Source organism: Argiope bruennichi, chromosome 9 (genome assembly GCF_947563725.1).
Source record: "Argiope bruennichi chromosome 9, qqArgBrue1.1, whole genome shotgun sequence".
Classification (NCBI taxonomy): Eukaryota; Metazoa; Arthropoda; class Arachnida; order Araneae; family Araneidae; genus Argiope; species Argiope bruennichi.
This window is the reverse complement of record NC_079159.1, coordinates 8,834,406-9,122,763: the sequence shown is the minus strand read 5'-3', so window position 1 is coordinate 9,122,763 and position 288,358 is coordinate 8,834,406. Positions and strand designations below refer to the sequence as shown.

Genomic DNA, 288,358 nt, shown 5'->3' with positions numbered 1-288,358 from the left:
TAAGTTAACCTAATACAACCGAAATATAGATCCCTATTTTGTTCAAACTCTCAATAATATATTACCATCAGACTTTTTAATCAATGAAATGAAAAAATTATTCAGATATCGAAGTTGCTTTAAAACTTGGTTTTTCCGTTAAAAATAATTTAGAATTTATGACAAAGATTAATATTGATACATCATTTAAAAGAAGACTTCATTAAGAGGACATTAACAGACCTGGTATTGAATTATAGGATAAATAAAAAAATATTTTCTAAATTAAATATCAATTTTTTGTATGTACTTTGATCTTGTAATAAAAACTGAAAAATTCTGAGAATGGCATGATTTTTTGTGCTAGATTTTTACTCATTTGTTTTAAAGATATGATTATTTAAAGATATCAAATAACCTATTTTTAAATAAAAATAATTATTTGCCTCGAAATCAAAACCGGTTTGAAAATTAGCGCTGTTACAACTTCAAACTTTAATCTCTTTGCTTCATAGATATCATAAGAGTTTATGGAATAAATTCTTTGTCAGTCGGACACTTTTGTGACCACTGAGATTCATTAATGATTAATGCGTTGACTCAAGTAATGGGCAAAATTAAGGAATCCTCAGTTCGAAGTTACATAATGAGTTATTCAAACATTTGTTTTCGAAAGCAAAAAGGAGAAAGACATACAGTTAATAAAAAATATGAAGGCTTCACCAAAATAGGGTCTGTTAGCAATCGCAAATCGAGAGAATATTCAAATCATACGAAAGAAACCTCTCAGGACTATAAATAAAGTCTCGTGTTATATAAAAAATATTATCTATTCATAATTCAATATTGAAATCTGTTGTTGTTGTACGTTATAAGCCCGCTGACAATTATCTGTCTGCGATTTAAGTCGAGTGAGTGTTTCTTGTTTTTGCAGTAGCGCCAACTAGGCGAAGAATACGATTTATCTACTTCATGAGTCACATTCGCTTGCACAACCCCTTTCTACAAGGGGTCATCTCACAGATAGAGCAAAGAAGAAAAACAGCCATGCCGAACTGGGACTCGAATCCGGGATTCCCACAGGACGTGGAAGACGCACTACCCCTATGCCAGGACACCGGGATATTGAAAACTTTGATAATAATATTCAAAAGGCACCATAAAACTTATCTAACGAGGGAAAAATCAATTATTCAAACAATTTGTATAACTCATAGATACATAGTCATAGATATATACTCATAGATACATAGATTTGTATAACTCATAGCTTTGATAAAAGCAGCGGCAAATAAAGATATTCTTACACCAGAACTAAGTGGTGATTCTTCCATCGAAGTAGTTATTGTAAGTCTTCTCAAAAGAGATTATAATCATTTTAAGCAATTAGTTGTATTTTTCCAATTCCTAGGTCTTTTTTTATCCTCTATCCACCGTGTATGCAATAAAAAAAGTTTAAAAACTGCCATAGTCAACCATTAGTTAATAAACAAGTACTGTCTCGTATTCCTTTTTTCATTTTTACAATTCTAATTTTATGCCCAATGTAATTTAAATAATATCAAACAAAGCAAATCATGAAATTCGATTTGGTTATTGATTCATAAGTGATATGAATCCTAGTGTTAAGTGAGTTTTTTTTTCAATATTTACTAAAAGTTATAAAGTATATCAGTGTCTTCTGTATCCTTTGTAAAAGTTGTTAAAATAAATTGAGTTATTGTGTTGGCAATTTCTATCCCTGCTATATATATAAAAAAATTAAATATGGCCAGCCTTTTTAAAGTTCTTGGAGTAATGAATAATATTTCCATAATGAAATTAGTTGGAGAATGGAATAAGAATCTGATATCAATAGATATGCAATCTACAACTAAGACAGTTAAGGAGAATCATATGAGAAGCGTACATCATATATGAATGATCGATCGACAGCCGAGAGAGTGGAAATTAAAATTAAGTCAATAGCCATCACCGACCACGATACAGCCTTTCCCATGGGAGGTGTATTTTTCATGGAAGTGGAAGTAAATCAGTCCTACATCTTAAATATGCTCACCTAAGAAATTAAAAACAACTACCATACAAAGAGTTTCTCATCTCCCTGTTTGAGGTATCCCCAATTGATGCAAAGACAGTTAAAGACTTTGATAAATTGGACAGACAAGGGTATAATAATGGGGTTTGAAGGGACAGACAAAAATAAGATAATGGGGCTTGAAGGGACAGACAAGAATAAGATAATGGGGTTTGAAGGGACAGACAAGAATAAGATAATGGGGCTTGAAGGGACAGACAAGAATAAGATAATGGGGTTTGAAGGGACAGACAAGAATAAGATAATGGGGCTTGAAGGGACAGACAAGAATAAGATAATGGGGTTTGAAGGGACAGACAAGAATAAGATAATGGGGGATTTTTAAGAAACTTTTATACAGAATTAAATGGGTGAATCTTCGAGAGTTGTAGGGATGTTACTTTTAGATTCGATTTGGAGATCTTTCTTATCACAAATGGAAAAGCAAAACTAGAAAGTAGATGGAACAATAATTTACACAGTTGGTTTGGTGATGTGTATTAGATTCTAAGGATAGGAGAAGAGGGACAGTCCATGTGGAGTAACCAAAGAAAAGATAAGTGAGGAAAAGAGAAGAAATTTTTCTGCAGAATTAATCGAAAGAATCATCTAGGTCGTAGGGAAATTGCAATTGGTGCCTTTGGACAGCTTTTCACTTATTTTAGGGATGACGTCTTCCAGTTGTTTATGTAACATTTATTTAATTTTCAGAGAACTAAGAAAAATAAATAATATGTTTGATAATCGACCTTTATTATTGTTAGTTTTTCAGATTTACAAATTTACTTTTCTATTGAACGCTAAGAGTAAAATTTACATCTCTATAATTCAATAGGATCGAAATCCTTTCCTCGACTATAGGATCTATCTAAAGATTAATTTTTTTCTTCCAATTAATGTGAATCTGATAACACAAATGTTTCATTTCAAAACTTCAAGTTATTTGAAAAGTAAATGATTTTTTTAAATATTTATTTCAAGAGATAAAATACACTGAAGCACATACAACCCCATTAGTGAAAACTAGTAAAAATACACACACATTGGTAAGAATTTTCTCGTTCTGTCCGAAAACAATCCTCCTTTTCATTAATTCCTTTTTCTTTCTGTCTCTTAACCTGGCCCCAAATCCGGACGCGAGCAAGTATAAAATTTGCAGATGTTACCTCTAAGTTTGTACGAATGAAATAATAAACATAGTTTTAAAAATGAAAAGAAAAAAAGCATTAAAAAAGCTAACAGATAGACACAGACATTGTATGGAGAATGGGAGCATTAAAGGCACGCCGCTAAATATGCTCCCATAAAAACTTTTCCGTGGCACCCGGAAAATTTTTACGACCCTGATCCTCTAGTGGCGAGACCCCCCCCCATTTCATCCCTCCTTCCCTTTCCTCCCCAGAGTTGAAATTTCGTGAGACTGCAACGATGGACGGATCAGGCCTAAGACGGAGAAAGATCATCAAAAACGAAGGGGATCTCTTCTCTGTGCGCTTCCATTATCCTTTTCTTTTTTTCTTCTTCTTCTTTTACAATTTTATTATCTTTTTCTCAAACTCTCTGAATCCATCTTTATGATATCCTTCTGGGCGTACATACGTTTCGCAATTCCATAAGTGCAATTAATTCGCATCGCACCTGAGTTGGTAGTTTTAAGTGAAGAGGGAAGAAAAAAAAATCTAGGTGGTCGGTTTGAGATTAAGTTTTCAGAGAACTGAGGAATGAAATTTTTGGCAGGTTTTTACGACCGACAGCCCTCTAAATGAAGCCTTTTATGTGTCCGGGTGGTTGGAAAACGTGCCGGACTTGTAAAAATCGCATTATGCATCGGCAATAACGAGACTGTGATTATGACATTTATTCAATTTGCGCTTCCGGCTTTGTCTGCCATGAAAGAATGAAGTCTTTCTTTTTTTTTTACTCGTTCATAAATTAAATTGAAGTGGAGTTGAGTATGAAGCTGAGCTCAGTTGCATATCTTTCTTGTTCAGTTAAAACATTTTAGTTCAAAATTGAAAAAAAAATTCAGAAATTTTTTATAGTTACTCAATATTTTTTAAAAATTGGTATATATATATATATATATATATATATATATATATATATATATATATATATATATATATATATATATATATATATATAATTATTATTATTATTGTTATTATTATTATTAAATAAAAGTTCTGCTTTACGTAAAGATGGGGGTTTTAGGTCTCTGTTTTAAAGTTAAAGAAGAGAGTGTTAGGGTTTTTTTTTCTTCCTGCTGTTTTAGTGTGAATTTCTTGATTTTTTTTAACCGTGAATTTGAGATGCAGGTCTCGGCTTCCAGACTACAAGATTCCAAGTTCGATACCCGACAATAATATGTGTGGGGGTGTAATGCACTTTTAATCCGACAATGACGATCAAGTGGTGTGGAGTATGGTTTGTTTATTTGTTTAGTTGGGGTTAATGGCGCAAAAGCCAGATTGGCCAACCTGCGCTAATCGAATGGTGGAGTTCGGATACGGGATTGCCAGGTTTTTCATAAGTCATTATCGACATCTGATGTTTGTTCAGAAATTAACTAACCTATCCCAAAATAGCCCTCCAATTATTTCAAAAGAGGGCGCGGGTTTATTATTCTAAACTAAACAATGGCGAGAATATGAATTATGATATCTCACCGGTAAGATGATATTTAACTCGATCGTTATTATTATATAAAAATAATCCTAAATTATTTCTAATCAATATTCTCAAAAATAGATTGATGAAACTAACTAAATCTGTTGGAAAATTTTAAACAAGCAATCTGTCTAAATTCAATTAGAGCTATTATTACGTAAACTGTGCTGCAAGCCACTTCATTAGGAATTTGTGTGCGTGTGGAATGAATGGGCTTAGAAACTAACAATTAACAACTGATCAATATAAAAAAGAAAGATGTGAAATAAGATGAATCCTTTAAAATGCTATCTTTAAATTAAAATAAATCGCACCGTATCAATTTTTCTTATTTTTCAGTTGATCCAAAGAACAGGTATTATTTTTCTTTGATCATCTCAATAACAGATATCAGTTGCATAATCCAGCCTATATTTAATTATAATAAAAAAGTCAATCTTTCCAGTTCTTTTAAATTACTAAAATGTAGCGCGTATTTATACGCGATAAAACCAATTGTTTTTAGAATTCTAACAAACACTTTCATTTATTTCAAACCTGCCTTTATTTCTGCACCTCGTAAGTAGGAAATAAAAATGTTCACTTCTTAAAGAGTTTTCATTTGCGTTATTTTTCATGATTCTTAAAAAAAATCCAGAAAAGTTAATTGATTTCAAAAATTTCAGACAAAAAAAATCAAAGCAAATTTGAACTTATCTGAAATAATGTTGTGTAATAACGTTTCCAGCTTGATTTTTGATATACTGCCTTGATTTTTAGGTTTTGATCTTTGATATACTGTCTTGATTTTTAGGTTTGATTTTTGATAACTATATTTCATTTTTAAAATTTTCTTTCAATCACATAATAATGATAATGTGTACATAAACATGTATTTCATATCGTCTCAGTTCACGTGAGCATAAATCCAATAACGGAAACAATAAACAACATTGCAATAAAATATCTTGATTTTTTAAAAGAAATTTATAAAATCTGAGAGAAAATTATCGAAAAAAAAAAGATAAAATTAAAAAATTGGCTGCTGAGTAGCTTATTTTATGTATTTTTACGAGGTAAAAAGGATTTTTCTGCACTGATCTGCTCAGAGTTACTGAAGGAAAAAAAATTAAAATTTTGATTATTTTATTTATTTTAATTACACTTTTAAAAAAACTTTCTCAGTAATCCCCTATTATTTGTCAACTTTAGTAGCTCTAAATATAATTGCTGCTCTGTTGAGTGTCTTGAATGGTATTTTCATCATGTGCATTCGATCATGCGTGTAGCATACCAATTACAGATGGTATAGCTGCCAATAAAAATTATTATGCCATAAAAGAGAAATTTGTCATTTCATATTTGTAAAATACCTGTATATCGATCAAGTATTTATAAATTTTATTAATTTACAAATATTCAAAACTTGATTTGCAAATAGGTTAATTAAACAATTATCTCGGACCCTCGCAAACTAAAGATCGCAATTCTCGAGATATTTTTGTGTTTTTTTCCCCAGATATTCTACCTATCAGCTTTTATATAATTTGCAAGAATCATGTACTTGAACTGTTTCCCATTTAACATTTAAACTTTAGAAAATAATTTTGTTAAAAAAAAATTCGCTTACAGTCCAATATTTTTCAGAGCTAGGTGGCTTACCTATCAACAACATCGAAAAAACGTTGTATTAGATTATTTATATAGTGTTTAAGAGCTTTATAATTTAACGTTATGTTAGAAATTAAATTTAAATTTAATTTTGTTATACTTGCATTATTGAATCCACATCTATTAAAGGTGATTTTCATTTAAGTGTTTTTTTTTTTTTAATTATCATGGTTTCAGTTAGTTAGTAGCTTAAATACTGATCGTATAGATTTTGAACTAAAATCAATAAAATAAATGTCAATTCTAGAATTAGAAAAGTGTAGGAAGCATTGTATAAGGACCTATACAATTCTTTATCCTACCCTCAGTCTTTAAATGTTCTTATAATGCGCAAAGCATTAATTTAAAATCTGTTAAATATATCCTAAAGCTTGACTTTATTCCAAACTGGAAGCAACTGATTTATAATTTAAAGAATACTTTACTTTTTGTTCTTAGAAATATATGGCTTGCCATTTTTCGACTTAGTTAAAAAAATAATTCTTTTATAAAATGAAAAGCAATTTATTTTTTCATTTTATTGCAAGCGATTATCTACTCTAATCCTCCTACATGTCCTATAGCAAAAAAATGAATGCATTTATATTGAGCATTGCACATAATTTTAAGGTAGTCGATTAAAGTCGATTTTTTTAAATTTGAAATTATATATATTTTTTTATTTAACATTTTTAATGTTGGAACAAGTTTCTTTATAAAACCATCAGAATTTTATTTCAAAGTCTATTTTTTGGGAAGTTACGCTGATTTTTATATTTCCAGTCACATACGTTTTAATGCTATACTACATATTTAGATACCATTTTCTCAAATACTCATGTTATTGAAAGAATTTTTTTAACAAAAATATTTCATAAATTAAAATCTAACTTATATGTTTTGTTCAAATTTGGTATAATAATTTCTCAATATGTTCTACAGTTCGTGAAGTAGAGAATAAGTAACCTATCCATTTAGAAATATGTTATGGTTGTTTTAGTCCATCACGTCTATCCATTTAGTGCATGTTATGTTTGTTTCGTATTTAGTGTTTTTAATGCGAAAAAATTGAAATTTTCGTGTTATTTTATCAATCGAACCCCAATATTAAAAAAATAATAATAAAATTGAAATACAGTTTATTATTTTTTATTTTTTTAGTTCAGGAACTAGATAATATATTTCTTAGGCTACTAGCAAAATCTAAAACAAATTATTTAATATACCTTTGAACTAGAAGATTTTTGCTTTACATCTCTGTTTTTAGCCAAAAAAAGAAACATTTTCCAATTTTTAAAATTTTGTTACTTATCAGGTATATTTTTGTTTCATAGACCTTTTTTAATCTATTTAATGCAAATATTTAAAATTATAATTTGCAAATATATAAAATTAAAATTATTTGTGAATCTAATAATTCATCGAGGAGCGTAGTCATACCTTAAATGAATTGCATTTAAATTAAAAATATCAAAAAAAGTTTTATTTTTCCATCTTCACATGTACAGCCCACATATCAAATATTTATAAAATATTGGTTAGAGAACAGAAGTTAGAGAACAGAAAATATTAATCAAAAAGTTTTTGCATAAATTTTTTTTATTCAATTATATAAATAAAGCAAAAAAAAAAAAAGTTCCTTCTTTTTCCAATTTACTAAGTTAGACTCTGGAATTGGGAAATAGTTGGAATTGTGAAGCATATTCACTTTCGAAGATCCAAACAATTACAAAACACTGAAGTAATTTATAATTCAAAACTACCGAAGTATTACCATGTACAACAGCTACCTCTCCTTCACATTAAAGGAGTTTCACAAAGAAGAAGCTGTTAGGCCATTTATAACAGATATTTATCAGTCATTTTACAAAATCATTCAACAATAAAAACCACAAACTGCAAATTGCTCCTCTATGGCAAAAAAAGCATGTGCCCGAAGCTGAATCTACAAGGATAAAAAAAAGGGTATAATTATTTCTTATCTCTTCGATTGAACTTCCACATCGGAAAAATCCAACTCTTATAAAATTAAAAGACAATCAAAAATGAAAAATTAAAATAAAAAAAAAACACGAGACTCCATCTCATTCTGCTAAACAGTTCTAGCGTAATTTAAGCAGACATCATCAACTCGTCATTCCTGAATAGAAACAAAGCGCTGCAAAATAGAAGCTGTCTCATCATGGCAAAGGATGTATGTCACTCCAGATGATATCGCGGCATCTGAAACACAGGTGTGGCCTTTTCCCCACCCATGGTATCAAGATACGAATCTTCAGCTAGCTGCTATCAGCATGCACGGAGTGGTGTTGCTGCATCTGTACCATCCCCTCGCTCCATGCTGATGTTTTGTTTTGGACAGAGGACAAATGCGGCAACACCGAATGAATAGGAATTGAATAGGCAGTGGCTGTGTGGCTAGGAATAAATGAAAAGAATCTTGAATTGGGCCTCATTGATTTTTGTATTGCATAATGCATGGATAGATGAAAGTGAAATGGGTTTGTCTGGTGCGTTGTTGTATTTTAATCACGCAAGAAAAGGACTACTGTTCTCTAATAGAGGATCTTCCTTTTTTTTAAGCTTTTGAATTTTTAACATCATAATGTTTTAAGCCGGAAAGAAAATTAATGAAAACGTTGTGCTAAAATTGCTCACAACATTCTATAATATAGATGCTGGATCTAGAGCTACTAAATTTGATAAGTAGCTACATCTTGAATAGTAAGGTGCCCACTAAGAAAAGACTATTCAAAATTTATATTCCTGATCGAAATGGAAAAAATAAACAAAATACTTTAAATTTTTCTTTCTTCAATAATTGTGGAACATATTATCACAGAAAATTCATTTTTATATTATTTTAAAAGTCAAAGAATCACGTTTCCAGTGATGCTATTTTATCTCCACGCTATTTTAATAGATCTTTGAAAATCTTCATTCTACCACGACTCATGCAATAGATTTTTTATCACTCATTCACTATTAAAATATTCGGTTTTTTGTTTAATAACTAAGTCGTCTTTCACAGCATAGCTTTTAATTAAAAAACATCGGCAAATCTATTTAATTTACAAGACTTGCTTATAAGCTTTTGTTTCATATTTGGTGGAATATTTTGTCTTTTGTATTTATTTTCCTGATATAATTCTATTAATTTTCAAACTAACTTGAAAAATTCATAAAATTAGAAACTAATTTTAAAAATACAAACGATAAAATAAATAATTTTCTTATATAATACTATCATGTTATAATTTTCAAACTAACTTGAAAAATTCATAAAATTAGAAACTAATTTTAAAAATACAAACGATAAAATAAATAATTTTCTTATATAATACTATCATGTTATAATTTTCAAACTAACTTGAAAAATTCATAAAATTAGAAACTAATTTTAAAAATACAAAAGATAAAATAAATAATTTTCTTATATAATATTATCATGTTATAATGTTTTAGATCAGTAGTTAGAACTCCCTTTGTTATTCCTTTATGTCCTCTATAATGCTATGAATAAAGCTCAGTGAAAACATTTCGTTAAAATTTGTCAAGGAATGTTAATTAATTTGACAAAACATTAACGTATGCGTTTGATTTTAACATATAAAGTGAAGTTTTAAAAAATTCGTTTTCGTTTCTTTTTTTCCTGCGCCAATCTATGTATAAGATATTGAAAAATGTTTTCAATCCAAACTAACCGACATGTTGAGTCTTATGAGCATCGGAGCGTTTATTTTTAATTTTATTTGTCCCAAATAGAGTTATTATTAATTGTAATAACACGATTCAAATTTCAAATGCAAACCAAAGATCTCTCAAGTTTATGTGAACTCATAATGGATTTAATGCAAATAATATTCAAGAGGAAATATTATTCAATCAAACTGTAAAAAAGAAAAAAAATGCTTTAAAGAATTTGACAATTTGATATATATCCACTATTTTGATGCCAAAACCGTAAAACAAATTTCGTTTATCTAGCTGATAAGTACTTCACTTGTAAATTGGTGAATAATTCTTTTCATTTAACAGGGAAAAACAAAACAAAAATCTTCTCTTTTGTGTTTTGATTCAAAATTTGATTGATATATAAATTTGTTATACTCATGAAATCTAATCCATTTTTGTATCATTTCGTTTCTTACCTGTTGTCTTGAAAGACATGTCTGTAGGTCATGTCAGAGCAAGTTGCCATGGTAACATGCGCAAATTATACCCGAGTCTTCTCTTAGAAACTTCAGTGTGCAACCAGCGGAAAAGATCCCCTTCGGAACTTTTTAAATTATTTCCTAGTGAAAATGTGATCTCTGTCCTCTCCTCTCCAGCTTAAACATTGTGAATCTTGAGCAGCGTTCTGAATACCAAGAGTGCTCAGATTTCTATTTTCAGAGTCACCCACATAAGCACTTTGTACTTCATCTATACATAGTTCAAAATGAAGTCTCCTGAAAACACCTGTATGTTTGAAAAAAAAAACTTAATTGATATTAATACTTAATACTTAACTTATATTAACTGATATATATACTTAACCCAGAAATACTTAATTGATATTAAAGATATTTGTGCCATTTTGTAGGGCATTTATTGAGAAAGGATTCAGTATATTGAAGTCATATCAAAATAGAAAAAAAGGAGTTTTATAATTGTTATTTTAATTATTTTTCTAGTACCATCCGCGCATGCGTAAAACAGCAGTATATGTGCTTTACACTTATTCGCGCATGTGCGAAACCTCCAACTGCGGATGCGCATATAACAAGAACTATGGTATACATATGCGATACATTTCTTTGTTACGTCCGATTTTAAACAGCGATTCAAAACTCAATTGTTTTTTCAATTTTAGTCTAATAAAATAAGGAACATTTCACTGTTTATAAAAATGTATAATTTATAAAAGTTTGAAATTCGAAAGCTTATATATTATATATTTAACAATAAATCTGACCGAGCTCCTATGATAGAATTTTTTTAAAAAAAAACTAAACTACATTTTTTGTCTAAATACATTTCCTTTAAATTTCGTTACGAATCGAACGCATTCTGTTCTTCACAGTCGTATGAAATGTTATGCAGCAGTATTTACAAGCCTTACGAATCTGGTAAACGCGATTTTATTTATCTCTGATCAATAGGATCAATATTTAGAGGTTATTTATCATGCAAAAATCATATATTTTTAAGATTTTCAAGTCACTCAACATTCATTTTTTTTCTTCAAATTTTTGTTAGTGGTATATTTAAATGAAAATAAATCATTATTAAACTTATATATTATGTTAATTTTAGGGTGATTTTACTCAGAATTATTTTTTCTGAGAGTACCGTTTTGTGGTTATGTACTTGCGAGCTATTGCGTCACAACAAATCTATAAAATGACAAATACTTTAAGAAATAAATATTTTTCTATTGTTTTATTATTAAAATATATCAATCGTTTTATACGTCCAAAATTTTTTATCAGATGCTAGATTATCCCCCTTACTTGCAACTGAAATTTCAGCAATATTCATTTTTGAGAACGCAGAAGTTTCTCCCTTTAAGTTCTGACTTTTTAAAATTATTTTTAAAGTAATGTCCAACACTTTTTTTTTTGAATTTTGAATTTACTAATAAAATAAGAAATTCTGAAAATGTTAAAAAATTTCCGTTTTCAACTTCAATTATTCTACTAGTAGATTTTCAATATACTATAAAAATTATTATGTATGTAAAAATTATTATCTTTAAAAAAAGATTTCTCTATTAAAAACCTACAATTGATAAAAGATAAATACGTTTGTAATTTTAATAAATCTGGGATTGTTAAAAATTGTTGATGGACTTTAAAAAATTACGTTGGAGTCTCATAATGTTAATTCAGCCAACAAATGTTTCTGAACAAGTGAACACTTGTTCTGTGTCACAGACGTGCAAAATGAAATGAATATAAAAATAGAAACAGTATTATGAAAATTTCAGTGTGTTAGAGGCGACCTCGGCTGTTTATTTCCGAAAATAATTTATGGTTCTTAAAATATTTAACTTAAAATTCAAACGACCAATAAAATTTATTTCATCATTATCAATTTAAATTATATCGAGTGATCCGAAGGAAGGATTTTCAACAAATAAAAACACATAGCCCTGATTCAAGCGCAACCTAGTTAAACCTAGTCTTTTTGAAACTGATCAATAAACATTTAGATTAACTGCAAGCATTTGCCTTTTATAATAATAAAATCAAAAATCACGTAGCAGAACATGAGATATACTCATATATGCAGAAGAAATCCATCATTCTGGTCATAATTTTTTTATTCTCTCTTCGGAATTTTTCATTCATTGAACCTAACTTTAAAGACTAACACTGCATTCAACTCAACAATCGATGCCATCCTTCTCTAATAAATCCTGAATTTTTCAAATCACAGGTTTTTTCCTCTTTAACTTAATTTAAAACTAAAGCTTAACCCTGCAGTCAGCTCAAAAATTTATGCCAACCTTCTGTAAAAAATGTTATAAAGAATGGAGTGACAATGTAAAAATTTGATAGAACATTGCCAGATTTATAAGATTCTCAAATGCAAGGAAGACCTTCTTGTGAGAAATGATTAAAATAAGCAGATGTAATGAGTAAAATGAGTAATGAGAAAAATGAGTAAAATAAGCAGGATTCGGAGAAAAAATTAAATTATTGCTAAAATTAAACTATCATATGTATTTTGTATGTGGCTTTCAAAAATTGTTTCTCGCTTCCACTGTTTAATACTGTCCAATTCAAAGTGGTTGCTTCACTTATTTATTCCCAAGTGAAATGAACTATTTAACTCGTGGGTTTCCGGTCATTGGGTCCGCTGTCACCACTTCCTTCACGTCGCATCTCTTTTTGTGCATGTCTATCCCACCAGATAATAGTTTGGTATCTCAGATACTGCTGCGAGAGGCCATTGTCCTGCGACTGGTAATGCGTTTCGCAAAGTTTCTGTGCGCAGTTCCCAAACTCCTTCAGAAAATTCTTCCCTGCTTACTGATGCGATACAGTTAGCAACTCTTGTCCGGTGGTGGAGCAGAGTGTCCGCACTTAGTATGCACGGCACACGGCCCCGCCACTGGCCCTTCAGGAAAAGACCGCGGACAAGTGCGACAGTCACAGTGCGAACAGCCGGCGTTGACATTGAAAATGAATGGCTTATTTGCTATCTGGAATCAGGACTTGCTTGAGCAGAGGGTTTTCGCTGTGGGTGGCGACGTCTCTCTCTCTGTCTTAGCATGGAATAGCTAATTGGTGGAAGACCATAATAAAGACAGGGACCGATCTCAGGCGATGCGTGAATCTTAAAATTCACTTCTCATTTGAGATAAATAAATTTGACTTTTATGGATTCGGAAGCATGTTGCCAGCATGAGTGTCGAAAATGGGATGAATAAATTCAACAGTAATAAAAATCGTTGTCCAGAAAATTATTTTACTCATAGTTATGGTTGTCTAGTTTTTTTATTTACAAATTAACAAAAGTGAAGAGGAAATTGTATCAGCGGGAGCACTTTAGAAATGAAAACTGAGATCATAAAACTTTCAGTTTTTACTATGGTTTACTGATCTTTGTCTATTTTTGAGTAGGAAAGGGAAACACTTTAGATAAGGATGATTTCTTAAAATTTTCCGTTTAAAGATAAATTTTAATAAACGGAAGGGACTTCTGTGGCGAACTATCATTTTGACATAAGAGGATATTGGGTTTGGAACCATTTTTTTTCTGACTGCTCCCCAGCTATGTATATGGACTTGCCAAACTCTGTGAAATATTTCATGGATCAAATGTTCGCACATTGGTGAAACGTTGGATATTGCCAACTAACGTATAGGCGTAATCATTCGGTTCAAAAATACTAGTTCTATCTGCTTCTATTAGCTCTATGGTAGCTTCGAAACGAAACACAAATCAAATCACTAAGAGGAAAAACTTTGTTCTTTTGTTTAAAGAGTAAATTAGGCAACACTTCAGAAATATTAATATTATTTATTTGATATAACAGTATTCACACATATGAACCGTAATATTACACAAAAAAAGGGCAGTCAATCAATTCCAATTATATATATAATATAATGAATCGTAATCATTTGATTTATTTGAAATATTTTCATATGCTATTTGAATTTATGTTTACTTACATTATTTGTGAACGTTTAATAGTATTTGGTGACCAGCTGTTCGCTAAAATTTTTTTAATTGAGTACTTTATATAACTTAGTTTGTTAATAGCTCCTTCAGCAAAATATTTTTAAGCTTCATAAAATCTTTGCTTTGATAATCATATAACTCACACTATTAAGGAAGCCTTACGCCATTCTCTTTATTGTACTATGTAGCTCTCTAATTTACTATCATATCCCGTAAACTTTGAGTTTTTAATTATTTAAACAAAAGTAATTAAACCTGAATAAATACAAAACCCTTTTTTTTTTTTGTTAAAACCAAATATGTTTCTTCCTTCAAATATGAATATAGAAAGCAACAATTTTTATATTTTATATGCACTACAAGATATTTTTTTTTTTATAATTAATGCAATATCTCAAAGAATTATTCAATAAAAATTTCTCTGATTCATTATAAAATTAAGTTTCTTTTGTTTTCAAAAGAATTCAAATGACGTAAATAAAAATATTTTATTTTATTTTAGTCAACAAAGATTATCAATTATGAATTTTATATAGTCATTTAGTCCTAAGTAATTATATTCAGTAAAATGCTCTTGCCACTCTAACTTTTAAATAAATAAATTAAAAAAAATAATAATAATAAAAAAACGTTTTTGCCTTTTGAGACCAAATCTGACCAAGTTATGAAGTTTTGAATATCATTATTTTGAAATAATCCGCAGTTTTATAATTTTAGAGTAATCAATATTATTATGAAGTTTTGAATATCATTATTTTTGGACAATCCACAATTTTATAATTTTAGCGTATTCAGTATTCAAATTTCCATACCTTATTTAGTATTAGTCACAACGGAACAGATTAAAATGCTACTGTTTCAAGAATATTTTACTAAATATGACTCAAAGGTCATATAATTATAGTTTAACTGAATAAAAGTTTAAAAAAATTGTTATTCACCATCATCAGAAATATTTTTTGACCCAAACTACATAAAATAGCATTCTTTACTACATTTAAATTATATTATATATATGCCGAATATTATTTAAAAATTAGGTATTGAGACCTGATTAGAGTGGACATCTTGTCCACATACACACGCCCGCGCGTGCACACACACACACACACATACACTTTTTCTTTTATTATTTCTAGAAATTATTTTATTATTTGTGCCTTTTTATTATTTATTACTATTCTATTCCAAGGAGAAATTTTTATCCCCCCCCCCTTTTTTTTAACCAAAAATGTTTATAGGATGGTCATTCTTTTAAAATTATGTATTGAAAAAATTGTTGCATTCAGATAACAACAATTCCTGCAATCAAATTAGACAAAAACATGAATTAAGCCTTCTGGGTTATCTTTTTTATATGAGTTATCTTTATATCAGGTATATCTAGGATACACGTGAGATTTGCATATCTTTAGGATATGCAAATCTCAGGGCTCCTTCCCCATTCCAAATATACAAAGCCAATTTTTTTTATAGATTTAAATTTAATCTTTTTAAATCTTTATATAAATAATTTAAATAGCAAATTTTGACAAGCGGCAGTAGCAAAATATATAATTGCAGATGACATTTAAAAAAATTGGTTTCATTGTATTAGATATAAAAAATACACAACTGAAATTTAAAAATATTTTTAATAAAATAGTAAAAAAAAATAACAAAACACTCCTTAAATAATATTTAATAATGGGATCAAACAGTTTTTTTAAGATTATAAAACATCATATTATTTTAGAATTATAAAATAACATAATACTTGCGAGTTGCAATTAATTAGGAATGTTGTTAAAATAATGCTCCAAAATTAACTTAAATGGTATTTGATTTTAATTTGAATAATTTCTATTGCACAGCCTTTATTATTAAAATGAAAGCATAATATAAATTTACTTTCAAAATGTCACTGAAAAAAAAACTCGAAGGTTTGGGACTTCCTAAAATTGTGAAACTTTTAGGTAATATCCTATTTCACCTACTTGATAAACCGACTCTAGAAGATATGAAAGACGAATCAAGTCTAAAGTCTGTAACATCGTAACATTATCATGCTACGACGTTACTGATTAAAGCTTCGAAATTTACGAAGAATTTATGTTTCACGTTATCTGTACATGCCATTTCCTCGGTCGCAGTCTGCGCGACAAGTAACTAACTATTCAGTACATAGGATAAAAAAATTATCAAGATACGTTTCTTTCGATACCCTAAACGTTAGAAGATCACCAGCTGCCCATTTCGAATGTGAATGAACTACGCGAAGGAGAAGGAAGGGTGATGATTCTCCAATTGCAGCACCCACTGGAATACAGAACAGATCGAAATTGTTTCCCCTTGATTTCCGGCATCGAGGACAACCCCGATAATTTTGTTATTGTTCAGTCCCGGCGCGTTTACGGTCACCTATTACCCATTTATCCATGGGCATGCATTGATGAGAGGCTATTCTTCGCGGGGGAATGAGGAATGAGATGGAACAAAAATCGCGGATCTTATAACAGGGTAGGAACGTCCCCAGGGTTGGGAGATTGCACTCCTCTGTTTTGTTAGGAACACAATGAACTTTCCACAGGTTGTTGCATTGATGGATGGGACCGGTTGTTTCTTTAAGGAAAATTCACCCTCGAGGAATGAAAAGCGAGTTTTGAAACTGGTACAAAAATTGAAAATTAAATTTCAAAATAAAAGAAAGAATATCTTCTTGTGACTCGAAAGGAAGCTCATTAAAAATGTTAAAACTTAGAATAAAAATTTCGAATCAAATAACACAATCAAATATAAGATGAATGCTTATTCATCCCACCATAGAAACTATATTGTTCATAACGGGGGGGGGTATACTGTCAGACAGGGGGTGATATTTCAGATTAGTATTTCATTTTAAAATCTTTTTGTTTTATTTGTTATAAATTATATTGATGACTGTTTTAGAAATTATATTGATATTTGTTTTAGAAAATATATTGATTATAATTGTGACAGGGTTTGATATTTCAGATTGATATTTTATTTTAAAATCTTTTTGTTTTATTTGTTAGAAATTATATTGATTATAATAGGGACAGTTTAATATTTCAAATTGGTATTTTATTAAAAAATTTTTTTTTTAGAAATTATATTGATTATTGTTTTAGAAATTATATTGATTATAATTGTGACAGGGTTTGATACTTCAAATTGGTGTTTTATTTTAAAATCTTTTGTTTTATTTGTTTGAAATTATATTTCAGAATGGTACTTTACTTTTTTTTAATTTGTTCCATAGAAACATCATCGACAACTATTTTGATTATTTTTTCTATGCATTCACGTGAAAAAATTTATAAAATTCTAAAATGGCCTTCATGTCCATTGTGAGCGACCGTAAAACAATATATTCAATGCTTGTTGTTAAATGCATAAGATACATCGAAACTGCTTTTAGCACTTTCGTTATTTCGCTCTCTCTCTCTTTTCTTTTTTTCTATTCCACCAAATCAATGTGGATTTGTAGATAATAGAATATTTAAAAAAGTACCAATATATCTCTAGTTATATCTAGTTTCTTTAATATGTAAAATGGTAAAAACACAATTTTATGAAACGCAATATATCGAGGAGTTATTAAATCTACACATATTTGTTTGGCCTTCCTGTCATATTTTTAATGACCCAAAAATTAGTAAAAAAAATCATTAGAACATAATGTTCATGTGCATGAGCCATCACATTACTTCCTTTTTTTTTCATAATGTTCTTATTTCTGAAAAACAAAAATCTAAAATTTGATTAAAAAAAGGCAAATTTTTAGATTGTCCATTAACGAACAATTATAATTAAACTGCGAACCATATCCATAAGATGCGTTTCACATTACAAAAAATGAACAAACAAGCTATTTTTATGACAATTGTAAAGTTCTAAGTTTACTGCATGGTATGCGTCATTAACTTGTTCTAAATTCAATGAAATGTTATTGCTTATGTTTGTCTTTTAAACATTTGAGATGCAGCGCCAAATGGAATGTAATATTTTTATTATTATCGCTTGAGGTATTTTATCACGAAAATGTTTGAAAAAAGAATCGCTCTCTTATTACTCTAAAATAATAATTTGATGCAGTAGTTATGTTTTACTACTTATTTTAAGTCTGAGAATGGAACTCTTTGTATACACTTTGCATTCATAAAACAAAGGGAAAAACAATCATTTGCAAAGCCATAAATTAGGATTAAAACAGCGTCTAAAATGAACAGGAATGTTGTTTTTGAAATATTTTTACAGCCTTTTAACGATTAACACAATAATGCTATTGTACGCTAATAACGTTTTATAGCAAATTTTTATCGATTCTTTTTAGAATATAACTTTTGAGATTGCTTTTATATAAACTACTGGGAATGGTCTTCCCGAAATTTTCTCGCATACTGTACAATAAAGGTCTTATTCCTTATTGATTAAAAGCCACATAAAGGAATGGTCTTCCCGAAATTTTCTAGCATACTGTACAATAAAGGTCTTATTCCTTATTGATTAAAGGCCACATAAAGGAATGGTCTTTCTTCCCGAAATTTTCCCGCATACTGTACAATAAAGGTCTTATTCCTTATTGATTAAAGGCCACATAAAGGAATGGTCTTCCCGAAATTTTCCCGCATACTGTACAATAAAGGTCTTATTCCTTATTGATTAAAGGCCACATAAAGGAATGGTCTTCCCGAAATTTTCTCGCATACTGTACAATAAAGGTCTTATTCCTTATTGATTAAAGGCCACATAAAGGAATGGTCTTCCCGAAATTTTCTCGCATACTGTACAATAAAGGTCTTATTCCTTATTGATTAAAGGCCACATAAAGGAATGGTCTTTCTTCCCGAAATTTTCCCGCATACTGTACAATAAAGGTCTTATTCCTTATTGATTAAAGGCCACATAAAGGAATGGTCTTCCCGAAATTTTCTAGCATACTGTACAATAAAGGTCTTATTCCTTATTGATTAAAGGCCACATAAAGGAATGGTCTTCCCGAAATTTTCTCGCATACTGTACAATAAAGGTCTTATTCCTTATTGATTAAAGGCCACATAAAGGAATGGTCTTCCCGAAATTTTCTCGCATACAGTACAATAAAGGTCTTATTCCTTATTGATTAAAGGCCAGCCACCTTGAGAAAGGCTGTGAATGGCATTGACGAATAATTATTTCGAAATATATATCTCTGTTCTAGGATTTTTTTACTGACCTATCGCACGAATATATATTTTGGGCACCTTTTTTTTCTATCGTTTACAATCCAAATTTAACAAGGAACTACAATTGGTTTAACAAATTGGCCTACCTCATTTCATTATTTTAAGTCGTTGGGCTTACATGTATACAAAAGTACAGATCAATAAATGATGGATCATTTTACAGATATGGCTCAAAAGTTGAGAAAATCATATTTTAAATGTTAAACCTGTGTATGAAATTTTATCTACCTAGTCATTTGGCGAAATGATACATTTTTTGGCGATTTTTCACTTGTGTCCGGCTAACGGAAAAGTAAGTACCTCTTTGTGTTTTGTTGTTATCTATTTCACTTCTACTCGATCAATTAACTAGTCGGATTTCCTCTGAATAGATTTCATTGAAATTTGACAGAAATCTAAAAATTTGGTCGTAAGTTTATATCCTAAATTTTATCGACTTAGTTCGGAGCGTTTTTATGGTATCGTGTTCATAAATTGAAAGCCATAATTCCGTTTTTTGAATTTATGAATCATTCCATAAAATATAAAGATTCGTCAAAATTTTGAGCTCATTTTTTTTTTTTTTTTTGATGATTATTACAATACTTTTTTTGTACTTCGTATAAAATAAAATGAAAAAAGGTGCACATTATATGGAATAAAGAGCATATAATAAATACCACATGTGCATCAATGTGTGATACTTGATTGTTAATTACTTATTTATTAGTTTACTTACTTTACTTTATTCATTTATTAGTTTTTTACATATTATAAAATATTTGAAGCAAAAGCATTGCAGTTCCAGATGTATACAAAAAAGTCTTTCAATGTCTATTCTTTTTTCAAGTACTTCTTACGCGTTTATTCTTTATCTTATTACTCTTTTATCTATTTCCACATGCCACGCATAACAAATGGTCAAAAATAATCTCTCCTAAAATCACAGATTCTGCATTGGAAAAATAAAAACATATAAAAAATACTTTAAAAATTTGCAAAAAAAAAAGATATTTGATATTAAAATTTGATATGTAATGTTTTTTTAGCGGAAATGTTGAAAACTAATAAATGAAATCAGTCGGAGTAGTCTCTCCGAAATTTTCTCGTATATTCCCTAATAAAGATATTATCGCCTTTCTCCTGTATAGAAGTTTTAAATTTTAAGTAAAGTCGTGAACCCAACGAGTGCTCAGATTTTTCTTTTCAGAGTTCCATAGTTGGGCATTTTTAACTTTACAGCATTAAGAAGGAACCCCAGTATGCATTTTGGACGCTTTTTATTAATACCAACAATTAATTAAAACCAAAATTTGATACAAAATTACGATTTTAGAAATACGATTACGTGTTCAATTTCATCTAAGACGTTGCATTTCGGAATGATGGTCAACCCTCTGACTGATTGGGTCCAAAGCTTGATGCGGGATTATGCTAAATTTGATTCATATAACTCTACTAAGTTATCTTTTTCATTTGTAATCAGATTACTGGGTTGCAAAAATTTACCAATTGAATAGACTATAATAGACTACATACCGAGTTTCATCCATATACCTTAAAGTTTTTAAAATTCATTACATAAAAAGAGCGACAAACTGACACAATTCCAAAAATATGCTTTTCTGTATCGGGGAGAACTGAAACGTGGTGATCCAAGAAAATTTGGAAAACTCGATTTAAAATAAAATAATTGCATCTATATTTCGTGTACGAGAAAACAAAAAGAAAATTTTTAATATCGTTTTTATATTTGATGAAGTTAAATTCTAAAAAAATACTTTTTTTGCTGATTCCCACATTTAAGCTAGTATTTAAGTATAAGTAAGCTAGTATTAGTATTTTTTGTTAACAGCCACAATAATTTAATAAAGTATTTGTGATTATAATACGATAAATTGCCAGTAAAATACATGCATCAATTTTTTTTCTCTGGGGAAAGCGGTATAATAATAGAATAAGTAACAGTAATGATTCGGAATATGTATGATATTAATCTTAACTACGACAATAGCAATGTTACAATTTTTAAAAAATAAATATGGCTTTCTTTAATTAACTTCAAGTATTGTGAAAAAAGTTGTAAAAGAAATTTGAAAAAGTATTTCTTCTATTTGACCAATTTAAAGCAAAATTTGATTAAGGGCTGCAATTTTCGTGTAAAGACTACAAATGAAATTTCACTTCTCAATCTAATTGAGGTTTGGAATTATTCTGTTTCTATACATTCAGATAGACAAACAAGTCCTTGTTTGATGATTCAAAATTTTATACAGATATGCAAAAAATTTCGTACATAATTTAAACATAAAAACCACGTGCTTGGTGATTCATTCCTCTGGCTGTGCACCATTTTGAGTTAAGTTTACTTCCAAATGAAAGCACGGAGCGACAGACTTTTCTTTAATGTATTTAATTCAAAAATTGATATAAATCTTAAATTTTTCTATGAATATTACATTCTAAAAATTTCAATTGTCTGATTCATTCGTTAATGAATTAACATGTTTTAAAATAGTCTAATATTTCAGGTATTATTTGAAAAATTTTTTTCCTTATCCATGCAAGCCTTAAAAGTGGAAATTTATCAAAATATCGATATTCAACATTTTTTTTTAACTTTTATATCTCTTCCCGTAACTAAAATTTGAGTATGAGTGATCAGAAACATAGCATTATTCTCTTGAAAACTTTCTTTTAGACTCTTATGTTAAAAGAAAGTGAAGACGAGAAGCATGAAAACCCTCAACGGTTTTCTTTACATAGTTACTCCTTTAAACTGGTTCTGGATATTCATCTGAGAATAATGAAATATTATGCATGCATTTATGCGTAAAAAGTTCTTGTTAACTGCAATTTATAAAGCACATTTAATTATATAACAGTTATTTAATCCTTGTGAAGCAAAACAAAGATATCACTGATTCTAAATACTTTGACACTCTTTCCTCTTCAGCTGTCTAGAAGTGTTTTTAACATTTTGAAACTTGAATTTCGATTAATATTCATTCATTGCTTAGTGGAATTTTCTAAAAAATTATTGTAAATTAGATAATAGGAACCATTGATAAATGTATTGTGTTAGTAAATGGTAAAGGTAATTTATTGTTTAACGTGGGTTTTATAATGATGTTATAATACACCATTATATTACATATTTTTGTTTTATGTTATGTTACATTTGTTTATGTTATAATACATATTATAATACATAATATGATGTTATAATACATATTTTTGTTTTTCAACAACTTACCATAACAATAAATTTCGACACATATTGTAACAATAGCTGGCTTAATTTATTAAAACTTATTATTTTCAAGTTTTAAAAGGGCTGTTTTAAGGAATAAGTCTCAATTTTGAATGTTGGTGTTGAGTGTTGAGTGTTTTTGACATCCTGCAGACACCAAGACAGTTGAATTTTTGTGCAATTAGGAAAAGGAAGATAGAGTTTTAAAGATCATAGAGAGACGGCCTCATTGATTTTGTCCAAAATAGCATCATAAGGAATTTTACAAAAATAAAAATGTTTCACATATGAGGACATTTTTGTTAGAAGATTATGATGTAACAGAATTTCTCAATTTCCCTTTTTATTTTTCATAATTTCTCGATTTCTTCTATGTTATAAATTTGAATGAATTAGAATGAGAAGATACATAGTTAGAGAAATATCAAATCACATCCAAACAATGGCTTAGTGTCCTGGAAGAAAAGGGGAGGAGGTATGGGTACCCATTACAATTTAGCACCTATACCTCTCCTCCTAATCGAGGTAATACCCCCCCCCCCCTCATCTAAGTAATATTGCAGGCAGCTGTGGGGCCCAAATATTGGTGAGATTATAATTAAAAGAAACGAGGGGACTTAGAAAGAGCACTATTACCAGGCTCAAGTTACCTCGATATGCCAATGCATCATAGTATTATGTTTTTATTTGCTGTAAAGACGGTTTATTGCATAAAATACCCCCTCCCTTGGGAGAGACACCTTGAGTAGGGGGGGTGGGAGTTCGGATGAGGAGAAAGGGGTATAAAGAGTTCAATTCGGGATGGAATCTTGCCCTTCTTTTAGTGTATAGAGGTTGTGAGGTCTCTTGGTCATATCCGATGACGGAATATCCTTCTCTGTGGGCTGTTTCGTATGGACTTTTTGCGATGAAGCAAAGTATGCTTCAATTTCTGCTGTTAATAATTATCCACAGTGGTCCAATCCTTCAAATTGCAGCCGATAACCTAGTGCAAGAGCAAGATATTTCTTCATGATTATTGGATGAAATTTAATGAATCTCTCTAATTTCTATTTCAGTTTTATTGAAATCTGTGTCGAAATTGTTTTGGAAGTGAAATCATGTGATCAGTGGTCTTATATTAGTGTCTTGGTTTCGGGATTCTATTTTACCGAAGAGCGATCATACATGAGGCTTAGTACATGTTAAATCCATCGATGTAAACCGTTCGCCCTCTTGATTTAGTACAAAAACATTGGAGAAACAAGTGTCAGAACAGGTAACTTTAAATTTACTAAAGTTGTTTCAAGATAGTCCTCGGGAACGGTACATTAGAATGATGAAAATAAGAGATGCATGCGAACATATTCAAATCACCTAGAATCAAATTTAGAGAGCATAATCTGCACGCCAGAGCATTTTTTTTTTTTGTTTGTTTGTTCAGAACGTTTATTTGGAACAAAACTTGATTTGATCCATAGTGATCTAGAAAAAAGATTGTTTATTTAATTTCTGCAAATTGCAAGATTTGAGAATTGCATTTCAGATTCATGTCTTCGTATCTTCTCATTCATGTCTCTCGTCGTCTTGCAACCGCATGCCAACAAACTCAAATATTCTAGACTCAATTTTAGACAGCATGAATTGCGACATAGCAACTTTTGACCAAAATCTTCCTTAGGAGTTGTTCCTAATGAACTCTGCGTTATCGAACATTGATCCTATCAATGAAAAAGGTTCTTTGAGGAGTTTCTGCAAATTAAAAGATTTGAGATTCAGATTCATATCTACTTGTTTTTTCTCCTAAAATATTATCTTTCTCTGAACGGTTGAAAATCAGAATCAGAAAAACACACAAATGCTTTTGTTGTTTATTGATCTTTTAATATTTTAGCTAATGTACGTTTTGTTCCTGTTAGATTTTTTGCTACAAAATTATTACAACGTTTCAGAGATAAAATCAAAGACTTCCATATGCCAAAGGTAAGGCCAATAATTATGAAAAAGTGAATTTAACTATTCTGTTTTAATCCTTCATACTTTTTTTTTCTAATTTTTTTTTACCTCTTCTAAACTTTCCCTTTTTACTTTTCTATCAATATAAATAGTGGTCACGTATTTCCATTTACTAAATTTTAATGAATACGATTAATGTAATTTGGATATCATTGTGCGATATAATTTAGATATAAAGAAATGCAATCCAATTAACTTTATGTTCAATTGAAATTATGTCTTCAAGTGAAGCAATACAAGTAATTTATTCTTATATTTTACTTATAAATTCCGAATTTTAGTTTATTTTATAAACAAAAGAATCGTTCTTACAATACTGGTCTGACTATAAATATTATTATAAATTTGTGTTACATAAGGCAATAAATAACCCTGAATTAAAGGATAAGACACATAATCAGATGTCACGGTTGTTAAACCACTTAACGGAGTGTGTTTTTTAGTATTAAATGTTGAAATTGTTCGTATTCTTGAGCTGGCAACTTAGTAAACTTTTTAACTTAGAGAGTGTAGAAAATTCACTAATAAACTAAAACAATAAATGATGTAAAATAATTTCTAAATTAGCATGAGGTTCTCACTTTTGCCTAATCCACATCTACTCCCCCCCCTCCCCCAAAAAAAGTTAGGGAACAATTTGAAAAGTTGATGGAGCAGTGATTATAGTATAAATTTCTTCAAAAGCATGATCATTCATAACATAAATATTTGTGGAATTTTGAAGAACAAATTTCTAAGGTTCATAATTTTGAATTATGTCAGATATAATTTACATTTTATTGTGTATATGCTCAAATATTTATATTTGTATTATTATATTATTTATATTATATATTATATATATTATATATTATATATTTATATTATTATAAATTGTAATTTTATATTTTTTTCCAACAATTTTTTTTATTTTCAAATAATATTTAACCCCTTCTAATAGAATTCCATCCATCGTTTAGTAGAATTTATAACATTCATGTTTTAACTTAGAGTTTGAACACCTTTGAAAATACCATATTACTATGAATTTATCATTTGTGTCTTTGAAACATGAATATTTTTGAATGTCAATATATTGTTGATACAAACACAAACTATCAAGTGCTTGAAATGTATTCATTACTTGGTTATAGAACATCAAAAAAAATAATAATAACAGTACATTTCTGACACAGTACATTTGTTTCTTCTTTGATTTGTAAAGGAATTCAAGACGTTGAAGCCACATACCTCTCTGAAGAAATCCCTACGAGGCAGAATTGACAAACATGATTTTTCGCACGTGATAGCTTGTGCTTGTATCGGCATCTTTAAATGCAAAAAGAAAGTTATTTTTTAAATCTCTATCAGATAAACTCTTATCATGGTTCGGATTAAAATATGGTTTTGATTAATGAAATGTCTTCTTTGAGTATTGACTCAAACAGGGCACGATCTATATTGCTGGCCTCATGTACTGACTCTGTGCATTTCATCGTCAGCCAATATGATAATTTTCTGAGATACCAAACACAGAATTTCCCCATACATAAGGAATTTCTCAAATTCTTAATTTAGCATATGGATTCAGAGAGAAGATAAGTTTGTGAATCGGCTTCAGCATTGCGATCTTATCTCAGAAAACTTAAGTTACGATTTGCTCGCTCTGTTGAGAAAGCATTATTCAAATTCATAGAAGCGCCAACAATGAATATAGTTAATGCCCGGAAAAAAATGTATTGTCTTGTGAATACTTAATAGTTAGCTTGAAAACAAACAACAACTTATTAAGTTGGCTAAAAATAAAACACAGATTAGCGCTTTTCAGTATTTTAGAGGCGTCCCAAAGCAACTGTGGGACGCCTCTAAAATACTGAAAAGCGTTAATGGTAGCTACGACGACAGCATCAAATAGTCATAGATTGTAGTTCGAATTCTATAGAAGATTTGTCGCATACCTATGGCAGGTGGACGTTAAATCAGCGAAAGTCAAACAACCTCTTTCTGGTGTTTGATGGAAATTTTGATAGAATGATGTCCTGGCCCAGATGATGTGCTCCAGAATTAAGAGAATCTGAAGTATCCTACTTCTAATCATATCTGTAATCTTAAAGTACCCCTCGAACAGCTTCGAAGTGCAAAGTCAATTAAATTAAACTAAGTGATGCTGATTTGCAAATTATAATTTTTTATTGCATTGACAAGTTATTATGAAAGCTCTGTTCTCTGTCTTTTAGGTACATATGGTACATACAATACGGCTCGGTATATGATTATGCTTATACTGGCTTTGGTCACAAATTGGGAATATTGCTTATATTATTTCCAATTAAATCACTCATGCATAACTTAATGCTCCTGATCGTTTAAGAAAATATTTATCAATATTACAGACTCGAAAGTCGTGTTATTTTAATATCCTTATATCTTTTCTGTTTACAGTGTACATGAACCATCCTAATATAATGGAATTCTGTTATATTGTAGTGTTATTTAAAACATAACTTTCAGGATGATCGTAATTGTATTTTCTTATTCCTCACTTAAGCTATATTAATATTAAACAAAACCTTTCTTCCTTTACTTTTAACGATAGAAGAAATTCGTAGAATTAATTATTTTATGGAACAATGAAAACGATTTTACCTTCAAATGAACAAATAAAATTATGCAGAATTTCTTTTGTCAAATTTCAGGAAAAAATTAATATGAAAATTATTTTGGTATCATTAAAAAGACATTTTTTTTTAAATTTTAAAAAGATTCAAATATTATTTTTATGGAAAAACATTTTGGGCATTTATAGTGGAACAACGCTTTATTTTTAATTAAATGAAATTTTAATTAAAAATTTAAAAAAAGTTCCGAAGTGCACATTTTCATCGACCAAAATATATCAGTATCGCATTTTCAAATCTAAGTGAAATGGTCTGTCCTGTAATATGCTAAGATAAGGCAGAACTTGCCTTATATGGCATTGGTGTACAATGGTTATGAAATATTAACCTTTGTCGCATATTTAGCATTTTTACTGAATCTATCGTGTCATCCTTGGCGAGTTATTTGGCGATTAATCCCTGGCATGCGGTTAATAGTATTCGAAAATCGAATTTGTATTTTCGACATGTTTCGCCCAACCAATTGAAATCAAAATTTGACTCAGAATTACAGTTGTAGTTACAACAGCACATGCCAAACCTGATATTTTAGTTATCGCCTTTATATGTTTCCAACAGACAGTCACGACTTGTTGCATTTGGTACAAAATTTGATAAGCGTCTACAATATAGATTTTGAATCTGCGCAACGACCTTTGTTCATCTAGATCTCTCCATTTTGTAGTTATTGTGTCAGGTTATATTCGAATAGCTAAAAAGACAAATGGTGCTCAAAATTTGATAGAAATTTACAAATTTGGTGTAAAGACTCCATACCTAAATTCGTCCATCTAGCTCAAAGAGCTTTTGAGATAGTCACAGAGAGACAGATGGACAGACAGAAAAGCATTTTTCAAAAATCAGTTTTTGAACTCAGAGAGGTCTAAAACGTGGAGATTCGTCAGAATCTTTATTTCTAATTTTTTGACGATGGCAATATATTTTTTTTTTCTGTACTTCGTATACGAGAAAGTAAAAATCCAACAAAGTAAGTTAAAAACAAAATAAAATCATAGGTAAAATATAATCTAGCAATCTTACTACGTTTTTGAGTTATTTCCTTTCGTGCATACAGATGAACAAACAGACATACTCCCAACAGACGGTATATAGACAAATATTTCACAGAACAGACAAATATTTCACAGAAAATTACAATTTTGATATAGAGACAAAATGCATTCATCAAGATGGATGAGTTTTTGAATCGTAATGTTCACAGACAGACAATCGGTATTCGGGGGATCTAACACAATGGAAATTCATCAAAAACTGGTTGTCGAATTTGCTCGATGCTTACAACACTTTTTATTTTGTATTCAAAAAATTAAAGTTTTATTGCAAATTGCTGTTCTGTGAAGATTCAAAACGCGTTTCCAATTGCCTTCTTTACTCCCATTTTCTTCTGAAATTAGAGGAAGCACCTCTCAGACGCTGTCAGGTGGAATCCCACCCTCGGCGATCCCACCCTTTCGGTTCATAGAGTCGAGACCGGGGAATCTCCTCCTTAGTATTCTAGCAGTGATGCGCCTCATTTCCATACGCCAAGCGCAAGAGACTACTGACAATAGAAGCGAGTGACAATTTTTTTGTTTCGCCCACCCACCCCCGACGCATTTTAATATCGTCTGCGATAGGCATCTCCGAACGATTTCTCCATGAGTTATGTGACAGTTGCCATAGGAAGCCATTAGGTTCTGAAATGGAGAAGAAAGAAAAGGTGTCGTCGAAGTACTTCATCGACCCTCACGTCCTACAGGTGTTCCACTTGGGACTTGTCTACCATGGAATGGGGAAAGTGGACTTATTTATTAGAATGAACTTAAAAGTGACACATAGTATAAACTTATTTTCCTGTTTCAGACTTTATCTTATTATTAATAGAATAGTAAACATAACTTTTGATTTTAAGCTGATAGCAGTCAGAATCTGAACAGGAGGCAATCTTTCAAACTCACATTTTAGCAAAGGGGTTATACATTGTTTATACGTAAAAAGGATAATCTTTAAAGAAATAATAGAATTTCTATGCATAGGAGATACGAAATCATTTTCATCTTCCTTAAATTTGCATAACAATATTGTCAAGTGAAAAAAACACCACCTCAAAGAATTTAGTAGCAATTGAGAATATTATCGTAGCATTTATTATTACTTTATCTTTTACTAATCACTTTTGGCGACCAGCCTGTTCATCAAGATGATTGATTTTTTAAACGATTAATAGGGAATTGTTAATCATTAATTATCTATCTGACGATGGTTAAACTTATTCTAGCGTTTGTTAAACTTTTTTTTTTTGGCCTATTTTTTTCACATCTTGTTTCCTTTAACTTAATAGAATGCTAGATCTCTCCAAACATTTGTAATAAAATTATTTATATTATTTATATTTCACTTATTATTTATTTATATTTCACTTTTGTCATCAAGTAATAAGTAATAAAAGCGATTTATGTGGCACGTGCATTAGGCTTATATATATATATATATATATATATATATATATAGCCTAAGAGATTGTCAAAGTGAAATTTATTTTCTCCTTTATAAAATATGCACAGAAAATATTGTAAATGTTATAAAATTTGATTTCAAGAATTCAAAGAGATTTTGCATTTCAGAATTCTCTGAGTCATAAAATACCTTTTAGGATTACCTATCTAGTCTGTTTGTTAATAGATAACTAGAACAAAAAAACTGAAGAAACTTGAGAAGTGAAATTTAATATTCTTATCGTCAAAACTGTACATTTGTTTCTAATGTTGAGTGAAATCTGTTTCCTGGCATAATGTCTGTCCATCATTGAGCCCTTTGATTACAGCTTTTAAACATGCGACCACCTATAGATAAGTTAAATTTGTCGTACGGTTCTATCACAAGAATGATAGGTATGCATCAAATGTCGAACCATTTAATAATTTAATACAATGAAAATCACGATATTTTACGGTATAATCGTAGCATTCTTATGTTACCACCATATCGTGATATTATAATGTTTCATGTCTGCTTTAAATTACCGTTAAAAATTTACACTCAATAAAAGCAATGATAAAGAGCACACAACGAATGTATTTAATATTATCGTAATATACATCTATATAAACACGGTAACCAAAGCAATGGATGGTAATGGTCTCCCTGAAACTATCCGGCATATTTTCTAATAGGGGTGTTATACACCTCCTTCCTTTTATAATGATGTACGTGTTAATGAATGCTAAGATAATTAATGCTTTTTAACTTTTTTTTTTTTGCAGGGCTGTATGCTTCATAGTACAGTTAGAAAAATTTTGAACTTGCATATTCATTGCATTATGAAAATCGTTATGAAACAACAGTTACGAAAAGCAGTTATGAAAGAGCCTATTAGCGTACGATCTTGTGAGTCTTTGTTTCTGCGATGAATCCCTTCAACGCAGTTAATATACATGTAAAAGAAAACGGAATGCATATCTTGGATGTCAATTTTCAGACGATTGAAACCTGAACTTATAATACATGTAAAATACATGTATATAGCTGCAACTTTGATATAGAATTGCAGCTATTGTCGCAAAATCATATACAAAAATTTATTGAAGTCATTGCATTTTCGTACTACAGCGTTCACATTCATGAGAACGTACAGACCGGCAAACGTTCAGCCTTTTGACAGATTCGGCGCAAATCTGATTCGAATAGATGTTAAATCTATGTATAAAATTGTATCTGCCTTATTCTTTACATGTTGTATTCACACTGTACTCGGACAGCTAGACATATAGACTTTCTATGAAGGAATCGTATCTTGGATGTCAATTTTCAGACGATTGAAACTGAACTTATAATACATGTAAAATACATGTATATAGCTGCAACTTTGATATAGAATTGCAGCTATTGTCGCAAAATCATATACAAAAATTTATTGAAGTCATTGCATTTTCGTACTACAGCGTTCACATTCATGAGAACGTACAGACAGGCAAACGTTCAGCCTTTTGACAGATTCGGCGCAAATCTGATTCGAATAGATGTTAAATCTATGTATAAAATTGTATCTGCCTTATTCTTTACATGTTGTATTCACATTGTACTCGGACAGCTAGACATATAGACTTTCTATGAAGGAATTTCGCCAAGAGAAATTTACCAATTTGGTGTAAAGATCATGTTCTACATTTCATAAGCCTAACTCATAAAGTTTTTGCTTTATCGTGTTTACAGATAGACAAACATCATTTCGAAAACATCAATTTAAGACTCGAGGAAGTCTGAAGATCTGGAGTTTGAATTTTTTGCTAATTACAATATTTTCTTTATGTCTGCTTCGCATATGAGAAAGCAAAAATGCATTGGGATAAAATAAATATATATTTTTTATAAATCTATTTAAATTGAAGAAAAAAATGATGTGACTCTGTATCATTAAAACATTTATTTTTAAAAATACGAGAGCGATGAAAAAGAATTTTTATAGCGAATATTCTCTCAAGTTACTGAGGAAAAACTCAATTAATTTTTTAATTAAAAGTGTCATGAAAAATACTTTAAATGCTACAAGTAATTATATTTTACGTTATTCTAGTTAATAATTCTATCACTGAAAAATTACAAAGTAAGCAAATGATGAATTTTATGCAGCCCTTCGATCGTATGGATCATATTTAATAAAATATTCTTGATAAATTCACTTTTTTAACGAATAAGAAATGCTGATCTACGGCACTAAAATCTGAATCTGAATCCACTCTTTGATTGGTGGATCTAAGTTGAGATGATAATAAAGCCATCGAAAGTAATCTGCAATTAATCATATTCAACTTCGGCGATTTTAACTTCTGAAGAGCTTTTATTTATTATGGAACTTTGAATTTCATTATTTTAAATAAATCGACGTCTGTCTTGAGCAAGCTCTACTCTTTGATTGGTGTATCTACTTCGAGATGATAAGGAAGCGATCTAAAGTAATCTCTAATGTTTATATTCAACTTCTGAAGAGCGGGACTTCTTATTATTTCAAATATTAGCTTATCAAAAATATTTTACTAAATGTCCCTAACAAGGATTGAGAATTATACAAAACTGCAGATTATTCAGTTGTACATGTATCGACTCAAACATCATAAAAGATTAAATGCGGTTACGTTTCAGGTTTGGTTTCTTTCAGCTTTACAAAGCTCAAATTCTTAGTTTTTAAAGTTGAAGGTTCATGTTTAACTTTTAAAAATGAAGTTAACAGGTGCTTCAATGATAGACAGATTTTAGGTTTGAAAATTTGAAATCTCATAAATTAACTTTTAAAAATGCCTCATAAATTAACAGATGCCTTTTTGATGCAGCATTTTTTTTAAAATTCTTTTCCGCATGTATATAAAGTAAAACCCATATTTTTAAGCAGTTTCGTGGCCAAAGAGAGAAGACACTTTGAAATTTTAAAACTTCCGATTAATTCCATTCCATCAAGCATACTTTATATACAAGAAAGAAGCGACGATGAAACTGACGTCCGTTCACATTGCGATACAAATTCAAAAGCACGAAAGAGACCGAAATATTTTCCACCAGTGATTTTATACTATGAGATTCTGATAGGGATTTTTTGACACGTATCGATTTAGGTAAGGACGTATACGGATCTTTTAAAGAAATCTGCTTAGTATAACAGATTTTTATCCCTTCACTTGCCGATTAAAGCATTTTTACTGATCTCGTACTGTGTTAATTAAATAAAGAAAGGTGGATCAGGAAATAAGAGAACATTTCAGACTTAAGTTAATATGGGTTAAATTAAGATAAAAATTAGGAAATGAATTGATTTAAATTACATTAAGAGATGTCATTGCATGTATATATAAGTTTCTCTCCTTTGAAATCGTATGAAATTATATACTACAATTCTGCAAGTATTACACATCTTTTGAACTTTTGTTAGTTAATTTCTGCGTAATAATATATTTTTAAGAGGTTATTTACAGTGGAAATATTATGTGCTTTATGTTGCATGACTTTTAGCCTTTAAAATTTTTAAATTTAATTACCTTAAAATAAAAAAAGTTAACCTATACTCACATATTATGTTTGTTTTGGAATAAATTGTAGACTATTACATTTCAAGACATTTTCAAATTGCTTACAAAAAATAATTTACGAATTTTTTGTTGTTGTTGTTATTATTTTATAATGAGCATAGTTGGTTTTTAGATATATTAAATTTTGGGTACCACATAATCTTCATTTGCAAAACAATATCATTTATATACTATCCAAATCTCGACGTTTTTTTTTTTTGTGTGTGTGTGTGTGTCGAGAGTTTCTTAGTTTCCTTAAAGCACTTGGAAGAATTTACAAATGGACAATGATGACAGTGCATGCCCTGTATATGCAAATTAATCAAAGCAAAACGATTCATTTGCATATACAGGGTATGTATGCATTGTATATGCAATCGATTGATTTCATCAATGATATTTGATCGAGAAGTTCCAATTTTAAGAACAATTCTAAATGAAGGATATTTCATTGGCACTCCGCTTCCATTGTGGTCTCATTATCGAGAAACCATTCTCCCATTCAAACAAATTAATGAGCCATACAATAATTATATGTTATCAGGCAGTTTTGGCTACTATTTTTTGATAATTAATAACATAGATTTGATATTGCATGTTGACTATTATTAATAATAATTGTCTCTTCTTTCTTTTGAACAATGCGTCACGTTAGGGCTAGTTATCAATCTTTTCATCATTAATAGCTGACTAAAGTAGCATTATTTGATATCAATCACTAGTAAAGGAAACAAAAGATAAATTTCTTTCGTCAATTTAATAGTTGCATAGAGATTATAGGACATAATTTATCAAAAAATGGATGAAAGAACTTCTTGTATACAGATTATTAAGGAATTGAATATCTATCTTCACTGGCGAGATTATTCTTTAAACTCTATAATTATGGGGGGGGGGGGAACTAAACAAAAATTGTATTAAACTCGATTGTAAAAATGGCATTAAAAATATATGATTTTTTAAAATATATATATGAAAAAGTCTGTATTTTAGTCACCCCAAAACTTTATTCGCATACTTTGCGATAAACTTGTCATTCCAGAGGACACCTTACATGGCATTTGCGTATAAAAGTTACGATATATTAATTTTTGGTGTGAATTTAGCATTTTTACTGAATCTATAGGTTCATCCTTGGCGAGTTATTTTGCGATTTGTTTAGTTTCTGGCATTCGTTAGTAGTATTCAAAACTCAAATTTGTATTTTAAACGCATTTCGACCCAGCTAATTGAAATAAAAATTTGATACAAAATTGTACTTGTATTCACAAAATCTTACACCAAATTTAATATATTGTATAAGTCTTATAATATAACTTATAATATAAGTCTTTGCGTCTTTGAATTATCGCACTTACATGTTTCGGAAAATACAGACTGACAGACAGTCAACCTGTAGTTGAATTTCGCCCAAACTTTAACAGGTGTCTACACTATAGATGTTAAAACTATGTAACAATTCTTATCTATCTTTTTTTTTTTAGTTATCGTATTAATTTATATTCGAACAGACGGACAGACGGGCTTCCTCCGAACTGATTTTACTGAAAATTTGATAGAAGTCTGCAAAATTAGTGTAAAGACCGTATGCCAAATTTCAACCTTCTAGCTCAAAGTGTTTTTGTTATCTTTGACATAAACAGACAGATGGGCAGTTACCAAGAATGTATTTTTCGAACGAACTCCGGGAGGTCTAAAACATAGATATTCGTTAAAATCTAGAGTTCGAATTTTTTGACGATTCTGTACTTTCTCTATACTAAATATAGAGAAAGTAAAAAGCATTGTAAACATTGAATTGTTATTGTTTTATCCTATCTTCAGTTCTTAGAAACATATTTTTGAAGTTATATTAGTTTGTTTTTAAGATAAAATGAAGATTAATGATACTAATGTGATATTTACTGATGATTAAAATTTAGAGAAGAAAATACTACATTTATGCACTTTCAAGGGGGAATAATAGAAAAACAACGCCGATCTTTTCAATTTGGACACATTTCATAGTATTCATGGCAAAAGTTGAAGCTAATAAGGACGTTGCTATTATGGCGCGCTGAAAAAGGCCTTAGGCAGATTGACTCTAGCTTCTCTTTGTTCCCCCAGAAAATTCAAATCATCAACAAAATCAAGAAAATTTAAAGAGTATCCCAATATTGAATTATATTGCATGAGAACTTATTGTGGAGGCGAATGAACTGATAAGCATGCCAAATTGGCAGTAAATAAAGATGCTTTTACATTCACGTATATGGAACATCAAATGGAGAATGAAGTTTTAAATAAATTTGAAAAATGAATGTTAACGAAAAGGAGATATGTTGAACCGTGGTGACGTTTATACCCATTAAATTTCAGTGGCTACTGAGTTTCCAGAAAGTATCGAACTCAACTATGTAATGCTATGAGCATTTAGGAGACACGACTAAACACGTGATCAAAGAATATGTTTTTTTGGAATGAAATAAGATTTATTTGGCCAGAAGCCGAGGGAACCAAAGTCATAAAATCTCAGACTGTTTAACTGCAATAACATGTAAAAATGGGATCGAAATTGTTGAGCAATTGATAAAAAAAAGGATTTAAATACAGATATTTTCTGTATAGATTTTTCAGAAAGATCTTCAATCTTAACCTTTCAACTACTTTATTTTTATTATATCTAATATTGTTTTTACATACTCATTTTGTTTGATTTTATTGTGGTTTTCCAAGTATATATATATTATTTTTGACTTTTTGTACTTTAAGTTTTCAAAGAATTGAAGAAGAAATGAAATGTTCGAAAATAGTCCACATGGGGAATAGGTGATAAATCTGTCGATCTAGAGGGTCTTCTTGGTGGGTCTTGTATTTTAGCCGTTTTATTTTTTTTTATCTACATGTAGAATTAAATAATATTTGGTAAATATAAGCTAGTGGCATAATTTAGGGAAAGAATATTCTATATAATGAAAGTAAGTTTTATTGTATACTGCTCTAAATTAGTCTTAAATGCAAAATAAATAAATATTAGAAAAATCAACAAAAATATGCACTGTTTAACAACAAAAAAATTGTGTAAACAACAAAATGTGTAAAAAATAATTGTGATAAAAATTAACTTTCAAATTCCATGACAACTCTTTGATAATAGCTAATTTCCTCCATACATTAGTAATGTGCGAAATAAATTTTGGAAAATATAGTTAAAATATTTTTTAATTCACTAAAAATAGAAACTTTGTTTATAGGTAAAAAAAATGGTATAATTCAAAAAATAATTTTTTGTACTTTAAGATGATGTAAAAACCATTTTTGGGATGCAATATTTCTGAAACTTAATCGTGGGACAGTGCTAAAATGTCGCTAAATTTTCAATTAATGAAAATTCTAATTAAAATTCTACAAAAATCACCCCGAGGTGGACATTACCACTCTTCAAAATGCCTACACACATAAACACACACATTCATCTCTCTTATAAGTAAAAATGTTCCATTTTCTTATCAAAAGTATATTTTAACCAAGCAACTTCTTAACCCTTTAATAAATAATTTAAAAAATTACAAAAATGGAAATAAAAAATACTGGACGTACGGAAGTAAAAAATAGTAAGTTTTTATAATGAATGATTTTAAATTCATTTCACACATTCTATGCTTCATTTTATACAATTATTTTAATACATGTTACTTTTTATTAGAAAACGACAGAGTTCCTCCAAAAAAAAGTGTCAGTGCATTAAAACTCTTTCAAACTCGCGATAGCCATTCAATAGCAATCGATACTATCACAATACAGACAACCAAATTGAGGCATAATAAATCACTTCAGATTCCAATCGTTGCACATGTTGCTTTCTGTCTATGATTAGCCGTTGCTGATGGATGCAGATACATAAATTCAAATGACAATCATCCTGAAAGGATGCCGTTTGAAATGATGGCTCGTACTGTTTGTAAACGCGGAATGTTTAATTACAAAGCAATGATTTATGTCTATAAGATTTGTTCATATTAATTTAATTTGAATAAAAAAAAGATTTTTTTTTTTTTTTACTTTTTTTGCAAGCGATGTATAGAGAAAATATTGTAATTGTCAAAAAATTTGAATTCGAGATTTTGATGAACCGCCAGGTTTTAGAACTCCCTGAGTTCGAGAAACCCATTTTCAGAAAATTTCTGTCTGTCTGTCTGGGACAAAGAAAAAACTCAAACCCGCTTTGAACTAGAGGGATGAATTTTGGTACGCGGTAACTACCACAAATTGGTTGATTTCTATTCAATTTTAGGCAAAATCCATTCAGAAGAAATCTATTTGTCTGGCTGTTTCAATATAAGTTATCTCGATAGTTACAAAACGAAGAGAGCTAAATGGATAAAAATTTTTACATAAATTTTTCATAGTGTAGACAACTATCAAATTTCGAGTTAAATCTAACTAGGTGTTGACTGTCTGTCAGTCTGTACTTCCAGAAGCATGTAAACGCGATAACTTAAAAAAAACCCCAATGATTTATATATATATTAAAATAGATAAATGATTTTGTGACTACACTTGTACTTCTGTGTCAAATTTTGGTTTCAATTGTTTGAGAAAAACGCGTCTAAAACACAAATTCGATTTTCGATACTATTACGGCATAGCAGGGTTTCATCGCCAAAAGATTCGTCAAGGATCACACAACAGACTCTGTAAAATTGCTGAATTCACGCCAAAGATTAATATTCCATGACTATTGTACGCCAGTGCCATGCAAGGCATTCTCCGAGATAATACCCTTATTAGAGAATATGCACGACTGTTTCGAGGAGACCACTGTACTGGTTTTTCTAAATTCTATTTGCAGATATAATTGCACTGTTGTATTTCACGTTACTTTTTTCGTTTACGAAGTAATTAAAAAAAGGATCGTAATTGTCAAAACACTTGGTGGCGAGTTTTTGACGGTGTTGATCCGCAATTTTTGGAATTGTGTTTCTCTGTCCATATGCATATGAAAATGATAACTCAAATGAGCTACCGACTAAAATAGAATTCCTTTGGCAACATGGAAGACGAAGGTAGTTTTCCATGTAAGGATAACTTAGGACAAGCCATCTTTTACAATTTTCTCCTCTAATTTCATATGAGATTAAGCTATAACGATAAAAATAATGGTGGGAGAGAATGTAACTGATGAGAGGTGACTTAGGTTTAAGTTAAAAAGCAGTCGAAGCAGGGGAGTATTAACATTAGTTATTCGTTATGGTGCGATTACGAACATCTAAAACTTTTTATTTGTATTTCCTGAACTCTTAGCATAGGGCAACATTTTACAAATGTTTTTCATATACTTTAATATCCGTTTCAAACAATATATCACTAAATATATTGTTTGTGTATAAATATATTGTCTGTTATATATATAAATATATTATTGTTATTGTATAAATATATTGTCTGTGTGTCCTGTTACTCCACTGACTAACCATTTGAACTGTGGGAATGCGCACTTCGAATAGCTTTTTTAAATATTTTATTATGAATTCTCATTAATGAAAAATTCTGGAAATTTTTCCCTTTTTTCATCATAGTTTCTGAAAATATAATTGCACGATTTGATTTTTAAACCAATATAAAATATATTAAATTGTGTCTTTATTAGTACCAATCAAGTTGTCGAGTACAGTTTTGCTAAATTTTAGAAATTTTTAAAAAATAATATTTACATAACTTTAAGAAATATATTTGATTGTTGAGATGAAAGTCAAAACGTTTTCATTGATTCATTAAATATTTAAATATGTCACTTTTCCATTGTTGAAAAATAAGTAAGCAGGATTCTACTATATTTATCTATAGTTTACATGAGGACTATAGTTAGAGAAATTATAGTAAAGCGAAAATTAGAAAATATATGAACCAGGAAATTAAATTTTTAGTAACAGTATAATGTTATGGGACTTTATTCGTTAGAATTAATTGCGTACTCTAAGAAGAGAGGGGGTGTAAGGCTTCTAAAGTAACACATTTTTAATATCAGTGACCATTTATCGCATAACAAAAACTGTGTTGATTATAATCATGAACAGGAACCTTTACCTAACTACAATTAGATTTTAATAATTTCTTCTTAACCAGCAGTAGTGGTCTCGTCAAAACTTTCTCGCATACTCTCCAATAAACGCAAATTTGTATTTTAGATGCGTTTTTTTTTTCAGTCGATTTAAACCACCATTTGACATATAATTACACTCACATAATAACATATCAAATTTGATATATTTAAGTGGAAGCATTTTTAAGTAATCGCGTCTGTAGGCTTCTGAAAGTACAGATCGGCAGACGTTCCAAGCCTTGTAGGATTTGGATACAATTTGAAAAGTGTCTGAGGTACGAATGTTAAATCTGTGTACTAAATTTTATCCATCCAGCTCTCTTCGTTTTGTAGTTTATATGTTAAGTTATATTCGAACAGCCTGACAGATAGTTTTTTATAAATATATTTCGCAGAAAATTTGATATAAATCTGCAAATTTAGTGTAAAGACCGTATACCAAATTTGATTCATTTATCTCAAAAAGCTTTTGAGTTATCTTTGTCAATGATTGGCGGACAGACAGACATAAATGTGCTTTTTATATACAGAGAGGTCTAAAATGTGGAGATTCGTCAAAATACCGCTTCTATAAGTATTACTCTATACATATTTGTATTACGTACCTTCTCTACCTTCTCTATATATATTAAAATACCTTCTCTCTATATATTAAAATACCTTCTCTATATATATTAAAATACCTTCTCTATATATATTAAAATACCTTCTCTATATATATTAAAATACCTTCTCTCTATATATTAAAATACCTTCTCTATATATATTAAAATACCTTCTCTCTATATATTAAAATACCTTCTCTATATATATTAAAATACCTTCTCTATATATATTAAAATACCTTCTCTCTATATATTTAAATACCTTCTCTATATATATTAAAATACCTTCTCTATGTATATTAAAATACCTTCTCTCTATATATTAAAATACCTTCTCTATATATATTAAAATACCTTCTCTATGTATATTAAAATACCTTCTCTCTATATATTAAAATACCTTCTCTCTATATATTAAAATACCTTCTCTCTATATATTAAAATACCTTCTCTCTATATATTAAAATACCTTTATATATATTAAAATACCTTCTCTATATATATTAAAATACCTTCTCTATATATATTAAAATACCTTCTCTATATATATTAAAATACCTTCTCTCTATATATTAAAATACCTTCTCTCTATATATTAAAATACCTTTATATATATTAAAATACCTTCTCTATATATATTAAAATACCTTCTCTATATATATTAAAATACCTTCTCTATATATATTAAAATACCTTCTCTCTATATATTAAAATACTTTCTCTATATATATTAAAATACCTTCTCTATGTATATTAAAATACCTTCTCTATATATATTAAAATACCTTCTCTATATATATTAAAATACCTTCTCTATATATATTAAAATACCTTCTCTCTATATATTAAAATACCTTCTCTCTATATATTAAAATACCTTCTCTCTATATATTAAAATACTTTCTCTATATATATTAAAATACCTTCTCTATGTATATTAAAATACCTTCTCTATATATATTAAAATACCTTCTCTATATATATTAAAATACCTTCTCTCTATATATTAAAATACCTTCTCTATATATATTAAAATACCTTCTCTCTATATATTAAAATACCTTCTCTATATATATTAAAATACCTTCTCTATATATATTAAAATACCTTCTCTATATATATTAAAATACCTTCTCTATATATATTAAAATACCTTCTCTCTATATATTAAAATACCTTCTCTCTATATATTAAAATACCTTTATATATATTAAAATACCTTCTCTATATATATTAAAATACCTTCTCTATATATATTAAAATACCTTCTCTATATATATTAAAATACCTTCTCTCTATATATTAAAATACTTTCTCTATATATATTAAAATACCTTCTCTATGTATATTAAAATACCTTCTCTATATATATTAAAATACCTTCTCTATATATATTAAAATACCTTCTCTATATATATTAAAATACCTTCTCTCTATATATTAAAATACCTTCTCTCTATATATTAAAATACCTTCTCTCTATATATTAAAATACTTTCTCTATATATATTAAAATACCTTCTCTATGTATATTAAAATACCTTCTCTATATATATTAAAATACCTTCTCTATATATATTAAAATACCTTCTCTCTATATATTAAAATACCTTCTCTATATATATTAAAATACCTTCTCTCTATATATTAAAATACCTTCTCTATATATATTAAAATACCTTCTCTCTATATATTAAAATACCTTCTCTATATATATTAAAATACCTTCTCTCTATATATTAAAATACCTTCTCTCTATATATTAAAATACCTTCTCTATATATATTAAAATACCTTCTCTATATATATTAAAATACCTTCTCTCTATATATTAAAATACCTTCTCTATATATATTAAAATACCTTCTCTCTATATATTAAAATACCTTCTCTCTATATATTAAAATACCTTCTCTATATATATTAAAATACCTTCTCTATATATATTAAAATACCTTCTCTATATATATTAAAATACCTTCTCTATATATATTAAAATACCTTCTCTCTATATATTAAAATACCTTCTCTATATATATTAAAATACCTTCTCTCTATATATTAAAATACCTTCTCTATATATATTAAAATACCTTCTCTCTATATATTAAAATACTTTCTCTATATATATTAAAATACCTTCTCTATGTATATTAAAATACCTTCTCTCTATATATTAAAATACCTTCTCTATATATATTAAAATACCTTCTCTCTATATATTAAAATACCTTCTCTATATATATTAAAATACCTTCTCTCTATATATTAAAATACCTTCTCTCTATATATTAAAATACCTTCTCTATATATATTAAAATACCTTCTCTATATATATTAAAATACCTTCTCTCTATATATTAAAATACCTTCTCTCTATATATTAAAATACCTTCTCTCTATATATTAAAATACCTTCTCTATATATATTAAAATACCTTCTCTATATATATTAAAATACCTTCTCTCTATATATTAAAATACCTTCTCTCTATATATTAAAATACCTTCTCTATATATATTAAAATACCTTCTCTATATATATTAAAATACCTTCTCTATATATATTAAAATACCTTCTCTCTATATATTAAAATACCTTCTCTATATATATTAAAATACCTTCTCTCTATATATTAAAATACCTTCTCTATATATATTAAAATACCTTCTCTCTATATATTAAAATACTTTCTCTATATATATTAAAATACCTTCTCTATGTATATTAAAATACCTTCTCTCTATATATTAAAATACCTTCTCTCTATATATTAAAATACCTTCTCTATATATATTAAAATACCTTCTGTATACGTATAAGCGAAAGTAAACCGTTTAATTTTATAATAGTATATCTAGGAAATATGCACTATCTTCCCTTTTGGTATTGAGGATGTGCCCACTGGAGGTTTAAAGAGTTTTATTTAGTTATGGTATCATTGCTATTTAAAGATGAGATACCATAGCATGTACGCTGCTAACAAACTTGTTTAAAGCCACCGTGTAAACTGCTTCGTTCGAATTCAAATGATTAGCAATGTATTCCCTTGACTTACACTACAGAAAGTAACTTTCCAAGCGGAACGATCCTCTGCTATCCATATTCACACACCGTTTAATTGTTTGGACAGCCTGCGGGTTCCTCTGGCCTTTCCGATAAGTGTGTGTGTGGAAAATCTTTGAATAAATCCGCAGGAGACAATCAGGGGAAGTGATACCTGATGACCGTGTGACTCATTCAAGAAAAGTTGTCAGAGCATGATGGGAAAAAAGAAGAAGCTTCGTTTCCTGGGTTTTGTCAAGAAAAGAGAAAATTCCGCTAAGAGCACATTTCACGTTTAGCTTTATCATGCAAAAAAAAGAAGTGAGGCTGTGTTGTTAGAGCATGAAAAAAAATTTACATGCTGTAGTCGTTGGCATTTCAAGTTGACACTGTGAAGAAAATACAGCTGTGCACAATTACAATCAGTTAAAAACAATGAAATTTGTACGACTCATTCGAAGTCGTCGATAATTCGAATTTTTACTCTGGTTCCTAGAATTTTCTCTGAACACAATGTTAAAATATCATTTATAAACAGAAGGGGTCGAATAATATTTTATATAAATAGAAGGGATCATTACTTTGACGAAAGTCGGGCTTCTCACGGAAAAATATCCCTGGTTTAAATTCTTACCTGAGGGTGACCCTTGATAAAGTCTTCAGGCTGGAATCATAATTTCTTTCGCTTCTTATTCCATTTTATACATTTATTGCATTTTAAAATTAATATTTTTTTTCAAATTTGATCTTATATAAACATAATTTATCTTATATTTAAAATGGGGTTTCCATGCGTTTGTAATTTTTAACATGTTTATATATATATATATATATATATATATATATATATATATATATATATATATATATATATATTCATTGAATTTTTATTTTTTGGACATAAAATTTCCATTCTGATAAGTAAAAGATTGATATGAAAAGGTATATCTTCATATGGAAGTATTATAACGCATAGAAACCTTTTATTTTAATTATGATTTTGGTATTTTTTATTGATGGGATAATTTATTTTAATGAATTTGAAATCAAAATTAAGAAATATAAAACCTAGTTTTCTTTTCTGAATGGAATTTTGGATGATTAAAGCCACGACACAACCATTCCCGTGGGGAGCACGCCCCGTCATCGATAGGAGATAACCGATCCCCACCATTTCTGTACCCACCAGGGTGGCGAGAAGCACCCACTATACTGGACGCTTCTCATCCTCATTTCTGAAGTCCCCCCCCCGGAGGGAGTGTCTTGGGTATGCAACGTATTTAAAAATAAATTATATTTTTAAGCTATAAATATTAGTCTGTTAATTAGAGAAATGAAGATTTATACAGCTCGTTCCATAATGAAATATTTCGGTACCAATTAATCTGCTGATTGTGAAAAATAATCCTAACTGTTTGATTTGATAATCGCTTTTGATACCTCAGACTTGATAGGTATACTAACCTTTGTAAATTATTGTTATTTTAGAAAATATCTTGTATATTTTAGTTATCTCCTTTAATTGTGCCATTAAATATGTATTAATTACCAAAAAATGAAGACATGAGGATGCGAAATTTATCAGATGCACTCAGTCATTATAAAATTTTTTGATCTTTCTATTTTTTATTGATGTATTTCAGGTATCCTGTTAATGAAAGTTGTTTAATAGAATCCGAAAATAAATGGCTGTTCCTTGTTAAAAGGTTAAAAAATGTGTCGTGTAAATATCTTTCTGTGAGGTAATGCTAAAAATATCATGTATCGAAAAAATATTTCATATTAATGACCTAAAGTAAAAGATCACTGATGATGATGGTGCTTTAGATGAGACGTAATATTAAAAATATGGCAAAAAAAAAAAATTGTTTTGAATGCTGCCTCATTTTATACTCTTTTTAATGCTGACCATAGAGAAGAATATAAAATGAGGTAAAAAAAATGTGACACCAAATTTTATAACTTTTTTTTAGAATTGTCTATTCATCTGTTCTCTTAATTAAATCTTGAGAATATAAAGAGATTTTGTGAGCCCCCTGCATTCAATGCATACATTAAGAAACGAACTTTTTCCTCTTTTAAAAGAGTAAGCCGACATTGATATTCTTAAAGGCCATTTTATATCCAACTATATTTGGACTGATAGGCTAAATATGTTTTTAAATGGATGTTTATACTTTTAATAGATAGAAATTTCCATTTAGTCATCGAATATACTTCTGTATCCAATTATTATGCGCTTACATGTATTTTAATCAGCGGCATCTACTGGCAAACATGCGAAGTATCTATATAAACGACAATGGTTATCGGTTTTACCAATTTACTGTTACTTTATTGTTATCATTTTGAAAGTTTAGTATTATCAGCAGATTTAGTAATTTTGAGTTATCCAGTGTATAAAGACCCCAATCATGGAACGCTCCAAATTGCATTTTCGACATTCATTGCTTATTTTTGTTGTTTAATTTGAAGAAATTTGCTGCCGAAGCCCATCAGACACTTTTAGAAACTTATGGTGATGCTGTTCCCTCATATCCAAAATGTCGGTTTTGGTTTCAACTATTTAAGAGTGGTGATTTCGATGCCAATCACAAAGAACTGTCTGGAGGATCAAAAAAATTCGACGACAATCACTAGCAAGACTTATTGGACGAAAATAGGAAAAAAATGTAGAAAATGAAGAAAAGAAATTTTTGATTGATATATATTCCATCAATTTCTCTATTAAATGCCATTCTAAAGAGAGAAAATGATCAAAATACGTGCAATCACCTAATACATTTGGATTCATAACGTGTGTAGTGTATAAAAAAACATGTATATTCTTTTAAAGAAATGGAATAAAATTTTATTAAAATAAGTTAGTGAAGCCTCTTTATAAATATACTATCTTAAACCATTTTTGGGAAGATGTATGTTAGCTGTTCGAGCTTGCGAGATCTATTCCGAAAGTTAGCATCCCTTCACAGGTGTGCATCTCCCCACAGCTCAGCTTTTGTCGAGACCAAAGCACGCATGTGTCCCCAAGCAGATGCGGAGCATAGTTCCGCTGCAGCTCATTTCCATTCGCATAATGTTTGTCAAATGAGAGATTCGATAGACACAGTAGCTGGTCATTATCCGCTTCAATACTCACCTCGCCTTCCCTCCACAAACACAGCACTCGCCCTCCTTCAAGGAGATTTTCAGCTGAGAACACTTGGATTCGAAGGAGATCGTCTTTGATAAAAGTACTCGAGGACGCTCTGCAGATAGGAATCGTGTGTAATCTTCATCACTGCATTCGGTGGAAAGGAGGAATTATTAGAAGTTGCTGCATGAAGGGAGATTCCCGCCACTAGATATAGAAAATGGTGTCAAATCGATAAGATTAAATGATAGAAATCAGAAGGTGATTATTCTAAAAGAAATTCGCCATTCACAATGACTAAATGATTTCTGACTAATTTTTTTAATTTTAAAATGTCTGCATTAAGACACATTATTAATATTGTTACAGCCCACTCCCGAGTATCTGTCTTAATGTGGTACAAGGACAGGTCGGATAAAAAAATAGACGGATAAGCCGGAGTTCTATGGACTCATTTCTTTTCCCTTCAATAACAAAAGACAAAGATTTTATACCACATCTCACTGTTATAATACGCATTTTCTCCTTTCTTATTGAGTACTAAGCCTTCCATTCATCTCAAACTACGTAGAATGTGAACACGGCCGCGGACCGGTGAATCATAGATGCAGTTGCAGTAATGCGTCGAGTTAAAATAAAAGGCTCTGTACTGGTAGTTTGTATATGTATATATATACTGCACTACAAGATTTTATTAGAGAAAAAGTAAAGGGATATAAATTGTTCACATGTTGACATGAATTCTGTACACTTTACTGTGATATACTAAAAAAACAACATTAAGCATATCCCAAGAACAATTTCGAATCCTGCATATATTGTGCAGTTATAATCAGGAACAACGGCAACAACTGTCCGTTACACACTGACGGAACAATGCACAACGAACAGAACGCTATTCTTTTCCTATTACTACTTGTATTTTGCAGACACGTAGGAGGACTGCAGCAGACACCCGCTTCCAATGCCTTGGCAATGTTGCCAATACAACTTGCCTTCCTCTATTAATCTTCTTCTATTCCTACAATAGAAGAAAACTAGGCCTAATAGTCATTAACCGGATGCGCTGGAGAATACTGTAATTTCATTTTTCATTTTATTTAGTTATCAAACTGAGTTTTACATTTAGAGGCACAAAGCATGCGAAAGAAGTATTGTAATTGTCAATATATATATATGAAAAATGAAATTACAGTACTCTCCAGCGCATCCGGTTAATGACTATTAGGCCTAGTTTTCTTCTATTGTAGGAATAGAAGAAGATTAATAGAGGAAGGCAAGTTGTATTGGCAACATTGCCAAGGCATTGGAAGCGGGTGTCTGCTGCAGTCCTCCTACGTGTCTGCAAAATACAAGTAGTAATTGTATATATATATATATATATATATATATATATATATATATATATATACATTGTATATATATATATCCACATCTTCAGATCATACGATTTTTCCCCTCTCAGATCTGGGAAAGCCAGATTTAATCCCATCCAGAACTCCCCAAATAACTCATGTTCTCTGCATGATTATTTAAAGAATGTATATTCACGTGTATGTGAGCACGAGATATCTCAAGCCTAGAACGAGCTCGATGAATACAATTTCATATATTGTCTTTACTCTAAATCGTACATCGTAACTCTGTATGTCGATTTTACTCTAAATCGACATCGTGATTCTCTTTATCGTCTTTATCCTAAATCATATATCGTAATTCTATATATCATCTTTACAATAAATTGTACACCGTAATTCTGTTTATCGCATTACACTAAATCGTACATCGTTATTCTGTATATCATTTTTATCCGAAATCCTACACCGTAATTCTGTATGTCGTCTTTACACTAAACTGTACAACATAATTGTGTATAATTCGTACATCATAATTCCGAATATCTTCTTTACGCTGAATTGTGCATAGAAATTCCGCATATCATCTTTATATTAAATTGTGCATAGTAATTCCTTACGTCGTCTTTACACTAAATCTCCAACCGGGGTGGTCACCTCAAATTTGAGGATGAGTAGCTTCCGGCCTGATGGTTGGTTCTCGCCACCCGGTTAGATGTGGGGTTGACTACCTCTATTGGAACGGGACGAGCTTCAAACAAAAAGGATTGTACCATGTCTGGTGACAGCCCGTAGGACTCTTTCCTCCGCCAATGCTGTCGCGGTGGTCCGGTTATTCAGATTTATCCGTGTGCTCAGGGCGGATCGGATTACAATATGATTACACTATTACGGATCAATGTGTGATTACACTCACATCGTAATTCAATACATCGACTTCGCACTAAATCAAACATCGTAATTCGGTACCTCGACTCTACACTAAATCGAACATCGCAATTCTATATATCGATTTTATATAATTATATTAAGTTTTGCTCGAAATCGGTAAAAAATATATTTGCTTAATTGAGCGCGCAAGAATGTTACGGTTCCAAAACGCAAAGAGCGGCATTAGGAATGATCAAGCCTTTATAGGAGTGAGTGAAAAATTGAAAGGTTTTGGTGGATCAATATTATTCAATGAAGAATGAAGAAATATTATTTAAAATAATACTCATGCGATGAATGAAATGATGGTTGTATGTCGAAAAGTTCCTCTCAATATTATTCAAATTGGTATGTATTAGTTATATTATTACAGAATTATTACTGGTTAGAAGTTCTGAGAGATTTCACAATTGAATTAGAAGGTTTAATTTCGGTGTATAGTTTTTTTCAACAGATATGTGAATAAACCTTAAACTTTGGGTATAAAGTGTCCATGGAAAGATGTATTGTCATATTAAATTTTCTGGGTTTTTTCACTGACATAAAACATGTCATATTGTACAAGTATTCTAAAAGTAAAGGAGCGAACAATCGCATTGTTTTTTTTTCTGCAATTTGATGTAGATAAGGAAATGAACATCTAAATACTCTTTTTTTTTATTGCGATCGCTTCCTTCAACAAATCGTATTGACAAAAGCGAAATGATTATTGTGTTTTACTAATAAACAGCATCAGCACCCTCGACTTCGTCATCGTTTGTTTGTTGTATTGTTTCTAAAAGAAAACAAACAAAAAGAAAGAAAATATTCTTTTATGTCTAACAACATTCAATCTTTTAAGTGGTTTAGCCCATAATCCAAATTAATGATCATTAATTAATCACTGCTAAATAATTTTTTGAAATAAAAGACAGTTTTAATTTTACCATTGGGTACATGCTATTAAATAAAGATTAACAACCTCATTAAATAAAACAAAATATTATTCAGTGAATTTAAGCTAAGAAAAAAGTTCAAAACAATTAAAAGTTAAGTTCAAAACAATTAAAAAGACTGCAGAAGATAGTGTTCAATTATTGCACTTGCATATTAAAACTTTTTCTTTTGTTCTAGGTGTTAAAAGTAAAAATAAAAATGTCTATAGAAAGAATGTTAACATTATCATTCGCAGGAAAGTGCGAATGAATTATGTGTGATTCAACAGAGAAATAGGTTTAATTTTTCTGGAAAAATGGAATTGCTTTAATTTACACACACAAAAAAAAAAAAAAAAAAACCCAAAAAATTTAGAATTAAAAAAAAATCAGAATTTCTATTTGATTAAAAAAAAAATCAGAGAAAAAATATTAGGACAAGGATAACCATGTACATTTGAAGCTAATTTATTTTTAAATTTTCAGTTAGTGCAAAAATATTTTTGTATAATGATTTGTTCAGAAATTAGAGCAGAAAAACGTATCTTTCAACCTCTCTTCCTATCACCCCCCCCTTTAGATGGTCATAGAAACTTTTTAATAGCACATTAATCATATTAAGTATCAAGAAACGTGTGGCAAATTTCAAATGAATCTGCCCATGGTGTGGAATTGTTTATTATTTTCAATTATGATTTATTTGATCAATTATATATAGATTAATTTTTTATGAAATTCAATATTTTGAAAATACCTCTAGCGATGTAAACCTGAAACAACAATGTATACCTGTAGTAAGTATAGATCGCCATGTATACCTGTAGAAAGAACTTGTGAGAAAATTATTAATGCATTTTGAAGAGATTGTAATTATTTTTTTCATAAAAAATGTAGTGAATTGTATGAACATAAGGAAAAAATCCCAGTTGTTTCCCTGCATTCAGTGTTTTATAATTTATTTTTAAAATTCTAATCCGAAGCAAAAATTAATACGAATTGTTTTAAAATTTAAATTTTTCCCATAGCATATTATTTGCATGCATTATGGAAATTATGCCCTAATAAAAGAAAGAAAGTTTTTTAAAGATGTCGAATATAAGTATTCCACTGATATGAATCTACTTACATCTTCATTTTTTCAATTTATTTTCTTTTTAAAAACTAAAGAAAGTTTTTAAAAGATGACGAATGCAAGTATTGCACTGATATGAATCAAGTTGCATTCTAATTTTTCACTTTATTTTCTTTTTAAATTCATGAATACAATTTTTTTGTCTAAACTCTTGTTTGAAGAATTTCAATAAATAACCACATATATTTTGTTTTATAGTTGCTGATGATTATCTGCATATATTTGCCCATGCGTTTAAACGAAAATGTTAAATCGTATAAGAATTTACTTTAAGCACACATGGTCTTACCATAATTACGAATTTTACATTTTAATGCAAATGTTGTCTGAAAAATAAAGATAAGACATTGTAGATGCTGACAGCTGCGATGATAAATTTAATTTCGAATCAGACGCAGCTGATTATTACGATGTACAGAGGGTTATGTATGTTTTATAAGAAACAGGTTGGATTTCTACCCAAGAATATAAACTAATTGGATACGTCTTTGCTCATTTAAGAGTCTTTTCTAATAATTTTCCATTTACGAAGATAAGGACAGATTTATTACAGTAATATTTACTTAGGAAGGTACAGACGGTAGTAGGATAATCATACAACAAAGCGCAAAAGCTTAAAAACAATCATAATAAGAAAAATTAAACTTAATATTTCAAAGCTGTTCGACCCTAGAAAAAGAAGAGAATCGACAACACCACAATGACGACTGCTAACCATCTAGAATTTATTGAAGGAGAAAAGAAAGAAATAAATCCCAAAATCTTCCTCAAATAACAAACCTCAACATTTGACATCCATTATATAAAAAAAAACAACAACAACTCGTAATCCAACTATAAAGGTACCGATAAAGAGCCCGATCCAAGCTGAGATATTTCTTTATGTGGCAAAACACACTTTTAAGCTTAATGCGGATTATCACTCCGACACGCTCTGTAGCAAAATGACCAACTTGCGCATTACTGGAAGACATATAATCCACGCGCCCAATTTGCCCAATGTGCGCACCACTATCGTCTCCAGCAATAACTCCTCGCAACAGAATAATAAAAACGCAATGATAAGCCTCAGGGGTGGAGGTAGGTGTAGTCGTAATCCACCGGGAGGTAGTAGACCCATCACTCTCATCAACCTCCGCAACGAGGCGAGACCACTTGTCAATCGAATCACGGAGGGCGAAACACCCTCATTATAGAACACCAAAAGATTCTCCCGTAAGACAAAAAAGTATCTCCATCAAAGATAGCAGCCGATTTTTAATTGAACATCGACCCAAACATCGAATCGGAACAATACTGGATGAAAGTCCAACAGATCAAAACCCGGGTTCGTTTCCGTGTCATCGCTAATGTGCGAACCCAAAAAGTAAAGGTCAAAATCGAGATACCTATAACCGGTACCTCTTCAGATCTTTTCCCCCTTTCATTTTTTTTATTGTGTCTGTGCGCGAAGGTAACAACTGATAAGATAGATACCATCAAAGCTGTAGATGGTGAGGTAAGAAATGTGTGGGTTGGCATTCATGGCAGATACACTCGGAATGGGTTTCTTCCCAATTATCAAACAAAGTGATGAAGCAAATAATTTATATGCCGCAGATTTTACACCTCTGCTGGGAAGCGTGTCATAAAATCCGAGAAACGAACATGATGAGATTATACTTGCTGATTTCGATACCATTGTTGTTCGGATTATGATGCCAGCCAAGTCATATTTTGTTACAATCCGTATCTGTAAATCTAACCAACGCGAATTTCTTTTTCTAAATACATAATTAATCCCTCAGTATTCATACAGTTTCAAAATTTTTTAATATGCCATCGCAAAATGTTTCACCAAAAATTGTGTGTGTGTCTAATGTTCGTGGTGAAGGTTACTTGAATAGGTCTGTTTCAAATTATTAAAAAAAAGTGATGAGACAAATTATTTATATGTCATCGATTTTCACACCTTTGCTGGGAAGCGTATCATAAAATCCGAGAAACGAACATGATGAGATTATACGTGCTGATTCTAATACCATTGTTGTTCGGATTATGATGTCATATTTTGCTTAATCTGTATCTGTAAATCTAGCCTCCGTGAATTTTTATTTCTAAATACATAATTAATCACTCAGTAATCATACGGCTTCAAAATTTGGTGTATGCCATGGCAAAATGTTTCACCAAAGGATATGTGTGTCTAACGCTGTGATGAAAGTTACTCGAATAGATCTGCTTCAAATTAAAAAAAAAAGTAATGAAGTAAATAATTTTTATGCCATCGATATTTACGTATTTGTGGGGAATCTTGTCAAATAACACTATTGTGTGAAGTGAAGGTGAGGCTGAAATGAGTGTCTCTCTAATTATCAAAGTGATAAATCAAGTAGTTTATCCGCCTCTGATTTTTATACCTTAGCCGGCAAAAGACTAGTGAATATGTTGAGATCATAAGCCTTTTTTCTGATACTATTTTTTGTGTGGATTGTGGATACTATTGTTTTATGGATGTCAGCTAAGTCATATTTTGTTGTAATCCGTATCTGGAAATCTAGCCAGCGTGATTTTTTTTTAAATTTCTAAATGCATAATTAATCACTTAATAATCATACAGTTCCAAAATTTTGTAATATGCCATTGCAAAAAATTCTGTGTTGAATGCTGTGATGAAGGTTACCTGAATGGGTCTCTTTCAAATCATTAAAAAAAAAGTGATGAAGCAAATAATTTATATGCCATCAATTTTTATGCGTTTGCCAGGAAGAGTGTCATAAATAAACAAACATGATGTGATTATATATACAGTGGCTCCCAAAATTGAGTATACACTATACTCTTTCTTCTTTAATTTTATTCTTTTTGATCTTAAAATTCCTATTTATGGCTAATATTTATAAGAACGACAAAATATACATTAACAAAAGTATTAGGCTAAAAAACAAAACGGAGGAATCAACAATATTTTTATTACAGGTTATTGTATAATTGTAAAATGTAATTGCAAACCCTTTCTCAATCTCCAGATCTCAATATGATTGAAAATTTGTGGGCACAATTAGGAAAATTAGTTCAAAAACACGATATTAGGAGCAAGGAACACTTAAAAAGAGTGTAACAAGAAGAATGGTCGAAAATATCCGGCGAAACAACTCAAACTCTTGTCAACTTAATGTCACACCGTTTACAAGCTGTTCTATATGCCATAAAATATTAATTTATCTTTCGTCTTTTTGTTGACAGATTTTGCTGGATGTATACTCAATTTTGCGACTTTGGAATTTGTAACTTTGACATAACAATTACTGTAATAAAAATATTATTGATTCCTCCGTTTTGTTTTTTAGCGTAATATTTTTGTTAATGTATATTTTGTCGTTCTTATAAATATTAGACATAAATAGGAATTTTAAGATCAAAAAGAACAAAATTAAAGAAGAAAGAGTATAGTGTATACTCAATTTTGGGAGCCACTGTATATTGATTCAGGTACAGTAAAACCTGTTTTAATGCTGTAGATAGGCGCAGCATAAAAGAAACCGCACAAAAAATATTCGGAAATTTCATAAATACTTACATATAATAAACAATTTTGTACAACATTCCATAGAAATTTTTTTATGCGGTGGACAGGGACCGTATAAAAAAAATTCGCACTTAGAAAATACGTCAATTATTTACGAAATACATGAGAAAGTGATTCCGAACATAATAAATAATTAAATTAAACATGGAAACATTTTAAAAACTGTAATTTCTCATTGTATACATGGAGAAGATTTAAAACTTCACATTATATAATTCACTGCTACTCGTCGTAATCCAAAACTTAGATGGACTGCTAATCTATTTAATATTAGAATTTTTGTTTCTAATGGAATTGTCTTTCTTTACACTTTTTTTTTCGCTACAATTATTCATTTTAAGGGTGTATTTATGTCTAAAAACAAAATAAAAATCACAAAAAACTATATACAACTAGAAACAAAAGTAATTAATTTATTTACCTTTAATCTCGCTGCAAAATGAATCCTGAATCACGTGAATCGTGGGTAAAACTCGGAATACGAAGCGTATGCTGCCGGCGCGTCGAGCGAAAATAATGTGCATTGTACTGGATGCTGTTTAGAACAAATGATCAGAGCGTCTTAAAGTGTGAAATTCATATGCCGCATTAAAACATCGCACGTAAAAAAACCGCATAAAAATAAAATCTCCAAAAAAGGACCGCACAAAAACAGGTTTTACAAGTACTATTGTTACTCGTATATAAATATGCCGTAACAAAATGATTTTTCATTATTATCTCTATGAAACGCTCTATCTCTACACTATGTCGAATGAAAATTGATTTCCGTTTCTAATCATATATTTTATCGTTCAGAAATTGTTAAAACTTCAATATTTAATAATACGCAAGAGCTAAAAATTTCATTCGCGTCTTCAAAAATTTTAGAATCGAAAGTGAGGATAGAATGAGTGAGTGTCTCTCTAACTTCAAACAAAATGATGAATCAAGTAGTTTATCTGCTGCTGATTTTTACACCTTAGCTTTGAAACATCTCGTGAATCTGCTGAGATCATAAGCTTTTCTGCTGATACTATTGTTGTATGGATTATGCTGTCATATTTTGTTATAACCCCTAGCTGTATATCTAATTCAGTGGCGATTTATTAAAGGTGATGACGAAAATAATTTGAAAGTATTTTTTCCCAATTATCAAAGTGATGAATCAAGTAATTTATACATATCGATTCTTGCACCTTTGATGAATAGATAAAATTTGACGGAAGGATGGAAGGACGAATATATAAAATGATTTGAGCTGCTTCTAATACTATTATTGTGTAGATTATGTCGTCAGCAAAGTCATACTTAAGCCATGTTAATTAAGTTGATTTGAAGAGAAATTTTCATTTCTAATTATATCATGAATTATCAAATAATAATAGCAAAGTTAATATATAAAAAACACCATATTACGAAGATTCGCAAAGAAATGTGTGAGTTGAAAGTGATGATAGGAACATATATCTTCCCAATTATAAAACCAAATAGCTTGATAATTAAGATTAGTAAAAGTTTTTTTTTTTTTTTTTTTTTTTTTTTTTTTTTTTTTTGCTCGGAAGCATATTGCGAAATATGAATACGAATACGATGATATGATACCTTCTGATATAATTAAGGCATTTTCAGTTAAATATTGCTTTATAACTTCTGTTCATAAGGCTAACCGTATGGAAGATGGATTACATAATTAATTACCGAAGAATAATACCAAAATTTTATTTAGTAATGTGCCATCTCCAATTATTTCCTCAAAATTATTCTTTTTTTGGGAGGGGGAGGATAATAAATGTAATATCTAATAATAAATACAAAATGCAATATCTGCATATAACTGAAACAATCAAATAAGTGTTGTAATAAAAGTTACAGAACTCATGCACCAGTCTTATAGTATCTTAAACTTTGAGATGAGGATAATACTTAGCATTCTAGGTTGTTGGTATGTATTTTATTATTAGTATTTTGCAAATTTTTAAAAAATGTTATTCACTATTTATACATTTTTAACTTATTTATACATAAATATGGATACTTCTAATCAATTAACTATGCACTCAAACCTGCAAAATTAATTCGCAAAATCGGTTTAGTTATTGAGGTTGGATTGGATCGAAATTTCATTTTGTGATATGTTTCGAAAAAAAGTTTGAACGTGAGAAAATTTTAATGAGCACAGTTTTTGAGATTTATCTTATAAATGAAAAATAGTGAGAAACAAACGACCATTGATGAATTAACTTGATGTTATGAGCTTTCATAGGATATAAAAATTGGCAAAATGAGCGCAGCAGTGAACTAATTTAATTGTAATTTTTTTCCCGTATAAAATGTGCTTGAAATATTTTTTAAATTTCCCTTGAATATGAATGGTGGGAATAAATGAAATAAAAATTGGTGAAATCGGACCAATGGTTGATCTTGGGGACACGTCCTCTCATTTTACCGATTGATGTAAATACAGAGATTAGTTGGAAAAGACTCACATCCAAGTGATGCTCTTCAAATATGTGAGGCGAATTTATACAGAAATTCTCTACTTTTTTTGCTGGAGAGAAAAATCATCGTAGAGTAAGGAAACTCTTTATTAGATGTTTGACAACATGCGCAGTTACGCTTACCATGTGATTATGACGTCAAATTGATTGATTCATTTTTTGGCCAGCAAAATAAGTACTTCGGCCTTGCTTTCAAACCAAAAAGAAAATTGTCGCAAACGAAAAATTTGAGCATCATCATCGGAAGTCATTATTCTGAAAAACTTTATCATCTCATAATCATGAAATAATCTCATTACATTAACATGAGTGTAACAATGCCCCTAGCAAGGACATTTCATTTAAAAAGGCGATGATTACCGTTATCGTTTATATATGCTATGTAACCTTTCCGAGATATGTGGTTGCTTGTGGTGTTCGTATTTTATCTTGGATAGAAATGCGAGTGGGATTGCTGAAATTCACCCCAGGGTTATTTTTAACTTGCATGTAGAAGACCTTTAATTTTCATTAATGCTTTAGCGAAGACGAGAATAAATCGTGCCCATAAACAGAGGAATCTGCACAGTAGGATTGCTTACCAAGGTTGCCAATGCTTCATCAGTTATTTTAAAAGCACGAGATCAAACATGACTAATGTGAGGGTTTTATTATTTGTATTTGTGAATATGGTTTGCGGTGGCCTGGTGTTCAGTCTAGGCTTCGGAACAGGAGGGCTTAACCCGATTCCACCGAAAGACTGTCGTGTAAGCGGCTATGGTGCACGTTAAATCCGTCGGGGCCAAACATTCTCTCCCCCAGTGTGGTGTGGAAGTTTGGAGAGGGGGTGCCATCTCAGGTGTCGTTCTCGTCATCTGAACGTGGTTAAAAAGTATGAGGTCCATCCCAAAATAGCACTAGTTTGCTTTAAAACGGGACGTTAATATAATTAAACAAAAATGTATGGGTTAAATTCAAAAGATTCAGCTTCTTGTTTTAAGACCTTGTTGTTTTAAAGTTAAAACACAAAAACCTGAATTATACTCCGTTTGTAATCAGTTAATATATTTTTATAACTTTTGTCACTATATAAGGATTTGCAGTGGTATTTCTAAAAATATCCTTAGAGCTTGATATCAGGTTCATTCCTTCATTCTTTCATTCATTCCTTCAGATTTTTATTTCAGCCAGCTATTAATATGTTATCACAAGATTCTCACGTTTCCGAATTAAAGTGGTAACACTGTCATCTAGTCCGCAATTATCTTGGGATCAATTTTCAAATACAACCTGGACACAGTTCTTACCTATTTGGCATAAATGACTTCTTGTGTACAGCCGACCACCCCGCCACCACTGAATGAAGCAGTATCGACAGAATTTGTTGTGGCCGACTGCTGTCTTCAACATAATGCAATCGTATTATTATATTCAACATTACCAACCATATTAATTCTCCGAACTAGCATCCTCTTGGTGGCGGTTGGCACTAAGACAGAAGGGGTCAATCTCTGACCTTCCATCTTGGCATAAGTTACTGGAGGTGTTGTTTTAATGCCTCATCTGCTTTCTTTTTAGCTCCATACTTGACATAAACTTTGCAATTTTTAGTCAATAAAAGCATAAATAACTGTGTTTTATGTGGAAATTAAATACTTCGAGAGGAGGCGCTGGACTTCTCTCTTGTGCTCCGATCTTTACGTTGGGCATGTGTAAAAGTACATACAATACGGTACCGACATCGAAAAGTGGGTTTTAGATAATTTTGCCATAAATGAGCATACAAATTAAGAAGATAGTAAGGAATTGCAGGCTGTAGAAGTCTAGCGAATTTCTTTAAAAAAAATTGGAAGAAAACTCATTTGCATGGCCAGATACTGACAAAGTTTATAATATCCGGCTATGCCGAAATCATCAAGATTTACCTACATCTTTAGTTTGTTTATGACGGTGATATAAATTTCGCATCTTATTTTGAGATTATAAAATTTATTCGTTTATATTTATTTATTCATTTTTATAGCTCAAAATTGTTCCCTTTTTTATAACCTTTTCTTTTTATGTGTTATTGCTTTGTTGTAGTCAATATCAGAGTACGAATTTTCTTTTTGAACTTTCTTGTTTACGATAATAATAATTTTTTTTTGAATAAATGAAGTCTTTAAAATACAGCTTCTTTTTGAAGAATCAAAAGTCTGTCTAATTACATGCATATTTCAAGAAATCCATTCTTTTCTTTTGATTGTGATGTTAGTCAATTATCATATATATCTATATATTGTGCAGTGGTGTTAAAATTTAGTTTTGGATCAAATTGACACTTGAAATGTTACTTTGTTTTCTTATAAAGGAACAAAGGTATAACCTGGTGATATTCTTTAGTCAAAAATAAAAAAAATTATATATCTTTAAATTTTCGATTACTTTTGAGTAAATAAGAGAAAAAAATGAAAGAGGATTAAAAAACTACTTTGCTGATATTTTTGAAATAAGTAAATTAAAAATCAAAATGTTTGCTTCTAATCTTCTTTAAACTACGAATTTCTTTAATTAAAAAAATGACCTCAATTTAGGACCTTCTCTTACTTAATGTTACTTATTAGATGAATGCATACTCAAAGTTTGCAAATCATTGCAAGTATACCAAAACGTCACATGTGAGAAACACATTTGCATCACATATGACATTTTAATACAGCCTTTGGAAACAATATCGATATATCATTACTGTTATATCAAAATATTATATACGAATATTCCGAAACCCTTTTATTGATTCAAAACACTTATATAAGTTAATATATCTATCTGTTTTTCAATTGTTGTATGTGATATGGTATTGTATGCTGTCACAAAATACCACAGAACGCTAGTGATTCCGGCTACTGCCTCGAAATTCAATACATTTTCAGTACATGGTTTTTATTTGCATTTTCATATAACAGCACGATATGATCTTGTATTTTTTTCATTTGGAAATTTTTTTTGGAAACCATTTGGCTTATGATATTTTGATGTAACAGTGTGAATTTTCTTCAAATCATGCATTATTGGCTCTTTTTACATGTGTTTGGAGTAGTTTTCAGTATTTTCATTTGTTTGTTTACAGTGGGTAGATGGACTTGCATATGCTGGAATTTTATCAAGAAGTAAAACGTTTTTCGAACGGTTCGTGTTCAAATCAAGCAATGCAGAGTGGTAGAATCTCAGTACTATGGAGGAAGGGCAGGAGAGTCGTGTATTCGAAATATTTCTACATACAAGATCCATCATCCATACATGCGCCATTGGCTTTCGTCTAATAAATTTCATTTAATGTCCTTCATTTTCTTTTCCCACTTATGGATTGTTTCTTTCATTTTGAATACAGGATTTCGATATTTTTCTGCTAATTCTGTGATCTTAAAATTTGCTGAAACTATCTAGTCACTAATGCTAGTTAATCTCTTTATCATTATCTATGATTTTAACAATTATAACAGATTTGTTTTTAATTCTGAATGCGATAATTTGCTCAAAGAAGTGGTGGCAATGTTAAATACCCAAAATATGTTCAGGTTTGATTTTTGCGTTTTTATATTAAAGTAAGAAAATTAAATTATACATTTGGGAAGGTGTATAATCTAGTTGAATAGTCTCGAAATATAATACAAATCGATAATTATGATTTTAAAAGAAACCATATTAAATTTTATCCATTTTACGCATTACATTTTTCTTTATTAAATTTGTACACGCAAGAATAGATAGATATTACTTGAATTATTTTTTTTCCTGGCATAAGGAAAAAAAATCACCAATTTCGTTTCGCATTGTTTTGACGGTTACAATGTTTGCCTTGCGTATATTTTATATAATTGAAAGAATTACAAATAAATCTTGAGTACTTATTAGCCTACAGACTTAAATAGAATTCTTTTATGAGTTTTAATAAAATCTGAGGAACATTTTAATCCACATTCCCGTTTCTGCAATTAAAGCAGCTTCTGTAAATAATGAATACTACATGGTATACAATACTCAAAATAATAATACTAACAATTAAAACAGCTTCCGAAAACGAAATTAATTCACACATTATTTTTGCAGTTTAACAGTCGTGAAGAATAAATAATTAACCTCTTTAGTGCGATAAATGAAGACACTAAGCCTCTCTTTCGCTTAATTCTTAAATCATTTGCATCCAATGAAAAATTCATTTGTATCCCTGTTAAGATTTCCAAGAGTGGCTTGTTTCGTATTAATCTTTCAGTAGGTACTACTACTGCCATCTATTATTTATAAGAAGAAACTAAAACGGAGCCCCAAATAAAGTGGGACCTGCCGTTCGTGTTAGAGAGCAAAGAGCGTTAGAAAAAAATTTAAAATTAGACAAGCTTCTTTAAGAAAACAAAATAAGTATTTGTCGGATTTTATAGTAAATAAAATGATCAATGGATATACTTTAATGATTTTTCGAATTAGTGTTGAAAATTATGCTTAATGACTGATTGTAGGATATATAAGTAATTAAATTTATTTTGTATAATCTGTAATGTTTTTAATTTTGTATGAATGCTTAATTCATTCGTCTCTAGAGAAATGTCTTTGAACTGATCTTATGAGAAATGTCACTTGATTAATTCATTTAACATATGGACTGAACACAATGTTTTTTCTTTTCAAGTTAAATGGTCTCAAATATCCATATTATGTCAACAGTGGCAATGATTCAATTTTTACAGATAGTTTACTAGTGGTATGATCGGCATTTGAGAGTTTTCGGATTTAAAAACGAATCTATCAAAGCTCGCTCATGTATGTAGGCCTGATATCAGATGTCGAGGTCCAATACAGAGTGGAAACTTGAATAGTTATCGCTCTCATCATCTCATTACGCCTCAAAATTACGAGCTCTCATGTTGTTTCAAAACGGAATAAATGTAAATTAAAGCTCTTTAAAATATCGTTAATTTGAAACACAGAAGAAATTAATTGACTAATTGTTATTGAAATTGCTGTTTTCAGATTTGATAGAGTCTCTAGGTTCCAGTGCAATTGAAATGATAAAAAGTTTACGTTGTATCTTTAATTTTTCATTCAAAAATACTCCCTATTAGAATTAAATGATCTGAATGGATAAACTATGAAATATAAAATACAAACAATTAAAATGGAATTTTGAAAACTATATCAATAAACTTTATTCAATATATAATTTCACTACTGTTATAGCAAGCCTTTTGTTTTGGATTATCTTTTATTCTCTTTTTTTATTAAAAAAACTTTCGCTATATCTATTAAAATCACAACAGAAAAATAAAATTTTTATGGAGTCTGTTAAATAGGATTTTTTCTTATTAATTATTTACTTGATAGCTATTTATAATAACAAAGAAGTAGTCGTTTTAATAATAAATTAATTAAATTATATTTATTAGATTAATAAATTAATTGTTTATGTCTAAACAATTAAAATACTCTATACATTCTCCAAGCACTTACTTTTAACAAATTGCGGCTGTGGTGTCTTGGTGGTAAGATCTCGGAGGATTTCAGGCTCGAGACCCGATTCCACCGAAGAACCGTCGTGTAGGCTGGTCTAATACAGATTAAATTCGTCAGGTCCAAACCTGCTGGTGTGGTGGGGAATTTTTGAGAGGAGGTTTCAGCTCAGGTGTCGTCCTCGTCATCTGACTTTGGTTCAAAATGACGAGGTCCGTTCCAAAATAGTTCTAGTGTAGCTTTAAAAAGGAGACGTTAATATAACTAAGCTAAATTAAACTTCAACAAATTGCGGCGAGATCTTGGCATGAACTGGAGATTAACTGAGCTTTCAGATTTAATTCCATTTGCTTGCTTTGGTATCCTCTTTTGTAGCTGCAGGATTGTTAATTTAAAAAGAAAAACACCTTAAAACCAACCTTGGAAGAATAGCAGTTTATCCAAGGGTTCTTTTTCTTTTTAATTAATTCATTGACGAAAAGAAAAATCGCCCATTGTATTGCAAAAAAAGCAGAAAACAAAGCAAACTCTTTTTTTTTTATTTTTTTTTTTTATTTTTTTTTTTTTGTAAAAATGGCGATACACATATATATTTTTTCTATAGACTTGGTCAATTTTTAAAGATTGTAAATAACATTTTGAAATAACATTTTGGGATATCCTTCAGTATTTCTAAATAAATCATTGTCAAATTCTATACTCAACTTAGACTATGATCCTGGTTGTTTATATCAAATTCGGATGAATATGATATTGTTAAAATAACTGTATCAGCCCATGTCTAGATTTTGAATTCTTTGAGCAGTTAAGTCTGTGTTCACAAAATAAAGAAAATCGAGTTCCAAACAATATTTCTTCACTCAAAAGTAATTTTATTCAGGAAGCAAGTATGACATTATAAGCACATTCCATAGAGTTCAGAATGGAAAAGAAGAAAATGAAGTAGGTTAAGCCATTTCATATTCAAAAAATATCGGAATAAAGATTCAAGAAAAATTCTGATGAAATCAAGATTTGTTGAGGAAGGCTTCTGGTAATTTATTAAAAGTAAAGTTAAATCGAAACATTAATTTGAACATGATTCAGGTACGAATTATTCGTACATTTCAAAAGACATTTATCATTTATAAACGTCTGTTCGATAACATTTATATGAATGAAAAAATGTTCGTTACAACTCTATATCCTGGAAAACTGTTACTTTTTGAAAAGTTTTAAACTTACATTAATGAAAAAATAATTAAAAATTCACCTTGTTTCCATTTCATCATGCTCTTACATTAAGAAGTTTTACGTAGAACTACCCAATTCCAGTTGCAGATTTATATTGAAATAGTTCTAATTTTTTTCAATTTTTTTTTGGCCCGATAAAAATTACTATATATATTTGCAAGTTATATTAATAAGTAACCCATTTGTTTAAGATTTATAAATACTATATTTTGATGTTAAAATAATCTTTATAAATATTATTTTCGTTCTAAAAACTCTTTGTTGATAACTTTGTTCTAAAACTTTTTGTTGATAGACAACCAATGAAAGGACCAAATACGAGCGGCTGAAAGTTACTGGATATTTAGTAGAATATATAATTAATCGTATTATTAATTGATGTACTATTTATAAATATTAGATCATATTTGGAATATTATTCCAGTTTTTTTTATAATAAAAAACATGAAAAAACACTTTTTTCCTCACCATTTGCATGGAGAAACATGACTTTGTTTTGTATAATATTTCTCTGTTTTTCGGTCAGTTATGATCATTCCAATTATTCTTCAATTAATATTATGTGTATGTATAACTATATATATAAGTATGTATAAGTATACATACAAATGTATAAGTACTCGTATGTAGCGTCTGATCAATCAGAAATCTGAATAGAAATACAATTAAATTCTAAAATTTATTGAAAATTATGATAAAAGTACATGCATCTGCAGTAAGATAATTTATCTAGAAAGAAAAATACATTGTATGAAATTTTATCAATAATGATTTTAAATGCATTCAAAGTGTCTGTGGATGTTTATCAGAATGATGGAAGACATTGCCTAAGAATCACGAGTTTGGTATTTCTTTAATTCTCATCAAGTCGAGGAAGAAGGTAGCACAAAACATCAAGGTTTCAAAGAGAGAAACAACAAGAAAATCTGTGTCGTTTTCCTCGGTTCATTTACTCAAATTCCTGAACAACAAACATAAATGTGGGCTTGAAGGGAAAAGAATCCACGACATGAAATGTCTACGTAGGCCTCTATAAAATCCCATTTTCTCTACGCAGCAAACACAATCAATAAAACCAATCAATCAAACTTAAAAATAAACTACCGGTAAGTCGTAAAGCATTGTAAAAATAAACCCACGACTTGAGAACAATGCTGGTTTCTGCTCTAAAGTGTGGAGGAAATTATAGCAAAATGACGTACGGTCGGGAAATTTACGTCCCCGTGAGAGCATTCAGGTTCTTCCTCCAGCTGTCACGTCCAAGGAATGCTCGGAGAAGGCAAATTCATGTGCCACTTTAATGGTGTCGTGAGCGTGTGGGTGTATGGAACAATGGCGGGGGTGGTCCAAGGACGTCCGAATGATTGTTCTTCAAGGTGTCTGTGGTATCCGAAGCGCGCCAGCTTGTTATGACACTCGTTTGCCATTGTGTGTGGTACACAGGTGGGACTGTACAACATGCCTTGTACATGCACTTGAGCATGCTGGTAGCTGTAAATGTTGAAGTACCTTCTAAAGATTAATTGTTCCGTAAGCAGCCGTAGTAGAATGAAGGTGATACTAGAACCAAAGCACAAAATTCGGTTGAAGATTCCATTATGTATAGTGATGGCAGATATTTTTACCAAAAGTTCTGTATCAATTTCAAAGACGACTTTACATACTTTCAGTGATATTATTTATTACATATATTGCATACATACACATTTATATCTTACTCTTAGATCAATAATACAGATTAGCTCCCACGTTGTTTCAACTCTATATTCTTGGCAGCTTTTAAACCATCGAAAAAATAATTATTAATGTGCTGGTTAGTAAAAATCAAACCAATTCCTTAGTTCAATAATTTTAAATTAGATTTGCCTTTTCGATTTAAAACAGTAAGTTTCAAATATTAGAGATCCTATGGAGTGTATTAACAGTAGATTCTTTTACCAAAAGTTCTCTATCAATTTCAAAGAAGAGTTTATATAGTGATATTATTCATTACATGTTTAGCTCTTAGGTCAATAATACAGATTAGCTTACCCTTTGTTTCAAGCCTATATTCATCGCAGTTTTTAAACCATCGGAAAAATAATTATTAATATGTTGGTTAGGAAAATTCAAATGAATTCCTTTGTTCAATAATTTCAAATTAGATTTGCCTTTTTGATTTAAAACAGTCAAGCAAACAAATGTTAGGAATATTCAGCCAATGAGCTAATGCTCGAAGTCTTCATCATGAGATTAAAAAATTTCTCGACATGAATTCAATATTTTGTGAAAATAAACAAAAAAGATGGAAAATAAAACTCATGAATGAAGAATAAACAAAATGATAAATAATTGGTTATTTATTTAAATATATGAAAAAATATGGATGTCATTGATGACTGATATGACTTAACAAATTCTAGTTCTTTGAATAAATTATAAACAAAAATAACTTTAGTATAGCTATGAAAACGATTTGCTATAAATCAAGCTAAATAAGTCAAAGTTCAATAAATATTTGTTTCGGAATATTATCAGCTATATGCTAAAATTGAAAAGCAAAATTATATTCATTTCCAGGATCTCATAAATGACTTACAATATTGATAACCTTTTATCAATCTTTTATTGATAAAAGGTTTCAGTTCACTAAATTTGATATAACTTTTTTTTCCCGTGATTTTAAATAAATATATTTTTTACAGCACTTTGTAACATTAAAGTGTATACAGATAAAGCCAAAGTTAGAACCTTATCTCTAGCTGTGTGTTCTTCGATTAAGAAAAAAAAATTATGGATATTGGTACTTAACTACCTTTTCTTTCCTTGATATTGGATTTGTTTTAGTAAGATCAATGCTTTGTTTTGAATCTATGAAGGGGTACTTTGGATCGAATCTCATCATTTTGTAATATGGTAAGACCGAGATAACGGCCATTGAACTGGAAATTTCTCCCCACTTTAACGACAGGAATATGTTTGATTTTGAAGATTTTAATGGACACTAAACGCACAGCGGATTTTTTGATAGAATTGGTCATTTGCACTGGTTTCCAAATCGGAAACTTGCGAGCAGATCTTTGCGACCTTTCATTAAAATAATTCAAAAGAACTAAAGCACCCGCATTTCTGGAATGTTTTAAAGCCGAATCATTTTACATCCTGTTGCCAATAAGAATTTCTCCTCTTTTTATATATATAACTAAAGAGAAAGATCAAAGGAAAAGTTTTCAATATTTCAAAATTCTGGAATGGATTTAAATGTGCAAGAATTTTCTCTGTTTTCATTCCAAAATAAAATGGCAATCAGATTCATCAATGTCTCAGTTTTAAGTCTCCTTCAGTTTACTGATACAGTGTTCCTCGCTTTTGCGTTCCCGTCTTTAGCGTTTTATTGCGGTTTGCTTTTTGTTGGCCTTCTACTCTTTTTGTTAGTCCTCTTTTGTGTCTCCCATGTATTGTAGTAGTAAAATTTTGCAGATTTCCTATATATTAAAATGATCAAGTTTACATGTCTGAAAGATACTTTTCGGTGCTTGCAACATTCCAGACATTTCTAGAGGAGGATGTTAAAATAAAATAGCATAGCCAGTTACAAACACCTCGAGTTGCCATGGCATCATCTATGGAGGGTGTGTGAAAAGAATTCCGATAATCCTTTACAAACAGATAAAGAACATAATATATGTAAAAAGAAATATGTTTTGGTAGAAAGCAGGAATTGTATTTGGAATAAATGTTTATTAAAATTACAAACAAAACACTAGTTAATAAATTTTAAATGTTTGCGGCAGAAAAAGATGTATTGCATTTTATAAAATTCTACACACATAAGATATGAAAGGTAATAAAAGCTGAAAAACATATTACACCATATTTTAAATATAGCTGTAGCAAATAAATAAGCAAAAATGAAAAAGTGAAGTAGTGTCAGAAATGAATATGCACTGGATATTTATTTGACTTAATGAATAGAAATAAGAGCGAAGTACTTAATAATATTGTCACAAAAAAGTACAATTTTGCTTTAAAAAGTTTTTTTTTTGGTTTACTTTAAAAATAAAAATAAAAACGAAACGAAAATGCTCAAGCTGTAGCTTCAACAATAAAAAATTTCATTAAAATAATTCAAAAGAACTAAAGCACCCGCATTTCTGGAATGTTTTAAAGCCGAATCATTTTACATCCTATTGCCAATAAGAATTTCTCCTCTTTTTATATATATGTATGTTTCAGTAGTTCATTTTAAACTATTAAACTTTAATCTTGTGCTTTTAATCAGTCTCAAAGAAATGAAAAGACGTAAACCTAGGTTTTATTTTACTTTGAAATGTGACAATATTAATAATATGCTAGTGCTAGCTGTATGTGTGTAAGTATTTCAGGGAATTTGCAATTTCGCCACTTTTTACCTCTCTATTCCTTTGGGCTCTTGAAAAGTACAAAAGTGCAATAGTACTGTATTCAAAATCATTCAGATTAAAACGAAAAAAAAAAAAAATATGATTCGAACAGAAGCATAAAGCATCCTATGTTTCTGGAGTCGTGCTAGATTCTATTCACCAAAAATGTAAAGCATTCAAATGCGTCTTGTTAGCTGTGGAAGTTGCGAATGTCCAGATAAAGACTCGAAGGTGTTGAAACGCTTTGACGTTTTAAAACTCCTATTTAGGAAAAGATTTATCTCTACGAATCAAAGATGCGGCCGAATGGTAAAAAGGACGAGCCAACGTCCCTAGGAAATAATGAATAATTTATGAAGGTGTTGAGAAACTGAAAATATTTTGCTTATGAGACGTCATCCCACCAACTACACTTTATAATCTGTAGTGAAAGCTTAATTTTATTGGATACCACAAAAAACGGCAGAAATTGCTCTATGAAGCAAGAAAATTGGTTTATTATTTTATCTGATTTTTCATAATTAGGAATATTTTTAAGGTTTCAGAAAAGTAACGAAATTCTGAAATTCAGTTTAACATTTTTTTTCTCTGCACAATTTACCTCCTAAGTCGTTTTTTTTTTTTTCGTTATTTTCCATAGTAAAAATTATTTATAAGGTTTTAGAAACGCAACGAATGACTAAAATTTAGTTGATTACTTTTTCTTTAAACCAAAAATGTTTCTCTGAGCTTTTCATAGTAAAAAAAATATTTTTTTAAGGTTTGGACGTGCAATGAATTTCTGAATTTAGTTGATCACTTTTTCTTTGTACAGTTGAAGCCAAAAGATGGTTTTACTGAGCTTTTCATAGTAAAAAATATTTTTAAGGTTTTAGACATGCAACGATTTTCTAAAATTTAGTTGTATAGATTAGATGTGCAATGAATTTTTGAAATTTAGTTGGTTACTTTTTGCTTTGTACAGTTTAACACAAAAATGGTTTCTCTGAGTTTTTCATAGTAAAAAGTGTTTTTAAAATTTTAGACGAGGAACGAATTTCTGAACTTTAGTTGAAGGCTTTATTGTCTTTATAGTTTCACCCAAAATTGGTTTTCCGAATTTTTCATAGAAAAGAATATTTTTAAGGTTTTTCAGAAGTACTAATGAATTTTTAAAATTTAATTATTATATGTAGTGTAACCCAAAAGGCGTTTTTCTGATCTTTTCATAGAAAATAATACTTTTAAAGTTGTAGAAGCAACAAATTTCTAATTTTAGTTGATTACCTTTTTTTTTTTTTTTTTTTTTCTTTTTACAATTTAACCCAAAACTGGTTTTTCTTAGTTTTTCATTATGAGGAACATTGTTAAGGTTTAATTCCAACGAAGTTTTAAAATTTAGTTGATTTTTTTAATTCTATGTACACAACAACCCAAAGGTCGCTTACAATCATTATGGGTAGGTCAGATATACACACATTAACTGTTCTTGCGACGGAACTTGGGTTCGAAAACACAGACAGAATTGATTTGTTGTTATTTTTCATTGGATCAAGAAAAAGAAAAGATAAATATTAGTTAAAGGATTTTATAATACTAGATAAAAAATACTTTTTATTTAGTATTCTAGCACTTTATTAAATAAATTTATTATAGTGCAATAAATTTATAATAACTTTTTATCTACTATTCTTACTCTAAATAAATTTATTAAATTACAACAACTAGTCGGAAAAATTATAACTTGAGAAGTGGATATAACTTAAGACAGTAAATTCTTTGAACAGTAATTCAACACTAATTCAAATTTTGTTTCTGATTGTGAGTTCCGCTTGGGATTAATACATTTGTAATGCTGACCACAACTTTTAACATTGCTATTAATGCAACTGGGTTATGCTACTGTAAATTCGTGTTCTCCTAAATCTTTGTTGTTTGATGTATCCCTTTGTTTTATTTAATTTTCTGACAATGCGCCTCTTGTTGCGATCCCTTTTTGAGTTTTCAGTTTGATGAATTCAGTAAACCTATCAATCAATATGGTCTTTTGCTTCATTGTTTCAAGCAACGGTACGAATTAACCCCTTAATAAAAAAAAATTAAATCTATGTTATACCTTTAAAAAAATTTTCTTAGATAGTTTCAGTATCTGATATTATAAATAAAAATTATATATTTATTTGATTGAATATTTTGTTTTATGGATTTGGAAATCCAAAGACAGGATGGAGCTTCTCTTTCAATTATTAAGTAATTTTCAATTAAATTGCACATCGAAATTCTTTTAAATTTCATTTTTGCCTTGATTTTATGAAGAATACTTAAATTTATTTCAATATCGTAACTTAAACTAATGTCACTACCATAATAATAATTCATAGTTTGCTAATTTAAGTTTCCCTACCGAGAATTGATTTGAGAATGTGTATATAGAAAACTAAACATCTTAACCAGTTAGATTTTTTTATATGCTATAAACCACAATTATAATTTTTTTTAAATAAATACAGGGAGGGAATGTAAAAAAGTTAATCTAAAGTTATTTGTTATTAATTAAGTAAATAAGTGCTAGAATTGATTAGTTACATTTTTCTTTTAAAAACTTTCTTATTGTTTAAAAATTTTTCTGTGTTTTTCTTTAAAAAGTTATTACATTATTTACTAAACTAGAATATTCACTGCATTTCGTTTTCAAAAGAAAAAATTAATTTCCTTCTTACACCTGACTTGAATTTCAACTAGTATTGATCTTGCTTACAAAACATGACATTTGAACCGACTGTGTTCTATTATTATGTTTGGTTCATTTTTTTTTTCTTTAAAAAATAGCAATCTGTTCCTTCTGTGACGGTTTTCTAAAAAAATAGAACGGTCAATTTAACATTAAGTTGTTGAAGTTTGGGAGAATGGTAAGAGTTATCAAAAGCAAATGAAAATGCATTAATTGTATTTCGAATGATATAATAACTAACAGTGTTGCTATTTTCTTGATATTCATTCTAAGTTTGTTAACGATGTTAACCGAAATAAAAAAAATAATTTCCAAACCATTCACAATAAAGAACTAGATCGAAACCTTACTATGTTCAACAGATACATACTTTATTCTTTCGTACAATATTTTAATTTTCATGAAAATGGCAAATTAATGACAAAGTAAAAGAAACAATTGTAGTTATTCTGTTGAGGAAAAAAGTCAATATATTGTTTTTCATACGTAGAGTAAATATACAGTGTTCATAATTCAGTTCCTTGTTAAATATTAGTTGGTCAGCTGAAATCCCCGTGATTTAAACTATTTCAGAAAAAATAATCGAACGCATCTTCAAATATTCTAGAATAAATCTTGTGTTCCATGCTGTTCCATTTTAACGTGTCGGTGATATATTTATATAGGTGACATGTTACCCAATATATAGATGTAACACAATCTTTCATAATTAGAGAACTAGATCGAAACCTTATTGCTTTCAACACAAACACGCTTTATTATTTCGTACAACATTTTAATTTTCATAAAAATAGCAAATTAATGACAAAATACAAGAAACAAGACTTTCTGTTGATGAAAAGAGTGAATAAGTTAATTTTCTCTATGCAAAGTGATTATACAATATGCCCAATAGAGTTCCTTGATAAATATTAGTTGGTCAGTCGAAAGTCCCTGTGATTTAAACAATTTCAGAAAAAAAAAAAATTCGAATGCATCTTTTAACGTTCTAGAATAAATCTTGTGTCCCATGCTGTTCCATTTTAACATGTTGGAGATATATTTATGCTGGTGATATGTTACCCAATATCGATGTACGGCATTTCCAAATTCAAATCAATTCTCTTGAAACCAATTCCTTCACAACAGCGAACCAATTCAAGTGGTAAAAGAATTTGTCGGATTTCAGCCTTCTGCTCAGTCAGAGAGAAATAGCGTCTTGCAGCTCCCTGAAAAAGAAAAATATATTGTAAAATATAAGGATGTTAAACTACTGTAAGTATATATTAAATATGGTATGAACCATTGTCTTATCCATGTGGATTTATGTACGTAATGATGATAAATACACTCTATATTTACAAAACCAGCTGGAATGGTCTGCTCAAAACTTTCTCTCATATTCTCTAATACAGGTGTTATCCCAGAGAATGCCTTGCATGGCATTGGCGTACAATAGTTATGAAATATAAACGTATAGCATTTATTTAGGATTTTTATAAATGCTATAACGGATTTAGCATTTTTACTGAATCTGTCGTAGGATCCTCTGTGAGTTATTTGGTGATTCCTCTCTGCCATCCTATTAACAATATTGTGCCAGAATTATTATGTGAAACTGTTATTGACAATATCCGAAAATTATTCTATTTATTGATTAGGAGGATTGTTAAAAGTCATCTTCCTGCATTATATTCAAAATAACATCATTCTGACACACAATAAAAAATTATTTAAAAAAAATATTTCGAAACAGTGGAGTGAGTCTCCCTCAAACTTTCTCGCTTGCACTCTAATAAAGGTGCTATCGCAAAGAACGCCTTACGTAGCATTGGCATATATTTGTTATGAAATAGCCTGTAGCGTAAATTAATATTTTTATTGAATATATTGTGCCATCCTTGGCAAATTATTTGGCAATTCATCTCAGGCATACTGTTAATTGTATTCGAAAATCGAATTTGTGTTTTAGATGTGTTTTCACCAACTGATTGTAATAAAAATTTGACACAGAATTACAATTGTAGTTACAAAATAAAGTACCAACTTCCATATATTTAATTCATTTCATCTTTGAGTTCTCAAGTTTACATATTTCTGAAAGTACAGACAAATAGACGGTCAATCCTTTGTTAGATTAAGCTCAACATTTGAAAAGTATTTAGTGTATAAATCTGAAATTCAATACAGTAGTTAGTCTGTATCAAATAATATCTATCTGGCTCTCTTCGTTGTGTCGTTATCGTGTTAAATTATGTTCGAACAGGAGGAAGGACAGATTTCCTGTGAGTGGGGTTTGCTCAAAATTTGATAGAAATCTATCACTTTGGTGTAAAGGCTGTGAACCCAATTCCATCCGTCTATCTCAAAACGTTTTTGACACAAACTTGACAGATGGACTTTTCCGAAACATGCGTTTTTCGAACTCAGGAAGGTCTACAACGTGGAGACTCGTCAAAAACTCGAGTTCGAATTGTTTGATGATTATTATATTTTCTTTATACTACGTATACTAGAAAGTAAAAATTAAAACAATGGGGACTGCAGTTAATGTGTGATGAACTGGCTTTGATATTAACTTGCTTGTGTGTGTGTGTGTGTGTGTGTGTGTGTGTGTGTGTGTGTGTGTGTGTGTGTGTGTGTGTGTGTGTGTGTACTGAACGTTTCAGGATCACGAGACTAGAACTTTTCGACGATTGTACCTCACTATTTAGTGGTACACTTTAAGACGAGCAGTTATCACTGTTCCTAATTTGGCGAATAATCTGAAATTCACCCCTTTTTCTAAATGTAAACATCCATTCCATTCATGTTCCGTATCAAACCTTTTTTTAGGAAATAAATGCCTTATGACGCATACGGAAGGTTTCCATATTTACGAATGAACAGTATAAATCTATAATGTCCCTTAGCATGATATTTGGTGCATGATTTCTTTATCATTAGATATGTTGGGTCCACACCACCACCCTAAATATCCTGCGTTTGATATATTGAAGGAAATTTTAGTCTAAATGTAAGTTTTTATGCCAGGTCTGAAGACAGGAATTCCGCCTTTTCTCAAAAAAGGGAAAAGTGAATGTAACAGCTCCTTACTGCACAATTTCAATTTTACTAATGTTAACAGGCAATCTGTGAAGGTTTTCTGCACTTTTCAAGATTAACTGTATGTATTTTGTATCAGTAAACTCTCTGAATTTTGTAGATGCGTTCACGAAAATTGAACAATGTATTAAACAGATAAAACATTTTTAAAGCATTTTTTTGTTCGGATAATGAGCATCGGCCATTCTTAGAATGTAAGCAACTGAATGCTTTTTAATCTAATACCTGCATTTCTACCCATTTCTTGTCCCACTTATCTTCATTTTGTACATCTATCTAAAATCATTCTTAGCTGTTCTGTAATCAGCGATAGCAAGACCTTCACTGAGCTTTGCGGACATGAGCCCCTATATCACTGTTCACTCACTCGTCCATTTAACTCATTATAAGACATCTTTTAGAATGGTACACATATTTGTCTTCCACTATACCATCACGCATCCATCCATGCCAAATATCTACTATTAGCCTCATTTGGAAATCCCCTTTCTTTATTGAATCTATTTCTTAGAAACTGATTTCATTGAGTTCTTTTACTCATTAGGAAATATTTTCATTTCTATCTATAAAATACAGTATATATTGATATATCGGCATCTTGTATTATATTACAAAAGAGAATGCACTTAACATGCAAAAACTTAATAAAACCCGGGTCCCACTCAATAACTGTGTAATACAATCATTCTCGACTCTTACCCAGGTATCACAGAATGTTGTACAATAGTGTACTACATTATATTATATTGTTAAATGTTCAACAATATTATACAATCTTGCGAATATTATTTAATATCATACAATATTACACAATATACGTGTGTTACTGGGGTCATTTTTAGTGCTTGCCAACCCACATCCTATTCCAATAATTTTCCTTGAAATTTATCTTATTGCAATCAATTTTCAATGAATAATATCTATTAAAAATGAATAATAACTATTTTTTATTTACTTGTATATGAAATAAATAAAGAGGAAATATTTCAAAGTAATAAAAATGTTACTTTTAGCTTTACGTGAGTATGCACCTTCTAAAACTCCCTGGGTTCAAAAGAAAAAAAAAACTAACGAGTTTTATGCATGAAATGGAATATGCAATCTTTATTGCAATATTCAATTTACATACTAAATCTGCTAAAAGTAAGTCTGTGTCATATTATATTCCCTATGTGAATGGGAACATAATATCTCAAAAACACAATGAATTTAGTGAATATTATGTAGACGGTTTTATCATCACAATCTTAGAACTGTATCATATTTCGCACCAAATCCATCAAGGAATGAAATGTCTGCAAGTTTATGGAATGGAGGGTATCTGAAAACAATCGATGTAATGCAATGCAATCATTCAAATACAGAATCTTCCATACACATCAAATTTCTTATGTGTCTTTGACATAAAACGTTTGACATATCTCATATTTTTGAATCTGGCAATTAATGAGAAAGACGTCAAAAAGATATATAAATGTGTTTTTTCAACATATTATGAAGCGTAATACAAAATGTGTCCAAAAGTTGGGGGGGGGTCTCTCACAATAGTTATTATTTATATGATATTTATAAATTTACCCTCTTTTTCTAAATAAAAATTTCTTTTTTTTATTATATGACAATTTTCAGATTTTATTTCATTAACTGGAATTTTTAAAATATTTTCCAGGTGTTTTGTAATATTTTGTACCTACCTAAAAGTTGAACACAAGTTTGAAGGAAATCTCTTTACAACTCTTAGATATATACAAACTAACTTCCATTATTGTCTGTAGGAGGCAAATATAATCTATCTCAAATATTGTTACATCTGAAGAATATTAATATAAATCAATTGCAGTGAAACTGAATGTATCTGAAAATTATTTCAGGCTATCCTGTGGTAAAATAAATTTTGGCTCACACCTACTTGGAATATAACGTCGGTTATCGTATAATTCCAATTCGCGAATGAGTTAGAAAATCGAATACACATTTTGGAGTTGTTACCATTGATATATTGTAGTTAAATATAAAACTTATGGTGAATTTTAATATCAAAATCTTTAATCGAGTTCGCTGTGACTACGAACTCTTTCAACTACACAAGGAAAAACGGGCACGGGCGTCCTGGCCTAGGGATAGCGCATCTTCCCTGTGATCTGGGCGTCCCGGGGTCGAGTCCTGTTTCGGGCATGGTTGTTCTTTAACCTGTGTTCTTTCTGTGAAGTGTGTGAAAGAGCCCCCCCCCCCTGTAAAAAGGAATTGTGCAAAGGAGTGTGTGAGTGTCATCTTCATTTGAGATAAAGTCAGACTTCTGCCCTCGGGTGTTGAGAGGCCTTTACCCTCAGAAGCTACTCCACCCCTCTCTCCCTGATCTCTTGTTTTAGTTTGAATTGGTACTCAAACTAAGGAGGATAAGCAACAAACAACAAAACTGATTTGCTGATAAATAAAGAATTGACAGAATTATTATAAAAATTGGATGCAAATCCAGACTGTTAATGATAAAGCAATGTACAAAATTCCATTAATTAACTGGATGGGCTTTTGAATGACTGTATTTGCATGCACATGAACGGACATACAGTATAACAATTGAAAGCATTCTTCCAAAGTGTAATAAAAATTTGCAGTTTTCGTGCAAAAATGACATATAATGTCATCTATTTATTTTTCCAATTTTTGAATTACCGTATTTATGATCAGAACTATATACATAGTTTTAAAAACAGTTTTTAGCTATCTAAGAGAAGTCTATAACGTGATATTGATCAAAATCTTAATGTCTGATGATGTCTTTATACTACATATACGAAAAAGTAAAAAGCAATAAATATCAATAGCTAATGCTATTAGATTACTGAAAAGGTAATAATGTCACTTGTCAAACTATAGATCACTATCGTTGGAAGCTACATCATTTGATACGATTTGTTGGCTCTCTACAGCATTTGGTCCAGGAACTTTTTGATAAAACCGTGACGCATGAGAATGTGAAAAATGATGGGGAGACGAACTTGCATTTTCAGGTGCCATAACTTTATACGGTTGGGAACTTGCCCGAGCGGCTCTTCCTTCTTAATTTTGATGGTCGTAAATTGTCCGAATCGCCGTGATCTCTTCGTTTTTCGATGCCTCACGGAGTAGGTCGTTCGATTTACGAATGAACGATTGTCATTCGTCGTTTGCAAACTCGTTCCCAGTTGATTTTTAGATCCGATCACGCAAAATGGAAAACTGGACGGAAAAACTGTTTTAATTGAGTCGTAAAATGTTATGGCTTTCGTTAAAAAGAAGTATAGAGAAAACCTGCGGCTAATGAAGCAAGAATCTTCGAAAATAAATGAATAAAATTTGAGGAAATGTGTAAGATGTCAAGCTTTAACTTGTGTCGTTATATATTTTTGTACTTAAACTTTAGGATATTATTCTTACGATAATTTAATATCTCCAATTTCATAGATTTGTCCAAATGTCCAGAGAAAACATTAATCAGTTTCAATTTTAGCATTCTATTCTGCTGGATCAGCCTTTTCATTGTAACTGGCAATGAAAAGGCTGATTGCGCTGCGAAAGCGGTTCTTCACATATTATATTCTGTTACATATTATAAGTATACTATTTCAGCTTGGCAAGAATCCTGAGATCAATAAATACAAAGTAAATTGCATTTTAATAAAAGGACTATTAAGCTGTGTCCTGTTATCTCAGTTAAGCCGCGTTCCGACGACCTGTAGCCTTACTTATATGGTCGCAAATTAGCCTAAATCGTAAATCCTATGATCGTAAATCAGCCAACTGACCCATTATATGATCAGCTCCGCATGTGGACATCGATCCGGAACTTCCCGCAAATTATCGGTAAAATGGACAAACATCAAAGAATCTTGGAAAACTACAAGGGGAAAGAGGGGAAAATGTGCCAGACTCAAGTCGGCCACAGGTCGTCGGAACGGGGCTTTATAGGGGCCGATATCTAACCAGATTACGCATTGATCACACTCGCTTTACCCATAAACATTTTTTATTTGGTGAGTGGGCCCCGCTGTCCTTAGAGTACCATGTTAATCTTACAGTTTTACACATTTTAATTCAAAATCCTAAATTTCATTCTCATCGTTTACGGTTTTTTAATTTGTTAACATGAGATGCTTGAATTTGTTGGAGAACACCTTCACAGAAATATCTGAATTTTAAGAACTATACATTTTATCCAATTTATATAAATACCATTTGGTTTTTTAAAAACATTTTCTTGGAAATGTTTCTTGGAACTGACCCCCTATATCAGTTATGCTGATCTAAAACAACTAGCTGGAATAGTCTCCCCGAAACTCTTTCCTTTATTCTCTACTAAAGGTGCTATAACCCCTTCAGCAAGAATTGCGGACCTTGGGTAAAGCAGAGAACACCTTATGTGGCACTCACTTACAATAATTATGAAATAGTAACCTTAAGCATGAATGTAGCATTTTTACTGAATCTCTCATGAGCCAGTTTTTTTGGCGATTAATCCTTTACATGTGATTTACAGTATCCGAAAGTCAAATATGTATGTGATGCATTTTTACCAACCAACTGAAACCAAAATTTGACACAAAAAGAACAAATGTAAACACAAGATTGTATACCAAATATGATATATTTAAATTATTGCGTTTTCATGCTTCTGAAAGGGCAGACCGATAGACATCCAATTCCTTTTTAGATTTGCCTCAGAATTAGAAAAATTTCTACAGTAAAGATGTTAAATCTATGCATCGAATCTTATCCATCTAGCTCTCTTCTTTTTCTCAGTTATCGTGTTAGCTTATATTCAGACAGTAAAAGTCAAGACTTCCTCAAAATTGATTTTACTCAAAATGTGACAGAAATCTATAAATTTATTGTAAAGATCGTAAACCAAATTTCACTCGTCTTGATCAAAGCTTTTTTGAATTATCTTTATGAGAGACAGAGAGATGGAGGGACGGACAGACAGTCGGATATTTACCAAAAATGTATTTTGAGAACTCAGAGAAATCTATAACAGAGAGATTCGTCCATATCTCATTTGTTTGACGATTACAATTTTTTTCTCTCTACACTTCATACATGAGAAAGAAAAAAATGCTTATACATCGTCCAGAGATCAAAGTGCTGTATGCTTTGGGTCGAAAAGGGGTTTTGTTTCATTCCTTCGTAACAGTTGTCAATTAAATTCCCCTCTCCTGTGCATGACTAGGTTCACTATTCTCTATTAAAATGCTATCTCCTGTGCACGACAAAGTTCACTATTCTCTATTAAATGATTTCGTTCTCTTGTACACAGCAAGATTCACTATTCTCTATTAAATTTCCCTCTCCTGTGCACGACAAGGTTCACTATTCTCTATTAAATTTCCCTCTCCTGTGCACGACAAGGTTCACTATTTTATATTAAATTATTTCCCTCTCCTGTGTACGGTAAGATTTACTATTCTCTATTAAATTTCCCTCTCCTGTGAAGGACAAGGTTCACTATTCTCTATTAAATCATTTCCCTCTCTTGTGTACGGTAAGATTCACTATTCTCTATTAAATTTCCCTCTCCTGTGCACAGTAAGGTTCACTATTCTTTATTAAATTTCCCTCTCCTGTGCACGACAAGGTTCACTATTCTCTATTAAATTATTTCGTTCTCTTGTACACAGCAAGATTCACTATTCTCTATTAAATTTCCCTCTCCTGTGCACGACAAGGTTCACTATTTTATATTAAATTATTTCCCTCTCCTGTGTACGGTAAGATTTACTATTCTCTATTAAATTTCTCTCTCCTGTGCACAGTAAGGTTCACTATTCTTTATTAAATTTCCCTCTCCTGTGCACGACAAGGTTCACTATTCTCTATTAAATTTCCCTCTCCTGTGCACGACAAGGTTCACTATTTTATATTAAATTATTTCCCTCTCCTGTGTACGGTAAGATTCACTATTCTCTATTAAATTTCCCTCTCCTGTGCACAGTAAGGTTTACTATTCTTTATTAAATTTCCCTCTCCTGTGCACGACAAGGTTCACTATTCTCTATTAAATGATTTCGTTCTCTTGTACACAGCAAGATTCACTATTCTCTATTAAATTTCCCTCTCCTGTGCACGACAAGGTTCACTATTTTATATTAAATTATTTCCCTCTCCTGTGTACGGTAAGATTCACTATTCTCTATTAAATTTCCCTCTCCTGTGCACAGTAAGGTTTACTATTCTTTATTAAATTTCCCTCTCCTGTGCACGACAAGGTTCACTATTCTCTATTAAATGATTTCGTTCTCTTGTACACAGCAAGATTCACTATTCTCTATTAAATTTCCCTCTCCTGTGCACGACAAGGTTCACTATTCTCTATTAAATTTCCCTCTCCTGTGCACGACAAGGTTCACTATTTTATATTAAATTATTTCCCTCTCCTGTGTACGGTAAGATTTACTATTCTCTATTAAATTTCCCTCTCCTGTGAAGGACAAGGTTCACTATTCTCTATTAAATCATTTCCCTCTCTTGTGTACGGTAAGATTCACTATTCTCTATTAAATTTCCCTCTCCTGTGCACAGTAAGGTTCACTATTCTTTATTAAATTTCCCTCTCCTGTGCACGACAAGGTTCACTATTCTCTATTAAATTATTTCTTTCTCTTGTGTACGGTAAGATTCACTATTCTCGATTAAAATGCCCTCTTCTGAGCAGAGAGGGAAATTTATCAGAGGGAATCATTATTCTCTTCATATTGTTAAAGGAATAATTGATTTGTATTTACTATCTGCCATTGTCTATGAAAACATGTATTTTTCGATCCCCTCTCTTCCATCCCTTTTCTCCCAATCCAAAGCCAGAGAAACAAAAGAAAGGATTTCTCTAAAATTTAAAAGACGCCGGTTTTTGTTGTTCAAAGGAATTCGAGTAGTCGAATCTGTGGCTTATTTTACAATACTATTAATGAGTCGAAAGCAGAAAACAGTAGTCATTAAAAGGAGCACTCGCTGTGCAGAGACAGTAGTTTTAAGGAGTTTTATTGGGACAAAAATTTAGGAATATTACAGACTAAAACCTGTTAGTAAATTGTAATTATTATAAAAAATTATTAATATTACTTTAATAAGAAAATTCTTAACATACGTATTGCTTCACTATGGATATGAAAATTGAATCTCAAGCACGAATTTTTGTAGAAATCACATCGAAATATTCATTTTATAGCTATGATTTTTTTGAACCTATTATGCAGCTGATTATCTTACTACTCTTATTTCGTAAATTAAAAGTACAATTTAAAACAATTATATGTAAATTGACAACTGACAAACCTTCAAAGCAAGAAATAGTTGTTCAAATAAGGATTTAACAACAAGAACAAATGAATAAATAAATAAGCAGGTATTTTTACGAAATTTTTTTGAGACTAAAAATTCTGCCTAACAATTTGTTTAATGTTTGGTCATCACTTGCATGCTGATTGACAAAAATAACGATAATCGGTTAAATATGCTGTAATTTCAATTTACTGCACATAATTGAAAGAAACAAAGTATCAAAAACAGGTCAGCAATTTGAAAAAGTATACTATTATTATAAAAAAAATGAGGCTAAGAATGAGACTTTATGAGACTAAGAATTCTCCCTAACCATTTATTTAACTTTTGATTATCACTTGTCACATGCTGATTGTCAAAAGTAACGATAATGAGATAAATATGCTCTAATTTCAGTTAACGAGATACAATTGAAAGAAACAAACTTTGTATCAAAAACAGATCTGCAATTTGAATAACATACTATTATTATAAAAGAAATGCGTGAGCCTTAATCGTAGAAAATAATTTTATTGATCTATTTTTATTTAGTTGTGTGTAATTTTACATAATTTTACACAAATCACTATCTACCTACATTTTGTGCACACCCGCCAATTTTTTTATGTCATGAAGGCCAATCCAATAAGTTAATCATCAATTACTAATGTAATAAGTATTACTTTTGTATTAATGACTGAAATTTTCTAATCACTAATGATTTTGGTTACTAATGATTGTTATTTTCTATCATTGACGAGTTTTCTCCCGATAATAATCCAACCCAACAATAAAAATACACTATTTCTATTGCCTTTATTTTCCTCATAATATTAGTAGTAAGAATTGTCTTTGATTTCGCTTTATATATAATAGTAATACATTTTGTTTTGTAAGATCTTCAAAAAGAAGAGGGGAGGGTGTAGAGCATCTTGTTAATTATTTAAAAAATTTTCTCGTGAATGCTACGAATAGTTCAAAAGAATTCTCTTTATGGATTTAAAGATTTAGTAAACTAAATGATTAATATTATTAATAATTAACTTATTTCCAATGTGCTTTATCTATTGGACAAAATGTTTTTTATTTGAACATAATTCTTAAAGATAATTTCAATCAAGAACAAAAGTTAAGAAGGGAACGAGAATAAAAACATAATAAAAAATTAACATCTGTATAGCAAGCAGGCGTTTTTCGAATAGATTAAATAATTACGAATATTAACATTTTATGAATTTTATATTTTCAGTCATAAAGAGCAATAATACTCTTTATAGATATTTCTAAATAATAAAGTTTTTCCAATCTTATTATAGATGATTAATGTCTTATTCGTCCTTTATCGATTTATTCAAAAAATAATTCTTCATATTTATATTTTTCTGTGCCTCGATCGACATAGGTAAACTAAATATCGTAAGGTGTTATCTTTAATTGGTAAGGGTCTTCAAAACGGAAAGTGTATGCAAATTTTATTTCGGGAAATTTATGTTTGATGGCAGATAAATTATCTTTCATTGAGTTGAGATTATTTTTACAATAGAAATTTTAATGTGAAAAGAAATTGAATGATTTTCGAGACTAATTTTATTTCTTATTTAATGCGCATTTTTCATTAAACACGAATAAGAATTTTCTTCTTAATTTTAGTAATTAAATTATTTTTAAATAAATATTTTTTTGATAAACAAATCTTATATCACTGTTATTTGCCTTTTTTTCTTACTTCGTCAGAATTTCTTTTTCAAAATAATATATTATATACATAAACTTAGAATTATACTTTAAATTAAACTTATTTATACTTTATATTGTATAAATAAGCTTATTTATATTGTATAAAAAAAACTTGCTTTTTCAAAATCTTAAATTCAATGAAATAAGAAAACATAACGTTGTAAAAAATAATTTTATATTCAGTTTTTTGGGAAAAACTACCTTATAGTTTTGATTAAATTAAATGTTTCTTCAGGGATTTCATCAGAGTAAAATGCAGGGAGATTTGACGGATAGAAAAGTAGATCCTTAAAACAGAAAGCTCATTTGAATAGCCTCTACATTCAAGAATTAAATATGAGTGATATTTATTTGATTATTGCAAAGGAAAAAACTAGAGAATTCCAAACACTTTTGTGTATTTATATGCTTTATTGTTCTGTGCAACTCTGTTTGTTTTATAAATAGCATGTAATAAATCATGTAAATCCGTAAAAGTTTCATCGTTGTAATATGTCCTTCTTTCTAGAAATCGTATGATATATTGAAAATTAAATCAACAGATATTTCACAGTCTGAAATACATAAAAAGGTATCAATCGTTTTCATCGTTTCTCAATCAATCGTTTCTCTCGAACAAAAATTGTCGCAAAATTTGAATTGTAAATAAAACGAGTTTAGCCCATGTAATAAGTATGTCTGATGTTGAATTTAGCATAGATATATAGATAGATATAGAAGCAATGTGATGTTTTCATTATGAAAAATGTATGAAAACGCTGTGACGCTGCAATCGACACATTCGACTATATCATCAGTACAATCAGTACATTAAAAAAATGAAATCAGAATAAAATCTTCCTAAAATTATCATAATATGTATTTGAGTAAAGATTCAATAATGACGGTGAACTTATTTTGTTAAAATATATTTAAAATTAAAATTTAAAAAATACAGACTTATTCAGGAAGAAGCATCTACAAAATATTTATTTATGATGAACGACAATCAATAGAGATAATCAATAAATCTCTGGATAGAAAAAAAGTTTAAAATCTTATGTTAAGTATTCATTTTGAGTCCCTTTCGTTATGCAACAAAATTGAATCTGGTCTGTTTCTGGTCATACTGAAGAAATGAGTCCTTGTTATGGAATTCACTGGTATAGCAGATAGCGCAAGTCTTGAAAAGTAGCTGATACTCTGTCTTTCATGAATAGAAGTCTTTTTTTCTTCTCTATTCCAACAAATCATTATTTTGTAAATAAATAAAAGCGCCATTTTTTTTTGGGGGGGGGGAATATCTGAATGCAAAAAATTAAAGTTTTCAATTTTGGTTTATCCATTGGTGTATCTTATGTGTCTATGTCTATTGTTGTTCATTAGAAAGGAATATTTTAAATAAACGCCTTGTTTTTGAGTAATTCTGTATATTTAACCTTGTCATATATTTTGAAAAACATGAAGATACATGATATTTCTCACCTTATGTTAATTAATTAATTAATAATTGGTTGGTTGGAGTTTTATGACGCAAGAGCCATATCTGGCCATACTGCGCCAAGCAAAAGATAAAATAGGCTTTATTAATCATTAAAATTACTTGCAGCACAAAACGAGGATAAAAATTTCATAAAACATAATTGCATAACATTTATATATGTTAAAAGTTGACAACAAAATAACATTTTGAAAAAGAAGTAAAAAGGAAACGAATGATGGAAAGTCGTTAAAAAATTTTTTAAAAGATAAGGCAAAAGAAATTAAAGATAAGGCAATTGGTATATCTTAAATAGGCATTTCTGCTCAGAAATAAATAAAATTATCTTTAAATATCTTGTCTTTAATTATTATTGTACAAAATTTCAGGCCTAAGAAGAGGATTTTATATATGTGTACCGAAATTTGAAAAAAAAAAGCTCTGAAACAAATATTAAAAATTGCACATTTTTGCGGTATAGGTGTCTGCTGTTTTTCTATGCAGTCAACTTTTTCATTTTCAGGCCTGTACATATTCTTTTTAGGAATGGTGAACTTAGGAAACTACAACTGAAAAGTCGGATTTTTGACGGCACAAAGCCAGTTCTATTATTAAATACCATCATGTATTCGATAGCTATTTATATATTAAATAAAGATCATTTCTGCAAAGTGCTATCTTAATTTAATTTAATTTACATTTTGAAGCACGTATGTAATTGTTTGGGGACATTTTGAAAATGGATTAAATTTCTTTCCTCGGGATACAAGTCAAATGTGTCTTAGCCATTTCCTTTCGGAATCCACTGTACATCTCAAATGAGTGGGTGGATATGGAGGAAGTGATTGCTGCACAGTGAGCATAAAATACTGTACGGTAAGATGCAAAATACTGCGCAGTTGTCGTTCTCGAGTTTCAAAAAGTTGAGTGAATACAAACAAACAAAAAATAATATGCTTAAATCTGAACCGTTCTGGAAAATTAAAACGATTATATTATACTGCCCATGATGCTTTATACGCATCTTAACAAATTTTAGAGCTCTGAGCTAAAATCATTTCACCTTCAATCAAAACCACAACTTGGAAATCGAGAATTTTTAATATCTATATAATAAAATAATTGAGTAACAGAAATAAACTAATGAATAAATAAAATAAAGTAAAAAACATCACCTGTTCTGCAGTCATCAGGATGTTACCAAAATTAAAATCTAGAAACCAATTCTCGCCACTTCTAGTTGCACACATGATGAATTTTAAAAATTCCATTCCAGATATAAAAAATACTCATAGTCTCCACATAGGTGTTATCTCTATCATTTATGTATCTCTTTTATTACATATTAAATATACTATTAATATGTATTTATACTATTAATATGTATTTATCTATACTATTAATATGTATTTATCTATACTATTAATATGTATCTAACTTTTTATCTGATTTATAAGTCTTTGCAACATGACAATGAACTTATCTTCCGATGGCAGTCTAGTTCCAAGTCTTAATCCTATTTTTACTTTTGGCATGTTTAAAATTATAATTATTGTTTTGGTACAAAATTTTAAAAAAATTATATAATTAATTTTTAAGCACCATTGAATCAATAGCCCCCTTTGAGTTGCAACCTATTTTGAAAACGCGACTCATTAAGAACAAAATGGGCAGCATCGATCCATTCAGGACAGATCTGTAATCAAATAAATCTTTTGTTTTGATACAGCCCAAAAAGAAAATAAAGTCACTCTTCTTAAAAGGGTTGACTACCGCCTCAATTCATACTTGACTCCGATCGAACTCTATATGGGATGGAATTGATTCTGTAATTGCTTGCTTCTCAGAATCATGCATTCGAAAGGTCTATCGGAGATCTGGCACGATATTAAATTCCACGAAAACGATACGCTGATCTCCGTTCGCTCATTACAAGCTGGTTCTCAACGATTTCGAAGAAAGGAATCCAATTACAAATATCTGATAAAGGTGAACTTATCATTGGAACAAATATGAGGCTATATATCTGCAAATGATGGTTATTTTTATTATTGGAAGATTACATCTTCCTATTTTTTCCGTTGTTTGTATTCAATGAAAATTCACACCTGCCGTTGTTGTTCTCTGCAAAATAATAATAATAATAATAAATTAATAAAAAAATAAAGGAGTGCGAGCAATGTTATATGTAAATCCCGACTTTTGTTCTTAGTGTTAATAAATTGCGTTCATTTTTTTTTAATGAGCAGTTTCTGTTTAATGATATTGACCTCATAACCTGCTTTCTTAACATTTTTCTGCATTCATTCTTCTTATTTTAAAAATAAAAAAAAAATATTTAGTCCCGTCCGATTTAAACTATTATTTGTTTGAGTTTGATGAAGTTTACTGACGCTAAAACCATTTCTTAACTCACAGCGCCATACATAAGGTATAATCAAGCGAATAGTTCATAAAAGAAAAAAACGTAGAACAATACTCATATATAAGATATACAGGATAGAAGAAACCAATCATTTTTAAAAAGATAAAAAAATGAAAATAATGTATTTTATGAAGAGTGTCTTGTAAAATAATTTGAGAAGAATGAAAACTTTGAATTCGTTGAGAATTAAAACGTGGGCATTCCAGCATTCCATAAGAATGTGACGAACTGCCATTGGGCTTCGACATACTGTACATCAAGGGGAGTGTTCTCCTAACAACAAATGCTTTTTGTGTGTTTAGTATGGCCAATTCTTAAATGGGTAATAATTGTATCCAATTTTCTGTTAGATAAACTGGATCAAAAGTCGATGGAACAATTGTTAGAAAAATGTTACATCAACTGTTGTTTTATTTATTTATTACTTGTTAATAAATAAATGTATATAACAACTTGGAAATGTTTCATGTTTGCAATTGTTGATGAATTCGGGATTAATTAATGAAGCAAGGTTTGGTTTGGTTTAGTTATATTAACGTCCCGTTGTAAAGCAACACTAGGGCTATTTTGGGATGGACCTCGTCATTTTGAACCGTGGTTAGATGTCGAGAACGACACCTGAGCTGGCACCCCCTCTCGACACCACACCACACCAGCGCAAAATTAATGAAGCAAGCAAAGATAAATAAACACAAAATATTCATTTGTAGAGGTAGGATGACAAATATGGAATATTATAGGCATTAAACAAAAAAAAAATATAACTACAGATGTTTATTTTTTTAAAAATTAACTGCTAAATTCTTTTAATAAATTATTCACTAATCATAAGAAATGTTTTTTCGTAACTTCTATTACATTAACCAGAATGTTTTATTTTTCCATTCTTCACATAATAAAGATTAATTTCATTCTTCTGCTCTAGTACCTCCAATAAAATTTCGTTACAAAGTACTTCTCTGGGGTCTGTGGGGTCTGAATATATCGTTTTTCAGATCCTTAATGTATCAGGATAATTTTGAATCTGCATTATGTTTACTCATACCTTGCAACAGCTACGGAATTTCCGTGTTTGGTACGGAAATTGGGTGAAAACTACGGAATTACGGATATATAACGAAAAACTACGGGACACAACAAAAAAGGGACGTATATTCGGAAAACTACAAAACACACTGGAAATATTCTTTTCTCGAATTTTCGCTCACAGCACTGTGAATAGAGCAAGGTTAAATGGAAATAATGCATTTTTTAGCATGTTAATTGGAAACAATACATTTTTTAGCATGTTAATTGGAAACATTGCATTTTTTAACATGGTTAATGGGAAAAAATGCATTTTTAGCATGGTTAATTGGAAAAAAGAAGCGGAAGCTTCTTCCAGCATGAATGTAAAAACTCTGGAGTCACTCCTCATAACAAAAATAAATATGGGAATTTGTTATGATGTTACATTGAGCACTAATGATTTAAGAAAAGCAAGTGATTGCTATTTAATGAAACAAAATTGTTAATATCTAACAAATTTTGTTAATTTATTTAATCAAGAAAATCGTGTTAAGTGATTGAAAAAAATATTTCACTTGTATATTTAGTCAATAATAAGTTGTTTTAAGAATTTCAATGTTATGTTCATTAGTAGCAATAAATGCCTTAAATAATTTTGAATAATGTTTAAAAATATTTGTTTTAATTAGTTAAAACTCTTTGGAAATATTTATTCTTTAATAATTTGTTGATATTGCATTATGTCTAATATATCGGTAAGCTATTGATGATTAGAAAATCAATGTTGGAGTTTGTTTCTCTTTAATAATCTTAAAGAATCTTTGCTGATTCTTATTGAATCCTTTTCCCTTCTTCATTTTTTTTCAGGTATTTGTTTCACATTAGATTATTTAAGGATGACAAATGCAGAATGCTATTCTTTGTTTGTCATTTTGCTGATATTTCGTATTTATCATCTGATGGATGTTTGGAGATTATGACCATAGAACCAGGCATCAAATCCTGGGTTGATTTTAAACAAAAATAAATTTTAAAATGTGCCCAAATAGCCTAAATAGCAATTACTAAACCTAAAAATAGGGAATAAATAATAATGTGAAAAACAAATTTCACAAAATAGTAATCTGACTCACAAAATTTTACGCTTTCAAAAAAAAAAAATCTTTAAAAAAACTTGATGACAGTTTACTCTTTCAAAAAAAGAAAATCTTTAAGAAAACATGATGACAGTTTACGCTTTCAAAAAAAATCTTTAAAAAAACATGATGACAGTAAAACAGCACATACATGTAACGCAAAGTTAATGACAGCTTGGAAGCAATCATTTTACCTTATTTCGACTAGATTTTAGTTCTTATCAAAGAGTAAATCGAATTATTTCATATTTGCCTTTCTGTTCTAAATTTTGTCTTTCTTCTAGTATCTGTTGCCATCTAAGTTCTATCAAACCCTGTTCAATTCAAACAAAATATAGTGCGCATATATCAAAGTCTGGCCAATACTTCTAGATAAAGAAGGAGTGTTGAAATATATATAATGAATGAGCCAATTAACTTGCAACTTAATTCATATGCTTTAACAATTGAATTTAATTGACTTCAAAATTAATTCATCAACTGACTTAAACTGACTTACGGTAGAATTCCAAGTTAAGTGATTAGCTAAATAACTGATGAAAATTAATTTTAAAAGGTACAAGAATGTTTAACTGAGACATCATAGGATTACAATTACAAGTAATAGCCGTTATAAAAAGTTGAAATGAAATAAAATGTAGATTAAACAATTTCTTTCAATGTAGATTAAACAATTCCATAAATATTTTACAAAAAATTCGATCTTTCATTCGCTAATGGGAGAAAAATGTGTCAAGATTTACGCACTGTTATATTAATTATGATAATCATAAAGATCATAATTCAATTTAAGTTTGGAAGAAAATGAAAATATTCTGGAAATTGAGCTGATTATTATTCGAATATCATGAGTCTGTAAACAATTTATATCTATAATAGGAAATTTCGTGGAATATGTAATCTTTTTACGACTTACGGATTCGTGATGCCCTGCGAAAAAGTTACATTTTACTGCAGAGTTACATTTATTTTAATTAACGCTGAAAAAGTAATTTAAAATCACGTTTCATCTAATGTAATGTTATGTCGGATTATATATTTGGGAACTGTTATATTGAACTGAATAAATGGGAAACAAGAATGATTGCTTTACACAGTTAGAAATTACCTACTGAATAATGAAGCGTTATAATGAAGCGTATGTTTTCAAGCAAACAGTTTGCATTAAAATTAACTCATGAATTTTCTGAATTAGAAGGAAATTACAAAAACGCATTAAAAATTTAGCAACGTGTTCTAATCAGGGACGATTTGTTCAATAACAGTTTTTAATGCCTATATATCCGATATATTACTTTTGCTTTTACAATCCTATTTTCTTGACTATAAAGCCTATAGCAATGAATATAGTGTCAAGAGATATGGTGCTTTATTAATCATTGACATAGCTTACTCTTTTTTTTTTACCTTTAAAAGCATTGTGTTTAAAATTTAACATAAAGAAAAATCAAAACATCACACACATTGTAACTTTATGAATACTAAGCTGTTACAAACACTATAAACACATGTACATCAATAAATTGTATTTGCTATTTTACACTTCATTGAATATGTAATCACAATAATACAACAACATGTTAAATGATTTTAGGGGGGTGGGGAGAAAAATATACGAAAATTTCTCATATGCAATTGCTTCTATTGGTATGTATTGGTCTTAATAATCTGAATTTTCCATTTTATTATCATCACTATCCGAATTCACCAGTTATCGATTCAAACTCATTCTTTATTCATTAAAACTAATTTTATTAAACTTATTAACATAAATTTACTTCAGGGTTAGATTGTATACACTTTTTTATTATCTTAATCGCCCGCAATGATGAACATTTTTCATGAGAGGGAATTGATGCACACTCATTCTTTATTCATTAAAATTCATTTTATTATTATAAATTTATTTCAAGACTTGATTGTAAGAAATATATTTTTTTACCTTGCTCATCATGAATGATGAACCTTATTTATGGGACGAAATAGAGTCAAGCATGATAGATTCAAACCGGATCGATTCAAATTCATTCTTTATGCATTAAAATCAATTTTGTTGAATTTATTATTATGAACGTATTTCAAGACTTATCTATATACAGTGTTTTTTAGTCCTCTGTTCTTAGACGATGATGAAAACATGTTGATGAAATCGCCATATTGTAGACTATAGAAACCCATACTATAGAAACATATCCCCACGCCCATACAACAGACTCTCATCCGGCAGATTATAATCCTGCTCATCGGGAATGATGAACCTTATTGATGGGACGAAATAGAGTCAAGCATGATAGATTCAAACAGGATCGATTCAAATTCATTCTTTATAGATAGAAATTAATTTTGATGAATTTATTATTAACAATTTATTTCAAGATTTATCTGTATACAGTGTTTTTTTTCTTCTTTTGTTTATCGGCGATGATAAAAATTCTTTTGACAAATTCTTCATTTTTGATACCCTTATGCCCATATGACTATAGACCCTCGTCAGGGCGATTCAAACCTTTGATCCCTTGTGCTTGATGGTTTGTGACTGCTAATGTGAAAGCAATGCATAAAAATGTATTGTATAGCTGTATATAATGCTACTGCTCATATTCCTGGAGGAGTTTTTGGATAAACATAAGGATGCATGCATTTTTTGTTTATAGTATAGATTTTAAAATCACATTTCATAAAATGAAACATTCCTTACAAATACAATGGGTTTGATAGATCCCATTTAAAATTTCCCCCTCAGTTTGAAAAAAAACGTAAATCGATCCGAAACCAGTGGCAGCTGTCTCCTCAAAACATTTTCGTGTATTATTTAATAAGCTCATGCCAGAGAAAGCCTTATTTGGTAATGGCGTACAATAGTTACAAAATATTCACTTTTGGCTTGAATTTAGTATTTTTACTAAATCTATCTTGTCATCGTTGGCGAGTTATTTGGCGATTAGTCCCTGACATATGTTGGTAGTATCCGAAAATGGAATTTGTATTTTAGATACGATTTTCTCAACAGATTGAAAAAACAAAATGTCACAAAACTGCACTTGTAATCTCAACATTTTAAGTCATTGTGTTTTTGAATGATCGCATTCACATGTACAGACCAATAGACAGTCTTCCTGCAATTGGGTTTGGCTGAAAATTTGAAAAATATCTACACTATAGATGCTAAATCTCCGTACCAATTTTAAATTATATTCGAACAGCCGGACAGATGGACATCCTCTGAAAAGAGTTTAATAGAAATTCTACAGAAATCTGCAAATTTGGTATAAGGATCGTGTACCAAATTTCATTCGTCTAGATCAAAACGTTTTTGAGTTACCTTTGTCACAGACAGACAGACAGACAGATGCGTATTTTCTAAAAATATGTTTTTCGAACTCAGGGAGATCTAAAACGTAAAAATTCGTCAAAATTTCGAGTTCGAATATTGTGAAGATTACTATACTTTCTCTATACTACGCATGCGAGAAAGTAAAAAGAATAATAATCAATTTCCATCTGAAATATAGCGTTTACTTTATACTTTATATAGTATTTACTATTATATAAAGTATATCGTGTTATATACTTTATATAGTATTTATTTATTACACTCCATTACAACTTCTATTACCCGATCGGAAATACATCAAAAGGTACTGGAAATAAAATATTTGTGATTCATTCTTTAGTTAAATTAAATAATGGTTTTTTAATTAATTTAATTTTGATTTTTCATTTGCTATATCCTTTCGCTTATTTAATTACATGCTTTAAAAATATTTGTTTTTGAAAATCGAAAAGAAAACATTTGACCTAGATGTGAATCTTCAGAACGAAATTACAGAAAATATATCTCCTAATCCCACTATTATTATTATTATTATTGAAATGGATTGATTTGGGTTTTTTTAGTAGTAAATGCTACCATCCCCTAATGCTAGAGAGTCAGAGTTAATAAATATAAAAAAACAAAAACTTCAGAGAACAAAGAAAAATTTGAAGAAAGCACTAATGAAAAACTGCTAATCTCACTATTTCAGAAAATTTATTCTGATAGACGGATAAAAACGTACACCTTACATGACAAGTTAAAACCGCTATGCCGAAAAATCTGCTTTCACTAATCTTTTTATTTTCAATTGTCAATTTTTTATTTTATAAAGTAAACATTTTATCATGACCATAGCCAATACGCTTGAATATGAAAAACATCTCATGATTTATCCATTTATTTTCCTCTTTGAATAATTATGCATCATTGCTTATATCTATTTTTTTTTCAAAATTTCATCCGTATTACCATAGCAACGGTATTAAAAGCGGCCAAGCGACTTCATTACTGAAAGTCGCAGTGTTGACTTTTGCATAATAATTTTAATCACTTCACTGGAGTTTTAAAAATCGGAAATTTTATTCCAAAGAGGGGGAGGAGGCAGCTACTTCAGAGCAAAACACTCGCCTGCTTTTTTAATCACGCCTTTTTGTGATATTTTTATACATCGTTGCTTTAGAATGAAATCCGAATCCGCCGATGAAGAGCCCGCAAACCGTTGATTTCCAAGCGCCGCGCGAGGTACGGCCGCCTCCCGCCACACCATTCCCCGTAGGAACCGGCGAAGGGGCGTGGACAGAGTCGTGCTATCGACCGTAACAAATGACACAGAAGTATGCGAGGCATGCAACTCTGGTAGCTCGGGGCGCCAACTCTTAAGACAAGCGGCCAATTTATTTATTATGTTTTGCTGCCCCTTTCTCTATTATTTTCCTATCCTGGACGCAGGGAAGGACAAATGTCCTTGTCTCTTCCCCTTGTTTTTCGGTAGCAGAAGCTTGGGAAAAAATGTTTTTGCCGATTTGTTGGTCGGGAAAAAACGGCCAGATGTGAGCGGAATACTTATGCAGTGGCAAATGAGTCGCGCACTTCCTCTAATGTGAAAGTGTGGTGGCATGTAAGATAATTGAAGTTTGATTCGGTCTGGAAGAATTTTGATGGCTTTTTTTTAATCTTATTGGATGAAATCGGTGTGCGTCATTCTCGACGGTAGCATTTAACGTGATTAGGGGAAGGAGAAAGTAATGGGGATCTTTTCATTCTCTTTATTAGCTGATATACTCGGAACTAAAATATATTTATGCCCAATATTTTTAATGTAAAAAATATTTCTGGGCAAAATATTATTCAAAGTCTTTTCATTCCCTCAAAATACTTTAATAGTCTTTTTCGATTAAAATATCAATTGAAGACTTTCAAAGTCACAGAAAATGAATTGTTTCCTTAAATCTGCAGCACCCATTCAGTCATTTAATTTTTGAATTAATTAAATTTTGAAAGACTGTTCAAAATTTAAGAGAAGATTGCTCGATAGTGAAATTGATATCACTGGGAAGGTTAAAATTTAAGAGGGTAAAGAAATACTTCTGGTGACACAATTTGCTTTATATTTATTTCTGAAAAATGACAAATATTTTTATTAATGTCTTACTAATTGAGCATTTATTTAATTTTTGCATTTTGGAAAAGCTGACAATTCTTTTTTTCTAGTCTTAAAAAATGAGTGTACAAAAGTGGAACATCCTTAACCAGTTAATTGTTTTTGACGAGTATTCTCGTCATGGAAAACATAGAACATTTTGCGTTATGGCGAGTTTATTCGTCAGGAGTGACATCGCTAAATTTTTGCGACACAATTTCGATACGCAGTTTCCGAAGCGGTCGAAAGTGTTAACTGGTAAAATGCATATATAGTTATAATAAAGTTTATTTATATTTAGATTGGGGAGGAATTATGGCATTAATCATCCAATGGAGCCGAAAAAGTTGCAAGTTAATTAGAAATAAATAAATAAAATTAAAATTAAAATTAAATCTACGATCGCAAATTTCAAGTTATCATGTGAGGACATTATTATTTTTTAAGTCCTTGTTTGTCTTAATTAATTTTAGTCATTAACCAGTTCAAACCGGTTTGAAACAATCACGAGACTTCTCTATCGATTTCTATCCATCTCTCTCTCTCTCTCTCTCTATATATATATATATATATATATATATATATATATATATATATATATATATATATATATATATATATATATATATATATATATATATATATATATATATATAATTTTTTTAAACTTTCATTTTCAATTTTTCTAGCTGGCAAACAAAGTTTTGGAGCTCGACCGATTTTGAGATGAAATAACAGCTATGATATCATAGTTCTACATCAACCTTTTAAAAACGCATCTGCTTTCAAAGAAACATACATAATAACAATGCAAAACTGGCAAAAGCAGGTAAAAAAGTTATGCGATTAAAAGACGATGATGAAAATTGCCATTTATGTTTTATTCATTGCCTACACGATTTCGAGCTTCAACATTCATTGTCTACACGATTTCGAGCTTCAAAATTCATTGCCTATGTGATTTCGAGTTTCAAAACCTCCTAACCAAAAAACATCATGTTCTGACATGATAAAAACCAAAATATTAAACTCATTTGTAGAACTGATATTCTGGTTTAAATTGCTAAATGCTACGTCACTGAATTTTGCTTGCAAATTAGAGGAAGTATTTCATCTTCCATTACTTTATGGCAGAGTTTCCTAAATTCAACCACTAACAACCTTTTATTTTCTCGATGTGGGAATAATTTTATTAAAATAAAAAAATGTTTTCTGTTTTCAGAGAAAACAAAAACGTTTGGAAAGTTCGTTCTTCGTTTTTCCATATACTAACATGCTTAATTTCGTAGGATAAGCATCTTAGACGTCTTCCCGTTGGAAGTTCAAAATTAGTTTTAGTTCACAAATAATTTAAATAATTTCTTCCATTATGTTTTTTATTTATGTACATGCAGAACTAAAAACAAGTACAGAGTATAATAGTTGATGGAGTTTGTCCTAAATTATACGTAGAACTGCAATATTGTTAAAAAGACCTCATAATAGATTTCACGCATCTCGCTTGTTGAATTTTTTGAGTCATAGGATTCATAGACAGACAAATATACCTAAATTGATTTATAAATTATAAATAAATAAATTTAGCAAATCCTGAAGCTTGGTGATCTTGAGGTCAAATTTAAAGATACACTTTATTTTTGTGTTATTTCTATAAATAAAACAAACTAACTACGAAATTATAATGTCCTGTGAAATACTAGCAAAAACAATATTGAATAGCATTAAACTTACCATATAGCGAATCTCAACTTCGGAAATATGATTTAATGGACAATATTAGATTACGATTGGTACTCAAGAAAAGGCATTCAAAAGATAAGCAATTGAAATTTGAAATGATTTTCCCCCTTCTAATAGGCATATTTAAGATCTTCTGTTTATTGATATGATATGTATATTTAATGTTTTGCACTCGCATTATGCCCTTTAATTCCAAATATAGTATCTAATCTTAGCTGCTACTCATAAACGCCATTTCCGAATTTATGATTTTTTTTTCATAATTATTAGTCTGTTTCATCTCGGATTTTATATTTTATTCAGGAATTTTTAATGAAATATTTCATGTAAGATGATTTTCTAAGTTATTAATGATTATTAATAGATGAAGAAGGGGCTAAAAATGTTTTCTGTTAATTCTGGAAAGGAATTAAAGCTTGATTTTTGATTATGATACTTGGAGTGACTAATATGTCTAAATAAATATTTTGTTGAGAAATTGGAAAGTGTTGTTCATCATTTAAGTGATTCTGTTATAAGATCAGTGTTCCTATGCCCACCCATGGAGTTTCCTGATATTGTCTTTTCTCATTAGCAATATATCTACAGAAATTGTGGCAGCATCGAGAATAGTATCCTAAAGCTTAATAAAAAAGTTTTTATCAGGTCGTAAGCTGGCGATAAGTTTTTCAGGTTCGGTATCTATAGCACACTTATGCAGAGGCAATAAAATATGGTAGGTATGGATACCCTTCGCGGCTATCTCAGGAGGTGCTCAGAATATTAAAGAACTTTATCCCTTTTGAAAACTAAATATTATGAGAGAAGACGAAAAATTGTTATCAAGGGGATGTCATTTACACTGACGACACCACTAATGTAGAAAGTAAGTCAAAAAATTATATTAGACCCTAATATCACTTGTCTTCGATACACCACTGTTTTATAACTAATACAGAGAAGATTCTATCCTGATACAGAAAGAAGAAACAAGAAGTGTAAGCAGGCATAAAACAAAGATGCATTAAGCTTTTGCTAAGTATACCAAGTTAGGGGAGAATCCAAAACTTGAGGACTATCTCGTTAAATTTTTCTCACTTACATCTTCTCTTTAGTCAATATTGATTATTCTAGTGGTTTTGAATAGTGAAAATTTAAGAATTAGAATAATGTAAATTTCTTCTTCGATTACAGTATCTTTTGATTAAAGTGTTAGCAAAAAGTGTCCGAACATTTTTTTGTTTGTTTGTTTACCCTTTGACTGCGTAGATTTTTAAAATTACTATTTAGATGCAATGTTAGCAAATAAGTTTAAATATTTTTCAAACAAAATGAACTGATATTATATTTTACACGATAATAATATGATATAATAAAAATTTGTAATCCTAAAAATAAACACTCTAATCTTCGAAAAACGCGGGATGCAATAGAAAATGGTCTGATTGTCAAACCGCGGAAATCGCAGAATAAGCAGCTGGTGGATTTAACCTTTTTGCACTTTAACAGTTCCCATTATATGCTGCAATGTTTAAACTTTTGATGTTTTATAAATTATTATCCAAACCAATGTGGATTTATAGTTATGATTCACAAGAGTATTTTTTTTATTTATGACGTATTACTTACTGCACTGTGCCATTTATTCCCTGAGCGATCTTCTCTAATATAAAATGACTCAGTGGCTGATAAGATTTCTTCTTTAAGAGCGAAGGTTACAGATTGAAAAATACGCAGAAAATCGTGTACTACATTGGCTTTGGTAATACCAGATACGCCTTAAAGGGTTAGATATCTCCCAGCTAACAAAATAGGGAAGCTTAAAGAGGTTATATGCTCAGATGTTATCTTTGTCATCTGAGAAGGCTCCAAATAACGAACTTCGTTTCAAAAAGAAACCTCTCGTATTGGCTTCAAAATCGTATATTAATGTAAATTAGCAGAAAGTAAATTTACAAATCACTAATAAGCTTACTAAATAAGTATTCAAAAAAGATGCACTTTTGAATATTCTGAACAATACCTTGAAAACTCGAAATCTGGATGTAATATTTCGTTTCAAAATCCATTCTAATATTAGGTCAAATCTTCAAATATCAACTAAACAGATTTGATTTATTACTCGATCTTAAATTCACTGTTACGCATTCGACAATGACACCGAAGTAAAATGCCAAAGGAATAACTCCTATTTTTATAGCCAGTTATATCTTACGGTATACAGTGTCATAAAAAAGGGAATAAAGCAAAGTGCAGTCGACGTTTTATTTCTCAAAAATATATGGCAAAAGCTCTGTCTGCTTTATTTTAATGGGCCCCAATAGATGAAGGCTCTACGTTTCCAAATATAGACTGGCTTTAAATGCCGAATAATTTTCAAGATGTCTGCGATGACCTAGCATACTTTATTTTTTCCAGGTACAATAACGTATTTTTTTTTTTCGTGGAGGATTCAGGAGTCAGATATTATTCAAAATTCCTCGCATTTTATAACTATCATTTATTTATAAATATGTTCCCGATGAAGATTCTAGTAAAATTTGCTGATTTTATGCAATTTTTTTTACAGTAATTAATACCTTTGCGGCTTATGAATGCTCTTCATTTAATAATGTTTACTGTGTACATGAAGCAGAAAACAATACTTGTATTTTTTCTGCTGAATTTTAGATGAATGAATTTTGTTTTCATATGTACTACCGTGATTGAATTCATAAATAAAGCTATAAATAAATCAAAATACATTTAGAAATTTTTAATCAAATAAAATGCTTTTAAATAAAGTAAAACTGTATTGAAGTCTATATAACGGCTTTTTGCTGTGGTTCTACTGCGTCAGAGCCCGACCGGTTCAAACTGTATCAAACATTTGCTTAAAAAGGAGCATCTCTCTCTATATATAATACGCTAACATACATGGCACAGAAATAGATCGTATCACTTATTATCTAATGGCAAATGTGAACAAACTATCCAACAGATGTTTCAACTTCATTCACTGAACATTTTTTACAATTGCGCTTATTTCAAAGTTTCGTTTAACAAATTAATGAGGTTGTAAAATGTTAGGAATACTCGAAAAAAACGAGTTTGCTGATAAAAGTGCTGTTAGTCAGTGCATAAAAATGCAAATCAATCAAGATTCTATCAAACAGAAAATTCAATCCAAAGCGAAATTATTTTTAACCGTTGCCAAGCAAATAATTGCGAGAACTATCGTTAAAGTCTGAAATCTACTATTGTACACAATGCGATCAGTTATTTCATGAAATAACTGATAATACAGTTATTTTATAAAATACCTAAGAATTCTATGAAATTACTGAATTACACACTTTAACAGTAACATATGCACTTTCTGGCAAGACTTAAAATTAATGCACGGTTTCGCATCAAGCACTTAAAAATCGAGCCAATCGTCCAAAAACTCGCCGAAAGTTCATCATTTAATGGTTACTATAATGATAACAAATAGTTTTTAGGGTTGTAATAAAAAATTGTCGCGATTGTATTTGATGAAAAATTGCCCCAAATAATCCAATTCTGGCGACAGTACATTTATCTTAAATCTAGCTCACATTTTAAATTGCCAGAGTAGTAATTTGTTGTAAATTGATTCAATTTTATTCATATGTTTCGTTAAATAATACGCTGAAATTTTAATTATGTATTCTGTATTAAAAAGTTAAACAGCCAGAAAAGTCAATATTTTGCGTGAACAGTATTTGATCACCAAAGGCAGCTAATTTAAAAGTATAACTAATGCAATGTCATAAAAAAAATATTATATATATATATATATATATATATATATATATATATATATATATATACATATATTTACACACACACACACAATAAAAGAAGTAGCTGTAATATGATACACAATTTCTCATTTTCTGTTTCTATGAAACTCGGTTCTTTTATTTAAAATAAAATCCATCTGTTTGGATTGCAATTGCTCCTGATATTTAGATCTTTTAATCCCATATTATAAGATGTCATCAGCAAGAGAAAACATTTTCAATTCACTGAATATATGCAGATAAATATAGTGAATTGGAGTTAGATTTTCTGTATATGAGTCGGAGAATCTCGAGATCCGATTCCATTAAACAACAAGCATTCAGCAACAAATGTGAAACTCTTATCCGTCAAATTTTCCAATGCGTATCGAATTCACTGAAGCTAATGTATTGGGGAAGTGTGGAGAACAAGCCTTCTCGGGAGTCAGAGTCACGACGATAGCAAATCCGAAGTTCGTCCGGCAGTCTTTTATCTATGATCGAAAAAATTACGATCATTTAATATTCACGAAATCTATCGAGGGTTGTTGCTCATATGACAGTGATGGTATAAAGATGTCTTTCAGCTCAGATGTCGCGATTGTCTTTTCATGAAAATCATTCTAACTAACATTCTTTACCCGAACCTCTCTCAAATAATTTTAAAACAAAAATATAATCAGAAAAATTTATCTAAAATCGGAGAAACCTTGATATTTTTCGCAAGCAAATATTAAAAAAAATTGCTTGATTACTAAAATTGTGAACAATTATCATTTTTTTTTTTATTTCAAGGTACAAATACTTAAAATGTACTAGCAGGGTATTTATAGGTTTAAACTATAAGTTTATGCAATTGCAACATTATAAATATTTAACACTTATTTCCTTCGCGAAAAGATCATACACAGAATTCGTAATAATGATAGCTCTATGGAATATTTAACTACGGTAAATAATCAAACATTTATAAGAGAAAAAAAAGTTTGTCGTCCATGCAAGCATACTTATAATTTTTTCTTGTAGTAAAAATGAGATGAAGTAATTATCCTCGGGAAAAATGAATTTAATCCCTATTTGATATTTTTAATTTCATTTATCAGAAAAGAAATATCAAGTTTCCTTAAAAATTCCCACTCTAAGATTTCGTTGAATATCATCATATTATATATTATTTAATTGGAAAAAGAAAATATTTTGTGTATACAATTATTTGTAGGTGCGTGTATGAGAACGATAATTTAAAAACTATATGACCTGCCGTCACTAAAATTTAGCCTATCATTAATGCTCCAAAACTGCTGATGAAAATCGAATTTTAAGCAAATTCTACCATAATTTTAGACTGCTTAATTCACTAGTTTGACCAGGTAAAATCTTGTAAGTCGAAACAGATGAAACGACAAAAATTGTCTGAATTCCTTTGTGACAGTGAAAGTATAGATAGTAATACTAATAATAGTTATGAAAATAAATTTAAAAAAACAGTAGAAATGATAAGGAACTATCATGAAAATTAAATCAGAAATGGTTAGCATTTAAGGGATGATTTTCTCATTTTAATATGATGAGAAAATCGGTTCTACCAGATAACTCAATTCTGTTGTGACTTATGGCACTTTTCAAGTCCACTGACAGTTATCTGTCAGCGATTTAAGCCGAGTCAGAGTCTCTTGTTTTTTCAGTAGTGTCAACCAGGGCCAAGAGCACGACTAAACTATTTCATGCGTCACATTCGCTTGCACAACCCCTTTTTACAGACGGGCACATTCACACACCTCACAGATAGAAAACCGAAGAACAACCATGCCGGAACCAGGACTTGAATCCGGGACACCCAGATCACGGGGAAGACGCGCTACCCCTATGCCAAAACGCCGGAACTCAATGCTCTTGAACGCTTTTATTTCATCCAATTTGGACCATTTGGTTCTATAGCAACTAAATCCAAGACCAATCGACTTTGGTCGCACATTATAATCGAAACTTTCACGCCAATACAATTAAAAGTTTATCAAGAGTTTACTGGATGTTTTAATAAAGTATTTTAAAGTAAGAACAATAGAAAAAAATTATTAGTAAAGAAACTATATGACATTTTTCAATCTCTATTGATTGTTCGGAATTCTACGGAGTTCCACTTTTTATAAGATTCTATGGGGAAATGAGTAGAATTTATTTAACTAAATAAATGTTCAGCTATTTCTACTTTCTCGTATACGAAGTATAGAAAAAGTATTGTAATCTTCAAAAAATAAGAATTCGGTATTTTGACGCATCTCCACGTTTTAGACCTCCCTGAGTGCGAAAAACACATGTTTGGAAAATGTCCGTCTGTCTGTGACAAAGTTAAATCAAAAGCTCTTTGAGCTAGATGGATAAAATTTGGTATACCGTCTTTACACCAAATTTGTAGATTTATATCACATTTTGAGCAAAATCCGTCCCGAGGAAGTTTGTCTGTCCGGCTGCCCAAATATAATTAACACGATAACTAGAAAAGGAAGGGATTAAATAGACGAAATTCAATTGAACATCTATAGTGTAGACACTTATCAGATGCTGAACCCAACCCGACAAGGGGTTAAACGTATATCGGTCTGTACTTTCAGAAGCGTGTAAATGCTAAAAGTGCAGTGACAAATATATCAAATTTGTCATGAGATTTTATAACTAAAAGTATATTTCTGTGCGAAATTTTTGTTTTATCGGTTGGAAAAGATCCGTTTAAAACCTGAATTCGGTTTTTGGATACTTTTTACTGAATAAAGAGATTAATCGCCAAAAACTCTCCAATACTCACTCGACAGATTCAGTAAAAATACTAAAATCACACCAATATCATGCAAGGTGATGTTTAGGGTAACACATTTATTAGAGAGTATGCAAGAAAGTTCTCCAAAGACAACTCCCGCTGGTTTTTACTTCCTTTAAATAGTTTGCCGAAATTTTCGTTTTGCTTATATAAATTGTGATTAAAAATATATAGGTGTTTAAAATCGAAGTGAAAGAAACATTTAAGGAAAGAAAAACACAGTGTAAAGCAATGATTAAGCAATTATTGATTGTTACTTATCTTTTTATGACTTTTCACGTTTTACGACCTCAAATCATCGTCTTATAGATCTTCATCCAAAAACCTTTTTATGGCACTGTTTCAACTATGTTTAGAATACTATTTGATCAGATCTCTGTGTGTTTAGAATGAATAATTCATACACAATGTCTGTTTCAAGAACACATCAGATTTGCTGCATAAAAAAATGTCAAAAGAATCCAAAGGTGATTTTGCGTCTGATGTACATTTTCTGTAGTATTTCCAGAAAATCAGCATTTAAGATCGATCCTTCCCTTTCAGTTTTTATCTAACTCTTTCTATTAGTATCGAAATACCTTTTTGTATTGTGTACATGAGTCTTTATGTATTAGTATCTGGAAAATAAAAACTGTTTTTGGTATGAATAAAAACCTTCATTTGACACCGTCTAAAATGTGCTGATATGATGAATTTTGTAATTAGAAAATGTAACTTTTTTATGATTTTTTAGGAAAATATACTTACTCTAATGAACAATCTCTGAATTACCTTTCAAAAAAAGTTGTTCAAAACAGTGAAAAAATGACCCTTTAATTTTTGAATTACTGTCTTAAGATTAGCTCGATATTTTCTTTTCATATTTACAGAATATAATATTTTTTTTATTTTATTTCAATTTTTATTTTTTCAATTATTTTTTTATTTTTGTTCCGATTTAAGTTTTTTGTAAATCTAAAGAGCTAAAAGATAAGAAAAACATATAATCAGAATTTTAAACTTAAAGTTGAGATTTTTCTTTAAAAATTAATATTATTCCGTATATATTTTCGGTTGAAAACACAAGAAATTTCCATGAAGATAGTGTATTTTAAAATATGCATTACTTTTAACTCTTAGTACAGTCTAAAATTAAAAAAAAATATCTTCAACATTCACAACGATAGCTTTTTATTAGAACAGAAAATTAATTATACTCTCTTTAAATTTTTCATCTACTCGGAATTGAAATTTTCATGTCATGCTTCTAACCGGTATTTAATTTTAAATCTACTCTGAACAGGAGCTTTTGATTTCAGTTCAGCCAATCAATGAGTTTAATTTGTTTCTTTTCCAGACGAATTTTTGTATCAATTGTCAAAAAATAAAAACATATATAAAAGATTTTGTAAAGGGAAAAAAGAAGTAGATATATCAATTTTCCAATCTTTTTTTACTAAGATACCTACCTACAAGCTATTTAAAATACCTTAAAATGTTTTCAGCAACTACTGCATCTGCACATATTTATAATATAGTTAATTAATATAACGTTTGATATGAATAATAAAAAATAACTAAATCATAAAAAAAGATTAGAAAAAAAAAATTCTTACCTCAGACCTCTATCAACTCAGTTTGTAGCCATAGAAACCTGTAAGCAAAAAAGAGATAATTAGTTCAATAGCCGCATTTTTAAAACATGTACACATGATTTCTGTTTGAAATAAATTCGTATAATGTCACAAAGACAATGTGATTAATTCTCATACAGATTCATATTATGTATTAGTTTTTAAAATTTAGAAAAGGGGGTGCAAAGTACTTATTTGCTTATATACGAATACTGAAGTTAATAGCTTTAAAGAAAGCTATGGTTTTTTTTAATAATAATATCCAAACACGTTTAAACAAATAAGTAAAAATATTTGTACTTAATTTTGAATTAAATATGGTTAATTTGTGCATGTGCGTGTGTGTGTGTGTGTGTGTGCGTGTGATACGTGATAACATAGCTTATGCGATAATTTCTAAATAAAATAATTCTAAAAATAATTTCCTAATCATTCCGGCCCCGTCTTCAGTGTAACTTTAACTTCTAAATTGCACGAGCATACAGACTTCCTCTTTCCCACTTTGCCAATGCCAACAAATTCTTTTCTAAAACTATATAAGCTCAAAATATTTTCTCACGCTTTCTCTTTCCTGCTTACTACCCTCCTACTCTTTTCGTTTCATTGTTCTATTCATGGCTTGGTTCGAAGAAATCTTGACAAAAGTTGAAAACTGGATTATTTCGCTGAAGAATAAAAATCTTTCAAGATTTCTAGCCTGAAAAAAACCGGCTGAAAGTGGTAATAAACTATTAGGCACGATAAGTAATAAACTACTTAAAAATAAGCTATTACACCACGACTAGAGTGAGCACTCAATGCTAGATAAGAGAATGCGCACATTTTAAAATAATTAATAGTAAGAAGTTAGATTGGGCACTGAGAGTTAAAACTGTTGAGTATTAAAAATAAAACGAAAGAAATTACATTGTAACAGAGATTAGGGAAGTAAGAATTCATATCAAAAATTTGCTTTAAATTTAATTTTGATATAGTTTTAATAATAGCATATCAATTCGATAAAATAGTAGCTTGTGGATGCCATCACTCTTTTGTGTACGGTAGCAAGTCTTTCACATTCTTGCATGATTTTTTTTTTGAAAAATTATGTTTAAATATTTTCTAAGTTAATAATTTCAAACCATTTAATAAAATCACGCAGCAAATATAAGAAATTACAAATATCTTTATCAACTTTTGCTTAAAAAGAACAACGGTTACATTATATCTCGTAAATACATTTTTTATCATTAATAAACGAAATTTAACAGAATTAGAGGATTAAATTAAGAAGACCAGAGTAAAAATCACTTAAAAATATTCGAATCATAAAAATAGATACACAGGAAGTTATAAAACATAATTTCAGCAATAAACAATCTGAGAATATATTTGAAGGCTAGCAGCTCTGACGCAAGTTTTTTTTTCTGCTTTTCTTTACTAACTTATTTAGCATGAAGTTTCACTAATTACCAGGAGCAATATTGTGAGGTTTTCCTTGATAAATAGTTAAAAATTTTCCTCAGATAGGCCGTGTTCCGACAGCTAGTCGATATTACAATACAGGAAATCGAAACAATTTTCTTCAATGTTTTTTGATTGTTTGTTTGAGATCTAAATAAGATAAAAAAATATTTAACCTCTTTTAGCGTCATGGTATTGAGAAAGAGTATCAGAAGGATATAGTATTTAATATATAGCTCCTCGTCTGTCAACGGAAAAATGACATACGTAATAGCCCTTTACAACCCAATATATTGGGGAGGGGGGGAGAGAAGAATTGCTATACGCTTACTACACTCCTTTCTGACATGTTTGTCGAGCACAAGGCAAAAATGCTTGTTATCATAGTTTAATAACAATATTAAACTAATGGATTATTGGAACTGGATCCCACCTTTCCATCTTGAATTTTGGGAACATTCAAAAATTAATTGTTTCCTATGTAAAAAATATTAAACCGGATTAAAACTTCAATGTTTTGTTTTAGAGTACAGAAAAAAGGAAAATTTAAACCTTGAATATCAATTCTTAATTTTTTCAGGAAAGTCAATTCGTATACGAGGCAAATTCTCTAATTTTATTTTGTTGTTATGGTTGTTTTAATAACAGCGTGTTGGATAAGTAGAATAGTTACGTGTATCATGTGACTTCGATATCATGTGAATTAACTTAGTTAATTGGAAGCAGTTACAGTCTTATTACAATCCTTAAACAGAGTATATTTAGAAAGTTTATATCTCGTTTAATGAAAGATATATGTTTAGTCTAGAACAAATGAAATAAACAGTATTTCTTAATTTTTGCAGATACTGCATTTTTTCGCATTTTTTAAATCTTTTTTAAAACCGTGAAATATTAGATAATCTAGAGCAGGAGATATTTTAAAGGAGTTTAAAATATCTTCTGTTACATTTTAAAAATTCTCTGCGTATTCAAAGGAAGATAAATGATTTTTTTTGTGGTGAAATTTAAAACAGATATTTAATTGCTTATTAGCAATTTATTTGCGGATGTTTTCAAAAATTTCTGAAGTTTGATTCATTTGATAATATTGATTATTATCATTAACAGATAGAATATAAGAAAAAATATTCAGCTTTGAATAATATTTTTTTTTCAATTTTCCATCTCAGATTTCATTGATAAAAATATTTACTTCCTATGAATGTCTAATCAGTTCTTCTCACTTCTATTGAAATGTTTATTTTAAAATGTTCATTCAGCAATTATCTTTTCATTCAACACATTAGATGCCATCAAAAATTTAACATGTGCATTTAATTCACGTTGCTCTTTATTCATTTACTCCCATTGAATATTTATAATAAAGTGTGGGGGTATTTGGACAGAAAAGCTTCTAAATTGCGCTTGAAAAATTCTTTTCCCTCATTTAAAACATTAGAGAGTAAATTATTAAGCATCGCATTAAGTATCTTACAAACAGTTCTCTTTATGGAAATTTCAATTATTATTTCTCTTTTACATATTTTCATTTGCCATATCGCTTTATAAAAGAAAATTATATATTTCTGGATGGTTCATCTTTCAATTGAATGATTTGCTTCCGTTTCAAACCATTTTGATAATAAAATATAGGAATGTTTGCTTTATTTAAATACAATTGTTTACATGTTTCAAGTAACCTTATTAAAAACTCAAACGAGTACGAACTTAGTGTCATAATAACTCAACTATTACTTTGTTTCTTTTTTTTCCTTGATAATCTTTTAAATTATACACATTTTATCTTTAATACACGTTTATTTATTTTGGTTTAGCAGATATTTTTTGTTCATAGTTTTATTTATATAGCAATTATCTCAATAATCTTGTAGATGCCAAGACTACCAGAATAAAAAAAAGCGTTGGATAAATAAAAATTCCTTTAAGAAAAGCATTTTAATATAAAATTTATGTTTATTACACATTACAAAATGTACCAAACTATATGAAAAATTGTACTGTGTATAAAATGTATTACAATAGATTATTTATTACTACATCACTTTAAATTCATGAAACTAATATCTAATGATATCCCCTCCCCCGTAAACGTTATGCTCTCTCATTTCTGGAAATACGATTATAAAGGTGTAGGATTGGTGCAGTGTTGGATTACTGAAAGACTTCCGTATTTCCATGTTTAAAAATTGGAATAGTAAGCAAAAAGGGACGTTTACAAATGAAATGAAATTAGTATTTTATATAATTATTTAAGCTGACAGAACATAGAGACCTATAACTGATCACATCACCAGTGAACGATGTAAAACGTGATTCTGTGCTTAAAAGAAAAAGTTCATTGAAGTAATTTAATTTTTATTTAAAATGCAGATTTTTTTTTACATTTAAAATTGATTACATTTGATTAGAACTTAGTCTCTTCAAATGCTGCATTTACAATCTAAACTCATTAAGATCATACTAACACAAATAAAATTTAGTGTTCCCATATACTTGCGTATATATGTTTCTCATCTTCTTTTAAATAACTTATTCAAATTCAAGCAAATTTTTCTCACTTATTAGTTAAGAGAAAAAAAAGAATGCTGTAAACTTTTCAAAAAGCAACAGTTAAATTTTCAGTTAATTAGAAATTAATCTGAAATTTGCCTTTTTGCCAGATTATTTTGGAGCGATTAATGCTACAAGATATATTTTTACATCATCTTAAAATTCAAAATTTTATCTTTTCAATGATATGAATTTCATTTCAGTGCAATTCTTCCTGAATTTTTTTTTAATTAAGGAATAATTTATCAGATGCAGGTATTTTTGAAATAAATAAATTTATAGATGCAAGTTTATCTATAAATTTTTTACTTTGCTTTTATTTTCTGATATTTCTGTTTTATGTATTAATTTTTTTTCACATTTTTTCTGGCAATATTTTTATTGGTTTGAAAAGAGTTCTAAAATTCATATACTAGAAACAAAATTACAGACGATAGAAAGATTTTATGTACTGTAATATTTTATATTTTTTATATAAAACATTTGCATTAAAAATAAGCTTTTTAAAACCATGTTTGTAGACATGCTGGGATTTTGTCGAATGCTAATATTAAATAATTCATTATGTAATTAAAAGTATATATGCGATAAAAAAATTAAAACTTTGCTCGCAAATACTGAAGTATAAGTAATAAACAGTAAATTTTTCATTACTAAAAAAAAATCATCCTCAATAATGCTTGGGTATTAGAGCTGGTATTCAATATTATTGAACTGCAGAAAATAGCATATCCGATATCTCTCCCCGTACAATCCCACTTGTGCCATCATAATTCTTATTCATATCATTATTGTCCAGAAACTCCCATGACTGTGGGTCGAATTGGTTGGCTGGCAACCATACGTGCATGCGAAACCCACAATCAATTTCTAGAGAGAATCCTACGTATTGAATGAACTGACAGTTATTCCAAAGGCAGTAAATTTTCTCTCTGACGTTTGGATGTGTCACGAGTATCGGAAATAATTAGACCATGGAATGCTTTTCGAAAAAAAGGGGGCTGTTTTCCTACGGTTCCAGAGGCTGTTCACTTCCTAGTGCGCGGCCACGAGCTCACAGACTGTGACACATAAGTTAATTCTGCCACCATGGGACTTGACAGACCTTTTTCTGATTGGACTGCAATAAATCTATGGTCAGAGGATCCCAGACGAGAGTTGTTTCCTTCTTCTTTCTGTTTGGTTATTGATGTTTGGAAATGAGGAATGAGTGCCACACTTTTTTGTTCGAATACCTGTTGTTGTATCGGTCTGTATTTCGTGCTATTTTTTTGTGTGCCAAAGTTCGTACTCTTTTCTCGCATTGCTGAATAGTTCAGTTATCAAATAAGAATCGATTTGATGATTAAAACGTTTTGTTTTCTCGAATTTATTAATTTGTAAAACATTATCGCTTGGAATAAACAAATGGTAGGATTTAAAAAAATCAATTGGTATAAAAAAATGTGCAGTGGTTAAACTGAAAAATAAAATGAACAAGAAAAGAAATGTCAAGCAAATAATGCTCTGATTTATATCCCTCACAAAAGGCATAAATTAGGAGTAATTGAGAAAATAAGAAGAAACATTTTATATGATTTCATTCGCATGGTTATTTTTGGTTGAATTAAGATATCAAATATATATTCTAAACCATATGCGATTTATAAGACTCAATTACTAAATGTACTTTGAAAGTTGAGATGTCAAATATTTATGACACCATTTAAGAAATCTGTAAGGAGTTTCATTTTCAAGTTGCCAATATCAATCGGTTAAGGATAATTGCTTTGGAAGTTGTCAGGATTTAATATGCTTGAAACTTTTTATAAAAAATTCAAACCCTAATAATTTCTGTAAATTATTGTTTGACTAGTTAGCTAGTTAAACTGAGAAGAGTATCACAAGAGAGTTATCCCCATCTCTAAAACATACGGAGTACCTACATGATCTCGTCGTGCTACCAGGAAAGGTAGGAATTGAGTCCCAATAGTCATCACCGACCGTGGTACAACCCTTCCCGCAGGAGACACAATCTGTCTAAGGAGTGGAGGTAGCTCGACCCCATAGCCTAAATTTCCCCATAAAGTAAGCAGAGAGCGATCTAAATTTTTCATTTCTATGCATTAGATGCCCTCTGGTGGAATAACAGTGAGCATTATGATATTCAGAACCGAAGTAAACTTCGTAAAACAAGACAGTTATACTACGCTTATGCACTATTAAAAAATATCTTCACAACCAATGAAATCATAAGTAATAAAACATGTGAAGTTTTTGCATTGGGCTGTCTGAATATCACACAAAATATATAAGTAATGTCACAAAGTAGTAGCAAATGATTTAATGCCAACAAAATTCTTGCATAGATATGGGCAAAATCTAATGGTGACATTTCGGATTCAAAAAAAAATAATATGGCATTTTAGTTATTACTCTAAAAAAGATATCAAAGCGAAAGAAGTTGTCTTATTGCTGTTATAAAAAGACGTCACTGTGACATTATAAAAAGCTGCGTCTTGAATGTGTTAGAAAGATTTATGTTGTGATCATGATGTGGCCTTTTTATCCCTAGCGATGAACGTGTGGCAATATCTTTTGTTCGAATCAGTTGACATGAACAAAAAGATATCATTAGCTAAGAGCTCACTTAAGAAACGAGCTGTATTTGAAAAGAACTTTTTAAGAAGTCCTATGTAATTTGCATTAATTATAATTCTTGCATTAAATTAAAGTATTAATTTTATTCATTTCATCAACGCTACTAAATAAGCAAGATTTAATAGTTTTTAGATCTGTACCGTTTCCAAATAACATGGTTCTTGATTTTAAAATGTATTCTAAATTATATATTTATTCTCTTCTTTGGTTTATCATAACGATTATAACTGTTTTAAAAAGGAATTTAATAAAAGAAAAATATATAATATATGTTTTTTGGACAATTTAAAAAAAATGTTGAAAGAAATAAAACCAAGTTTCGTCGAAATAAGAAAAGTGAACACGAGAATGAAAGAAATAAGAACAGTATCATTTTGAATTTTTTTCTTTTTATTTGGAGTAAACTGATAGCTTAAAAGGGACCGTTAAATATTGTTCTTACCAATTATAAGTCCTTTTGCCAAGCGTACTAAGCAACTTAAGGCACAGATTCGAGCTGTTTTGAGTTGCAACGATTTTTTTTCGATTTCATTTGAGATTTTATAGAAAGATAAAGATCATCTGTATCAAATTAGTATTAATGTATGTGATGAACCAATGACTTTATCTTGATATATACAAGACCTTCAAAATCTCAAAAAAAGATAACATTTTAATAAATGTTATTAAAAAAAGGGATATTTTAAAAATAAATGCAGGTGACAATTGCTTCTGTAAAATGCAGAGGGCAAATTGTAATTAGGCTTCCATAAATGCATGTTAAAAATTACAAATTAATGTCGTTATTACTGGAAAATTGATAAGATTTTTCCTCTCTGTTTTACCGTTTTTTTTATATATATATATATTCTCTATTTAGCTTGGAGCAAAAGTGTTCTTCAATAATCTTTTGGGTTTAGTCACATTTTTTAAAATTATTTGTCAGATTTCTAAATAAATTCTCGAAATATAATATAATTAAATCTTAAAGCAAAATGATAAAAATTGAGAACCATTTAAGAATTTTGCAAAAATAATTTCAAAGTATTTTTTCAATACATTTGAACGATACAACTACGAAAATATCTGGATTGAGCAACTCTTTGAAATTCGAATCTTCTTATTTATAGTTAGGAATGGGAAATTTACATTATTTCCTTATTTTTGCAATATTATAAACCACATTCTGTTTAGCAGTTTTAAAATAATAATTAATAAATGAGTTCAATGAATATATAAGCTTGTTTTAAAAAAAATGAGAACTCTATTTCTTTTCTGTTGCACAGCAGTTATAATTGGAAAGCTAAAGAACCAGTGCTGTCATCTTTTTATTTTGAGGTATAATGAAATCATCGCTTAACTGTACAATCCAATTTGGCGGGAGATGGGATTTTAGCATTGCATACGAAAAGCACTTGGTAATAAATATTTGAATTTATTTCCATACTTTTCATATAAATAAAAATTAAAAATATTTTGAGATTTTATACAAAATGAAATAAAATATCTCCCAAATATAAAGTGTGAAACAGTTATATTCAAAATTCCCTGGGTCATAGTCAATTAAAGTTCACAAAAGTGGCATTCCCTCCTTTTTTTAATGAAGTCATAGGATATGAATTTCACTGTCCAAACATACCAAAATATACCAACTAGGGATTGCAATACCGGTATACCGGGATACCGAATACCGGTATTTCGAGCCATTTGTACAATTTCGTGATACCGGTATTCACAAGTTTAAATACCGGTTTTTCGGTATTTACTAGAAATTTTTAAAATTGTCTCCACTATATGTTCATAGTAAAATAGTATAATAGTATCATAGTAATCGCGAAACATAGTAAAATAGTATACGTTTTTGTTTTTATGTCTCAGTAACGGGCGAAATTAATTAGCTAATTAATGGCTTAATTAATTGCTTAAATCTAAATTAGGGAATCATGGATTATCCCTGAAAGAAAATATTGTAACCATAACGACTGATGGGGCAACAATTATGAAAAAAGTTTAGGAGTAATAGATGTATTATACCAAAAAAATAAAGAACCGAAGAATCCAAATACTGGGGATATAGAAATTTTGGATTCCAACTTTCAAAAAAAAAAAAAAGAGTGAGAGTGATATTGACAATGAAGATCATGACATTGTAATTCTTGAAAAAGATATTGCTAATGAGGATGAAATGTTAATCTATCAAGAATTGCTTCCTATAATTTATAAAGTTCGAAAAATTGTTAAGATATTTAAACATTTCCCTATAACAAGGATATATTACTAAAATATATACTAACTGAAAATAAAACAGAATATATGTTAATATTAGATTCTAAAACACGTTGGAACAATTTACTCCTAATGATGGAACGATTTTTGAAACTGAGAAATCCAATCCAAAAGCAATAATCGATTTAAACCTGTAAATTAATTTTTCAGACAGTGTATTCGACTTAATATCCAGAACTATATCAGCTCTACTTCCAATAAAACTGACTATTGAGGCATTATGTCTGAGAGATTCTAATTTATTAACAGCTAATGCAACAATAAATTTCATGTTGCAGTCATTGAAAGAACAGTACACATCACTATCTGAAGAATTATATATTACATTGAAAAATCGCACAGAAGATAGGCATACCGAAATAGAAAATGTCTTATGGTATTTACATAATTATAATGATTTTAAAAATGGAAAAGAAGAAAAGAATCGATTTATTTTATCTGAAGATGAGGGATTTAGAGGTAAATACTTGCAAAAAGTATATTGCGCATTGCTAACAGTACCACCAACTAGCGTAGATGCCGAAAGAGCGTTTTCGACAGCTGGTAATTTTTACACAAAATTACTTTTCAGGCTGAATGGCAGTACAATTGATGCATTATGTTTTTTAAGATCACATTTCAAAAATTTGTAATAGAATCACAAACTGAATAGTGATATTTACACTTTTTTTGTGATTTAAAGATATTTCTTTACTTTTTTCTAATTATATACTGTTATAATTTATAAGTTATAAATTATTTTTTGTGACATTTACACTCTATAATAAAACTGGCAAATAAAACAAAGAAACACCTGTGTTTTCTTTCTTTTTCTAAAATTTCTAATACCGGTATTAAAACCGGTATCCCGGTATTAAGATTTAAAAAATACCGAATACCGGTATTGAAATTTTGGTACGGTATTGCAATCCCTAATACCAACCTTTCATTTTAAAATTTGTCCACTTTATAAACCAGTGAATTTCTATATAAACCAAAACGTGTCTGTCTTTTTCCTAATGTAGACTGTGTCTTTCCAAATAGCTTAATCCAAAGTATCTTTTATTTAGACAATATTGACGAAATCCAAACACAAAATCCTATAATTACATGCATGGTCGGGCACTGAGAGAGTTTGACAATTTTTCTATCACCTTGACATCCGATTAAGCCAAGAGTGATGCGCACATCCGCTGCCTGTATTAAAGTAACCGAAAAACATTTATCTTATTTTGTCAGTGGATGTTCGAAGCAGAGGATTAATACACTGTATGATATTATCTGCAGATTCATCATCCTTGCAATCATTCAGACGATGAGCAGGCAAAAACCTACTGAATAGAAGCTGAGCAATCCTAACGGCGTTTTTGACGTTGGGTACTCTTTTTTATTGGCCACGGGAAATACATAGGACAAAATGGGCAAGGGCATATCATGTTCTTTTTCATGTGGTTTAAAAATCAGACCATCCTCGCATAGGATCTGATTCAAATTAGAAATACGAGAAGATTTCTAGATGGATATTGAGTATGCAAGGACTGTCAAGGAAGTTAAATAAATCAACAGAAGGTTTTTCCCCAACTTCATACATAATATAGTTTGTCTTATGTTTAATTTCTTAATAGTAGAGATAATCGAACATATATTTTGAATTTTTCTTCTAGATGGACAACATCCAAACCTGGCATTTTAAAATAAAAATAATTAGCTTCATGTTTTCCCCAATCCAATCCAATAATCCATTTAGTTTTGTGTTTAATTATCACGTTTGTATATGATAACTTGATAGGCAGATAATCAATTAGACGAACTCGTCAAAACTTTGAAGCAAAATTTTACTCATTTAGTTATTGCGTTTTTGTGTAATTGTTTTCATATATACACCGACAAGAAGGCAAACAGACTTCTTGCTGCAGAATTTCTTCTGAAATTTGAAACGCAATTACAATTTTAGATACTAAATTGGTTTTTCTAGTTCATTTCGTTTTAGAATAATGCTAGCAAAATACAGAAGGACATACAGCCATAAATGAGTAAATTGCTTTATTGGGTTTAAACAGTGAGATTGAAATCGCCAGTGCAATTTTTTTTTTCATGAATACATTGCTTTATTTTTGAGACGAAAAAGAACCATTAGTTTATGATGAATACAATAACATACAAATTTTATATGCAAATTTTGAATTAATATTGTGTGTGTGTCCATAAAAATAATTATTTTTACACTGGTTTAAAATTTTAAAAATTATCCTTTTAATGGTCTTTATTTATTTGTCACACAATACTTTCCTAAGTGGTGATAAATTATTATTATTATTATTATTATTATTATTATTTGCTTTCCAACATTTTCAATAATATTTTCTATTGTTGCAGTGAATTTGAAACCGTATATGTCTGTGTGTGTAATTTTTGTGTAAAAACGTAATTATTTTTTTTTTTTACATTACAGATTCTGATCGACGAACAAAAGAATAATGATATATATATATATATATATATATATATATATATATATATATATATATATATATATATAAATTTTTTTAATTATGTACCCAGTGCTCACGGTTTTGTTAATTTTTATTTTCTTCCTTTTTCTCACGATTTAACGTGCCATGGAATTCATTTAGAGATTCTCGTATCAGGAATTAAAAACTTACACTACAATCGTGTCGAACTATTGGCCATAAATCAGTATTTTTATTCGATATGGGATAGTTCCTTAAATTTAAAGCTGCGAGAGTTTCAAACTCGTGTCGCATTGTGCTTTCATTCATGCATTATGCGAACATTCGATTGCACTCTCACGACCCTCCCCTATTCCGTTTATATCGTTTGGCGTTACCATCAACGAGAAATAATTCTATAAAAGTGATCATAAAAATCCACCGCCGCCATTCAGAGCCCTAGCCTTAACGCACGGTGATTCTGCGAAATTTTGTAGATACTCGGTTGACAGTCAAGGGATAAATAAATAAAAAAAAAATAACTATTGAATGGATATTTTTTTTATTTGTTTATTGGTCGGCCGCAAGTGTGCAAATACGAATTCCACCTCTTTGAGAACAAGAGACACGCGAATATTGTTTTTTGGCTTCCAGAAACGAAGTTTATGACTTCGTATTTCCAGGTAAAAAAGGTGGAACGGTGCACTTGAATTATGCCTTCTCTTCCAGCGCCAGCCAATCATGTCACTTCCTGCTCTGTGATCTTCTAGCGACGCCTGGGTTGAAAAGTTTGAACTGCACAGAGTATGGAATTCTTCCTCTGTTGTAAATATCTCGAATTCCAAATTTTTAATCTTTTTTATTCAGGATTATTCTTTGTCCATGTTTTGTTTTTTACTCTAACTACTTATTTGCAAAACTCTTACTAACTTTCATTTTATTCATTCTTAACAATACAATTCATCTACATTCATAAAGTGAAATTATCTATTAAAATTATCTATTACCATTAAAAATATTATCTATTAAATTACTCTAGGAAAAACAAAAAATATTGTCTACCCCCTAAAGTATACATGAATAATAAAGTAAAAAAAAATAAAATAGAATAAATATTATTTATACTTCTTTACATATTATGTGTCGTCTACAAGAAACTAAATATCATTCTTTCCATCACTCCCAATTAAAAAAGATAGCTATTTCAAACATCAAACGATATTTCCGAAATTATTTCTTCTGCGGTAGCGACGCGCCGAGTACCAGCTTGTCAATAAATGAATTTTTATGCATTAAAAATTATTCTTCTCTGCATAAAATAGATTATTTTAACATTCATGTTGTCATTTCATTGATAGTAAATAATAAAGAGATTTTTAATCAATTTCTTTTCCTGCTTTAAAGTTACCAATAAAAAATATCTTATATACCAAAATGACTAAATATATGTCTAAATATACCAAAATAAAAATTACATGAAATAAAAATAAAAATAATTAAATAATTCTTTGAGAAGTTTCGAGATTTAAAAATAATTAAATTTAAGTTAGTAATTTTTTTTATTAATAAGAGACTTGAAAATTGTTTTATCCCAAGGAATACAAACTATATCAGCTGGTAAAAAATGGCAATAAAATTATGAAAAAATAATGAATGCATTTCATTCTTAACATTTACTTTACAACTAGAAATTTTTTGAAGCAATTGTATACATATAGCTATACTTAAAACTAATAGATAATTTCTTACATTTAATTAAAGTAACCATGGCTTTCTCGAAAAATGTAGCAATAAATCAGCAGCATAATTTTAAGAGATGGCCATTATTTTTATTTTTAAAATTTTTTTATAAAATGAAGTAAGGTATGAGATGCATAGTAAAAATTTAAAAAATTATTTTTCTAAATTAATTTTAAATTAACTAATTTAAGTAGTCTAAAAATGTGGTAATTTAAATGAAAAATATCTCATTATCATGTTTTTACTGAACAAATGCTTTAAATCAAAACTAGACTTATGAACAGCGTCTTTTCTAATATATATTCAACTTTTTGAAAATGATGTATTATAGATCTCATAATCAGTTAATATGTTTAATTCCTTTGAAAAATAAGAATTAAGTATGCTTATCCGAAAAACAAAGGGAAAAAAAAACTTCCCTTATATTAAATTTTTCAATCTTTTATCAAAAGCTAGTTTCTAAAATGATATTTCTTATGAAACCCACATATGGTAAAAGAAATGTTCAAAATAAGATTTTTGATACTTTGATATTTATTTTCAAAAAGCAGGATTTAATGAACTCTTGGTCTTGACCAACTTCACGTCGACCTGCCTATCCGAAAGGGTGCAAAACTTTGAAGATCATCAGGTAAAGAATATATAATAAAAAGATTTATATGCAATGAACCAGTCTTAGAAATGAATTGAACTAAGGCAAAATTAAATTCCATGCGAAATCTGAACACCCACAACATCTTTAGAAAGCTTGCAGAAAGAAAAAAGAAAAAAGCAGGCTCGATAACGAACCATTTTTGAACTAAACCACAAACCTTACAACTCTTAACATCCAAACATGGCACCTCCACCTGTAATCTGGTATTTACATGAACTTTCCATCCACCCCTCTCCGGTAACGGCACCTTAAAGTTTCTTCCAATTAATGATGACTTATTCCACTCGCTCATCCATACTAATCGCTGCAGTCAAAAGCTTTTTCTGTTTGCAAAAGCATTAAGCGAATTTGTCAGTTCATGTAAAACACTGCTAAGATGGCGGACCACCCGCGAACAATGGCCCGAAATTTATGAGATCCCAACTGCCTGATGAGACAGAAAGGAGAAGAAAAAATAATGACCAACTTCCAGAACACCCACTGTGGGCAATGGCTGCTTTATTATTTTTCTCTCTTTCTTATAAGTTTTTTATTTGATCTTTTTCAGTGTAAATGTACCTTCTTCTTTTTTTATTTTTTTTATTCTGGTGGCGTTGTGTCATAAACTATTTCGAGTAAGGGAGAGTTTCATATTCGTGGGAGTGCCCCTTCCCTAACGAGGCAGCAAATGAGGTAACGGCATGTCATGAACCCGTGGAATCGAAACTGCGCACAGTGTTTATGTGATATCAGAAGTTTCCCACCTATTATCCGGATTTACTGTATGCTTTAACGCATCGAAAATTTTAGTAAGATTTAAAATATAGATATGCAAAACAATTTTTTTTATTCCTGTGTATATAAAGTACACGAAAACGCATTTGTCTTTGTAATACATTAACCGAAAAGAGAGGGAAGGTTACATATTATTTACAAGATTCATTCACAGTTTTCAATAGACACAGATTCATCTGTAAGACCTTAGACAGATTCATCCTAAGATACCTTATAATCCTCTATATAAAATACTTGCAAACTTTAATGACCAGTTAATTCAGAAAGGATACTTGTCAGCGAAAATTTTCAATGAAACATTTTATACTTCATTTGGTCTTAATTTGCATCCCCATCTAAATATTTTTAAACTTCAATTCAAAGATGGGGAGTATTAAAAAAACATACACCTGTTCTATCGTTGTTCCCACATTCATGCCTATTATCAAAGTCAAATCATCATACATTACTCATCAACAATGAAACTAAACATTTTGTGTAAAAATAAAAATGATTTGAATTTGATTGCAAAAAGGAAAACCGTTATTATAAAAGATGCTTACAAATATATTTTTTTAAAATTTAGTAATAATTCTAAAATTAATTTTAACAGCAAAATTTAGTTTTAAAAAATTATTCAACGAATAAATTGGTATTATCAAGAAGGTAATGAATTTTTGGGAATAATATAAAAAAGAATTTCATACTGTAATACAATATTTTCGGAAACTATTGCAGGAAACAATGTCAAGTTTTTGCTTAATGAAACAAAATTCTAATCAATATTTGAAAAATAAAATGTTTGCAAGCGCACATTCCAAAATAAATTTGTGCCAAATTTGGTAATTCTTTGTCCAATTAGGCTGTTCTGTAAATCCTACAGACAGGCAGAAACATATACATTCATTTTATTATTGTTACAAAATCTATCTGAAATTGCCTCACAGAGGGCTTATTGCACGTAAAACACTGTTTTATCTAAAGAGTTCTTACTTGACTGCGGCGACCAAGGTTACTTAGCATTACAGCGTCAGACTTTTTGCCGGTGGATAGCAGGTTCAATAACTAATTGTACTGCAAAACCACCATGTATTTAGAATTGACCATTGGAAGACAAGCGGCATCCCACTAGTGTGATGTAGAATTCAGAATGACCTTTCTGACGTCATCCTTGTCTTATGCCTATAGTTCCGATGAATGAGATCAGCTTTAAATAGATAAATATCTTTAATCTGATTAAAAATAAGTATAATAAAAAAAACTTTTAATTTTAAATATTTGTCTATTTGAAAGACCATAAGAAAACTATTAATGTCATTTCTATTTAAGCTTTGCTAACATTTATTAAACATTTTTAAAATTTTATTCGAGTAGCGCTAAATTTAATCGTAAATGGAGCTCCCATTTAGTCAGAAAACCTTTAAAACATTAGATTCGTTTTGTTAATAAAATATTGGAGAATTGGTTCCAAGTAATTATGTATGACTTCAGTGAAGTCAATTAATAGGCACTAAACTGTGCTGCTTACTGCGATTAACTCTACTTTTTTTTTGTATTTTAGTGCTAAAGTATTTGATATACTTCATATATACCATAAAATGAAACTGTTTTATTGGTAAACCGAAAAAAAAGTTACTTAATTCAGAAGCCAATTTACTTAACTTCAATACTTCGTGCCACAGTATGAGTGCATGTGTGCACTGACAAGTACTTTTTATATACCGTAAAAATGTTAACGTTTATATTTTGAGTTTTAATGCTATCATTTATAAGTAAGTAAAAGAAACTCGTCATTTACGGTCCAACTGTCGGAGAAGTATGTTTATTTGTGGAATACTGAGAAATTATTTTAATTTTAGTTGTTGTAATTTTTAGGAAAAGAAAAAAGTTATATCCTAATATTAAGGTAGATGAAGCTAAACAAATTATTTGGATCAGGAAAATACTAAATCTAATGATTCTTCAATACGACTCATAAAAAAAACATTTGGAGATTAAATTTGATGTTATTACTTATTTTATTTGCCAAATCGATTCATTTTCTCATCCACAATTTTATTAATGTTGTTGTTGTTTCTTATGGCACTTGCCATGGACAAGCCCGCTGATCGAAGACAGCCGATTTAAGCCTGAGGGGGAGCGCCTCTTGTTTCTATAGTAGCGCCAACTAGGGCCAAGAAAACGACTTAGGTACCCACACGTCACAACCCTTTTTACGGGGCGGACTCTCATTCGCGCATTTCATTCACTCAACCACAGATCGTAATTTAGACCTGAATCAGAGAACGATCACCCCTGATCCAGTACCCCCAGTGGTATTACTCTCGAACTGGAGGACTTTGTAACCACGACAGATTTAACGCGCGTCAGCCACCAAGCACGCGGGGAATCTTCGGCCGGCGCGGTTCGAACTCGCAACCTAAGAAACGCGAATCCAACGTTCTACCAACCAGGCATTGCCGGCCTGATTTTATTATTGTTAATAATAATTCCAAAGACATGTTGTTTTAGATATTTTATAATCCGTTAAATAATAGCTAGGTCTTCAATTTAATACATTTTATAATATATTTTTTAAAGTTATATTTTGAATGGAATTAAAAAACTGATTTCGTAATCTTATCACTTTTCTTCATTTGTTACTTTATGGAATGAATCGATTTCGTAAGTACGCGTGAGGACGAAGTCCAAATTAGAATTTACTAGCAAGAGTAAGAAAATTTTTCTAATTTTAGCAAAATGGCAACTTAGTAACCTTTTTATCAATACCATAAAAGACCTTTTTTAATTTTTACATTACCAAAAAAGAAATAGAAAAAAAAACTATAAACCCTATAAGCCTCAAGATGGCTCCAAAATACACCCGGAATGTTTATGAATGCCCGAAAGAGACGCCTGTTTCTTTCCCGTCTTAACCCATTCCCGCTGCAAGTGTTCTGTGTCTATTAATCCCTTGCGTGTGCGCCTGAATTCGCGTGATTCCCAAAACTGCTCCAGGACACGAACAGATTCGGAAGATAATGACTGAAAACCAGACGCTTGTGTCTTCCTGCAAGCGATCGGCGGATTTCCAATTGATTATTTCAAGGCTGCTTGCTAAACAGCTTGTATAAGAGCTGGAGTATCGGTGAAAGCGTTTTGTTTGCCCTTTTGCGCCGCACACGAAAGAAAGGGACAGTGATTTCAGAAATTGAAATGCAGAAAATACCAGACCCCCAATTAAAAAATGTTCAGATACTAACCATACAGAATGAGCGTGGTAGCAGAGTCGTTTAGTTCTGCACAGCATCGACTGCAAACCAATTCCTTCTAGCTAATCAGAAGGATAAGATAGTTACCTCTTCCCCAGAATAGAAAATCCCAATCTTCCCTTCAGCCCACTCTTCTTTTCATTTTATATGAGTTGGATGAAGGAGGACTGTTGATGTTGCAACTGATGAAAGCTTTCTAACTAAATGTCACACACGTTTGTCACATAACAGATTAGGGGGTTGAAAATCACTTTTCAGTCCCTCACTCTGAAGCAATTGCAGCTATCAAATTTTTTTACTTTCTAATATGCATAGTATAGAGAAAGTATAATAATCATTAAAAAAAATCAAACTTGAGATTTTGACGAATCTCCAAGTTTTAAACGTCCCTGTGTTCGACAAACACACTTCTGGACAATGTCCATCCGTTTGTGGCAAAGATAACTCAAAACGTTTTGAGCTAGACAGATCAAATTTGTTATACGGCCTTTAAACCAAATTTGTAGATTTCTATCCAATTTTGAGTGAAATCTGTTCAGAGAAAGTCTGTCTGAATATAAGAGAACACGATAACTACGAAACGAAGAGAGCCAAAAATTCGGCACACACATTTACCATCTATGGTGTGAACATTTATCAAATTTTGAAGCAAATCCAGTGAGGAGATGACCATCTTTAAATCTGCACTTTTAGAAACATATAAACGCAATAACTCAAAAAATACAATCTATATCAAATTTGGTATGGGATCTCGTGAGTACAATTGTAGTTTGTGTCAAATTTGAGAAAACGCAACAAATAAAATTATATTATCGGACACAATTAACCACATTCCAGGGTTTAATCGCCAAAAAATTCGCTAAGGATCCTTCTATAGATACAATAAAAATGCTAAATTCACGTCGATGGTTAATATTTCATAACTATTGTATGCCAGTGCCATATAAGGCGTTTCTGGTATAACACCTTTATTAGGGAGTATGCCAGAAACGTTTTGAGAGATCGCTTCCGCTGGTTCAATATAATATTTGCTATACAAAATGGGAGAATTGAAGTAAGTTGACTATCTTTCTATATTAATTCGTAACTTACTTAAGAGGAAATGAAAATTTCAAGCCGGCATCATTCCCATTACCTTTGAATTGGATGAGGGTCCGTCTACAAATTAGGGCGAGATTTTCCCTCTCCCTGTCTCGTCTATTCAAATCTAACGCATTCTAGCCATTATGGTTATAAGATAAAATTGGAATAGTGTTGAAATATGTAAAATTCTTGAAAAGAATTAATTCTTCTCTCTGAACTGATTATCTCCTCCACTTTTGTCGCATACTAACGTATATTTTGGCGTAAAGAAGTCATTTATAAAGTGAGTTGGAAATTTATATTGCAAATTCATTATGTAATTACATATTCTCGATGGCATTATCGAAAGGCCTTTAATAGTACCTAAAATTATCTTACTCTTTAATAGATGGCCATTCTTATTTTATGGTTTCTTAACGTTGATACTTAACATGATAACTTTGTGTATTTCAAAGTACTCGTGATAACAATGAGTCATTTGGAATACACAGAGTTCTTCGATGCATGCATTGATTGCGAATGGTTATAACTTCCTTATGTACGACGATAAAGAATAATTTGATCACTATACAGAAGACTTAAATTTTTCTTTGCATATTTAATAATTGCCATATGTGATTTTCTTTACTGACACCTGTTGATATTTCCTTTCACTACCACGTGATCATTCTCTTTAAGAGTCTTCAGTCAACGTTGCACGTGAAGAAGATGTTAAGATAGAGTCTACGATCTATCCCAATGAAACGAAGATTCAATAAATAATTTCAGAAGCTACAAATAATCATAACATGTATGAGCCTATCGAAGTCTGATGAATGGCTGCGAACTCAGATATTGCTTGCTGCATGTACATTTCCTGTGTGACAAAAAGAAGTAACACAAGAAAATTTAAACGTGGAAAAATTAAATTTAGTTTAATTTAACGAAGTGCATTTGGAACAGCAAGTTTTTACCTCACGTTGTTTTCTTCGGAATTTTACTTTCAATTTGTAAGTATTTTGCCTTTTTGTTTAAATTATTTTGGTTCTATTTTCATGTATTTTGTTTTGTGGTTTTATTTAGATTGTTTTTTTGCAAATGTTTTTACTTGTTTGAGTATAATTATCTTTAATCTTGTGATACTAATTTTATCTTCAAAACCTCAATTTTCTGGGATTTTCGGGTCACGAGGGGTCAGGTTGTTGGACGAAAGTCAGACCCCTCACAGAAAAAATCCCTGGTTTGAATCCTTGCCTGAGGGTGACCCTTGAGAAAGTCTTCGGGCCGGATTTGTTTAATCTTTCTTTTTGATTCTTTGGCTGTAAACTTAATATTTATTTCTAATTTTAATTTGGTTAAGTTCATTTGTGTTTTAGTTGTAGCAGCATTAGCGCTCTCTAAATACAATGTATATTTTATATTTTATTATATAGATTCAGGAAATTTTATATAGGTGTTTTTGCACATTGTTTATTTATGGATGGATAGTTTTCCCACAAGAAAATTACTATATTCACAAATAAAACTTCAAGCATTCTTTCTGAGTAGTGTTTCAATTTTTCATTTAAATTATTGATTATTGATAAGGATATTTTAAACATTTATAATCGATTAGACTGCTTTGAAAAATCCTGTATCATAGCGATATTATAATCGTGTGTTGAAGACATTGATTAATAACTGTATTAAGATTCTGAATAGCTAAGTAATTAAACTTTTTAGTCAATCTAAACATGATTTACTAACTTTTTTATTTCTTTTTAAAATTATATTGTAAAAAAATTCTTTTAATTTAAATAGTAACGAGCAATTAAATAAGCGCAATAATTAAAAGTGCATGCATCATTTTCATTAAAAATAAATAGCAATATGTGTACAAAAAAGGTATCTTTGCAGTTATAGATGTATCTTTGCAATGTTATCTATATTTATGATAAAGATGAATATGCGTATGTGGGGGGGGGGGGGGGGTGGAGGTTTAAGTGTACTTTGACGTTTTACTGGCTAGACTGTGTTACCTACAAATACAAAACTTGGTAGAAAAACATTTCACACAAAATAAAAATAAAATTTATCCCGCACAGAGTGAAAGGTTCTTGAGAAAAATTAGCTTTTATCAGCGTGTTGCCACAACCCTAATAAGGATTCAAATATTATATTAATTTAACTCTCGTTGCAAATTAAACCTAAAAAAATGTAGTTTTCAGTACATTTCTGTATGAAATTAAATTCAATAAATGTGAAACAAGAAGTTTTTTAGAAAAATGAATGCAAGACAAAATTTTTTAAGGTCTTTTATAATACCAATATTATTAATTTAATAACTATGTGCTATTTAAGGCAAACTTAATTTAATATATACTTAATTAAACTTATTAATTACTTAACTTAAATTTAATATATATATATGACATGCTTGCTAATTGACTCAACAACTAATTTCTTAAACATTAGTAATAGACATGCACATGTAATAAAAATGGTTTAAAAGTAAAGAATTATATTTTATAAACTTTAATTAATAAATTTTCAGAATTACTGAATTTAAATTTTTATTCGGATCCTCGGTACTATGAGTTTTAATTTAATACAATAATCTCGAGATACTAATAAAAGAAAATTCCACTTGTTTGCAACAAAAACCGCTTTGAGTATGAAAATTTGAATATTACTATATTACAAAGACGCACGATTTTAGACTACACCACTGATCGTCTAGAGGAAAATACATCTATCAGCGCCTAGAGTTTCTTCAAAGTTGACTGGCCTTAAATATTGATGTTGAATACTTCATAATGTGATCAGATTTAATTTCAGAAGGTTGAAATGTTTTCTAATTTAAAATTGAATTGGAAATGCCAACAGTACTTTTCGATTATGATTCATAAGATCGAAGGATTTCATGAAATTTAAATTTTATAACTTTTTTTATCTGTATATTTATTGATTGATACTAAATAAAAATTTATTATTTACGCCATTTGAATCCTTTTGAAATTGAAATTTGAATTTTAAAATAAAATATGAAATTTTTTTTGAAATCATCTTTGGAGATATTGCATAAATTATGAAAAATGTTCTATTGCACAAGGCTGAGCAATTTTTTTTTCTGTATTCTTATTTTTTTTAAATGTGTTTTATTTCAACAAAAAAAAAAGTTTTTGTATTAATTGAAGTTCAATCACTTGCGCTTCAAATTAAGTTTCAAAGTTTAGGAGTGATGACACAGGAATGCTGAAACAATGACGAGAATGATGTAAGACTTCTATAATAGTATGAGTCATATGACTATCAAAATTTAGAGATTAGAGATTAAAAATGAGTCATGAGTGGTATGAAATCAAAATTTAGAGATTAAAAATATCTTTTTTAAGTGAAACCCTTAAGACGAAGTTACATAAAATTCCGAATTGAAAATTTTAGCGACCATTCATCAAGGTGAATTGGTTGATCGTCAGAAGTGGCTGGTATAGAATAAAATCAAATGAATCTTTAAGAAATATATATCTCACCTTCGATTGATATGATTTAAAATTTTAAGCTGATTTATAATTTCCGTTTACAATGCCAACCGTTTGGCAGACTTACAAATATCTGTCATCTAAATGCCCTGCCGCATTAAAGCTGATTTTATGGCGAGACAGAGGATTTCCAGATTCCCGAGACAAAACTTTGAAGTTTCCCCCCCCCCCTCGAAATAGATAGTCTTTAAAAAAAATGAATTCAATTTGCTTTTTGCATTTTAATAACCTTATACTGCTGTTCGTGATTATCTATTCTTGCAAAATAGCTCATAATATTTGATGTCTACTGATGCCCAGATGTGGAAGATTATCGTAAGATTACGGCCAAGCGACGTATGTGATACTTTACAATAATGGATTACATCACATAATTAGCATAAAAGTAGCAAATTCTACATTGTTCACGAAATCATGGCCGTCTCAAAGTGAGGGATCTAAAAAAAGAGAAATGAGATTTGTATAATGCTTACTTTCTCGTATAAGAAGTTATGGAGAAAATATTGTAATTGCAAAAAACTCTAGATTTTGTCGAATCTCCACGTTTCAGACCTCTCTGAATTCCAAAAACACACTTTTGGAATTATGTTTGCCTGCTTGTTCATGAGTCTGTTTGTCTGTGACAAAGATAACTCAAAAATGCTTTGAGTTAAACAGCTGAAATTTGATACATGGTCATTACACCAAATTTGAAGATTTCTATCAAATTTTGAACAAAATCCATTTAGAGATTAAGTCTGTCTGACCGGATGTTCGAATATAAGTTAACATGATAATTACAAAACGAAAAACAATACATGAATGAAATTCAAAACACAGATTTAACGCCCATCAAATTTAGAGCCAAATCCAATAAGGGTTGATCGTTTATCGGTCTGTACTTTCAGAAGCATGTAGCCGGCGTCGTGCCATAGGGATAGCGCGTCTTCCCCGTGATCTGGACATCCTGGGTTCGAATCCCGGTTCGGGTATGGTTGTTCTTCCTCTGTTCTATTTGTGAGTTGTGTGAATGTGCCCTCCTATAAAAAGGAGTTGTGCAAGTGAATGAGTGGCAAAGTCGTACTCTTTTCCAGGCCTCAGTTGGCGCTATTAAAGCAAGAGACGCACGCCCTATCGGCTTAAATCTCTGTCTTCGTAACAGCAGGCTTGTCTAAGTGCCATAAGAAATAACAACAGAAGCATGAAAATGCGATAACTCAAAAACACAATGGCTTAAATATATTAAATTTGGTATGTGATTTTGTTATCACAAATGTGATTCTTTGTCAAATTTTGCTTTTAATCGTTTGGAAAAAAACTCCATCTAAAACAATTCTATTCTCTAATACAATTAAGCGCATACCAGAGATTAGTCACAAAAAAATACTCTTCAAGGATCACACGATAGATTCAGCAAAAATGTTATTTCACAAACATTTTACTATTCACAACAAAGATTAGCGTTCTTATCTGTTAAATGTCAATAGCATGCAAGGTGTTCACTAACTTACCCAAGGTCCATATTTTTTGGGGCGAGGGAGGGGGCGATTATTACCGGGAATGTCAGAATGTTTGGGGTGACCATTCCCGCTGGTTTCTTTAGGATTCGTCGGTATTATAGAAGATTATCTCTTTGGAAATATAAGTTATGTCAGTTTCAACTAAAGTCAAGATTTGAGCCTAAATTCACTTAAAAGATAATAAAAAGAAGGAAGTGAATGTAAAATGTGACGAAGGAATCAAGATTTTAGCCAGGTGGAAATGGAAGCTGAATTTCTGAAAAGATTGTTGTTAAATGCATTTATTCTTATATATTTTGTTTGAAGTCAAAATATAAGGGCTTTCTTGGATAAATAAATTGAGATTTTACTTGTCTGAAAACAAAACACTTCAAAAACAAAAATCCCTGCATGTTACTAAATGATTTAACTATATAATCCGACAACCAAAATTGTAATTTGGCACTAATTTTCAAAAGTAATTGTTTTCTATATAATCTTTATGTTTTTATTTTACTTTATTTCATATATATTTATGAATTACTTATATTTGTCTTTTCTTTTCTATTTCTGTTAACAAATCATTATGTCAATCAAGAAATTCTCCTATCAGCCTCTTATATATTCTCTTAGTTCGGATAGCCAGATTTCAATATCAATCATTTTTTTTTTTTTTTTTTTGTAAATTCCGAGATTAAAATATGTGAAAAATTGACTAATGTTTCCTATTTATCGAGAAGTGATTGTACTTGGGTTCAATACCTCAAAATTTTGGAGATAATATTGATACTTTTGTGAAAAATACTTTTTTTTTCGCAAAAACAAAATATCTTTCTGCTTATAAGCTTTTCTGATTCTTACATCAGAAAACAAAATATTATCTGGTGTAAGAACCACATACTTACTACAATTTTTTGTTTGACAGTTAAAATAAAGCATGGGCCCCACACATGTATTGTAGCATTGTGGAACAAATCTTCGTCAGTTGGAAAAAAAAAGTGCTCTTTGAAATTTGGTCTTTCAGAATACGTTCTTTTACATTTTCTAATTTAATTTTTTCTAGATAACTACGGCTCTGCAAGCAATGAGCACGGTATATGCACATCTCTGATATGAAGAGATACGAAAAAAGATGAAGCCCGTCGGTCTATTTTTGAAATGTCACGAGTGAAAACACCTGCAGTCAAGAGAAAACACACAAAGAAATGTCGCACATGCAATTAATAACCAGAGTACACTGTGCTATCATGATTTTAAACAAATAATGCTTTTTCGTAATTAAGAGAATATCTTGAAAAAGTGTAAACTGTTAGTACATTATTGCCTCTTCCTATATATGTTTGAATATGTATGTATGTTCATGAATTCATGTTTCATATATGAATATATGTTTATCATTTTATTTTAATAATAACTAGCCACAACCCGTGTGGCTCCATTTGCATTTATTTTATTTTATTTGTTTGTAATAAAAAGCAAAAAACATCTTTTAATGTTTGCTAGTTTCCGAATTCTTATATTCAACGTCTTGAGAATACCTAGAACTCTTATTCCTAATTATTGATAGTTGATTAATTACTACTCTAAAGCTTTGAGATAAAAACCAATTTTTGTTTCACCATTTGGCACACAATAATGCAATAAAAACTAACAAATTTATTAAGTATTATAAAATCTTATTTAGTGAACTCAAGAAATAGTTGAAAAAAATGACGTGGTATGTCGAAATTTTAAAAGTGCTCAAATAGGAGACAAATTAATGTCAAACAATTAAAGAAATTGCGGCTATTTAAAAGACAGTGTTTAATTACTGCTAGAGCATATTTAAATTTTCCCTTTCATTCTACGTATTAAAATAAAAACATAATAATAGAATGCCTGAAAAAAGCAACTTAACTTAGGAGAAGAGTGCGAATGATAAATCTGATTAAATATTGAAATAGGATTAATATTCCGATAAAAATGGGATTAATAAAAATCATGTTTATATTAACTTTGAAAAAATAATTATAAATTAAAACTACAATGAATTTTATATCAATATATACGAAATTCAGAATGTGAATGAAACTAGATATCACTGTAAAGCTTTTTTTTTTAATTTTGAGATGATGCAAAAAAAGTTTTTGTGCAATGGTTTGCAATACTATGGTGGAAAAACGCATAAGCATTCAAGCCTTCCCCATTTCACCTCCTTCAGAGGATCATAGAATTCTTTTAGTAGCAATTAATCCTTGAAAAAAACCAAGGAACATATGAGCAAAATTTCGTTCGAATCTCTCAAGAAATATAGAATTGTATGAGGATCAAATGAACAAGTGGATTTTAAAATAAATCTATTTTTTTTATATTTCTAATAAATCTGAACTCATTCAAGATTTTCATTGTCAATTTCTAACACTTCAAAATTATAAGGAATTTGCATACTTCAATTTTGAAGCAAACAAAACAAAAATTAATACACAAGTTTTAAAACTTGTAGACCATTATCATTACGATTTCCTTTTATGATTTAGGTCAAAAGATGTGAGAATGCGTTGATTGGTATTATATGTCTTTGATGGCGGCCTGCTATCTCAAATCCCAGCCTTATCCCAGATTCACTTTCTATGCTACTGGGTGTGCTTAGGCCACAATCCAGCTGTTGCAGTGAAAAATTTATAAAGGTAGGATATTTATCCATGTAAAGGACTTTCTATCAATCTTGATGGCTGAACTATCAAAATAAATGACACCATGATCGGAATATGCTAATAGTTCTTAAGCTAATGAAAATAAAGTTTTCAGAAAATCTTTAATTATTGGAAAAGTCGTCAGAATTTTTTTTTTATTTTTTATTAGTTTGAATGGATATAATAATGATATCGGCTATTATCCGCAGTGTAAAAGTGCCTCCATAAAATTAAAATCTTTTTTTCTCTACATTCTGGGTAAATATTGGCATGAGTATTTTTGAGAACTTTCCTCAAAAATAAACAAAAATTCTAGATAGTTAAAAAAAGGGTGGGTGGGGGGTCCTTTTTCCTTTCCCAAATACGCCACTAAAGGATGACACCTACAATACGAGATAAAAAAAATGACTTTATGGCACTCGAAAAAACAGTTTCAGAAAATAATGTCTAATTCGTGGCCTACAATAAGAATCCTTGTGGCCTAGTAATCATAATAATATGTAAAAAAATGGTAGTTTAATCTTTCAGATATGTATAAGCGTTAATGCATAGTTTTAGATGTATATTTTGTGCATGCAATTAACATAACGTGATCGCAAAGCGCATTAAATATAAGCTTAATTTTTCAAACTCTTAAATACATTTAATCATTAATACTAATCTGCCTTGAAAACACTCTAAAAGTTCTGTATGATATTATTTCCCTATTTGATAATGCTTATCGGTCGAGTCATTATTTTCTTTCGTGAAAGAAAATGAGTTTCCTGTCAGGTTCATAATTGCTGACAAGAACCTAATGAATAGCATTGCGTCTAAATTGAGTTTTTAAAGTCATCTTGTTGAGAACCCTCTAAGTAAGGAACGATGTCAGTAAGGAAGAGATGATAAGTCTGGGGGGGGGGGGAAGAATAATTTTACTATTGACTTTGTTTTTTCGAATTCATTGTTTGTGAAATAAACCTATATTTTTACAAAAACAAAATGCAAGTTTTTTGAAAAACATACATAAATTTAGTATTCTTATTTCTGCCCATACTCTTACTTAGAATCTATGCTTACTTTTTCCACGGACGGTTTGTCACTAATATAAATAATAAATATTTTTACTGGAATCATTACAAGTTTTAGGAGGAATTAGCAGGAACAAGTTTTAATGGATTCGTAATGAATTAAAGAATTAATGTATTTAATTATTTGTCTATATTAAAAACTCGTTTTTGGTAGAAAATTGTAATTAAATGTTTTATTTGAAAGATAGCCACTTTATATTTTCAAAACTGTTTTTACTTTATTTCTGTTATAATTAGAAATGAAATGAAGGGAATTAATAGCTAAAAATGGAACTTAAAGAATGCAACGAAAAGGCTTTTCTCATTGTTTTGATATATATTTTTTAATTATTGTTTTATTTTTCTATTTCTCTTCTATTTCTTTTTCGTTTTATATATTAAATATTTTTTACACTATTTTTTGTCATGAATTTCGTTGTTTTTAACGACATTATTACAAATAATTAGATAATTCTGAATCACTGAAAAATCTTCCTTTTCCATTGATACTGTTATTTCTAACAATTAACGCATGGAAAGCATTTTTATGACATTTATGATAAATCTTGATGAAACTACCTTCGGATTAGTTAAGCTATTCCAGATAAGTGAAAGCTTTTTTTTTCTAATTGCAGCCAATCACCTCATTACCACAGAACTAAGCCGTATAAACAGAGATGATAAGTTAAGCTTCAAATAAGCTAATTGATAAGACAAATATAGAAAAACTCAAATACCAGCTGCATAGAGGATCACAATAAATACTCACAATAAAACAAGCCAAAAAAAATTAAAAATTAAAAATTTTTTTAATGAATTACGCCAGAGAGAAAGAGGGAATAGCCTGCAAATTTAGGATATTTAAAAATATTTTTTTTTACTTTATTTCAATGAAAATTAAAAGCTTAAACTTTAAACTTGTTTTTCATCAAACTGTGGTTTTTCCAAAAAATATTTCGGATTTCAAACATAATTGCTAAATACTATTTAAAATAATCCTCTGAAATTTAAAATATATTTTATTTATAATAATATCTAGGGATTGAAAAAAATATAAGAGTAATGATGAAGCATTTTAAGTTATGCAACTTCTAAACTTTGAAAACTCATTTGAAAAACAAAAAACAACAACAACAAAAAACCCACCTATGATTTCACAATAAAACGTGTAATTTATAACAATTTTGAGTTATTGCTAAACTTTTGTTCAGGATCAGCCAATAGATCAATGAATATCTACACATTCAACGATATCAACATGGTCATTCATTTGTCAATCGGGAGTACTTGATAAAAAAAAAAAAAAGAAGAGTACTAATGCAAAAAATACTAAGCATTCTTCTCAAACATTTGATATAAAATTTATGAAAATTCTTCTCAAATATTTGAAATAATATTTTTTTCCTATGATTTATTAGGTTTTGTATAAATGTAACTGAAAATGAAAAATAAAAATGTTTCACATATCCATATTAAAAAAAAGTAAAAAAAAAATTTCTTATTTTAAGAAAATTATTTCTCATTTTTATAATATTGTTTTCTTTCCATTAAATTTATTACTGAGTGAATAATAAAATGGCAAAAAGGTGGAACCCTAGGCATGAATTTCGAGGGCATTGAGAAGACAAATGGGAAGCAATTTCACTTTCTGAAGTCAAACATGATTTGGTAGTTGAAAAGATAATACTTTTCCCCGAGCACTATTTAGTCTTTCAACGCTACCTATTAGTTTCATTATAGTTTATAGACTAAACACTTTTACCATATTATTATACGGTTAAAAAGCCTTGTCTTATAATTTTTTTTTCCTGCAGAAGACATTTTTTATGATTTCAAGCTCTTATTTTCTTAAGATAGGATTAGCATATTAAATAAATATATGTACATGATTTTTTTTAACATCAAACAAGCCTTCCGTAATTAACTCATTTCCATATTCTTGTTTCAACTTCTGCAGTAATTTTCAGATTTTTAGTTCTACTAATAAAAAAATCAATGTATATTATTATGCAGACTTAATTATCGAAAACCTTTACATGACGACATGCAAGTTGAGAAAGAAAAAAATTATCGACCTTAATGAGTTTTTTTAAATAATTCAGAGTTAAAGCAGCGGCAATCACCAAACTTTAATTACATTGTATCTGCTTTTACTTTACAATCATAAGCACAAAATCTAAACAATAATGATTATCGATGAGATTTTGCTCTCTATAGCACTCGTGAGACAAGTAAATTGACGGTCAGAAGCAGTTTATCTCCTAATCAATACTTATACTTATTTATCGGTACTTATACCAGTTTCTGAACGTGAAGCTGGTTATTAGGAAAATAAATGTGACCACATAAGGTTCCAAGGTTGAATGAAGAGATCAAATTATGACACCATTTTGTGTCCTTTCACGAATGTGTTTTCTTACCATTTGAAACTGGATCTTTTATACATAGCTTCCAACTTATTTCTTCTTATTTTAGATCAGATTTTTTATCTGATTTTTATTATAATTATCAGAAGAAAAGGCCTTGAATAGACCTCATATTGTTATGCAGTTGGAGACTATACCTAAAGAATGCATCTTAATATGTTGGAAAATAATACAAAAGATTTTCTGAAACAGTATTATTTCAATAGTGTTTATTATATTAAAAATAGCACTTTGGCGAATAAACTGGTGTTGTTCAGTGTTGTATGAAAAATTGTTTTATTTTAACTTAATTATATTAAATATTTGGGCTGTAAAGCAAATGGAATTTTTTAAATATTTTTTTTTTTTTTAGATAGCGCTATTTGGTTACAGTTACTGAAAAAGACATTACAGGGACAATAGACTTACATTTATCTATCATTAAGGAATTAGTATTACCAAAAAAAATTAAATAATTAGCAAAATAAATTTTAAATCTTGTCTGAATATAATTTAGTGAAATAATTTAAAGTTACATTACTATATATATATATATATATATATATATATATATATATATATATATATATATATATATACATTGCATAATTATAGAAGTTGTTAAGATATGAATAACAAACAGCTGCATGAGTAGAGATGAGAACTAAGGGTCTTCAAAAATTTCAAAAACTAAGTGTATGCGATTTTACATTACAAGTGAGGAAACAAGGGATAAAGAAGAAATAATGCAATGCATATAGTAGTATTGTGAATTTAAGAATTGAAAAAAATACTTTTGCTTTATTTGTGCTTACTCTAGGAACATTTTCTAAAATTAAATCAATGACACAGGTTTCATAATCTTGAAATTTTAATTGTCTTGAATTTCGAGCTCCCAATTTTTACCTGCAGAAGTATATTTAAAATAAAAATAAATTGTCCTATTATACAGTATAAATATTTTTTTTAAGTAAAAATCTTTTTAAATAGCATAATGAATTTTTTTTTTAAAGATGTTTAACAAATGTAAATTTGTTGAGTGAGTGTTTCATAAAGCTGGATTTTAAACTAAATTAAATATTTCTTAGAAGATAGCAAAGCAATTTAATAAAAATAGTCAGTGAATTTTTTTATAGTTCATTTCATTCTATATTAGATCTAAAGTGGGAGCTCAAAATTCACAGAGTTTCAGTTGATCAGCAAATACATGACTGCATTCAACTGCATTTGTTCTTTAAAATCACTTTTTATGTTATGAAGATATGAATGTAAGAGTTTTTTTTTAATTAATATATATATTTCCTATTTCCATCTTTTCCAAATTCTTCCGATAAACATCATAAATCATTTTTCTATTCACTGCGATTTTCATTAGAATTGTGTCTCTAGAGTTCTCGTCTTTTCTCCAAACAACTTTCAATTGATGTGATTTCAATTATCAACTCATGGGTGAAACAACTTTCGATTCATGAGTTTTCGTAATTCAAATTCTGCCGACAGCAACATTTTAAATACCAAGTTTGTATACTTCTAGAGTTTTCTTGTTTGTCTAAATTGACACAAATACCGCCCATGAAATGTTATTTAATGCTTTGAAAAATGCAGATTTTATTAAATTCTTAAGTGCTTGTTAATTCTTAAAAAGTTTCAAATAAAAACGCATTATTACCAAATGTTTTTTTAAAGATTTTTAAAATTTAGGGTAAATAAGATATTAACATTGTGGGCAGTTATTAATATTTTACTCATCTTAAATTTTTTATATTAATTTTTTTTAAATTTCATTTTTATTAGAAAAATAAATAAGAAGAAGTAAAGGTATATTAATCACCCAATTAAAGATATTAACTGTTTTTTTTAGTTACTTATTCATTATTATTACGAAATTTCTTCTGAGGAAAAACATTAGTCAAAAACATTTGATTATCAAGAATAAGAATCCGTTAAATAAAGTTTCAGTGTATTTAAAATTTATTATTCTTTTCCTTTTTTTATATATATGTAAGAAATCGTTAAAAAAATTGCAGATGCTCCAAATTATAAAAAGAAAACTTTCTTACTATAGTCTTCAAACCCCTATTAAAATAAAAATTAAATTATTATATTAATATTTCAGAAGATATTTTAGATGATTCCATCGCATTTCCATTTTAAGAATTTAACCAGCAGATCTCGCCCGTTAATGTCAAATTGTAAAAAGAAAACACTAAACATTAAAATTGCAGCAGAAGTTTTTTTAAGATTTCACAGTTGGAAATGACGCTACAAAAGAATGCAACGGAGAAAAAATTTCTCACTCTGTATTTTGTAGAAGCTCTTGAAACTCGTCAAGAAAGACAATCAGACTGAAAATCTGAAAGTTATTAATTATACTTTCAAAGATGCATCTTTAATGCATGTACAAATATTAGATGCAATCTCTGAAGGGTGTTGGTAATTGTTTTGTTTCGTTAAATAATCTGAACTTGAATTTGTAATCCTCCAAATACGATATTACAATTCTACAATAAAAAAAAATCACCTTCACTTTCTTTCAGCAGCTAATATAGAATCAGCAATAATAGAAATCATGAATAAAATTCCCATTACACTAAAATCATCTTTCTTCAAGACTTTTAAATTCTTCATCGTAATCTTTGAATCTGAATTAATTACAGTAATTTAATCACCTGGAGAGTTAACATGAAGTAGCTCTTTGATTTTGAATGGATTATTTTGAATGATTTTTGTTGCTCTTAGCGCTGAAATGGAAATGGAAAGATCTTTTTCAAGTGTATGCCATATAGAAAAAAATTATGGCACTTTAATTAAAATCAATGAAACTGATGAATAATGCGATATCATCAAAGTTATTTACTGTCTATTTTGAATTATTAGAGTTATTTTTATGATATATTGATTGTTAAAGATTCTAAGCTTCAGTCAGAACTTTTATCCTTGTCAGAAGAAAATATAAAATTATTTAAAAATTAATATAAATGTTAGTTTTGATACTAATTTAATTTGAATTAATTTTCAAATAACTAATAAATTATTTTTAAAATTCTGAACATGAATATGTACATAAAAAAATACAACAATCGTCAAAACATTTTGACTTTGAAATTTTCTCTAATTTTGACATCTTTTGTCTTCTGTTAAGAGAAAGACAATTTTGAAATTATGCTTGTGATAATTTATATGTGAAATTAGCCCTCAAAATTATTAATTCATTATCAACAAACTGGTTGGATGAATTTTATTCTGTGATTCTCACGCCAAATTTATAGATTTGTATCAAATTGAGGACAAAACTCTGCAGAATGAGAACCTTTTCTAAATATATGCTCGACCATTTTCATTATATTATGAATTTGTATCAAGAGTGCCGTATTTGTGCATATTTGATTATACCAAAAATCTCATTAGATAATAAGAAAATCAAATTTATGTGATTAATTTTATAATTCGTATGGAATTTAAATTGATAAAAAGATTATTTTCTTTGGTTACTCACTAAACTTGAAGTTACTTCCAGCGAGAAGCAAACAAAATTAATTAATTGATTCATTAAGTAGAAATAAAATAATGACAATATAGTAGTATCAAAGGCAGTTTTGGATATATTTAGAAGATGTTCCTTGATGCCAATCGAAAATAATTAAGAATATAACACATAAATGCAAGCATCCTGTTATGAAAGAATGCAAAATTGTTGAGATCATTTTCAATTTTTAAATGAAATAAATCATTAAATAAAATTCCCACAAGTGCTTTAAACCAAATAACAATAACAGTAACTATTTGTATCCGATGGATGAAACACAGATATCTTTTTCATCTGTTATGCTTACATTGAAATATTATAAATATTCTTTACTACTAAATACAACTAATTTATCCAGATATTTTTTTTACATACAAATAATTGAAGGTATCAAAATATGTGTATTAAAGACTGGTTATTTTCCTTCTTGCTTATCCGTTTTCGTAATAATAATAATATTACTTATTTGATTTTAGTTAAGAATAAGTCACTTAAAAAAGAATTATAGCAGGTTTTTCTAGAATGATTTTGATAAATAAAGTAGCGACAAGCTGTTGTTTTTTAAGTTGTTGCATGCAAGTTTATGAGCTTATTTTTTAATTTTTTTGGCACACCTATGAAAGATATGCATAAAATGAGGGGGAGGGAAAGGGGTTTTTGTATTTGTGCATGAATTTAAGCGGAAATATTTCCTTACAATTCAAGTATTAATGGGGGCAAAAGAACATTCGCTTCATGATAGTATCGAGAAAGGGTGATAATTTTCAAAACAAAAAAGTTAGATAAGATCACATTTCTTAGAGGATTCCTATTTTAAACGAGCATTTAATGTTGATTTTCACATTTCATTCATTTTGATTCACTTCTTTTATTTATTTTCTGAGGAAAAGTTAATACAAAGCAAGTAATGAATTGCCATTTTATTTCAAAACATATCCATTCTAAACTACAGTCTATCATTAATGTACAAAATAAATTATTATTTCTTATTTGTTAACTGCTACATTTCTAGAGCAATAATTGAGTTGGAGAAGCTTATTATACAACAGGAATATGATAGCAATAATTTTAATGTGAATGTATTATACAGATATACCTCAAGAAAAGGAATTAATATTTGCGCATGTAATGTCTTTCAGTTTAGAAGATATCTAATAAAACATTTTGTATTCATCACATACAATTCAAAATAAAAAATTATTATTTAGTGGGCATGGATGGAAATTCGTTTTCCTAATATTTTGCTAGTTATTTAAAGAAGCCAAAATCACATCAAAAATTTGTTTAGCCAAAATTAAGTTCCCATTTTAAAGTTATACATGAACTATATAGAAATGAATCTTAAGTGTAAACCACAATGCAATGAGCTTGAATAGAAAATGAGTGGGAGTTGCGAAGTTTTCTCGCATACTCTGCAATAAATTTTTTATCTCTAGCCACCCAAAAAAATAAAACTGTGGATCTTGTATAAGGCGGCGAATTCCTTGCATAGCACTGATGAACGATAGTCGCAAAAATATAGATCTTTGGCGTGAATCTAACATTTTTAGAGAATTTATCCTGTGAATATGTATTTTGGACACCTTTTTTGCCGATTGATTTACACCAAAGTTTCTCACGTAATCGCAGTTGTAGTAACAAGATGACATACCGAATTTTATCGATTTAAATCATTTCATTTATAAATTATTGCGCTTACATGCATGCAAAAGTACAGAACGACAGACAGACAACCCTTCGACAGATTTGGTTTTCAAAATTTGATAAAAATTATGTTTTAGATGGTAAGCCTGCGTACCAAATTTTATACACGTAGCTCTTTGTAGTTACCGAATTCATTTGTACACGAATGGTAGACAGACAGACAAATTTCCCTTGAATGGATTTCGTTCGAAACTTGACAAAAAACTATTAATGTGGTCATAAGTTTCATATACCAAATTTTACCCGTCTTTCTTAAAGCTGTTTTGAGTTATCGGGTTCATAGACAGACAGACAGGCATATTACCTAAAAAAGAGTTTTTCGGACTTATGTGGGAAAGGAGGTCTGAAATGTAAGGATTTGTCAAAATCTTCAGTAGGAATTTTTTAGCGATCGCAATACTTCTTTGACATTTCGGACAGAGAAAGTAACAATAGTCGGCGTCCTCTTTCTTATCTTCTAATGTTTACAATTTTAGCTTTAATTTTAAAAAATCTCGTTTTTGGAATATTTTGCATTGAAATTATTATTTGTTATGTTGCTATTGTATTTCTGCAAATTCTTCAGCTTTTTATAATACTTAATATTTATTTTAGTTTCTCTATGTCACTAAAACAAATAATTTGTTAAGTAAGGGAAAAGAAGGGTACATTATAAATGTTTCTTTGATTATTCAATACCTGCTGTTCTTAAGTTCGAACTGAGATCCTTTTCGGATGTGAAAGACATTTCTTTTCGACCTTTAAAAGACTGTTAAACTAGAAAGATATACAAACGTTTTTTTGGGCTAAAAAATTTGATTATTATCAAATTCATTATGAATGCAAAAGAAAATTCTAATAAGACAACTGAAGTTGTGATTGTACTGCTAAAAGTTCTCCTTAATCTGGTTAAAGCTGGGATATGTTGTTGATTATAGAATTATTTTTAAGTTATTACACGATTAATTAAAAAGTTGCGTCCTGAAAACTAAAAATTTCTAAGAAGGCCCGCATCTGCTCTAAGTTCTTTTAGTGAACCTGTATGGATCTGGCCATCTCATCAGCAACAAAACGTTCGGCCCGTGACAAATTTATCGTAGCCCCATAAACGGCGGAGCTTACGATCTTCTAGTCTCGAAGCAGAGACTCTTTCACTAAAGCAACGTGACCCTCTGGGTACATTACATGTTGTATATTGGATTTATAATTATTTTAAATGTAAATTTTCTGTAAATTTATGTTCTGTGAACTGAATGGCTTTTAAAATTGTGAAAGGACTTTTCATCGATGAGTATTTTTATGAAACTATAGTTTATAACTAAAATTATACATATTATGTGACATGCTGAACAAATTATGAGTTGCAAAATATAAAATGCAGATATTAAGTGTGCAGTGTGATATTATTTTATCATGTGATTATATAATATAATCACATTATATAATACATTATGTGATTATAAAATGTAATGTGTTCAGTGTGGATATGAAATGTAATATGTTATGTGATTATAAATTGCATTATCTGTGTAGATATTATGTGATAGTATATTATGCAGATATTATATACAATGCAACTAATTGTGCTTTGCAAAATATAAAATAGGGAGATTATGTGAAAAGTACTATAAAAAATATTTGCTTTGAATAATACTAATGTAAAAAGGGAATAAAAATAAACTTTTATAGTTAAATATTGCAATTCAAAAATTCCTCCCATGTATAGCATATAGTGAGACTGCTGTAATTTCATTACATTTGGAAATATTAGAAAAATGTTTGGATACGTTTAAGGTGTACTTCTAGATTCTGGAAGGATTGGTATAAAAATATTTAATAAATAGTGGTAACTCATTAAAAAAAGTATTTTATAATATTATTGTAATGAATGAATAAGTAATAAATTAGAAAAATTAAATATAAATAAAATAGTAACTAAACTTCATAAAATTATTTCGTTCAAAGTGTTCATTTAGTTAAAAGAATTATCTTCTTTTTCGGCGGAAAGAAGCCAAATTTAATAACTTTTCTGAATAAACAGCAAATTCTAGCAACGATAATATTTTTTATTCCTTTTTGATATTAATTTCATGACCACTTTGTATTGGCCAAAAATATTTACTTTCCGCTTTATCCTCAAAGTTCCACGATACGTGCAGGAAACGACAGTTTTAATAGTCAGGGGCAACGCGTGTGCGGAGCCATAATCTGGCAAATCATATGTTTGGATTGAATATAAACTAAAAGTAAACACAGACATGGATTACGACAAGGCATACCATATGCTAATGTATTCACATCGCATGCCAATCAGTCTGCAACATTGAAACTTCGCATATTTCATGACTTTCGAAAGCGAAGGGAAGTGGCTAGTAAGAACTTTTTCGACTGATGTTCTTAGCTCGTCGTTTGGAAAATAAAATCATTGGTTCCTTTTTCTTTTTTTTTAATGCTTCTTATTTATACCTTACGTGTCACTACGAAGAATTTGTTTCCTTCGCTACTACAAATATTTATATTTTTTAACAGTAACTTTAATAACTAGTTCAGTATTAGCAGAGAGAATAAGATACATCCATGACAAAAAAAAGTAGTTTCTATTTCTCGCCATGGGTAACAGAAATCGCATCTCAGTGGTGTAAATTCATGCTAAAGTGATATACGCCAAATGATCCCCAATAATTTAATTTGCAATCCAAGGAAAGAAGAGGAGGGATGTTACATAAAAAAACATCGAAGACAATATGCAATTAGACGCTAGAAAATATATGCAAATCCGTTTGTCGTGTGACTGTGATATTGACATGAAATGGCTTTATTATTAAAAAAAATTGTTGGGTTATATTACAATGACAGTATATATAAATAGCAATTCTCTGTGTTGAAGTCTGTCCCTATAAAGTATTTGAATCGAATCAGAAGAGCCAAATAAATTATAGGCAAAAAATATCTCCCGATTTAAGAAAAAGAAAAATTTTAGAGCATTAATATACTTTTAAAAAATGCTGCGCTGTTTTCTTTTCAAATAGAACTGACATGCTAAGCAAATATTTAGAAAAAATTGCATTTTTTTTCTAAATAATATGATTTCTGTGAAAAACAAATAAAGTCAAAATTTTATATGTTTATTTAAACTATCCATTTGCAATTTAATGATCTACATTAGAACTTATATTTTATTACGCTAAATGTTTGAAATCAGACACGAAATGAGTTATGAAAAATTTTATATCAAACACAACCAACATCATTTACAGTCATTTGTAATTACAATGAAGTAACGTTTTCTATACAGTACTTCAGAGTTTCCTCCTTAATTTTATTCAAATTGTTTTTTAGTACTTTAGGGAGAGCTTTTTTCGTGATGAAGGATTTTAAATTAGTTATTTTTTAAACTGCTCATATGGATGCTTTCAAAAGAGCGACTTCAAATAAGGTTAAAAGAATTCAATGAAAAAAAAATCCATGTACTTCTATTTTCATTTTATATTTAGGAAAAAATCGGGAAGTAAAAGCAAAATTCTCTGTTTAGAGCATGTGGAGAGAAAAAATAAGTAACATGAAATCACAGTGTCATGTTTTCCAGACATGGAAAAATAAGTCAGCAAAAAGCAAAGGAATGTAATAAATATTACCATTTTTTATTTTTGAATTTTTTATTTTACAAAACATACATTAAATTGACATCTGGATATTTGAAATGATTATCAGCATCGAATCGAACTTCTTTATTGCTTTTTATTCCTAAATAATATACATCGCAATTACGGCCGATTTATTATTTGCTATTCGACTGAATTGTGTTTAAACAAGGGCTGTTTGCTGTTTTAACTTTTTTTAGAGGGGGGACTTGAAATTAGTTACTTTCCTAATATTTTGAAATGCGTATCCCCAAGATTTGGTATTTTTAGGATCGAGAGTTCTTTTTCCTCTCTAAAATGACATCAAGAACGCATTAATTCTAATTTTTACGAGCTTTGATTCTAATTTTAAGAGCTTTAATTTTAATTTTAAAAGTTTTATCCTAATAACTTTGTAATCAGTCTTCTTCAACTTGGAATTTTCATTCACTTCCAGGCTACAGATTACGGATAAAGATGAATTATATATAATTCATTGCTCCCGTCTAGACTGTTGATAAATAGAACTCCTAATTATGGATCAACGAAACTACTGTCATCAACAGAAGCAAGTTTTAACATCTGATTCAGAATAAAGAATCGAAAGAGTACATTAAACACTTGGTTTTAAAGTTATGTTGTTAATCTGTCTCACCGAATAAGAGACCGATTAACAACATGAAGAATAGAGAACAATAGAGATGAAACACAATCTAAATCATTTTTCGTTGAATAGAACTTTGTAGAGCAGATCTGTTTTCTTCACTTTAAGGTATATTTTTATCTGATCCTTTTAATACTTCTTATCTTTTTAGAAAATAGGGAAATAGGGTTTTTTGGAACGCTAGCACATTTCTAAAGCTTTAAAAAAGATTTCTCTCGTACAGCACTCACAGTCATCAAAAATTCTTTTTTTTTTATCAGTTTTATAAAAATGAGAATATTTAACTTAAACTGTGAGTAAAGTAGAATTAACTTCTCTGGGAGCCCTTAAATATTTATATGTGGGAGGGGAGCTGTCTTTCTCCCGTTAAGCCAGGTATTTTTCATTGATTTTTTGTAAATTTAATATTTCTATAGACAGTGTTTAAGGCAAGTAGTAAATATTATGACAAATTGAAATAGCAAAACAATTAGTTGCGAATTACATTCAAAAGATTTGAATACAGTATGAATCGATTATGAAAGAAGCTGAAAATTTAAATTTAATCAAATTCAACAGAAATGATAAGCAAAAATTATAAAATATTTTTAAATTTTTCTAAATATTCAAATAAAAAATTTGACTGGGAGTGACTTGTGAATAAGCAACATTAATCTCCGAAAGAATTTTAAAACACTGAAAAAATTCTAAGAATAGTGTTCTGAAATTTAAACGGTATTTGTTTTAGATTTGAAAATACTTGAGTACTTTGTCTTTACAAATCAAAAAAGAACATAAAATTAGATTTTACCCTGAAAATACCTCAAAGGTAATCTTGAATCTTTGTCGCCCCTAAACAGCTGTTTACGATCCCTTTTGATCATCAGACATTAGATATAAATTATATAAAGCGTGTTTCCAAATGGAATTGACAAAAAACATTATTAATAATCCTTTTTTATTAATATGCTAAAAAGCAGAGATGTTTATTTAACTTGATTTCTGTTTTATTTAATTTCATTTTAAAATTATTGTTAGAAATAAAACAGAATCTTAAAATTATTTCTTTCTCAATTTTCAATTATATATCGTTCCTTCATATGAAAAAAAAATAATTAAATTGATTTATTAGATGTTAATTACGTTTTGAAAATATTAAAAAGGTTTATTATTTTTGACGACAAATAAACGTATAAGATTTCATACTACAACAGAAAATGGATGATATGATGAAAGATAAATAGAAAGATAGAAAGAAAATGGATACAAAACTTTATAGTTTAAGACATGAGATAAATTAAAGTAAACAAAAATTTAAAAACATTAATTCAATAATTAGAAAGCGATATTAAATTCTAAGATTTTTCCAATCCATGTAAAGCATACATTTATGCAAACAATAAAAAAAATTTTTAACGCAAATATTCTAAGCTTGACTAATGTTTGAATCTTTTTACCTCATTCCGCTTTTGAGAAATTAATAAATGTGAGGTACAACAAATCTTACTATGCAAGAGTTTATTTTCTTTTTTTTCATCAAGGCGAGAATTTTCTCTGACACTTTTAGGTGTATTCATTTAATAAGAATAATGTAATACAGAAATGTAAAATAATAATATACGAAATACAACAATTCTTCTAATGGAAGATACAAAGGAAAAACATTACAAATAGAATTCATCTCAAGAATTCGATGTATCTTCATTTTATAAAAGTCGTTTTGAGTTTGGATTAAACAATTTTTGTGCATATGAATCTTAAACCGATGGTCGATATATCTCAGAGTACAGTCATTGAAAATCGAAAATATGACGCGATTGAAATTAGGTACTGACTCTCCTCAGAAGAATTGTTGATTTATCTCAATTTTCGAATGAAATCATTCTAGAGAAAGTTTGTTGGTTTGCCCACCGTGTGGCGGATATCCAACAAATCTTTGAACTTTTAAGCTAAGAGATGCCCACAAGCAAGTCCAGTTGTCCATTTGATAAATAAATAAATTTGTAAGAAATACTAATTCTATGACTGATAAAATGAAGAAGCATCAGCATTTAATCAAGTATAACTAGTAAGTTTCTATTTGTTTCATTTTGTTTGCTTGGGTTTTAGAATATTTATAAATACTATATATATTTGCAGCAATAATTGTGTGTACAAGTATAGATACCGGAAGTCTATAATCATTGTAAATAAAGACTATTTTCACTAAATTAATAAATTAAAAAAGTTTAATATAAAATAAATCATTAAATGCGACAATGTAAATCAAACTAATCATGTTGTAAATTAAACTAATCACTAATCTAAAAGTTGCAAAATAAATCCGCCTCACGCTTTAGTATTTAAATCCGACAAGGCTTTAGATCGAAAAAACAACGGACTAGCTATTTCAAGTTTGGTGCATGATTTTATCATTACTAGTGTCTGGACTAAAATCTTCACTAATCTGTTTATTCCTGTCCATATAAACACGATAACTCAAAAATAAAAACAACCGAATGAGAAAAAAAATCCGCATTTTTGATTAAAAAGATTTGTAGATATTTAATATAGTTTGGATTCCATCACAATTTAAGAAATATATGCAGTGTTTAATAGGCAATAACTTATAATATAATAACTAACACCTCATAAGTAACATAATAAATAGCAGATTATTTCCATATAATCCTCATGATGTAAGAATATTCTTTGATGAGAATCTTCCAAATGAATGGTTTGAATAAAAATGTCCATTCATGTTGACCAGACATGATTACATTCGATTTTCTCTTGTGAAGGTACCTTAAAGATAAATTTTACAATAGAAGAATCGAAAGCCAAAAATGAGCAAAAAAGAGCTGCTGCACCAAATGAAATGCTTGTTAAAGTTCATGAATAACTTATCAGCTATCAGCAGTATATAAACCACAAAGGTAATAATTTTAAACACTTTCAGAGAAAAAGAAAAGTTGTACATTTTATATCGATTCATTTGCAAATTAATTATTAACTATGCGCGAATAAAAACTGAGGTTATAATCATTCAAACAATGTATGTACTTTTTGGGCCTCCCTGTATATTACGAGTCCAAACACAAAATATATTATTATGAAGAAATGCATGAAAATTTCCGCTTATAACTATGTATATGTATATAAATATGTATGGTTTGTTTAATATATGTATAGAAAAAATTAAAATATCTATTTAGTTAAACAAAAGTTGACATTTTCAATATAATTTTATGATACTCCAGACCAACTTTCTGACAATCCGTGCGAATTCGAATCACATGGATACTATCTATTTCTGGAGTTGTTGGGAACGCACTTCCTTGGATACTCCTTGGAGCCTCTTCAGGGCCATCGCGTTCGCACGATTCCTTGCGGTGAGGTGCAACTCGGCCGCAGATGCCCAAATACGCCAACCCACTTACGCATGCGGCTTGTTTGTTCACATTACCACCGAGCGGCGCATTGCATTAAACAGTCTGCTTGTTTTGAGACATCGGTCCGCACATTGGTAAACAATATGGGTCGTTCCGTGACAAGAAGGGTGCCGAAAACGTGCGCAAATGATACAACAAGCGCTCTAAAAATACGGCAGGCTGAAATGACATTAATTAGGATGGTTCGGGATTGTCTACTAGGATGATAGACTGGTTCAGAGAGGAGCGGAAAGTCGCCGAAAATGCAAATGTCTGAATAAGTTGAGGTTATGTTGAAACACAAAGAATCGATTTTTTACATATAATTAGTATTCTAATAATGTTGGAAAAGAACTCTGAAAAGAGAAGTAAGCGTTGCACTACTAAATATAATTATATGATTTCTGGAGTAGCAGTGCTTTTGACACTTCCGCTAAATGTCGAATGCGTAAATATTTACGTCGCTAATATTACATGAGAGGATGAAGGTTTGATACGTTTTAATGCAAATTTTACTTCGACTGGAAAAATGCAAGAAAAATTTACATCATTAAAAATATAAATATAAAAATACAAAAAAAGATGATTGAATCAGATAATAGAAAAAAATGTGTGTTTGCGTGCATGTGTGTGTGTGTGCGTGCATGTGTGTGCGTGTGCGTGCATGTGTGTGTGCAAATGAATACTTGTGCACGAAATTTATTTTGCATTTTTCTTTGCATTCTTCCTACAGTTTAAAAAAAAAGAAGGTGCATTTATTAAACTATCCAGTACTCTTATTCTACAATTTTTCGATCTTTCAAAATTTATTTCTTTGTTATTATTAGCAAATGGATGGTTATCATGATTTAGTGTATTTTCCTCAATGGTAAAGAATCCATTTTGTATAATTAAGGAGTATTAAAATGTAGTGTCATATTTTCCAGTGTTCAAATATCCGAGATAAAGACACCAAATCGATCCAAAACAGATGTGAAAATTTAACAAACAATCGAAAGAAATCGAAAGACACAAAACAAATCAGGTAGATGCCGTAGAGACTTCGGGCGTATAATTTCTAACGGCATCAATAAAGTGTGAAACAAAATTTATAAGTAATAAGTGAGAGCACAGAAAGCATGAAATATACAGTTGTAACAGAATTGCGATAATATAAAGTATATGGAGCTCAAAAGTAAGAGTAAGATTCCTATGTTCGATATAAAATATTAAACCTAAAATATATTCTATCTATATGATCAAATCACAAAATCCTTTCTTCTTTCTGCCTTTTCAATCGAAAACCAGTTTGAAAACGTAGGAAATATTTTGGAAATCTAGGATTAACCCTTTGAAAGGCCATTTTTTTTTTAGTCGTGGCGTATTAAAATAGTTTTAGGATCGATATTGGCTTAAATAAAGTGGTTCATTTAGCTTATTAAATAAATTTAATTTGATTAATTAATGAATATGGATAATTAGTAATTAAATAACAAATCAAGATACTCCATTATATATGAGATAAGGAACTGAAACATCTAAGTTTTAGTCTAATTGCAAAATTTGTGAGAACTTGGGCCAGTTTACATAATTTCATAAAAAGAAAGATTTGGTGGAAACGGCCTTCCCACGGCCCCTGAAAGGGTTAAGTACTCATAAAAAAAAGGAAATCTTTTATTGAATTTGATTCATTTTTATTTGTGAAATACTTTAAATAAAACGTTTTATAAAAACTTTAAACAATCAATTTAGAAGAAGAATATGTTATCATCATTTCTAAAGTTATTGTTTGTGCATTTCAGCAGAGTCAGAAATTTTTTTAATCTGTATCCATGATTTAAGAAGACTTGCAATTGATTCATTTTGCTGCTATTCAATAACAAACAAAATGCTAAAACATGAATATCTTTGACTTGAGATATTTCATAATTACTATGACATGGATTTTCGAAAACGTCTCATAGGGAGGATCCAGATGTTTATCTCATCCTATTAACTAACTATATTAACTTGATTATATGGTGTTAATCCTATTTTATTTAAAACGACCATTTTACCTTTAAAAAGATTGTTTCTATATCATTTCCATTTGAACACTAAAAACGTTTTTAAAATATCAACAATTATTAAATAGATTAGAATATTATATTAAACAGTATTTATTTTTGTGGAGCTATATGAGTCCATTTGACAGACCTCGTAGATATTTTAAATTATACTGAAAAACTCTAATTTAATATAATTAAAATTATCCAAATTCAGAAATTACCTAATATTAGAAGCCGAATATGTTTGGGAGATTTTCTTGCTTACTTTCAAAAATAATATTGAGTTTTCAATATTTTAGATTGTATTTTGAAAACCATAGCTTGAGTTTCAAAAATGACATAGAAGGTTTTTTAAGAATTTCCTTTAACATTCATCACCTTTTAAAAGTTTATTAAAAAAAACTTATATCAATTTCAAGATTAATGCTATCACATTATCCTGTATCCTTGATGAAGTGATATACAACAAATCTGTCAAGACATATTTTTTTTAAAAAAATTAGTATTTATTTTAATCGGGAGGAGACGCCACAATATTACTTAAAAACGACAGGTGCTGCTAAATTTCAAATGATATACGAAATTACTTTTTTTGCTTGATTGCAACATCACTGGATCGAATATGCGTATTTTATATAGCCTTTTAAACAATTCAAATTTCAATATGCTTAATGATTCTCTGACAAATTCGAGATTTCAATTGCTTGCTTGGGTATTTTAATTTTTTAATTCATATTTTTTCCTATTCAAATACACTTGCATTATTTTATTTGCTAATTTTATATTTCTTTAGTTTGATTAATATATAGATTTGTTTATTTCATCAACTATTTTAATATAATATATTAACTTCCTATGCATAGCTTTATATTAACAAAAAAATGCAATTTATAATTTAAAAGTCATTCGGATGACACTAAAAAATTAATTAAAAATGTTTCGTAGTTTCCAATCGCACAGATAATTCATTATTTAAACTTATTACCGATAGATAGTACAACACACATTTCGTAGTCATTCCACAAAAAAAAAAGTAAAATAGAAAAACATAAAAAGATATACATATGAAAAACAAGCATAAAATCTAAGAACATCTAATAGCATTTAGTACCATTTACTTTTAAATACATACATAAAACAATAGGATATAAAACATCTCGTTTTCTTCATTACCGTAAATGGTGCGTAAGAACATATTCATTTACATAAAAACAACCAAAGATTGCAATCGGACTTTCCCATAAAAATTCCATAGCTGTTACATATTAATTAGTAAGCTTTGTCTCATTCTACTTTTCCGTAAATGAAGCTTAACCTGCTTTTTGCGATCCATCGAAACCGTCTTCGTAAAACTGCCGTTTCAGGGCCTAACACTCGCCTCGATTCGGCGAAGCAAGCATCTCCGTCTTGCGGCAGATGGTGCACTTTTAACGGCAGTGAAAATTCTCAAACGCGGTGATCGCTGCAGGCTGACGGCACACCGTATGGACTTCGATGGCCGTTATTAATTAAAAATAAATGACAATCATTTAATGCCATTGTAATTTTGTTTGATTCAGTTCAACTTTTTGAATTTAATAAAATTGTTAAAGATGGATTATAGGTCTTTGAATTATTGGATGCGATAAATATTTTTTAATAGATAAGAATTTTGTTATATATGAGACATACTTTTAAATGAATAGTGGTTTATTATGTTTCAGGAAATAGTGTATGATTATTCGGTATTAACTTCTTTTGATGTTATATCATTGGTTACAGAGTATCTGCTATAAACAAAAAGATTTTAAGAAAAAAATATGCTTCAGATAAATCAAATTAAGCGATATGCAAAAATATAGCAAAATATGCAATAACATAGTTAATATATTTGGAAATATTTTTGTTACAAATTAAAATCATTGTATGGTGAAAAATATATCTATGTTTCAATATAGAATCTAATAATGGATACATGATTTGGTTTACGATTCAATTTTGGTTCGCACTATTATTTTCTATGATTTCTTAAGGTTAGGAAAGTTAGTAATTTTTTTAAATTCGTCTTCATAATTATCAATTATAAAAATTACATTCGGGAATACTTATAATCTATTGTTATGTATTTCGTACTGAAGAAGTACAAAAGATATTTTCATGTTCGCCATAAAATTATATCAAATTTATATTATTAATGTTAAAAAACAATAAAAATTTAAATACATTCGTAATTATTTTAAATAAACCGTTATATTGTAAACGAGTTTTGAATTAAACGTCGTTTTAATGCAAAGAAAAAAATTTTTCTTGTTGACAGAATATGGTTTGATTAATAAAATTGTTTCATTCAGAAATAAAAATTTCTTCAAAGGATAAACTCTGAAATAATTGCACAGATCGCGATCGTCACTTTAAACAAATTTTTAATCTTACATTAAATATATTTTTTTTTTTTGCAACTCAAAATTTTGCTAAATTATCGATTTATGAATGATTATTAAATAACTGATTATTCATTATTTTAATTCACAGCGGCAACAAATATTTAATCGAAACTGTAGCATTGAATCCATTTCAGCAATTATGAAAATAACATCAAATTTAATTTTTGGAACCTTAGTCGTTTTAACAAAACGTTACAAAAAATATTTTGCTATTGAGTTAATTTTTTTTAAAATTTTTAATGCATTATAAACATTAGCTTGTGCAAAAATTTGAATCTGATTTATTTTTGCGTTTCAAACTAGACATACGTAGTAGCTAAATTTTAATAAATCATAACAAATTTTTAAAACATTTTAATATATATTTGTATTACAATATTGATGACAAAAAAAAATTCTGATGAAGATGATACTAAATAAATTTATTCTACTTAAAAGAGAATAGAGAAAATAAAATACAAGAAGTCTTGTATCCTAAATGTTACGGAGCAAAATTGTCGAATAAATGAGAGCTTTTAAACAAAAATTGTTAGCATAAAAATGTCAGGAAAAAAAACATAAAGAAAATTCATAATATAAAATAACAACGAATCGGTAAATATCGGCTCCTTTAAATAATTAAAGTAGTAAGCTGATTAACTGAATAAAGCAAATTAAGATATTGACGAAACTTTTTTAAATGTTCTGTAGAATTCCAAAAAGAAATGTCGATCAAATTATTGCTATGAATTTTAATACATGGAAAGATGTTTGCAATTAATTCCTCTTCAAAAGCCAAACAAATGATGGATTTTTAAACTAAAATAGCCGAAATTAATTTACTATTCAAAATTTTCATTTTTAATCTTTTTTCCTTGACATATTTATGACGAAGATAATTCATAATCGATTTTCTCTTACTTACAGATGTTCTAGATTTTTTGTGTTGTATACATATATATTCCTGAGAATAATGCAATGCTTTAACATTTTCAGAACTAAATTATAACGTCATTGATAAATTTTAATAAAAATCGATTTCATATGAGCAGCAGAAAACAGTAATAATTTCAGAGAATGATTATTACAATATTCCATAATATCTATAATAAGGAATTATAAATTATAGGCTAAAAATCATATATATAAAATAAAAGTAGTCTAATAATTATATAAAAAAATATGAAAAATAAAAATATGTCTGCTTTTTAATACAACTGCCGCCTTGGGGGAACAGCTGTTCATCTACAATATTAATAGTTTTAACATTAATTTTGTTGTTGATTGACTGTGGTTAACAATGTTGTATCACAGAAAAAAGTACTATTTTAAATTATAATTCATGATAAATATAAAACACTTTTATCGATTAACTTTTCCAGAAACGTGAAGAAATTGGTTTTTTCAGTTTTGAGGTTTCATTTTTTTTTTTTTTTTTTCCAGTTTTGAGGATTCAGTTGAAATTTTATTTTGCAACATTTCGTAAAACTTAAGGGTGATGAGATGGCTACCATTGATGTCGCGACATGTATTGAGCTTCCATATGAAATAAAATTTATTGAATCTATGGAAATTGGGAATGGGAGCGTGGAGTTCTTTAGATTTGTCAAATATATAGAAAATAACATTGCTTGTTAAAAATTATTTTTATTAAATTTATTGCTTGTCAATAATAATATTGCCTTCTAAACCCGGAAGCTTTCTTCTTTTTTATTTTGAAAAACACCTATTTTAAACCTTCTTTATATTTTAAGAAAAAAGCATTCTTAGTTAAAATAAATCTCTTGTTTACTTTAATTTACTACAACAACTACTTTTCTTTCCTTGCATTAAATTAATTAATATGATTATAACATACAAACTATAATACATTCTCTTTAAAAATTGCCGTTAATTAGAGATAAATTAAGAGAGTTTGGAGATTGTCATAAACAGAATAAATATGTAGAAAATATCAAGACAAGACATTTGCAGAAAATTTCTTTGAAAAATATTTTTTGGAAGTAGAAAGAAAATAATATTAAAACTTCATACCATACAAGAGCTTTACATTTTATTTATTATTATTCCAAATTCTCATTGGTCATGGTTCTTTTGAAACGCTTCAAATTAAAATTGTTTTAGATAAAATAATAAGTATGTTTCCATATTTTATCAAAGAGAAAATACCCCTTAAAATTATCAAGACGAATAGTAGTTTACTGACTGAATTTAAAGGAAACTGAAAACCTTATTTTCAGGATCTCTGTCATCCTGATTGTTGAGAACCTATTGACAAAAAAAAAAAAAAATGGTAAGACTTAATTAGCATTTAGTTTAAATATATCATTTGTTTTGGCCATTTTATCTTCCTTTTACTTGCAGCTCATTTTTTTAAAAATATTAAATATTGTATGCAGTTTGTTTATTTAAATGTTTCCTCATGGACTGTATTTTATCTAATTGTTTTATACAGGTAGGTTTAAATGAACTGCTGGTAAGGTTGAGTATTCTTTGACACTTGAGTGTGATGAAGATTTTTCGGCTGGTTAATGTTCCACTGACTGGCATATCAAACAACCTGATGTGTGCCTGCTGCTATTCTATGATTTAGCCTTTTGGTTGCCTGCGGTATTCTGTAGTATCGTTCGACCAGATGGAGTGCTTCACGAAAGGCTAATTTTTCTTTCTGTTTAATGTTGGCTTCGGGGCAATTTGAATTTTGTAAGTGCTGAATAAATAGAAATAATTGTGAATTAGTTTTCTTTTATTTTCTAAAGAAATTTTCAACTGTGAAAATAAAGTAATATTGTTTCTAATATCCATGACAAAGCCCATTACTAATTTTATTCCTCATACATATAAAAATATTCTTTTTGGGTATTTTATGTCATTTTGCCTTCTTCAATTTGAAAATTTCATAATATTTTAGTGTGAATTTCTAAATAGTACTTGTTTATCGATGTTATAACAATAATTCGATGCATTCCATCGAATGTGCTTTTCATCAGTTACTCAAATAAATTATTAAAAAGCACGGATTCAGATTTCTGTGTTTTACATTGGTCACCAACAAACAACAGTTCTCATATGACCAACTCGTGGGATGAATACTACAACCAAATTATAAAACTGGCGAAATACGATTAAACACAAAGCGGAAGAATGTGGTCAGGCTCATAATAGTCTACAATCATTTGATTTAGATTGTTCCTATAAGCTCTTATAATTTTTTAGAAAATAGGCGAGTTAATTTAGAATTGATCAAACGTTTTTTTTAAAAATTCATTAAAATTTTTCTTCAAAATAATTACTTGCTTTACCTAATCGAAATACTCACGTCATAATATGATGTTTATTCTTTCATAATATCAAGAAAACTAATTTGGGAAATAAATAACAAGATGGATAGGATTTTAGTATCCCCTCCAGAGCACTGTAGAAAATCTAGGTGTTGTATCTATTTTTGAACGTGGGGAATCGAAGGATGTCCTTTTTATTCATATTTTTCCTTTTACAATTCTTCATTAATTCAAATATGAAACAGAGATTATAGGAAACCATGTAATTATGTTTATATGATTTACTGTTAAGCTATCTTTTAATAACTCTCATTTTTGCAATTTTTCAGGTTATTTACTTCAATATTTAAAAACATAGAAATATATGGTATATATATCCCCTTCATTCAAACTTAAACACTGTTTATCTCTACTAATTGTTTTATTGCGCTGAATAATGATTCCATAATTTTGCCATTACAACTGATTCTCTTAATTATTTTACAATTGTAAATATTTTCTACTTTTTAATAAAATAGCTATGAAAATAACAATTGATTATAAACTCCATTAAGTAAGTAGTGTTTCTTCTTTATTTTTTAATCAAAAATCTGGAAATCAAAGATAGTAAATGAAACATTTTAGTATTTTCCGAAAGTTTGTTTAAAATAATTATCTGAATTTGAATCCAATATAAGTGAAAGATTTTTTAAGCGCAAGTTTTGACTTTCATATCTTTGAAGATAATAATTTTGCTGATAAGTGTATCTGATTAAGGCAAATTTTGGAGGCTCTTGGCAATTGATTTCAAGCAAGAAAAAGATGTATATGTTATTAGTTTATCTTATGAAACAGAAATGTAAGCGTTTTGCTTTGAACCGTTATATATATATATATATATATAATTTCACTCTATTTGAGCTTCTGTTTTTAGAAATTTTGTGTTACATTTCACATGAGGTACGTATCTCATTAATTCTATAGTACTTTACTTTATTTTTTTTAATATTCCTATACATTTTGTTAGTCTTAATAATTCATATTTAAACATTCATAATTCATTTAATAATTCCTATTTAAACATTTTCACATAATTCATATTTGCGCTGCTTAATAATTCATGTTTAGATCACAAATAGTTTTTTGATACAAAAAAAAAACATTCTTAAAAAATAAATTTTAATATCTAATATTATTAATAGCTATTTGTTTATTTAATAGCTGACATTATTTAAATTAACTCATTTAAATGATTAAATAGTAAATTAAAATTTTTAATTATTCTTGATTCTTAATCTTATCTTTACGCAATTATTTTTGAAATATAAAAAAATTGCTTTCCGAGGGATCGAATAAACAAAAGTGATAAGCTAGTCAAAAAATAACAAACTCTACTAATGATGAACGGCTAAAACCAAAATAAGCTTTTACAGAGTTCACGGTTGAATCATCTTATGTAATTAGCATTAATTAGTCTTCAATTTATTCAATTTATTTTTTTTTATTTATCTCTTCCTTATATAATAGTTTGCTTAATAAATTTATTTATGATGAATATAAAATTTTTTTGAAGAGAATAGAGAATTTTGGGTGAAATCAGTTATTTTAAATTATTTGATTATGAAATCTTTAAAAATAATTGATGCTTTTGTTCAGCTTACTTAAACAAAAATTCGGGACTTCAAAATCTATGATCTCTTTAACGTAATTTCTGTTGTAAACTGATTTGACTATCAAAATACTGTCACAATGTTAACAAAGCCTCAATATTTTATAAAAAAATGACAGCAGCCTATAAATATTTATAACTCGAAGAATAAGCATGAAATATGGGAACATGCAGGAAATGAATGCTAGAATAACTTATCCTTTTTAACGCACATAAGACTGCCGCACAGTGTTTTATAAATAGTTATTTTGGAAAATCTGATTCACCTTGAAATGTGTGCCTTTTCAAATGCATGTCAATGTGCAGTTTCTAGTAAAAAATTCTTTACTTTTTTTGTATATTTCCAAAAAGGAGAACATCCACATTTGATGTATGATTTAAAAAATTATGCCATGTAATCTAATGTCCTCAATCGCCATCAACAATTATGGTCTGAAGATATTCAAGATTATAATTTCCACGGATGACTTGTTACTGTTGTTTTTAATTTAATAACATTTATGCTTTTCTCAATAAATTCTGAATCTGTTCACAAAAGAGACTTTTTATGCCATCCTAAAATACAAAAATAATTATCTATTTCCTGATTTTAGTTCGATTACTGTTGTTTTTTCTCTGATTTTCACAAGATAACAAGAAATTTTATTGGTGTTCATCGTACGTTCCATAAAAACTAATACAGGGTATTTATACCTTAGAAATTGGCGAGACCTACATAACCAAATCATTTTTGAACTTGGAGATCAGAAACACAAAATATTCTATTACAGAGGGCTCATTAGTGGTAGCATAGCGAGGGCCAGAGAACAGCATGATTCTTTTCGAAATTTATTTATCATTAGAAGCTTTCCAATTGCAAACGAACCGAGCATCATATTATTTACTCGCATTTTCCAAACTTTTTTAATTTAAAAACTGACATTAACGCTTTGTCTCTTTGATCATTCTAAAACCAGCACCCGGGGCATCTAAAACTCCCCCCCCCTCTGTTAGAACTCGCTGTTAAGAAAAATGATATACTGGATAAAGTTTACAATGCAGATTTAATTCTATACCAATTCATAACAAAACCATAACTTAATTGTACGAATATCATTATTATAAGTCTTAGTCAGCAAGATATATTAATGGCAAGTAAGACTCAGTATCAGTAATGAATGCCTGGAGTATTTAAAATAAATGTTCGAAGGTCTTGTAATTTGGGGCGATATACGTTATTCATGCAACTTGTGTTATTGTAAATTTCTGTTCTATTATTTCTATGTTACGCTCTTTATCTGGTGTAGTATTCATTTTAATTAGTTCACTGACAAAAATACACACACACCCTTTGATTACTTTTAATCCCATGTTCAATTGCAAAAATGACTTGCTTTTGTGAACGTGATGTATATTTAAAGTTTGTCTTATGGACACTTTGCGTGAATCATATATTCACTAAACGGAATTAAGTGACAAAATATTTAAGAAAATTCGTGATATTTTCAGATGTTAGTGGTAACAAGCATTTAAAAAAATGTAAATATGTCTCTTTATTGAGCAGAATCCCAGTGTAGGACAGAAATTGAATGTTTATTTAGTAGAAGTGTTTTCCATTCATAGTTCTGATCCAATATTCATTACATATCTATGTTGTAATGGCACTTTTCCAAATTTCACCCATCTATCTATCTGAATTATCGTATTCACCAGCATGCATAAAAGCAGAATCCTGAAAATGATCACTCTGGATGGACTCTAAGAATTCTAAAACGGGGAAAATATCATGAAAAATAAAATGCCGAATTTCAACGATTATTAAAACATTTGTTCTACAAAATTCTTCAAAAACGCATTCTATTTTTAATTTATCTTAATAAGTCAATGACTAATTTTTAAGCTTCATGATCCTTTTGGTGCATATTAAAATAAATATAATTGCCTAATAACAATTTAAATGTGAATTTTTGCATAATTTCGTAGAAACCTAGTACAAAAAAAGTTCTTTTACTTTCGAAATTATTATTTTTAAATCAAAAACTGATTAAAGAGTGCCATATATAACAAGAACAACAAAAATAAGTTCTTAAGTTTATCGTTACGTTGTATTTAAAATAGTTTTAATTCATACAAATAAATCCACGAATTTCAAAGGCCACTAGGTCTATATAGTGAAAAAACGATTTCATTCTTGATATAGACCTAAAATATAGAAAACTTTTGATCTGGTTCAAAACCTTACTAAAGTGGGATCTTAAGTTAAACCTTCTATTGTTATGCTGTATTTAAGATAGTTTTAAATCAGAATTACGAATATATTTATGATTAAAATGAATTACGAATATATTTACGAATCACAAATTATTTTAAATATCTCTTTAACCATTCTTTGATTGAATTTAAAAAACGGGGAAGGGTACTATTGCATATAAAAACATTCATTAATTATTCAGATAAATGTCCTATTGCATTTCCATATCGTGTTTATAAGGAAACCACATGCACTGCATGCTCTTCATCAAAACTGAACCAACATACTCGTGATGCTATATTTAGTTCATATGTAAATAGAATATACTGCTCTAAATATTAACCATAAAGTATTTTATAACATTACAATGCTATTTCACAAAGTTTTAGAGAGAAAAAGTTTCCAACATATTTGCTTCTTGTACTTGCTTGTGTTTTTACATCATTTGTGACCGATTTTATCCCCTTTATTATGATATTTAACATTTTAGACTTTATTCTTAAAGTATATTCATTTTTTAATGGAGTAAAATTTCAAACTTTTTTACACTAATTTTTAATTTTTCCAGGTTTGGAACTATTTTTCTCAAGAAATAATTTTAAATGCAATTTCATAAATGATTTTAAATTTCGTGCCTCATTGTATCTGATGCAGCGTATCATTTTCTAGCTCTTACGCCATTAATATCCACCAACCAATCACCACTTCTTTACATCGCTTTCGCAATACCGTGCCAAACATCAAAAGACCAACAAAAGGCTGAATTTCACTGCGGTGTCTTATTTTTTTCGTCAAAATAAGCCCCCATTCCGCATCTAGGATTTGATTTGTGCCATGCATTTTTCCCGGCACCGTGAGCATTAAGTCCGATCAGGCCGATGATAAAGGATTACTAAACATGTCAATTTTTGAGATATCTTCCGGGATGCTGGGTTTGATTTACCGCCCTTTCTGTTGGTTGGGGTGACATATTGCGTTTTTGTTTCCACGGGACAATAAAAGAATGGAGTCCCGTCCTTCGTGAGAGTTTGGAATTATCACGAGAGGCGGATCGAGAAAAAAGACCCAGGATAAATCTCAGCGGCCAGTCTTCCACGGCCATTGAATCGAACAAAACGTATTCGAAGGAAAAAAAATACCAATAAATTATCGTTTGCGTGGTTCTCCATTCTATCCCATTGGCTGAAAATATCTTTAGGGAAAATTCGAATCGTAAAATTTAATTATAGATCGGTACAGGGTTTGTGATGTTTGTTTTGTTTTGGGAAGATCTGTCATCAGAAAACTAATTTGAATATAATTGTTATTATATTTATAATAAAATCATATATGTTTTTTTATATTTACCATTTAATGAGATGAAAATTATTTTTACGGGTTATTTGATATAATTTTTTTTTCAGTAATTCTAAATTCTGAAAATGAAAAAGTTCTATTGCTTAAAAATAGTACATTTGTCCTTATTATAACGCAGTTTACTCTGTCCGTGTTTTATCGAATGCTTGATGTAAAGGGTATATCAGAATGCAAAGTTGTTGATGGATTTCGCTATTTTTATATCATGTTAAGCAGAAATGGTTTCTTTTAATCGGTTCTAATAATCGGTGGGATTGTGGAATATTATCATAAATTTTAAATAGCTTGCGGTGAAGTCATGTCATCAGAAAAAATTTGTTGTACGTATGATTGATTTGTTGACGTATGATTATATATATATATATGATCAACAAAATTAGTATATATATATATGTATGAATAACCTCACAATTTAAAGAATAAAATAAGAATTTTCAGATTTTTGTATAATTGGAGTCATAAGTGAATCACAAGTTTTATTTATTATCCCAAAAGTGGTTCAGATAGTAATAAAATTAATTAATAATTATGCATTTTAGGAACAAAATTAGTTTTCATATAATTATAAATCTTATTAATATGTCATTTATAAAGTCCGTCCATTTATAAAGTATACCGTATTTATAAAGTCCGACAAAAAAGTGTGATGTAAGAGCAAGCAAAATAGTATGCTTTAAGCATAATTCTTTTTTCGGCACATTCTGAAACAAAACATGTCCGACATGTGTCAGAAAAAACATTTTTATTTCGGAAAAACTTTTTACTCAATTGAACATTTTAAAAATCAAAATGGTCATAAAATAAATAATTTTCAGCATAACTTCTTGTAAATATTTTTTTATTTCTAGCAATAATTTGGATAAATAAATACTTATAAAGTGTTATTTGTTTTTTTAACTATCCGAAACAAATAACTGGCTTTAGATTTACTTAAATACTTACAAAACATAAGATGAGTGAAAAAACACAGGCACCGATATATGTGTTTAAAAAATGTTTATATTAGCAACAATTCAAAACTTTAATCAAGAATTTTGAGCCTTTTTCTTTAACGCTAAAACTTTTCAGGTTTTCCGAAACCTTCAATTTCTTAAAATGTACAATACCGAAGTTTTAATTGAGTTTCAAACTGTGTTCTTATCCAATTTATTATACATTACTCAAACATTCATACCATCGATTGAAAACGAAACTTCATTTAAATTAAAATCAGAAAGCACCGTTCGCATGACGAAACATGTTAGAAAAATAATATCCTCTTAAAAGCCCTTATTACAAACTGATTATAATAAAAAGAGAATTCCGATTCTTACGATGGAACATAAAATTTAGTTATAAAGATCAAATTATATTTTCCCTCTAATGGCATCGAATGAAGGCAGTACAATCTCGTTTATCATGTAAAGCAATTTTTCACAAAAAAAAGAAAGAAGTTAGTGTCATTTCCCAGTTGAACAGTTTTGCACGCATACTGCTTGAATCGCCGTGCCTCGAGGTGTTTAATAGACGTCGGACGAATAGCTCTTCTTTTACAGGGCGTCGTACATCAAAAGCAATCAAAATATAACACCAATGACGTCCAGCGGCCATGCCTTTGTCCCAAGTTGTGGACTTGCCTTGCCTTTGTTGACCGGTTTCCATGGCAACGGATATAATTATTCTCGTCTCGTACGGCTTCCTTGTATTTGCCATGGTTGCAGTCAAGACCGGGCAGTCCCATGTAAAAATCATTAGAGGGTCGGCTGCTAATAGTGTTGCATTTGCACGATTTTAAAACCCAGTAGCAACTTAAAATTGACCTGACGAGGACAAATTGTTTTTTTTAATTTATTCTTTCTTTTGATTTAAATAATTTTGATTGTTTATTTAATCGCAGCGTTTCCAATATCTTATGGGAAATGTGATTTTCTTTCTTCTGAATTAAATAATCTAGATTGCTTGTTTAGTCAAAATATTTCCAATATTTCTTGGAAAGTGGTATTTTCTGTTGATATTGATTGAAAAAAAATATGCGTGACTCGTTGTAATTACTAGTGTTTTTCGGGTGAACCGTGATTATTCAGTTTTCAAACACATGTATGATATTTTTCTTTTCGTTTGATTTGAAAAGAAAAGAAGTATTGACTGTATCTCATAAATTCGATCTCTTTAATAGAAATTATTGGTATTGGATACAGGGATAATTTTCTACTGCATTCGTGTAGATCAATTCTCGTTTTGAAAGAAAAAATTAATATAAAAGAATTCGAGTGTTAGAAATAGAGATAAATGATAGAATAGGAGATAAATGATAATATTTAATAGTAAATTTTAAAAACTCTTTTTTCACATGAAAATGTATTTGTTTAAATAATTAAGAATATTTATATAAACTAAACCTATTTCATATTGCCTAATAAGTATACATTAGAAGTAACACTTAATGTTCTCATTGTAAAGAGCCAGAACTTTTTATCATCGTAGATTAGATCTGAAATCAAGGAACTTAATATATAATCAAGTATAAAGGACAGGATCCGAGCATTTTTTTTTCTTTACAAGTAAGAAAAAGGACCAAGAAACCCTTGAAGTTCTTTAAAATGTCTCAAAGATATGTCTAGAATTATAGTTATTTTCATTGACTCTATATCACTTACAAAAAAATGGCCCACTTACACGTGATAACACTTACAAAAAAATTTGTCCATCTTGTATCTTAGACATTTACGAGAAATTGGAATTATTACATTTTCATTGATTATTGATTGAAGATACATTACTAAATTTCTTGTTTAAAGATTAAATAAAGCACTTGGATGAAAATGAAATTATCAAACTTAATAATGTTTTTAACTTTTTTCTCTGTAATTTCGAGCCATATTACACTCTAATCCTATCCTTAATATCCTTTTAATATTAAAAAAACCAGCCTTCAAGTTATAATAGTTTTTTCAACTTATACTATTTCTATAAATTACAATATTTTCTATATTAAGTTATAAATTTTTTTCTCGTATTTTAATTCATTTTTAAATATATTTTAAAGTGTATTTTATTGTTATAGTTACAGCAATTATTCTTTCTCATTTCCGAGGATATTAAGTTTATTTTTTATGTGTTCCTTATCATTATAGGATGGGTAATTTTTTTAAATGATATAAAGATAAATGCCTAAAATATTATCTTGTTGCGACTTTTCGGACCTAAAGTTTGAATATCCTTTCATTTTGATTCTTTTTCTCTGTCAAATAGGATTCCTCGATGGTAAAATGTTAAAAAAAATTCCTATACGTTTCAATTACTTTAATATTTCTTTGGGAGAAATAAAAATTTAATGCTGCGGACTTTTCTTAAGTGAGCATGAATCATTTCAGAAGATAATATTTAATTATACTGAAAAAATTTCTTCAGTTTTCTATTTCACTCGGCCCTTTTTTTCGACCAGAAAAAAAAATTCGCTACTATTTTCATTTACAAAATAAATTGACAAAAGTCAAAAGCAGACAAAAAGGTAATAGAAATATATGCGTTGAAAAATAATTGTTTAGCAAAATTAAAGTTTTTATAAGCAAGTATGATTTGTATTTTTGCTTACAAATGTTAAAAATCTGACAGATAACTTCTACATTTTCTACATTTTACATTTCCTTCTACATTTTATTTATTTTTTTGCATCATTTAGGCTTATGACTTATAGTTTAAGATGCTCATTCTTTTCATCTTCATTCTCTGCAGTTTATAATTGCAAAAATAAATTTAAAAAAAACACATGCATAAATAAAGCATTGCCAACGAAAAGAAAAATTAAACATTAAACATTCTTTAAATTTATCAGAAATAAGAAATAGAAAAATAAATTCTAATAGCGAAATAAAGCAATGTATAACAATATTCACTCATTAACATTACTCACATTTCAGTTTAAAGAATTCAAGATTATTTGTTATTTATATCATCATCTTTCTATGGAAAAATATTTAATCTATTGCTCCATTATATTCATTCATTAGTCGAAAAGCCATTGAAAGAATAGTATTCTAAGAATGAAGATTTAATAATGCAGCTAGAAATAAGATTTTGGTGCTAAAATATTTTATTCCGGTAAGTAATGTATTCGTTTATCGGTTACCCGAATAAACGAGCTGAAATGTATTTGATTACAGGTCATTCATTTAGAATAAGACTTCTCCTAACATCCTGATAAAGATTTTTCCGTGTCTATTAGAGTCATAAAACGGAAATGGCTGCTTTAACAAAGGGGAAAACACAAAGGCCTTTGTTTTACCATCAGCGCTTAGCCGACTTGCAGGTGAAAATTTTAGAATTTGAGTATTTTCTTCTGTTTAGAAATAAAGTTCAGAAATTGTTTGTTTGTTTCTTATGGCACTTGCCACTGACAAGCCCGCTGTTACGAAGACAGCGATTTAAGCCTGAGGGGGAACGTCTCTTATTTTTTTTATAGCAGCGCCAACTAGGGCCAAGAGTACGACTTTGCCACGCACGCATCATTCATTCGCTTGCACAGCCTCTTTTTACAGGAGGGCACATTCACACATCTCACAGATAGAACAATAGAAGAACAACCATGCCCAAACCGGGACTCGAACCCGGGACGCCCAGATCACGGGGAAGACGCGCTACCCCTATGCCAGGACGCCGGCAAAGTTCAGAAATGAAAACAGTATTTAATTTGATGATTAGAAAAAAAAAATCATAATTTTAATAGGCTAATATGATTTTATACAGAATTTTGAAAACAGTTAGTGATTAAAACCGTGTCAGAATATTATGGTGAATAGTTTAAGCATTAATTTTATTTTAAAATAAGGCAATCATTTTTATTACTTTTCATAGAGGTGTCTAATATATTTTTTTTAAATATCACATCAACTAATCTTTCACTTTTAATTTATCTTTCATTTTGACTGTGATTTAAATATAATTATATTTAACATTTTGAAAAATAAAATTTTTATTATACATCAAATTTATAGAATTTGAGTTTATTGTTTAAAACTTAAATGATAGCAATTTTTACTTACATTTTTTTAAATATAAAAATTTTAGTGGTGCTCAGAAAAAGTTCTGCGCCCTAAACTGAACTTGGAATTAAACTTATTAATATTATAAATAAGTAAAAAAAAAAATTACAAATCAATAAATAAGTATGCACAAAATTGACTGACAGGTCCTAAGAAGAAAATTAATGAATTAAAAATGATTGATTATAATGAATTAAATCAGAAATTTGTTTTTATATTGTAAATTTTATGATTTTGTCTCTCCTGTAGAGTTCTAATGCAAATTAAATATTTTAGCTGTAATTTACAGATTATTTTTTATTTTATAGATTATTTAAGATTAGTTTTTATTTATAAACATCAAATATTTTTTAAATTTAATTTACCAAAAAAATTGTCAAAAACATTTTGTACCTTATTAGCATTCTGCCAATTAGCTCCCCCCGCCCCCGCTCTATTAGAATGCCCAACTTTAGATTTGACTTGCATACTAAAACCTCATCATTCGAAATATTTTTAAAATTCAAAGGTCATAATACAGAAACGTTATAATAAAAAGGTTGATTTATATAATACATATAACAGATATTTTACAAAATAATCGCATTTGAATATCTTTGTTATTGTGTATTTAAGTAACATTTAAGGAGCGTAGATATCACTTTTCATTAGTTGTATAAAAACGAGCAACTTAAGATTCATTGAGGATTTCGTTCATGATTAATTTTTTTTTCATATTTTATTATGTGCAAACATGAAAAATTTGAAATAATGATTGATCTAGCAAATAAATGGAAAATAAAGAAAGTTTAAATGTATGAATTTTCAAAATGACAGAATTCAAGTAAATTTTGAAAAAAATATACACAAAATTGAAAAGGAATATTTTGTGCAAAAAAGAAATCATTTATCTGTAGATAGATTTTAAATATATCTGGGAAGTTGTTTAGTAAATATATAAACACTCTGTTAAATTAAGCTTGCCCTTGTAATGTTAGGTTAATTTTCAACCTGGAAAAACAAAAGAAAGCTTTGTAGAAATATAATATTGTTATGTTATTAATGGTCAATTGATGGATAAGAGGCTTTATAGTAAGATTCAGGTATTTTACTTAACACTTAACGCCACATTTCCGTTTCTAGAGATAATGTGATCCCTTTCCGATTCCTTATAGATGTAGGTGGACTTTATTAAAAAAAATTAAGTACCAATCAATTTGAAAGAAACAAACAAATGACAAGATACGAATACATTTAACATAACTAGAAATGATAAAAACTAGAATGAAAAATATTTGGAGTACAATAAAACTAGATGAATGTACATTATAATGTACAGTATGGAAGAACATGTAAAGGAATTAATTATAAAAATTAGTTACTTGAGAGGTTGAAAGATAAATTATGAATAAAATGCTAGATATATTAAATGGTGCTTTAAAAAAATGATAGGGTTATTCTAATTGAAGCAGATCTCGATGATCAATTAGGAATCTAATCATGGTTATGTATGATTCTTTTTTCTTTTATGGAAGAAGGATTATTAGGGACTCTTTTGTACCAAAGATTTTTTAGCGAGGATGAGGGTTTTCGGAAGCGCCATGAAAGAGTAAAAGGGCAGGATGTCGCAAAGTGGATGGGATCGACGACTTTTTCACAAGAGCAATATTCATCTTATGATAAATGGAAACGGTGAAGAAAAGAAGGGAATGGACAATGTTCTTTTACAAACAGGGCGAGTCCAGGAGAGTTGTTGCAATGTTAATGTTTTGATGACTTTACAAATAAAACGCCATTTTCTTATAAATATTTTCTGAGGATGCAGTTTAAGATGACACCGAAATTTTGGAGCTTTCATTGAAACACCTTCGACAATGTCTGCTTATTTTCATGGCAGATGTATCTTCTGAAGAGATAGCTTTTAGCCTAGCAATTTTGATGGTCGCCAATCAATTAGCAAGTGGTTGTGCAGCTTCATAATCGAATCATGTATCCATTAATATTAATTTCAACATGATAATCTGGGACTGACTACATCAAAATTATCCTCCTGTTATACTACTATGCAAATTCTGTTGATAACAGAAATGAAAGAAATTTCAAAAAGTAACAAAATCTCAACCCATAAAAAAAGAAGAAGAAATCAACTAATTTTTATCGATTTTTTATTCAATTTCATTCATATACATACATAATCCCTAAAATTCTGACAGATTGAGGTTGATATTTTATTTAAGACTTGAAGGGAGAAAAACAAGATAGGCTCGACTACCCAACCATGTGGAAAGCCTTCTCTGATGGAAGCAATCCATCTATCACATTTGACAAAGGAAACATAAATAACTACTTCAACTTGACAAAACATTTCCAGGGCGATATTGAAGCAGCTTCAGAGAACAATTTCCTGTTCATGAAACACGGGGATAAAATTTAAAAAAGGGCCCATTCGATTGCTAAACCGAGATAGTATAATCGTGGTTAGATAATTTATTTTGAGCTAAGCGGTTAAATATAGATTATGTATCATTATTAGATGATTTTCCAATGCATTCAGAATGAAGTAGATATTATTGTGATAGCGATTGTAATTTAGGATACAATTTCTAAAGAGAAAAGCATTATGAAGACATCATTGAGAATGTGATTGTCCTTCGTGTTACAACTTTTAAAAGGAAAACTAATAACACTTCTCTGAAATAACTAATAAGTAACTCTATATTTATTAATTATTTCAGTAAAGAATTATTATATAAACTAAAAATGATCGTTAAATAATTTAATAGAAGAAAATCTATATACTTTGTCAAATTGTTAATAAGAATGCTGTTAATGGATTCTGATTTAAATTTGAAATTTTTTATATATATATATATATATATATATATATATAAATACATCGCTTGTATTGTCTTAAAAATCGTATTCGTTCTACATATTTTAACTCAAAGCGACAAAATATTATTTTTGAATTAAAAGTGGTGAATTAACTTCAAAACTTACATTAAATAGTTAAATAATTCTGAAAATATAATTCTTTTTCGAAACTTTCTTCACTTGATGATTGATTTGATTTTTATACTGCAATCCAGTACTTTATAGGCTCTTCAAGAAATTTTGCTTTCAGTTATCATTTATATTAGTTTAAGTAGTACTATTTAAAGTATGACATGTTAAGGGTATAGGAAAGGAAAACTATGTGTTGTTATTAGTATAATATTTAAAAACTTGATCTCGGACTTTCAAATTTAATACTGTTTGTTCTCCATTCAGAATTAAAGATATTTGCAGAAAAATATGTCATTATCTATATATTCGCAAATGCTGTCAATAAGAGTATTCAAATCATTAGAAATAACGACACGTTGCTCTTACTCAAAGAAAAAAATTATTTATCACTACATCTAGCAACTATTTCTATAATTATTTTAAGTAATAATATGGTAAAAATGTGAACCCAAGAACTCGAATTCGATTTACTCAAGCTGCAAGAATATGCTACGGTATTGATTGCAGACTAGATTAATCTGCGCCTTCTAATTATTATAACATTTATATCTTTATCTCCATTGCAAATTGTTAGTCACTTATAGTAGATAATTCAATTTAACATTTAAAAATCACCGCTATATTAAGCAAACTCAAGCTCATGTGAAACTTCAAAATAGGAAGATAATAAGTGGATTTAAATTGAAAGGCATGTTGAACAAAAGTGAAATTTTATCTTACTGTAGAAATGGTATAATGGATATATGGATTTTAACGAGTGGTATATGGTAACGATTCGTACAAATACTTTAGTGAGTTCTTTAGAAAAATCTCAGAACTTTGAAATGAGTAGATTTAATGGTGATAGTTGTAAAGAAAGTTAATGAACAGCAAGGAACTATAGGAAATTTGCATCTATGTAATTTAAAAGATATAAATGGTAATCATTGCTGCTGCATTCACAATGACAAACAATGTATACAAAATTGAAATTAATGATCAAAACAATATTTTTTCGCTTGTAAAAAATGGTTTGAACATTTTTCGTTTTATTAATTTCCATAAAGTCCATTGTATGCTATTCAGTATTCATTTATGAATAAATAACTGAATATGAAGTAGATTCTTTGAGGAAATTTTAAGATTTTTTAAAATTTTTTAACCAGAATTATTTACTGTTGAACAAACGAAGGAAATTTTATTATTATCAGATACTGTTCTTTTTTAACATGTTAAAACATTGCCGCAAATGAAGGCTACAGACGTCATTTGCTCTGGGAAGAGAAAAAAAATATCGTGATGAGCAAACGAAGGTTACAGCCATCAAGAGTTTTCATAGAAAAACTGGGATAATTTTCACTTCCAAACATACAACTGTCTCTCAACTTCACGGGGCAATCGTAAACAATTGAGTAAAAAAATATATTTCTGAGCACGACAGTCAAATTAAAAATGCGCGGTAAAATGTTAATTATCCAACTTATTAAATATTTCTATTCTACTATCATGAGAGGACTTTTTTTAATGTTTAAAAAAACTATTTATCAGAAATGCAGGATATAAATGCTGAACAAGAAGCGTTGTTTCATAAGATTAATTAACATACATTTTATTTTTCGAGAGTTTTCTATTTAAAAATCATTTCTCTCTTCTCTATCAACTGATTCGATTCTAAGTGAAAAAATATATATTTTCAGTAATAATAAAAATGGGATATTGAAAATAACTGAAATTACGAGAGTAAAAGAAAGAACATATTCAAGAAAACTGCATAAGCTATATTGGATAATTCCTTCTTAAAAATCCATTCAAAAATTATGAGAAAAAGTCTGAGTCAGTTTTTTTCTTTTGACATTTAAAAAAAATGAGTGAACAAAAGTAACAGCTCCCAATAAAGTAGCTCAAAACCGTTTTTATTTATTTATTTTGGATAGTCTGATTTTGAATGATTCTGATACTGCTTGGCAATTCTACGTTATTGTTTATTCATTGATTAAAAAAATTAACTAATTAATTAAATTACTAATTAATTAAAAAATTAACTAAATTAATGCATTATTACAAAAAGGTATTTGCATTTAAGTAAAATATCATTTGTAAAAAATTTTATGCTGCTACTCAACTGCATTTATAGCTTACAAATTTGAAAAATAATAAATTTGTTGTCTGAAGTACATTAGAATTAGTTTAAACGAATCGGAACGTTTCAACCCCGAAACAAGTTTCAATAACTTTTTTTTAATTTTATAAAATAGGAACAACGAAGACCAACCACAATTATTTGCCATTTATTTCAAAAGTAGGAGATCTTGTGAATCTTTTTTCATATTGTTTGAAGACTATTGCAACACACAATTCTTTTTCGTACAAATATTTGCGGTCATTCGGTATTTAAAAAAAGATAACTGCAACTGAAACAATTCAACTGCATCATGTCAGAGTTCTTTTTACTGAATGTCTAACAAAAGCTGGGCGTGTGGTGTGATTAAATTACAAGCTTGTTGGGATCGGTGTTTGCACACTCCAGATATCGATAAAGGGTCGCGTGAAACACAGTCTTTTTCTCGCATGGCCTCGTACTTAGAACATGGAAGATGGGCTTGCTGATGCATATGCAGTTATGCAAATATTTCGCGTGCAGAGAAGGATTTCTCAAACGGTAGCACGACACGAATTTTCTTGGGGTTCATCGGGCCAGCGATTGGAAAGAAAAATTTTGGGATTTCCTGGTTGTTGCTGAAAAACTTTGAATTTTGTTAAATATAAATATCATACTCAAAACATCCTTTACAAACTGCAAACATTTCACACCAAATAATATTCTGATTGCTAAAATGTAATGATTATATAGTAACTATTTAATATTAACTGTTTTGTTTTACTATTGTTTTTCACTATTGCTACTGATACAAAAGGTTGCTGATGTCCTTGATTATTTTTTACACTAAATACTTACGAACAGTAATGCTTTGCAAGTAAGACTAATCTAAAATATTCAATCACATGATGTACTCGCACAAGTTAAATTTTAGTTTGGTGTGCGTGTGTGTGGGGGAAGTATAATATCGGGAAATACGCTTAAAATATTTTTTTTTATTTGAAAAACATTATATGACAAAATAATAGGCAGCATTGGAAAGAAAATGTTTTAAATTTTAAGATGATGTAAAAATTAGTTTTGCATTATAATATTTTTGGAAGTTATTGATGAAAACGCCAAATTTCCTTTCATTTGAATTCATTAAAATTCTAATTTATATTTTTAAAGATCGTTTCGAAATGCCTATTCTTATCCTCCAAAGTATAAATGTTCCAAATTTGGTTACTCTAGGCCAAACGGTTTGCCCTGTAGAACTCCAAAACAGACACAAACACATATTCAGCTTTATTATAAGTAAAGACAAAGAAGACAGAAATATTTGTTACCAGTGTTTCTACGAATACAAAATGCGTTTCAGAAGTCTCATTTAAAATCGGCATCCATACTTTCTAAAGGATTTTATGGTACAATCGCATTTCAGCAAAATATTCGCAATTCACTGATTTATTAAAAATAAAAAGTCCTTATAAAAGTAATGGTTAAAAATGAAGAATAAACAATAAGTTGTCGCTATCTTATCATTAAAAATTTTTTTAACATTGTGAAGCAATTCTTCTACGGCTGAAAATTTAATTATAGGGATTTTTAGCTGTAATAAATGCTATCGCAGTTTTGCTTTTAAAATTGAAAATAGTTTCCAATTTTATTTCTGATATTTTAAACTCTATTTTCTATTATCGTTTTTTATTTACCATCTGAATTAGCTTCGAAAAAATCAAACCAGAAAATCTTCCTAAATCACAAAAAAAATTTTATACACATGTATTATTCAAATTTTCCCCTTTTGTGCATATGAATCAATGAGTGAAAACATTCATTACATTTTTTTATTTATTAAATTTTAATTTAAAAATTCATCGCCTAAATCGCAAAATTTTATAATAACATGCAACATTGAACTTTTCTCTTTCCGTGTATATGAAGCAGTGTCTGAAAAGCACAATTACAATAATGCTTTATTTATTGTATTTCTATTTAAAAATTCGCTCACATAATAAAATGTTCATCTATAATCAGATTAATTTTCATATGTATCTGAGCATAAATATCTGATTAATTTTCATAATATAAATACGAAATACACGTTTGCGTATTTTCATTTTCAAATAAATCAATCCCACAAAACAATTCTCGTGAAACACTAAATTTATACAATATTAAATTTTATCAACGACCTCTGATATATTTAACTTCGTTTTCCCTTTTTATCTCTTTCTTAAATATTTTTATTAAATTTGTAATTTAGAATTTTTTTATCCACAATTTTTTTAAAGGAATTAAAGGATTATAGGACGTTTAACAGCTAAAACAGAACTCTAAATGCGACTCTCCTTAACGTAACAAAAAAAAATCATAATTTTATAAGACATTTAGCTCCATAATTATGAATTTTTAAGCCAAGGAAATCATTTTCATTAATTAAAATATATATGCAAAAAATAAACACATGTTCCTTATAAATTGTGGAAGACAGAAGTTGCTCGCCAGCAAAGGTTAGCAAAGGCAAACAACTTATATTAATAAATGTTACATTAATTTACAACTAAAGAACATTCCTTGATAATCATACAAACTGATAAATATTATTTATTATATTACTTTAATTTTTATATTGTTAACGTTTTACAAAATATTAGCAAACACAGAAAAAAATACATAATAATGCTTTTATTCTGCATGATTCTCTTTATTCTGTAGAATAAGCATACCTAGGAAACTCCATATTGGTACTAAGAACTATTTTTATTTAATTCTGCTTGCAGTTTTGCACTCTGAAAATGTATCATTGAGAAAAACGACTTTAAAGTTTTAAAAAAAAAATCCTTTATTAAACTATTTGCGACTATCACAATCAAATGCCCCTGCCCTACACGTTTCTGAGGGAAATATCAACAGTGACCTTCACGTTTTTGACTATATCTTTTTAATTAATTAGCACATATACATATGTAACGCCTTAAAATATTTCGAAGGGTTTCGGCTATCAATTGAAATCAGAAAAAATTTCGAAAAATTAAATGTTTAAAGGTCCTATATCCACTTAAACAGCTAATTTTTTTTATTGTACAATAAGAGGGAAATTTTAGATTAATATCAAAATCAAAATTACTTCAACACAGGATCTATATTTAAGGAAACTTCCAGACTATTTAAGAAGTGTACGATTTTATTATTGGCCTTTTAATAACTGTAGAGAGAAATATAACTGTAAATAATCATTGTATCTGTAGAGTAGAGCAGCTACAGTGTCCAGACCTTGAGTCCAACGAGTTTCTATTTAGAGATCCATAATTGTTATAATATTATATAGAAATCTTTACAACCATTTTTATTCTATTTAAATTACATTATAATCAGTTTTTTGTGGGAAAAAAAGGAAAATTCTTTTTGTTTTGATTCCTCTATAACGTAACGGTGTTTGGATAATAAGCAGTCCAGCTACAAATAAGTGAAAAACCATAAAGAACTGATATATATATATATATATATAGTTTAATTTTATTTTATTTGCAGAGATATTTGAATTTCTTTTCTAAGAAACTTAATCAGAAAAGGTGAAATTTTCATTAATATTAAAAATATACGCATTCACATTAACAAATTAATGAATCCCCAGAATGAAATCGTTAGCGATTATATCCTAATAATATTGTTACTATATTTAAAAAAAACAGTTGCCCACAGAATAATATTAATTAAAATTTAACATTTATATTTATATCCATTAAGCATTTAATTTTAAAAAAACATCCTGGGATTACTTCGTCTCTGCTACTTTAAAATTACATCAAATATACTGTAATCAGGAATTAAGTTTTTACAAACTGTGTGTGTTGTTTTTTTTTAAATCCGTCTTACGTTGTCTGCATATGCAAACAGATTAAAAATGATTGTCGGGTTTTTTTTAGACTATCAAAAAGGGGAAGTCCCTAATTTAAACAAATTTTAAAATAAAATTCGCTTTCTAGACAAATCAGTTATGGTTAAAAAAATCCATGAGAAACTGCGGAACAATTAATCATGTTTATATTTCAAGACATTTAAATTGAGAAAAATGGTCTGTAATATCTGTTCTGATAGGAGCACTTCATCTATCACATTTGACAAAGGAAACTTAAACAACTGTTTCAACTTGACAGGACATTTCTAAGACAGTGTTAGAGAGCCGCCGCAACAGAGAACGACTTCCTGTTTTCGAAAAACGGAGACAAAATTTTAAAAAGGCCCATTCGATTGCAAAATAGAGATAGTATTATCTTGGTTAGATCATTTATTTTGAGCATCGTGGTTAAATATAGATTATATATCATTATTAAATAATTTTCCAAGTCATTTGGAATTGGTAGACATTATTGTGACAATGGTTTTATTTTGAGATACAATTTTTAAAAAGAAAGCGAACTATTTATGTACTAGGTAACTGAGTAAGGTATCATTATCTGAATCAACAAAGATAGTCAAGGAGTTTGCGTGAACAACAAATCATAAACACCTGACTGAAATATTAAAAAGAATACCATTAACGGATTCTGATTTAATTTTTTTGATATTATCATGTTTTGATCTGAATATTTTATCTTTAAAATAGTAAAATATTATATTTGAAGTATTGCAATTAGAATTGCAATTTAATAGTCCAATAACAAGTAATTAACGAATTATAAAGAAAACATATGTAGACAAAAAAATTTCATTAATAAGACAAATAATGGAGAAGATCTTTAATAAGATTAATTTTATGAAGAGCAAAGAAATTAAATGCTTTTTAAAATACGCTTTATAAATTGCTCGATTTGACTTCAAATACGCTTTAAAGATAGTCCATGGTTTTAAAAAATCGGCCCAAAAGTTCAATATACATTGTTGTTGCAAAGCATTTAAATTCAGAAAATTATTTGTAATGCTTACTATAAAAAATTGTTCTGATAATAATTTTCAGGGGAAAAAAACTTAAATTTTTATCACGAATTTCTAAAAATATATGCGATGGAGGCTTTTGTGAAATTCTATTTCAATTAAGCTCTATGGCTATGAATAATAAAATAAAATCCACTTTAAATTCAAATCGTAGTTATATTTCTGTTCTATTATAAGCATCACATTTAAAACCAGAATCCTCGAGAGAGATATTTCATTTCTTTGTACTTTTAAAATGCAATTTGAAAGCTAAAGAAAATTGTTTAGCTAAATTGTTAATCTTAAAATTGAAACCTGTTTTAAATATCATGGAAGTAAACATGCTTGTACTTTAACTGAAAATTTGCTCAATTACATCATAGTAACAGTTTTTGCTTAAGAATATATATTTTTATATTTATACATCCAGAATTTTCATGATATATTGCTCGTTAATATGAAATATGTTTTGATTAAATTATTCATGTTATATTCTTTACACAGATATTTGTATATACATCGTTCATTAATCAAATTAAAAATCATCAAACACATGAAAAAATATATTTCTCCTTTTTATATATATCCGAAGCCAAACAGATTCATGTCTTTTACAAGAATTTTGCTTTAGCTATTTTTCATTTTTTGAGCTAATTCGGAAATTTTTAAACGCGCTCTCTTATCTTTATAAAATGAAACACAAATTTATAAAAATTTTAATTTAATATCCAAAGCATTTAAATATTTTTCCATATAACATAGATATAATCAATCTCAAGCTTATTTCTATCGCCTCTGTTCAAATGTTAAAGAAATAAGTTATGTAATTTCAGCAGAAACTTTCAATGACTATTAGAAACTCAAAAGCGGATTTAAAATATATTTTAAAATCGCATTTTATGTGAATTAAGATAACTGGCTTAAATATAATACTTTATAATGCACATTCCACCACACATTTTTGACTTTTAACTGATCCCTGAACAATTGTTATGAGAAAATTACCAAATTTTACTTTAATTATTTATTTATTTTGATTCTAGAGAAAAATTTTAGCTTTAAAAGTATTTTTTTAATATTATGTGTCCATACTTTTATGCTTTAAAGGAGAGAATATATGTAAATATTTAATTTCAGAGAAAACAAAAATCTTTTAATAACAACAATACGAAAAAATTAAATTATTTAAACTAAACAAAACTTAGATGTTCGTAGGACTAAAATTCAACTTTTGCATTATGAAAACAAGTAAAGAACTAACTGTAGAAAAATTGTATGTAACTTTTTTACATATTTCAGTGAACTATTTGTTTGAAAAGAAGCAACGAGGTTTCGAGATTACGCCTTTCAAAAGAATTGATTCAGACAGAAACCATCATTGAAAAATATAAATATTTTGAAACTTTTTTGGGGTCTTGTCCATATAGCAAAAAGATTTATTCCTAAACTAACATATGTTGTCTAATGTAAGCATAGACAAGTTTCAATTCAATAGAATAAATATATCAGTGTATACATTTATCAATGTATGCATACAGAATGTATTCTCACTTCAGATAAAAGTCATATTTATAAATCTCATAAATCGATAAACTAAAGAATATCAAAAAATTGCGTTATTTATAAAAAATTTAAATTCAAAAACAAAATTTAAATTCAGCATCTTTATTAACTTGTAGAATATTTTAAGAAATCATTTTAATAACTAAATTTTAACTCATTTCAGAAAGACCCAAAGGAAAAAAACACTGATTGCAAAGAATTTTCAAAAATACATCTTGTTGAGCAGAATTAGATAAATACGAAAAGTTTCGTTTATCCAATTACTTGAGTCTTAATACGAAAATTTTGAGTCATAAGTTAATTCAAAACATTCCTCCAAAAATCCATTTATCTTAAACTTATTGAATATTAAATTTGTCTACATTTGTTTTCTAATTAATATTGTTATTTTGTTATAGTAATTTAAATTTTTGACATAGTTTTGTGTTAAATACTATACATTTAATGAGAATGTTTTTTTAATTTTAGTTTTTGAGAAATGTATTTTGCATAAGTCTAGACATCTTACCTTGCAGTTTGTCCATTTTATTTCAGTCACCTATTTTAGTTGAGTATTTCTTTTTATTTCTGAATCTATTACATATTTTAGATATTTGGTTGTTGATCTGTTACAGATTTCGATATATAAACTGTTTTCAGGAGAAAGTTCATTTTTTTTTCTACAGATTGCGAAACTTCAGAATTTTCTTGAAAAATAAATTTTGCTTGTTGAATAAATGTTATGCCTCAACAGATTAATTAAATTTGCGTAATAATGATCTAATATATAAAGTAAAAATCAGATAAAGCAGAGTTACCGCTTTGGACAGGTACCATAACCTCAATTTGATCGAATATCTGGGTTGCTAGCATAGGTTGCAACTAGTGATTGCAATACCGGACCAAAATTTCAATACCGGTATTCGATATTTTTTAGATCTTAATACCGGGATACCGGTTTTAATACCGGTATTAGAAATTTTAGAAAAAGGAAGAAAACACAGGTGTTTCTTTGTTTTATTTGCCAGTTTTATTAGAAAGGGTAAATATCACAAAAAATAGTTTGTAACTTATAAATTATAGCAATATATAAAGAATCACAAAAAAGTAAAGGAACATCTTATTTATTTAAATCACAAAAAAATATAAATATCACTATTCACTCTATGGTACTAATACAAATTTTTCAAATGTGATCTTGAAAAACATAATGCATCAATTGTACTGTCATTAAGAGTGGAACGTAATTTTGTGCAATAATTACCGTTTTGGATATAGCTGATTTCTGTATTATATTTTGGTTTGTTGAGATTTTTTTCATTTATCGTTAGTTCTAATTTTTGTTCAAGACAAAATTCCTTTACACTATCAACATTAGTGTCATCATAATCTTCGATAACTGTACACAATTCTTCTGAATGTGGATAGGTTTGTGTGTAAAACATTTTAAGAAAATTTACTATAAACTTAATCAGATTTGAATTGGTTATTTTCTTTTCTTCTTTTCCATTTTCATTTTTAAAATCATTATAATTATGTAAATACCATAAAACATTTTCTATTTCGATATGCCTTTCTTCTGTGCGATTTTTCAACGTAATATGTAATCTTCGGATAGTGATGTGTGCTGTTCTGGTGTGATGTGTGCTGTTAGGAGTAAATGGTTCCAACGTGTTTTAAGATATTAACATATATTCTGTTTTATTTTCAGTTAGTATGTATTTTAGTAATATATCATCTTTTATAGGGGAATGTTTAAATATCTTAACAATTTTTCGAACTTTATAAATTATAGGAAGCAATTCTTGATGGGTTAATATTTCATCCTCATTAGCAATATCTCCTTCAACAATTACATTGTCTTTATCTTCATTGTCAATATCACTCTCCCTCTTACTTTCTTCAACGTTGGAATCCGAAGTTTCTATATCCACAGTATTTGGATTCTTCTGTTCCTTTTTTTTTTTTTGGTATAATACATCTATTACTCCTAATTGAATTCCATGTGCATAGCACAACTGCTGATTTGCACCAATCAACTTTAAAACTTTTTTCATAACTGTTGCTCCATCAATCATTATCGATACAATTTCTTCTTTCAGGGATAATCCATGTTTCGCTAATTTAGATTTAAGCAATTAATTAAGCCATTAATTAGTTAATTAAATTCGCCCATTAGTAAGACATAAAAATAAAAACATTGGCGATCCCTGAACATATAGCGTAGACAATTTTAAAAATTTCTAGGAAATACCGAAAAACCGGTATTTAAACTTGTGAATACCGGTATTACAAAATTGTACAAATTGCTCAAAATACCGGTATTCGGTATCCCGGTATACCGGTATTGCAATCCCTAGTTGCAACGATATGAATGTGGCATATGGAATTTTTATGAAAAAGCGTTTCGTGATTACAGTTAAAGAACAAATCGTTAGATTCAGATATTATCAGTTTAATATTTAACAAAAGACTAATAATTGTTACGTTGTTTAAAAGTAGTTAGCAAAATATGTTATTATATACAGAAAAATATTATACACAGGACAAAGCATTTTATCTACAGTCTACCGTAATAATTTTCTGGAAAATGATTAGAAATAAGGTACATGAATTTTATTTTTGTTGCTGCGCAACAGTTGTTGAGACGGAACCACAAATTGTTTTCTAAACTGGACCGTTTAAATTAACAGTAATATGATCTTGAACTAGAGAAATAGCCTAAAAAAAGTGATAATTTTTAGAAACCTTTATAAATTGAAATTGAAAGAAGCCACAGCAACAACAACAACAAAAAAGGTTTAGTAAAAAGAACATGAAATGTTGATTCAAGCAGAACAGAAATTGAACCCACCTGTTTTTTTAATCATATGAAGCGATATGCAGTGTATAAAATGCCATACGCAAGTTTAAGCGTTTAGAATTTTAGAATCAAAAAATATCTTTGCTTTAATTGTACTTAATTAAATTCACTGGAATCGGAAAATCAGTGGTTCTACTTGAGAAACTGGACTTATGGTGCAATTTTTATGTCATTTTCATTTCAGTTTTTTTTTCTACATTAAAGAGTATTTCTTAAAAATTTAATTGCATTACGTTGAAGATAAACAAACAATAAAAAAAATTCTATTCATTTTTCTTACTTAAATTGTAAATGGTGAAATTTTTACATGGTCCAAATTTGGTAACTTTCCTTACCTCTTTAAAATTTACTCTGCAATTTAGTTAGATGACAGATTCTATTTTGTGAACTTATCATTGGGTGAATTCAACCAAAAATCTCTAGAACGTATGGCTCTTATAAATTCGAGATAACCTTCGAATTTACTTTTGACGTCTACGAAACCCATAGTGTTAGTTTATAAATTTTAAAAAGAACCCTTAAAATGCTTAAAAAGTTTTTGCACGTAAAATATTCGAACCGTTATTTTAATCAATTAGTAAAATTTGTGCATTATATTTGAAAAAGGGCTTAATTATTTTGATTTAATGTGCCCTTCTCAACTTCAATGAGTAATACAATAGAACAATTACTCTAATTGATCAACTGTGAAGATTCAAATCCTGAACATTAACAACATTACACTAGTTTTCTGAAAACTAGTGTAGATCTTATTTGTTAGTTATTTGAATTTCTATTTTGATGATGGAAAATAAAAAAATAAAAACAAAAACAAATTGAAAACGGATATGCAACCACTATTATAGAAAAGTTTTCTTAATATACAATTTAAGAGCATTTTTTCCTCTAAACATTAAAATACGAATCAGTCTTTTTGAAAAATGTTTTGATATGGATTAATTGCGTGCTGATTTTCTGCTTTTAATATAATTTCTGTTTCGATTTGAAATGTTAATTACTTTATCAAAATGTTGCAGTTTCTAGTACTGATTAGTACCTCCAATTCTTTTTAAGAAAACTTTTAGATCAATGTATAATAATTTCTCAAAAGTTTTAGTGTGCAGTCTTTTTTTATATATTCCTAATTAATTTTAATTACTGTTTACAATTTGTGCAGAAAAGTACTTTATAACTTCTAATGAGGCTGCAGGAATATATTTTTTGTAACCTTTTTTTTTTAATCTGTCTATATCCGCAAAACAAAAGCAGGTTTGAGTGCGATTTTAATTTTCTTTAATTAAATTGATCAACAGATAGTTAATAATAGTATTTTCTCCTAAAAGTGGCATTTTTGCTTATAAGACAGGAGAAAATTTAAATGGCAGTACAAATGAATAATTAAAAAAGATATTTTAAAAGTTATGAATTCCTAATCATTTGACAAACCTACTATCCTTCATGTAGCATCAATTTCTTAGACAAATAATTTGTTTTATTGTACAGTTAGATATTAGGTGATAAATTTAATTAAATAAAATTCTTTTAGATAGATTTTTTATCAACTCAAGAGGATTTTAAAATTAAAGCAAAAATCCTGAAATACATTATAAAAAGCAATATATCGTAACCTTAAAAATTCGATTAAATATTATTTCAAAACACTACTTAATTTTTTAAAATACTAGTTATTTAAAAACAAAATACAGAGTGAGAAAATTAAATATATTTTGAAAAGTTCATGCTACTTCAATAAAGCTAATGCAATACATAAATAAAACGCAGCAAATCATATTACATAATCTCCCAATTTTTTTAATTTTTTACATTAAAATTCTATCATTATTGAAATTAGTAGACCTTTTATCCTGTAACTTTTGTCATCTAAAATTTACATTTAAGTTATGAAATTCCCTTTATCTTATTAAAATTAATTCAAATACATATTTTTCTCCTAAAAATAAACATTTGATGGATTATAAATGCAATTATCTAAAAATATTAATTTTTTTACAACTAATACTACCTAACCTAGTTAATTTTGATTCAACAGAAATAAGGGATATAATGGAAAAAATTTTAAGAACATAAATTTAGTACAGCAAATCATATTACATAAATTTCCAAATAAAATCTCCCAATTTCTTTTTGCATTGAAATTCTATCACTATTAAAATTAGTTGACCTTTTGTCCTGTAATTTTTGTCATTTTACATTTAGGTTTTGAAATTCTCTTTATCTTATTCAAATTAATTCAAATACATATTTTGCTCCTGAAAATAAACATTTAATGGATTATAAATGCAATTATTCTAAAAATATTAGAATTTTTTTACAACTAATACTATGTAACCTAGTTAGTTTTGATTTAACAGGAACTTTAAATGTCAGGCAGATATTATATCATGATTTTATTTAAAAAGCAAACGATATGTAGTATCATAATAAGAAAGTTATATACATTTCAAACTGAAAAAAAGATTGAATGTTACTTTTCTGCTTGTATTATTAAATGTTTTCTCAGAAGCAATTCCTTTTTTATTGCTGATAGTAAAGATTAAAAATCTTTTACCTATTATTATTATTAAAAAGAAAAAAAATTAAACATTTAATTGATAAGAAATTAAATTTTAATTATTCAATTAATACAAGATTACCCATTTTGATTAATCTGTAATCGATTAAATAAATTCAATATGATAAGTTAAAGATTTTTCATTGTAAATAAACAAATTCTTCAAATTTCATTACAATGGTTTTCTTTTATCTATAATATCCAGCGTTTATCAGTGTTAATTTGGTTGAAAAAAAATTTCCCAATGATTTATGGAAAGTATATATGTTATTCCATATGTCATAATAATCTTACAAAAAAAATTGAAAATTATTAAAGCCTTAAATTGTATTTTAACATTTTTTTTTCCGCTTTCGTAACTGGAGTGCATTCCTAGTGTTTTATTTAAATTTAAATTCAAAAATATATTTTTTTTTTCCTTTTGATGAAAAGTAAATGTTATTCCTAATTTTATGTAAAAAAATTCCTATACATACCTAATAATTAAGTTTGCCTGATATATTTTATGCCAAATATCAAGTTATTTAATATAAACACTCAGATTATAATAACATAAATTATATTATTACGATTCAAATTATATTAACACAGATTATTAAATATAAATACACACGTAAATATAAATACACTGATTGCATTTATTTTCATTTTATTCAAGGGAAATTAATTTACTCTTGTAAAATGTTATTAAAAAAAAAGAGTCTATTCAAAATTATGAAATGCAATCAGTTAATTAAAATATTTGCGATGTAATTTTATTCTGCAATAAAATTGTGTTTCATTTGAGAGTTTATGAATACAGCCAGTTCTCATAAGTGAATTTCATACTGCATTTGAAGTATTTGATTTTGCACAAAAAAAATTATCAGTTATTCTCCAAAAATAATCTGAATAATTAGATTTCTTATTACAGGGTCTAAATATTTTGTAATTCGTGTATCTATCAAAGACATTAAAGTAATTCTGTTGTATTGAATCAAAAAAATAATATTTTAATGAATGAAACTGATATTTAAATACAATTACTTCTAAAAATATAAAGCATTTGCTTTAACAAAAAATACCAAAAATGAGACTTTTAGCCCCCCCCCACGCTAAGAAAAAAAGAATTTAAAGATTTAAAGAATTTAAAAATTATTTTAAATAAGGTTTTTAAAAAAGATATTGAAAATTCACTATGAAATATTGAAATTTTCTAGAACAAATCGTACAATAATTTGATAATCGCATCTTTATATAAGGAATAAAAAAAAGTGTTTACTAAAATCAACAATACTTTTATTCTTTCACTATATATTAGATTCCATCTCCTTTATTAGATTATTATAAATTTAGATATTTTAGTTAGTGTAATCATTAATGAATTTGAATTATAGAAATTCATATTCTTTGAATTATTCTATTTATTCATCAATTTTCACGCGCTTATAAAGATTTTTTTAAATTTCTAAACAAAGAAACAATTAAAATAAACTTTCTGTCTGAAAATAAACACCATTTATTTACAAAATTCCAAGAAGACAGAATTATCCGCTTTATGGAATATACATTAGACTATTTTATATTTTCAAATTTTTATATTTTCCTTCATTTTTTAGATAGATTTATTTTTACCAACTTAATATAATTGCATTCTAAATTTCAATAGAATTGTACTATTTCACTACCTTACTATTTTATAAATTTTATTTTCTCTTATTGTTCAGCAATTATTTGTTATTTGAAAGTTATTATACATTCTATATATTAATTTATAATCTTGTTAATCAATTTACTTAATCAATCAGTGTGGAAATCGGGTTTAGTAGATGGTTAGATAACATATTTAGTTTTTATTAATAGCAAAAACCATTATCTCATTCGAAAACAATTTAAATGCGCTTGTAACAATTTTAAAAAAAATTAAACAGTTTGCATTTGTTATTTATCAAAGTGAAGTTTGAAAAAGTATTTTTGAAACTAAGGACAAGATTTTTTTTAACAAATGAAAAAGAATCCATCGTCTAAGTACTCGATTAATAAAAAAAATTATCGGCCAAGAACAGCAAACGCCATCTATTGAGTCAAGGAAGAAGGTTTCTGCTTAATTCCTTTTCATTAAAAAGAGAACTGAAGTATGTACATAAGACGGTTATGATGTTATAAAATTAACCTATTATAGCAACAATCTTAAATTATCTAAAAATAAAAATTTTCAAATTATCAAAGCTCGATTAATACTTCTTTGTAAAACTGTTTCATAAAAAATCAACAAGGTGAATATACAAGTTTCGTAAAATTAATGAATTTAAATCTTTAGAAATCTTTTTTGTTTTAAATATTCTGAATATAAATTGCTAAGATTCTTTAATTGCAAATACTGCCTACCAAAACAAAAGGAAAAAATCCTTCTATCTGGAATTCTCCAAATAACAGAGATCTTACTTAAATCACAGAGATTCCACGCCTTTACACAGATAAAATATCATGTTATTTGAATATTATATAACTGTTTTTGAATATTTATATAAATATACTGTACATTATGATACAGTTAACGTGATTAATCGGTTATTAAGAATAATAGCCTATAAAAGTGATTAATGGATTTATCAAATTAATTAGTTGTTATTAATAATTATCAAATATTATTAACACTAGTTGCTATTATTACTAATTATATAACTGATCAAGCACAGTATTCATAACATACATGAAGAAAGAGAGAGATTCTCATAGTATATTGATTTGTGTCAAAAGAAATTAAACATCAACCTATAAATGCTGTAATAAATTAATTTTTTGTCCTTGATGGAAATAAATAAATGGTTTAAGAGTTTTGATAAATTTACTATCATAGTTACATTCAAAATAAAATATTACTTAGAGGAAGCTACTAAGATAGAAGTTCAGAAGTAGAAAAATATAATTTACCTTTGAGTTTTTTTCCCTTCGAATGGCAACACCAGTATAAATTCCGGATACATCACGAGGACAATTGCACATTTTTCAAGTAGAACATCATTCATGGCGACGTAGATAAAAGGCACGCGCATTTGTCTTCCCTTTTTATTCGTCCAAAATGAATATTCTTCTCAAACAATGAACAAATAATCCAAATGAAGTAATTTTCGATTTTTTTTTAATCCTTGCTCAAGAAAAATGATTACATTCCAAATGACATAGTTCTCGCCATTGTATAACTTTTATACTTATGCAATATTTCTTAACAGTCTTTAGAAAACTTTGCAAAACACATTTTAATTTCACTGCTTTAAAGCTGCTGCTCCTTACAATTGCACTTTTTTATCCAATAGCAGTGATATTACTATTAAATTGTGTAGAATCAATGGTAATTGCCAAAGTATAGATTGACAGTTTGAATTTCTTCTTTTTTAAATTCTTGAATGCTTCTTTCTCTTTTCATATCTAAGAAATATATCCATACATGACGCCTCCAATGTAAGTTAGTCTTTGGATTTTGAAAAAGATCACCATTCATTCAAATTATGTCTAATCTTTACTACAATTTAAACCTTTCTGATTTTTGTTGTGAAATAGTAAATATTTCATTTAGCCAGAAAATGCTTCTAAGGAGACAATTTTATACAGACAGAGCATTTTTCTGGAAAAATTTTTTAATCTCTTCTTATTAAAGTAATTTTGGCACTTTATGAGTATTGTATCTATACATTTCGTTATTTTCATTCTTTCTTCACTTTCAGTCTTCACTGATAGTTAAACAACAGTATCCGAAACACTTAATACCACATTCAATTTCTTTTTTTGCTGAGATACTGATGATATTCCATCGATATTGATATCTATGAATCTTCCATTATTCTCATTCTTTTCAAGGTAATATCTTCAACTTGAAGCTAAAGGAGAAAAAGTCTTATTAAAAGTTTTTAAATTCCTTCTTCCAAGAAATCCTTCACATTTTCTTACGGGTCTTCTTTATTGTAACTTTACATTTTGTAACGAATTTTTCTTTCGATTAACATTTTTTAAAAAATGAAGATAAATAAATGTTCCTTAGGACTTGGATAGCCTATTAAACACAAATATGGATAGACAATTGTTGAGAACATCCGATTCTAGCATCGTTTTGTTATTTTCAGTCTTCAAATTATTTCCTTTTTCGATTTCACATTTTAAATATTAAATTTAAATAATAGTTTGTAATTCCCTTCATTTTTCACATGTTTCATGAACCAAATCTATTTATTCTAAAACTCTGAGTTACAAAACAAGCGAATTCTTTTTTTTTTTTTAACTTCTTCAATTGACAAACGATTTTTTTTTCCAATCGGATCAGAAAGATAATTTTTGAAACAATTAAAAATTCCGTCTGAGACTTGTGCTAAAAGCAATCCATTTTTCAAGCTTCACGAATAATTTAGCATTCTATAACATTTTCAGTCATAACACGATCTTTACGCGAATCTTTTAAAAACTTCATCTGTCGCAGATGATTTTTCAGGCGGATTAAAGATACGATTTTTGTAAGATATAAAAAAAAATGTGGTTGAGACTTGTGTTACAAGCAATACACACACGCGCGTCCGTTGCTTCCTGCCTGGATGTCAAACTAGCTTGTAAGAGCTGGCTGCAGCTTGGATTCAAGTTCTAAAACGGCTAGCTATGCATTTTTCATAAGGTCGAAAGGAAATTACTTGAATTTGTAGTCATAAGATGCGAAACGAGCTTACGGGTGCCCAAATTATGCGGAAACTTAACAAGATTAGGAATCAGGACTGCGCGCTTTTATCAGTTCGTAACATCGAACGTTCACTCTTTCTTGTATGTAAATAGGGGCCAGCCAGTAAAATGTTATTGTGTGTGTTTTGTTGGCAATCTCCACCCGAATGGAGGATAATGATAAATAGCTGCAGGTTGGTCTTTTTACAAATGTTAATGAGTTACTCTTGCGAATAAATGAATTGGTGAACTTGCTTTTTGTGAGTGTGTTCTTTTTATTGTTTTTCCGGTGGCTCGTTTTGTAAATTTGAAACGGCGGCTTTCTTTTTTTTAAGTCATGCGATCTTCGCTGCTCCTTTCTAATTTGCCGCCGTATTTGAAGAGGCATGCATGAATGAAGAATACAATTGTCTAAACCTTCTTCTTATAGGAGATATTATTGTTATAATACAGATCTGAAATTTCTTATCTATCTATTATTCTTATCTATTTTATTTCTTATCTATCTAAATTATTCTCAACTATTTATCTACTTTCAAGTTGAAAAAAAAATACAATTCCATTTCCCTCACATTTGGCTTTGGACTAAGGAAATAAATTCAAAAAGGAAGTTCAGTGGATCCCCTATATATTGAGTTCCCATCATTCGAAAATCTCTAAATATCAAACCTTTTCAGGAATTTTGGATTTTACACAGAAAAATAGTTTTTGCGCATCGAATGAAAATTCTAAATATCGAACACAATATATACCTAATATAGTTTTTTTTAATTTCATACTTTATGAAACTTTAATGAAATTTATTAATTCAAAATGATAATATTTTCTATGCTGCTTATTAATATTAATAAGCAAGAAAATGTGCAAATTTTCATATCGTAGTACCTTTCTTTGTTAAGGCCAAGTAATTTAACAGAAATCAAATAAAAACTTTTTTTTATATCTGTGTTTGCGTGTGATCTTTGATTTTCATACATTGAAATAAGGTTAAAGTTATATAAATAATAACCAAAATATTTTTAAGAGAAAGGTCACAGATATGTAGGAAAAAAATATCATCATCAAAAACTTCTAACTGATATGAGAACTAATGAAGTGCGTTTACGCAGATCATATCAAGTTAATTATATAAATAGAAATTCAATGTGATAAAATTAATTTTAAATAAATTAGAGGATATATCTATCTTTCAAATATATTTTATAATTTATGGTTTATTTATGAATCATATTTTGTTATAAAAACATCAGTTATAAATATTTTATCCTTTTTTTAAACGAAATCACATCATAAAATTTCATTTAACTAACATGTTACTTTTTAAATTATTGCATATAAGTACACATAAATAAACAGACACTCGATTGCATATTGGAATTTATTGATAAGATTTTATTTAAATTTACAATTTTGGTAAATCTGTTGATCAAATACTATACAATTAACGTGCGCCATTTTTGAGTTATTAAGTTCGTATGCTCACAGATCGACTGACAAGCTGTTTCTGTTGATGAATTTTGTCCCACTTTGATAATATATATATATGATATCAAAACCACGGGCAAAATCAATTTAGATTATTGCTTTTCTGAATTACTGCATTCATAGACAGAGATAGATATAATTTCTTTTTTGTGTGATAACATTTTCGGAAGTTATCTGGAAATATTTGACAATATTTCCTGACATCTGATAATATTTTGGATAATATCTTCGAAAGTTAAAACGTCAAGATTCAGTTTAATTTTTAGTTAAAATTCTAATTAAAATTTCAACAACTCACACCGAGATCCACATTTTCACCTTCCAAGGTGGATTATGTACCAAAATTGGTAGTTGTAGATCAAATGGTCTGGTCTATAGAGCGTCAACACACACATATACTCATATATTCACCTTTATTATTAATAGAAATTTTTAAAGTTTGAAAAGTTTTCTTTAAAATAAAATTTTGAATTTTTATATCTTCTGTCCTTTATTTGGGAAATTACATTCACTTTTATACTTGCTTAGTAGACATTTTATGCTATTTTACTTTTTTAAATACTATTTTCTTAAATTCTAATTTATGATAAAAAATTTCACAAAAAACCTTATTGATTAAAATCTAATTCATATTTTTGTTTAAATTTTGAACAAATATTATAATTCCTCATATGATTTGAAGTTCATAAAATACAAATTAAGCAACTGCTTCATTTAGTTATTGTTAAATTTAAGTTTACAACTGTTTTAATATTTCACAATGGGAAAAAAAAATAAGAAATTTTTATGTTATTTATTAGAAAAACTCCTGTGTTTTTACAAACAGATGTAAATACAGCTTATTTTTCAGTTCAGAAACTAAGTCACATGTTGCTAAATTTATTTACAAAATCTGAAACAATCATTTGATGAAATTGTAATCTAAAATTTATACAACTTTTCATTTTTTAAAAATACGTATTTTTTTCCAATTTATCAAATAATTTCGGCATTTAATGAATGTATTTTTGTTTCATAAATGGTTTTTCAATCTATTTACGCAAAATCTTAAAAATATGGGTATTTTATAATATTCTTCAAAAATAAATTCAATTCATTTCAAATTGAATATATATTTAAAGAAAAAAAATTCTTATCAACAATTTCTATATTTCGTGAAAATATATTTATATGAGGATTTATGCAATTCGTGAAGCATGAAATCACGAGGGCAATTTTTAATATTTAATGATGAATATGTTTAATACAGCATTACTTCTTTTTCTTCTTAGCTTTCTTGAATCTATTATACAATAGCTGAGAAGTTTTGTAACAATCCATTAATAAAAAAGACATTAAGTATATAAACGAATACATTGAAAAGTTAACTTTATGATTCTCAATTATTTTATTATTTTTTAATTCTTTAAGATTTAAAAATTGTTTATGTTAAAATTTAATGTTTATTTTTAAACTTAAAATATCTTAAATAGCAGAGGAGCTTTTTGAATTTAACTTCATAATTTAATTGATTAACAATATTGGGATTTTGAAATATTAGAAACTGCATAAGAAAATAGACATTAGAAACATTTAACATTGGAAATTGGACATTAGAAACATTTAACATTGGAAATTGGACATTAGAAACATTTAACATTGGAAATTGGACATTAGAAAATGCATAATTTTTAAATCGCGTATCCAGTTTTGCATCGAAATAACTTACGCGTTTTCTTTAAATCATTTAAATAAAGTTTTAAAAGGGATTTTATTTCTATAAATATATTTAAAGAAAATATTGTGAAAAATTTTCTTTCTTTGTATCTATTTAAAAAAAGTTAAGAATATTTTCTTTTAAAGATATTTAAAAAAAAATGGGTGGGGGACTTTTTTTAAAACTTGTTTAGCAAAATAAATATGTAGGTGTATTTTATCTCAGTTACTGAAATATACTTTTGTCTAAATGTTTTATGTTAAAGGATTCTCGTTTTTTAAATCTAATTAACAGCAAATTTCTAAGCTGTATTTTATCTTAGTTGTCTTAAAAACTCAAAGGGTAAGAATTTTATCAATCAAATAGTAGCAACCATAAAAAGCATAAAACAATTTACCTATTTAAAAGAATCGGCGAAAACATTTTGGCTTTCGTATCAGTTTACCTAACACAATGCTGTGTTGATAAGTGCAAAAAAAAATATTTTTTTAAGGATACATTCATTCTGTACCATTGAAAGGATATGAATATAGATTCTTTATATTTGTTTGTAAATTGGTACAGCACATCTTTATAAATTTATTGATACCAGCACAATTATTAAAAGTTAAACTACTTTTTATATCTATGAACTTTTTAAGGAATCAGAATGAATGGGTTCATTAATGACAGTTCATTCACAAGCTGGAGTAGTGAAAATAAAATCATATCAGCCTAAATTAAATATGGATGTAAGAGAGAAAAGATAGCAATGTTAACCCTCGATCACTTTTAATAAATTCAATTTTTGAGGTAAATAGGGTTTTTTTTTTTTTTTTTTTTTTTTTTTTTGCAAATATTATTAGAATGGTCTTTTCTGCTCTTGTATTCGTTAGGATAAATTTTTATTTTAATATCAACAACATTATTTTTTTATTTTAAAAAGTTTTTTTTCTTTTCCTTTAAATGTCATCTTATAGTTTTCCTTTAAATGTCAGATTTATAATAGTTGAGCACATTTTTATTTTTAGAAGACACTACATTAATTAACTGAACATTTTTAACAGTATGTAATGAAATAATTATTGCGGTTGAAACTCTAGCTTATAGTAAACTAATATAACTCGGTAAAGATGCTTTTATTATCAAAAATTAAACACCAATTTCCTTCTTCTGAATTTCAGCATCTTCGTAGCCATCATGTGTGCTTTTTCAACACACTACTCTTATTTTTTAATGAAGGGCGAAGGAAGTTTTCACATATAGGAACTGCAATGTACTTTCTTTGGTAATTTCAGTTAATATCACACGTATCTTACTAATTTTTTTCAGAACATAAGTTTCAGTTTCTTGTTAACAACTTTTTTTTTATACTGAGGCTTTTGCCTTCGTTGCCTTAAATAGTCTTGTTGCGCTTTGTGTTTTGCATTCCAAAGGTTAGATTGTTAAAGTATTACTGTAGGTCTATGACCTTTACAGCATAGTATTAAAAAATCCGCTCAGAGGATGTCTGCCTGCTCTGTTGTTCGAATATAATTTCACACGATAATTACAAGACGAAAAGAGCTAGATAAATAAAATTCGATACACATAATAAACATCTATAATCTAGATATCTTACAAATTTCGGGTCAAAATCAACAAGGTATTGGCCGTCTGTGTATCTGTATTTTCAGAAGCATGTAAACGTAATAAATCAAAGACGCAATGACATAAATATATCAAATTTAGTATGGGATTTTATGACTACAAATGTAGTTCTGCGCCAAATTTTTGTTTGAATCTGTTGGGGAAAATGTGTCTATAATTTCTCATGTCAGAGATTACCCACCTAATAACTCGCCAAGGATTATGTGATAGAGTCACTAAAAATGCTATATGCATGCCAAAGGTTAATATTTCGTAACTATTATCCGCTAATTCCCTGCAAGGTTTTCTCTGGGATAACATCTTGGTAAGAGAAGATGCAAGAAAGTTTTGGGAAGACAACTCTCACTGGTTTGTACCAGGATTTAACTTTACTTCTTATTTTTTATTTTTATTCTTCCTTTCAAAGTGGTTTTCCAGCAATTTAACTTAATTTAACATAGGGACAGGTCAAGTAATAACAAAGACGAATAAGACGGAATTCTATAAATGTTAACTATCTACGTTATTAAAGTACCCTTTTCAACACAGAAATCATCTTACTCATATTTCCATTACTGGCCAGTATTTCATAAATGCTTATTGTATTTGATCGGATATCATATGATTTGTGTAATAACGTTTGCCATAAGACTTTGAGTCACGTGATTAAACCAACTAAAATTGCGTAGAATATTTTCTTTGGGTGAAATAGCCAAAAGGTTAGAAATTGAATGCAATATTAGAAATGTGTACGAAATTTTCATTCATGTTGTTTGTAACGATCATGTTTAGATCGTCGCGTAGAAGAAATTAGCGTCGATAAACCGTTTGTTAACTAAAGTCAAAGATAACACCCTCTACCTCAACTCGAGATTTTTATTCAAGGAACTAAACCTTACATCTGTTTTTATCCTCAAGACGAAATGCCTCGATTCGTCCATATTTAGAAAGATACAGAAATTATAAGAACATTCTAGGGCATACGAGAAACAATAGAAATCAAATCAACATCAAAACAGTTTTTAGGCAACTTGCTGCAGTCAGATACGCACCTGCAAACTGCCACTTTTAGTTCATAACTTTCTACCACTAAACCATTCAGCCAGCCCTTGATTGGAACAAGTTACGTTACAACATTTCTGTAATTAGCATGTTTCCTTGTAGCATCATTTTTTTCCCCTTTCCAGTATTCGATACAGAATTTTTTACTCGCACATAAAGAAATGGAAAAATATTTTCTTTCCCCTTTTTATTTATTTTCTAGATTATTCTTAAAAAGAAGTTTCATAATTTTTCCCATATTCTCTCAATTATAATGCGCTATCTTATTTCTTCTTTGCAACTTTCATTTCAAAGCCAAATCGAAAAAATACGCCGAAAATCTGTGAACTTAATAAGAAAGTTCTCAAATTACTCGATTTGGGTAGGGGGCAGAGACTTCCTCCTCCTCATTACTCGCTACCAGTGTTACTCGGGACACTTGGGGGGTCGCGAGGACCAAATCACTGTAATTTGGAGCTATTTGGTGTCCGCAACTGGTACTTAGAGTGATATCCGAGCATTCTCAATCTTCAGAAATCCCATTAAGCGAGCTGAAATCTCGGTGAAAACGCTGCAATTTCGCCTCAAATAAAATAATGACACGCTCTGCTTGGAAGTGGAAGGCCATCGGAATTTGGTGACATCGGTGGACAAAGTGAGATTTTCGTTTGCTGCCGTGATCACGCGTCCCATTCTGTCATGATTTATTGATGAGGCAGAATTTTAAAAAGATGCTATGTGACAAAATGACGGAGAAAATTTGGCGCAGATGTTTGGATACCAGAAGCTATAACTATTTATCTAACATAGATTCAAATAGCATTTTAGAAAGAAGCGTAGCATTTGTTAATATGCTAGAACTGAATATTATCTTTTTAATTGCCTTTTTCCTGAATTATCTTTAGCTCTCTGATTGAGAATAGCATCTGTTCTGATTGCACCAGTTCTAGATATAAATGGCTTCTGCTAATGTTATAGATTAAATTATATGTTTCAATTTTTAAATCTTAAATCAATATAAATTTAAAAAATTAGAAAATTACTAGTATTACATAAAAACGTATTTAATAATCAATGAGCACGGAAGCAAATGTAATGAGCCCAAATATATATGTATATATAATGAATATAATTATGATTTAAATTTATAATGAGTGCATATTATGGCCAAAGTTGTTGACATGGTATACATTTTGGTGTTAAAATCTTTTACAAGCATTAAAAAGATTAATAGAAATCACAAAACCTTATGTATTATTAATACGATGTTTTTATCTGAATATATCAATGTTAAATCATCAATGGGATTCTGGTAAATTTGATTTTTCAAATTAAATATTTATTATTTTTATAAAAATAATTGTATATATATATATATATATATATATATATATATATATATATATATATATTTTACTTTGTTCTTTCCTAAAAAATACTTGTACACTTGTCATGTAATTCTTAAGGAATTAAATAAAGTATAAATATATCTTAGGCAAGACCAAAAGTTTAATTATCGATGGGAAAGATATTTCATGGGCAAAATATTAATATTCAAGGACATGTCGGCATTCTTGTTCATTTCTGTAATAAATCCTTTTTTAATCGTCTCTTGCATAAATTCAAAATATTGTAACTGCAATTTTCCCTGTCCTAATTCGTCCGCCTGTTCCAAGTCAATACTACGAAGTTCTTCAAAATATTGAATAGCGATTTTTCAAGATCAAGGTTTCCCTGTGTAATTTGTTATTAGTCTTTCAGTCCTTCTATGATTTGGAGTTTGTAAGCAATGTACACAATTTTCCACCCAATAATTCAAAATGATCCTGTATAAGAATTGGATCCTGTATAAGAAGTACAATACCTTAGTATCTTTAAATACTAGGAGAAAACATAAATAAAGGGCTTTTAATATTAACCGTACAGTAAAGACAAAAGTGCGAATTACATAATAATGATTCAGTTTAAGAATATAAATTTTAGATTACGTGAAGATGAAATTTCAAAACCAATTATAGAAAACGAAGCTTCTACCGAAAGAAACAAAAAAGTGCTGTTTTCCTCCTCCTTTTTCAAGCTGTTGGAAATTAAGATTTTTAGGTAAATTCCTATAGGAAGATTATCTGTTGCAATTTATGACAAGATAAATAAATTTATCCATAGAAGAATTATGAAAAAGAATGAGAGTTCCAAGCGGGCAGCCAACTCAACCTTTGTTTTCGAGCATTCATTCGCCCTCTGGTGGGGAAGAGGATTTATCTAATCTTTTAGAAGTGTTTCAACTGTACTCAACTGTATACAGCGCTGAACTATCATATGTATAGCTATAGCGTAACGTACACACTCTGGCGTTAGCAATTTCGAAATAACTGAATTACTGGATTCTACGCAGATAATAATGCAATCTATGATTTGCACTAAACAGACAGCATCACCTCATGCAAAAAAATTATCCCTTAAGAATGGGTGTCCCTTTATAATCGATAGGTTTGTTAATAAGGCGATACCACCATTGCTGTAACCATCCATTTTGCCTCCATATTCCGCAAAGATAAAAAAAGTTATGCCACAAGGAACTCAAAACACTAAAGATGTATTATAATCGAATTAGAAAATATTTTAGCTAACATGATCCAGTTCTCTATTTTATACGAATTTTTGTAATCAATTAAAAAAAATATTTAATCAATACTTAGAATATTTTACTAATTTATCATATATTTGAAATCGCTTTTTATATTTATGAAAACTGAGTCATTATCGCCTTTATATTATTATATAACTCCAAAATGTAAAGAGAATATCATGCAAATTAAAAGAGTTTTATAAATGATTCCCTGGTCGTCGTTAATTATGTAAGATTTCCAAAAAAAAAAAGTCTGTGATTATTAAAGAATATTGATATTTCGATCTAAAGCATCACATTATTTTTTTTCACTAGCGTCATTTTTTTTCTTGGAAGAAAATATTTAATTTGAGTTTTTTACAAAGCAAAGAAGAATAGTACATATACCTTTGGAAGAAATACACGAGTAAACTATAGTTTAAAAAAATATAAGATAAAGTAAAATTTAATTCTTTAATACTACTTCATTTTACATGCTTTAGATTAAGAAGTTAGTAAAATATTATTTGATATACCACATCATCAAATATGAGCTGATCATCACAGTTATTGATTATTTTTAGTATTTTAATCAATCATTTAAAAAAATATGTGCTATTCTATAAAAAAAATATTTCTTTGTGCAGGTCGGTTAAAAATTATCCCTCTTTAGAACATCGATAAAAAAAATAGTCGTAGCAACGCCAAATTTGAATGGTATGAGCTTTAGAAAATAGAGAAACAAATGAAAAAGAAAGATAAAATAAGAACGAAAAAAAATCCATAGAAAAATAGATTATTTTTTAGCTTATCACTTTTTTATTTTCTAAATTACCTCTGGATGTACATTTTATTTGTTTAATATCTATTACATTCGTATCACCTTTAAAATTCAGAGCCAATCGACATTAAGGCTATGATTGAATTATTATATGGAGACTATTAAAATATGCTTATATTAGAGAATATTTGCCAATGACTATCCATTTTTAAAACTTTTTATTTTGTTTCATTTATTTTGTTTTATTATTTTAAAAAGACATATTCCTGGAAATGATTGCCCCTATGATCTTTTGATTTCCCTCTTCCATATTTTAACTCTAACCGCCTCTATCAAAAAAACTTCTTCATAAAGTTCACATTCCTGAACCCAGAAAGATTGCATTCTTGCGACAGATAATCATTCACGGGAAAGACACTCCATCGACATTATCGAGGAATCTCTCCAATCCTCGCAACGTCCCCCTTAAATCAAAGCGAAGACCCTCATAAGAGAGCTTCCCACCGAAAGCCAATTAAAAAGAAGAAGAAAAAGACACCAGCAAGCAGTGCCGGGGACTTACCACAGAGGATGGCGTCTTGTTTCATATCTTACTGGTGATTACACGGTTCGGGTAGACAGCGTGCCGATGCCGAGCCTCGGGGTCCTTCACCTGCCCATGTCCCCTGCAGCTCATAAATTCCGTGCGCGTTACATGCCCTGTCTTCCTCCTATCGATAAATGGCCATCTTTTTCTCTCCTCTGAGGTAGCCTGCATGCATATTCATAGGCACAGCATACTAATCTCTAAGCACACAGATGTTTGGAAAGCGCAGCCCAAAATCTTTGGATGCGTCTTTTAACTTTTTTTTTATGGTATTCAGTTCTTGTTGGTAGTAACATATTGCTCTGAATTCAGTTAATGCAGTTTTGGTGCAGTAATTGGGACTGTAGCACGCTTTATGGAAGTTTCGTTATATTTTGCTTTTTTACATACAAATATGATACGAGGTTGGAATATCTGTTTAGTCAGAAATTATTTGTGAATGTCAAGTGTTTTGATTCTAACAATGAGTGAAGGTTTTCTGATGAAATGGAGCGCAAATATGGCATGATTATTCATAGCCATTTCTTGACCAAATTGCCGTCTTGATATCGTTCGTATTTTAGAAGGTGCTTATAACGAATACTCATAATTGAGTTAAATTTAAATGTTTACTGTTTTTTTTTGTAATTTCTGATGAAAAACAGGGTTGTACTTAATTCTGTTTTCTTTTAACAGTCCTGCAAAGTTGAAATATTCATTTATAATAGAACTGTAATTGGACAATATTGTAAAATATTCGAAATAGAGCAGAGTAATTTAAGATTCTGAAAATGAATTATATTCATGAGCCGTCATAGTGACATCAGCATCCAAATGCAAGTTACTTATCGGTGTGTTGATGCCTTTATATATCACTTTATTTATTTATTTATTTATTTTTCTTTCTTGAAAGTGAAACATACAAAGTGGAAACTATGCATATGTCATAACTCAAAAACTCAATGAGCTAAAGGGATGCAATTTGGTATGTTGTACTAACATCTAAAGGAAGTCTGAATCGTAATCAACCAGAATCTGAAATTTAAAAAGAAGCTGGGACAAGTTTTCGTCAATGTTTTTGATGAAACAAAAATTTAATTTTTAGTTATTTATCTGAGGCTTTTAACGATTTTCCTTGATTTGTTTATTATTAACCTAATAAATTATCAGCAAAATCAAATTAATTTCATCTTATAAACTAATCAAATGCTTTTCTTAAATCAATCTCAAACGCCAAAATATTTTAAAACATCATTACAAAAATGAGCTTAAAAAGGTTAAATACAATGAATTTTATTAATGAAATATAATGTAGAATTCTACATCAAAATTGTAGATTTCAGTCAAATCTTGTTTCATGTCTGTCAAAGAGATAGACTTGAAACAAGATCAAAATAATCAAATCTATCATTGACTTGAAACAAGATCCACACAAATTCGGTTTTCTACTGTATTGAGGAAGAAAAAAAACCATTGTTTTTTAGTAGCTCTCTTTGAGTTATATATTGTCCACATTCCCTGAAGTCAAAAAAAAAAAAAACATTTTTGGAATTATGTGGTCTGTCTGTGAACACGATAACTCAAAAAAAATTCTGAGCTGGATGGGTAAAATATTGCATATGATCTTTACATCAAATGTTTAGATTTCTGGCAAATTTTGAACAAAATCCATTCAGGGGAATTTTATTCGTCCGGCTGTCCGAATAAAAGTTAACATAATAACTACAAAACGAAGAGAATTACAGGAATGAAATGTTGGATATAGAATCTAAATTGTAAATATAAAACCTGGAATAAAATCCGTTAAGGATTGATAGTCTGTTGGTTTATAATTTTGCAAGTAAATGAACATGATAATTGAAAAAAGGAATGACTTAAATAAATAAAATCTGCATATGATCTTGTGAGTAGAATTAAAGTTCTGTGCTTCTTTTGGTTTCGATCACTCGTAAAAGAGGCATCCAAAATACATATTCCATTTTCTAATGTCGGTGCATTAACAGCGTCCTACCATTAATTGCCAAAAAATAGTTGCGCAAAGGCTTTTTCGTAAAAATTGCTCGGCAATGGCATACTAATAATAATACACAAGTACTGTTGTTGTTTTTTTTTTTTTTTTTTTCACTCTTTTTAACCCTGTTACGCCATTGAGCAAGGCAAAGAACGGAAAGACATTGCTAAGGAAGAGAAACATTTTACATCAGTTTCTTTTTTTTTCTTTTTTTTTTGGTACATAATTCTGCAGAATGCTTTCATGTCAGTCATAAAATTTCATAACTAAAATTAAATTAAACCTATAATATTGCTATTGAAAATCAAATATAATTTTAGAGATTTTTGGTTACTTGCAAATTTCTAAGGAAAGTATTTCACATGAGAAATTAAATAAACTCTAATTTCTTGTAAAAGGGATTATTTCTAATGCAATTATTAATTTTGGAATATACAGAATTTTAATTATTTCTCCAATAAAGTTTGACGGGAATAGTTTTAGTTTAATAATTTTATTAGTTTAGTCCATTTTATTTCTGCATCCAGTTATGTATTTAAATGCATTAAAAGTTTCTCTTTCTTTTAACGTGCATGATGATTCATTCTAACTCTTTGAAGGCTTTAGGACAGCAAAGAACATCCCAATTTCGTTTTGTTGTTTTTAAGGATTTTATGATTTTTCTTTATAAATCATGAAAGAAATTTTTCTTCCTATGCACAGTGCAATAGCAGCCATGAGATATTAAGAAGAAGAAACTGCATTAGTGTATATTTTGAAAATAAAAATAAAGTTGTTGTTTTTTTTTAATTCCTGAAAATATTGTAAACTCCTTTTTTTCATATCGAAATCGTCAATTACTTTTAAAAAAAAAAAAAAAAAAAAAAAAAAAAAAAAACCATTCAAATTCGTACTCTCTTTCCCAGCCTTATCTAGAGATCCCATCTGTCTCTTCTTGGATCTGTTTTTCAATCGATATGGTTACAGCTTTCAAAGGGGCTTTTCTTTCTATCTAATTGGCGGGCATAGATTAATGTTTCTCGGGTGAATATCTTTTCTACCCCCCCCCCTTCTGCGCAAGATGGATAGAATATCACATCGGGCATTCCCTACGGTAATGTTCCTTTGGAATCTACAGTAGTTCCAACTACACACCTACCCCGAGGGTAGGCGCTCCCATATACACCTCGACGACAACTCATGATTTAGAACGATTTCTTGGAAGGGGGGCGTACATTGTTTAGTGTCCTTTCCCTGGCCGGTCCGTTTGACAAATGTACTTGGATCAAAATCCGGGTGGAGTTACTAGAACAGAAATTCGGCGACTGCGTCTCGAATGCCGGCAGAGTCATTTAAATGGTTAAATGGGTGTTGCTGAAGCTGTACCCTAAAACGCTAAGCGCCTGCGCCAAGAGAAAAAAAGGTAAGATTTTTTCGGTAATTATTATGTCTCTGCCTCCCCTCCCCTCTCCTACCCTGAGTGGTGGTACCAATTTTCGGTAATTTGGTCGAGTTGTTAGGTACCATGAATCATTTCTGTGTGTCTTTGGTTATTAAATGTGAATCGTCTTTCACAATTTAGTTTCCAATGGTTCTGGCCTTCAAAATTGGTTTGCTATTATTTGTAGAGATAGGTATATATTTGAGTTATTTTATTTTCTGCGATTACTTAGGTTTATCTGATTTTTCTGCTACAAGAACCAAATTTGGCTAAACCCGGACAAGCAAATGATAAAATGTGAGAAATATGCCTTCGACGTAGGATATATACACACACATTCAAGTCATTTAGATACTTAGGATTTTTCAAGAATTATAGGAACTAGTGTGGAAAAGAAAACTTGCATCTATTTTTTTCCCGAAAATTATTTCTTAATTAAGAATCAAAAGTTCAATCTTTCTCAATTGGAAACTAGAAATCCATTCTTAAAAAGTTTTGGAGCAAATTCAGAAAGTATGTTTACTCTAACCCGCTTCTTATTAATTATTTGTTAATAAAGAAGTACTCTACTAAACAAGAAATAATCCTCGATTCTTAAAAATCACAAGCACTAAGAAACTATAAAAAGAAAGTTTATATTTGCCTTTTTTCACAGAATTGTTAGTTAATTAAAAAATGAAAGTTCTACACTTGTTTAAGTGATTATTAGAAATAAACCCGAAATATTGCTGATGTTATTGCAGAAAGACAAGCTTATATTTAATTTGTAACGAATAAATCATTTTAGATAAAGAACTAAAAGAACTGCATTCCTTAACCAGATATCTTTTATTCCTAAAATCTTGGAACCTAATGTAGGAAAGTTAGTTATACCTGTTGTAAATAACTGCACTGTAAATAACTTCTATAAGAACAGAAAAAGCTATATCTGTCATTTACATCAATTTTATTTACTTACAAATTTACAAAACTTATTTTAATACATAATTACCTACCAACATATTATAATTAGATAATCCTTTTTTTACTGCACTTATTCTGTGAAAATAAAGGAAAAAATTTATTCCAATATAGTATTCATTTGCTACATTGTTACGATTTTAGGAGCTTTGTTTATGTGGTTGAAATTGAAAAGATTCGTTCATTAAAATTCTGCCCAACTGAACGGCTTCTAGCACTAACTACGATCACATTACTAGTGGCCTTGTCAGTTCAAGCTCATTATAATTCATGTACATTATATCGGTCATTTACATCAATTTTTCAAATTTAAAAAATTTGTTTAACGCATATTTCCTTATAAAATTGCCAAAATTTTATGTTAATAAGGTATTTTAAGAGATTTATGTGGTTGATATTGAAAAGATTCGTTCATTAAAATTCTGCCCAACTGAACGGCTTCTAGCAGTAATTACGATCACAGTGCTAGTGGCCTTCCTGCTGTCAGTTCAAGCTCATTATAATTCATGTACATTATATCGGTCATTTACATCAATTTTATTTACTTTCAAATTTACAAAACTTATTTTAATACATGATTACCTATAAAATATCCAATATTTTTAATGATATTAGTTCATGTAAATTATTTATGATTTGCCAAACCTCATGTATTATTTTTAACTTAGTTATTGTATATCTTGTATAAATACTAATTATTGCAGTTTTCAGATAGATGAGAATTTCATTTTTGTTATCTTTTCAAGTATTATCATTGAAAAGAGTCGCACTCATTCCTAAACTTCCATCCGATGATAAGTCATAGAGAGTGCTGTGATATCTCTTCATATCACAAAGTTAGCGCAATAATTTGAATCAATAAATATTTTAACCGATCACAAATTATATCAAATTAATATTGAAAATACTTCAGGAAAAGGGTATTTTCCAATTTTAATTTTGGATTGTTAAATCAATAAGAATTTCTTATGAAGTGACTTTTAAATAGGCATGGATACAAAATGCGTTCCTTCAGGCACCTGCTTCTTTTTTGCTTTATTGAATTCCCTTGATTCCTTGATTTGTTTTGAAACTACGCGGAATCAATAATTTACATAATTTTTTCTAATAGTATAACTGGTTGAGGGATATAAGACTTTAACCTTTAAAGTGATGGCCGTAGAAAATCTATATCAATAGAATTTTTTTTTCTCTTCACATGTTTGGGTACCCATATTTACTAATGAGACTTGAAAATTTCATTTCATTAGCAGAAATTTATTTGCAGGTTTTCTAATCACCATGAAGAGGATTTTAAATCCTGAGGTTTATTACACCTTTATAACCACTCACCGTCTTTGGCGACCAGTCACTTCACAGACATTATTGATTGTTTTAAATTTCATTTAAATCTCTTGTGAATAATTTTATGTTCATGTTTCTTTCAACAAGGAAGTTTTAAGCATCCTATGGTGGTAGACTTTATTAAGCCATGTTATTTTAATAACCTTATATCCATTCTAATTATTGTGAATTTGGAACTTTCTAATGAAGTTGAATTTCATGATATTACAGTGTCATTGGTTCGGCATTTTTTTTCAAATTTCACGTTGTCTTTTGTGGTAATGTGATTTCACTTTCTGGGTCCTCTTGTAAGTTTATGCAGATAATAATCCTAATCTTTATTTTTTCTCTAGATTTCAACAATAGAAGAAAATCGCGCTATTAAATATTTTTTGATACAATGGAAGCGGTTTGAATTTCGTTGCAAAAATGAAATCGGTTTTTAAAAATTATATAAAAAATACTTTTTTTAAAATTGGCAAAATTTTAGGAAAAGTTATCATAACAATTAAATAATCAAAAATATATTTATATATATATATTTTAACGGAAATAAAAAGAAAATTTTTGTACAGTAATATTTCGAGTAAGACAGAAAAATGATGAAAAGTTGCTTCATTTTTAATAAATTAAATTCCTAAATGATTTGAAATTTTCAAAGAATGGCTCTGATATGCATATTCTCATTTCGAAAGTATATCTGTGCCAAATTTGGCAATTTTAGGTGAAGCAGCCTGTTCTGTAGAATGCCAACAGACATACATACATATTCTCTCTTATTTTTAGCAGAGATTATGATAACATGTGTAATTGCTAATTAAAAATACACTTGGTTATCTCATGAATAGCCAAAAGTGAATTTTAATCTTATTATTCATTTGCGTTGAACCAGGAAAAATTGTCCCCATTTCTCCGCTAAGGATAATTGCTAGTTGGAAATGCGCTAAGTTACCTCATGAACAATCAAAAGGGAATTTAAATCTTATTCATGTGCGTAAAACTAATGAAAAAGTTTTTCCCAATTTCTCCTCTAAGTTTTCCATATTAAAAGAATATATGGAGATTCTAGTTCCAGATGTGTCAAAAACAGAATTGATTTTATCTCTATTATTTTCCCAAAATACCAATCCAGACAGCCTTTAAAATTACTTTACCAGCGCAGGACGACACATGTCTGGAAGGACATCTAACCAAGTTTAGCAGTCCACTCCAACGTTTTTAAAAATTTCGTATGCAACTCTCCCAATTAGTTTGTGGGTAAAATCCGATTCCCGAATCCTCAGGGCGCTAAAGCTCACTTCCTGCCCTCTGACATCTCCCAAACTAGCTGTTAATGATAATTCGAACGAATTTCAACCCAATAACACGTAACGTATAATTAATGCCGATAAATATCTGAAGGTTATTTATCATCACTTGTCCCCGCTGGAAGACATCTGCCACGTGCAAAACACCCCTCACGCAGAGTGAAAGGTCAGGGGAAACTGACACATGCTTTCTCTGTAACGACCCCGCCCCATTCCAAAACTCACTCCAACCTTCGAAGTGATTCTTTTGAATCAAATGTCTATCACAAAATCGGAAATAATTGTGGCATTAAACCTTCCTTTGGAATTGAATGCAAATTCATAGCATAATCAGGATTGTTGAAAATTTTGTCATGCAGTCTGAACTATCACGTAATCTATTCATTTTATTGAAAGAGTGTAACAGTCATTGTGATGGGAAGATGCAGAATCCCGAAATTATCAGATGACTTGTTAAGGTGCTTGTTACTTGTTAAACTGAAACTTGTTAAGGTGAAAAACAGTTATTATGTATGTAACTTTTACTTTTTTTTCAACATGTTAAACATAGTGAAACTCATATGTAAGATCATTATTTTCTGTCTGAGAACTCAGAATCTTAGATCAGAATTTCAAAATTTTCCTTTTTCGTGATCAAGTGTTCAGCCGAAATCTTTTGATTTAATTACATTTTTTAATTATAATTAAAAGAAAATTCGTGAAATTATAATTATTTAAGAAAATGTCTATGATTTTTTTTATGTCAAGGCTTTTTGGCCGAGTAAAAATCAGTTATATTACACATTGAATGTTTAGAATATGATATGGAATTGTTTAATATTCGTATATAAAATCAATTAATGTTCACAAAACATATATCAATCGAATCGTGCTGTACAGTTTTGAAATCCATTTCCCATTTGGCAGAGTTGTGACATCACAATATAGATTCCTATAGCGTGCCCTTTGATGCTAGGTGACTTGAGCTGGTATATTGATCAAGCTGTTATTAACAACAGTGAGAGAAATTTTTATGTGTTTGCTTATGAAATTGCTTGTGAAATACTTATCATATGAGGTGTCTATTCTAATCATTACCAAATATCTGATTTTTATATCGTTAGAGATCAGTATAAACTTGCAATCGGTATAGTGTTGTAAATGTTATAAAATATTACATTTTATATTGTTTGAGGCAATAAATATGCTTATGAAAAAAAAAATATTTGACTTCCAAATGTCTATATAATTCCCAGGTCCTATCAGTTCAACACTTCTGCTACCAGAATTGAGTTCTGTCGAGTTATAAAGCTTCGAATTTCTTCATTTTAATCCAACTAATAACCAGAAAATAGAATCCAGGAAACAGAATGGATTTGTCGTAGATCTTTGAAATGGTCTAAAATCTTCTCTACTAAAGGTTTATTAAAGTTTCAGAACTTAGCCACTTTTAACCAAAAAAGTGGGGAACTGTTTTACTGTGTTTTAACGCATCAAAAATATGTCATCAAATGTAACTAAAAAGACCAGGTGGTATATAAAAGAATTTTCAATTTTTTTTTTTTTCAGAAGAACATTTGTTAATTCAACAATATAATTCTGCCGGTTATTTAGAGCATTTTCCCAAATGGAAGCATGTGCTTAATTCTAATGATTTAATAAGATACAGCTATAAGGTACAATTAGTGTGTACATCTTATATATTTAACAAGTTTGATAATTGCACTGAAAGGTGAAAAGACTTATAGCCAAATGTGAAAAATCCATTGCGAAACCCGATTCTGCTTTTTGTTTTTTAATATATAGCTATGGTGCAGATGATCTTGCATTAGTGGTACATGAAAGTTGGATGAATGGAGGTCTATTGATGAAATTGTACATCTACATGAATGGTGGATATAAGCTACCTGTAGAAGAAAATTTGGATGGTGGATTATAAGCTACATATAGAAAAAAAGTTTGGATGGTAGATATGAGTTACCTATAGAAGAAGGTTTGGATGATGGATATAAGCTACCTATAGAAGAAAAGTACTTTTCACCCATTTTCGTAATAGGTTAAATTAATTAAAAATTACAGATCCCATCGCCATTTATCAAGTGAAATTTAATTATCATTAAAAATAACGTTAAAAAATAGACCAAGAATGCGAATTTCTATAAATGATTAAAGAAGAAGTATTTCTTCTGAGGATGGTAGCCTTTGGCCAAAATGTTGCAATCTTAAAATGAAAAGTTATCCATTAGTTTAGCCGTCGTCTAATCAAATTTCGTTACTCAAAAATCTTCATTTTGACATAATGAAGGTCATCCCCATTATAGCATCGTATTGATATTCTTTCGAATTTGAAAAAAAGCATAAATTCATTAAAAAAAAAAAGCACACCTTTCTTTTGCTTCTTAAAAAGGAAGCAAAAAGGGCTGAATTGAGATAGAAGATGCTTCATGGTACTAAATTTTAAAACATGCATAATCACAGTCGAGATGTATCTATGCTAGTGCAATGATATTTCTATAGTTCGATACTTCGTCTATTCAGTTCTTACAGTAATCTGCAGTATTCAGAGAAATAAGCGAAGGTCGGTAAAATGAAAGCAAGCCAATGCATGTCGATTTCAGTGATGTCAAGAAATAGTTTGTTGTTCAAATAGATTATATTTTGCAATATTTATCATAAATAGAATAATTTGAATACTTTGTACAATCAGCATAGAATTTGCTATGGAAATAGATTTTTTTCAAAGAATTTCAGCTAATATGGACGTTTTATCTACCCGGTAGTCTTCTGATCTAGTTTCTGCCGATTATTGAGAGATTGATATACTAAGAAATCTTTTTCGAGCATTTTTACTCTAATTTGAATATTTAAAAATCTAATCCTTTCAACAAAAGAAAAATGTCGATTATTGATTCAGATTTAAAAAGTGAAACGATTTTAAAAAATAAGGAAATTAAAAAAAAAGTAATCAGAAAGGTAGTAATCACATTACTGCTTCACTACACGCATAGATACAACTCTAAATGAGATTAGAAATATATTGAGGTCACAGAAACTTTTGCAAGGGCTCTTTGAAGATTTTAAATTCATATGAGATATAACATATTCAAATAGGTTATTAAATATGGTGTTATAATATAAGGAATTTTCTATTAAAAAGTTAAATTTTAATAGAAAATCATCTTGGCATTGTATATTTCCTTAAAGTTTAATAAGTAACAAATTTCAATATCATTTTCAGTTTCATGAAATGGATTTTTTGTCTATAGTTGATCAATGACTCATTTTCTTTTCCTTTTGGCAATTTTGGGACCACAGCAATCATTTTTGGCGGAAATAGAATCTCGAAAATGTTTGCCAAGAGTAAGCAGTTGCAAAGGGATCCTAATTAAACATAATAAGGGACTTTATGGATCCTAATTTACATGAATGAATGACTGAATATGTGTAATGTAAAGATCAATTCGATACGAATTGAATGACTTACTCAATGCAAATTGAGTACTGAATCGATGTAAGGTTTAAGAAGTCTGATTTGAAGACAATAATTACAATCGATATAACAAAACAAATCTTTAACAAATTAATATAAACAAAACTGACGTTCGAATTCTTATTTGAGGAATAACGCGAGGTGGATACTAACATGGGATGAGGAGACGCAAACGATTATGTAATCTTAGTCAGGTCATGAATTGTTGATTTTTTGGACTCTGAACAATGAGCTTCTGAACAATGAACAAAGTGAAATAATTTTGTTTAAATGCTTTTATTTTTGTAAAAATATTTTTTAGACGAAAGTTTCTCCAATTTTTTTCTGAGAACTGTTTTACATACGAAAATCTTTCATGATTCCAATTCCATCAGAGTAATTTTGCCTGCTTTTGTTGTTGTCATTCTTATTGGAGAAAATAATAAAATGAAGAACTGTTATCCATAACTGCAAGAATGCTTAAATGAAATAATTATTTATAAAATTTAGCTAAAATTTTAAAAAAAAGATATATGTGAAATTTCTCTTACATCTTCTTCACTTATAGATTAAGAGGCCCAGTTTTAAAAGATATCCCTATGTCATGTGTAAATTAATCATGACAATATTAAAAAATATCTCACTTTGGATTATATATTTTTTATTATATTTTTGGAACAATATATAAAAAGAACAAGATAGATTGGCTCCAGAGCTCCATAAAGACAACAGCAAAATCGGAAAGATTTTGGAAAGGTTTGCTGGGTCTAATAATACCTCAATTATGAGAACCAATAAGGAATTTTTTTTTATCAGAATTAGTATTTAAGTACTTTCCCTTTCGAACCCCAATTCTAGCTTATTTCTTACTACCATACCGTAAGCGACAAGTTGACATTTAAAGTGGTAATGCAAAGGAAAGGATATGAGCAGAAGAGCCTAATTGGGTCTACGCAATCAAGTTGAAATTTTCTTTATTTCCAGCTTAATCTAAACTTACCATAGATTATTGAATCATGTTTTTTCCAAAATCTGTATTGCTGTGCTTTTATATGTTTCTTGCATCTTATAGCTTCTGTATTGATGTATTGCAAGCAATAAGAATTCAATCACCAAAACGAAGACGCGCGTCGTAAACACGAGAAAGCCTCTGATAGCATTAGGCACGCGCAATAGTTGACAACAATATATAATTTTGCTTACCTATTTCAGTTCAGACATCCAAGGGAACAAAAGTGGGTTGGTTCACAGGCAAGAAAGGAGCCCCCACCAGAATCAAAGTCGGCGTGAAGTACTGTACGGAGGCCATAGGGTGGAGAGACTTATGTGACTCTCCAAGACCCTATAATTTAGGATCGCGGGTAGGTGGTTTACTTGCCCTCCCTCTTCCCCTGGCCAGCAAGAGGTGCGGTCAGCTACTGCAACGAACAGGAAGAACAAAATCGGATAATAGATCTTCAACGTGAGTCCTCATGTTGTTGCTTATGGCATGGCAGGTCTTTAAATAGGGGTTTTGCGTCATCGAGGGTTCAGCCCAGATTAAAGGTTGATGGTGAGGGCACCAGCACGTGATTGAACGGTAAACAAGTGACCGTTTGCTGTCAGCGTCACTTTGAATCGAGTTCTGCATTTACCTGATGGTTATCCACCCCGAAAAATAGGTGTTCTTTTAAAGGTGGGTTGAGATTTTAAAAACTAAACCGCACCCTTCATAACTACGCTTGATGGTTTGAGGTTTGGGCAGACCAGTCGGAAGTTGAAAGCTGTCAATGTGGGATCGTTCTCCGTGAGTTCTATAAACTCGAGTTTTAAAAGTAAAAAGGAAAGGTAGAATGGATATTGACACTTCTACACAGGCAAAATATCAAATTGGGTGGTTTGAAGACAATAAAAGTGGGTGGTACAGGAATCATTTCTGTTTTATTCATGGGAAAACATGTCGACTTTGATAGGATCTTTAAAATGCAGACTTTTAATATAGAGTAAATAAACTTCAGTTAAAAAAAATAGCTAATAATTATTATGATATATATATATAATTGCTAATAAGTTCAATAATTGTATTCGTTTCCCTTTTTTTTGGGGGGGGAGCTTAAATTAATTATCTGTACACTGTACCATATCAACTTAAATTTATTTAAACATCCTTTTACAATCCATACGTTGATTCGGTCCCATTAAGACAATATGAAGAAAAATCGAGATTCTGCATATATTTTAACAGATCTTTAAGAAAGTTCATTGGCTATAAAAAAACAACTTTTATGCATAAAAAAATTGTTTGAAGTCTTTTATTCCTACATAAAATTTTTCCACTTCATTTCTAATAATCTAAATAATTTCTGTAGCCAGACAGACGTTGAATGATAGCTAAATTCCGAAGGTTATCACGAAGTCATTTTTTATACATAGATTGAGGGAAATGTACATTGGTATCGAAATGAATAGCTAAATCAAGGAAGAAAAGTTTTTTTGGATATCTCGGAATTGCACAAAAAATATAGTAAACAATTATTTAGAAGAAGGTAGAATTGTTATGAATTCATCTTACAACGTTTCAGATTATTATTATTTTTTAACCACAATAATGATAAATTCCTTAAATTATTAAATTATATTGCACCTAAAAAATTAGCTTAAAATAGTCCGTAAAAATAAAAAAAGTATTCCTTTTCTTTATAATGTTTTATTATTTTCAATTTCTTTTATAGAAAAGCCTTGTTTAAATTGTTGTCAAAAGTGAAAATGTTGGGAAACCGCAAAAATTTATTCTCATTAATAACCTTTTCACATGATATTTGAACTGATATAAAATTATAAGTCCTTTTCTAGTTTACTATATTATTCATCCCGAACTTATTTGGCACTTTAATGTAAAAAATGGTGCTCAAATCTATTTTGGTAGCACTTCTATCGTTTTTCTACTTCGGTTTTCAATTTCTTTCTTCCTCAGCGCATTAATGTTTTCTATGATTCTGGAACAAATTTTTTCAAACACTTTCGATTTTATTAGTTTTTACTTTCCTTTTTAACGTGTATAGTCAGCCTAAATTGGCAAATATAGAAGGAAATAGAAAATTCGCGAGAAAAAAAAATTGCTTCAACTTATATTAGATAATTGTTGTAATTGCTCCATATGAATCAGAAGTGACATCTATACTGATCTCTAAGGTGATATCTGCTTCAAACAATTCATCTTAATTTTTACGAATCCTAATTTGATATAATCATTTAATTCCTCCTCACGTTATATGCAGTCCTATAATTGCCTTGCCAATTAATTTTTAATTAATCCATTGCGCTTCTGGCAACATGGAAAAAGAATAAAACGTCACATTACAACTTGAAGCAGCTGTTGTCTTGTGACTATATTTTCATGTAAATCAGTTCCGTTAAAATGGTTCGACCATGCAAGTTCTTAGAGGAATTAAATTTGTGCTAATATAAATATTCAATAATAATTTTGTTAACATAATAATTCTTAGGAATTATTTTTTTTAGTGATGACCAAAAAATTTACCAATTTTCTTGTAAAATACTCATTGTACAAATGAGTTTATGTCGTGATATTTTATTTGTCTGTTTATAAGAATAAAAAGATTCTATTTTTCTATTAATGCAAATCTCATAAATTTCAATAAAGTATTAAGACCTAATTTTTAGAAAGGAATGCATTGAATATGTGCAGTGTGAATTTTAAAATTATTAATATTTCGTTAATAGAAATACAGTGGTTTAAATCTCTTAAGGAATTAGCATTCATTTCTTAAATAGAGAAGATTTTAATTGTACGACTGGCATATATATGCAAAACTTATGCAAATTAATTTGATTGCCGCAGCCGACTTTCAAGACTGTCAGTTCCGATTTTGGAATTCATTAATTTCTTTATAGAATGGGAAGAAATCAAAAAGCCCACGCTAATAAAGAGTAAAAAAAAAAGTGGGTGTCGATATATCCTATCATTATCTTTCACGGCAGCGAGTATGTTTCCACTAATTTTCCTCTCTCTCTCTCTCTCTTTTTTTTTTCTTTTTTTTTTTTTTTTCTTTTTCTTTCTGCCTTATTAATTTTCTTGGGCGAATGATCTGATCAATATTAAAAGGGAAAAAAAATCAGTAGCAGCTCTCTAACTTAGGAAAGAGCAACGCTGTAAAATATACATGAGTGTCCATTCTAATCATGGCCCAGTAGCTAATTTTTAAACCATTAGAAACAGGCATATACTTCCAATAGAAAAAAATGCTTGAAATGAAATATTTTTAATGAAAGTTTGGTCTTTAATTTTATCAGTCAATCAGTGGTTATGTCGTGGTAGTTACCTTATACTGATTGGAGAATCTACCTTTAGAAGGTAATTAAAATGGTAAAATTGTGTGTAAAATAATGTCTTTAGTAGTAAACTCCATCAGTTTTAACAACAGAAATACAGAACATTTTTACGTTTAATGATACAAAAAGAAAGCAATTTAATCGTCAAAAAATTTGAATTTGAGATTTTGACGAATCCTCTCATTTTAAACCTACATAAGTTTTTAAAAAAATCGTTCTTTTAATTATGTCTGTCTGACCGTGAACAAGATAACTCGAAAACGTTTTGAACTTGACGGATAAAATTTGATAAATGGCATCATCTCCAAATTTGTATGTTTCAAGCAAATTTTGGATTGAAATCTTTTCAGAGAAAACCTGTCTGTCTGGTTGTCTTAATATAAGTCAATACGGTAACTACAAAACGCAGAAAGCAAAGCGAATAAAATGTGGCACACAAATTTAATATATAAAATATAGATATAAATCAAATTTGGAACTAATTTCGCCAAGGGTTTCACCATCTACTGGTGTCCTAATCATGTAAACGCGTTAGCTCGAAAACCCAGTGATTTAAATATATGAAATTTAGTTTATAATTGTGTTGCATTTTTGACCCTCTACAATAGCATTTTTTTATTTTTATCATTGCGTTTAATTGGTTGAGAAAAAGATGCGGAAATACACATTGGGTTTTGGTACTTTTGAGTGCAACTGCATCCCAGCAACTAATCGCAGAGAACTGTATTCTAATGTCTTTCGTATTCATTATTCACCAACGACATACGATTAATGGAGTCGTTAACACAAGTGCATTTATCAACATATATGCGAGAAAATTTCGAGGAGACCACTCGCACTAGTTTTGTTCGAAATGATAATATGGCAAGTATATTTTAATAAATATGGCTAATTGTACTCATGGTCGCATAAAAGTTTAGGAATATAATATTTGCAGCATTACGTTTATAGACTTAAAATATAATCATTTAGTCATTCAAGACATTTTTTCCCAATTGCACATATATATCTGTCGCTACTTCTTCAATCCTGTCGCTACTTCTTAGTTATATATACATATAACTAAGAAGTAGCGACAGGATTGAAATTATATAGAACAATCAACACCATTACTTCCGAAAATGTTAATGCGCAAAATTGATTTTTCATACCATTTTCAAATCTAAAACGACATCTTTTTAATGATACTAATTTACTTGAAGGACAAATTTTTGGCCAATTTTTAAGAATACCTTTTTTTATAATAATAATATATTTGATTGTTGCATTGAAATTCATACTTTTTTCATTGTTTCATCCCCTATTTAATCGAATGACTTTTTTCTGTCGTTGAAAGCTGAAAATGAATTCTGTTGAAATATCAGCTTTTTCATTTCCAATATACCCCTGATGAGCTCTGATCCAGATCATTTCAACACCGAGTTCAGTAGCTTTTTCTTTTATACCCAATATTATTTTTTTAATTTTATTTTTCTTTGAGATGGAGGATATATTCTGTTTTTTTCCTATAGTATTTTCTTCATAACTGATAAATATGCCATTTTTACTTTTTGCATCCTATTTTCTTCTACATGACTTAGGAACTAACACATTGGCATCAAATCCAAATATTTGAAATTTTCATTATACCACAATAACTTAAAATAAATAATATTTCGATAAAAGGAAAATAGGGTCAAAATATTTTCAAAATGCTTGAAAACTATTTCTATTCACAAGTTGTATTTCATGCAATGTCTGATCTACAACGAAAAGATTCATTAAAATTCTGACTTTGAACTATTTGACGAATGCAATAATATACTATATATGTATGTACTTCAAATGCAGCAAAATTTCTAAAAAAGAAACGATCGATTCAGTTTATTCCTCCTTTTCTGAGCTTTCTTTTTCCCATCCTTCGATTCCACGAAGAAAGACGGGTCGTCTGCCCTTCCAAAAATGCGAACCCGAAGAAAACGTGAGTGTTCTGCCCTACCAACCCATAACGGCCAAAGGAAGAGTCGAGAGATATTCATCCATTTCTCGACTGCGACACCTGCGCAACAAAAAAGAAGAAAGACAGAAAACAAAAAGAATAAAAAATAAAATCGAAGATATTTATGTTAGGGTGAGGGGGGGAGAGAGAGAGATGGTCTCTACTGCCGCATTTCATCCCCTCGGGCCACTTCCCATTATCAGCCATTTGTCATAATCTTAATAACAGCGTGTCCGTAAGCACCGGTACAATCATGCACAGGCCCTAATAGTTTCTACGTCCATCGCGGTTGTCCGTTAAAGGGGCACTCCTCAGTAAGTTGTCGCGGACAGACAAAAAGGATGGTTGGAACTAGAGGGGGATGGAAAAAAAACGAAAGAAGAGCAAAGAACAAGAAGAGATATGGGCTTGGCTCTACTGATGCGTCCAACCTGTCAGATGGTGTTGCCCGAGGACGTACCACTCTCGACTCTATGGTTTCCCGGGCGCAATCGTCTGCAGAGATCTTTTTCTGCAAAAGGGGGGTTTTCTTCGAGAAGGGATGGACGCGCAGAAGATGGATTGCCCGAGATGGCCTCTGGTATAAGGCTACTAAATGAACAGTTTACTGATTCCGCAAAGAATCTTTTTCTTTCTTCGCGGTATTGATTTGTGGGACGGGTACGTGCCTCCGGTGAAAAGTACGTGCAATATTACCGCCTCAGTCTCCTGACTTGCTGACCCCCTCTCTTTTTTCGCGCATTCCAAGCTGGCCCTGGAGATCGGAACGAGAAGTGATGTGTTTTCGGTTGGTTGATTCTTGCTTTCATTAATTAAAGCTTCTAATCTCTGAAGTACTTAAGCATACGGGCAATAGCAAAATGTGCATCAAGATTTCTGATATAATAAACAGTAAAATAATATTAATAATAATTGGAAATGAAAGTTCATCTGATAATAAAAGCGTCTAATGTCTGAAGTACTCAACTGTATTTTCAATAGCAAAATGTGCATCAAGTTCTCCGATATAATAAACAGAAAAATACTATTAATATATTGGTAATATCCATATCCATTACATATGGATAGTAACAAAATTATCTGATATAATAAACAGCAAAACACAGGGTAGCCATAAAATAACTTTCCCTGTTTGGCGGCATCTGCAGCTAAAACGAACGAACAAAATGAAACTACATTTCAAATACAGACTGTGGTAGGCATGGGAAGATGAGTTCCGCAGATAAAAAAATGAATACCGAAAGTTACCAATAGGAGAAAGACTGGCGCTGTGGGAGTACAGTTATGAATGAATTCAAGAAGTTCAAAGAAGATAATCTTTTATTCATCAATATTAAGGTTCTCTGGAAGATGTTCAATATTCTAACCTACCCTGTGTACAAGATATAGCATACGGTGTATCGCTGCGCGTAAACTGCCAGTTTCGATGTTCATAACAGCCCGTAATATGTTCTGTTTCAAGATATGCAGGTTTGCATAAAAGTGGCCACAGCATTACATTGTCTAGTGTAGAAAACAGTTTTACCCGTAAAGCATACTGGGGTAAGGTAGGATCTATATTAGGCTCACATCAACAGTCAAGAACGAACTGCTAACAGGTCATTTGCTCTTCCCTTTTTACAAGGAATGCATAGCTTTGCTGTCACTCACACGCTAATAATTTTACATAATCCATCTCTATATGCAAATTTCCTCTTTCGTTGGTGACTGCAGCGCCAATATTTCTCCTTTCGGAAACTTTTAATACTATTTTTTTTCTCTCTCTCTCCTTGAATTCATTTTCCCATGCCTTCCACAGTCTGTATATGAAATATGGTTTCATTTCATTCGTTTTAGCTGTAGAAAGCGCCAAACTGGGAAAGTTATTTTATCGTCACCCTGTACTATTAACAATAATTGGAAGTGAAAATTCATTTGATTATAGACAGTGAAGATTGAAATGGATGGTTCATTATAGTTAAATCTATGAGATTATATGCCCTTGCACTCAAAAAGTTCAAGTTATGATCCTATTTCATTTAAAAACAATTGATATTATTGTATATAATTCAATTGTAAACATTGATGACTTATATTCTGCGAATAAGAACGCCATATTTAAAACGAATTCATATAATTAGTAATAATAGCTTTGAGCGCTTCAGGAAAATTATGTCATTCATGAATGATGCAATTTCTTGCACACTGTCGATGTGAAATGTCACAAATTATAAAAAAGTGTACCTGGAGAGTTATTTTGGAATTTTCCTTTCAAGGAAGTCAAGGTTGAGTCGGAAATATTTTTATCTTCATTTTCAAGATCCTTAACATATAAACAAAATCTGGAAAATTCTCTGTTATTACTTTTTTCAAAAAAAAAAAAAAAAAAAAAAAAAAAAAACATCTCCTAGTACAAAAAGAATGTCTCCTATTTTCAAAGGCTTTACACTAAAAGAAGAAAGTCAATACAATTGGTTGTTAATCCCTTCTAAAATGACATTTCCAAGCTATGAATACCACAGATTCATAAATGTTGAATACATAGTCACGAAATTCGCATGACATCGATTCGGTATGCAAAACCAGCCATCACTCTTCATAGCTTTTATGATGTTAATGTGACCAATCTCGTTTTGTGATCGCCTATTCTAGACTTTTCATGTGTAAGTGGGAAAGAAACTTCTATCCTAACTAACCTTCAAAGCAGAAAATATTAGAGAGCTAGTAATATTGAAGCTCATTTAAGTCCATGTGGTAGAAAAGGCTGTCTGCTAGGATCTCAAATGTCGGAAGGGTCATAAAATTGTTAGTATATCTTAGAAATAATTTATATAAACAATGAACTCTTGTAAGTATTGTATAGTAAACTCTTAGTATTAGTATAGTAATGAACTCCTGAAAATAAACTTTTAATTTTAGTATTGGATTTCTTCAGGGTGCAGAATTTCATGGACTTGATATAGCTGGGTATAGCTTTGGGGGATGTGCAACAACAACAACAACAACTTTTGAAAAAAAAATGAGACAAACACTATCTTGGAATACAGCAAAAGAAATTCAGAGTCTCGAGGTAATTTATTTTAATGCAGGATTTGATTGCAATTTTCCATTAGACCGATCAGAAATTCTGGGTCTGTACCATTCAGAAGTTCAGAAGATGCTAATGTTTTTTTTTTTTTTTCAACAGGGTTGAAACTGTGGATAAAGTAGATAAATCTTCAATAGAATATTATTGCATATAAAGTAAAATAATTAAAACTATTCCTCAATTACATTTGAAAGTAATTATTTTGTATTAATATCGCTTAACCATAATTATAATAATTTACACTAATTAAATTAGGTTGATATTCAGTTTTAACTAGCTGGAGTAAATTTTCTTCCTACTTTCTTCTTTACGATGAGTTTTATATTTAGTTTTGTAGTGATAAAAATCCAATACAGTGATAAAACTGTGTCAGTTTTATCCATCTAATTTCTTTCGATTTTCTGTTTTATTAATGCAGTATAAAGAGTTTTGCGTTTAGCTTCGTATTGATAAGAAACAAATCTAGTGATAAAACTGTTCTGTCCATCTAACTTTTTTCAACTATCTCGCTCGCGATTATGAGACGATCCCTGCGGTTATTCTACAAAGATGGCGAGGATTTCATTCTTCAAATTTGTCGTGTTTTTGAATTATCGTATTCACAAACCAATCGACAGACCATATTTCCTATAAAATAATGGGTAAATTCTGATAAAAGTTTATTATTTTTATTATTTCGGGCTCAGAAACCTTTGAAAAATAGTGACGCATCACAGTCTCGAAATCTGTGAGAATCACAGTACTTAGTAGATGCGAAAGTAAAATGGAACAGAGAAACGAATGGGCTATAATGAATTCGTGCTAAATATTGCATGGATGAAAGTGAAAAGCGAAAGAGAAAACATCACTTTTTTTAACTTTATAATTAGCACAAACTTTTTTAAGCTGGTACAACTTTTATAATTTACAATTCCATTTTGGAATGTAAAATGAGATTACTTTTGGCAAGAAAGAATCAGAAACAGCGGAATGAGTGAAATTGAAATATGTAATTAGCATCTGTGGTTAATTTTAACCACTGATGAATTATACGAACATTCAGAAAATTTGAAAGATTATATTTATATAGAATTTATACTAATTTGTATACTGTGTGAAGATGAATTCCTCATATGTGACCCATATAAAGAAAAAAATATTGTAATATAAACAAATTCGATTATGAGATATTTTTAAAATCTATATATGAGAATTTTTTGTTCTAAATAAGTGCTTTTGTGGTATTATGTCTATTTGACCTCTTGCGAACAAAAACGGAACGAACAAAAGCAACGTTACACAAAACTGTAAATTTCTATCGATTTTTTTGGACATTATCTGATAGCAAGAAGTTATTCATCTTTTTGTCTGTGCCAAAGAGAAAAAGATGCATTAAAAATGTAGTATTGCTAGTTTATTCTTTTATCACCTATTTTAAAGATGAATTATAAATTTCGGACCAAATTCATCATAAAGTTGACTATCAGTATAATTACTGGTGTGTATTTGAACGCTAAAAGTAAAGGGTTAATTAAATTATGTGGGAGTTTTAGTATTAAATCTTACACCAAAACTCTAAACCAGTGTCGAATTTGAATTGAATCGTTTAACAGGAAGAATTATTGTTCTATGTATCATCTATGTAGCATATTCACTACATGACGAAGCTAAACACAAATCGTAATCATAATTCATCATATTGTAGAAGTATACAAAAAAAAATGAGGGAAGAATATTCCCATTGGTTTCATAAATAGAATGCCCGCAAAATAAGGTTTAAGTTAACTCTTTTATCTATTCAAAATATCAGAATTACTCATTTATAAGTTTGTATAAGTGTGATTTTATTGACATTGTACTGACAGAACACATCAAACTCTTTTGTGAATGTGCGTCCAGAAAGTAATTTCGGATTATATATTTGGTATATCGTTTGAATAAATACATGATAAACTGTTTGTGTTAGCTTCACTTAAGATGAGAGCAGATGATACACGCCGTCGGCTGCCCTAAGTATAAGATGAAAAATAGGCATTATCTTTAAGCTGAAGGATTAGAAAGAAAGAAATATTTGTGAAAGTTTATCGCATCTGACACAATCAAACACACAAGTAAACCTGATCGATCTGATGATCCTTCCGAAAGATAAACAAGTTTATCGATGCATCAGAAATCTTGTCATAATCCCTTTTGAGATGGCATATCGTAGAAGTACGTCAAGGAGCAAACAAACAGTTCTCAATCATAATTCAGAAGAACGAATGGCTTTCCTTTTTGAACTTTCTTTTAAAGTATTATTCTTAGGGCAAGTATATAAACTGTCCAGAAAAATCTATATCGGGATTTCGATGTCATCTTTCAATCCTCTTATTTTGAAAGTTTGTGCACCTAATCTATATTGTTAAATACTAACTACATCGTCAATAATATTCAAAAATATAACGAAATGAAAGAAGAAAAATCTGCATGCATTTTTTGCACTAAAACTGTTTATCTGTGTCTAACTTTTGATTCAATATATCAAATGCACGAGATATTTTTCTTAAATGCGAATTTGGCATGCAATATAAGATTACAAAAAAAGAGAGGCTTTGTTTACAAACGCGTGTCACCATACATTTGAATGAAAGTCAAATATAATGTTACAAAAAATCTCCGTATAGTGCAAATGAATTATGTAAAATGTTATACAAATCAAGATCAATGTCTGATGTGTGGACAAAAATGTATGTTGTCTCCGCTATGATGATTCTTTCTCAAGTGAGAGCTTGAACGTCAACCCAATTTATAAAAACAAGTTTATATCCTGTCATCTTTTTAAGAGTTGCATAATTATATATTTTAAGGACCTGTAGTTAATTATGGGTGTTTAATTAGGTATTTCTCCCAAAGGCGGCAACAAGTAAGCCGATCCTTAATTTATTTGTCATAAAATTTACAATGATTTTAATAAATGCTGCTGTTTATTCTCTCTTATTCAAAGCATAACATTGTCTTTTTGTTCTAGACATAAAACAATTTATTTGCATTTGCTTTTTATAACTAAATTTAATGCGCTTATAGCAATCTAGTAATGTAGATGTTTATGATTTTTATCATGGTTTTCAAATTATTTTTGCTCTCTTTTATATTAAGTATACGACAAGAATACATTGTAATCTTCAATAAATTTGATTTCGGAATTTTGTTAAGTGTCAACGTTTAAAATCCACTCTATGTTTGAAAAAAAATTTATTTTTTTAGAATTATCTCTCTCTCTCTCTCTTGTAAAATGCACACGTTAAATTTTAACAGCCTATCTTACTGAGTTATCGATTTACGCTGTTCACATTCGTACGGAGAGATAAACTTAAAAACAGTATACGCTCCTGATAAATCTGTTCTGAAATTTTATATTGATTTAAAATATCGGTATTAAAATCTTACGTCACATTTCTCGTATCTTGTTTGTTGTGTTTTGGAGTTATTATGTTCGCAGAAGACACTTTTCTTGTGCATGGATTTGGTCCAGACTTTATTTCATGCATTTGATACATTTCATATTTCTTCCTAATGTATTTGACATGTAAAACATATTCTACGCTAAAAATGGCACGCCACTACCTTTCAGAAGCACAGCCTTGATAACGGGTTAGCTATATAAAAATTTTTACAAACAAACCGTAAATGCAAAGGCCATCCGATCCGATATCATTAAATACCGTAATAAGATTCTTGCAAGATACATGTATAGTCCAATTCACAGCCAAATTCAAAAGGACGAACATTTTGTATGCATTTTTTTATGTATTGCATTTTTTTATCATGTGAGAACATGATGTTGTTTTGCTTTGGGGATTTTGATACTCGAAATTGCGTAGGCAATGAATAAAGCATAAATGGTAATTTTCATCATCATCTTTTAATCGCATATGTTTTTTTACCTGCATATATTTTTTTACCTGCTTTATTATTACGTATGCCTTTTTGAAAGCAGATGCGTTTTTAAAAGATTTACCTGCTTTTACCAGTATTGCTTTATTTTTAATTATTTTCATTTGTTTATTTGTTCATTTTTTTATTTTAAAAACTTTACTTCTTCCCATTTCCTATTCTATTATTCAAAATATTCCCTCAAAACAATAGCATTCTTTCTTTGAAAAAAAGATTAATTACTTTTAAATCTTCGACATATAAAGTTAAATAAATTTCCATTATATAAATGCCTGTAGTTTCAAATTGAATAAATAAAATATGTCTTTCTTTTTAAAAAATAGCATTTTTTTAAATAGTTAAATGCTCTAATATATTATCTCCACAAAAGATTGTTTGAGAACTCATGCAATCTCACGATTTGTTTCAAAACATGGTATTTTCTCGCTAAATTACAAAATGGCATATAAATGAAATAATCAACTAATTTAAAGCAAGCATTTCAATTTTTTTTTTTTTTAAGGACGGGGATTTTGTTCAAAATAGAACTGTTCCAAAGACTGGAATCTAATCAGATTATAATTGAAATAAAATAAATACAATTACCAACAAATTTTTCAAGCTTATTTAGAAGAATTAATAACCTACAACTTGTTACATAGCATTTATAAATGTATATCTACATTTCTTATATCTTGGAATTTTTTTTTCGTTCTGTATTTTAATGTTTCAACGCTGAAATTCTGTGCTTATATTTCACCTAAATTATTTTGTCCTTATTTTGTGTTGTGTTTTTTCCTGATATTTTGGAAATATGATAATGTTTATGGGTTGGTATACTATCCGCAAGCAATGACATGTGTTGTGTGAGCACGTGATTAAAAATCTATAAAACGATCTATATGTAGAACAGATTATTTGACCAAAAAGTATCAAATTTAGAACGTAGTTATTTCTTGAGTATTAGATGCTATGTTAACTATTTTTGCAATAATTAAACTAAACTTTTAATTAAAATTCAACTTTTAATGTTTTTACAATAACTTCAGAGCCCGTAATTGATAAAAAAAATTGCAACAGTCTAAAATTCAAAAAATTAGCTTTTCAATGATATGGTACTTTTTTTTTCTTTTGTATAATTTTCTTCAAATTTTTACAAGACGTTAAGAATATTTTAAAGCATATTTTGTAACGATATTTTTCATTACTTACTATAAGTTACTGGATATACTTACATACGTTATTAAACATATTTTTGTGTCCATATGATGGCTACAATATATCAAAAGTAAATTTTTAAAATAAAACTTCAAGCCTAAATATTACTATGCTGCTGTTTTTCATGCAAAAATTTCGAATCTCTTTTCGAGTTTTATTATTATTTCCCCCTATTTATAATAAGCTTCTATTATTATGTTTTTTAACCTGTTTTATTGTATATTTTTTTTAAATTCCAGAAACACAGTTATAATAATCAATGCCTCAAATGTTTTTGTATTGTCATCAATATCGTCTCTTCAGTGTGCAAACGCATCTAAGAATATTAGTTAGTATTTGGGCACATTCTGTTTCATATCTAAAGTGGTAGTTTGCCTTGAGAGATAATCATGTTATTTCAAATATTTCTATAAAAAGAAATCTGTAGGAAATAACCACCAGTGAGTGTGTGTGTAGACGCTGACAATGTGGTCATTTGAACATTTTTCAAAATGCCACCAAAATAGACCTTCATTCATTCATAATTCAAATAAATCAAAACATTGACAACGACTAAAATTGTGTTAGTTAAAAAAAGTTTTATTAATGAATTTTAATTTTTTTTTAAAATTTTGATATCTAGAGATTGAAAACAATCAGTGTAATATAAAAATCGAAACAGTTTAATAGTTTATTCAGAATAAAACATATGACGCATTTTATTAATTATTTAATAGTTTAGTAAGAAATTTCTAATAAATAATTTTTCTAATTAATTATTATAATGCATGTATAAATGGTGGCGGGGTGGTCGGCTGTACGCAACAACAACAACAGTGCATGTATAATGAGAAATTGATTCATTGTTTAAACAATCGTATTTGGAAATAATTCTTAATTATTTTATTAACAGTTTTGGTCATTCTAATTCAAAATATGTATACATTTTGAAGACAACCTGTGGAAATAATTGTAAATGTAACCACTTAACTGTTTTATTTTCTTTACTATCTAATAAGATGACACCTTCTATTGTGGGAATATTTTCTTATTTTGATTCAAATGGAAATCCATAGAATACTTGACTTATCTATGTATTCGAAGTCATTTTAATATTGAATTATAATCGTTATGAATGATTTATTTTTTGCTTACAACTATCAACATTCGATAAATCGATGCACGTATCGCACTCGGGCAAAACAGTTAAGCCGTAAATTTGTTGTCAATTTAGATAACAAATATTGTGATACATTAAAACTTAATCTGATTGTGAACGCGTGATGATAAACATTCCGTTATTTTCATTTGAATACGATATTTTCTTTTTTGAAACAAATATCATGTATTGTGGAGCAATACTAAAGGAAGAGGTACAAAAAAGGAATATTTTATTTATTACTTCATTACATTATGGAAGGGTTTCGTACTACCTCATAACCTGTAACAAATAAATCTGTGCATATCATCAACATTCAACTATAAGCTACCGTATTTTATATCGTGAAGTAGCGTTTATTTTTTTTCTGCTACAAGATATGCAGTGCATCTGATAAGTGGTTTTCCGTTCCTCTTTTGATATAAGCCCGAATCCACTCTCCATTGCTATTTCTGTTGAATATCGATACTGTTAGTAAACAATACTTAGAGTATGAGCGTTTTCGCATTGATTTTCTTTTATACTTATACAATCTAGTGCGGTTAAAGTTAAGTTTCGAAGTAAAATGTAAAAGACAGCCAGAATGTGCATATGGGATCTTTCACCTACGATAAATTAATATAATTAGATACATTTAGGCCAATGCGGTGAATCAAGTATGAAATTTCAGTTATTTAGCTTACTGTATTTTTCTGTTACCGCGTTTATACGCTTTAGAAAAAGCCGCCCATCCAACGTTTCACTGGTTATTGGATTTCAGTTAAAATATGTTGGATCATAATGATAAAGTTATAAACTAATTTCCATCTATTTAAATGGTTACATTTTTTTCGCACTTTTACATGCATGCATACAATTGAACAGACAGACTGCCTTCTTATTGATTGGCTTCACTCAAGATTTTAGACAAATCTGTAATTTCAGTATGAAGGCAATAAATCATATTTCAATCTTCTAGTTTGTTTCGTTTATAAAGAATCGAAATAATAAGAAAAGAAAACAAAATTAATTCTTCTTTTTTTCGGTTCAAAAATGTTTTAATTTACTGAGATACTTCATAATCTCGAGCTCAGATTATTTGTCAGTCGCAGAAGTTTTCCAATATACTTCGAATACTAAAAAGTAAAAATTTATAATACAAAAATAACTAATATTAGATCAAAATGGCATTGATAAGATGGTCATGTAAAAGGGAAACGAGTCTATCTCTTTTGACCCCCCCCCCAATCGCTTGTTACTATACTATGTGATCCCCACCGAACATTAAACGAAGGCCAAAAATGCGCATGTAAATCGTCTTCAAAACCTGACTCGAGGGAAAACAGTAGCTATGAGCACAATATAATAAAAGGCAGAAAAAGCAAAACAAAACAACGGTGAACAGTTGCGGTTGCAGGAGAATAATAATGCCGCATAAATTTTTAAAAGAATAAAAAAACCAAAAAGAAAAACGGGTACGGAGAGAGGAACAGCAGAAGAATGCACACGGCACAAGGATGAGTTGTGTGGCAGGATTCACCCATAAATTTCGGCCGCTGTCGCGTATGCAGGCGCAGCAGATGGGGGAAGGAAAGGAGAGACTGAGAATGGCTGTCGAGGAAATGATGGATGCTGACTGTTCATCAATCAAAAGAAAGGCGGAGTCAAAGGGGCGGGATGATCCTTTGAGACTCGGAAAACGGCGTGGCTTCTGACTCAAGTCCCGCCTCCGTGCAAGTTTCGCTGATAGGGTTTTTGTCCAGTGTCTCGATAGGGTGTCGCCCTTGAAATATTTTGGTATAAGATTGGTATATTTTTCCACCACTGAAAAAAAAGTATCCATTAACTGGAGCTAATGATATCCCAGATTGCAAGGATATCATCAGTGTTAATGGCAGCTGAGCAAGGCTTTTTTAAAAGTAAGAGATTAAATGCTTTTGTGCGTGTCATTAAAAGAACACAGTTTCTCTTGTTCTCAAACATTTCAAACACAAAGAATGCTTTGAAAACGTCTTTCAGCAGCCATTTAATGCAATTTGTGAAGTAGAAAAATGAATCAATTCATTTACATGCAAAGATACTATCATTTATTTGATTTTTTTTTTATTTTTTATTCATAACAAAAATGAGTTAAAATCGCCATCCGCAAATTCATAAAATAAATATGAATAGTTGGAAATAATTAAATTTTAACTTTATACACTTTATATTTTTGTAGAAATTAATATTTCCATAGATATTTTGTATTCTTTTATATGAAGTATAAAAAGAGAAACTTTTGCAGTCGTCAAATAATTTGACTTTGCCATTTTGATAAATCTTGACTTTTCAGAGCCGTCAAAAAAAAAAAAAAAAAAAAAAAAAAAAAGACCTGTTTGTGAGCTGGCTTAAAAAAGAAAGAGACTGAAGAAAAAGACTTGGCTTCTTAGCTTAACATCAAAATTATAAATTTGTATAAAATTTTGGATGAAATCTAACAACAGATTTACTATTCTGTTGATCTATCCGCTTGTATGTGATCGTAATATCTCAGGTGAGCAACATATGGAAGAATAAATTTTAATATACGATCTCGCAGATATATGTGAGCGTAATATCTCAGGAGAGCAGCATATGGAAGGATAAATTTTAATATACGACCTCGTATATATGTGAGCGTAACATCTCAGGAGAGCAGCATATGGAAGGATAAATTTTAATATACGATCTCGCATATATGTGAGCGTAATATCTCAGGAGAGCAGCATATGGAAGGATAAATTTTAATATACGACCTCGTATATATGTGAGCGTAACATCTCAGGAGAGCAGCATATGGAAGGATAAATTTTAATATACGACCTCGTATATATGTGAACGTAACATCTCAGGAGAGCAGCATATGGAAGGATAAATTTTAATATACGATCTCGCATATATGTGAGCGTAATATCTCAGGAGAGCAGCATATGGAAGGATAAATTTTAATATACGACCTCGTATATATGTGAGCGTAACATCTCAGGAGAGCAGCATATGGAAGGATAAATTTTAATATACGATCTCGCATATATGTGAGCGTAATATCTCAGGAGAGCAGCATATGGAAGGATAAATTTTAATATACGACCTCGTATATATGTGAGCGTAACATCTCAGGAGAGCAGCATATGGAAGGATAAATTTTAATATACGATCTTGCATATATGTGAGCGTAATATCTCAGGAGAGCAGCATATGGAAGGATAAATTTTAATATACGACCTCGTATATATGTGAGCGTAACATCTCAGGAGAGCAGCATATGGAAGGATAAATTTTAATATACGACCTCGTATATATGTGAGCGTAACATCTCAGGAGAGCAGCATATGGAAGGATAAATTTTAATATACGATCTCGCAGATATATGTGAGCGTAATATCTCAGGAGAGCAGCATATGGAAGGATAAATTTTAATATACGACCTCGTATATATGCGAGCGTAACATCTCAGGAGAGCTGCATATGGAAGGAGAAATTTTAATATACGATCTCGCAGATATATGTGAGCGTAATATCTCAGGAGAGCAGCATATGGAAGGATAAATTTTAATATGCGATCTCGCATATATATGGAAGGATAAATTTTAGTATAGCTTATAGTCAAAATTAATGATCTGTGTCAAATTTTGGATGAAATCCTTCTAAAAATAACATCTATATCTGTTAGTTCCATGCCTTTGGAAAGATGAGCAACTCAAAGATACCTCAAGCTAAATAAATGAAATTTAGTATGCTGTTTAGACACTAATATTGTAGACCTGCATTGAATTTGAATGCAATTGAGCGAAGAGAATATAAGTACTTATAATGCACCATATTATGAAAGAACATGCAAAAGTTGAACGATCTTTTCTACTGGTTTTTGTTACTTATATACATTTTTCAATGGTGATTTTGAATGAAAAACTATTTCTGCTTGGCAGTTGTTGCAGCTGGATATATCAGCAATAAGATAAAAAATAATATTCAGATATTGCCAAATAAAGACCGATTGATTCTAACAGTAAGAATACAAAGATTCATCAAATGCCGAGAGATTCTAACTGTAAGAATACAAAGATTCATCAAATGCCGAGAGATTCTAACTGTAAGAATACAAAGATTCATCAAATGCCGAGAGATTCTAACTGTAAGAATACAAAGATTCATCAAATGCCGAGAGATTCTAACTGTAAGAATACAAAGATTCATCAAATGCCGATAGATTCTAACTGTAAGAATACAAAGATTCATCAAATACCGAGAGATTCTAACTGCATGGATGCAAAGATTCGTCTTGCATGATGCATAACAATATTCATATTGATGAAGTGAAATTTCTTTCTCTTCTCTCTCTTTCTGTTGTTTTCTTACAGAATACCCCTTAATTCTGTACAAAGATTTATAGTTTTACTTGAGGTAAATGATATTTAGTAATTACATCAAAGGTCGTTCGCAGTCATTTATCTCAATTGGAGACTATGTGCAGATGAATTCATTGCACCTGCCTAGTTATATCTTCGATTGTATATTTACGGAATGCATGTGTCTTTTTAAAGGGGACATTCGAGAATTTGTAGAGAAACATTGTCGTTCTAAATCGACATCATATCTCTGTTGCTTCATGTTTAACAATATAGAATAATTTGTTGATTTATTTAATATTCTATGCTGATTTGAAGATGAATTTTATTTACATTTTAATGTAAGTTTTATTTTGGTTTTCTTTCTGCGTATCTAACCTTTCTTTTTTAATTTTGATGAAATATTATATCAGATACCAATATAGAACTATTAGCTAAAGCATAAATTGGAGCAAGTAATTATATATACGCTTATAGAATTAATTCAGTTTGTTTAGATATGTGTATCAATTTTTAGAATTCATTGATATCTCTGATTAATAAATGCAATAGCAGTTATAAAAGTACTTATCGTTTGTTGTTTTGTTATATTGCTATTTTTTTTAAAAGTTCATTGAATCAGCATGAAAATTTAAGGACAAACGAAAAGTAATCGTGTTTCCAAATTGTGGTTTCAATGCTTGCAAAAAATATGATTCCTTCAATTCTTCAAGATATATTACAACTAGAATATATGAAATAATTACTCTTAAACAAAATATTTGCATAACATAAAGTAATAAAATGCATGCAAAATTTGGAGTCATTACAAATATCCTTGATATTAAAAAAATAACACACCCAAATTTCAAAATAGTTGATTTTTTTTTTCTTTTCCTTTTAGTGAACAAAAGTTTTAAGTATAAAAAGTTTGTACAATAGATTAATTAATGTTCTACTATAAATAAAATTAGCAAGCGAATTCTTATCAATATAAAAGAAAACATTCCATAAAACCAATGTTTTTAGCTTATTTGATTTTTTTAAAAAGAAATTTAAACGAAATGTTTTCTTAGTAGAGCTTCAACGCACCCAGAATTATCGCATTTAAGAATAAAGAATCTATTTTCGAATCTAAAAAATGGGAATTAGGGCCTTTTAATCATCAAATGGAAAGTAGATGTATGCAGTAAGAAGTAAAAATAAACAAATAAAAACAAAAATATATTAGTAAATTAAATACAAAGTAAAAATACAAAAGGCACATTATTAAATTCATGATGATCGGCTTCTGAATCTGGAAGTTATATGAGTGAAAATCATTACCCTAACTTTTCAGAAAAAGAGACTCTCTTAAATTGAAAAATCCGAGTTTTAATTAGAAATACTCGTATATTCATTTTTGCTCTTTCCTCCTATTTCTCTATAAAAGTAGTTTATCAAATATTATTTCGAATTGTTGTTTCTCCCCCCCCCCTCCCTTGGTGGCTGGCGGCACAGTTTCGACTTTGAGGATATAAAGAATTCGACTCCAAACTCCACACCATCCATTTTTAATGAAATTTCTTGCCGCTGGAAATCAGGAGATAGAGATGTCAGGTCATTGATGTGATGTCATTTTAAAATGCCAATTACCAAACCAAAATAATCCTCGTATAATTTCGGAATAGGATATTAACTTAATAAAATTTATCCCATTTTCAAAAAAATTGGGAACGCTTGATAATAAATGACTTGCATGTCAAATATAAATTCCCGACATATTGCAAAACGATCTGGCACAAAATGATTATAAAGGACGTATTAGTTACTGAGACAGAAAAAGTAATCAATATTTACTTTTAAATAGTTATTTTTAAAATCTTCTTTTCTTAAAAAAAATTTTATATTGGTTTTGAAATTCTATTTCGTCCGTAGTCATTATATAATGATTTTTAATATTATTTCCTTGAAAACTGGCAATCAATGATTCTAAAATAAAATATTAATTTTAAAAAAATGAATGTGTATTTATTATCAAATGTACAATTGAACATTTCTAATATGAGTTTCAAAAATTATATAGTCATTGAATTTTTAATTTCTTGTTGATTATTGACTTAAAAATTGAAATTCATATCTCGTCGGAGTTGCTAAAATAATTTTCTATATTTATTGCTTTTAATTATATCGCGTCATTAAATCAAGTTGTCCTGCTCATCTCAAGAAACATGTTTTTAATCAACAGAAGGAAAATTAATCTTATAGATTTATTCGCATTGTTATGCAATAAAGCGTAATCAATCACCAAAAAAAAAAAAGAAAGAAAGAAAGAAAGGAAAAAAAGAAGAAATGAAAAAAAAAAGAAAGAAAGAAAATAGGAAACCCCCAAACTTTTCGAAACAAATCAGTATCTAAATGCAGAGCAATAGGAAAGGTAATTCTGAATAGTATTATTACGTTAATATCTATGTAACGGTAACTATATAATGCAGAATATTCGAGGAATCGGTAATTGCGTAATTACAGGAAGATTCACGCACATGAGCTGTCAAAATGCTATACAATATGAAATTTTTATATATGTAATATAAAAGAACAACGGAAATACAATAAAAGTAAAGTGTTTTTACCTAAATAAAGTCAATTTACATTGCCGAGACTTAAAATTAATTAGAAATAAGTAAATTAGAGGTTTCTTAATCGTTGATCGTAATCTACCTTAGAGAAGAATCGAAAATTTTTAATCGTTTTAAGATGCTAAGCGAAGATTAGTGGAAAGGTTCTTTGAACAGAAAGTTTCAAATTATACTCCCTTTTCTTTAGATGGTGATTAAGAATAATGATAAAAATCGATATAAAAAGGATAAATTTAACTTTAATTCAGTTTTAATCACATTTTTACTTTATAATATGACTTCAGTATATTTCATTTAGCAGAGTTAAATTCATTCAGGCATATAGGAGAAAAAAGACTAATATTTTGAAAAATTAAAATTTAATTTATTAAAATAATAACGATACTTTAACTTTCTGAATAATAAGTTTTCCAATTTTCGAAAATAAAGAGCTACTGAAATGTGTTTCACCTTTTTTTATGACGCTTACATTTTAAATCTCTTTCGATGTAGAGACTATATTAAGACTAATCTCTACAGAATGGATCAAAATAGTTGGAAAAACCTGGGGAAAATGGTGTCTTAAGAAAAATAAAAAATATTTATTGCGTAATATTTAAAAGAAATAAGATGTGAAAGTATTATTTAGATTATCAATACTTGTATTGTCCCTGTTTCTATTGGCTATTACTTAAAAATATACGTATTATATATTGCATAAACCTCCCAAAAAAAATGTCACAAAATGCGCAAAGGAATGTCCCAATTCTCTATTAAAATATTTCATGATACAAAAATGCAAGGTAAAATATTCCGGATACATTTAATTTTCATTTTATAAATTAAATTGGCACATTGTGTTTCAACTACTAAAACGTTTTAAACTACATGTCATATATAAGTTTCAAGTTTAACATGACGGAAAAGTCATATGTTTAGTAAATTATTTTAGAAATTACAAATATTTACATATAAATATCAGATATTTTATAAAAAAATATTAAATAGCTTTTCCTGCTGGAAAGTTTTGTATATCAGTTTCAAAAACCTGATAATGTCAAAAAGCAATTCGATATAACGTTCTGTTTAATATGTTTTATCTTTTACGTTCCATACGTTATTGAAAATAGTAAAACGTTCGTCAAATTAATGCTTTAAAAGAAATTATTTTAAATATTCGTCATCATTCTTATTATAACACGAAGTTAGCGATCATCTGTTATTACTCTGAAAACTTTAATTTATATTTTTTTACTATATATTTTTGAAATATCAGAAGAAGAAAAATATTGTAATTGTTACAAAATTTAATTTCAAAGGTTTTTTTTTTTTTTTTTTTTATAATGAATTTGCACATTTCAGACTTTAATGAAAGAAAAAAAAGCCTTTTTGTAATTGCATCTACTTGTTAACTCTTTGAACGCAATAACTGAAAAAAACTATAAACATGAAATTTGGTACCTGGCTTCGTCATCAAATTTGTAAATATCTGTGAAATTGAGGACCAGACACGTCGTCTGTTTTTTCGTTCAAAACGTCTGAACACGATAGCTCATAAACGTCAATATTTAGATCAGTGAAATGAAACACATATATTAAAAATTAGAATTGCAGATTTATATAGGATTTTGGATCTAGTCCGTCAAAGATTGCCCAACTAACAATCTTTTATGCGAATGTAAGAGTAATAACACGAAAACTCAACACTTAGACAAATGAAATTCGATGTGCGATTATTGTCAGTAACAGATATCAGATATTTTAGATATTTATTTTATTGTATCAGATACTTATTTTATCAAATATTATAGATATTTATTATTTATTATTTACATCTAACTTTGATAAAATAACAGAAAATAAAATCCAATTTTCAAGATATTTCATCTCTCTTTTTATTATATTGTGGAGCACGAAATGCGTCATATTGTGTTAGGATTTTTAAAATTCGAAGGGAGAACCTGGCTACTGGTTTTACAGAATGATAATTTTGATATTGCTTGGAAATAACTAACGAAGAAACACAATGGAAATAAAGACCTTCGTTATATAAAGCTTTCTTTTCCGGTTCCTATTGAATCACATCCATGTTGGAGCAACTGAAAAAAATAGAAACTTTAGTGATTTTTTTTTTAAATAATGACGGATTGCTAACTAAGATTAATAGTTAAAATGTTATTCAGTAATGAACCAGTGGAAGGTATAACAACCTCAGTAGTTGCATCATCCTCTCTATGATTTTTATTTATTTTTCCTTATCTGAAACATTCATATATGCAAATAGTTCGTATACAATAAAAAGAAACTATTATTCATTTGGAATACGAATTAACTGAGTTGTGTGTTACTTTTGTTCTAAATATTTATCATCCCTTGGATGATTAAGTTATGACTAATTTTATGTATACCCACAATTTTTTATTTAAAATGCTAAAAGGCATAAAAACAGGAAATTTTAAGCATTTTTTAGGCGTACATTTATTGGAAAATTTATAAATAAAATGGTGGTTCGTTTTGTTTTATTATTGCTTACGTTAAAATTCAAACAAGTGGTTTTAGTGGAAATTAATTTAATATTCTTTTAAAGTATTTATGTCAGATTTTAAGATTCATTCCAAAATTGATGACAAAATTTATCTGCAAAAAGTCATAAATATTCTCAATTAATTCATAATTTTTTGATTGCTCAATAAGATAATTAAATTCTGAAAATAAAGATTTTTAATATCACAGGGTTATATTATGACTTTTTTGTTTATTTTTTTCCAATTATGACTGATTTTATGTATAAAATTCTTTATTTAAAATTCTGAAAAGGATGAAAAGCTGAAATTTTAAGTAATTTTTAGGCATATATTTTTTGAAAATTTATAAATAAAATGGTGGTTCGTTTAATCAAGTTGTTCGTGTTAAGATTCAAACAAGTGGTTTTAGAGAAAATTAATGCAATACTCTTTTAAAGTATTTATGTCAGATTTTAGGATTCATTCCAAAATTTACGACAAAATTTATCTGCAAAAAGGCATAAATATTCTCACTTAATTAATTAATAATTTTTTTATTGTTCAATAAGATAATTAAATTCTAAAATTATAGATTTTTAATATCGAAGGGTTATGCTATGACTTTTCTTTTAAAAAATTTCCCAATTAGTTTCTGTTGTCCCAAAATTATTAAAACATTAAGATAAGATTAGCATAAAGATCAGGATTTCATTTACTGCAGTGCTTACGAGCGATTTCTCCTATGTAAGCGGAACGATTTGAATTTAAATATATGATGACATTCATCATTGATAAAATCGTTTCAATCATAAATACCTCTATTTAGTTTTATATGCTTTTACGTTTAGATATTAAGGACCATTTGCATGCGATTTCGATTTGATCGTTTTTACAATTGCATATTGAATGAAGGAAAAATAAATCCCAGAATGTAACTGAGATAAAAATAGGTAAATATAATGAGATAATATGATAGATATATTGCTTCTAGGCATATCATATTTCACATTCATGCATGAAGCGCGCAGGGAAAAGATAATTTTTTTAAAAGGATAATTTTAGAAAATTCAGTCAAGTTCCCTTCTCCTTCCATATATATCACATTTGTATTTTATCAAAATTTTAAGGTATCGGACTAGGTTGTAAAGATGCTCTTTTCAGAAAAATTTGAATTTTTTTTTATGATTTGAAAATAAAGTCCAAACTTCGTAGATTCTAAAGCATGCTTTGTTTCTAATATATGTAAATTAGAATTATAGATACAGTAGTTTCAATAATACACAACAAATCAAAATGAAATCGGGAACAGTAGTATTTTTAACTGAAAATGAGTGATTTATTTTATTTTTACTGTAAAATTCCACAAAATAATATTTGATATGTTTTTATTATATCTCTACCTACGCTACCATAGTTTGTATATTTTTGGCATTTCTATTAAAAAAAAGGGTGAAAAATACATTTGCTACCAGGGCATTTGGATAAACTAATTTACAAGTACAATATCTAAACGCATTTTCTCAAAAATGAATATTTCAGTGTAATTGATTCACGGAAATCATGATATCTCAAAATCGATTCAATAAAATTCATGAAATTTGGCATGCACGTATCCACTACCTTCGAAGGTGCGATATATCGCGGATTTTAAGGCAGCTTCACTTAGACATGTGTTTACAGACTAAATGCTGTTAATGAAATTTTGACAAAAAAATCATTAACAGCAACTTCAAATGCTCATAAAATTTTTATTTATTAAAATAATTTTTATCTCGTGATCTGTTACATTTTATTTAGTTTGAGCTATATATAGGTGAAATAAAAATCAAATGTTTCTATCATTTTTTAACTTACTCTGTTTTTTTCTAATATTGAAAATTTTGCTAAATTTTCGTTAATTAGGCCGTTTTTTTTTTTTTTTTTTTTTTTTTTCAAAACCTAAAGTCAATGAATGCATTTTTTTCTCTAATAGTGACCTTTCAAGTATGTTTTAGCTATCTAGCACAATAAGAAATGAACCTAGTGGGATACTATAATGCAGTATTTCAAAGATGGATGCGTTATTTATAAGTTCTTTAATTGCAGGTACTGTAATAATGAATGAAACCTATTTACGAATATTTTCCACTCTTTTATTTTGAATACTAGAAAAGAAAATGAGTGTGTGCAAAGAAAGAAAATACTATTTTAATAATTTCAGAACCTTACTTCTTAATTTAATTAATGTTATTTTATACAAATAACACCACCTGGCAGAAAAAAATCATTACGAAATTCCACCATATTTATAAAAACGCATTATAAAATAAAGGCTAAAAAGTATAAATTAATTAAAATAAAAACATTTCTTCAATTTATAGGGATTTTCAAAGCATGCTTTCAAAAATTTATTTGTTTATTATTATTATTATTTTCAGTGCGTCAAATTTAAAAGTATGAGAGAAGTAAATTAAAACAGAAGTTATTGTAAATTTGTCTGATAATCAATAAAGTTTAGGAAAAGAAATAAATAGATTAATCGAAACTCAAATATTCGAAATGAACTATCACAAAAATACAATATGCATAAAGCAGTACAGTAGTTGTAATTTTCAGAAAAAAACCCACTAAATTTAGATTCCAGTTTGATCTTAAAATAATGCTATATATTGATACCAGCAATTTAAATCTAATTCATGGCAAACCAGCCCTCAAAACCAAGAAATGGAAACCAAAACCCTTAAATGTTCCTTCCTCAATGAAGAAAAATTTAAGTAATGTCTCATTTTATAATCTTAAGTGCAAAAATAATACTGTACAGCGAGGGAAAAACAGTCGATAAATATTCTATTCCGGAAATTATTTCATTAAATGCTAAATTTGACATCGCTTGATAATAACGTTTTATTTATATAAATAGAATCTACAGATAACCATAAAAAATTGCTATAGTATAAACATTTGTAACAGCAAAACAAAATCTTAACTGCCAAGGCATTGAACCAAATAATATTTAATTGCTCCATTGAACTAATTAAATTAATTAATCAAATTCTCTATTAAAACTCCTAAATAAATTCATTAGAATTTTTTAAAAATTATTTTAATAATTTCAACCGTTTATTTATTTATTTTGAAGTGAATGGGGCCGAAATAATTTACTTAAAATAGAATAAAAAATATTTTCTCTTTCCGATGAATTAAAGATTAAATTTCTTTTTCCAAATTGTCATGGGGCGTTGCAAGGAAGTAACTCAAAGCGGTGCCTCAAAGCACACAAGTCATTGCACTTTTCGAATCAGATTTATTAACAAGCAAGCTTGTTTACTAAAAAGCAAAGCAAACATTTAAACAAACAAAAAAAAATTTGGAACCCTTTTATATTTACATATGCTATAGAAGCTTCTGGAAGTTTCTAAACTGACATATTCTTTTACACTGTTGCCTAAGGGTAGTCGCGTCAGCTCCCCAGTCTCTACCTGCAATATATTGAAGGATGTTTAATCGTTTTCTTGCTTTTGAGACAATGTAATCAATCTGCTTATTACTTCTAAGTTCAGAATCTAAAACAAATCCTAAATATTTTGGGTGTTTTTCAAAGGTAAATTCTTGATTTTCAAGCATCCATTTTTGTTTGTAGTTGTATAAGTGTTTATTGGTTGTAAAAAGGGTGGTAATCGATTTGGCAGGATTAAATTTGAGTTTAAGTTCTGCAGCAAACTCAGACAAGACCTTCAAACACTCATTGAGTTTGGACTCTAGAAGGTTTATATCGAATCCAGAGCTCCAAAGAGCAATGTCATCAACAAACATACCAATGCATGTTCCAAAAGAGATAACTTTTTCTGCACCTGCTAAAAACATAGAGAATAGTGTTGGACTAAGCACCGTACCTTGAGATGACACCTTGGCTAAGATGAAAATTGTTTGAAAGTGTCTTATTGAATCTAACTCCGATAAATTTCTGTTGTAGATAATCTGAGATCCATGCCAAAGTATTGCCTCGGATGTTGAAACTATTATGCAACTTAATGATTAATTTGTATTTCCAGACTCTATCGAAGGCTTTTATAAGATCTAAAAAAGCAGCCACGGTACGATGCGTTGGCTTGCGGTTATGAGCACCTATGATTGTCTGTGCAAAGTAAAGAACATGGTCAATGGTACTGTGGCCCTTTCGAAAGCCATACAGCTCACAAGGCATAAGATTGTTTTGTTTTAGAACGAATTGTAGTCGAATTAGGATTATTTTTTCCATTACCTTGCTTACTCAGGGAAGGAAGAATTCTTATTAGGCTTTTAAATTGGAATAATGATGGCCTTTTTCCATTCCTGTGGTAAGCGTCCTTTCTTCCACGATAAGTTGAAAAGGCCAATAAGCCCTCATTTCCCCATACGTCCAAGGTATTCAAGTAAACGGCCAGAAAGTCCATCTGGTCCAGGAGACTTGTTGAGATCAAGAAAAGTCAATGCGATTAGTAATTATCTCATGGAAAATTGTTTGGTTAGAGTTGGATCACCCAAATCAGTGCTCCAACAACCATGAAGGATATTTCTGGCTTTACTTAAAATGGGCTTGTCTTCATTTGCAAAATGAAGCCTGCCAGTCAAATGATAGAGAAGCGGCAAGGCCATGGGCATCTGATTTGTCGTCAGCGAAGATTTGTCCGTCGCTGTTCCTGATTGAATTGCATTCTTCATTTTGAATCTGTTCCTTGCAGCTACCCTTGATGATTTTTCAAAGTTTAGTGTTTGGAGTTCTAGGATCAGTTTTACTGCACAACTCATTCCATCTGGATCTTTTAAGATGAGCATAAGTTAGTTTGATCTCTGCATTAATTTTATTGATAGCAGTTCTTCTGTTATTTTCTACAGGCCCAGAGGCCTCAAGTAGGCTTTTTCTTTTTACCAAGAGAGGCTCTAGTACGGCGGTATTCTTTGTGTAACAAGGGACATAGCGCTTCACATTACCTCTAGGAATGCATGCCTTGGCATATTTAAGGATAACATTTTTGAAATTATTCCAGTCATTATTAAGATTCCCAATTATGGGTACTGCTGAAATTTCCTTATCTAGAGAAGTAGCCCAATTCGCCTTGTTGAAGTTTCAGAAGTTTTCTTTGGAATGAAAGATCTTTTGCTTTTTGTTGAGTTCTATAAGAATTGGTAAGTGGTCACTTCCAGTGTTATCTAGTATAGACCAGGAACACTAGGGAACTAATTCTGCATTGGTCATGGCAATATCCAAGGCCTCAGAGGTGTTATAACTCAAGGAAGAATGTGTATGAGTACCATCGTTGAGGATTATAAATTCATTGCCATCCATCATTTGAAGGACATCAATGCCTCTGTCGTTATCACTACTAAAGCCCCAAGCGGTATGTTTTGTATTAAAGTCCCCGATAATGATAGAGTTCTTGTCCATAAAGTTGGAAAAATTTGCAGCAAAGTTTTTATGATTGGGTGGGTGATAGACGTTAAAGATGTTTAGAGGCCTACCTCTGTACAACATTTTAATACCCTGAATTTCAAGATTTGAAGTTTGGTCTGCAGGAATGTCAATGCTTTGGTACTTGACGTCCTTTATAAAGAAGGCTAGGCCTCCACCACTCTTTGTAGTTCTGTCTTTTCTAAAGATGTTATATCCTCTATACTTTAAAATTGTAGTTACATTCAATATGGTTTCTTGTAAAGCAATTACTTGAACATTATTTAGCTCAGCAAATTTTAATAGTTCATCTAATTTGGCCCTAATTGCTAAAGGGGTTAAACCGTTGATGTTACACTGCAAAATTTTCAATGTATTTAGAGAAAAAAGAGACAGTGGCTTGCTTATCGAACGAGGCCTTCTACCTAAACCTCGAACGCGTCCCTGATTTGACTGCACGACGGACGATGCAGCATTGAGATCATTTGTCAACCGATTCATGGGGAGGGAAATGCAACTTTTGTTAGTCAAAAGACTGAAGCACCAGAAGGTAGAAGACTTTTTAGCTTCTTCGCCTGCAGATTTTAGCTGTGCATAGTAGAATGGCCATCACGCCTTGGGTGACCCTACCAGGAGCAAGCTCCTGACGTACTTCACCCATTCCGCCCAGGGAACCCTCTCGCCAAGTTGAGTTAATCGGTAGGACTTGGGAGGGATCAATATAATGAAACCAAATAAATATAATATAAATAACCTAAATAATATTTATTAAAATACAGTCTCCTAAAATATATACGGGGTATCCATTCTAATCGTTTTTTTTTTAAATAACAAATTTCTTATCACGCAATTTCTAAACAATTAGAGATTGATATAGATTTCAACTTCAAAAGAAGCTTTAAACTACGTTAATATCATATTTTTGTTGTTTGGTTCAATAAATGGGCTATTAAATAATTACAGAATATAATGTTTACAATTACAATTATATCAATTAGTCATACTTAATAAAATAAGATTAATAAATATAAAAAAAAATTTAAATAAAGAAAAAAAATCTATATTTCTGTCACTGAAACTGACCGAATAACAAAGTTATGAATTTCATTCTTTTATAGCAATTAATGGGTATTTCCATTAATTCTTGTTGACTAGTGTAGTTTTTCGTGGTGTTCGTAGAAATGATCTAATAAAGCATAAATTAATATTTTGTAAAGTTAGTTTAGATAGCAGAAGAGGTTGAACATTTGTTTTTGAAATATTGCTTTTGAATATTCTACTAAATATGATTAATAGGTACTGAATGACTATATAAAAATTAAGGTTTCGTTTATTTTTCATTTGATCAAACAATGCAAAACTTATTTTAGTATGTCTTATAAATCAGTTTTTTAGCTTGCTATATATATATATATATATATATATATATATATATATATATATATATATAACCAATCTAAAGTAAGAAAAAGTTTGAAAACGAAACTAAAATGAAATAAAATTTATAACCTATTTAAACTAAAACCAAAAAGGAACTTCATAGTATTTAGAGAGCGCAATTGCAGCTACTTCTAAAACACAGATGAAATGATACAAAAGTATTAGAATCAAGTTAATAGAAAAAACAAAAATCAAATAAAAATTAAACCAAAAAATTATTAAAAAAATATTAAAAAAGAATCCGGCCTGTCGACTTTTTCAAGGGTCACCCTCAGGCAGGGATTCAAATAAAGGGATTTTTTCTGTGAGGACATACAGACATAAGTCTAATAATAATTCCTCGTGACCCGAAAATCCCCTGAAATTATGCTCAAGAGATATACCATTTTAACAGAAAGGAAATACAAAATAACAAATTAGAAAAAAACCACAAAGTAAAAATACAATAAAAACAATAACAATAAAAACAAAACAATAATTAAAAATGATTTTCCTAGAAATTACTGTAATGTCAATTTTTTAATTAAACAAGGTATGGTTTGGGATTAATCTTTTGGCTTAAATAAAAATAGAACTTTACTTGCATATTGGATCACTCAATAGATGGCGCTGGGTGCCTACCTCTGTTTACATAATTTACCGTTAACTTTTAAAAACAGGAAATCACAATCGATTGTTTAAAGTTTCCTTCACTGTTGGATGGTATGTTCTGGCCTTTTCGTTTTTAATTTTAATTTTAATGCTGTTTTTGTTTTTATTGTTATTGTTTTTATTGTATTTTTACTTTGTGGTTTTTTTCTAATTTGTTATTTTGTATTTCCTTTCTGTTAAAATGGTATATCTCTTGAGCATAATTTCAGGGGATTTTCGGGTCACGAGGAATCATTATTAGACTTATGTCTGTATGTCCTCACAGAAAAAATCCCTTTATTTGAATCCCTGCCTGAGGGTGACCCTTGAAAAAGTCTTCAGGCCGGATTCTTTTTTAATATTTTTTTAATAATTTTTTTGGTTTAATTTTTATTTGATTTTTGTTTTTTCTATTAACTTGATTCTAATACTTTTGTATATATATATATATATAATTTGTAAATGAAATTTGTAACATATACATCTGGGATGGGTAGGATTGTGCACTTAACAATTTTTGTAAATTTTAATTAGAAGTATAAATAATTAAAATTTAAATTTAGGTTTTCCTGGTGTTTTCCAACTTTTGAAAATATTAATAAATTGTCTTTTTAATGATACTAATTTACAGTCGTGAAAATCTGTGTTAAATTTTGGAAATTTTTTTAAATTATTATTTTGCCTGATTTCCAACAGCAGAACAAACAAAATATATTTCGAATATTCTGCTTATAGTCTAAACTTAGCGTGTTACATTTCCTTTTTCCATTCAAGTAGTTCTAAGAGAAAAATAAACCATTTTAGTACATTGAATTACTTTAGAAATGTGCAGAGATGTGGGAGATGTTAGAATATATATGTAAAAATGAAGATATAATGAAAAATAAAACTATTGTCATTTTGGCAAAAAATATTTTTTTTAAACTTTTTTATGTCTTGTTTATATTCAGTCTACATTCATTGAACCTGAATTCAAGAAACGATACATATATAATTGTCGAATAAACGATTCCGAATTTGGGAGGACTACAAAACACAACAAAAAATTATTGAATATGCATCAGAATATGTTTTTGCACATAATTCAAAGATTGAATAAATTTATCATCCATACGTATATATATATATATATAAACGTTAAAGTACTTAGTAAAGAAATATTACTTACCAGTCGTATCAGGCGATCAGTTGGTTAGCCGGAAATATTGGGTATATTTGAATTTAGAAAATTGTTCTTTTTTTAAATATGCATTCCATCTTCATGATTCCGTCAAACTGTCTGGCATTCAACCATTTTTTGTCTTGGTTAAGTTCTGTTTATTGTTGACGTAAAACTTTATCATGGAGACACAGTTCTATAATATCATTATTAAAAACGTAAATGTTCGCTTTATTTATTTTCGCGATATTCTAAGTTTACTTTTTTATTTGTTTTCTAAACTGCACTGATATTAAACAGAATCCTTCATAAATACATAATCGCATTTGGCAACCAGCTGGTTTGCCATAGACATTGGTTATATTTAATTATTTATATATTAGTTTTAATGATTCTGCCAAAGTTTCAAATAGTAGGCCGAGTTATTGTAATTGTTTTACGTACGCGTTGTTTATTGCCAATAAAATGTTGCCATAGTACTTTTAAAAATCAAAATATCCAATCGATCGATATTCTAACTTTTGTGGTTCTATAAATTCCTTTTTATGCACATATATTAAACATAATCCTTCTTTAATATAAAAAAATGGCAGAAATAATCCGTTCATATAGATGATGAAAGCATGAAAATGGTTCAAACTCTAAAATAACGATGTTGGAAACTAGGCAAAATATTTTTTAAAGCTTGTCAAAATGCAGCAAAAATCCACACGATTTCTAAATTGATATCATTAAAATTACAATTTTATAAATTTTGGAACAGTGTAAATTTCATTTTTGTGTAATAATAGTTTCTGATGTTATCTTCGATAGACCCCAAAGTTCTGCTTTAGTTTTAATTAATTAAAATTCTAATTGAAATTTCAAAATAATCGCCTCACTTTTCCACCCTCCAAAATATATATATGCATCAAATTAGATAGGTGTGAGACAAGCGGCCGTTACAGCGCCAACACACATACACATTCAACTTTTCTATTAGTATAGATTATTGAATATCAACAATCCAATGTAAACAAACTATCGCAGGAATTTCAGACTTCTTCATTCATTGAATCTTTTTACAACTGATTTGAATTCATCACTTTGATTAGCTAATTAATGGAACTGAAAAATATCACTATTAAAGTTCTGAAGAAGATTCACTTTGTCCCCAAAAAGTGCATTCAATTAAAAGAGAGAAGATGTAAAATAAATAAAAAATAAGTTTCGAGCAGAAAGTTTCATCAAGTACTTAACAGTCAGGAGATCACTAGGATTTGGCTATGAAAATTAATGTTCATATCTTCCAAAACAATTATCTTACAAAAAGCTCACTTTATGCTCATATCTTCCAGATTAAGTATTTTTTGAGCTAAGACTCAAAACATTACCTTTTATTATATCAATTTTGTTTCCGCATAATTTTTCCCTTAATTTGTACAATTTTTTCAATACAGTCTGATTCTCAATATGTTCTGAATTGTTATTATGGAATTCAAACACATCCATCAAAGCATTCAATAGCGTTCTTTTGAATGCTTTGATGAAATTTTTAAGAAAGTGCAATCCATAATAATAATTTAATAGTCTAAACACTCAATAATTTAGTCGAGCAAACTGGTTGCCAAAGACGGCTAGTTTAACAATATAATTCAATACTTAGTTTTTGTTATTTAGTAAAGTGAGTTTTTTAATGAATATTCTGCTTATGGCTTATATTTAGAATGATTATACAATGTAAGTATAACCAGGAATGTGTCACACGTCAGAATTCTATATTTAGGCAATACCTATGTATTTTGTCATGATTTTTTTTTAAGTTTGAAATTTATATCCTTTTTATAGACATTCATATTTCATATTATCCATGCATTCTATAGAATGACTAATACTATTCGAAAAAACTACGATAAAGAATGTCATAATAAAGGTTTTATTTAAAAATCGTTCATTCTACAGAAATAAAAATGCTGTTTAAAATATTAAAGTAAAATCTTTAAAATCTTTATTTCAGAATGAAATATATATTAAACAAACTTTTTTGCTTTCCTCACTAAAGGAAATTGGAATGAAAAAAATATGTATATATTTGCAACATTAGGAAAGGAAATAATTTTATTCTTAAATAGTGTTTTTTCTTATAAAAGAGAATAGCAATGAGTTTTAAACTTCACCAGTTTGTAATTTGAATTATTCAAAATACTTGTGAAAAAGTAATCGCATTATATTTCACCAAAACTACCAAATATTATATAGAATATCACATTTCAAAATTGTTGGAAACATAAATTAATGTTTGAACTTATTTTAGCATCACATTACAAATTTTTTTTATAAAGATAATTATACTAAAATGGATGGGCATTCACAATTTCAGTATTCCTGCATGCTTTGGGGAATAATTTTAAATAATATATCTTTACATAATTCATCATTTTGGGATAAATGTTTGTATATACATTATATTAAGATCTTATTTTTAATTTTATTTTAAATTTTATTTTGTTATGTTTTGCATGCTTGTTTAAAGAATTAATCCCATTGCTATCCACATTATATAACTATCATTGTTTCACAATAATGATATTCAAATTCCTGCATTACAAAACAGTAGATTTATAACAATACATTACAAAAATACTGATCAAAAATCTGTTATTTAACAATGGATTTCTGACAATGTAATATAATTATAGCAATAAACTCTGAAACATTATCAAAGTTTCATTATTAGTTGAGATTTGCGAAAGTGTGTTTGATATTTACTTTGCGAATTTTGTGTTCTATTTGAAAACTTTATTTAAAGCTATAAGACATGGCGAAGGGCGTGTTTTTTGTATCGGTGGGTGTCTTTCACCTGAGTTACACTGCTGTGAAAGTTTATAAAGCTGTCAATGGAGATTTGCCATCTGTTTCTTCTATCACTGGATATGTGAGAAATATTTTTAAAACTGAGGAGCCAGACATGCAACTGTTGACTAAACGTGATTCTGATCTTCAACGAAAGGATGACCTTCGTCTAGACATTACGTCTTCTATGATTTCTAGTAACAACGAAAATGATTTTGATGAAAAATTAATCGTTGGAAGTTTCACGATTTTATTCGGGCTGATTACAGTCCTCGACTTCTTTTTCCTAAAGGATCTCACACGACTGAATTGAGAATCATAAAAAAATAATTAAAATATCATCGAGAGCAACAGGACTAAAAGTTATATTGAATGTTTAAAGAAATTCCTCACAATTGATTAAATATGCTTAAAGATTTAGATTGTACTATTTCAAACTGGCTCCACCATGGTAGTAAGCATATTTAGATCAAGCAACCAAAGATTCTTTTGGAGAAAAAGGAGCTCGTATTTGAAATCAAGTTCTAGAAAATAAAACTCTGACAAAGGGATTCTAGTTAATACTGAATACTGAAATCCCAATTGATTTGGAATCAATGACAAATCATAACCGTCTTAAAACTAGTTCCTGAAACGAAACTGTCAAACCTCATACTACTGAACCAGAATATTTGCATTAATGTCAGATATATAATGAAAAAAAAAAGTGTATTCAAGCTAATTGCGAAGCTTTTACCATTGATGAGATTATCACTGATTGGAATTTGATCCACCTTCTGTATGAATTCTTATATAATGCAAATAAGGAATCATTGAATGAAAGGCATGAGAAAACTTAGCAAATGAAAATATTTGCAGCAAAAAAGAATTGAATAAAGTTCCTAAATCGACAGCTGGAAGTTTCACACACTCCTTCGCATTGATTTCGATTTTTAAACTTTCCTTTCTAAAATGTCCTCATGCCATTCAGAAGACTATAACATCGCAATCGAAAAGCAATTCAGAGAACAGAGCTAAAAAGGTATTGTGTGTTTGTTATTTTGCTCTGAAAATTATTACAGTTTTACATTGAATACTTTGGACTCGATGCCAACCTGGCACCATCGAAAAATAGAAGACAAATTGTATCTGGGAAATTGTAGCTACGCTGCAACGCACTGTTCCAATTCGACTAATGCTTATTGGATTTAAATAGTCATGGTTCAAAGAAAAACTTAAACTGCTACTATTTTCCAGTCAACACAGTCATTATACATCAGAATAGGTATGATTACATTGAAAATCCGGAAAAAATGGTACACCTGTCTAACATCACGTAGGGAATCCACGAGATGTAGAAAAGTCGGAACACGACATGACATCGACTGAACTAACATCTAAAAGTATCAAGAAAACCTTTCAGTCTATGAAATCCGCAAAACAATTCACAAATCCATAGGAATGCGAGGTGATGGAGATGTCTTCAGAACCGCATACTGTAAGGCATTATACATCAGTTCATATATGATTATTTAAGTGGCCAATGAAAGTTAGATGGATGCTCCCGGAATCACCCAGTAGCGAGTCATGTGTGCTGGAGTAGCCCAGATCAGTGAAAATGCAAAATGGACATGAGTGGGTCTATGTGAGAGGACAGAATGCTCATGTACATCTCAACTGTGAGAGTTGTTTTTAGACATATCAGGAATCCCATATTACACAAACTATATTATACACGTCAAATACCACCCAAAAGTTCTTCCAGATTAAACAGTCCCCTGTTGGCAAGTAGGAACCATGGATTCATGAAGTTTTCTACGTACGTATACTCATTAATTCAATTGCCAGATGCAAGTGGAAAAAAGATTCGTCAGACTAGGCAGCGTATTTCAGTCATCAGCAGTCCACTAGCGATGTTGGCGAAGCGTAAAGCTTTGAAGTCAGCAAAGATACACAAGTGGGTTTCGGTTTTAAAAGGCCATATGAATGATTTTCTGTTGAACGTTGATTTGTTGATGATCTTGCAATATCCATGGTAATTTGAGGATGAGTTGCATGTCAATCCCTTTTAAGGGTACTTATTAGCCTTTGTTAGTCTCTTATTTCAAGGTCATTCTTCCAGCCCCACTGATGTCGAAAATTTGATATCTCACTGGAAACCTAGTATTCACGGTACACTTGCATAGTTGCCATACTCTAAAATCGAAATCTTATCTCATCTCTGCCTGGAAATTGCTATGTCCCGTCTCTTATGCGCCGACTTTATTGCCACGATCAAAATGATTTAAATCTTAATAATATGCCATTGTAACAGCAAGAATCGATCTAACAGCTTTGAGAGACACCTGTTGCCTTAAATAAGCACTGCTCAAAGCATTAAACTGAAATCGATCACAGCTGAATTGCATCTAATCAATTAAAGAAAGGATTCAGGAATTCTTGAAATATTTTTACCTTCTCGAAAAAAATATTGTTATTCTCCCAGAAATGTGACATTTTAATTGAATCTGTGCCGCCTATTGGATTTTCTCTGGACTTTGGAATGGTCATCCATTAAGATGCGATTATCTTTCCATGAAATAATAATAATCAAAAAGTGACAGAATATCTAAGAAATGTGACAAAATGTAAAAAAAATGTAGCTTAATAGTTCAAATAAAGTTCATTTAAACCGAAGCATTTGCAGTAATTCTTTTTGATTTTATTGTCTCATTATATATATTTAATTTTATAAGAGTTGCAAATGTATTTGAACCATAGTGGTGATAAAATATTTTTATAGTAACTTTATTTCTTTTATATAGTTTATTGCAATGAATTCTTCTTTAATACATTGCGGCAGCATAAAAAAAAGAACTTTTTTTTTTTTTTTTTTTTTTTTTTTTTTTTTTTTTTTTTACATTTAGCATTTTTCTCGTAGTTTCATCCACAATCTGAATCCCTATCAAGAAAAATAAAGCGCAATGTTTTGGAGTAAGACATTTAAAAAAACAAAGCAAAAAAGACAGGGTTTTTTTTAATAATAGCTTTTCCTTGGTTTATTTGGCGACTTTCTAATTATGTGAAAATCGCAGGTATGAATTTTATTACATTGTGACGATATGACTCATTACCTTGACATGGAATCTTGGGAGCTGCAATTAATGAAAATAATACAAATAATTTTCGGAAACTTTCTGTAAAGCTGCATCTGCAGTTCTCCCTTTAGCTTAGGGAATATCCGAACTTTCAAAGGAAATGATTGTAGATCTGGCAATGTATAAACCATGAGGGAGGTATTCCATCCAATAAAAATTTTTAAATACTACCCTGTAGTTTTGCGTGTTGTCATTGCAAATCCTTATTAGTAACTGCAGCTACACGGTTTCAAGTTAATCGGATTGAATTTCCACGTGAAGGCAATATCAGCCTTCACTTGGTAACCAGTAATCTTCTTATTATAATTCACAAGCATAAAAACCTGACGTTGACAAGTTCTATCACATTTAAATAGCATTCTATTTGTAAATTTTCTGCTAATATTGTAAGAGAAATTGGGCGCGTCTCTGAATTTGTTAAGGAAGAGACCTCTAGATTTAGAGCTACTAATTTAGCACAGATATTTTTTTGAAGGGAAAAATGTGTACCTAGGAGAAATGTTTTAAAATGTTTATTGGAATTTAATTAATTAAAAATTAATTTTTTAGCGATAATGCCCGAAAATATTATTGTACAAAGGTGATCATAGCACCAAGTGAACATTTTAAAAAAATGTCTTTAAAATTCTAGCAATTTAATAACTGTGCGAATTTTTCATTAATTTCGCCAAATTAAAAAAAAAAAAAAAAAAAAAAAAAACTATTTTTTTGCATCATTTCTAATTAGCCGCTTTTGTTCATTAAAATTTTAATAATAAAATATTATTAAAATTCCAATATATATTATATAAATTATTAATAATATTATTAAATTGGAACTCCTATTTTAATAACTTCTTCATCAAATTATTTTAAAGATTCAAATTTTAATAGTCATATAATTCACTCATAATATTATAAAGGCCTTCAGCCAAAACGTAATATGTATCTCTAATTTTCTCTTAGCTCCCGTAGAATTTATGCTTTAAATTAAAATGGAAATAATTAATCTGCAATTAATATATGAACATTTTTTGCTGAAACAAAGCATTTTTTTAAATATGAGTACTGAAAACAGAGTCGAGTATTTAAACCTTATGGGCACTAAAGAATATTTTTCTTAATTATGAAATATCTCAAGAAGTTTTCAATAAAATTTTTCCATATTCACCAGGAACAGAATGATTAATTAACAATGTTTAGTTTTAAATGCATCAAACACTAAGAAAATAAGCAGAATCGATTGAAATAATCTATCGAAAACATGTTAAGCCTTCAAAACCAAGTCCGTATCCGTTGAAAATAGTTATCAACAATCAGAACACAATGCACATGCGTGAATTTTCTACGCCAGCTGGGGTAACGCTACGCAGATAAGAAATTTTTAATTTCCTTTATTTTGTTTTATTTTAATTCAAAAGTACTTCAGAATGAATCTTGAAAGATCGATTAATTAACAATGTTTGATTTTAAATGCATCAAACACTAAGAAAATAAACAGAATCGTTTGAAATAATTGGCCGAAAATATGTTAAGCCTAACCTCATTAGCGTGGGGGGGGGAACTGAAGCCTTACTCATTTGGCGGTGGGGGAAATGAAAAATGTTTTTGGCGGGAACGTTAGTAAATTAAAATTAAAATTAGGTAACGTTAGCAAATTAAATGTTAGTAAATTAATTAATAATTAAAATGCTAATTAGAAATTTAAAAAAATGATTCCCAGGTGCACATTACTGACCTCCAAGGTATGCATGTGCCAAATTTGGTAGCTGTTGATCGAACGGTCTGGTCTGTAGAGCGCCAACACATACACACACATACAAATACACACACATTGAGCTTTATAGTATAGATAATATATAGTATAGATGAGAAGAATAGATAATAGACTTCACTGCTGAGTTGCAATTCAAAGAATTTTCTTTGGTTCATGAAATATTGAATCGTGCGATTTTTTTGCATTTCAGAATACTAAGAAAGAGAAATGCGTTTTTTAAAAAAATATATACTTGTTATTTTTTATAATTGTAGAATACTCAAATGATGTTACAGTTATACGAAAATTTGATGATAGATTAATCGGATTATTTCATTTTTTATAGCCTTATCATATCATAGAACTTCATTCTATTTAGATGATTCAATTGCGCAATAGAACAAATGTAACTATTAAACTAACATGGCTCCGTTGCCTGTCACATTTTGAAGCTGTAAAAACGTTTTCTTGGAAAAATAATAAACAACAAGCTATGCTTAAGAGTAAAGCATAAACAGATAATGGTGCAAAGATTTTATTTTTGTTATAGATTCTTTGTGTCAAGTTGATAAAGTTTGGTTTTATTGATCTTTTATCTCTAATTGTAATAAAGATGAATGTACAGTCTTGTACATACTCATACAGAATGTATGAGTCTTGTCCTAGGTGCGTGTGTATTGGGGCTCTACTGGTCAGAGAGCTTGTTTTAGAGCATCCATATTTGGCACATGTATACTTTGGAAGGTGGGAATGTGCACTTCAGAGCGATTTTTTTGGCATTTTAATTAATTAAAAATTAAGCAAAATTTTGAGATTTTTTTTATTTTAACTTCCGATAATATTTAATGTACAAAATTGATTTCTACAACATTTTAAAATTAAAAAAAAATTGTCTCTTTGATGATATTAATTTATTTGTCAAACAAATTTTTGTGCGTGTTTTGACAGTTCTTAAAAAATTGTTTTTTGCATAAATTGAAACAATAGATCTCATTTTTACATTGATATTAATATTGGTTGTATTATTTCATCAAATATTTAATCCCATAATTTTTAAGCTAAAGAAAAAGGACTGTGCAGTTTACATGACGAATAAAAAGTGAAATAACAATACCGCAATCATTAGACGATACTGTTAAAATATAATTACTTTATCATCAATGACAATTTGTTGCTTTAGAAATTTTTTTGAAGAAATAATAAACAGGAATTTATGTCTAAAATGGGAATTTATGTATAAAACAGGAATTTATGTATAAAATGGGAATTTATGTAAAAAACAGGAATTTATGTATAAAATGGGAATTTATGTATAAAACAGGAATTTGTGTATGACAGGAATTTATGTATAAGACAGGAATTTATGTGTAAGACAGGAATTTATGTATAAAACAGGAATTTGTGTATGACAGGAATTTATGTATAAGACAGGAATTTATGTGTAAGACAGGAATTTATGTATAAAACAGGAATTTATGTATAAGACAGGAATTTATGTATAAAACAGGAATTTATGTATAAAACAGGAATTTATGTGTAAGACAGGAATTTATGATAAAAGTAAGTTCAACCTGTACTCCCGACAAACCAAGTGGTCTCCAAAGACGGCTTGTGAATAATAAAATACGAATTCTTTGAAATTATGTTGAAGTTTTATTCTTTGAAATTTTGCGGCATTTTTAGAAGTTTATTCCAAGTTAATTAAATTAGAAATCTCTGAATCTAATCGGAGAGAAGGTGTTTGTTTTTTCATCAGCCCATACAAATAATTTATGGTAATTACTTACTAAATTTTGTTTCTGTCATAAATAAATGGATAAATTCATAAAAAGATTTTATTGATTTTCCAAGGGAAGATAATATTTATTCAAATCAGTGGCGATGTTTCCTAAAAGGTAACTTCATACAAAAAAGAATAAAAATTCTCTAAGAAGGGAAATGAAAGCTGTTGAAAAAAAAAAAAAAAAAAAAGATCATCCTTCAATTTTCATCTTTTTTTGGAAAATCTACATCGTCATTTATATTAGGATATTTATAAGTTTTTTTTTCCTCCTTAGTTTTGATAGGAAAGTAAAATGCAATTCTACTGGACAAATATGTAAGGAAATGAAGCATTAACTACCAATAGGCAAAAAATTAGTAAAATGTTGTTCCAATGAATTTTTTATTGTATTAAACCAGAATAGTTTCTTAGTCTACCTTTCTGTATTGATTCAAAAAATTCAAATAGAAGCATGTGTGGTTATTTATTTTTAGATCAAGACTCAATCTCTACTTTTTAGAATGATCGAAATTCATCTGATTTCTCTACGAAATTAATCTAATCATTAAAATTCATCTAATAATTTCTGTAATTATCAAAATTAAATTATAGATAATGCAATACAACTTCATAGTGCAGGGAAAGCCACGAGTCACCCCATAATCTGTGATTGATAAAATAGCTTTTTTTATGCCATTAGGCTACAGAATGTGCTCCCAAAAATTATACAACATTCCTTTCAAATAAGGGTTTTATTAAAATGGATGTCAATTGTTTTTCATCAAAATTAAATTTTCAAGAATTTTTATGAGCTTTAACAGAACTACACTATGTAAGTTTAATTTTTTGCACATATAAAACGTTATTTAAGATCTTTCCATTTTTATTATCTTCTGCTATTTACAATAAAAATTTTGACAATTCATGGTTACAAATATTATGAAATATAAAAACTGCTATTTTTCAAATTAATTTTTAAATGATGTTCCTTCTTTGAAATCCGTTTTCGGTAAAATTATTGTATTGAATTCTAAATTGGAGCTTAAAAATTATTAAAATATTCTAGTGTCATTGAAGATGGATATATAAAGTTTCAGAACTGTAATACATGAGAAAGGAAAAAAAAAAGAAAAAGAAATTTAAAGAAAAGAAAAAGAAAAGGAATTATCTTTTAAAATATCAGATGAAAATGTAAAATTTGCTTGGTAGCATTCCATTACTTCTTTATTAAAATAAAATTTGCGCTTAAATAGAGGAAATATGCGGTTAAAACCACATAGCCCTTACCAAAAAAAAAAGAGTATACAGAATTTTTTTAAGCACTGGAAAATAAAAACTGTCATTTACTTACTCTCTTAAATGATTCGTGTAATCAATTACGCAATAATAATCGCAATCGATTTGGCTTGGAGGTATAGTGTCGAGTTTTGTGGTCTGAAAATCGCTGGTTTCCACGTAAAATCTATCGTTTTGTACTTGATGATCTATTTATGTGCTAATTTAACCTGCAGATTCAACTAGATTCTTCAATCTATAGTACCTATTCTTCAATCAATTATGGAGTTAAACGTTTGCAGCTAAATTTATAGCAGAAAATCAGGAGGAGGAGTTGGGATGCAGTTAATAGGTACTTTTCAAGAAATGCCGCTCTGTTCTTGATGAAGGTACGCAAGGTACATCTGCGCATGTCGGTCGCGTGTCGTTTATTGTATTCAATACTTTTATTATGAGAACAGAAAATATAGTCAGTAGAAACAGAAGTGGACAGAACGTAAAAAACTAAAAGTGATTGCTTTAGTAGCGGAAGAAATATTGCTTGTTTTTGTGCCACAAATGTTTTTCATTAAAACAAAAACAAAATAGTTTTCATTAAAATAAAACAAAATAGCTCTCATTAAAATAAAATAAAAAATAGTTTTCATAAAATTATATACATTTATCTCACATAATATCTATTATAAGAATTGAAATTATATTAAAATATATTAATTAATTTTAAATGAATTCAGAACGTATTCTTGATTATTTTACTTGGTTTAATGATGCATTATGTAGCCTTCTATACAATCACAATCTCATTTATTAATAACAATAAAATATTTAATTGCTTTCCTGTTGATCAAACATAATCATTTTCTCATAAAAATCGAAAATGAAAACGTATTTCAAAAGAAAGACTTTTACACATTAGGAAAATTCCATTTCCTGCTGTTTTTACAAGAAAACATTTCTTTTTTCTCTTTTTAATTTTATTTATATTATTTCTAACATATATTGTTGTTAATATATGTTATTGTTATTAATATATTGTAATAGTAATAACAATAAAAGCATCTATCGTTTATAAGTGTCCTGGAACAGGTTAGGAGCCGACGCTCTTGCATAGAGGTAGCGCATCATCCCCGTGATCTGGGCGTCCCGGGTTCGAATCCCGGTTCGGGCATGGTTGTTCTTCATCTGTGTTCTATCTGTGAGGTGTGTGAATGTGCCCCCCTGCAAAAAGGGGTTGGGCAAGCGAATGTGTGAATTTCATCTTCATTCGAGCTAGAAGTCAGACTTCTGTTCTTGGGTGCTCAGGGGTCTTTACTCTCACTGCACCCCCTTTCCGTGGTAACGCGGGCACGACATCATCATCAGATTAGGAATTTTCCTCTGGTTGCATACGCCTTTAATTTCGAAAAAGGAAATGTTTCCTTTTTCTCCAAGAGTTAAATTTTTTGAAATAATTTTAAAAGAAACAAAACAGCGAAAGAACTATTAATTTATGTCAAAAAGGAATTTAATTTAATCTGATTACTTTTTATAGAAAATTTTTGAATCTCGGTCAAAGTCTATTTTAAATTTAGCCTTTTCTATCTATAGCATTTCCAATGAAAAAAAAAATATTTATGTATAAAAACTTTTTTTTTCAATCCCTAACGTATATTAACGACAAATAGGAAATCAATTAGATACGTATAGCTATGTTTTTAAAAAATTATTTAAATTTTTTGAGGAATGATAAATGATACATTAATCTAAAACGTTAAAATAATATATATAAAATAAAACATACATTTCAAATACAAATTGATAATTTAATTAATTGATAAACAAGTTTAATAAATACTAAAAATAGTAATTGGGAAATTTGAATGGATAGTTTTAAATTAATCTTATCAAGCTGATACTGAACAATCTAGCTGGAGTTTGCATTACTATTGCTTTTACAATCTCAAAATTCACATTGATGATTTCATGTGGTATTGGGGCCAATACATAATTTTAAAAGCTTCAATCACAATGGTATTTTTAATTACATTTGTTTACAAATATCAAAAAAATCCAATACATTAATGGCGTATTTTTAAATTTAATATAATGGTATTGTGCTGAATCCAATGGTTAAAAAAATTTCTTTTGTTAAAATAAAGATCGGATTTAATATTCAAAACGAATTCATTGACCTCTAGGATTTATTTACTATAAGCAATTTAAAATTCTAATGATATGCAGAAATAAGAACAATATTCGTTGCTTTTCCCGGCCATTATTATAAGATGCGCCCATTTAGATGAACCATTATCCTGTTGTTAACATCTCGGATATGATTGTCACAGATTATTTAATGAAAGCTGCAATAGAAAATCACAAGAAAATCGGCAAAAGGCTTAAAAAATTAAAAATATTTGTAATACACTTTATATATAAATATATAATATTAAAGGTTTCGTTTCGTCGAAGCGCGGAATCTCTCAAATAACAATGAAGCACTAAAATTGAATCAAAACAAATAGCAATATGCTTACAGAAAAATAAATGCAATGCGATTTAAAAATGCTGAAAGAAAATATAAGTAACAACCCAAATGGCCGGCGGGGGAGAATATAATGAATCGGCATAAATTTAAAATAATAAAAATTATGGACCTCGGTTTATTGACCTTTGTAACGATCCGGCATAAAATAATTGAAATAATGCGCTAAATTTACGAGCCCATAATAAACTTTTATTCGTGTACTTAACTGTGACTTTTCACGTACTGATAAATCGATTACTTAAAAAATAAAGAGTTACCAGAAGCCAAAACAAGAATTAGAATTTACGGTTCCAATGATGCAAACAGAGAGAGGAATTGTCCTAACATTACAGATTGCGCTGCACGATTATATTGTAGCTGTATAAGAATGGTGCAAGCTTATAATAACTCATTATTAATTTGCCATATAGTTTTTAAATTTTTATTATAAAGAGAAAAAACCCCTGATAAATTAAGCTATTCTTAATTTATCAGGAAATTAATCAAAAATGCAATCATTATGAAATTCAATTAAAAATAAATGTTTTCTGAACCAAACTAATAAAAGATGCAAATGTATTTAGAAAGCGCTAATGCTGCTATTACTAAAACACAGATGAACTTAACCAAATTAGAAAAAAAAATATTAAATGTAATGCAAAAAGAAACAAAAAGAAATAATTGATGAATCCGGCCTAAAGACTTTCTCAAGGGTAACCCTCAGGAAGGGATTGAAACTAGGGATTTTTTCTATGAGGGGTCAAATTTTCATCCAAAAATATTGACCCTTCGTGACCCGAAAATCCCCAGAAATTGAGGCCTTAGAGATAAAAGGCCGGATCTTTAGGCCGAATTCATTATTTCTTTCTTTTTGTTTCTTTTTGCATTAAACTTAATTTTTTTTTATTTGTTTAATTTGTCAAGTGACTTTTAACAAATTCTGTAAAAAACAAAGAACCATTTTTTGGAGATGCATTGATTTAAAAAAACTAAATTCTTCATTTATATTTCCAAGCACTGGCCTTTTACTAAGAACTGCATACATTTAGTGAACGACAAAAATATAACAAAAAATTTAGAGAATCTAGTATATAGATATGGAAAATTAAGTTAGGCAAAGTAATCATAGATTAATGATAAATAAAATAAAAGTATCCTACAAGATAATTATCTAATAAATTTTATTCAAATACTTGAATCAAGATTCTTAGCATAAATATTGTGTTTATCAATGTTGAAATGATAAATAAAAGCTTTTGTAATTAGGAAATTTTTCTCATCCTATTCTTCATCAATGGATCTCAATTTACACCTGAAATACCACAAAAGCAAACACACAAATTTAAGAAATCCCTGTCTCTCTGATACAAGAAAGGTATCATTTTGAATAAACAAAAGCAAAACACATTTCAAAAACTGAATTTAAAGACAAAAGTTTTGACATATTTACCTACTTTAAATTTTCCAGAAAATATCCATTTTATTATTTATTATATCAATCATTGATTTTTCTAAGCAGACGAGGTCGTTGGCTGAGACTGACCGCGTGCAGATCGATTAAAAAATGCTATTAGCCTATTACTAAATAAATAATTTTAAAAAATTAAGAAGTATAAAGTATATTGGGATAATAATGCTTTATTAAGTTTAATTGATCACATTTTTATTTGTTTTATTAAGTTCATTTAGTTATTTTCGTTACTAGAAGGACCGCAAATGCCTGTTGGTAAGGCACTGGATTTAATAACACATATAAAATCCCGGATCGAAGTCGGTTTTGACCAAAGAATTGCACTGCAAGCGGGTCTGCTTTACGCAAAATTCTTTTTGGCGCCAAATGCCCTCTCGCTGATTGGTCAAGAAGTTTGGAACAAGATGCTGTCCTCTTCTTCTGAACAGGGTTCAAGATGACGAAATCCGGCTCTAAATAGCTCTCGTGTTGTTTCGAAACAAAGTGTATATATAACAACTTCAGTTAGTATAAGTATCAAGTATTTGCTCAAATATAATTGTGTGCAAATGGGGATGTCGAACATCAATGTGTTTTAATAAACAAATAAAAACATATACATTTTTAGAAAAATATATAATTAAACTTAAATAAATCATCAACATTTTTAATAATTTTGGTGAAACGTGAGACCAAATTGACCAAATCAGTTAAAAATCTGTAAGTACAATGAAACAAAAAAATAAATAAATAAAATGAGACCCAATAATCCGCCATTGATTGCAATGTAATAAAGTCATATGACCTCCCCCCCTCCCCCCACACAAACATTTGTAAGCATCCCAGCTAATTCATATCACATTTCATCGTCATTGAATCAAGATGTATATTGATTAGGAATTTAATTTATATAAAGGGGTCCCATCCATTTTGATGCACATGGAGAAAATGCACGCAATCAGCTTCACGCGATTTATGCGAAAAAAAGAAGTTAAAGAACAGATAGTGTAGAAGTACTGTGAAAAACGAGGAGTTATTTTTCCTTAGTTTTTTCGTATACTACGATTTAAGGATGCTATTTGTAATGTGAATCATTGAAAGAGCATATGTAGTTTCATAATCATATATTTCCAATGAAATGTTCAAAACAACTCATAAACCTATATTCACTGAAACGATCTCTATTGGCAGCCATAAAAACGTCCTTCAAGTATACAGAATTTCATTTTTTCTGACTGTTTATCCCTTTAAATACAGACTGAATACTAAGAGCAGATTAAGACGTAGGACAAAAAAAATCAGTTAAAAATTGCTCAAAATGCTGTTTGGACCAAACTGCTGCTCCAAGAACAGAAAATTTGTCACTTTGCTACTACTTTAATAGTAAATGCTGCTAAAAAGTATATTTTTTTTAGTTTCAATAAAAAAAGATTAAGCAACCACTTTTATGAACACTATAATTAAAAAAAAACTTAATATTAATGCCAATTTTATAATCATACAGTTTTTTCCCCTAATTTTAATAAATTTAAAAAAAATATTTGTAGGCATATTTCATAATATTGCATTTTATTCATTCAGTTATTAAAATTATAATAAACAGACACGCACGTATCTTCGATATCAAATACATTTTTGCTTGCGCATTATCATTGCTATAATTGAGATGAAAAAATACAAGGAATTAAAACTAAAATATTCCCATCTTATCCAAAAGGATAAGACGGGACTTGATTTTGAATCTTAATTTTTTTTTTCTGTTGTCCATATGGTGATTAGAATTTTCGTTTACAAAATTCTGCTCTATACGAAACATCAATACAAATCCTATTCTGCTCTGATCTATATGAAATATCAATACAAATCCAAAATAGCTTTTGTGTTATTCGTTTAATGAAAATTATAATGTTTAAAAAAATATATATTCTCATTTAATATTCTTCTTTCCGATTCATTTCTAAATATTATCATATTTCAGTAGTTTCGATTTTCAATACGAGTTGATTTAAATTCCGCAAAGTCTACAACTTTGATGTCAGAGCCCGCATATTAAAGTTGTTTACCAAAAGACGTAGTGACAAACAAGCAAAAGCCCTCACAAACATAATTTACGGGGTTTTTTTTAATCCCTTGTAGATTCATCAAAATTTTGAAGTCAAATTTTAGATGATTTCAATTTTTTATCTATTGGATCTTGTGTAAGGGTTTATAAAAAAAAATATATCCTCTTAACTTTTTGCTTTAATTAAAACGAAATATAATAAAATAAGAATTATCCGATAACACGCTTCAAGAACAGATCTAATATAAATAATAGGCTCTGTAAAGATTTGTTCAAAAAGAAACCAAGAACAACATATATTTTCGCAATGAAAGAACGAAATTACGAATTTCTGTTTAATTTGTTCATAAAAATATTTATTCGTAAAAAAGAAAATTATGTCTAAAGTGTTTTAAAAACTTCTCCTTTCTTTTCCTTAAAACTATCACGGTAAATAAAAATATTTAGCTTAAATAAATAGAATTTCAAAAGTATCAGAAGATCAGAATAGAAATAAAATAATATTTTTATTGATTATCATTCCAAAATATACAAAGAAAATAAGTGAGATTCGAACTCTAGTCTGTCATCTTAGTATGATCATGTTTTAGAATTGATTAACTTTCCTTAATACTATTTAAAAAAATTTTTTTTAGGAATTTTTTATGGATTATACAGAAAAATACCGCAGACAAAAGAAATATTTATTCTGTCTTCGTAACGAGCATGCATATGAATGCTGCTACTAAAATAAAGAAAATTATTTTTATAAAATATGCATATTTGAAAATTTATTAAAATTAAGGAATTGTACAGAAATAAAATTGATATACTGGATCAATTTTTTTTGCGACACTTGTGATCGTGGTTAATATTATCATTCGCTTTATATTATTAAAATCCTCTGGTTTCGAATCGCCATATTCAAACATTTATCAGCCATTTTACACATAGGATGGGTTTCGCATTCTTTTGTATGGATTAGAGCGTTCTAGATTGGGTTTGACGAACAACTAAACTGTCAAGTCTGGTTTGAAATCCATTGAACAGCTATAAACCACTTATACCTGCAATTAAATTATGAAAACAAATTGGATTAAAAAAAACTGAAAGATCGTATTGAATCGAAGATGATATTAAATTTTTGAAAAGATATGAAAATTTGCTTAAAATAAATGAGTGCAACACTCTAGCACAGTTGAAAATTCCCAAGCTTTTTTCATATTTTGAAAAATTGCTCAATTTTTATTAGCATTTATGATTCCGATGGAGACGAATATGTAGTAAAAAAAACTTCCAGCGAACCCCGAAGTACTTGATCTGCAACATAGTTCAACACATTTTAAAAGACAGTATACATATGAACAAAATATAAATTAATTGAATATAAATAATTGTCGATAAGCAGGAATCAATTATTAATTATTATTATTATTATTTTATTTTTGTAATAAATTATAAATGGTCTAAGGTAAGTGGTTTTACTCCCTCCATGGGATAAAAATATAAGTGATTCTACCCAATTCGGTTATTGTTATTATCGGTTAATGTTATCGAAAATCTTAAGGACCCGAAGGAATCGTATGAAGCAGCAGTTACTACATAAATAAAAAGCTAATTTTTCTAATTTTAAAGTACCGTAAAATTAATTTTTTGCGCAATAATATATTCCAAAGTTATGTAAGGGAAAAAAAGTTAAGATTTGAATTTAAAAATCTAATTAACATTTTAAAATTCTTTTCTTAGTAAGTAGCTACTATCCAAGAAGTAGTTGCATGCTAAATTTAATGACTCTAAGTTCACCGATCCTCCTAGCAGAACGTTATGCTCCATTTTTAAACATGCATATCGCGTGTCGCGATTTACAGACAGTATGGCTGCCTATGAATATTAAAATGCTTTAGTGAAGCAAGATATCAATGTGATAAAGATTTCTTTTTCTATTTAACTTAGTTTTGACAACGTTGAATCTTTATTACAGACTTCCGTTTATTTTTAAAGCATATTTGCTGTTAACAGGCTCGTCAAAGCTTCCATGACTGCATATAAATTTTGTTTTCAGCTAAAAAGTTTTAAGATAATTAAAAGAATATCTGATAAAATTTTACAGCTTTTTCTTTGTAAAAATTTAATGTTTTATATCAATTTATTTAAATGATGAAAAAACGAAAAAGGACAAAGACATGTTTCTTATGGCATGTTCATGTTATCCTGCTAATGAAACTCTACATTAGTAGGACAACTCTATCATCACTTACGTCTTTTTCCAGACGTATCAGAAAATAAAGCATACAAATAAGACACAATGTGTATCAAATGGTCATTTAAAACAAACATTAGATAAATTAAAAGGCAAAAGATATAAGTCTCTTAATTATTTTAGATAACTATTAAAGAAAAATCTCACAAAAGCATGTCCTATCAAAGTTTTCTGAATATCAAAATTTATGTCTTTGAAAAGTCAAGAAGTTCGAAAATTTAACTCTGGAGTATTCATATATTTTATATATTAGAAGTATATGAAATATATATTTAGTATATAAATTAACATATGAATATATAATATTATTAAATAATAATATTATATATTTAGAAATTCGACTACCACACTAAATTTTTGCTTATTTGACGAGCGATGCCTGAAGTCAAAGTTTTGTTTACTGAAACAAAGAGTCATGAATTCGAGATCCCTTTTTGAGATAAAAATATATCAAATAGGTTGGTCTGGTCAAATGTTCTCCTGTTTATGATGCTTTAAAGTTTAAAAAATATTCTAGGAGGGGGGGGGGGCAATACAAGTTTTGATGTTGTTCTGAATATATTACAAATTTACGAAATCCTTCCTTAAATAAACCTCAAGCTGACTTAGAATACAGCTTTAATTTAACATTGAATATTTCTTTGCGCTTTTAACAGATGATTGGAAATGAATGAGAGCTGAAGGTCTTATAGCTCCAGAAGTTGTATAATGTAAATATCTTTTAAAATATTTTTCAGATTCAGTAATGTTATTAGTAAATTCTCGGACCTAATACAGTCCTTCCCTTCGGGAAAGGGATACGAGTAAGTGGATAAGAAGTCGTCTATAATAAAACGACTTTACGCTTAACTGGAGGATAAAGAAACGGTTTGGGTTCATGTTACTCCCAATCCGATGACGGGACATATCTTTTGTAATAGAAGTTGGACCGTGGAACGTCATCCTCAGTTCCCGCATTATTACACGACGACTATTGTTTACATAAACCTAGATGTCTAATCATGCGGAAAGTAGCATCTGTTTGCCTGTTACACCACCCTTCGTGTTCCGATAGCGCCGAAACCTCGAGGTGTATCAGGACCCGAAGAGCTTCAAATTGGACTGAATATTTGCAAGTTGGTGTAGTATTTGCTTGTGGAGCCTTGGCGAATAGGGTTTTCTCACCTTACTTAACTTTAGGAAGAATTACTATATACGTCTCCCATTTCGATATGGATATTAATCTAATTATTAAACTTTTAATAAAGACCATGCAAAGAATATCACATTTTCAAATAATTATCTTTTCATATATGATTATTTGACATTTGAAGTGTTGATTCTTCAAAATCTTAAAAAAACTTGTCAATGCAAATGATAATTAGGATTTAATCTTGATATCTCAGGATCCATAGAAATTAAAAATAGAAAATTGCTTTCATGATATTATAATATTAAAAAAATCTATTAAACTACGATATTGTATAGAGATTAAATTTTACATGAAATGTTGTACATTAGATTTTAACTCAAACAGTTGCTAAAAATCGTACCATTTTGAAGCAATATTAATAATTTTGGAAAAATTAATTTTTAATTATATTTGATAATTTTTTTTTTTTCGTTTTTGTACATTATTAAAGATTTTGAGTTATAATGATAAACGTTTTATGTTTTCTTTACAAATTATAAAACAAAGAATAAGACAAATTGCCTGATTTAAATTTTAAATTACTTTACTTTTCCAGGAATACCAGTGTGTTTAGTAAAATTATCTTTTATAATAGGGCATAATTTTTCAACAGATTCTGACAATCATCTGATTAAAACCGAACAGTGAATCTGAAAAATGTTTTCAATATCCAAGACCAAATCATTTTTCAATAAATAATCTGCATTATATCTAAATCCCGAGTTAAATATGCGAAAATTAGCGTGCTGAATATGATGTTAAAACCTATTTTTTGTACCATCATGCAGAATATTATTGTAAAACCTAATTTGTGTACCATCATGCAGAATATTATTGTAAAACCTAATTTCTGTACCATCACGCTGAATATTATGTTAAAACCTTTTTTTTTTTTTTTTTTTTTTTTATCATCGTGCGGAACAATATGTTAAAACCTAATTTTTGTACCATCATGCTGAATATTATGTTAAAACCTAATTTTTGTACCATCATGCTGAATATTATGTTAAAACCTAATTTTTGTACCATCATGCTGAATATTATGTTAAAACCTAATTTTTGTACCATCGTGCTGAATATTATGTTAAAACCTAATTTTTGTACCATCGTGCTGAATATTATGTTAAAACCTAATTTTTGTACCATCGTGCTGAATATTATGTTAAAACCTAATTTTTGTACCATCGTGCTGAATATTATGTTAAAACCTAATTTTTGTACTATCACGCTAAATATTATGTTAAAACCTTTTTTTTTTTTTTTTTTTTTTTTTATCATCGTGCGGAACAATATGTTAAAACCTAATTTTTGTACCATCATGCTGAATATTATGTTAAAACCTAATTTCTGTACCATCACGCTAAATATTATGTTAAAACCTTTTTTTTTTTTTTTTTTTTTTATCATCGTGCGGAACAATATGTTAAAACCTAATTTTTGTACCATCGTGCTGAATATTATGTTAAAACCTAATTTTTGTACCATCATGCTGAATATTATGTTAAAACCTAATTTCTGTACCATCACGCTAAATATTATGTTAAAACCTTTTTTTTTTTTTTTTTTTTTTTTTTTTATCATCGTGCGGAACAATATGTTAAAACCTAATTTTTTGTACCATCATGCTGAATATTATGTTAAAACCTAATTTTTGTACCATCATGCTGAATATTATGTTAAAACCTAATTTCTGTACCATCATGCTGAATATTATGTTAAAACCTAATTTTTGTACCATCATGCTGAATATTATGTTAAAACCTAATTTTTGTACCATCATGCTGAATATTATGTTAAAACCTAATTTTTGTACCATCGTGCTGAATATAATGTTGAAACCTAATTTTTATATCATTGAATGATGAAAAAATCGTTATTTTCACTATTATTCTATTATTCTAAAGATTTAATGCTCATTTCAAAAGTTTAACAAAGCTTTGAATAAACTATTTAATATTTAAAATAGAAAAGTATTTCTCATTCTAAAATTTTATTTTGGCTTGAACTAACATTTGCTCTTCATAACAAAAAGATAAGGCTAACATGGTAAACAATGTAATGCTGCACATTAACTTTATGGTTTCGTAGAAAAATAAGATATGAATTCACTACTTTCAGTTTATATTATAAAAGTGAATTTATCACAAACAGACACAACCATAAGATATGGAAACAAAATGGAATTAAAATTATATAATTTAAAAGATTTTGAAACAGAAAATCATATTATTAGAATCATACAATTTAGTTTCCAAAAAAATTCGCCATATTAACTGGAGTGTTAAAGGGGTCATCAGAACAAAATAAATCACAATTTTAGAAACTGATAAAGTTAATGAATCTTTTATACCTCCAGGAAATCACTAACTGTCCACCCCCCAAAACAATTAAAAAAATAAAAATTTCCTTACAACTTCTCCTTTTTCCTCCCCAGTTTTTAAATAATCGATGAGAACGATATTTCAAACGGCTCAAAGCGTGACGACCACTGTATAATTACGCGAAAAACACTCATAAAGAAAACGGCTGGAATTGAAGAATTTTTCCGCACTACGAAAAAGAAGTTTTTATCCCCTTCGCATTAGTATTCCGGTCGTCCGCTCGAGAAACAGAAGGGGAAGCCACGCCATTATGCTAATGAATTTTAAGAAATTCCAGGGTGTGGCGCTCGGAATGGCTGCGCTAAAGGGGGCGCGACTTTTCTGATAAGGATTTAAAGGTGGAAAAGGTTCCATCCCCAAACCCCTACTTTACTCATAAGCGCTCTCGCTTCTGGAGAGCCTGAAAAACAGACCGTGATTTATGAGGATTGCATAATGAGAGGAAGAAAGGGGCTACTGTACGGGGCTGGTGCCAGGGCTGTGAAAAATTATCGTCGGAGAAATAAACGACCTTCGAGTTTTCGCAAGCAGAAACTTTTTTTTAAAAAAATTAGATGTTTACTGAACAAAAACATCTCTACATTATCTAAATGTAAAATGGTGCAAAATTTTATGAAATATTTAATAAAAACTTCTAAGTAATTATCGCAAATTTTTAAAATGGTGAAAGTTTTCTTTGAAAGGATACAAGCATATCAAGAAGGAGAAAATAATTTTAAAAAAATTTATTTTTTTATTGGAATGTCATTAATTTTTTTAAATTGACACAAAATTATTCAAAGCAGATTTTGCTTTATCGAAGACTTGTGGGATCTCCTTTAAAGTAACAACTCTTCCACTTTTTTCCAATAAAATAATTCAAAATTATATTTAAAAGGAATTTTAAATCAATTTAAAAAAGAGGTGCGACAAATTTTTGCAAGCGGTGCTATCGAAAGTTTAAATTCTGCAGCATTTTCCAATCCTTATTTCTACTGCAAAATGCATCCTTACTGTATTTATGAGAATAAAGCATTAAATCATGAGCTGGTCCTTTCATGAGCTCTTCTTTTCTTTGAAACTTTTAGTATGATTCAAATTAAGTAACTATGATTATATATCCTAATAAATAATTTTTATTTGAAATGTCGAAGACTGACACTCGAAAAATCACTGTTTTGGTCATGTTAAAATTCATGCATTTGATTTCCTTAGGTGATAGAACCATCAAAGTAATGGGTTTTGTCTAAATAATGGTTCTTCTTTTAATTAATGGTTCTAGAAATTCTGTTGTAAAACAACTAAGTAATATTTAAAATAGGACAAATTTTTCAAAAAAAAAAAAACCAGTTTTTATTTAAATAAAGAATTTTCAAAATTGTTTTCATAATATGTTTTTAAATTACTCCCATTTTCTAAAAATCTCAGTGATTAAACTTTTTTAAATGCCAAAGATTTTCCAAAGTATTTTTTTTTTTTTCACTTTTTCAAACTTTTGGGTTTTAGAATCTCCCCCCACCCTTTTAATACAAAGTCTTTATAGTGTAGTTGAATCTTCTTCTTTAATAATTTTCGAAAAATATTTTAAAATTATTTTATAAAACATCTTTAAATATTTCGAAACAGTGTTAATAAATCTTTATTTTTAAAATATAGATGCAAATTTTTCCAAATTTTTATTGTCAAGTATTGCATTAATATAAATTAATCTCTCACTTATTCTATTCACCTATGCTATTTTTTTAAACAATCCTTGAAACAAATTTTAAAGAACTCTTCAATATTTATTTATAAAGGTTTACAATTTAAAAATAATAGGTTTCTAGACGCTCTACATTTTATTTTCTTACAGGCAGTTTTGTTAATATTGCTAAAACATTAAAAAATAATCCAAAATCTGTAAAAAAAGTGATCCTGCATGGAGAGAGAATCAATGGAAAAATGAAACATTGTGATTCTTCATTTAAATAAAAGAGTTTTAATCTAAGAAGGAGATTTTAAATAAAAAAATAACAGGTATTAAAAAGACTTATAAAACGCGATGTAAAGCATTAAATTTCTTTAATTAGCTCAGAAGTAAATTTTTAAAAATATTTGAATTTGAAAAATATTTTAAATTTTGCCTTCATTTGAGTGGAATTTTTAAAATTTCAAATACGCATTTCTCAAAAGGTAGTATCTGATAAAAATTTCAGATCAATATCTGCATTTTTTTTAAATTTAACTTTTGCAGGAAAAAAAGCAGGATTGTTGAAAAATGCTTATAAATACATTTCTTTTTTCTTCTAACTGGCGGACGAAAAAAATAATCGTATTCTTAAACTGTTCAACTATTTCAAATGGCCTCATAGTGGTCAATTTTACAAAAAAAAGGGGCTAAAATTAAATTTGTTCTTGTTTCATGCCGATTTCTATGCTTGAATGCAAGTTACACATCGTTACATTCACGAATATTAGTATTTAATGTTTATCGAAACTTAATCGCCACAGAGTATGATTTTTTTCAATTCATTTTTCATCCTTTTTTGTTGTTGTTGTTGAACTCTCTCCTGCTACTTGAAATCTTTGAGTAACACTTTTAGTAAGAGATTTTATTATTTTTCTTCCTTTCTTTTCATTACTTCAGAGATTTATAAACATTTTCCGATAATCATGCTTTTTCGACGTAGTTGGATTTTTCAAAAAATAATTCAAAACTCAATCTGAAATATTTACCGGATATTCTCGTCTGTATAACATGTACTTAAAATAACTTTCAAAACTGGTTTCAAGTTTGTTTTTTTTTAAATTACAATTATTTTTCCAAATTTACGTTATTTCTTGTTAAATTAATTTCTAATTACTATATTAAATTAACTAATATTAAGTGACTTATTTTATAAATTTTTTAATAATTTTAACTTTTTTAACTGTTTTTCTCTGATTTATCACCTTTTATTTAAACGTAAATAACCTATGTCACAATTTTCGAACTGCTCGGTATCCTATAGAATGCTTTGGATGACCAATTCAACAAGTTGAAACAATAAACTTGTTGTTATATCTTTCTCCTCTCCAAAATACAATTCGACTGGACTATTTTTGTAGAATGTAAATTAGTGGAGCATAAATTTGATTTGTTCTTTCCCTTTTATGATCTATTCGAAGGATCATATTCTTTGGTTTACTGGATAAAATGTGACATTCGATTCAAAAAAGATTGATCTCCTTTCCCACGATTTACGCATTTTACTCCGCTAACCTTCGAGAAAATGAAAATCTATCAATTTTGATCGAAAAATATTGTTTTACTCTATTAACTTTTTATGTTAACAAATAACTTCCCAATTTTTTCACAAGTTGACATATTTTATCTGACAGTCAGTTTAGAATTACTCGGATACAATTTTCTTCGCCAATATTTAACCTAACTGGTACGATATTTTCTCATCTTAATTGTAACAATCTTCACATTCTAATTTCTACATCAATATTTGTAGATGGATGTTATATCCAATCTCGTTGTGAAATTTTGAAGATCATTATTTTTTTTTTTTTCTCCATCTTCAAAAGTTGAGCAAAAAGTGATAAGAATGTAATATGTATTAAAGAAGAAAGGGTTTAATAGATGCTTTAAATTTATTAGATATTTTTATATTATCTTTAGTAGTTCAAATAAAAAAAGTCTTGAAACCTTAACAAAATAATTTTTTAATTCAAATTTTGATAAACATATAACTCGGGCTACTTTTGAATCCTCTCATCTTTCTGTTATTTTATTAAGTTTTTCTTTAATTTTTTTGCCTATATATTTATACATCCAATTATATAACTGGAAAGAAAACAATGTTTAAATACAAATGAATTTTAAAGTAATTTCTGTATTGCTTGATTCAACCTTAAATTGTAAATACAAGAAAATTTTTAAAAAATACTAAAAACATGCCTTATACTGAAACCTTCTTAACAAGAAAAAATAAAGCAAATCTTCATATTTTGATCGTTAACTTAAGGAGAGAAAAAAATAACACTATTAAATATTAAAAGTAACAACGAAAATTATCTGAATTTCATTTCAACTGTAAAATATATTATTGTAAAATATGCTTAAAATATTTTTTAAATGAATTAAAAAATAGAAAAAAATTATACAGGCAAAAAATTGAGATCATTAAAAAAAATTAATTATTTTTATTTTTAAATTTAATTTTTTAATTTTAATTTTTTTTAATTTTAAGCTGATGTAAAAATCATTTTTTATTGTCGGAAATAGTTGTGTAAAGCACTAAAATTTCACTTTATATTTTTAATTAATTAAAATTTCAAATAAAATCGCTCCGAAATCCTCATTTTAACATTCTTAAGCATATCTGAATGTGAGCTTTAGGTCAAATTGTATGTTATATAGAGCATCAACACACACACACATACATACATTCCCAATTATTATTAATAGAAAGTATGTTTGGTAAGTTTTAGCTTACAGAAACAAATTACAGTTTAATAGCCATTTCCTCGTGAAGGATTTTTAATTCTACAATCGTTAATTACTGATCTTAAATTCCATGAATAAAGATTTCTTAAATTTGACCCTCCCATAAATTCCCATTTTGGTCTTTTTACGAATTCTTGATTCAATTTCTGACTATTTGACGAAAAAGAAATTCACTTCTTGATACACGAACTAAAGCGTGCTTTTGTTTTTAAAATATTATCAATCATTGTCCATAAAGTACTGGCCGCTGACCTCAAAAGAAAATCAATGCCATAATCACCATTAAGCACCATCATTAAATCAGGTAATTCATTACGCATAAATAAATGCTTTAATTTCTCATCATGATGCGTAGCCATTTGTTTGACATATAGTCACGGGCAAATCCGATTTAATGTTTATTTCTCCATTTCTAATATTAATATCGCTGATCGTTAGTAACTATTTGCTGTCATTTGTTTCATATATATGAAATGAAAATTAGCGGTTCGACAAAGTTCTATGGAGTTTCTTTTAGATGTAATACCAACCAAATTGAAGAATGAAAAAGAAAAAGATTTCGTATGATTTGCCGACCTAATGTCTAGACTTTTAGAACCATACAGGTCATTAATAAAGCAAATTTGGTTCTCTATTTTTGCAATATGTTTTAGGCAGCATATGTTGAATAACAAAATACCTAATTAGGATATAACAGGAAAAATCTGTAAAAAATGAAATTGATTAATTATTTTCACTGTTTTATATTTGAAACAGAAGAGTGATCTGATAGACATCTGATAGAAATTTAAGGTGAAATTTAGATTTAAAGAATATAAGAATGTATCAAATTATATATTTCTGAGTTTCATAAAAAGGTTTTCTTGAAATTATATTGATTAATTTAAATTTTTGAAAAGAATTAAGATTTTCAGTGATCAGTTTCTGTTATACACGTTGGAATTCTTGAAAAATTTTGAGATGGCATATTTACAAGTATATTGAACTTTTCCTATTCTAAGATAGTAAAAATATCGAAAAAAATGGCATTCTCTGCTTTTTAATTATTATTAAAATTCATGCCAATATAATTGTTTATATTTAATAAAGTGTTCAAAACGAGTGCTATCTATTTTCGGAAAATTATTTGGTATAATAAATTTTAATTCTATTTCAATATATTTCACTTCATATCTGGATTTAAATTGATTTAGTAAAATCTGTTTAAATCGAATATTTCACATGTAATAATATTCTTTTTTAAGATATTTTAAGTTTATATCTTAAATAAGAATATAGCATGGTTTTGTTATATAATGGGAAAGAATCGTCGAGTCGGCGAAAACTTTAAAATATCAATTGAAGAGGAAGAAATCTTTAACATCAAACAGATAAACGAGCTTTTATACTTAAAAATAATTGTAAGAAATAATATTTAACTCAAATAACTCGAAATAACTCGAAATTTAACTAACTTTCAAATAACTCGAAATTTAAGGGCGTAGAACTTAAATAGATTTTGAACTGCATCGAAAATTAAACTATGGAATTGTCCACAGTAATTATTTTTAATTTCGATAGTTTTATTAAGTTTTTTTATTATATATTTTTTGCCAATAATATGCTTAAGCGAACTCCTTTTATTTGGATCATTTTGCGAAATAAAAAGTAAATCCGTGAACGAAATCTTAAGAGTAAGAACAATGAAATATTTGACTTTGACTCATATGTTCGAGCAATCATATTTTATTAACAATTAAAAGTCATTAAATTCATTAGTTAGCAGAAAATTCACCTTTATTTTTTAAAGAAATAAAACCTTTTTTTTTTTTTTTTTTTTTTTTTTGCGAGAACAAATAAGAACAAGTGTTTATAATAAAATAAAATTACATCAAACTTTCTATTTGTTTACCTGGTAATAAAAAAGTAGCCATTTCTCTTGTTTCGTCTTTAAAATAAAATAAAAAAATTTTCATTTTTCTATTAGAAAAACTATTATTTTATAGATGTCAGAAAATAAAAATAGAAAAAATATATTACTGATAGTTTAGATTTTATAAATGAAAAAGTTCCTAGAATAAGTTATGTAATTTAACTGGATTCTGATTTTAATAATCTAAATTATTTTAAATTTTTGATCAAAGAAGAACTTTTAAAAGTAATTCTTATATCAAAAATATTTGAGTGAAATTTTTCGAATTAGAAGCATTAAAAACAAGCAACTTGATAACAAATATTTTCTGATTTTGTTATTAAATTTGTAAAGCTAAGAGTTGCAGTTGATCTTTGGTATTCAGTTGATAAAATAAAGTTCCACAAAAAGAAATTTTGTAAATCAAATTATTAAGCTCATAAATCAACGGCATATTATTTATGTATCAAATACGCAAGATTAAAACATCATTTTGATCGAACTGATCTTAATCAATAAAAATTCTAAGCTTTAAATTGTGGATGGAAAGTTTTATGAAGAAAGAGTAAATTTTGTTTTTCTTTGCAATTTCTTCTGCAATTTAACTTGTTATACTGAAATTAATAGTTTTTCACATTCTAAACCTTGCAATATTATTTAATTTTAACATTTAGATTAAAAAATTTTTATGAATTATCATAAAAATGTGCATTGATATTATCAGCTATTATCAGAAAAATCTACACTGATGGATTTTTATTACTTTATATTTTTTTAAAATAAGGATTTTAAAAAGTGCATTTAAAAAAAAACGTATTATAAAATATTAGAGATAAACAGCTTGTTGAAGTTGCAACAAACAGCTATTATCAAAACTAATTCCGTTAACAATATTTATCCGTTTATCGTTCAATTTATTAGGTAAATGAGATTTTTAAATTGAATCTAAGGAAATAAGAAAAAAAGAAAAGGAAGTAAAAACTAACAATAATAAATAAAAATCAAGAAAACGAGTAGATGTAAGGAATACAAAATAAATATATGCAAAATTTTGTAAAAGAAAAATGAGCTGATTTATATATTATAGGACAATTATAGTAAACTTTAATTGTTTAGTGTTACACACTAATAACACATTCTTTTCCTTTTCAAAATTCCAAATCAACAATGTTACTATGCCTAATTACAATTTTTAAGCATTAGCAACTGAATTCTGGATATTTGTTGCTTACAGTTGGAAACCTTAAAAAAATTATCTTTTTGAAATATAGCCTGAAATACAAATGATATTAATATCTCAATTGTATCTAATTTTTTTATTTATTTTAGATGGTATAGTAATATTTATTATTTACTTTAGAATGAATACTTTTGAAAAATGTGAAGTTGTTAAATAAGATAACCACTGATATAAATCTTATTTTTTTTAAAAAAAAAACTATATACTGCATGTATAATAAAAAAATCATTCACAGTTTGAAATGCATAAAACAGAAAATTTTTTTATTGTATCTAAAGAATGGAAATGCATTCTCTTCGATGGCTGCAGTAGAATGTTCAATAATAAAATTCGTACTACTGAAGTTTCGCGAATGGAGAATTCAAGATTCAAAATCCGATACTACGAAGAACGAAGAGTAGACAAGTCTAGTGTAAGTTAAATTCTTCGAAGAAAAATGTCCTTCCGTTGATGTGACGAGGAAGCTAAGAATGTCATATCAGATGCCACCTTTTCCACCAAACTATAAAGGTCTAAAGGGTGACTCCTTCCTCCCAAAAAAAGTCTCCATGTTATTTAAAAAGGGGACATAAATATTACTAAACTAAACTAAACATAAATAAACCATTCATAAGTATATTATTAATTTATATAGATTGTTATCATTCCTTCGATGGCACAAATAAAAAAAAATTCCTTATGCTTTTATTTCAAAGTACAATTCCCATACCTTTTTTCATTTCAAAATACAAAATTATTATTCTACAAATAATAAATTATTACAAAATAATTATAAATACAGATTATAATACAAAATCATTATTCTGTGTATTTATGCATTCTATAAAAATACATCCGAGTTTAAAATCTAGAAATAATAAAATAATAAATCGATACAGCTCCATATTGATTTTTCCAACAATAATAAATGGACATAGTTCTATGTCGAAAAAGGAAAAATGATTGCCTTTTTTTTTTAAATAAAAAAAAATTCACATTTTTTTAGTAAATTTTTTCTTTACCAAAAAATGAGCAACACTGCATTTGATAAGTGTTAACATCCTTTATATATTTCTTATACGGAAAACAAATGTTGAATACATAGTTTGCGAAGTTCTACGATAAACAACCATTTAGCTTGTCGGTACTATATTTTTATTTCAAAAGTAAATTCCAGTTATGTTTAAAAGACTCCAAGACTAATGCAAAATATATATTATATTTAATCATATGATCAATAATATGATTATTAAAATTCTTAAAAGCAAGTCTATCAAATTTTTTTATAGATGCTATTAAGTTTCGACTTGCTAAAATGAGTCACTAGGGGGCACTTAGTTATTATCATAGTAAAAACCTTGTGGGAAACATGGTATTTCTTATTTATGCATATGTGTTATTTATTTTCTTTTCTGCTCAACTAAACAATTTTAGCATTTTAATGCAATAATTTCTGAATTTCATAAATATTAAAAATAATTTAAAATTTTATTTATTCAATTAAATAAAACATTACATTACATATAACAACATTATGTTAATAAAAAATAAAGTAAATTTGAACTTATTAAAGCATAATTACAACATATAGCACTATAATTTAATGAAGTTATTTAATTTAAATTGAAATAAAAATCCTTCCTGAATATTTTGAAAAGTAGCCGTATTTTTAAAACAACGAGAAAGAACGAAGCTTTCATCCAAAATTGATTACTGCTATCCATGTTACCTGTTATGAAACGAATGACTGTGACGCAATCTTGCAAGGCAAACTCCACACAATTTTGTAGAGTTTACAATTGCGAATACGAAACCCATAAAATAAGAATTAGATTTTTACTACATAACTATACCCAATTTTAATTATTGCTCTTAACGCATTTGTATACTTAAAATTATATACTTAATATTAAATAGAACAGTAATATGTATAATGAATTTATATTTAATATTAAATAGGACAGTAATATTAGTAAGTAATTACTTAAGATTTTATCTCTTAATTCAACTTGTCTATTACTATTTTTAATCCAGGCATTAAGAAATAATATAAATTTTAAACAAATTAAGGCTTTTTGATAAAGGGTCATACAAAAATCATTATTTCTCTTATGGTGTTAGTATATATATTAAGTAATTCCCAAATTATTTGATGTTTTATTGGATCATTCGTAAGAAATTGCTTTGATACTTAAATAACACAGAAATAAAAAAATAACAGACCCTTGAAACAGAAAAAGCGAATTATGATATTAATTATTGGCCTTGTGGTAATAATATCTTGGCAGTAATGAAGAGTAATATTTCAAAATATGTTTATTCAGTCATTTAAAATACCCTTTTAAATAATGATATATGGCATTTAAGGTTGGTTTAAATTTAAATTTAATTAATGCTTTGCGAAATAAAATTATTCTATAATTTTAACTCCTGTACTTACAGTTTTCAGTAAACATATCCATTACAGTAAGGCTATTTATCCATTTTTGCGCCCTGCTCGCACCGTAAAAAAAAAAAGAAAGGCATATCCACTACCGTCATTTCACACACACTCTCCATCCTGATATCCAACCTGAACGCTAAGAACCAATCTGGACCACTATTGCTGGAACGGAAACTGAGACGCATTATGTGCTTTGGCGTATAAGAATCCGATTTTTAGTGCTGAATCGCCTTCATTTCAGAAACAACATACAATATGCAATGGGTTAGCTGAAAGTGTGTAGTCTATGCATATATGCAGCACCCATATTCCTAATGCACAAATGTATTATGCATGCTCCTTTTTATATACACAATATTTGCATGCACTCGGGCGCTAATGAGAATCTTTTGGGACCAAGAAAATGCGGGGGGAGGGGGTAAAAAAATAAAAGAATCAGGAGTGTAAAAAGTGTGGTTAAGCGCTATCTATTAGTGCTATCGTTTTCATTAATTCATTGAACGTATTTGCTTAAAACCAATGCGTTAATGTGGTTCCAAGGCGAGCATTTTAAGCGTATTGTAATGAAGCTTGCCTTTTCCTTCTTTTTATGAGAATATTAAAAATCAATCGGCGCTGACACAGGTGTGTTCGAATGGAAGAACGAATAATCGAAGGTCGTGGAATGCATGAGTGCGCTTTATGGGCGTTGGAGTAGGGGGGAGGAACGGCAGTCACCGTAATCCAGCGGATGCAAATCGGCGTCCAGATAGGTGTTATAAAAGTTTAAACAGGTTTTCTTCTTGCTTTGAATAACAGAAGATCTCACAGAAACAATAAAAAAGGCATGATTTTTCCCCCCTCTTACATCTTCATTATTCGCCTGTTTTGACTTTTTGATCCCGACTTCGAGTGCGGACGATATCAAATCAACCCCGATAAATTCAAGCTAAACTCACCATCATAACCAAAGCTGAAATATGTTCAATCTGAGTATAGTTTGGAAATTTTCTGACTAATATATTCAGCATTTTTAGACTTGTAGTAAACACGAAACGAATTGAACTGGTAAGATATCAGTTATGTTTTTTTTTAACACATAGTCAACCGGCATGATACAGTTACACTTTATTCATAATTATCTTTTTTATGTTTATTGGTGGGATCATGTGTGATAGTAATTCATCGTCAGTACTTTTACCAAAATATTTTTTTATTGGAATTTAGCTCTTTTTTGCAGATACATTCGCCATTTCGCCAGGTTTGTAAATTTACGCTTTATAAATGTTGAAGTTTTTCTAACTTGAAGATTAAAAAGTGCGTTTTATGTTTATTGATGCGACTGTTTTTGATAATATCCCTTTATTTTGGCATTTGTTCAATGACAAAATAGCAAAAGTGAATGAATAAGAATAAGAAATATCCAGGTATTAGATGAACGATAAAATATTTTCAATTTGAAAATAATTTTAAAATCTTTGGACAAATGTATTTGACTTTTCAGAACTGTAAATGAGATCGATTAGACTAGAAAAACATCATTTTTGCTGCTTTTAGCACAGAATTAGAAGGCATGATAAACTTACATATTATGTAATAAATCCTGAAGTAAAAATTATATTTATATTTAGTTTTTATTATTATATTTATATTTAGTTTTTATTATTAAATTTATATTTAGTTTTTATTATTATATTTATATTTAGTTTTTATTATTATATTTATATTTAGTTTTTATTATTATATTTATATTTAGTTTTTATTATTATATTTATAATATTATACAAATTATATTTATATTTAGTGGTTTCAGTTATATCTAATAAAATTTTAAAAAATCAGCGAAAATGTAGTAATAATTTAATGAATAAAAGTTTTGTTTTATTTATTTATTTATTCATTTATATTTTATTTTATTTTTATATTTTATTTATTTATTCAGTTTTTTTAAAAAAAAGCTTTAAAAATTTCATATTATTTCTAACTGTTTGTAATTAAATTATTCGAAAGCCTGTATATTCATTAAGATATTCTTTACTTATTATTGTACATTTTGTTTCATTCAGCATATTTTATTTAAACTTTTTCACATAATGTATTTGTATATTTCAGTTATATTCTTAGATAAAAACCAAATTTCGCACTCTACAAATTATGTTCAAATACGATACGAAACTAAGATGTTCAAATACTTTTTCAACGTTTGATAATAACGAAGCTCAAAAATAGCAATCATTTTTTTTTTCAAATCAATTTTAAGCAGTGAAAAACAGACAGTGATTCACTTCAATCATGATGTGAAACTTACAGTATACAATATCGAACTAAACTAAATTTGCAATCATCTCTATTTAGCTATCACCATTAATTATCTTTTATGACTTAAAGGAAAACAAGTGTAGTGGAATGTACACTAAGTTGTGTTGAGAGAGAGAAGGAAAAAAAAAGAAGCTGCTTTTTGCAATTTCATTAAAATTTTAGTTCCAAAAGATATTTTAGGATTCAATCATCTCGAGATCTATTATTCAGTAATATTATTTCATGTGAGTTCATCTTACAATGTTATCTGCAAACAATCTTACGTAATATACAATTGGCATATGTATATTACGTAAGATCGTTCCAAACAACCTTGGGAAAAGGGCATTACATTGTGTTATTTTTTTTTTCTGTTTCCTCCTTGGCATTTTAATGATTTTGTACACCTTATTGGATTCGGATCTTTTAAAACCAAAGGTTTCTGTTTACATCACACTTCTATTTGTATCTACTCATTTTATGCACTTACAAGACTAGATCCTTGAAGAAAATGCATTATGTAATTTCTTTTCGCTTCTTTCTTAGCATTTTTTCGTACCTTACTGCATTCAGATCTTTTTATACCCCAGATTTCTGTTAACATCATACTTTCGCTTATCTCTAATCAATTTATGTACTTACTAGACTTAAACCTCGGGAAGAATGCATTGCATTATGCAACTTTTTTTTCACTTCTTTATTAGCATTTTAAGGATTTCGTTCCTTTATTCAGAATTTTCAATTCCCAAGGTTTCTGTTTACATGATAATTTTGGTTGTCTCTGCTCGTTTTATGTACTTACAAGACTTGAATCTTGAAAAAATACGTTGCATTATACAATTTTTTTCGCTTCTTTCTTAGCATTTTAATAATTTTGCAATTTACCGTATACGGATCTTTTAGTACCTGCGATTTCTGTTAATATAATATTTTTGCTTTCTCCTAACAACTTATATGCCCACAAGGCTTTTTATTGTGTATTTAGCTGATTTGATCTTTTAATAATTAAAGATATTATAATATTTAGTTTAGCATAAAGAGGAAAATATCAGCTGTGAATGGAATAATTCGTGGAACAAAAATCTTATTTTAATGTGAAAGAAAAGACGGAATTTAAAAAAAAAAATCTTGAGTTGATTTTTAAGAAACGCAGTCAAACTTGTTGTGCGGTAAATTGGGACTGCATAAAAGAAGTTGCATTAAAAAAAGTTCATAAATGGCTATGACAAATAATTTTTATAGCATATTAAAGAATATTTTTTATGCAGTGAACGAGGACAGCATTAAAAAACTTTCACTTAGAAAATCTGTCGAAGATTTGCAAAATAATGAGAAAGTGCTTCCCAGATAAAATGAATAATTAAATGACGCATGTAAACATTTTTTTAAAAAATTAATTTCTCATTTTAAACAAGGAGACATTTTTAAAATGCACATAATTAATACGACTCGTCGTAATCCAAAATGCGCATATTTTTATGATGAACTGTTAATAATCACTTTCGTCACTTGAAGATATTAGAGTTGGTTAATTTTTAGAATATATCATTCATTTTATAGTGAAATATTGGAATCCATTGGCGTGATATGTATAACTTGTACATGTGTACACACTACATTAGTGTACACATGTACAAGTTAGAAAACATTAAATGGTGTTATAATGCCAACACCATTAAATTTATATACCGCATTAAAAAATCACACAAAAATAAAATCGCATAAAAAAGGACATCACAAAATAAAGTTTGACTGTATGTACCTTCTCATAGCTTCATTTAGAAAATTTCCTTCCTAATGTAGAATTTTATTTATTCAAAAAATTGTTTTTTACTGCTAATTTTAGAAAAAATCAGTACTAACTTATTCTATTACAGAAAAACTATCTTTTAGTCAAAAAAAATCATTTTTTTTCAGTCTTTCAGAAAAGTAACATATGGAAATCCATTTTAAATATAATGACACCGAGTCTGTCAAAGTTCCGATCTTTAGACTGTTAAACTGCCGAATATAAAATTCAAATTATTAATGTCTTGCATATGAGATAACAGGCTTGTCAAAATATCAAAACTTATATAAAGGAATGACCCGAAATGTTACGAAAAGGGTTCCCCCACCATCCTAACTTCGAGCATACAAAAATAAATATATGTATAAATCAAATCAAAGAGTGTCCACGTAATAGAAAATTAAATTACAGTCTACCTTTTAAAGCCTATTGTTACGAATCTGTGATGCGGCTTCCCAGCATAGTTGGTTCCATCGGAGGTCCCGGAGCTTGGCGACTTTGGCGCCAAAATAGATTATACCCGAAACATCGAGAATTTTCCCGATCCGTCCAGTAGGAACCGAGATACGCCTCGAACATTCCTGATTGGTTGAGAGGCTTCTAGCCCCGCCTCCTGAGACCTATAAAAGGAAGCAGCTGCCGGGTTGTTATGAACCAGCGCGAGAGTAGTCGGAATCGACGCTAAAGAACTGGCGTTCCAGAGATAAGCGGAGCAGCGACGGCGTGAAGCTAGTGCTGAACTAAGCTGTGCGCTACTGTCTGCAGTAGAGTCTGGTTGTATGCTGTTGTATGCTTCACGTCTCGGCTGAAGATAATCGTCTTCTGTGCTGTATATAGTTGTCGTCTTTGTGCTGTCCTGTGTGTCTTCGTGTAAATAAACGTCGTTGTTTTATTTTCTACTACCGCCTGCTGATTGAGCGTTCTCCACACCATATAACTCCCACTATCCAAACGAACCCCGGAAAATTTCGCAACACTATTGTCTACCTCTATTCTTGAACTAATAGCAGGGTCGATGCGAACTTGTTTTGACTATCAAAGCCTATGCAACTTATTTTTATTATAATACATTTATATGCACCTTACCATATCCATATGTATATCGAAACAAAGCCATATATAAGTATTTCTATTAGTAATAAAGATGAATATGTGTGTTGACACTGTATAAGCTACAATATTTCATCTATAGCTACGAAATTTGGTGTATAGAGACCTTGGGAGATGGAGATGTGCTTCTCGGATTTTTATTTAAAAATTTTTATTTAAAAAATTAGAATTTTGATTCATTAAAATTTAAGATGAATTTTGGTGGGTTTTTTTGCAATAACTTCTGAAAGTATAATTGCAAAAAAAAAAAAAAAAAAAAAAAAAATGAATTTTTCACCATTTAAAAATTGTCGTTTTTTATGATACTAATTTAAAAATGAAGAAAATTTTTTGTTTTAACGATTTTACGAATTTTTGACGATTTAAAAAAAAATCCCAATTTTCTACAATAGTTGCTCTAAAATTCAGCGTTTTATCAAACGTGTAATGTAAATGTTTTCTTCCCTTATTGAATACTGAAGAAGAAGGATTGAGAAATGTACAGAAAAATTACCGAAATTAAAAGATATTTGAACCAGATATTTCCGTTATAATAACGCTATGACGTCATGGAATGGGTAGCCATTAGAAAGGTGCATGTACACATTGAATATTCAAATATAAGATAATTAAAATAGTATGACTTTCATGCCTGATGATTTCACGGTAACATGAGCATGCAGTCATATTTAAACTATTTAAATGAAATTAAGTATAACCAATATTCAGCTTTTCGCCCAAAGCAATTAATATTTAATATTTTTTTAGATTGTCGAAATATTTAAAATAAGATAAAAGGCGAAATAATTTAAAGTAATCTATATTAATATGTTTTATTCAATATTTACTATGAGGACTGGAAATAGGAGTTAAGTTGTGGTATAATTAAATTAACGTCCCGTTTTAAAGAAACATTTGAATTATTATTGGACGGGCCTCATCATTTTGAGCCGCCGTCAGATGACGAGGGCGAAATCTGACTCCTTCAGCACCATATTGGCTAGAAATCGGAAACACAAATGAAGCGGAATTTTTTTATGGATAAAAGCTTCATTGTGATTAGTGGATCTAGATAAAGTCAATTACTTAATGCTAAAACCGATTCTATTTGCCGGAAAATTTTAATTATGCTGAAAAGAAATTAAGTAAATTTCATTCATTTGCATTTCAATCATCGTTTATTAGCACATTTATAATTAGTATCTAATATGTTGGATGTAAAATCCATTATGAGGGGTGAAAATCCGATGAAAAAATTACTGTTTCGTTTCTTGGAGAAGCACTTAATTTTGATTAATGAGTCCATGTAAAGTCAGAACCATGATAAAATCGTCCTGAAATATTTCAATTATGCAAAGAATAAAAATAATTTCACCAAAATTTATTAATTTGTATTTCGTTGCAATTCGTTGATTAACAATATATATGTGCAATTTGAGCATAATATATCGGAATTCAAAAGTAATCTATCTGTTATATAAAAAATCTATGTAAATATTGCCTTTTATTCGCTTTGTGATTGGTAGATAGCGAATCACCTGAGCCATGGCATTTGGAGTTTGTTTTGTCAGTGTTGTTTGAAATATTTAATGAAAATTTTCATTACGTCATATAAAATATTTATATTGCTTTTGATTAGGGTTTATACAAAAATCGACTTTTTGAAAAACCGGTTTTCGAATTCGATATTTCCAAAAAAACCGGTTTTAGCCGGTTTTTGAATTTTTGTCAAAAAAATGAATAGGGAAAAATAAAAATATTTTTAATAATATTTAAATTATTAAAATAATATTTATGTAGATTATGCCGGATAAATAATATTTATGTAGATTGTTTGTAGATGATCCTTTGCAGCTCAACATTTTATTACAATGATTTCAGATTGCCTTGCCTATACCGAACTTTTTGAAACTATCCCAATCTTCCGACTTACTAATTTTTATCTAAAAATGAAATTAAAGTTATTAAATAAATATTTTGACGTTTATTTTACAATTTTATTATTTTAACTATTAATATTAATGCAATTTAAAATAATCTAATCTACACATTTTCTAAGAATTTTGGAAAAAAAAACACACTTCTTAATCTAATTCCGATTCTTGCTAAAGACATAATTTATGTTAAAATGTTGCGAAAGAAAACATGGAATATTTTAACACCCTGTGTTTTATTTAAAATTCTATTAAACAGAAGCCAGAACTTCTTATTTTACACTAATTTTTGATCGAAGAAATTTATATAATAAAATTTAAATTTTAAAATGTAAAATAGAAAATTTAAACATAAAAATTAAACATACTTAATACTTACGTTATTTTTATCAAATATAACAACTATATATTTTTATTTCCAGTTTTCACCTTCACAATATTAAGCAAACCTGTCGTGACTCGAGCCGGATCGGATTCTGAGACCACATTTCGACAATTAAATTTTCATTAAGGGGTGACACGCGGAACGATGAGCACATTTGACCTTGGATTTCTCGCATTAGATACTTTTTTAGTTCTATTTTTTTTTTTTTTCACGTGTATGTGAGTGTTATGTCATTTCTGACAGCATTTTATTTTAACTGAATATTCCGTATTGATACGGCTAATTCAAGTGGTGTAAAAAAGCTTTCAGGAGTGGTACGAAGAAAATTGTATATGATATCATTAAATACTGTGATCAAGAAGCAGGAAACAGGGAATTATTTATAGCTTTCACACGCTCTTTGAAACGTGCCAGTCGAATTGCTATAGCACCGACTTCATACCGATAGACAAAACATCCGACGAGAAGCAAGAGATTAACTTTATCAAACTTTTGTTTCACCTAGAAAAAAAAGTGAAAAGGGATGTTCATGAAAAACATAAATTGACGAATTCGAGGCGCAACTGTGCAGTGCACAAGCACTGACCAACGCAACTTGCAATGTTGAAAAAATGTGTTTGCTGTCCATTGCATAGAATGAATAGCAAATCAAATAAATTCAAAATTAATTTTTACATAATAATATGAATTCTTAAAACCGGTTTTTTAAATTTAAAAACCGGTTTAAATTTAAAAACCCTACTCTTGATTGTGAAATGGTGACAAAAAAGGAAAAGTCATTAACACCAAATTAACAGCAAATGAGGTTAAAGCAATATCATTTTTTATTTCTACTTTTAATCACACCATTTGCGGCAAAACTGATGAATAACTTTTTCCAGTTTGTTTCCCTTTTTCGACTAATGGAAATTTTTGTTACTTGTCTAGTGATCGTCTGAATAAGGGATACATATGTTAATCCTGCATTATTTTTTTAAATAGTAATAGGGCGTCCAGCGATATCAGATAAAGAAAAAATAGGAAGAAAGAGAGAACGAGAATCTGACAATTTGAAAAGAAAAGCTGATGACGAAGCTGGAAAATTGGCGGCAAAATATGAAAATTTAATTCAATATTTAAGAGATATAAGAGGATACTTAAGAGAGGATATTTCGATCCCCAATAGAAGATATAGGCAAATTATGTTTTCATTGAACGGCTTTGAGTTTTGAATCGGAAGTATGTCAATAGGAAAATGTATGTTCTCAACATGAAAAAATTAAGTTTCCAGCATTGACCGAATCGCCAGTTGAGTTAAAAAAACTAAATAGAACTGACGAAAAAACCGCGTACGATATCGGACAAGATTGGGGTTGGAGAGCGAAAGCAAGCAGGGGACGAAACCTCCCACTTATGAAGAATGAAAATCCGGTGAACAAATTGCAATTTAATTTAATGAACACGATGGCGCCTCTGGGCACTTAACGGTAAAACTGGCCTTGGCTAATAATATTATAAAGAGCATTTCAAAAAAATTTCTTATATAGCTAGCAATGATCATTTTCGAAGATCCAATATTATACACTTATATCACTGCAAATAACAATGTGTTTTGTTCTATACCGTATACGATTCATTAAAAGCAGCATTTGAATGTCTACATGAGAAAAGGATTTCTTCAAATTATAGAGCTTACTCAATCCCCTATAGAAAATATTACACCATCTTTCAATAATCAATGACACGCAGAATCATAATCCAATAAAAAAACAAGCAGTATTCACTTACAGACAGTGTTATATTTATAATATCTTCCAGCTCTAAAGCGGCTTTAAGCTGCAACAACAGTTTACTCTTTTTCAATAACAAGCAAGTGGTTTCGGTTATAAATAAGTGGACCAAACAATCCCCAAGCTGGTTGGGAACAATAAATAAATCGAATTGTATTTTATGGTCATACCACGATTGCGTAATTGGACGAGAGACTTCGGAGTTAATCCTCGATGCCGATCCGGATTTAACGCGGACCACTTGTTGGATCTCTCGACCTCCGCGTTGGTTTTCATTCAATTTATAACTCCTCTTTAACCTCCAGGTGGGTACAGATGAAAGGGGGGACGAACAGCAGTTATCGTGACCAAAAGAACTGCAAAAGATTTCGTTTTGAACACCCCTAGGTGAAGGAAAATGCGCTAAAACTGATACAAGTATGCGTGACTCCTCTGAATTTAGGAGAATCGTTTGGCTCAGACCGCCTCGTAAAAAATGGAGGGGGATATAAAAATGTGCCACCCTAGTTATGTCTTGGAAACGGAGGGCTGATTCTTTTATTTTTTTCTCTTGTTCACCTTTTTGTTTTGTGTTCTGCAAAGTTCTGTGCATTGTACTGTGGCCTGGGCTTTTCAAGCGATTGTATGTAAATTGCGATGTGTCGGTGAAAATAAGAAATGCGGCAAATATTCAGTGCTGCGTGAAAATAAACGAAAAAGATTGTCAAATGTGTTTACCCATCTAGTTTTCTGGTGACATATGTTGTTTCCTCACAATCTGTGAAAAAAGAAAAACATCTTACGTAAAAATTCAAAACACATATTTAACATATTATTTTTTTAGATCGTTAAATTCTTTGTAGGCGACATTTCAATGATTATCTCGACAAAACAAGCTCTCAGGAAAATATGTGCAAATATTCATGAATTACGGTATTTGTAATCTGAAACTAACTTTTGTGAACATGATATGGATTTGATTGGATTTCATTTGGCAAGGGATAAGTTTCAGGAGGGGAGGGTGAAAAATTCGGCGAATCAATTTCTTAGATGAACTAACCAATTCAAATTTGGTTGTAATTTGCATTACCTCAAAATTCCCTCGCAGATGATAATAAAAATATCATCCCAATTAGACGAGTTTGGTTTAGTTTAGTTATATTAACGTCCTGTTTTAAAGCAATTCTATGGCTAGTTTGGGACGAGCCTCGTCATTTTGAAGAGTGGTCAGATAACGAGGATGACACCTGAGCCGGCTTCCACAGCAAACCAGCAGTATCCTATTTAGACGAATCATGGTAATTGAACTGAAACTTCTTTGATAGCCTCAACTGATAAGAAATGAAGGAACTGAAAAATAACCCAGCTTCATTATAAGGGGTATATTTGGTGGCATTCAATATGATAATTATTGGAGAAGAAGAACCAACGGAAATTTACAAATTATATAAAGAGATATATTATTAAGTTTATTGTAATGCAGAGGATAAAATGGGCACTTAACACTTAATTAGATTGGTTGATAACTTAACCACTAACAACATTTTTGACTAAACAATTAGGTACCCGAAAAAGAAGGAAACCATTATTTAGGTGGATTGACTGTCACGAAAAAGACTTGAAATCTTTTAAGGTATTAAGGTCAGTTGGAAAATCTTGATTTAGGACAGGACGGCATGGAATGGAATTCTGAGAAACAGAAGGGACCCATCCAGCGTTGTCTTGCCAGGGAAGAAAAAGAACAATAATAAGGGCTAGATGCTGAAAAATGGACCATTAGATTTTCAATTAACTATTTCAATTGCCTTTTAACTTAAACCCGCGACATTATATCGGAGAGCTCTCGTTATCTAGGTTTCCTTTAATAATGAACCTAGGTATCCTAGATTCATCAGGGCTCTAATTTTTAAGAAATGACAAAGGATGTGATTTTTTTTTCTTTATATATCTCAATAAGGCATTCAATGGATAAAAAAAAAAAGACTTCCTTTTCCGGTTAGCGAAAATGAATTTTTATTATTTATAAATATCAAAAACAGTTCTTTTCTCTTGGAATTGTTCGCACTCTTCAACAGGTGGTGCGTTTTGTCCTGCATATCATTATACAGCAAAAATCATGCACTTTCAAATAGTACATCCTCCCATTCATTGATCAGGCTGAAATTGGATACATACTGTTACAAATTTGTAATATTGCATCCCAGCACAGTAAGTCTTCTGGAAAGGAAGATAGTTTTACAGATAGCTCTAACAGATGCAGAATAGATGTCAAGTCAATAACCCCCAGACTTGGCGACCATTTGGTGATTTCGGGACGAATTAGGCGGTTTTGGTGACAAAAATAAAAATTCCTCAAACTGAGAGAATTTTCGACAATTTGTTGATTAGGAGTGAAAATACATTAATATTCTTCTACATATTCGAGGAAATAAAAATTGACGTAAAGTTTCCAATAAATTTATAGGAATAGCAATTTTTATTCCAAGTTGTTTTCCTCAAAGAAAAATTATGCTCCGTTTTCAAATTTATTAACCTGCTTAGATATCGCGAAACTTCTGTGAAACGGTAAAGGTAAGTTGAACTGTGAAAATTCAAGAAGTTCTTATTAAATTCATCTTTACTAATAATAAAGGAAAATGTATATCCATGCATTTGTGAGGGGGGGGGGCACACACCGTAACACACCATTAGACTTTGCTCTGCCAAACAGTGTCCAAATATTCTTCGGATTGTAGGAATGTCCACCTCATAGCAACTTGTTTGAAATTTTACATAGAATTTTAATCAATTTAAAGTTAAACAATATTCATGATTTTTTCCTGAGATGATCTGAAATATTAATTAAAATTATTTTTATTATAACATCAATTATTTCATGCATTTTTTTTTTAATTTGACAATTTTTCAAACATATTTTTGGCATACTTTTCAACAATAGATATAATTGTTAAACTGAAATTAAAATCATTTCTAATATTCTGACAAATATTTAATCGAATGATTCCTTACTTTCTTGAAAGTTAAGGAAGAAAAATTCTGTTTAATATCTGTGCAGTTTACATTGAGAATAAAAAAAAAGTACATTTACTGTACAGCAAAAAAAAAAAAAAAGATTGTCGAAACATTTACATTTTTAGTAACATGACTCCATTAGAATGGTTCATATTGTAAATAACAGAATAGGTGTAAGGCTGTTAAAACAGCACAACTTTGATATCTATAACAGTTTGATGTTTATTTTTTAAAGTTAATCATGAACTTTATGAATACAAATTTTTAATTTAAAGTAAAAACAATCGATATCTCCAGCAGACAGCTGATCGCCAAAGGCGGCTAGTCTCTGATAAAACTGACTTAGTAGAACTATCACATAAACTAACTCCTGTGCCTTTTTCATCATTATAAAAGTAGTGGATGGAGACGCTGAGTTCTACGGCTCTACGGCGAAGGGAACACTGCTCTCGAGGCCATAGACCGAAGTCCCCCGTCTCAAAACTCACACAGCGAGAAAATCCTGAGTTACTGCTGTTACGCCTCTTAGTTACCTCCGAGGTGGGCTAAATAATTGTGGAACAGAACCGCAAGAGGAAGAAACAACAGCAGCAAAAAGACACGCTCATAAGAATGGGGGGGGGGGGGGAGAACCAGACCTGACAAATAAAATAATTTATCTGCAGAAGAGAGGGTTCATAAACCAAAAAAACTAACTAAAGGAAAGCGCACACAAGTACCGCTGGTGTTTTTGTTTTATTTCGGTTTCGCGTCTGAAAATTCGAGAAGTGGCAGCTTTGGTGTTTCACTTCTAATTACGCTCCGTGACTTTGGGTTCAAACTAGTAAAAGGGTAGATTTTATGGACGGCCAAGTCAGACCAGATTTTTTTTTTTAAAGAAATTTCCTAAAGCAAGATTTAATCTCTTTATGTATGTCTGATCTTTTCTGGTAGTAAAAATAATGTGAGAACATGTTTCGTTCTTTTTTTATTAGTACTTTTTTTCATGTTCCGATCGGAATTTTTTTGAGTAATTTATAGTGTGTCTTTGTTGGTTTAACCTGCAACTTGCATACACACACACACACCCGGTTTCTAAAAGACCACCCATGGAAATTTAAGTAATTTCATTTAGACGAAGAGCTAATATGTGAGATGTGTAAAATTAATATTATTCATAATAAAATCAGAGACAGAAGTACATTGAATTTTTATTGGAAAGATAAGAGCCTTATCTAAATAATAGGTCTTAGATAAAAAAAAAGAAAATGAATTAGAGCAGGTAGGTGTATGAAAAAAAGGCTCTTGAATTCGTATATTACCAAACCAATTTTTTAAAAAGAAATTTCAATTATTTTACCTATTTTCTTAGATTTATTTTAAATTATATAATTTTTGGTTATAATAATATGAAGCTGCCAAAAATTCTTTTAACATTTTAATAGTATGCATAAGTTATTAGTTAGTTTAAAACTATTGTCCAATAGGTATATGCTCAGATTTTTAACTATTACGTGATAATTTTTTTTAATTAAATTACAAAATACCATTTGTAAATAATATGGAGAGAAGGAATTTTTGGGAAGTATTGAAAAATAAAACCGTAGTACAGTTTCAATAACTGGGCTGATTTCGCCAATTTGATTCTCTAGTTAATTTTTGAAATTTACACACACAGTTAATCAATCAGAATGCTCTATACAAGTTCTCATTAAATATTTATCAGATCTCAATTTTATGATCTCACGATTAGATAGTCATAAATCAGTCAGTGAGTTACTTTTGGCATTTATAATGCTATAAATAAACATTGATGAGAGGAGCAGCATTAATCACTGCCATATAGACTAAGGAATATAAATCAATTTCCAGAATTCGCATTCGAATGATGAGTTGGATGTTTCCTTTGTTCTGCTGCCTTGAGAAAAGTTCCAGAGCAAGGAAATTCAGATTCTATGATTCTGCCTGCACTATTTCTTAATCTCGTGCACCAATCTAATTATCAGTGAAGTTTTATCTAAACTGCCAACTGTACTTTAAAACGAGAGTTCTATTTAATACCTGAGCTGAAGCGTGATTATGAAAATAATCGAACTGCATGAATTATGCGTTTTTGATAAAGGAATTTATATTTTAAAGAAATTTGCTATAAACAATCAATTAACTCTAAGAAATTAGTAAAATGGAATAGCTACTCCATTAAGAAATTATATTTTTTAGCCGATTCAACAATTTTATAAAGCTTTCCTTGAATTAATTAAGCAAAGAAAATGGAATTGGATCAGGAAATAAGTATAAATATATATATATATGTATGTGTGTGTGTGTGTGTGTGTGTGTGTGTGTGTGTGTGTGTGTGTGTGTGTGTGTAACATTATTTTGGTTGAGACAGAATGCAGGTTCGAAGACGTTGAAGAGACATGTTATATTTTTTAATTAATTTTAATATCCTATTCGTGAAAGCAATTTATTTACAAGCAGACGCAGCGCGGCACAAAAGCAGAAGTAAGAGGGAGCGAAGAAAGGGACGAAACAAATGATCACTAGTTTTATATAATATGATTTCTGGCCACGCTCCAATGGAATACATGTTTTGATCTCTGATAAAGGCAAATAAAGTATCACTTTCATTTGATACGTAGTACTGATGGCGCATTAGTTTTACAGAGGAATTAATTAAACCGAAAGTGGAATTGGATCACGAAATAAGAGAATATTTTTAGAATGAAGTTACTATGGGCTAAATTAAGATGAAATCTTGGGAATTAATTAAATTGAAATTAGAATTAAAATATCATTATATATATATATATATATATATATAACCAAATCAGTAAAAATATTAAAATATTAAATTAATATAAGCAAATGCAGAATTTTTGTTATCTTAGTGAAATCTAAGTTCTAATCAAACGATCTTCAAATAAAGTAATAAATAATGCTTAATCAAATGAAAGTTCAGTTAAAATCAGTAATATTTAATCAAATAAAGTAATGTTTATCAGTACCTGAAACAGGAACTTTTCATAGAATCTTTCCATTCACATTTCTATTTTCTTTAGAAAAATTTCGCTGCG

The 288,358-nt window shown here is 29.1% G+C and overlaps 1 long non-coding RNA gene across 1 annotated transcript; it reads right to left on the bottom strand.

Moving 5' to 3' along the window:
* Nucleotides 1-71,130: 71,130 nt before the first annotated feature.
* Nucleotides 71,131-273,321, bottom strand: LOC129984398 (uncharacterized). The gene is made up of 3 exons (XR_008785485.1): nt 273,066-273,321; nt 104,223-104,260; nt 71,131-71,921 (listed from the first exon to the last, which is right to left on the bottom strand). It is a non-coding gene; the product is annotated as an uncharacterized LOC129984398 (long non-coding RNA).
* Nucleotides 273,322-288,358: the final 15,037 nt, after the last annotated feature.